The 275,535-nt window shown below is 25.8% G+C and overlaps 2 protein-coding genes across 46 annotated transcripts; both read right to left on the bottom strand.

Annotated features, from left to right (window-relative positions):
- Positions 1 to 28,627: 28,627 nt before the first annotated feature.
- LOC129619348 (probable cytochrome P450 6a13) lies at positions 28,628 to 30,306 on the bottom strand. Its single transcript, XM_055534596.1, has 2 exons — positions 29,172 to 30,306; positions 28,628 to 29,107 (listed from the first exon to the last, which is right to left on the bottom strand). The coding sequence occupies exons 1-2, from the start codon at positions 30,304 to 30,306 to the stop codon at positions 28,695 to 28,697; spliced, it is 1,548 nt and encodes a 515-aa protein (XP_055390571.1). The 3' UTR covers positions 28,628 to 28,694.
- A 61,032-nt stretch (positions 30,307 to 91,338) lies between these two features.
- LOC129619307 (dystonin) lies at positions 91,339 to 260,253 on the bottom strand. Of its 45 annotated transcripts, none has more exons than XM_055534502.1 (34): positions 259,550 to 260,253; positions 246,498 to 246,559; positions 237,694 to 237,714; positions 236,535 to 236,594; positions 232,920 to 233,009; positions 231,631 to 231,801; positions 176,603 to 176,882; positions 175,558 to 176,471; positions 175,119 to 175,487; positions 174,763 to 174,786; positions 173,253 to 174,171; positions 171,499 to 172,129; positions 170,559 to 170,694; positions 168,262 to 168,345; positions 166,492 to 166,713; positions 143,251 to 143,384; positions 131,307 to 141,489; positions 125,549 to 125,695; positions 117,885 to 125,380; positions 116,120 to 116,345; positions 114,076 to 116,035; positions 113,828 to 114,011; positions 112,665 to 112,730; positions 111,582 to 111,626; positions 110,392 to 110,469; positions 108,996 to 109,167; positions 108,807 to 108,924; positions 108,500 to 108,729; positions 108,292 to 108,409; positions 100,084 to 100,241; positions 96,602 to 96,857; positions 96,291 to 96,495; positions 94,886 to 94,942; positions 91,339 to 91,611 (listed from the first exon to the last, which is right to left on the bottom strand). In XM_055534502.1, the coding sequence occupies exons 1-34, from the start codon at positions 259,911 to 259,913 to the stop codon at positions 91,473 to 91,475; spliced, it is 26,319 nt and encodes an 8,772-aa protein (XP_055390477.1). In that variant the 5' UTR covers positions 259,914 to 260,253; the 3' UTR covers positions 91,339 to 91,472. The 45 variants fall into 45 exon arrangements, with proteins under 45 accessions (XP_055390477.1, XP_055390471.1, XP_055390475.1 ...); XM_055534496.1 differs by lacking the exon at positions 94,886 to 94,942 and adding an exon at positions 92,920 to 93,036; XM_055534500.1 differs by lacking the exon at positions 100,084 to 100,241 and adding an exon at positions 97,218 to 97,396.
- Between the last annotated feature and the right edge of the window lie 15,282 nt (positions 260,254 to 275,535).

Raw genomic sequence — 275,535 nt, 5'->3', positions numbered from 1 at the left:
TTTAAAATTAACTAATTTACGTAATTAAATCATTTATGGTTTAATAGGTGACAAATAAGTTCATTAAAGAGGTTTTAAAATTAATATCAGCAAAATAACATTCTCATAATATAAAAACTATGGAAGACAAAAATACAAAAAATTTTTTTTTAAATGGTTAAAAAATTATTTACACATTAATGTGAAAATCACAAAAACATCCACACATATCAAATTGTCACTATAAATGGTATACAACGTATTCCTTATTTGCAAATCCGTTAAAAATAACAATTTGTTATATAATTGACATTAATTTGGGGTGTTATAAATGTCATGTGTTTTATTGTCAAATTTTCTCTTTGATCATTTTTAATATTATGTAATTATTATGTCATTGCTTATTAATTGCACCAATATATTTTATGTAAGCATGTTATTTGAACTTAATTTTTCTTTAAATTTTAATAAATTTTAATATATACATATAATACAAATTGATGAAACGAATACAAATTAAGAGTCATAAATTATTAAAAAAAATCTTTTAAATACTAGAAGAAAATATTAAGTAAAATGATGTAAATAAATATTAAAAACAAAATAAATAGTAAATTGTAAGTAAATGTAAAAAATAAATTTGTTGCAAAATTAAAAAAGAAAAAAAAGAAAATAAATAAAAATATTAAAGATACCCTGGGTCGTGATAGGATAAATGAAACGCAAAAGAGAGCTTTAATTTTTAATATTAAATGAAAAAAAAAAAATAAAACAAAAAATTTATTTTAATTTGAAAATTCTAATAAAATTACAAAAAAGAAAAAAAAAATGTATAATTGTTTTAAGTTATAAAAAATAAAAAAAAAAAATTTGTAAATTATTTTTTAATTTAATTTAATTTAATGTGTAATATAATTTTAGAATTTTATTTTGTAATATATTTAATATTAATAATTTGATAAAAGCATGAGAACGAGTTGATTGAGTACGTACGGTAACAAAAGCTCTTATTAATTTTTAATTTTAAACAAAAAAAAAAAAGATTAAAAAAAAATATAAAAATTTTAAGATTTTGTCGAAATTATATTATAAGGATAAAAAAAAATTTAAAATAAAATTTAATAAAAAAAAAATTAATAATAAATTTTTTTAATTAATTAAAATTTTTACAATTATTTCAGTGCTCCTAGACTTACAATAATTGTCCTACGTTTAAATTTTTTATTTAAAGTAAATTGAGAAGAATACTTATAGAAATATGTGCATCTTACATTTTTACTCATATAATTGAATTGAAAATAGTGATTTTAATTGTAGATTCTTCTGAAAACGCATTTCGCACTTAGAACACTGTCAATATTGTAGTGTGTATGTTTAACACAACACACTACTGTTTAAGTCATGAAGCATTGCTTTTTACATTTTTAAAACTGACAATAGCTGCAAGTAAAACATTGCAGAAATTCCAGACGCAAAATCACATATTTAATTCTCTACCTGCAATAGCCTGCGATAGCTTAAATATCAAACAAGATGAAGAATTACGATATTTTTTATAGAATTTGAATTCAATTCCTTCAATAAGATGTTCAAATTTATAATTTTTAAGAACTCAATTTTCCTAAAACTAACGATTTAAATATTATGGAATTAATTCTATAATTTGATTGCTAATTTGATGAAACTTTTATAATTTATAAAAGATTACGTACATTATTGTTTCCATTTAATTCATTGTATTTGATATGTACCACCTAATACCATATTTTCTTTAAATATATTTAAATTTTCAATAAGTAATTCATTTTTTTTTGCTTCTTTTTTATTAAATTTCTAATGTATTTTGCATTCCAATATTTAATTTATAACCTTTCTTATATGATTAATCTCACCTAATAAATAATTATTACATTTGTATATACCCGTAGGCTTAAAAAAAATCAAATAAATAAAAATATTCAATCTTCCATAAATAAAAATATCAATAACACTAAAAATATGAGAAAAAAAAGGTGAGGTGAATGATGGCACCATCATTCTAACCATAGTGAAAAATTTTTTTTCTAATAGTACAAAAATATTAAAAAAAATCATTGAATTTTTGCATTTTTTATTTTATTTTTTACACAGAGTGTTCGAGACCGAAAAGTAGAACCCTCTGTCTGTAACAAAAAAAAAAACCGTAGGTATGTACGTGTACTGTAATTATAAGTAAATGGCGATTAAAGGAGAATTTATTGGAAGTTTTTTTTTTTAAATTTTAACTTTGCACTTAAATACAGCTCTGAAAATAAAAGTGTTCGAACCATTCTGATATGCCGCTAGAAGGGGAATTTCATTATCTTCATAATTAGTATGAAAAGTTTGCTTTATCTATCATACTATACGGTTTTCAGAAATTGTAACTTTGAGGCCTCATAACTCGAGAAGAAGAACACAAAAACCTAAATGTTAGTAGGCATTTGTTTTTTCGTCTGTAGTCATTCTATTGCGGGAGTACAGTTGAGTCTCAGACACCCGGTATAAGTTTTGCAACAGCTGCATTTGGTTAAAAATTTTTTTCAATAAGATTAACTTGATCTGGATGATTCCTGTAATAATATAAAAGAGCAACACTAACTCTGCTGAACTAAAAGATGAAAAATAAAAAGAAAACTTAAAATTCATGGTTTAAAGCGAATGCACTACGAGATTGATGACTTGAATTTCCTTCAAGGGCGAAAAATTAAAAAAACAAAAAGAAAAACAAAAAAAGAAAACGCTTTTCATTATGCTTTTAGTTTTTTATTGCTATTGTATTTTATGGTTTTAAAAGTTAATCTCGGCTGTGTTTATGGTTGAGAAAAAGAAAAATAAAAAATGACAATCAAAAATAGAAAATATGCGAAACAAATTTTCCTTATATCAAAGGTGGAAAACTCAAATTATTGAGCAAAGCATGAGAAAAAATTGAATAGAGAAAAAAATATAATATGTAAGGAACGGAAAAGCAATATTGATGGACAAGATTTTAGGAAAATGAAAACTGTAATTTTATATTACAATTTATATATATATATATATATATATATGTGGAAGTATATATCCCATAATATATATGAAAGCAAAAGGAAACGATTAATCATAGGAATTTGCAAAACTTTGACTATTAGATGAAAATCTTACTAGGTGGGCTCACAATTTAGACTGCACGATTTATCTATCAGTCAGCGAATATTTTATACGACATTTTAAGATTTGTTATTTTTTTTTTTTGTTATTTTCTGATTTCTTTTGTTGTCTTTGAACTTTGCCATTATTATACATGATTTCCTTTCATTTAATATACATACATACTTACATGTTAATATATTGAAATTCCCTCTTATTTAACTGAAACTGTCATTTAATTCTGTACACATCTTAGTCTTTTATATACGGCCATTATAACCAAACTACGAGTATTAATGATGAAATCGACTATTTTTAAAAACCTGGAAAATAATTATTATTATTGATTAGAAGAGCACAATAAAAATTGAGAAAATATATATATAGAAAAATATAAAAATAAAAATGAGAAAAGTTCCATAAACATCTGCGTCTTTAACCTCACATAATAGTCCCGTCCCGACTATGGTACTTATTTAGTAATGCTTTAAAAAAAAAAACCAAAAGTACTCTCATGATTTTTTTTTTAAACTTTGCTATTTTCCATCGCTATTTTAACATTAAGAGGTCAAAATATCACAAGAGATTTTTAAACAGGATACAAAAAAAAAAAAAAATGGAAATGTTATGAGATTAGAAGAAAGTATGTTTAATGTTAAGTTTTTGGTTTTTTTTTTTATGGGTGAATGTGGCACCATATAGCAGCAAGTTATTAAATGAAAACACTTTATTTAATAATTTTATGTTATTAGATATTTTAGCTATTTTATTATTCTGTTGCGATATCAACAATTTTTTGTTAATTTTATGACTTAATTTATAATTTGGGAAAAAAAAATGAATTGGGAAATCCCTTACAATCCAAAATTCATTTATGTTTTTGTTTTTTAAATTAATTACAATATGAAAATGTAATTTTTAGCACAGTTTTTAAACTTGTTCTAAAGTAACCAAAGCAATCAGCCATGACTTATATTGTACCCCTCTCATATCCTACTTATACTATCACAGTCTTAGGTAAATACCTGAATATACCTTCCAAAGAATTGAATGTGAACTCACCAACACTGAGAAAGCCATGCCCAAACATTCTGCGTCTCATGACGGTCAGATCAGTCACACATAATATGTATGGTCGTTTTTTCATCGTCCAAACAGAAAGTACACACAGTTTGTGTAAATAATATTTCATCAGACTAGGCCAAGAGAAAAAACTTGTAATAGCACGAACCCGAATTCGATTTAACGCTCTGAGGAAAACTTTTTTGATGAAAATAAAAGGAATAGTTTCATATGATGATATATCCCAGTAGCTTGCCAGCGAAGATTTTATTCTCCCCAAGCAGGACGTGGCGCCCGTCCGTGATGGTGGACCGTAATAGTCGAGAGAAGGGGACCTGCCGAACGGAATAGATATCAGAGCCTCTCCGCACAAACTTGTCGGAAATCTCGCTGCCTCTGTGCCCTATCTGTTTCATGATGCTCCACTAGTAGATGCAGTTGTAAAATTCCCATTTATCTCTTTTTTTTTCAAAGTATTATAATTTAATAAAGGCGCTAACCCTTTTCCAATGTTTACCTGCCTACGTACATATAAAATGCAATTAACATTATTGGAAAAAACTTTCCTATATAAAGAAGGCAATTACGATTCTTATATTTTCCGGCGCGTAAATAAAAAAAAATAATATTTATGATCAAAAAGTTGTAATTTTCTATAATTATAAAATTAAATTAAGAAAAAAGGACCAGAATAATCTTATGGATCCTTATAGAGCTCTTAGAGCGCATTTTATACCTAACCTAATACATACTTTTAATAATATAGGAGAGTGGGAAAATTTACTAAAAATTGCGTTTGCATTTAATACGCATAAAGTGTAACCTTCGCTAATAAGTCTGTACGAAAAAAAAAATATTGCATATTCATTTTGGAATCTCAATTATTTCAGCAAGTAAATAAAAAAAATCCAAAACTTCAAATATTTTTTTTTTGTTTTTCTTACTCATTTAAATTTTTTATTACTGCTTTTTATTACCTAATGGATAATAAAATTCAAGTTTATTACATCAACAAAAAAGGTCGTCTTCAAGCTGTGTAAAATGCATTAAATTTTGCAATTAAACCGAAAATTCATTCTTGTTTTTTTTCATTCTGAATGCATTTTTTTTCTCTTCCAATCCGTTGTTAATTTTAATCGACCGCCTTGCATAAAATAAGCGAGGTGATGTGATGATATTAAATTTTGTATGTTGAGTTTTCGATGGAAACGCATTTCTCTATACGCAAGGAGAGAGATGAAAATAAACAATTTTTAGAGAGATGTCTGGCGGCCTGTGTAACGGTCAACAATCGCGAAAATTTATATTTGAGTTAATTTCGAGAATGGAAGAATTTGATCAACTTTTGTGATATGTCAGGTCTCAGGATCTGAACCTTTACTACGAGCTTGTTTAACATTTTTTAAGAAAACGGCCAACATATTACCTTGAAATTTTATTCATAACGTCTAAAAGCACAAAAAACCACCCAACTTTTCAAAGCAATCCGGTCTCGAAAACTGGGCTTTTAATACCAGCTAAGTTTACGCCTTAATTTCTTTTACAACAGTGCCGCTAAAGCAAACAATGTCTTGCCGTCAACCATAGTCTGACCATATTCGATTTTTTTTTCCTTCATTTTCTTCTTTACACGTTCTTAAACGTTTAAAAACATTTTTCTCATATGTTTTTTTTCGTGCCGCATTCTTACATCCCTTTCAATTACAGTATGTATGTATATATAGAAGGAACTACTACTTAGTACCTTTTGAACAATTAGTCTTTCACCTTCTTTTTCTGCTTTATCCTTCGGAAAAATTCTGTTTTATTCCCGTATACATACGTACATAATAATGTTTATGTATTTTATAGTAAGTATGTATATGTATGTTTCATGTTTTTCAGAGGCCATGAAATCTGTCATGTAATTACACGACGAATTGCAATTGTGTACCAAAAATTTTGAAATCAATAACAACAACAAATAAAGAAAAACCAGTAAAAATTCCATTGAATATCAGGTTTTCGCTTCACATCCTTCCCTTGATGTTCTTTCCGTTTTCTATATGCGTCTCGAAAGTTCCTCTATATAGGTATCCACAGAAGAATCTCAGATATTTTGGTATTTGGTATTTTTTTTGTTATAAAACAACGTGTTTTATAAAGTTGATCAGATTATTACAAGAATAAAAGAGTAACAATATAACAAAATTTTTTTTCAAAAGAACCATAAAACCGATCGATAACGATTTCATTTATAAAATACAAAAACAAAAATCAATTCAGTTGATTGAAGGTATTTGCAGCCACTGGCATACAATGAACTTGATTATCGCAGAAGAAGAGAAAACCAGACACATTTGAGCGAAATTCCCTTTTAATGAAAAAGAGAAAAAAAACAACTTCTATTCAATTTGACTGGATTTTGTAAATAATCTCAAAGTTTGTGTTTCTTTAGCATGTTACTTAAAATTGCCGGTTAATAATCAGATTATTAAGGGATGATAACCGAAATGATGTAGTATGTCGACATCGACGCACTGAAGCAGGAGATGGAAATGATCACATATCTCGCCAAACAAATTTTATGATGCAGAGAACGAAATGTTTTTTTTCTGAGTATTGATGTACTTAAAAAAGCATTTTCTAACCCTAAAGTTTATAAGGTTCTTGCTCTTTGTGTGAGAGCACTTTGAATTTATTGAATGTTACTTGCAACTGGGGTAACATCTAATTATTTATCAAATGTATTAGGTTCATATGAGGAAACAGGAATAGTATATAAAATCTTCTTTCAAAAAAATATTTTCAATACAGCACAATGAACGTGGTGTTCTTGGAATCATAACTTCAGCCTCCCTCCGCTATTTAATTAAGAAGAATCATTAAACGATGCCCAACAAAATGCGTTTTCATTTAAGTTTTTCTTTCGATTCGCATTTCTTACTTCAAAATTTTACAACGAATTCTTCATATACCACAAAAATAATTGCCAGTTGTTACCTGTACTTCAAAAATCGTTTATTATACCCTGCACTTCGTGAAGGGTATATTAACTTTGGTATGGAGTTTGTAACTACTTGAAGGAGTCATCTGCGGTATGGACATATATATATATTCTTGCTCAGCGTAAAATTCTGCGTCGATTTAGACATGTCCGTCCGTCCGTCCGTCCGTCCGTCCGTCCGTCCGTCCGTCCGTCCGTCCGTCCGTCCGTCCGTCCGTCCGATCGCACGATAACTCAAAAACCAATAATGCAATCGACACCAAACTTTCACAAGTTTTTTCTTTTGTGCCAAGGACGAACCCTATTGTTATTGGACTAAGTCGGACAACGGGTTCGGGTAGCTGCCATACAACTCCAAGAGTTTATTTTAAATATTTCAAAAACTAATAAAGCTATAAATATAAAATTTTGTATACATGTGTCCAATTATATTCTACACATGCTCTAAAAATTATAATGGGATAGCTGCACTGGTTCGGGTGGCTGCCATACAACTCCAACAGCAAATTTTTTATATTCGGCAAAATAATAAAGTCAGATTCATGAAACTTGGCAGTCATGTGTCCAATTATAGGTCAAATATATTTCCGAAGTTTTGGAGGAATTGCCTGACAGGTTCGGGTACCTGCCATACAACTCCATAAGCTAATTTTAAATATTTGGAAAAAGAATAAAGTCAGATTCATGAAACTTGGCAGTTGTGTGTCCGATTATAGATCAGATATATTTGTGAAGTTTTAGTGGAATTGCTTGACAGGTTCGGGTACTTGCCATACAACCCCAAAAGCTTATTTTAAATATTTGGAAAAATAATAAAGTCAAATTCATGAGACTTGGCAGTCGTGTGTCCAATTATGGGTCAGACATATTTCTAAAGTTTTGGTGCGATTGCTTGACAGGTTTAGGTACTTACCATACAACTCCAAAAGCTAATTTTAAATATTTTGAAAAATTATAAGGTCAGATTGATTAAACTTGGCAGTCGGATGTCCAATTTTAGGTCAGACATGTCCGTGAAGTTTCTATAGAATGATCTCACAGGTTCGAGTAATTGCTACTCAATAACGAAAGGTGCAGGGTATAATTCAATCGGTTTATACCGACTGAAACGTTTTTACTTGTTTTTTGATTTATTTTACTCGAAAAAGTAAAAAATAAAGCATAAAAGAGAACGAACGGACGATAGGAAAACAGAACATAATATAACAACAAATTCATGACAGCTTGGGAATCTTATCGTATATGATAAGTTGTTTCTGTTCTTCTCCTCGTTTTGTAAAGGAATGTTTGATATACAAATGTTTGTTAAAGTAAAACAAACTACTAAAAAAATGCGAAAATAAAATTTTTAAGTTCAATTCATAAAAAAAGAATTTTTTAGTGGTTTATATTTTTTTTCACAGTTTCCTTCATTATTTTGCTTTATGCAAAATGCCTAATCAGGTTTTTATGTTTATACTAGTGTTATTCGTTGATGAATCATTATTGCAAAATTTTTTTTAATTTTCTTTAAGATTTGTTTTAGGTCTGGTTCGAATATTATTATTTTTTCAGAAATTGGGATCCGGTAACTGGAGAATGAGAATAACCAATGTAATATTTAGGAAAAACCTTTAAAAGAACTGGGATTCACCAAAGGAAAAGCTTAAATGGCATATCAATTGTTTAGGAGGTCAGGAAATGGGACGTGCAATGGAAAAAAAAGGGGATTACCCCATTTATAACTTAAGCAAACTACTCACCATAAAATTAAGGGGTAAACCATTTATATTTCTAAGGAACTTGGCAATGGTTTACAGTGAAGAGCTCATCAATCAAGTGCTTTAACAAGCACTGAATACTTATATGAGACAAATAACAAAAGGGATGGAGCTTCAAAAGCTCATCATCAACACGAAAATGTCTTGTGTAGTAATTTCGAATTAGATAGGGTGTTGCAATACAAACTTCTAATGTAACTATAATATTCATCAGTAGCTGTTATACACATAACACAAGATATGCGAACAATATTAGAATAACATCAACAGAAAGAAGATTTAATATAAAAAGCTTTGGTGACTTAAATAAATTTAGAAAATATGTTCTTAGATACATATATGAATATTTAGAAATAAAGATTTCGAATAAGACACCCATAGGGAGTTGGTACAGAAAAGTGCCAATTGTATTGGGAAACTAATCGGCACTTGGATCGGGAAATCAATCGGCACTTTTCTGTACATAATAACATAATTACGTTTTGTTTTAAGAAAAATCGAAGTCGCTAATCGTTTTCTAAATAAATTAGAATTATCGATAATATTCATGCGAATAAATGGAAGTATAATTTATGAATTAATTAATCTTACAATTAGATATACGAATTTAATTATAAATAATATAATATAATATATTATTTTGTACCATCTCTAGCTATAATTTGCATTATATTTTGCAATAATATTTTTTAAAATCTTAATATTCTAATGTAATCAATCAATTAGTTTTAATTTACCAATATAGCGTTCAATAAATTGTAATATTTTATGTCCTAATACGTGTATGATTCAATCTAATCTCATATTTGTACGCAACTACGTACACATCCATAGTTACTTGTTAATAATAATAATATTTTCTTTAACCATGTACGCATGAAGGAAATATACTAATATAGTATGAAAACTTATTAGAATTCATAAATTGTAACCATTTATAATAATGATGAATGCCTAGTACGTAATGTTGAATATTTTATTAGATTTTTGCCCACTTTTTCCTTCTATTTTTGTTGGAATAAATCATGCAATCATAGGATATATAAACAAACTTTTAATTTCATCAATCTAATTAGTAAGTATGTGCCAACTAAAATTTTAAATTTACTTAATTTTAAGGCAATTACTAATTAAACATAAATATTTTTTTCAATATTAATAATAAATTGCAATAAAAAAAACCTTCGGTAAAATTCGGCTACATTCGTAATTAAATACATATTCACTTTTAAAATGAACTAGTATTACAGCAACGAGTTAAATAAATTTTATACACGGAAAGCTTTTAAGTTAACATTTAAAATTCTCTTGTTCTCTCATACATTTTAAGAATTTTTTTCTCCTCAAAAAAACACTAAGAATGCCTTTTAATTTTTTTTTTAATAATAATTCGAAATATTTTGCTTTTCGGTTGCAGAAAAGTATTTTTTCACAATTTTCATAGCACTTAACTTAAATAAGTTTTTAAAGAATTTTTCTTGTATTTTTGCTTCTGCGATCTTTAGTTTATTTTGCTATACTGAGATTAGGATTGTGCCATAAATAATATACGTTAGAGACGAGATATTAGCTAATCTTTAAAGGAATATACTATATTACTATATTATCTAAAAACCAAAAAAAAAGAGAACAGAAAGGAAAAAAACACAAAAACAATAAATATTCTTCTGAATTCCAATTATGTTAGACTCACCTAGGAATTTTAGATTATTATATATAAGTTGCAGTCTTAGTGTGTGTATAAAGAATAATTTTAAGCGGAATATTCTTGGCACCTATATTATATTGTGTATAGCTTAACATTTCTTGGTTTCTGCTTTCATTTTTATTAATATTATATTTTAAAATAATAAATTTCTATAAAATAAAGGTTTTAGAATTTTACCTTATACATCTCTACATTCCCGTATGGAGAATTTTGAAAAATAAAAGTTCTAACATTAGCAAACAGGCCTAATAAATTTTCTTGGAAGTTTAATAAAATAAAATAAAATAAAATTGCGTGCTAAAAATATGATGAAGAATTAGGGAAATTTAAAAATTGTTTGCTAATGTTTATGAAATAGAAATGCTTTGAAAGATTATGCGTTCTGTCACGTCACTGCTATTTGATTTATATTTGTTACAAGGAGGAAAAATTAAGCCGGGAAATGCAAATGACGTAACGGAATCGAAATGTTTTTGAAACTTGCCTTAACCTTATTGAACCTTATTGAGCCTTAACCTTAAATTTTAGATTAGGAACATTATTGTTTATGAACACAAATACAGCGCAGTTTTCGCTGCATATCGCAAAGTATACTGCGTTTATGAAGAGGGCCATTTTTTTAAAGGAAATAACTCGATAAGCTTTCGTATACACCACTGTATATAAATATAATAACGTATATAATATAGGTATACAACGGAAACGGAAAATAAAATTAAATAAATTTTTTTTTATTTTTGTTATTTGTTTTGTCTTTTTCAAGTTTTATATTAAATTGAAAATTTTTGAAAAGGAAGATAAAGAAAATAAAGGAATCTTAAATTTATTATACCAGAAATGGACAAATATGTATTCCATCATTATAAACATTAAATAAATGCAGTCTCTTTTATATACGCTCTCAGCGGAAAGAAATTATTATATAAAATAAATTCATATATAGGAAGTGAGAAAGCATCATATGATTATCGCTCCCGCTTTAAAGCAAATAGTGCACTATAATTTATTGTACAAGAATTTATTTAACAAGAATATAGTACGCAAATTTATATTATATAACTCGCATAATTTTAATTTAAATAAATCATTCAGCATAGTAGAGAGAGTGTACAATAAGTTTACATTAAATAGCTACAGAAGCTACATAAATTTATAGTCTATCATAGAGTTTCCAAAAATTATCTATAATTAAAAAGAGAATGTGTAAAGAATATTAATATGTAAAATTTTTATTTTTGCAAAAAAAACTAAATATATTTTCAAATATATTTGAATACAGCACCGGATTTCCTGTAAAATTAACAGATTTCTAGAGTAACAATTTAATTAATAATACTGCAGTTCATAATTTCTTTAAAAATCTTAGAAAATTCAATCACTTAAAGAAAATTTCAAAAAATTTGCATATTACTAGGGTTTAGCATGTCAAAAAAAATTCTTAGTACAAGTAAAATGCTGCAATTCTTGTAAAAATAATTAAGCAAAATACTCGTACTTTTGCAGTATTGTGTTGTAAGGACGTGTTCCACACCTAGTCAGAATACAATATATTTTTATGTGTTGGTCACAATGCACTGTTAACTCATCTACACAATTTGCAATTGCAATTATTATTACAAAATTTGAAGAAATTTTGGAAATGGCAAAACAGTTAATAATTGATCTCTTAAAGTAAAAAATTGCTGCAGGGTTAATAGTGTTGGATCTAGTTAACTTTGTGTAAAAAATTAAATTAAAAAAAATATCACTTAAAAAATTTTATTTTAAAATCATTTTATTATATGATTTTTATTTAAAAATCACCGACACACATGCATACATGTAATATCAAAAATTTTGGATAATATGTGGGTACATTGAATTTTTAACATTGCCAATTTTGCAGATAATTTACAATATAATTTAGTTAAGCATTTACAGTTAATAGTCTGTGATAATAACTGAAATTTTTCTTATTATGAACTTTTATAACAATTAAAACCTTTATATATGCTTCGCAGAACGAACGCTCTTTTGAACTTTTGACACACCTTATATTTGTTAAGTATTTAATGTTGTATTTATCAATAAATACACATAGATACATGACATACACTTAAAATTATAGGGAAATTGCATTGTAACACTTAATGTTATGATGGTATGTACGAAATTCTCTTTATATAAATTTTACTTGCATTCTTATACAATTTTATATACATAGGTGGTAGGTATGTGTGTGTATATAAATCTTGCCGGTATAAAGAAATTTTTTTGTTTTTTTTTTGCATTTGGGCAACAACTCGCTTGTTGCTTCAAGCATTTTTGAAGTAGAATTGCTAGTAAATTTTTTTTTGATGTTTAATTTTTTTTTTATTTTTTATCTTATTTTACAATATTCACAATGAATTAAACGGCAGGGTTATGCAAGAAGATATTTTGGTGTGTTGTGCGATGGAAAAATAATAAGTGAGAATGAGATAGAAATAGAGTTGTGTAGAAAGCAAAGCAAAAGGGATTGTAAAATTTTTTAGTTGAAAATATTAAAGAGTAAAGGAACAAGATTGTGAGCAAATTGTTGTTTCTCTTTTTTTTTTTTGTGGTATTTGTTTCTGTTTTTTTTTATATATGAGTTAATGCCGCAAAAGAACTTTTGTTACGTCTTGCCTTTTTCATCTGACCATAGTTTACAATTCTTTAAGGTGTCATAAAAGCGAATAACAGTTTAAATTATAGAACAAAAATTTATTATGCATAGTGAAATTTTTATCATTGTCAGGTGGATTATCATTGTCTATGTGCAGATATAGATAAATTTTTAATCAACAAGTAGAGAGCCCCTTATTGATGTATTTTTTCCAATATTCCCTCAAATATTGGTTTAGAACATTGGCTGCTGTAATATCTCTTGCTTTAGGCAGTTCCGCTGGAATACCATCTAGTGCTTCTGTTTTATTGAGCTTTAGTTTTCTAATTTCCACCATTATTTTTCTATTTCCCTAATGTTTAATTCTTGGTCTTCAAATTGAATATTTTGGGTAGGTGTGTTGATTTCTGCTAACACTATAATACAATTTTCTGTTCTATAACTTTTATAAAGAAAGCAAAGCATTCCCAGCATTTTCTAATGGTAAACATTTGTGCAGCTTAATTGAATTTAATTTTCGTTCTCCTTCTTGTAATACTTTTGTTCTTTAAAAACTTTTATACCATAATCTTAAAAGAAAACAATTTATACAAAACCGTATAATAAATCAGACCAACTGACTAATTTGAAGTAAAAAATAAAACTACATAAGTAGTAGAACAACATGGCAAAACAAATTTTCCTTCACAAAACTAAAGAAAAATGAAAGAAGAACGAAAAAATACGATGAAAAGGTTGGAATTTTGAATTCTAAATTGCAAAAATTTACGTTCCCTTTTTTATTGTTTTTTTTTTCCTGTTATGCGATTTTTATGTGCATAACACATAGCATAATATGAAAGGATGCTTTTAGAAATTACAAATAAACTTAAGTGATTCTGTATAGAGAAGAAGGAAATGAGAAAAATTAAAAAGGGCCAAAGAAATAGTTTTATATATGGTATTTGTTGTCCAGATAGCAACAGTTTGTTTTAATGATCAGAAAGTGGGTTCATTTTTGTGCTTCTTTTATTATATTTTATAGGTTTTTCATCAGAGCTGTTTTAATGCTTTATGTATATGAAATTGTTTCTCTTGAACTATGTCTAGAAAAACGATTATTAAAGCGACTCAAAAGACAAAATAAAGGAAGAAATGAAAGAAGAGCAGCGCAACTTATAAAAAAAAAAAATAAACGGAGAAGAAAAAATTCAAAAATTTTAATTTTAAAAATTCCAACACGTTTTCATTTTTGTTCTCTTATAAGAAAACCAAAAAAAAAAGGGCTTCATTGGAATTTTTCTGCTGTTGTGGTTTCAGAAATCATGTACCATTGATCCTTGCATATTATACACTTTATATTTAGGATTTAATATGTATGAATGCATTTTAAAACTGACTGGTTTACATTAAATTTTTCGCGTTTTGTGTTTGTCGTTTTTTTAGAATTCCTTTAGTATATTGTGTGTGCTTTTTAATATTTTATTTTTAGAATTTTTATAGGTATTAAAATATATGTATGTTTCCCAAGAGCTCAATCCGGTCAATTAATGTTTAAAATGAAAAATAAAAGGAAAAAATTCCTTAATGACAGGAAGCTAATCAAACATGTATTTATATAATTTACTGCAATATATACACACACATGAATATACATACTTAGTTACAAAAACCAAACTATTGATTGTCGTGTATGAGAGTTTAATAGTGCATTTCAGAATATGTACATAATTGCAATTTTTCTACTTAAATTATTTTTAAGTTTACACATATAAAAAAAAACCAATACATAAATTCACATACATTCAAATATTATATTAAACGGATGTATCAAAAATATTACTGGGCATTAAATAACTATATAAAATAAAATATATTATAATGATTTTCTAAGAAAGAATTAAAATGATGAAAGTTAATTGATTTTTACTACATATTAGAGTACCCATGTACGTATGTACCTGCCTTTGAGAATTTTAAAAACATTAAGTGTAAAATTAAATAATAATATAATTTAAAAAGTTTAGTGAGTATATGCTGAGGCATTTTATATATATTAACATTTTATTTAACTGTATTTCATGTTTATTACTTATTTTGAAATGATCTTTAAAACATTACTTAATAATTGTGCATATATTTTTTTTCATGACTGGAAGAGAACTAAACGATGATGCCTTGGCCAACCCTTTCAGATGGACCATCAAGAGGAAATGTCCAGTGAGTACACCCATAAATAGCCTCAAATCTGGGCGGCCAAATTTTACTTCTTTTGTTTCAGAATATCACAACTCCAGCGCCAAGTCGCGGGCTCCCTTGTCCAAAATGAGACGTAAGGCCTCATTTTTCATCTTCGGACCAAATACTGAGGGCAATTCCATGAACTGAATGCCGTTAATCTCTAAGAATACCTAAGATTTAACTTTGGATCCCTATTTTACTTTATTCACAATGTTTCCTTCATAGTCTTCCCTTCAAGGAGAACATCCTTTTACATGACCTCGTCGAACCCTATTGAACCCGAGTAACTCTATTGGTAACTCCTTTAAGATGAGGTCTTCCAGATACTTGACTTCCTTGTAGGGTTCAGTAACTGTGACCACCAATTGCGCACACTAAATTTTCGCCGTCTAGTAAATGGTAAAATAACTGCATTACCAGGGTTAAACCCAAGGCCCATAGCTTGTGTAAAGTCCCGGATGATGTTTAGGACGTCTTGCATTCCCCTCACTATAACGACTAAATCATCGGCGTAGCCTTGCGAATTATGTCTGCTGTCGAATTATATTTGTTTGTACAGCAAACCATCCATCCGAGTGGGGCAGGAGTAACCCCAAGCCACCGCAGCCATTTTTGACTAATTGTAGCCTCCACACGCTCCCGCCTATAATATCCCCGTCCCTACCACAAAGCCGGAGATATCCCTAAGGGAAGTTGGACAACAGTTCCCGAACATTAGCGGCGCCGAATAGCCAGTGCCGGACAGTAGCAGAAAATGTGCACAGCGGTCTCATCGCCAACCTCACAAAATCTACACAGGGGGGAGCCCGACTTCCCCAACCTATGCAGGTAGTACTTCACTGAGAAGTGCCCCGTGAAGAAATTCGAATAGGGCTAACCCGGCTCCTGTTCATCCCCAGCAACTCTGCGGTTAATCCGCTGGAGCACGCCGAAAGAAACACTTTCGCATGACGGCACCCTTTCGTGTCCCGCAGAAAGGCTGCGCAAAGTCAGCCCCAGATCCCCTTCGCGCCAGCCCATCGGCAATTTCGTTGCCCACATGGCCACTATGGCCCAGCACCCAAATGAGCGTGACTCTGTTCTCCGATGCCAATTCCATAAGTGCAGCAAGGCAGCTCCAGATCAGCTTGGATGTAACCTGAGCTGAACGAAGCGCCAGCAGTGCAGTCCTGCTGTCCGAGAACACATAGATGGTGCGATTTCTATACCCCCTTTCTAAATTGATTCTCAGACAGATCTCTATTGCATGTATTTCGGCCTGGAACACTGTGCAATACGGGTCAAGGGTTGCATATACACGCGTGTCCGGGCGGGCACCGTATACACCCAAACCCACACCCGACTCCGTTTTGGACCCGTCTGCATACCACACGCTCGAACCCGACTCAAGTACCGTCCATCGATCGGGAAACAGAACTCTGTACCTGTGGTCGGAGTTGTACCGCGGCAGACAGGTATCCGACATGGTTATTCTTAGAATCGGATCGCTCTCAATGAACAAGGCCGCCGTAGTCCTCTCGATAACTCTATCTATATGGGTATTCCAGGAGAGACGATCATCCAGGGTTACCCCCAGATACTTCACCTCCCTGGAGTAACTAATACTTTCACCAAACAGAATTGGGTTCGTTAATCTATCCCTGCTTCTGCGTCTGGTGAAGGCGACCAAAGTTCTCTTGCTTGGATTTATATTTAACCCAACGCCTTTGCACCACCTTTCCACAGATGACATGATATGGGGTGTTGCCAAAAGCTTCCTCTATATAAAGGAAGCAGCCAACTGCCACCTCCCGCACTTCCAGTGAGTTTTCAAGGACCCCCCCCGGACTCTGCAGAGCGAGTACAGTAGACCTTCCTGACTGATAGGCGTACTGAGATTCATGCAAGGGATTGCTTCCCAGTGCATCATCCGGTTTAAATCTATCAATCACTTTTTCCATTGCTTTCAATAGAAAAGAAGTAGGGCTGATTGGACGGAAAGACCTTGCATGGTTGCTTGGTCGCTTATCCGCCTTCGAAATATACGTCACTTTAGCAACCCTCCATGCCTGAGGGATGTAACCTCACGCATAGCTGGCACGAAAAATTTCCAACAGTACTCTGGCGATATGCTGGAAACCCCTCTGCAAAAATGCAGGATATATCCCATCATCACCTGGACATTTGAAGGGCCTGAAAGAGAAAACAGCACATCTAATCCTGCCCATCGTGAAGACCAGACGGGATCGTTGCCAGTCATCCCTCCTGGGCCAGGATGCCCTCGGTGACCGCAGGGAGATTCCGAAGAATCTCCGAGTCAGGAAAGTGCGTTGACGCCATAAGCTCCAACGTCTGCTTTCCGTTCTCAGTCATGGAGCCATCAGGCCGTTCCATTAGGCCCAACTCGCCAGCATACTTTTTGGAAAGCACCCTGTGAAGACGCGCACGAAATTCTCTTCGCTTTCCTAATTTCTTTATTGTATTTCGTGAGTAACTCTTCCCACGAACCAGACGCCTTGGCCTTATTGAATAGCTTTCTGGTCTTTAGTCTAAGCCTTGAAAGTTTTTCATTCCACGCCGTCAGAGCCTTGCTGGCCAGTTCGATATCCATCACCGTTCTGACAGAAGCAGGAACGGATCCAATCCCATCCATGAGGAGTGTTTCGAATTGACTCCAATCTGTGGATTGGGGTACCCGATACATTTCTTCTGCCAGGCCCCCGGAGACCATGATATCAAACCTAATCTGCCTATAATCGAACATGGATGTCTCATTTGAGACATGCCATCCACCAACCCTACTGCCAATAAACTCAGTGCAAAGGGTGATGTCAAGGACCTCTTCCCTAATTGCATTTATGAATGTCGGCCTATTTCCCTCATTCATAACCATTAATTTATTGCTATATATAAATTCAAGTAGGCATTCACCTCTTTTATTTATATTACTGCTTCCCCAGACGGTGTGGTGGGCATTGGCATCACTTCCTATTATACGTTGGAAGTTCCTCCTTCCACAGAAGTCCACTAGATCCTTCAGTTTCTCGTCCGGGTGGGCACTGTCTCCCGGGAGGTAGAATGAACACACAATGAACTCTGTCCAGCCCCCGGAAGAATTCACCTTCACCAACGCAGCCATCTGATCCTTAGAACAGTAATCTGGAATGGGAAAATACGTTAGCCTTTTACTAAACAAAATGCAAGCCCTAGGTCTGACCCCAATTTTATTATCATACAATAGCTCACCCGTTAGGCCCTTAACCTGATCCTTCACTATGTAAGGCTCTTGGACAAGGGCGATATCGAGGTTATCCTTCATAAATCTATGAGCTAGAAAATCAGTAGATGCCCTAGCATGCTGTAGATTTATTTGGATGCACCTCAAAGCCATATCATTTCCTCCGGCTCTTGTCTATGGTCTTTGGCCCTTTAGACAAAGGCTTTACATGAGCCTTGCTTCCCATTACCGCCTTTTGACGCATCTTGGTGGGCGCCTGCCCTGCCACAGCCTCCTCTGTCAAACTTCTGTAGTAACAAAAGATAGATTTTGATGTAAACATAAATTTTAATTTATTCTAACGAAACTAATAAAATGGAACAAAATTGCATCATAAGACGTCATTTGGGTTTTACACAATCAATCAATGTTGATTTAATCAAAAATATTACAAATCAAAAACAATTTTAAATAATTTCAAATTTTTGTTTTTTCATCTTATTGATAATTCATAAAAATTATAAAAATCTTTGGAAATTTTTTAATCAAATCAAAAGTATGGCTATGGGTTGATGAAGAAACGAATTGCATATTTTCTATATAGTAAAAAACTAATAATTTAATATTCATGAATGTCTAAGAGTTCATTGTCCAAATAATTTAAGAATATTTTATGGTAATTTTTCTATCTCTTCCATCTTATATCAAATATTTATGAATGTCTTGAAGTGTTTGTACATATCTACTATATTTTTTCTACTTTTTATGGTAAAAATCATAAATAAAATAGCAAAAATTCCTTCTAATACTTGTGTATGCACATTTTTAGCTTCGCTTTTTTATTTTTTTTTTACAACTTTTTCTCATTTTATTATGAAAACATTGAAATTCATCAAATATATTTTTCTATTTTAATAAGTATATAGGAAAAAATCAATCAATTTTGGAAGAAACATGCATAACTATTTTTCTTCAAAATATTTCAAATCAAATAGAATTATTCAATTTTATTGTATATACGTGTGTATGTTTGCATAAACACTTTAGTATAGTTTGTATTGTTTGTATGGACGTGTCGCAGCTACCGGAAGAAGGACAAGAAACTTTTTCGAGTGTTCGGCCCTGGTCATGTGAGACAGAGTGAGCGTGACGGTCATGAACGAGATATCGAAGAATGGCATCGGGAATTTAGATGGATTTCTCGATAGCTGAGTGGCTTAGATAGGCCACCTGTAATCATATGCTCAATGATAGCCTGATGTTCAACCAACCTCTTGTGTTTATTACGAGTATATCTCTCTTCTTAAAATGAAATACCACATGATTTTCCTATGACAAATTTGAAAAAAATGTAAAAAACAATTAGTATCAAGATTTAAAGAGGCAATAACGTTGCTCAGCGTCTCAATATATCTAATTTGAATTTCTACTGACTTTTCTGTTATCGTTGAATTTTCCGTTATTAAATTGATCAGAGCAGAGTAATATGTTTATAGATTTTCATCAAAAGATGAACCCTACTTTGTAACTTTTAAATTATTGTATTTATATTTTCACAATACTAAACCAAGCATTGTGTAAGATAAAATTTTTAAGATCACTACATTACTCGTACATTTAAAATTAAAAATTCGTAAAACAACTAAGAAATAAATACATATACATTTTTATGTACGAAGGATAACTTTGTTCGTAAAATCATAGATAAAACCACTTAAAGAATAGCAATAATAGGTTATCGTACTTAACCTCAAAATATCATAAAATAATTCCAAAATATTCTACAACATTGTAGTTTTTATAAAACGACAACGCGCTATCTACAATACATACATTAAAATTTAATCAGAATAAAAGTTCATATACACAATATATACTCGTGCATATAATTACATATTTGAGTGTTTGTGTACACATCATAATATATTCTTGTATATCTGTAAGTTAGCCATCATGTCACTTATCAATTTATGCATTCCAAAAAGCATAACTAAAACAAAAATAAAAAAGCATTAGCAAATAAGAAAACCACAGTAGAAAAAGAAATTATTACCATGTTATCACCATTCTTTGAAAACCATAAAAGGGACAACCAACCAACATTATCCAATTCACTTAAAAAAAATAAAAATAAATAATAAGTCATATGAGAATAGGAAGAAAAAAAAAAGAGAGAGAAAATGAGTGAACAAGAATGAAAATGAGTGTTACTGTAATGCATGTTAATACGAATGTTATGCCTGTTTGAGAATGCAACAACAATATTTTCACCAAATTTGGTATCACAGTGAGCCATCGCATCATAAAAGATTTATTATGACCATTTTTGTGAATACAAAACCATTGCATATGTGAAAATGTGTGTACTATTATGAATAAGAATAAGAAATCAGCTTATTTAACTTCTAGAATCCTTTCTCAAATATTTTTCATGAAGCCACTAGACATTATTATAAATATCTATATATAACAACCTTACACATCCATTATTTTTATATAAATTTGTACTCATTTTTACTATTATTACCGACTACATTGCATACAATAAGGAAGGTCTTGTTTTCACATCAAATTTCCCACGTCAAGTAACATCGGAAAACTAAATATGAAATATTTTTTATGAGGTATTGGGTTCCCTGTCTTAGCACTCTAATTTCTAAAATTTGGCAGAGCCGGTTTTCTTAAAAATTTATACGTAAGCTGTTTTATGTGTGTAATGAACTAATCAAATTTTAAAAAAAGCTTATAATACTTTTTCCCGAACCAAAGCGCTTTTGATATGACTTTTTTGTTCGACAAGGCTCCGGTGAGAATTCTCACCTTATTCTTGTCCAACCCTGCAATCTTCTTAACAAAAGTTATATCAACTTCTCAAATTCAAAAAAGCAGCCGAATATATGCCGCTCACCTCCAATTTTTATTGTATTATTGGGGTTGTTGTTTTTGTTTTTTTTCTTCTAAAAATTGAAGTATATTATAAAGAAAGACAAGATCTTCGTTTATTATCCATTTCTTTACAATTTATTTGTTTTATTTTTTATTTTGGCTTTTTTTTTACATCTTAAAGTGGATATTATTTAGTCTGGGCTCCATAAATTATTTTGAATCTAGAATAATGGAAACATATTTCATGCTTAATGGACAACTTTATGGTATTTGTATATTTACATAGGTATGTGTTAGCAGTTTTTCTTGCAATAATGAAAAACAGAACGTCTTATATATTGCGATTGTTGCATTTACAAGAGTAGCTACCATAAAAAATACGTTGATTTTGTTTTTTTATTTGTCATACTCACCTTCATCTTATTACAGGATGCTCACTTTTTAAGATAATAAGCAGTATGTACAAGTACTTGTATATTCGTATGGGTACGTGAATTCGATATGAATCTTTTTATATTTTTAAAATTATTTTTTTTTCATAGTGGAAAACTGAGTATATGAGCAAATAGATAAATATAAATGGTCATTATATACACATGCACATATCAATTTCGTAGTCTTACAGGAAAATTAAGAGATACAAAACATGTGAGTTTTCGTTCTACTGTTCGGTTCAGATTAAATATTTAAGAAAAAAAATAAATACAAAGTGACCACTTACGCACACGACTTGGTTGTGGCTGGCTCTGGGAAACATCTCCACGCCCATAGATTGCTGATCTAGACAACTCTTGATCTCGTCTCTGGCTGGGACGCTGGTTGCTAGTTGGAAATAAACCCAACTGGAAGAAGACTCTCTTTCCAATTAGAGATTAGATTCTTGGAGTTTGTCTTGGAATCTAAATTGAGGCGACGGCTTGTCTCAGACTTATTAATTTATATTTTGATCCTAAGTTGGAAAGTTTCCAGTTTTCAATCTGAAAATATTCTCCCACGGGTGCGATAAACCGTGTATGCTTATGATGCCTTAAGGTTTAACTATCTAGAGTAGATTAGATTCAGATATGTATGTACATAGTAGAGAAAACCAAATATAGAAAAAAAATTTATTTACAAAAAAGGCATCATAAAAGAGCAATCGTTTGAAATGAAAAAAAAATAGAAGAATAAAAATTATAAAGAATTTGAAAGACAAATACTTAATAAAAAAATATAGATTTCAAGCAATCATAAGGTTTTTTTTTAAAATTAATAACATTTTATATGCTATTGTTCATCGAATTCGACATTATATTGTTTATCCGATTTGTACAGACTATTTTGCTTGAAGGTGACTTTAAAAAAATCTTTTTATTTTTTTTTTAATTTAACTTTTATTATTTTAATATTTGGTACTAGTAAGGGTACGCAGGCTCAATCTGGACAACTGCCATAATACTCTTAATTAATCAAGAGTTGTACTAATTAGAAAATTAAGAAGATAAATATACTGTCTTGGTCTTTTTTATTACTTCGGCCAATCTGGAAAGTTACTCCAAACTTATATATCATGTAAAAGCTGCGATGTTCCAATTTGAAAGTGAACGATCACTACTATACATAATTTTATAATCACTTTTGTTCATTTCACGCTTGCTACCGGAAAAAAAGAAGGGATGATTGAGTTGTCAAAATATAAATCAATCGAATCAATCAATCTATTACACGATTTAAAATTAATCGAATTCCCATCAATTCTTCCATAGAACCAAAAAATAACTGAGCGAAATTCATCGAATGTCTAATTCGTGACAGCTCTCTAAAATTACGAAGCCAATAATACCTTCTGCATAATTTTTTAAAAATTTAACAATGTGTTTGCTGATTTTTCTTTCTTGTTAAAAGAGAAACGGTTTATGGGACAGCAATTGAATACGTGCAATTCTTTTTATGAACTCAATTTCTTTACAAGAAAAAAAAACAAAAAATCCATTTATGAAAACTTTTCGCTCTTTTATTCTATCGCGCTTTTTATGTTCTAGGTCTGCTTATTATCATTTAAAATTTCAAAAATTTATTAAAAAGGGGGGGAAATATTTTCTATATACAAATGTGCATTTTATACGAAATAGAATAATTTTTTTTAAAATAAATTTGACCTAAAAAAAAAAACTATGAACAAAAAATTTTAAAATAAAAAAAACCCTTGGAATTGAAAATTTAAAAAAAAAATTCTACATACAAAGCGAAAATGTTCTCTATATTGATCTTTAATTTGAGAAAAAATCACAATGCCAAAGAAAAATATCTACAACCGCAAAGTTATACACGGAAGGTTGTCGAAGGTTTTCTATATTCTGCTGGAAAATCGGATATAAAAGATTTTCGCATTCTTATTTTTCTTGAAAAGAATCGGAATTTCTGGAACGGCTGCCTGTAAGGAACTGTACTGGTATTAGGTTTGTTTTTCATTCATTTTTCATTAATAAGCATTTGTTCTTTATCTTACGCAAAGGTTTCTCAGCTTCAAAAGTTAGCAAGCATACCGATATTTTCACATGTCAACCAGAGAACTTTTTATTTTTTATCTATAGAGTGGAGGATGCCTGTAATTTTCACTTCAGAGAGTTCCGGCCTTGTTTAGCAAGTGCTTTTATCCTAAACTGTATAATTGTGGGCGCGGCCTAGAAGAGTATTATGACGGTTGTCCAGATTGAGCCTGTACTAGTACCCATGGTAAAATACTTCAAGCTAAATTCAAAGAAAATTAAATAGATTTTCCTTTCAGTTTTTTACATCAATCGATAACTCTGATGGACATTCAAATATTTCTTTGCCAGCTAATAAAGCTTATGTTTAATACTATTATGAGAATTTTGTTATTATTTTTCATTTCACAATATTGCCATTATTATATTATAGAAGAAGACTGAAAGAAAATTCTAATAAAACTCTAGCACACATAATTAGAAAAGTAAACTTGTATAATGTGAAAATAAAACAGAAAGGAAAACTCTTGACTAAGAAAAAAAAATATAGATTTTTTTTTTGTATACACTATAAATTTAAGGAAATCAAACTTCAAAGTAAAAAATTCCTAAATGCAATTTGTAATCTGATTTAAACCGATTCGACCAATTCAACAGCGTTCTAAAAATTCTTCAATTTTCGTTTCGTTTGCTTAGTTTTTGTTGGATCAATTGTTTTTTTCTATTTGTTTTCTTCTTTTTTATAATCTCTCACCACATTCCACAAAGGTTGTTTATATCCATTGGATTTTAATGCAGTAATCAATTACTTATTACAGCAAGATATGAGCATACATAACTATACAAGTTGGGTATAAGTAACTATAAGAGGGTGATTCAATAAATGCAAAACAGTGGGCAATTAATAATAGGAGTTGGTAATAGTATCAATGGTAATCTCTGATGATTTTCTCCTAGTCCATATGGTTGTATTTATTAATTCAATTGCAAATGAGCACTTGATATTTTGCGCCGTGCTATGGATAAGTTTAAAAAAATTATATATGTATGAGGAAGGTGAACTTGATTTGGAATGACGTGCGAATATGTACAACGACAAGGGATCTGTGACCAAAGACGAATGTGAAATAACGAGAGCTCTGTTGAAATTATGCAGAGGGGATCCCAGTATTGCGGTCGGCATTTTGACGGAATACTGTTTATTAATAAAGATGGCAAAGAGATTGGAATGTTTCCCAATGGAATGTTGCCGTGGATATTCAGACATCAGGATAATCAGGAACATACAACATATACACTACGAGTGCTTCGCTCTGATGATCTTGATGTATGTAGGATCGTGATGTGTTGAACTTTATCAAGGAAGTTGAATTTAGCAGAGAGGCATGGACTTATACCAATGGGTTTTACTGTTGCGTGGCAGGGTTTAGTATGCCACCTTCCGTCTCTAACTAACTAACACTCTAAGTTGGCTGGGAATATCGTCGTTTAAAAACAATTCAATTTTCTTTCCAAAATTGAAGAGTCGAATAAATTTAAGATGAGTTTTAAAAACTCTTTTAAGTTATATAATAATTTATAATAAAGGCTGCTGAGTGAATATTACTGGAGATCCCTGTATACTTAAATTACTTATATTTACATTCAATATTGTATACATTGTATGTATACTTAGATAAGAATTCCATTCTAATTGTGTTCTACTTCCCATAGTATTCCCTTAATAATATAAAATTGCGGTGTCATATGTATAGCCGAGGGTATCGCCTTCCAATTTCAATATATTATTTATGTATTAACATATATGTAAGCATTATATTTGCTGTACGGTGAATGAATGGAATAGAAAAAAATTGACGATTGCATTAATTTTTTACCCATTTTATTTTTGTTTGGATTCGCTGTTTCTTTAATAATCATAATAATTTTTCTTGGAAAAACATAAGAAAAATCCAACTGTGAGTTCTTTTTTTTATGGAATTTTGGGTAATGTAATCATACCAAAAAAAAATCTTTCAGGTATATGTAGATATTTTAATAAGCGAGCATCGAGTACAGGTCTTTGTTAGTTTTTTTTTTATTATTTAAAGTAGAAATCGATTTCTCAATTCATAACTTCACTGTGTGCATTGCATTCATCTATATTAAAAATTGAATATGAATCAAAAAATTGTAATTTCATAATCATAATTTCATTATTATTTTGTGAATGAACATATATATATACATATATATACATTTGTATATTGAGTTCATTCATGACAAGCATTTAAAAGTAATTTTGTATTTTCATCATTAATGATTGAATAATGGACATTTGTATGGATGTAGAATGTTATAAGATGAATGATTGATTTCTCTATTTAATAAAAATTAATTTACAAACAAAGGAAAACGTTCAAATTATTAAAAATATTGTAATTTGTATACAAAATTTGTAATTATATAAGCTCGGATTGATTCTTTTTAAGCAGCCAACAATGCAGAGTGATTTAATAATATTTAAAACGAAAAGAATGTTAAAATTCTATTGCACTATATTGGTCGGATTAAAACGTAAGATAAATCTTCGTGAAAATTGGTTCAGTCGAACTTGAGATGTTGATCTTTGCAGACAGACCGAAAGGCAAACAGACACACATAGTGGGAACCTCACAGACATCCCACTAAAAATCGTTTATTTACGAGCCTGCGGAATTTGGTACCATCAACTAATCTTCCTTACCATATGCAATGTGCCTGGTAATAGAGGCGAACATGTATGTATGTACTATCAAACTTAAGATTTCATTATTTTCGAATTATTTTTTGAAAATTTTATAATTTTACTATGAACTACACCAACTAAATCTGAAATGAAAAAAAATCTCATTTTAATGCAATAACCCATTGGCAAATATTTTGTTTTCAAAATTAAATTAAATTTTAAATTCAAAATGAATAAACAAAATTTGATGAATTTCTTCATTAATCATTGCATTGCAATTCTCAAGAAAAAGTTCAATAAATTATTTCAAGTATTTCTAATGTCCTTTAATTACGTCAATTTTTTTTTTCAATGAAATAATTTTAAAAATATCTTTTAACGATATCGCTCCCATCTATCTATGAATTCAAATTTCATGTACTTGTGATTTCACTTCATTTATTACATCCTATTTAAATACTATGTAAAGAGCTTGTTGCATTTTTGGCACATAAATTTTTATATGAAAATTTTTTGGCAATATTTGGCAAACACTTTAAACAAAAAAAATGTTGGCAGCAGTTTTTAGAATTTTGATAAAATTCCAAATTAATTTCATTGAAAATAAAAATAAAAGAAAATCTTATCTACTACCTACATCAGATGAGTGAAAAACTTTGAACAAAAAAATAATAATAATTAAAATAGTGACGCTAAAATAACCGAGACGGCGTAAAAAATCCGGATAATGTGCGAATTCCGTTCATAAAATTAAATACGAAGAACGAAAGCAAAAACATAAGAGTAATAAAAAAAATTAAATACTTTATAAAATATTCTCGATAAAAAGTCAACATAAAATAATCGGGTGAAATAATGCCTATTTCGGGTATTCAATGGTCCGTGATATACCATCATGAAGTATGAAGGTCAAACTTAATATGTGGCATATTTTACAAAAATTTATCGACTATATTTTTTGGAATTTTATGTAATATTAAATCGCGACACTAACTTTCAACACTTTGCAGAATTTGTTGACTATGCACAGACAGAATTTGATATACTCGTCGAATATTTTTAGTTATTTTCCTTGTTAACCATGTGTTAACCACCTAAGTACACAAAGGCTTCTACTTTTTCCATTTGGGTGTCCTGTACGTTCATTAGTATCCAGAAATTCATAAATATATTTTATAAATTTCAAAACCAATCAAGAAAGTTACGCCACACAGTATCTACTCTTTTTTTTTTGTGTTGTCTTTTAAATTTTGAGACAAAAAATGTACAAAAGATCACAGACCAGTCGTTGAAATGTAGAAGTATAGTTCACAATATTTGTGACAGCACAGATTTACATTTAATTGTGTGCTCATATATAGATTGGCTAGACAGAATGTCATGATCTGACTATGAAAATTGTTCACAAAAAGCTATGTATATATGTATGTGTTCACATAATGAGAAAAAACAATAGAATGTGTAACAATTGCTTTTAGTATTGTGTTGTTTTTATTGCTCTTTTAGATGGAATTCGATTTGATGTAAAAGGAAGCATGAAATTTAATTAACTTTTTCTCTTTTCTTTATTTATTTGTTTAGTTTATTTTTTTTGTATTAAAATCAGAGTTTAATTGTCTAAGAAACGCCTTTTAATTATGTAAATAAAATCTTTATGTAGTCAACAATAATCAGTAAAGAATTTTTCATGTTTTTCGTATGAAATTTTTAGCTCTTATATTAGCTAAAAATCGCTTTTGTTTGTAAGCTTTCGATTAAATCTTATAAGCATATACAAAAATAAAGTTCAATTACTTGTATTAAAAATATTTCACAAGTTGTTTCGGAATTACAAAAAAGTGAAAAATTATAAATTGCACTTCAAATTTTCGTTTATATTTTAACCTTAATAGCAGTGCCAATATTTTAATTATTTGGCAGCACTTATACACTAAATCTTACGCACACTAATCTAATTTTGATAATTTTAACATTACATTTAATGGTGTATAAGTGACTTGTGAAAAATCAATTACCAATGGTATATCAGTTTTGTCACATACACTTAATTTAAAATTACTTAAAATACTTATAAGACCCACTTTAACCTGCATTGAGGCTAATCTTAGTCCAATACAAATACGATTTCCTTCACCAAATGGAATAAATGAATATGCGTGACGTTTTTGACGTTCTTCATCTTTAAAACGATCTGGATTAAATATTTCTGGATGTGGATAAATTTCTGGGTCGTGATGAAAACCTAACACTGGTATAACAACTTGCGTTCCCTCTTTAATAAATTGACCATTGGGTAACGTATATGATTTATTAGCACTACGATGAAGTGTTGCTATAGGTGGGAAAATTCTCAAAGTTTCTGAAATTTAAAACATTTTTAAACTGAAATTCTTGAAAATTACTGTTGAATTAATATTGATTACCTGATACTATCCTTTCGACCAAATGAAGTTCACTAATATTCTCATAAGTGAGATTTTCATTGGAACCAATAACATTTTTAATTTCTAATCTTGCTTGCTCTTGAATATCTGGATTTAAAGCTAAATAATACAGAGCAACAGATAATGTTGTTGAGCTTGTATCATAACCAGCAAAGAAGAACATAAAAGCATTTGCTGCAACATCATTTAAGTTAAGAATTTTACCATCTCCAATATCTTCTTCAGGGCTTTTGGTGATTGAAGATTGTTTGGTTGAGTCATTAATTTCCATCATACTCATTAATATTTGCATTAAATCATTTCGAAATATATTTTTATCTTTTCTCATTTGAATTGTTTCTTTAACTAAATTATAAAAGAAATTTGTACTCTCTTTATCGAACACTCTAAAACCAATTTTCCGGAATGGTTCTCTAAATGTTGATGCTACACCTACAGCTGTATTATGTAGTGGACTAAATGTCATAACTTTTTTACCATAATAACGAAATTCTGATTTTGGTTCACTAATACAATTACTTTCAATACCAAATATACATGAACTTATAACATCAATTGTAAATCTTGCCATTAAATCTTTAATATCAATTTCATTTGCATTTAGTATTGTGTTGGAGTTATTAATGTGTTCAACAAGTTTATTACCAACATTAGCTAAAGTATTAAACATCATTTTCATTTTACCAGATGTAAAAGCAAATGATAAACGTTGTCGTAATGCTTTCCATTCTTGATTCTCATGAAAAAAGATATTACCACTAAGTGGATCATCTTTTGGATTATAATAAACACCACGATTCATGAATGTATTAAAATCTTTTGCTAAAATTAACTTTGCACATTCTGGATTCACAACAAATAAACATGGTTGCTTAAATAGATAAATGCCAGCAAAACCAATTGTTGATGATTTCAGTTTCTCATATAAATTACGACATTCAATACCAAAATGAATTTTATTTATTACCATATTTGTAAAATTACCGCATGGTATTTTTGGTTTAACATTTAATATTGAAAGTTGATCCCATGTTTTGTATGATTCAATAAAGCTTTTATAAATGTAAGCGAGGAAAAGTGTTATAAAAATTAAAAAAAGTAGAAAAAACAACATTGTTTCTTTACCGTATAACAGTCAATTTAAAACTAAACAACAGAAAAACGTGCGGGGATTAAAAAAAAAATAATGAGAAGAGTTTTGAGAGATTTTTCATTTCAAGTTTCTCACCGTTGTTTACTAACTTTGTTTTCATTTTATATTGAGCTTTTTATTAGTATACTGCCTTATAAAACGAAATGTGCGTGTAAATATGTCTGTAATTATAATGGGTATATAAAATTAGTTAGTAGACCTATAAATTTTTTTTGAAAATTTAATAACAAAAACTAAAATCGCAAACGATACAAGGTGATGAGATACAAAGTGTTATAAAGATTAGATTAAAATGAATTTGTAAGTCATATAGCAGCGTGAGTATTTTAAAATATAAGATTACAAATATAGATTTCGGGTGTTGAGTTACGGAACATGTGAATTTTATTTTGGTCACATTTCTCTATTTTATAATAAGATTATTGAGTGACGTTGAATTTTAAAGTTGTATGAAAAAATAAAAAATCATCATAAGAATTGGAATTTGAACTTATTTCTAATTATATTCACTTATAACACTTACACACATTCGTAAATATATAATTTGTTTAAGCAACAGTGCTAAAGTAATGATTCACTTAAATTAATTGTGATTAAGCTAATAATTTGTTCACATTTAAAAAAATAGAAATTTAATTTTTAATTAATTTTTGTTTACAACCGGTTGTTTGTTTGAATATTCAAATTATCTAAATTTACATTCATACCTTATTCACAACAAAAACGAATAACATGTTATTCTCGAATAACACCTTATTTTTACGTACAGTGTTTATTTATTTATTTATTTCAAATGTCTGCAGAGAATTCAATTTATTCTCGTACTAAGACTGTATAACAGATTTCGTTAAAAATATTCATAAGCTTGTTGATAAATACAAATTGTCTTTAGGATTCTTCAAATTTAAAAATTCCAAATATAATTTATTCAAAGAATTTAAGAAATTGTTAAATTCATAACATTCAAAGTTTAATTAATTAAAACTAGTTAAGAAGCATGTTTAAGTTTAAATAACAGTAACTACACGTATATTATTGTCTGAATTTTCAAATGAAACTTTGGAGCCTTGGATTATCACATGAGCAGTCGAATAGCTCTCATTATGCCGCTGATCTTACTATATTCTCAATTTTATAATCTTGGTGATATTGAAATGAAATTTCTGAATTGAAAGGAATTGAACAGTCTTGCGCCAGAATTTACTTTTTCCAGAAAGCGCTATTTTTCCTCTTTGAAGTTAATTAAAGAAATTTATTCTTGAATCACTCATAAATTATAGTTACATAATTATGTAACTATAATTTAAGTTTATTAAAATTTTGTTATTTTTGAGAATAATATTAAAAGTTTTACTTTTATATACATTTTCTTACACATTAGCGTAGTTGTGTTTTTCTCCTTTTTAATGAACTAACAATATTTTGATTAACAAAACTTTATGCTACATCGAGTTTTTGTATATTCCGTAATATAAACTTAAAACTATCATAAGTTATCTACTAGCAAATTTCCAAGAACCGTATTGTTACAAAAATTTCTGAAAAAAAAAAATTACAATATTTCAACATTATACATGTAGATTTTATCAAAAGAACTGAAAGTATTCCCTTTCATAATCGTGATTTTGGTAATTTTTTCATACATACATACATAATATGTAGAAAAGGAAAACACAACCCATTCAAATATAATTTAATTTCATCTTCCTCTGCATTATTTTCACTATATTATAATTTATAATTGACTTATGCTTGGATTAACAATGTTGCAGATTAAGAAAATATTTAACCAAAATATTGTATTATAAATTTTTTTTATTTTCATACGTCTTCCAAAGATTATCTATAGATAAAAAATTATAAGATTATCTATTCCATGTTTTATTCAAACTTTGAAATAAAATATTCAAATTTTCAATTCTTTACTGATATTAATCTAGAGGGAGATGCGGGTGGGTTATGTAAAACATTATCTATAACAATAATATTAAAATTTTAGTATCAAACACGGACTTATTTACAATATAAAATTAACTAAATTCTGGTTGGGAGTTCGTTTGAAATCAAAAAATAAAACAAAATAACAAAATTCGTAATCAAAATTTAAAAAATATTTTTACATATTAATTAGCCATTCTTTACGATAAAATCATGAATCTACATCGATTTCAATCTGGTAGAGATTGGTTCATACTGGATAATTACCTATTTTAAATGTTATTTTTGAACGATCTACTTTGTTTTATAATTTTTTTTATTAGGTACCAACTGTAAAGCTTATGCAGAATCTCGTTATCACAAAAAGTGTAGATTTAGGTTGATAGGTTCGTTTTAGATTCGTTTTTCAATACTGTTGCAGTCAGTCAAATTTATACCCAATTTCAAATCAAATTGAGTGGTTAATTGTAAATGATTATGTTCCTATTATGCTGTCATGATTCTACATATTGAATAAATTTCAAAAGCTACATTTAAAAAATTGTACTTACCTTCATGAGGCAGAAGTAATCGCATTAATTCCAATAGTGATGCTAACGACGACAAAGTATAATTTCCTTTGCAATAAAATTTTTCAAATGAACAATGAATGTCTAAGATACGTGATTATTTTAATCCCACGATTTTTCCTTTTAGCTTTTAAATATCACGAATTTGATTTAAATTTCAAGAACTTTTTATTCCAATTAAGATATGAAATTCATTAATAATTAATTGATTGATAATTCAACTTAAAAAACTTTCACTTATGTTTTTTTTTTTTTAATTTTGATATAAGAATTGATCATAAAAAGTGAATTTTTTATTAATAACTTTTGTGTTTAATGTTCAATCGCTCATTTACATCCCAGATTTTGATTTTCATCCAATATAAAGAGTATGATTTAAAAAAAATAATCGTGTCTTCTTAATAACTTAATAAACCTTGAGTTGAGTTGAGAGTTAAATGAAATTAAAATAAGGCTGGATTAAACCAATATTTTGTCAAAAACACCTTTTCCCTTTAACAAGTGAAAAGGCTACTGTTCAAGAAAAAGTTGGGGATTTTGTTGTAACAAACATTTGTTGATAACGTTTTAATAAACATTTTCTTCTACAGAACTAGGTTGTTACTAAAGTTCTGTTTGTGTATAAAATTTCAGCTTTATATCTCAAAAGGTGTAGAAAGTTTGTAAATAGACACACGGACAAACTGACGGACAGAATAAAACTAACAGGCATGTTTTCTTGGAAAAGTGCTACAAAGTAAAGTAGAAAGTAAAAATTAAAAGTTAAAAATAGATCAAAAATTGGAGCAACATTGCCCTAAAGAGTTTCAAAATATCGCATACATATAAAATATACACAATTGTTATGCAACTGATGTAGGTATTTTGATTGTGTTCAAAGATAATTACACATTTTGCATCGTAGATTTAAGTATGTACATAGAGTTAGTGTGAATGTAATATATTTATTTAAGTTCATTGTTACTGGCATAAATTTTTCCGATAGCTTTTCTTTGGCGTTTCTACTTATTATTTTATTTATGTCGAATTGATTTTTGAATGATTTAATTTGTTATTAAAAATTAAAGTGTATGGTAAAAAAAAAAATAATTTAAATTTGTTATTTGGTTAAACCATCTTCAGCTAAAATGAAGTCGAAATTAATTATAAGCGAGGAAATTTTTTTTATTTTGTATTCCATTTTGAAGTACCTACATACTGTGAAACAGTGTAATTAAGTTATGTAGCATCTGTTGCTTACGTCATCCCTGTTGTTAATTTACGTGCTTCAACAGCGCTATCAAATTTTCTTATCCATAGCTGGTATCAAAAGTATTTATTTCATGTTGTATTCGATCATTTCTTCGTTAATAATAAATTTGGTATAATTTTTTTATGTGTTTATAATTTTGATTTGAAACTTACTCTATTATTCTATTACAATTTGTTTTGCTATATTAAATTAAGTTGTTATGTTTCATAATTTAAAATAAGAAATCGAAATTTAAAATGCAAATAAAAAAAAAATAAAATATACATCTGTTTTTATAATAAAAAGTATATTTAATTTTATGTTCATTCATCAATTTCACTTCATTTGATTTCTTTTATATTTACTCTTCTACTTCACATTTTCACTCACGTAAAAGTTAGATAGAAACACAACTGTGTTTGCTATAATAGGTCTCTCTGATATAAAGCTTGAAAACGTTAAAGCTTGCCAGTGACGTCTTTTTCGCAAAGGAAAAAATTTAAAAACTTATAAAATATGCATTAAACTTCAAATTTCAAAATATTTATTAAAAAGAAACAGTGCATTCATAAAGAGGAACAGCTTAAAGTTTTTAGCACACTAAATTTTATTTTTCAAAACTTGAAAATACTTTAAACATTGAGAAAACGATGACATGATCATATTCGCTTATTTTTCTTAGAGTATTATACCAGGCGCTTTGTAAAGTTTTTCAAAATTTTATTATACCAGACAGTTTTTGATTACCAGACTGATTTAGTTTTAAGAAAAATATTATAATATTCAATATAAACAGTACTAAAATCCGTTTTAATTGTGTTTTATTCAGATTTATGTATGTCAGTAAGTTCATGTTTACAGACCTAAGTACTATAGTCGCAGCATAGATTTACATACACATTTTATACTTTAATGTCAAGCGTTTGACAGTTTACCTTTCAAATATTTACACTATAGAAATTATTAAAATAAAAAGTAAGTTTGCGTTATTTATTTTAGATTTATTCCAACGTTAGACTTCAATTGTACATAAGATTTTTATCAAATTTAGATATGATAATGTGATTTGTAAGAAATGCCGAAAGAGAGTTCTTCTGCTCACTATACTGATTTAAGTACTTTGTTTTAAAGTGTAAACATTATCTAACACCATATCCAATTTTAAATCATAACCCATCGATTTTATATAATATCAAATAAAATCGATTATTTTCCCGTCGATTATTTTAAGGTCAATTATAACTTAATTACTTTCATTATAAAGTGTAAAAAAATACGCAATTGTAAAATTTTTTAAAGATTTTTGATTCTTTTTTTGTAGTGACTATTAATTGAAAAATATGTCTTTAAATTAAGAAATTTCAAAATAAAAATATAATATTCAATTTTAAGTGAAAATTATTTTGATTAAATTGTTTTTTAAGTTTTCTTTTTTGAATAACATGTTGTATAATGAGAAGTGAGCAAGAATTACAAAAAATTTAGGTTATCAAAATATTTAAATTTATTATAAAAATTTTTAATTTTTTAAGATAAGACAAAAATAAAAATATTTAAAAAGGTTTTAAAATTTTATCGAAAATTTAAAATCGTGGGAATTATTGACAGTTTTATTTTTATTACAAAATTAACAAATTAATATTAAATCGATTTTTTTATTTAGTGACGTAATACAGCTTGGCGTGGTACAGGTTCATATGGAATTTTGGAAATAACGGATCATTTCAAGTTCAATAGTATTTGTTCATTGCATTTATGGTGTAACGCGGAAAAATATTGAAATTTTCACACTGCTGATTGTATAAGTCGAGAGAATTATCCGAGTAAGTATGAAACTTATATCGAAATTTAATTTATACATACATATGTGTAATAAGACTTAGTAATAATTTTTTAAATTTTTAGGTAAATTATGTATGTATGTATATCTCATTTTCTTTAATATTTTGAGGTTGTTTAATGCAAATTCCTATACCCTTATAGAGCAACTGTATATTAATGATTTGTCAAAGGTCAAAATAACAAGTGATTATTTCAAAAAATTGCTGAAAATTTAGTCACACGTTTCTTTGGAGACTAATCAAAAGTTGAATGTTCATATGGATATGCGATTTCTTAAACATATGTTCTACATTTACTCATTCCCGATATGCTTACGGCTAATAATAATTTATATGTCTATCAAAAAGGTTGCATCTACATGTGAGTAGGTAGATATCCACATACTTTCAGACATTCATATCTAGCTAAAGTAAATTTTTCTGTATTCACATGCATTCTCAATTCTTCGAAAAAGTTAAACAAGTAATAAAAATTCTTTTTGCAAATATTTCAAAATAATAATTTATCAAAGAAAATAAACTTTAAATTTATTAGAAGTGGAAACATATGAAAATATTTATATCTGCAGAATCGCTTAAAAATATTAGAATGGCGCATACGTAATAAATGTATGAATGATAAGATAATTGCTTGTATTTCACGATACAAAAAAACATTTATTATTGACTTAAGTACTGTTCACTTGTCACTATTAACTTTAACTAAAAAATTAACTTTATGTTAAAGTATAATTTGCATTGCATTCTACCTACATACATAGGTATATCAAATTTTGCTTATAAGTAAGCAAGTTAAATACATATGTATCTCCATCCTGTTATATATTTTAATCAGTAAATATTTTAACACAAATTTTTTGAATCACTGAAAAGTATCTTGACTACTAGAAATTAATTTAAGGGAAACTAAAATAAAACGAAGAAATTTTAATAGAGCCTGTTCGTACACCATATCTATTTAAATGAAACCACCCTCATATAACTTGTACATTTAAGAAATTAGATTTATTACTGCAAATTTTTCATTGGAATTTGATTAGTATATACACGTCTGGGATAGTTTTATTATAATCCATTTTACAATTTCCGCTTGCAGTTCTTATATTTTACGTTTTCAAGCATTTGTTTTTTGATTTCTCAACATTTGCTTCAAAAAAAAAATAATTTCCATTTTATGTTTCAATTCTTACATAGTCGAGACCATCTAATGTCATTCACGAATAATGTTTATTCCATCCACTATACATAATTCTAATGGGAACTCATAAGTATTTGTGCGTTTCATTGTTGATTCCTTCACGTATCATTGCATATACTCATACTTATTATGTATGTTGGTACCTTCGTTTATGTCAACTTCGTGATAATTGCACTTTTCGTTTTTTTTTATAATTAAGAAAATTTTTGCATTTGTACAGGAAGTCATCAAAAAGGTTGCAATTTTTTTTCTTCTATTCCCTTTTTCTTCTTTTAGTTTTCCTTAATTTCCGTAATAATCGCGTAATATTGTAAAGAAGCTAGAAAAAAAAGGAAAATACAAATTAAAGAACTTTATCAAAATCAATCATCATCGACACTATCATCATCATCGTAACAAAAAATTTCTTATAGCTAATTTTACAAGGGAAAAATGAGAAAACTAATAAAAAATTTTGAAAATTCTAAATTTAAAATTGTTAAAGTAGCACCAGTTTTTAATTTTCATTTTATTTATATTTTTTTAATTTTTATGCCTTAATTTTTTTTAGAATTTTCCGATTTTCGTGTCATGTCAGAGAGCACATGTAATATTAATCTGCTGTATAAAATGTAAAAAGAATGGAGAAAATTAAATTGATTGGAAATTATTTTCCTCTGCTGTGTAACGATGACGGAATAATAAATCGTGAAAGAATTTTAGTATGTATATACCCAGACTTTTTGATAAGAAAATCTGTGCAATTTATTTGCATCATTTGCTAATCCAAATTATTGAAATGAGCCAAAAAATTAATCAGAAATTTTGATAAAAATTTGTAATTTAATTAAAAAGTCAGCTTGAAAACCTTGTAGTTACATGATCTTAGATTAGTTCTTAAAAATTGACGGGACATTTTTTGTATAACGTATAAGTATGTGTATTTTAGAGTTTGGACAAAGTGATTTATCGATTAATTATTACTTAAGACGAAAAACATTTCAAAAAATTGTTGAAATTTTTCGATTAAAAATATTGATATTTGGATTTTAAGTTGATCTAGGGTTGTATTTTACAAAATTGTATTGTCGCAAAGCTCTTGAAAATTGTCGTTTAAGACGGCTGTTTCTTGTTTGATCAAAAAATTATTTTGAATGAATTAATCAAGAAAATTTATGCCTAAAAATGCTAAAGAACTCCAATTAGAATTTATTAGAATTTATTTTTTTCAAAATCAATACGGCTTAGAGCCTTTATAATATATGATCGTATCACAGTCAATTAATTTGTAAGTTTAATATCTTATTTAGGAATGAAGTTATATAAAAATTGATTGCTATTTATTGAAAAAATCAATTGAATGAATTACAAAATTTCTGTGCCAATCTAAAAAAGATCAGTAAATCAAAATTATTGATTTCAATGAAAATCAATTCAGTTTAGATTATCAAAAAAAAAAAAATTTGTTACATTTATTCGCCCTTTCGATTTGCAACTTTGTGTTTCTAAAAGAAAAATGTTGAAAATTGTAACATTTTCTCACATTTTTTATTTTTGTTCTAAACAAAAATGGTCCTTTAACAAATGAACTGAAGATTTCCATTTTTTATTGATTTTATAATGTTTAACATTAATTCAGCCCTTCAGTTTTTTATTTTGTTTTTTTTTTTTATAACGGAACTAAAATATAGGAAATTTTTTTGAACAATAGCAAACTAAACATGGTTTTAATGCAGTTAACGATTTACGGAAGTTAAAATCAAATACATTTAAAATACTTTGTAAAACGCAATTTATATGTTATCCTGTCCCCTTTTACCCAACAACAAATAACTTAGTTTTTTTTTATTATTATTATTATTATTAGCCTTTTCATTGTACAAGCAAACTATCAATCAAATGCAATATATCACATAAAATACAAAAACAATGCAATGCATCATACCACTTTTTTTACCATTGTAGTTAAAATCACGCACAGGGAAAATTTATATTATTTTTATAAAAAATGTGTTTAATATGGAAATATCGTCAAAGTTTATTGAAAATGAAGAGTTAAAATTTTAACTTTAGGAATCGATATATGTAGAAAATTGGTTTTTCTACCACTAAATGAATGCACTTTGGTTTTATCAAATTTTAACGTAATATAGATATAATATATGTACATGTTTCTGTGTATTAATTTTTAGTTTCAGTATAAAAAAGTTTCTTAAAAGAGACCAGTAGCTGGTCTCATTGGGGGTTAAGTTCAGTAATTTTGCCTCTGAAAGAAAAGGACCTAAATTGTGCTTGGTGGTGCCTGATGAGTTTGGAGATCGAGGTCAGTCTACAGTGCGATCTCAAATCTGGACGACCAAGTGTGGTCAATTCCAGCTCCCTTGGTCCTGGGGGAGATATAAATTTTTTCGAGTGAGAAAGGTCCGGACAATTGTTCCAATAGTCGACCTTAGGTTGTTCTTTGTAATGAAATGATGCTAATGTGTTGTATAAGTGGTCCTCGCCGAATTCAGTTTAGGCAAATATTTTTTTTAGTCTTTTAGGCTTTTTCTTGCTGATCATAACAGAATTTAAAAAAAATAAAGAAAAAACGAATTTAAATCTGCTCACAATGATTGATTTAAATAATATAATGAAATTTTATGTAAGTGATGGCACAAGAGAATTATAATACTCTTATAAAATCAAAATATCAGCAAAAGCATTTGAATTATTCTTGCACATTATGAGTAAAAAATGCGTTATGGTTGTAATAAATCTACTAGTATTTCATTATTTTCCTTTTTTTTATCGAACCCTCCTCAGTGTATTAATATAATGTAGTGCTCATGAATTAAATTTTATAATAAAATATTTCACATATGATATTAAAAATTTTCATGACAGCAAAAATAACAATAATAAAAATTGTTTTTAAGTGCGAAAGGTTTCCTTTTCAGAATCGCATATTCGAATTATTCTTTATATACGCACGTAATTATTATTTATTCCCAGTTTTTTTTGTATTTCATATTTGATATCCTTTGTAACATATAATTTTGTTATACCTTATAGTAATATACACCGTTAAATATTATTTTAAATTGTTACTGTAATAAAAAATTAAACAATTTTCTACTTACATATATACGCATAGGTTAAGACAAGAATAAAAGGACCAATTTGTGTAGTATAGCAACAATAATAAGGGTTTAGCGAACACATAGCATATGGTGTAACGTCATAATTATTGCAGTATTCATAAGGATATTTTCAGCATATACATGAGTGGTTCTAAATATGAATAAGTAGATGTGTGATAAAAAAACTTGTATTCTTGACAACTTTTTCTCAATCATTCATATTTTTTTGAATTCATTTTGTATTTTTCATTTGTATTTAAAAGGGATGGTGAAAATTATTAAAAGGAAAATTTTAACCTAATTTTTGTTTTTGTCAGAACAAGAAATTGTAGCTTGTGTTTTTTTTTTTTTTTTTTTTTTACTTTTCACCCTTATTCTTAATGGACGTCATTCCATTATACCACTTCTTTGATTTAAATTTAATTCGCATAAGGGAGCATTTTAGTTATTGGGTGCAAGGACATTCGTATAACCATTTTTTTTTTTGCTCATTCCGTGCAAGAATTTGTGAGTTCTTTATGAAAGTTTAAGAGCATATAAATTATAGATGCGAGTATATGATTTATTTTTACTATCAAATATTTATTTTAAAAAGAAAAAATCATAACAAAACATTTCTTGTTTTTTGTTGTTTTTATTATAAAAATCCGAACAACAATGTAGAAAGTGATTAAAGAAAACTAGAAACTTTCAATTAAATTTGAAAATAGGGTTAAAAGTGGTTTTTTTTTTTTAAATGTTTTTGTTTGTTTTTAAAAAGTGGTTATGGTAATTTTGTTTAAAGATGGCAGATGCAAGGATAAAAAATTTACCAATAATGGTACGTAAATGAGGATACAAATTTGAGGGAACAGAGCAGTTGTTTAGTAATAAAAAGAGACTATCAAATTTGCATATTAATAGGATTAAAAAATTATTAAACAAAAAAAAAGAAACAAATATAAATTTGTTTTTATATTTTTTTTGAAACATTTCTAATAAAATTTCAAAAAAAAATATACTCATATATGTTATTATGTTCGTTTACCCCAGCCTTCATCTGTTTACTATTTCTATGAATGTACGTTCTTTAAGTCAGGTTATTTAGTTAGTAAACAAGAGAGGACAGCAATGCACCCCAACTATCCAGTACTACTGCAAAAAGATGTCTCTCGTATCCCTCAGCAACATGTGTTTCTCCTCGCTCTATCCAATCCTCTGAAATGAAATAAAATTAAGAACGTATCAAAATCCGTTCAAAAAAATTAATTAATGAAGTTATTCATGATAGTTGCCATTTATGAAATTTCAAAAGCCTCAATTCGGTAAATTATAAAAGAAATGCAAATTTACATGTCCACAGGATTCCGACGAATTATTAAGTTCCATTTCTAAAAAGAAAAAAATTGCAAAATTTAAATTTTTAATGAACTTCTAACTAAAAAATAATTGTTAAAGTGAAATGTGCTTTCTTGGAAATCATTAGTTTGTGAAACAATTTCATTATTTTATAATTACTTTGATATTCAAATTTTAATCATTATCTATTGCGTGCAATATAAAAAAAATCTTAAAAAAAAAACTATAATCCGTTTTGATAACTTAATATGGCCAATTAGATGGTATATAAATTTAAAAAAGAATTTTCAAAAGTGTGTAATGACACGTTTTCCACATGGGGTTTAAAAAGATAAGCCAATTTTCTAAAGTTGGCTGATACCATTTGCAACCAGATAATTTTTCGCTTGAATTAAACTTTTACAGAGAGTCGCTAACTGCTAAACTTTTAATAACAAAGTGCGTTCTTTTAATTTGTTGAGCATTTCAATTTAAAGCGCATTAGCAAATTAGTATCGCAAGTTCAGTTAGTTATCGATTTTCCTCTTACCCACAGAAACTTCTTTTTTACACTGAGGGTCAACTTTTTTTAATGTTCAATTTATTTATGAATATGAGGTTCGCATATTTGGCAGTGAAGAGGCAAGTGCACATCCTTAAAGTTCTAAATTAAGCCGTTTATTATGTTCAAACATTTTCCAAACTTAACTAACTATTAATCGAACAATACCCGGTTCCAAAGATAAAATGCATATTATTCAAATTCAATTTATTTTATTAAAATTTTGAGTTAAGGAACTTGGAAGCATTAAATTTTTTTTAAATTTTTTTTAAATATGACATCTGCTTTACGTACCCTAATTTTCTAAAATTTGTAAATAAATTCAAAATTGTTATTTGTATTTTAAATACTGACTGTTTTTTATAAAAATTAAGTATTTTTGGCATATGACATACAATTTGGTTTTGATCTCTTCACGTACATAATTTTGTAGACCTTTCTTTATTTTTGTTTTCAAACCCACAATACTTCAAAACTGTTGAAAATCCAGGTGAGTTAACGCAAATAGGAAGAAAAAATGCGTACGCGTAACAACTTTTTTTTTTGACGTTGAAGTTAAATTAGATTACCAATCTATAAGAAATGTGAAGTACATAAGCATGTAGCAAGTACTCTTATTTAATTTAAATAAATGAGAACTTAAGAATATATCTTCACAATTATACTCTTGCATTACAAAATATTAATTAACGCATTAAAACTTTGGTTGTAATAAATTTTTTAGTGATTTCATGAAAAAAAAACTGATAAATATTTATTAGGTTTCAATGTACACAGATTAAAGTTGTGTTGCATCTAACAGTGAGAATAGGTGTAGAATATTTTCTAAGACGACACACTGTTGTTTGTCTTAATGCAGTGGCAAAGTTGACATAATGCTGTTTGACTATTTTAAATCTAAGCGTCTAAAATAGAGTAAACTGGCAAGCTCTACTTGAAATTAATTAATATTGAAACTTGTATTCAAAACAAAGAATACAGTGAGTATGCCATTTTTATGACATACTTTTATTTTTGATGTTTTGCTTTTAAATAAAGCAATGAATGAACAAATATTTAACACAAATAACACTTTTTTGTCTTATCCTTCATTTTTTTAAGTTAAAAAATTTTATTTACTTTTTTACTTTTTTTTAGGTTTTCGGGAATTGATTATGTTCGAAAAGGGATCAAATAACAACATATGTACGTATGTATTGTGTAGGCGTGCTCACAACTTCATCAAAACATAACGTACATATGTAGGTACATCAAAATCAGAATATTATAGAAAAATTTGGATTTCATCATGATTGCGGATTGCGGTATTCAGTAAAGAGAAGAAAAAAAATTGAACAACTATCCTTTTTTTTTGATCCCCCTCTTCAAACGATCTGAACCGAACCAAATAACAACAATTTCAATGAATCGAATAAATAAATCAAATCGTGATCATGCATTTGGTTTCGCTTTCAATTTTAATTTTTTAATTAAATTGATTTAAGAATTCAACGACAACAAAAACGAATACAAAAGATATCAAATTTCCTTCCGAGTACATGCAATTACAGGGGTACCTAATCGGATTCATTCTCTTTAAATTTTTTTTCTTTTGATTCACAAAAACAAAAAAAGTTTATTAAAAACAAAAATAATCAGAGAGAAAAATCAACCAGAATTGCGCAATGAATAACAAAAAAAAAAAAAACCAAAAAAAAATGAAAATCGCGGCACCGTTAAAATATGTATGAGAAAACAAAAATATAATAAAAAAAACACATAATGAAAATAAAAAAATTGGAATTTTTGCAAAAGACCTTCTTTCTAAGTTAAAAATAAAACTGCATGGCAATAACGTAGAACTTCAACAAAACTTCAAAAAGTTGATTACCTTGTTGGTTATTTGCTTGTCGCGATCACGAGGTATGAATGACTCATAATCGGTTTCATATAATTTTTGTCTTTCCAATTTTCAACATTCAGAATAAAGTCACTATTTTATTGCGCTTTTGTTTTCTTCAAAATTAATTTTTGATTTTGTTTTTTTACATTTATACAATCGAAAATCGAAGTAATCTTGAAAGGGTGCAACGTGATCAGAATTTTTGATATTAATATGTATTCTATTTTGTTTTTGTATTTTAACAAATAGTAATGTATTCAATTTCGATGAAATTACCTTCCATACCAAAACGGCAAGACAAAACAAGTTTGTACACGTTTTAACCGGTTTTAAATTTTGGTTGGATAAATTTATTATTGGAATATTGTAAGTATGTATTGTGCATTTTTTTTGTGAAATGTAAAAAATTTGTTTCCTTCAATTTGAATGTAAAATATTTTCAGAACGGGTTTCTAAAGACATAGGAACGATATTATTGAACATAAAGAAAATTTTGTCAAATATACTGGTATCAGCCGCTATACTACTTACGAAGTACGAAAGTTTTACAATTTGGACTGTCATCATATTAATATCAATTTTGTGCTTATATACATACATATGTATTTATTCATATGTACATATACGTTAGTATCTAATTCATATTCTGTATCTAGTTCAGAATAGGCAACGATGAAGAATTTTGCGGGATGTTTCTAAATAAACAAGCGCAGATATAAAAAATGGAATAAATGTACATACGCCGATTTCTGTGCGTTCGACGGGGCTAAAACTTTCCCTGGTGAAGGAGCTGAAGTAGGTTCAATGATCTTGAGTGCGATTTCAGCAGATATTACAACTTTGTGCTATCCGGCATGTAAAAACCATGCCAATAAGGCCGATTCAAGAAGATTATAGGGTTAATTCTCACTGCGGTTTTGTAAGATCACTGCAGACTTGGGGCACTTCAGTAGGCCAATCCTAGAAAGTAGGCTAAGACAAGTTTCTCTGAGGATGATGTACAGAAGAACATTTCAGTACACTGTAATGTAGTCGCTCGGAGGAAAAATGGAAATACTAGAGGACTTTGCTCTCATGACGGTGGAGTTTCGGTCTTCGGGTGCTGTACGGCCATGATCCACACCCAGTATATTTTCGTATGCGGTCACTATGCTGCGTTAAGAATTGGGATTTTAGCTGTTCACTGCCAATTAGTCTGATTTGAGAAGATTCAAACAAAATATTTACAAAAAGTTCACAAAGTAACTTTTTAAGTTAAAAAGTGATACATTTAGTAAAATTACGTTTTTATTTGTAGGTCATAAAACTGTTAAAAAGAAGTATGAAGAAAAAATAATACAATATAAAATTTTGACTTATGGTGTAAGTACATCTGTATTAACACATTGGTACATTATAGATACACATATACAACAATTTTTAGTTAAATTGAACTAAAAAAAAGTATTTTTCAACATCTAATAATTTGTGGCAAAATTATCTAACTTTTATTATTATTAATGTGATAATGTAGCATGAATGTGTAATCATGCAAAACTAAAAGTTTTAATTGTTCCAATATCCTTTCTAACAAAATTAAAATTTTCTATGACCGAACGAACACACATAGTAAAGAAGGATTAAATTAATTTTTCTTCTAGTGCGTACATGCGATAAATTAAATATTTAGTAAGATTCCCGTATCTTTATATCTACTCGAGCATGTATCTAGTATGAATGCTTTGAGAAAACTTTTTTTTGAATGTTACACGTTCTTTATGTTGGCGTCTTCCATAAATACATAAATCTAAGTCATTGACGATTAAAATCGGAAGTTAAAAATTTTTTGTTTATTTTTTTAATTATATAATTGCTGTTGAAGGTAATAATTTAAAATTGAAACTAATAAAAATATTACGACCTGTGTGGTTGTTTGCAAAAAAAAAAATAAATAAAAAAAAATTTTTTCTCTCGATAATGATCGCACACAGTAATGGGTTGAACGGATGGTGTCTATAGATAATAAACAAGTGAATGGATAATAAATCAAATTATAAAATTTGAATTTTTTTTTATGGCAAAAAAATTTTTCTTAAATTAAATTTCAAATATTTTTTAGGTGTGATTTGAATTGAAAATTTTTTTGTAGGCTGTGTCGAGTATGTGGCATTATACAAATCAAAGTCAAAACAAAAACACGGTATAAATTTTTTCAACTGTTTGGAAGATGAAGTAAAAAAATTGGCAAAACATAAACAAATTTGAGTATTACTATTTAAAATCGGAAGCATAACAATGTTGAGATCTGGACATTGTGAGAGTTAGAGAAACTATAAGGATTGCAATTTGGATTGTTAAAGGAATAAGCACTATTCTTAGATCATCTTTCAGGAAATACGAACGTAGGAGCTTTATACCAATAATATAGTTTTGATAATTAATAGTTGAAGATTATTTAGCAGAACAAATACCAGAATCCGGGGAAAGTCGACTCTTGCAAAATTTTCCTTAATTAATTTAGAGAACTTAACACTTCTGTTTGGTAAAAGATAATAGTATCGAATACTTATTTACATTTTTATTTTTAGTTTTTCAAATTATTTTGAAGAAAACTGTGTCATAATCAGCTTCAATCACTGCAACTCAAATTAAAAAAAACATAATTAACAGCAATGATGAAGAACTTATATATTTATAAAAGACGTCATTTATTTACCCTATGGAATCTCGGAATTCTCTAAAAAAATCTGATGAAAGCAATAAACAAGAAAGAATTCTTTATTTTCTTGCTGAAAGGGAAGATTTCGCTTGATTAACAAAATTATCTAGAAATTCCAGAAGATTTTTTAAAAAGGACTTAAAATTAATTGCGTCATACAGTAAAACGGCAAATGCAAGCTTCATTAAAATCAACATACATCATGTCCGCCTATTTATACAGTTGCCATATTCTTTTGAAAAGATGATGTAGATACGCTCAACCAGATTTCTCACAGTTAATTTCTTCTACATGAAACAGTGTTGATCTAATATGAAATATCAAGTTTCGCAACTTTAATGACGAATTTTCAATGAACTTACTGATATTTAAAGTTCGAAAGTTATATACACATATATTGAGTACAGTTATTATGGATACTCTAGGTGAGTAGCAATAAAAGATTTATTGAATATTTAAACGACAATCTTGACTTTTCTTTATAATGGCTATAATAATTTTTTATATATGTAATTATTAGAATATTTATAGATTATTATGTAAAAATATCATTAAAATAATAATCTTCCTCTTGTTACCTCCTCTCTTTCTCCTGCTAATGCATATTCTTGATTTTTATTTCTTGATTCTTATTGAATATTCTTTTGTATCAGAAATTTTTTTTTATCTTATTAGCGGAAATTAATAAATTTCATCGATATTACCACCTTTAAGTTCCCTATTATGTATAAACATATAAAAGTCCAATAATATGAAAATTCCCGTGTGAACTCAAATATTATTTTATGAAATAATTTTTTTAAAAGCATTTTTTAAGCAAAAGTTTTCATATAAGAAAATAATCACATATTTATTTTGATAGTTTTTGCAAACTAATGTAGATATTTTTCAATTCAACAATCAACAAATAAATCAGTCCTTTGAAGTTTTCAATAAAACAAACTTATAAGAATGTATAAAAACTTACTCTTTAAATTGATTCTTAAGATTTTTTCACAAAAAAAAAATCGCGCCGTACCATTGCACTTCTTTTCAACCGAATCATCAATTCTTTTACGCAACATTAAGAAAAAACAAAAAAAAAAAAACAAATTGAAATCAATAAAATTTATGCGAAATATTCAAACTTCCCCTCTTGTATATTTTGTTATACCAACCTAAATAAGTACCTACCTATCTACCTCTTTATAAATTTTTACCTTTTTTTTTTAAATTTTTATCGTTCCCATAACTTGAATTCTTATTATAAAAATTACAAAAAAAAATAAAGAAAATCAGTCTTTCGCGGCCGCTCTGTAATCGTCATCACTCGTATAGTAATCACTATGTCTTTTATTTTGTTTGGTTTTTCCATTTTTTGTTTGTCAATTTAATGTTAACACATTGCAAAAAAAATGCAGTTTCATAAAATTTCATATATACACATATGTAGGTACAATTATAGGTAAACATGCAAGTAAATGCGAAACATTTTCATATTCCTCAAAAGAAAATATGAGGTTGAGTTGTTTCATTTCGATTCATTTAGGAAATTTCATTTGCAATTTCATTAAGGAATTACATGCATCTTAATATACCGTGCAAGTGTTTTAACTTGAATGTAGTTTTAAGAGCTTTTCCAAAATTTTGCGGAATGAAACAGACACATTTAGAAAATTAATCATCATCCATTGTTTTAATTGTCTCTACTCGCAATTGTGCTTCTATTCAATTAAGTTACTAAATTATCGCACTTGTGATAATTTAAAATATTTAGATCGAACGTCTTTTTATGACCTTTCTATAAAAACTGATCTGTGTAATTTTAGAATAGACAAATAATGCAACTTCCTAAACAATTTATTCCTGGACTGAGTAGCAATTTCATTATACCCGCCGAACAAATTTAAAAAGTCAACTTTATTTTTTGCTAAATTTTTTTTTTTTTTTTGCATTTATCCCATTGTTACAGTATTCGAAATAAAGAGGAAAATTATAAACTGAATAAAAATGTTAAGAAAACAAAAAAGCAATTTTAGCTGTTTTTGACAACTCGTTGCTGTTGTTGAAAAAAAAATTGCACTAAAATTAATTGAGCACAAATTGGGTTCCCGTTTCCATTTTCAACAACGCGATTTTGTCTTTCTTTTATTCGTTATGCATCCATAATAATATTTAAAAACAGTTTTCAATTCAATCAATCCAGTCAATCGCGCCAATTTAAAATTAATTTTTTTTTGTTGTTGCTTATAACACCTTTGAAATTTATTTATTTGAATAGTGTAAAATCCAATCATTCTACATTTTAGTTTTTTGATAGAGGTGTCTCGAAAATTTTGGATTTTCATATAGTGAAACATGCATACTTGCATGAAAAACTAATTCTTATTTTGAATCTCCACCTAAAATTATTTTTGTCCCCATATACGTATCTCTGTTAAACTGCTGTACCTAATGAAATTTTAGAATACACTCATGTATGTGTGAAAGAAATTTTATGATCAGCTGAAACTGAAACATTGATGTGAGAAAATTTTTGTCTTCAATATTGTTTTTGCCTTTTAAATTGCACCTCATATGCTCTTTCGCTAAATGAATGAGTTCAAGAAAATGAAGGGAACTGCCAATAACTTTTATTGTATAAAATGTACTTACGTATACACACGCTCGCTTACGTACAAAATTTTGCTTACATTTTTGTAATTTTAAAAAGGTAAAAAACATTTTGCTTTTGTAAGGAACTTTGATTACATCAAAAAAAAAAGAACTAACGAAATTGAATAAAATTTAAAATATAAAAGAAGAAAATTAATGCAATTTTTAATGTAATAATAATAGAGGACAAGGAAAGCAATGAAAAAAATAATAGTAAAAAGATAAAAAGGTACAAAGTTTTATGGAAATTGAGTTTTTTTTAACCATATACTTTGTTTTATAATAAAAGTAATGAGAATTTTCCTGAAAAGAACAGAATGTTTTTATATTAATGCTCAATATAGTAAAGGACGTAATTGAACTTGATTGTTTATAAATAATCCTTATGTATAAAACTTTCAATGTGATGGTTAAACACAGAATATAAAAATTTATGATTTTAAGAAAAAAAAACCTGGCCCATTTAATGGCCCATTTCGGAAACTTCAATGTCATTAAATTGTATATGCAATATTTTATTTAAATTTTAAACACATAAATATCTTAATTTCACCTAAAATTTTGTATAACTATACAAATGCAGAGTGCAAAAAATAATTGGAAAAAAATTTACATTCGACTTAAATTTAAGCAAATCTTGCGTATATACAAAAATCTTGCATTTAAAATTTGTATATGAATTCATTTTGTTCCAAGAAAATACCATGGTGCTTCTACATTTAAAAAATTGGACAAGTTTGAAGGCAATAGAGTAATTTCTAAGCTATTTGGCGCTCATATCAGACTATAATTAAATCGTACACTTTTTCGTATATGTAAACATCAACTAACACTATTTCTTTTCACACTCTTAATACATAATTATGATACACCTATTATTGTGTTACACTTACCATTTACGTTTAAAATGTTACACTTTACCATTTCCGGTTTAAATAACAAAAATTAAATATTTAATATTTACAAAACAAGTAAACGAACAAATAAACTTAAATATAAAAGAATTAGATAAGCTTAAAATAAATAATATATAGGGTAAAAAATCAAAAATTTGGGAAGCTCAATTAAAAAAATTCATAAGCATACAAGTCAGCAATTCTGAATGAATTTTTTGAATTAAAGATAAAACAACAAAAAGACAAAAATGAAAATAACATTAAATTTAGATAAGGAACGTTTAAAAATTTTTTACTTGAAAATAACAAAAAAAAAAACTAGGAGGCCAATTAAAAAATTTTGGGGATAGGTTAAGTTCAGTAATCGTATCAAGGTAAGAAAAAAAAGTGGTATAAGTTGATCATTAAGGGTCTTTTTTTTTTATTAAGTAAATTATGTAAAGAAAAAATAAACGAATAAAAAAAGAGAAGTGCTTACAAATAAAGGTTGACATTGTTGGAATTTCGAAGTGAAAGGTTGTAAAGTCATTAAGAATTGAGATCAAAACGTACTGTTACGATTAAATACGGGAGGGAAAAAAAATTATTATATTTTTTCCAGGTATACATGCAAACAACGTGTAGATATGCACTTGTATTTTTGATTAATGATCGAGCTAAAAGAATGGAAGAAAAAAGTTTAATCGCTTTAAATTATTTAAAAAAAAAATTTTTTTTTTCATTTTTTAATAAAAAATGAAATTTTGTTTATATTTTTTATTGATAAAAGATAAGAAAGGCACACATATACGCACATTCACTTGTAAACTTCAAACATATTTATTGTGTGGCATTTTTTTTATTAATAATTTTAGTTCCATTCCTAAATTAATATTTAATTTTCAAATTCTTTAAAAAATATTTAAGATATTTTTTTTTTCATTTTAGAAGGTTCAAGACATAAAGTGGCGGGTCGATAAAAGTAAAATTTCTTTGTAAAATTATTGTTGAGTACTTTTCATTCTGAAGATAGTATTCTTAATTCATTTTGGAAGTTGTTATTACATACTTACACATTATAATTACATACTTATATTTTGAAACTGATGAAAAAAAAAAGAAATGGAAAGAAGCCAGCATTCTTTAGCTGCATTAGAAAATGTTCTTTTTTTTTATGTTTGGAAAAGATACGAGTATCATCTAACTTACGTGCTTTACTTAAAAAATATTTCAAATTTGTTTTTCTAAATTCATATCCGGGTGGTTTTTGTGTTTGAAATATTTCTAAACATTCACAAATATTTAAATCAAAAATTTTAAATAATTAATTAATTAGCCACTAATGATCTTAACTATTTTTAGGTACCAAAAGTCAAAACGTTTGAAGTCAACTTGGAAATTAAATTGGCAAAAAGTAGTTTTTAACAAGATATTTAAAATATTCGCTCTCCAAAGTGTGGAAAAGCTGTAGTCTTATGGAATCATAAACAAAGAATTAATTTGGTTCAAAGGATTTCTTAGTAGAATAGAGAGCGAAAAACAAAGATGAAAGTTATTTTTAAGTTTCAAAATTTATCCTGAGTCAAGAAATGTCGATTTTGGAATTCCGCAAAGGACCATTTTGAGGGTTGTCCTATTTCTGATTACATCATTATTATGCATCTATTTTACTCAAAGATTTGCTTGTTGCCAGATGAACATTACTTTATATTGTAGCTAAAAATATTGATATTATTCAGGAGCAAATAAACGATGATATGAATCATAGTATCATATAAGTGATAACGCAGGAATAAATTAATGTTGAATACCTCAAAATTGAGAGTAATATACAAGTACAAAATTGGAAACAGAAATCTGCAAGTTCAGATAGGTAAAGTTGAAATAGAATATGTGAAGATTATTAAATATTTAAGTGTAATTGTTGAACCTTCAATAATTAATTTAAAATCATTTTGGGAAATCCAACACGATTCAGTTCTATTCCAATGAATATTTAACATTTGAAAAAAAAAGGGTTAATCATTTATCCCTTTTAATTTTAAATAAATTTTTTTCACTTAAGATTTTAAAATCTTCAATTAGTAAGGTATTAAGGCAAATTTTCAAATCATTTTGTATTAGATTCTAAAACATTTTTAATTCGTCAAGTCACGAGTAAAGCATTTCAATTTATTTTATATTTTCAATAGTTGTTTTGCTTTTCAATTAAACTTTACCGTAACAATAAATTAAAATAAAGAAAATTCATTCTTTTATGCATGCATTCATGAAGTACATACAAAAGAAAAAACAAAGAAGAAAAACTTTCATTGAAAAGTTTTTTCAAACGTGGATAAATAAAAAAATTTCTTTCACACATTCCAAACGTAAATAAAAGTTTAATAGTGCGATATTTTCACATTAGACGGCTAAACTACAAAAAGAATCTCTTGTGATTTATGAGCTTTAAATGATGCACGTTTTTTCAGTTATTTGCTTTATTTTTATTCATCAAAGAATTTTCAGGTATAGAAATTGTTTTTTTTTCTTTCAATTTTATTTAAAAGCGTTATTTTGCAATTACTTTGTACTTTGAGTTTTGAAATTTGACTTTAGAATTTGAATTTGTTGCGTATTAGATGAAAAAATAATGGGCAGAAATTAGTTGCCCATTAAAAAAGTACCTTTCGGTGTTTAAAAGAATTTCTTGTTGATGAAAGATCGGGAAAACTTATATAGATTCTAAATTGTTTTTGAAGCAATTAAAACCGGCTTTAAAGGAAATCTGTTGGAATTATTTTAACTCTTGTTTAGCGTTTATCTCTATCCATCTTGTTTATCTTTATCCATAAGATAAAGATAAGATTATTTTCGCTGGGAGAAATCTACTCTTTTCTCTATACGATGATTACTCTTCTTTATAATCTACTTACAAATTTTTAAAGTCAAATATCTTCTTCTTATCCTATTCTCTATTTCTATATCATTATTTTCATATAATTTTTTCATTCACAAATTAACTCATATTATATTCGAATTTAATCAGCTTATATAACAGTCATAAAACCCGAAAAAAAATCTCTTTTCCTTTATTTTGTCTTTTATTCATTTTATAGTTCTGATTTTGTTGGACAGTAAAAACTAATTACCGTCGGTATTCAATTTGGCATTAAAGAGTATAGAAAATTTACGAGTTTTGAAAATAATTTACGTGCGCAACAGTGTTTATTTGTTATATACACACATATACAATCATAAACTTACACGTTATTTTCGATCACATTTTGAAATTTTTTTTCTTGCTTTGATTTCGCATGTTTATTCACGTTTTCATTTCTTTAAAAATATTGACTGAGAAAATTCAATTCAAAGTTTTTCTTTTGAGTATTTTAAATTTTATTTTGTTATGACTTTTTTTTTAAGTTATTTCGAAATAATTTTAACGTGATTCAATGTTGTGTGCATCTGGAATTAATTAACAATTAAATTGAATTTATATTATGATTTTGTTTTTATGATGATCTTTAATTATAGTTAATTTGTTAAAAAATGTTTTAAATTTTATTATGTAATTCATGAGAAAAAATTATAATATTGAAATAGGAGTGTTTGAGTTTATGAGAGTGTTATTTTTAAAAGGGCAAATCTAATTTAGATTGCATACTAAACGGTAGTTTTTCATATGAAAGATAATTTCAAATTTTCATTTAATTGACCTAGTAATGACTTCAATTTAAATCAATTTAAGATACCAATTCTTAGTATTCTTTTTCGCGAGTAAAACATGTAGCAAGAACAGTTTGTTCTAACCATCATAAACTGTGAATTCTAAAGAGTTCGTTTCGGGCATCTGTTTGAAAAACGAGAAATTCTAATTTTTATTAAAAATATGTATAACATTTTTTAAGAAAAGAAAATACAACCAGCTCTTCGTTGCTATATAGAATCAAAAGCTTAATATGACGTCTTATTTATACGGACTGTTAAGAATTATACGATATATTTAGATTTACGGAGTCATAAATTTAAAATGTTCAATCAAGTAAATCTACACAACCCAATGCTATAATTTTTTATAAAATTGAAATGGGACAACTTTTATAAAACCCTTTTTTTCACAAGTTTTTGTGTGAAATCATAATAAATCCATCACGCCTTTTCTTCCAATCAAAATGGTATATAATTATCTTTAATTTTATGTTTTTTTTACAAAAATAGTAAAAGAAAAATTTTCATCATAAAAAAGAAAAATCTGAGATTTTTCTTTTTCGATCAATTCAGATAATTGTATAGAGAAGATTTGTAATCTAAATAAAAAACAAATTGTCTTCTTTGATGTTACCCCAATACAAAGACAAAATATAGTTTCTTAATTCGATATTAAAGATTGAAAAAAAATCAAGTCGATATTTTCAACTATAAAACAAAGTCATTAACTTTATTGAAATTCATTTTCCCGATATTAATATTGGGGAAGCTAAACGGAATACAAGAAAAATATGGTTCATTCAGTAATTTAAGAAAATTTTTCTTCGGATAATTTATTTTAAGATCACAACTTCATTAATAATTCCAGAATGCTGTTTTCCAGAAGTTTTAAAAAACTTTAAGTGTCAAGGCTTTAATTTTCTCAAAAATTGTTTCTGAATTTTGCGATTTAAAAAAATATTATCTAATTCTATAAAATTAATAAAATACTATTATTTTGCTCGAAAAAGTTCCTCGGATTCATTAATAGTATGATCTCGAGGCTTGCTTTAGGCAAGACTAGACTCTCATGGAGGGTACAATAGATCTTTTAGGTCGCGGTGAATCATCGTTTCAATATGCAATCTTCTCATAGAAAAATTAATCGAGAAAATTACTAAATGCCGTTACTTCTTTTACTAATGATTAAAAAATTAAGTCTTAAAAATGATAAACGCCATACTATTTAAGATTTAATTATAGCCCATAATTTCTTATGATTGATTATAAATTAATGAGAGGTTTTAGGAAAGCGAAAGCAATAGAAAAAAAAAACTATTTATAAAGAGATCAGAAGAAATTTTTATAAAACGAAAATCATTGAAATTATTTTGAAAATTAAAATTAAAATGTTTGTTACTTAAAACTATAAGCATTGCCTCTAGCATAATACTAAAACTTTTATATATATAGACCAATACATTGCTTGTAATGTGAAAATTAAATTGTGCCTAATATTATTTTAGACTCTATATTTTATCTCTAATTTATTTTTTTAAAAATTTTAATTGAAATTTTGCGTGATTTAAAAAATTATTTTTAAATTTTTTGATATAAGAGTTTTGGTCGGGTTTTTTCCATAATTTTTATAATTTTAAATTTCATTATTTGGATCAACTATAACACAACTATTTTAATTGGTAGCATAATAAATGATCTTGACCCATTGACTAGTAGAAGATCATATATTTCTTTTTAAAATTTAGGTAAAGTTGTTTAACATATATATTACATAATTATTTGCTATTATGTACACAAGTCTCTTACATATTTTCGCTTAAAGTAAATTAGAATTAAAAGTGTGCTAATTATTTATTTTTATAACAAACAATCCAAAAAAAGCGACTATAAAAGGTGTGGTGTAAATTTTAATATTATTTTTATATAAAAAATAAACCTGAGAAAATTAAGGTAGTTTTAAATAATACCATGAAAATATCATGGTTGAAGGTCAAAAAATTATTGTTGGATCATCTATGGGAAATTTTTGAATTCATGTCATGCGAAAGTAAATGTGATTAGTTAAGAAGAACTCCTTTTATAGATTTTTTTTTCGAAAAAATACAGAGAGCGTAAAGAAACTGTTCATAATTCAAGTTTCTAATTTAGGTTCTAAGAATAGGTTCTAGTAATAGCTTATCAGAAACCGGTATCAAGAAAAATTCATAATTTTGCTGGTTAAAGCAAACGCGAAGTAATAGTAAACTAGAAAAAATCAATTTACTTATAAATAATATTAAATTAGATCTTCTGCATTGATACCTAAAAAATAAATAAATAAAATTTATTCACTTCAAGTTACCCAAACAAGATTCACATAATACGCTCAATATTTGCCAACAATTAGCAACAAATTACTTTTCTTCACATACTTTAAATGAAATCAACATCATAAATTTATTTATTATATTCACTCTTTAACAAACAGCAGCAATTTTATCGTTTCTAATTTTACTAATTATTCTCACTATTTTACAAAAAACAATCTGCACATAAGAATAAAATTATTTTCCACATTTTTTTACACCTTGTTATCTACCACCCATTCTCAAATAAATTTTTTTTTTTTTGCAAAATAATAATGGGATAATTTTAAAATAAATTCTTTAGAACGCCTCCTGTCATCATACAACAAAAAAATAACCAATTTCTTAATCAGTTTGATAAATGACCAAGTGTAAAAAAAAATGTAAAATGCTAAAAAGTGCAATTTTTGTTGTTTTCTTTCACGCTTTTAATAAAATCATAAAGATAAAAATCTTAAGACTTTTTCCAACAAAGTCTAAATTAAAAAGTGTTAAATTCCAATCTACCCGCATTTATGCTAATTAAGTTTGATGTTTTTTCTTTTAATAAAATTTGAATTTTGAGAACTCAAAGACTGACGCATAATATTAAGCTTGCGCCATTCTGACGCGTTTTTTTTCTCTCACCTTTTGCCTTTTTTTCATTTTCAATTTTTGTTTTTTTATAGCCTTAAAGATTTGTTTAACAAATATGGTTAATAAAAATTATTTTTAACAAAATATAAAAAAAAATGTCAATTTCATTGTTTTGATTTGATTGCTGAAAGAGCATTTGCCGGCAAAGTAGCTGAAGCAAAATTTTCTTGTAAACCAATAACGTTGTCCCTCAAAAATATGAACAAAATTGCTTGGGAAACCTTCTGTTTCACAACTTAAATATAATAAAAGCTAATTTACTATTTTAACTACAATAAAATTGCAAGTAATAACACATCAAAATTCATTTATTTTAATTACCTATTGATTATATTTTATCACAATTTTTTACAACGTATATGCAATAATTTTAATCAAATCACAAAGTCTTCATACATGTACGTAATATGTATAGTGCATTAGTAACTGTCACGGGAATACTATTTCAATTTTAAATTAATTAATCAAAAAATTACTGTATAAATTATTGAATAAGTCCATAATTATTGTGTATGTTTTTTATAACCCACATATTAATGCATTCATATTCAGATGGCGTCAATAGTCATTTAATTTATCTTTATAAAAATGTAGATGGTGAGATGTAAAAAAAAACACAATTTTGTCCTTGAATAAAAATAAACTAGAGTCTATAATTTAATTACAGATATTTTTATTCTACTGATTCTTCTCTATAAAACTTATTTTATTAAGACTAGACTGAATGAAGGCGATTTCTATATGTACATGAAAATGTATTAAACAGTATTATCGGAATTAAAAATGTACAATTTATTAATGCGGTCGTGTAGAAATTGAAATAAAATTAATGAGAAATTAATTAGAATAAAATTAAAATTAGATTCAGTCTAAATCCGAAACGGCTATAAAAGAGTTGTAATATTATTGCCTATTATTGCCGAAAATTGTTAAAATTATGTATATAATGTCAACCAGATTTAGTTAATCGGTGGTAGGGGTGAGATTTTAGCATTTAGCAAATTAGAAGTCAGTGCTTAATATTGTCGAAATCCAAAATTTAAAATTTCAATATTACAATTTACTACTTGAGCTATTTATTAATTAATTAATTGATTAATTGCAGCAATTTTAAAATTACAGTATTTGTTATTAATACTTTATTTTATACATCAGTTATGCATGCACTTTTACATCGTTATTATAATTTTACCACACTCATTTGCTTGAATTGATTTTTGAACTAAAAACCATTATAATTGGTAATTATTTTGAGCTCCAAGAAAATAATTTTTATGTGTTGTTTATCTTAAAAGCTTACATGACTTTATACATTGAATTATTTAATTAAAATTTTTGTATTTTCAAATAACGTTCTCATAATTTTTATGTCATCAAAATATTTTGATATCAAACTAAAACTAGTTTTCTTTTAGTTTAATTGAATTTTTTTTTTATAAATTATGCATCTAATGTGCGACAGTATGTCCGCGAGCGGTGTTTTAGTTATGCAAATTCAAAATGATTGAATTCCGTTTTTAAATCAAAATGGCACCTTCTGATAATAGCCATGATATGATTTGAAAATTTGAATTATGTAAATCCGTTTATTAAATTGCTTGCAATTTTCTTCAATATTCAAGACAAAAACAGAATAAGATGAAAACAAAAAAACACCATAAAATATTTCTTGACCCAAGATGGTTAATGTTCTTGATACAAAAAACAACTAAATTGTATATGTAGTTTGAATAAATAAGAAAAAAAAAATGTACTTTGTAACAGATTTTATTTTTTAATTTGCATAAATCTCAAATTGCAAAATTTTTCTATATTAGATTTAGAATAATACGTTTATATAGAAATGAACTATTGGCGCCAGTTAATATTCTTCTCTTACAGAAAAACAAGCAGAAAAAATGCAAAAATAATAACCATCTAATTTGAATAATCCCTTAAAGCAATGGAGACTATTTGAATATAAATTAATCGATTTAGACATTATTATTAAATTTTTTCTTTTTTTTCTTTAAAACTAAAGACACTATTTTTGTATAGTTGGACCAATAATAATGAAAATATTATTGCATGGTTCAAAATTCGTGATCCCATATTTATAATTATAATATTTACTTTAGTACTCATAATTCTTAGAAGATACACCATTTTTTTCAATCATGAATTATTAATTTGTTTGCAAATATTATAAATCATATCCTAAATCTTCATTTAGAATGTACTTTATGCAAAAAAAGTTTCCAAATGAATTAAAGATGTAATATTAAATAATAAATTTAAATTAATCTATGTAAAATTTTACTGTCCTACACGCATGCACTAATCCACACGATGAACTTATTTTGTAATATATTATCTAAATTTTAACATTCTTTTTTTAAAAATAAATTAAGTTACTTGATAAAAATAGTCGACAGTTAGTGTTGTCAAATAAAATATATAATATTCATATGTTAACAACACTTGTGTTTCAAAATTACTAATGCAACATAGCATAAGCTGAGAACATAAGTTAGGAATGCAAGCTTAAGTAACAATTTTGTATTTCACTTGAAGTAACAATGCAATTACCTATCTTTCAAATACCTATCTTTCACCTATTTAAATATTTAGATTTTAAAGTTTAAAAGAAACTTTCTAATCATGTATTCAAACTTTTCACAAATTTTCGTCATTAAAGTACTCAATTATGAGAAACTCAAGGTGACGGTGCTGCGGTCTTCCAGTCTTCAAAAGTTGCTTGAATTCATTAGGTGGCGTTTTCAGGGCATACTCTGTACTCTGTGAGAGGGGAGGCGGAAGCGGAATCCTTATACTTTGTCTTAATACACTGGTTGTACAAATCTACAAATATGAGAAAATCAAGATTGCCCCATATATTATAATTAAATTTAACTTATAAATTGAATCTAGAAAAGTATATGGAATGAAGTTATCATTTAAGAATTCTTTCAATTATTTATAAACAAGAAATAAGCTATAGAAACAAAACAAAAATAAAAAAATACAAACAATAATTTTTCTATCTTGAATCTCGAACTTTAAGAAAACTTTAAAATTTATGAAAATTTTATTCCAACTCGTTCATTTAGAAAAACAGAGACATTATATAGAATTAATTTAAAAATTGCAAATAGGGAAGTGGAGATAAGACAAAAAAATTAATTTTTCTCTTTCTGATTTTATTATTGTCTTAATGAATTTTAGTTGACAACTTGAAACAATTTTTTTTATTAATACAAAACAAATTTTTTTAGAAAAAATTTATAATAACAAATTGTTTTTTACTATATTTGTTTCTTTGTAGAAAATGATTATTATGCGTTTCTGTTGATGATATCAATTAAATTGAATGGTGAGGCGGAACTATTAAAATTAAATTTGTGACAAATAAAACTTTTAAAAATGGTTTGGATGGTCTATGATTTTGAGGAAAATTGTCTGTTGAAAATTAATCTACTGGGAAAATTTTGGGGAAAAAAAAGAAGCACAAAGAGAGGTATAAACTTGTTTAAATAAAATTTTAGCTAAAAAAATGGGTGTGAATTACTAAAAACATTTGGAAGACGCAAATTCTGAGCCTAATTTATCCTTGTTACTATTTGGTTTTTTCATTTGAACTAATTGTTCCTATAAACAGGTACCATATACTCAGTTTTTCCATACTTTGCGTTAAAGATAGAAACAATTTCTCTCGTCGATTTTTTTTCTATATTTTGCATTCAAGCGAGGCGCAATTTTTCCTTTTCCATTTTTATGCCTTTAAAAATGCTTTAATATCTTTATACACTTTTAAGTACAAAACTGTTTTGCAGATTAACAAATAATTTTAAATTTTTTATCAAAATTAACTATATTTTTTCTGCCTTTGCATGCATAATATATTGTTAATCCGCACGGAAATCTATTTAATAAAATGAAATGGTAATGGTATTAAATTAAATTGAAATACAAATTTATTAAGACTTTACCATATTTTCCGTTTAACTAAAAATAAACACCTATTTATCATGATTTCATGTATTCAGAAAAAAGAATGTTGCTTTTATTGAAATTCAAAAATTTTAGCTGCATTTCTGTTTTTGCTCCTTCTTTTTTATTGAATTCACATCATTCTATACAATGTTGAATATCTACTAAAAATTTTTCCATTTAGGGACACAAATTTGTAATAAATTTATATAATGTTTATTTACCAAAGTGTAAAAAACGTAAATCGTATTAGATAATATAACAAAACTGAGTTTTATGTGTTCTGTTCATTATTAAATTATCTATGTATAGAAAGCAAAAAAAAATTCAAACCAATCTTGTTAATCCTTACAAAAAAATTGCCTAAATTTATACATAAATAGTAAAAATATAAAAAAATATAGAATTAATTTACAACAATATTCAAATTAGCAACTGAATTCAAAATAATACCAGCAAACACACCTTTAAAATCCAAGTCCATTCCAATTCATTCATATAACGTAATATTGTAAAATATTTGGAAATCAAGCTTAAATTTTCAATAATAATTTGACAGTAAGATTTTTCTTTAAAAGTAGAAAAAAAAAGTGGAAATTTGAGAATTATAAATGATATGAAAAAAAAATATTTCAAATTTTATTTTAAAATATGCACATTTTAAAATTGTTTTGGTCATTCTGAAAATTTTCCATAAATAGTAAGTGTAACAGATGTATGAAATTTGTTTTTTAATAACTTATTTTTAAATTTTTTTTGATAATTTATCATTTAACATTTACCTATATAAAACTATTTATCAATGTACATATTTGACGTGAAGTTTTTGTACCTTTTTTTTATTAAAATGAAATTTCTAACTATATTATAAAAAAATTTGGGATATTTTTGGCACATTTCGGAATTTGTGTATTGCTGTTAAATTATTTAACAGCAATACACAAATTTCCCTGCGCCCTGGCATTGTCAAATATTTGGCTGGCATTATCAAATATTTTTGTTAAAAAGTCTTATGTAGCATCAAGTGGCTTGTGAGCAATAGCAACACCGTGCAGATCGTAATACTTGATTTTTCTTATATCATCATTGTATTAATTTTTAAATGAGATTACCGTGCGATCGCTTTTCTTATAAACGAAATTTGCTGCAAAACCATAACATTTTTTTTTCGATTGAATGACATTATTAACTAACTATCATTAAAATTTTAATAAAAATGTTTGTGTTAAAATTCAAAACAAAAAAAAAAGGCGGATAAAGCAAGTAGTCGGATTAAAAAAAGTTTTTTTTGCGAATTATAATTCACTTAAAACTTTAATTTTTATAAAAATATTACAATATAGTGTTTGAGAAATTTTACAAAATTTTAAATCAATTAAAATTTTATTTTAAAAAATTAAAATCAAAGCCTGATGTGCTCACGACATTAACGATCTCTTTGTGTTACTACATGATAGTTGAAAATGCTCAAAATTAAAAAATTATACAAATTTCAAATTGAGGGGCACAGGCAAACCAACGATTTCTTTTTCTTATCTTCTTCGAGGCATAGGGCTTCCAAAAAGCCTCTCCATGAAACTCTATTTTGCGTAAATGTTTTTATTTCCGCTCATGTTTTTCAAGTTGGTGTCAATTCTTTTGATACTTTTTGTTTCCTACCAAAGCAATTTCCATTCCATCACCTACCGCACGTACGTAAGCACTTATTTATCATAGTTTGCAGTTTCTCCGTGTCGCTTTTTGTACGAGCAAGGCCTGACCCCCTTTTTAAATGATTTACAGATCCTCTAAGATCGTCTAAACCCCATTATCCTAATTAATGGAAACGTCTCTTCGATGAATTTATTTTTACCGAAAACTTAGCACGTGATATTTGACGCTATGGCGATGCCTACTCTTTGAATGCAATACAGCTGGCATAAATTTTGGATTCCTTTTTCTTCTTACTTATGTATCAGAAAAATACAATGAGCACAAAAACATTCATTTAAAAAAAAAAATTCATACATAACTTACCTTTCGGTTGCCTTACCGCTACATGTAAATTTTTTTTTTGATTTGCATTAAAGCAGCGATTTGTCATTTTGTAAAATTAAAAATTATTTATAATAATAGTATTTATGTGTATGTGTGTATTTAAATAGGAAAATCGGGCACACTTAATACAAATTGATTTCTTTTTTATTCTGATTGTTGCGTCACACACCCACTAACATTTAACTTATACCACATTATTAGTTTCTAATATATTGAAAATCATATTATGACTAACATGGTAACATATGACTATGGATAAATCAATTTGATTTTTATTAAACCATTAATATTTTAGAATTGCATAAATGCAATTGATATTCGCGGTGATTACGTTTAGCAGCTGCACCAAACTCTAGAATTACGCGGAAAATAAAAATAATGATTTATATATACCACAAAACTATTATAATGGTATGTGGGAATGTTTCATTTTCCGATAAGTTAGCTGCAAATAAAATAATGATATAGTGTGTGGTTAAATACGTTTTTTATGATAGATTTAAAAAAAATGTTTTTTAAAATATTTGAATGAAAATTGTTTTAAGATTCTAATTATATTAATTAATTAAATTAATTTCGTTATAGCCCAAAAAACGCGTAAATCTTCAATATTTTTGAATTAGGGCGTTCAAAACTATCTCTTATAACATTCTTAAATTACTTTTGACGAGGTTAGTAACAAAATAACAGTAACCTATTTAATTGGACCTATTCATGACCCGGACCATTTTTTCACAACTCTTCACAATATTCTAAAGTTTTTATATATACCCTTCAAATACTGATTAATGGTATTTGATTTGCTAAACATGAATTTCATTTTTAAAATATTTTTTAAATAGTACGATTAGAGCTTGAAACATTTTTATTTCTAAGGTCATCTAAAACAATTTTTATTCTTTTATAAAAAAATATATACATATTTACAATCGGTTATTTATCGAGCGAGATGTAAGTTAATAGCAAGAAGAAGAAGAAAAAAGATTCATTCTCTTAAATCGTTGATTAATGACTCCATCGCAAAGTTATAAGCAAGTTAACTATGCTTTTCCATTCCAAACAATCTTCTAGTTAAAACGTGAACCCAAAAAATTCAATTTTTTTTTCATTTTTTTCTTTTTTCAAATACCATTTAAAATAATAGCTGTAAACGGCAATGATTTTCCTAAGGTAACAATACTAATAACAGTAAAAGTCGATAATATACTTATATTGCATAATCACACAGTGTTGTATAAACAATTTTATTGCTGCGGCCTATTCCTGCACTATTGTGTTGTATTTTAAGGTAGATAATTGATGTTTTTGAACTAATGTCGTTAGTTGATTAGCCTACATTCACACAACAGAAGAGAACAAAAATAGAAGAAAAAAGTCTGGAAATAAAACCAAAGGAAAAAAAACAGCCTAAGGCGCACTCTTCTATATGGTCTCTTTTAATGCATGTAATTATGCTTATGAATTTCAATTCCAAAATCACTGTTCGGAGAAAAAATTGAAAAAAAAAGAATAAGGGAAGGACAATATTCATTTTATTGCAAAATTAAAAATGTTTATTATTAGACGCCCACAATTTAATCATGAAAAAATAAAAGAATAATTTTATTTTTTGAAAAAATACAAGACAAGGCTATCTATAGCAACTAATACAATTCATTTTCAAATTCGCCAACTGAATTTTATAAAACATAAATTAAGATTCGCATAAAAAAATTTATTTAATTTATGAAATTCATAGTGTTACCGCAATCGTCAAATTGAAGCTCAAAAATGGAAGCATAAAATTATTTTGGAAGGCGATAATATTTGTACTGAATGTGCTGCACCATAACAGTCAGTAATTCTATATTGTAATTAACTTAAAGATTTTTTTAAACTCATGTTTAATTTCGAGGATGCTGTATCAAAAATTTGAAATTCAACTCCTACATGAACTGAAGAGAAATTTTCAGAGTTTTGTGAGAACTTCACAAAATTCTGAAAATTGGTTAAGGCGACTTATTCTGAAAGTTTGTTCTTGTAAATTAAAACCTACCAAAAAGGGCTAACAATCTAAAAATAATTCAGAATTTTTTAATAAATTGATTAAAAAATTTTGTACGAGAAATTTGTTTGGCAACGTTTTTTTACAAAACCATTCGCACATTCACAAAACATGAAAGTTAAAAATTATAACAAAATTAAAAAGAAAATTTAAAATCAAAAATAAAAAAACAACTTTTTTTAATTGTATTTTTTCATCAAATCTACTTTGCTGTCTATTGCTTTCGATGAAGATCATGAGAAAGAGTCAAAATCAATATTTATTAACGTTTAGAATTAGTAAAAATGTACGTGGCTCGTAGAAAGAAGAATTTAAAAAAAACAATACCTAACATTTTTAATTAATAATTTTGTTTTTCCTTTCAATTTTTAGACATTGACAACTATTATTTTTTGCGTATACCTACACACACACACTTATTAATTTTTTTGAGCGATGAAAAAAGACACATAGGTACAATATTTTTTTTTTTTTTTTTGGATATACAATTGTTTTGTAATCACGGTTTTCCTATTTTTAAATTAAAAAAAAAAACAAACAGATAAGAAAAAATAAGTGCTATGTGGGCATGTGCTGTGCTGTTAAATCTTTCGTTTCATAACCATTTTTTTTTCTCTTAACAATTCCATTTATGGAGTAGAATTGAACTATTACCCTATTATATATATTTTATTGCTGATGCCATCTAAAGGGGAAGGATAGAATTACACTTTAAAAATAAAGATATTTTACTGTAAATAAATTTGTTAAAGAAAAAAAAGAGAGATATTGAGATTTACAGATAAAGTGTTATTGAGATTTCTATAACTGTACATATTTTTTTTTCTTTACAAATATTGTAAATATCGTGAGAGATAAAAATCATTTTATATTATTAATTATGACTTGTTATACAATCTGGCTTTAATACTGTTACTTACAACATAATTAGGTCAGGTTACATTTAAAAAAAAATTATTAGTTGTCAAGCAATATGACCTTTAAAAAAATACCTAAAATATTTAAAACAAAAATTTATTTATGTTCTTACAATTTCATAATTAAAAATTTATAAAAATCAAATGTTTTATTAATAGATTGTATAAAAGTTTTACTTTCATTTGTGAAATCATCATTTACCTATGTAATTGTAGACACAGCTACAAGTAGCGCAACTATTCACAAAAAAAAACAAACTAAGACTTTAAATAAATAGTTATGGCTGAAGACTATCAAATGCAGATCAAACTATATTAAAACTTAAAAGCCTATAAAATTTCTTCTGAAACTTCTATATTTATGTTTGTAAGATATATTTTACATATTTTCTCTTCCATTTTAGGACAAACCATATATGTAAACAATCCGCAATCATTCTGAACCGTATTGGTAAACTCAGATTGGTAAATTCCGGACCGGGTCAGATTGATAAACTCATTGATGCTGCCTTCTACCTCATATTGTGACATTGTCCTTTGTTTCTATGCATGATATCGAACTGATAAAACTGAGAGGAATTTTCAATGCCTGTTCTAGGTTGTTATAAGGGACAGGCCTTCTAGGTCGCCAATCATCGATCTTCCTCGGCTAAAAATCTTTAGAAATCTTTAGTTTCTTTATATACATAAGTGATAAATTTAATACAATTTCAATTATATTTATTTAAACATTTTATTAATTAAAGAAATTATCAAAAGTCCTGGAATAATTGTAATTGATTTAATTTTGATTTTTCTTTGTTTGACTTCGTATCTTTCATTAAGTAGTGTATAACGTCAGAACCATAAAAGTAATGACAAAACCACAATTATTTCCTTCTGATTCATATCCTTCTCAATATTATATATCTTTACAATATGTCCTTTTATATATAATAAATGTATATTATATACACTTATTTACATGGAATAAAATACATAGTGTATTCAAAAGAAGAAGCACAAAAAAATCCCCAAAATTCCTTGAGAATTTTATTCCATGCACAAAATATGTCCTCGTTCTTAATTTATTCTAATAATAGAGCATTGTAAAATATTTCTATTAAAAAAAATTTCTATATTTCTATAGTATTTTCGATGAGAAAAAAATATTGAATTAAAATCCTTGCAAAAAGCGTTTTCTTAGCAAACGCCTTCATAATTGAAATAATCTTAAAAGGCTATACATGTACATCTGTACATAAATAATAAAAAAGAAATTTAATCGAGGACATTTTCATTCTATATTAAAAATTAATTCAAAAAAATCAGAAAAAGAAAAAAAATAAATTATGTTTATCTTGATTTTTTTTCTGCTTTTTGTTTCTTCAATGATTGCACATTGTATTACAAATTAGCTTATATATATATGTAAATAAGCATGTATGTACATTTTGCACCCAGATTTTATACAAAGCAAGGTATTTTTTGGATAAAAATTAACACATTAACAGTTTAGTATTACCAACTTATCTTATTCTAATCCATTTCATATATCCTTTAAATACAACTACACACAAGGTGCTTAGATACATATTATACATAATAAATGTTTATATGAATTTTGTGTTAACAAAAGCAACAAAAGCAAACAAAAACAAAAACCTTTGAAAAAGCTTATCTTAAAAGTAGTACAGGTAAATTAATGGATAATTTTGTTTAAAATTTTCACCTGAGATTTCAAAAAGATAGAAAAATATTTGCACATATTTTTTATTCTAGATTATCATAACGGTTGTTATTATTGTTTGCACATTTTCTAGTGCAAAATAAGAATTCGCTTACAAATTATTCACATTCTATTAATTTTTAATTGCCTGTCTATCTGTTCGTTCGTCAAATTTTTAAAAATTTTCATAGCATTTAATAGGATGAAAATGGTTAAAATGGATGCAATATAGGTAATGTTCTCAATTAAATTTTTCTGACTCGTCATATGTATTCTTTTTGAATTTAATTTGATTTTTTATGATATTATAAATTTATTTTAATATATTTTATAATTTTCACTATTATAATTTAAAAACAACAATTTTAAGACAAACGTACTTTTCCAAAAAGCTTTGAATTCTTTCAAAACTCCTTTATATTTTCTATATTTTACCTTTATATTATATAAGACGATTCTGTTCCATTAATTTGAAATAATTTCACACACATATCTTTTTATACTAATTCTCTTTTTTCCTTTTTTTTATTTATTTATTTATTTTTAGATAACCTATATAAACATAGCTTTTAGCTATGTAGAAATGTTGAAAATTACTACATAAAGGATACAAAATAATGTCAACTTTCAAATACATACATATAAATGAATACAGGATGGAAAAATTGAATTATTACACATAAGAAAAACTGAATTGTTAAATTGATTCGGCGAGAGATGAAGAAATTGTGCACATTCAAGTGACACATTTTTAATGGCTAGTGTAAGAGGGCACTTTATAATTAATAATCAAATTACTAGCTTTTGTAAAACATCATATTTTTACTACAAGTTTCGGGCAAAGCTTGGAATAAACATAGGAATAAACCTGCTGTTGCATCCTATTTAATATCCTTCGAAATTTACAAGTTACCTCAACCTGATCACCTATTTTATAAATAAATGTACAATCTTTACAGAATTGTATATATGAAAAATTCACGAAAGAATTTTAGAAAATTAACATGTATGTATATAGATAATGTACATATATTTTAGGAATAGGGTGAGACTTATTATCTTATTACTTTTTTTATACGTTGTTAATTTTACGATATAATATAGTTTCCATTTTAGATTAAATATACTTATACGTAAGCATTTATGTATATAGACAATGTGTGAAAATAATATTTATTTATCCTAGATTTTATCGCACCCACGTTCATTTGATAATACAAAAAAAAATATATATATATATTTTATTAAGGACGTTAAGATGAAAAGAATAAAAATAAATTTACCGTCATGGTCCATTCCTATGTTATATAACTTTTTATATTTTAGCATCAAAACAGATTTATATACTTATATACTACATAGCTTCAAATATATATAATTGTCATAATTTTATTATATTATTGATTAGTAATTGATGTCGCAAAGCAATTATATTGTCTTTCAAGAGCAACATGTAAAACAGAGCGATAACACGGAAATTATGAGTAGTAAACATCTCCCGATTTCTAAATATAGGATTATTCAAGTTTATTTTATAGTACTTTCTATTAGGAACGTTAAAATATCTGAGAATTCTAAAATCAATGTGTTCAAAATCAATTTATTATTGCATCATAAAATTAGTTTCAATTCATAAAATTATAAATTTTAGTTGCAATTTGTAGCTTTTTAAATTATCAATTATTTAATAATTTATTTTTTTTTGGATTAAATTCTTTTTGTTTGATTTGAATCCCATCACTGCTCTCTATATATGTGTGTAACTATATTATGTACGAAATCTCATGATCAAAAATCTAGCATTTTTTATACACTCTTACATCAGATTATATAAAAAATACTTTCTGCATTTTCATTACATCATAATTTCATCTTCCATTAAAGGTTTTAATTGAATTGTATTGTCTTTTTGTTAAAAATAATTTTATAAATTGGAAAAAATTAATGGTAAATCTTCATTATCATTATATTTAGTCATGTACATATATGTTTATGTATGTTTGACCTATGGTGAATTTAAAATAATTTTGTTATTAACATTTCAATTTTAAAAATCTTCTAATGTAGAAAATGTTTTTCTTTTTATAGCTGCTGAAAACTATTAAAATTTTCTTTTTAAAAATCATTTAAAACATTAACAATTCCAAAAAAGTTATTTATTCAATTTATGAACAATCAAAACTTTCCATAAATTTTAAGTGCCAAATTGCATTAAAAAATTTTTTTTTTATGAACTAAATCATAAAATTATTTCACGCAATTAATTAAAAAAAACAACTTAAATGGAAAAATATTGAAAAATTTAATGGTATCCAAATATGAAAATTTAGTTTTTTTTTTTGTTTTTGGAAAATTGAGGTTGGGCTTCGAATAAATTTAAAAATAAAAAAAAACGAAAATACATAGAGTTGACCGTGTCAACTTTGTGATATCCGTACGAATGAATGATGCTAAGAGTATATAGTGCTATTTTATACGTATTTACGGCAGTGACCACATAAACTCATACCATCAAAATCTATCATCGTACCATCGGCAGCTACCACAAAGAGTGAAAAAATTTCAACGACTTTTATCGCATATAATAGCTCCAATAATATATTTGTTTGTGCGAAATTTTCTGAATGACTTTTGAGGTTTCAGAGCAGCTATCCATTCTTCTGTCTCGATCACATTCAATTTAAAAAGGTTCAAATTTAAAACAAATTTTGTGAGCTTACCTCAATTAGTTTTTGAGTAATCGTTGGGGCGTATGGACGACTGACAGACATAAAGGTATGGTTTAATCGACTCAGAATTCGGCACCAATCAAAAACATACACTTAATTACATCTATATCTCAGACCATTATTTCTTAGCGTTACCAACGGTAATACAAATTTATCATACTTTTGGAACGTAATTTCTTACAAGAAATATATTTGATTTTTTTTTGTTTTTAAATTTAAAAAATGTGTACGATTTGATTGGACTTTTCATTTAAAGTAGTTAAGCCTCCTAATATAGGTCCTTAATCTTAAATGATAAAATGAATTTTTCAACTTGAAAATCGGCAAATTTTTAAAAAATTGTATTTCTCAAATACAGTTTTTTTTTTCCAAAATTTGCTGGAGAATTCTAAAACTTTAGTTCTATAAAAAGAAATGAATTCTTAATATACGATTCACTTTTGGAAAGTAAAAAGAGTTCAAGTAGTTAACCGTTTAGAAAAAGGCATTAGACTCCGTCAATTCGCATCCACACAGATCAGTCAGCAGTTCGACGGGCGAAACAAAACAAATACTCGTAATTATGTATTTTTCTAATTTCTAATTCTTAATAAAAAAATGTGCTTAAAAGTGCCTTTATGGTAAAAACTGCATTATTTTCACATGCAATTTTTTCTTGTTATTTTGTTTAATGTTTTTGTTTAATATAAGATTTTAAGTATAAAATTTTGCAATACTTTCAACTATTTTTATTATTTTTAAATTGAATATATGCGTTTAAAATTTTAATTGAAATTTAATTAATTTGAAATTTGTCACACATAAATTCTTTATTTTATCATTTAAGTTTTTTTTATTAATATTTTTGACAATTATTTTCAACATTTAATTAAAAAATATTGAAATTAAATGACAGTGAATTTGTAATAAATTAATTGATTTTTTATGTTCTCATTTAAGATTTATCTGGATAAAACTGGATGTAGAATAATGAAAAAAAAAGTTCCAAAGCTTTTTTCTTTTATCTAAAATACTGGATCCGAAAAGATAAAACTGAAGAAAGTATAATAAATTTATGAAGGTATGCAAATACTTAGCAACTTGGTGGCGTGCTACCATATAACTTAATGAACACTGCGTGGTGTATGCAAACGTTTGTAAAGAATTTTCAAGATTCTAAAAATTGCGAAAAGTTTTTAGGAAGTGTATTCAGCGATGAGTGCATTTTATTGACAAATATTCGATATGAGCTCTTTATTAGAATTTTAGAAAATATTAAAATATTGAATTACAGTAGTGAAGGCAATTTTATATATTATAATATTTTTATATAAGCAATTTTATATAATATAACATAATGTTATATATAATAGTCGATTTCGCCACATATGTAATTCATTTGTTAAAGTAGATAGTTGTTTAGTTAGTTAGTAATATGGATAGTACTTAAGAAGGTGGAGAAATTTCAGTTTGACAAGAGTAAAAGAAATTTCAGCTTAAAATTTCATCAATTTCAATGTTCGGCAATTTATACCATTTATACCTACGATAATTTTTTAACTTTGTAAATTTTTTTTTTTACTTTTACATACTCGTAATTCACTTAAATACCTCGACTGCGATACAAACTAAAGCAACAATACCACATGATGCTTTTTTATTATCCTATACAAAAATTACAACGTAAACTTAAAATTTTCTCCAAAAATTATACTTTCCAATAATATTGTCATATTTAAGATTACAATAGTAAATAACATTTCTTTGGAATTTTTAATAATGTTGAACTTTAACAACTAAAATTGTTACCAAAATTATATTAAGTATTTTGTAATCGACGAATTCTATATGACACCCACCCAATGTATGTAATTTTTAATCTAAAATTTGTATAAAAAAGAAATTAATTACTAAAAAAAAATAGTAGACTCATGTTAAAAATTTAACAATTAAGTCAAAAACCGCTCCTAAAAATATCTCAATATGATTTTTGACCTGAAACAAACCCTTTTTATTAAAATTTTTGTTAACACAATTAAAAAAAAATTCATCCATTCATCTGAACTTATGCTCGAATATACTTGCATATTTTTGTTCCTTTTCAGCTTTTTCCAATTTAAGTGTATTCAAGCTCTTGCCTTAATTATTGTTATAATGTGTAACACCGTAAAATAATGATTAAAACACATGAATTCCTTTTCAAAATAAAAAAAATTCAAATAAGAAGAGAATTAAAAAAAAAAAACAGGAATTTTGTTCGACATATTTGATTCTTCTCATTTAATTCGCGAAAAAAAAAATGAATTTAGATAGCGTGACATCTCCTAACAACACGATTATAATTACAAGAATTGACGTGACGGCAAAAAAAACTATTTTAAAATTAAATTAAATATGTACAACGAAATATCTTTGTGCAAAAGTGAATAAAATTTCATTTGAATATGTGGAAAAACTCTTATTTAAATTATTAAGGACTAGGTATACGAGAATAACTTACATATATAGTTAGTAAATAATATAGTTATAATACTAATTGAATGAAATGCATAACTTAATGCAAATTTTTAAAGTTTTATTCGAAATTCTAAGAAAACTTTTTAAAAAATTTTCTAAATAATTTTTTAAATTATTGTTGCTTGTTTTAAAAAAAAGTTCAGACCGTTACCGTTTTAGTTCCCTGTTCTTTCAAAGTTTTAAGCCTTTTCAAATTTTTTTAAAAGCAACAAATTAACTGTAAACGTCCCACCCATAAAAAGTTAATGTAATTATGAATTTATCTTAACTCAACTAATTAGCCGTCTAAATTGGTACATAACTCTCTCTTTGATTTCTGTTCCAATCTTAAAAGTATGCAATAATTACTATTAAACGCGTAATTACCTAAACCTAAAATAATCTGTCGTGTTCTCAAAATTCACAATTTTGAAAAAAAAGCGATAACACTTTTAAAAATTTAACTAACAATTAAAGTTTCATTTTTAGTGCACCACTTTTTTTTTTTATCTTTCTCATATTGTATGATTAAATAATCACTTCTAACTAATTCATGTTTTTGTTCTAGGGGACGTCATAAGTATTCTTCGGCAATTCATGGAAAATAGTAAGGATATTGCTATTGGTTTTACAAAGAAGGAGATATTAAGTTATTGTAACACAATTTAGCAAAGGAATTAAATAGTGAGGATCTGCGGTAAAAAGATGTGTCCGGTTGGAAAAAAATTTGCAATAAGAAATTATTTTTCTTTTAAAAACCCTGATGATTGCCATATTCGGTTTTTGCTGGACAAGAAGTTCCAAATTGAAAAAAATTGCGGTACAATAACGAGGTGAAAAAAACTGAAAGAGGTTCTAATAATTTCTCTGAAACTATTAAAAGAAATAATTTAAGTAACCAAAAATTATATTTACGTGCATAAAATTTTATATTGGTTCAGAAACATCCAACTAATTTAATTTATCGCGCAAAATGTTTCATATGGAATTATTATAAGGTAACATATTAATCATTAAAATGTCATCATTCTGGGGATCAAACCTTAAAGAAAAATCAAAAATTAGTGCAAAAAAGAAAAAGATAAATTATAACACATTTTTGTATGTTATGCGATCGCCTATTACGTGATCATACTGTTGCTGCTGCAACTTTAAAAATTGCATTCTTAATTGTATGGTTGTTGTTTACTATATTGTATGTTGTCTTGTTTACTATATTTTATGTTCAATTTCATTTTATTTGTTGCATGCAATGTTATTAAATCTGAACAAAAGTTAAAAAAAAACTTGTTTTTGTTTTTCTTATTTTTTTTCTATATATTTTTAGAAAGTAAATTAGGATTTAAAAGATTATTCTGCATATACGCGTACCGGCATACCTCTATGTTGTACATGTGATAGAGAAAAATGAGTTAAACTGAAAAAAAAAGTTTACATTTTCGCTTTTCTCATTTTTCCTTTAATGCAGTGAAGAAGACCATTCCGTTGGTTGGTGTCTTTTATTGTATACTATCCAGTTGGCTACATTTTTCTGCTGTTGCTTCTGCTGTTTGTTTACACAAGAGAAGCAAAGAAAATTTTATAATGAAAGCGGGAGTGTTTTTTTGTTTTCATTTTAATTTTACAATTTTCTATTATTCTGTTATTATTATTTTCTTCATTATTACTTTCCAGGGAGTGAATTTTTAGGTCACCAGTGCGTTTTTTTTACTTGTATATTTTTTATTTTAAAAAATTATTAAAAGATTTATGAAGTAAAAAAAATAGAAAAGTTCACAATAGATTTTTCACTTTAAATTTCTTCTTTTTTATCATTTTATCAAATTAAATCACTTAATTCTGTTGCACTTCCACACACTTATATAAAAATTCCTTATAATTTATGTTATTTAAAAGAGAAAATAGGAAAATGCTTTCGAACATTTGTTTTTATTTTTTAACACAATTTATTTATTATTTTTAGAGAGCGCAAAACAACAACAAATTTATTGGATAAAATGTTTAAAATGCAAAATGACAAATGATTATTGCTTAATTGTTATATAAATAATTAATAAAAAATTTTAATTTGATAACAACAAATTAAGCAAATTGATAATGAAGACTGGCATCTGTTAACAGGAATGGGCTTTGAAAAATTTAGACAGATAGATCACAAATAACTAATTAAGATATGTGATTTTTAGTTTTGTCGTTATTTCTTCATGGGGATAATATCAATGGATGCACTTAGTCCAGGTGGACCAGTTGTGATACCGTTTAATCTCCACATGAAGCAGTTCGAGCCCTTTATAAACCGGTCCAAATAACTGGCATTTAGATTCTAATGTTTAAATGTTGAAACGGAAGTAACAAATTTTTAATACATATATATAATTTATTACCAATTACGAATATGACATAATCGGATCTCTTTAATATTCTTTTGCTATTCAAAAAAAGTTATTGTAATTGAAGAGTAACATATGTATGTGGGTATGCCAGTATATTACTACATAACGATATATAACAGTATATTCAATTACTATACTAAAAATTGAGAATTCTCAAATATAAAATTTTCTTGTTAAATTTCATTTAAATAGTGTGTTTAGTTCAAAATTTTCGATTTTTGTTTTTGAAAAACTAAAAATAAAAATAAAAATGATCTTTAGCTTTAAGATCTACCTACATAACATAATATTTATATATTTGCTCATATATGAGCATAACTGTATTTTTCATCCAGATTCGCAACGGTACTATTCCAGCATTCATGAACCATGAAGAGAAATAGTGTCATAGAACAAATATAATAACTGACAGCTTTACGGTCAAAAAAAAAGAAAAAAAACAGCTAAAACAAAATAAAAATGAAAATCATAATAAAAAAATTACTCACGCCAACTCTAACCTGAACAAATTGGAAAATTTGTGTTTATTCCGAAACATTAGTCTCAACATCTATAAAGAAAGAATGATTGGCAGGAATTTAAAAGACGCATTTAGTTTTCCTTTGACCAGAAATAATACCAGTGTGTGTAAAGTACATCGAGGAAAGTTGCTGTGAAAGAAAATTCACTTGGAAAGTTTCTCTTGATACATATAGAAAATTCCTCAAAAAAAAAAGCTTTTGCCTGCAATCGAAATTTCAATTACCATTAAGTTATTATATGTTTTGCATATATTAAATAAATTCTATAGTTAATTTTGCTTTAACTGTGCATTCAGAAAATTTTATCGACTTTAATCTCAGTTTTAACATCAACCTTTTTTCATCAACCCAATTAGTATTCTGAAATTCAAAATTATGAACGAAACAATAGTATTTATATGACATACAAAAATAACAATAAAGTAGACATGAAAATTTAATGACTCTCTACTGAATACGCGGTCCGAACCGATTAAAATAAAAGTGTGCATATTATTTACACAGAAACAAATAATTAAAGAAAATAAAATAAAAAGAAAACACAATATTTAAAATGATGAAAGACAAGTTGTCTATTTGAATAACACGCACTAAGAGTAGTAACTAAACTGAATCTTTAACAATATCTTAACTCTAACTTATATAATTGTACATATGTATATTTAGTGGGATATTGCTCTCGAACTTGAACATTAACAAAACCATATACCATTTAAATTTATGCTCAAAGCGCTTTCCCATTTCATTATAAAAAATATTTTTCTTCTCTTATTTAAAGAAACATTTCTTTTGTATTAACCAATTCAAAACGGTAAAACGCAATAAACTCAATAGACTTACAAAAACGAATTTCTTACAATATACACACGAAAATATATGTACAATAAGTGTTTATAAGTAAATTCTATATTGGAATATATGCAAGACTTTAAAACTAAGCAGTATGCTTCTGTTGAACATTCAAACGATGGCCATGATATTGATAATCATTTTGAAATTATTCTATATGTTTACGTAATATGGTTGAGTGCGCACAATGTATATGACTGTTACAGTTTTAAGTATTATCTAAAAGTTTATTCAAATGGAACTCTTCTTTATGTACGATAAAATTCTTTTCAACGCGTGTTCATACTACAATATGATAATTTCCGTTTTGATATATACGGTGTAGAGAAATTAGATACAATGTGATTGTATTGTATTAAAATTGGAACTGCATTTGATATTACATATTTTTGTTGATGAATTTGATTTAATGTTAATAAAATATGAAATCATTTAATAAATGATTAAAGTTATTTCACAAATATGTTGTAAGAGACAAATGAATTCAAAGGAAAACATTTAAAATTATAAGCTTATTCTATTTTTTAGTTGAGCTATTAGTTGAGCTCATTACTCTAATTCGTCTGCCAAGAAATTAAACTGTGTATAAGAACAACGTATACCGGTCATGCACTGTTTTATTTCTCATCAGACAAATTAATAATTTTTCATTTACAGTTATCACTTAAATTAAACTATAACACTAACGTGACCAGCTAAGAACATATTAATGAAACTAAAATATTTAAATCTAGAAGTTAAACTAAAATGAATCAAAAATCCTGACATCTAACTGTTATTGTTTTACATATTATAATTTCAATACAAAGTGTGGTTGTCATTATTACTGTTTTTTTCTTTATTTCAGTTCTTTTTAATTGTTTTGAGAGCCGCTACTGATCGACAGTAATCACAATGCAATTTTTCATATTTTTGCAATTTCAACATATTTATAGATAATTTAGATTGTGACTAAATAGTTGCATCTTTCAGTTTATATGTAGTTGCAAAATTTTTTTATCTTATACCCTTTTTAGATAAAATATAAAAACATTGCCACTATATCAGAATTTTTCAGTTTTCTATTTTTAATTTCCTAAAATAAATGAGAAATTGTTGTTAACATTAAAAACAAGATTTAAATTTAAAAAACAAAAATAAACAATTTTATGTTGAATATGTTTTTTTACACAATATACATAAGTACTAAAAGAAAGGCAAGATTGTTTTGTTCCGTTTTGCTATTAAATGAAGCAACCACTTGTTAGCGATTCCTACAATTTTTTATTTAATAATACTTAATTCACAATAATTGACATCCCAATAAGAAAATAAGAAATAGTTTTACTGTTCAAATTGTTAATTTTGCTGTATGTATGTTATACTCCAGGTAATTTCTATAAAGCAGTCGCAAGCATGTTATTTATTGATTTGTAATGTAAGTGCGTTAACTACATAGAGCAGTGCCTTACTAAACTAGTTTCTGTTACTTCCATTTTTCATCTTTTCACCTCATTTCTTGTATACTTATTTGTCAATATACATATATTCAGATTTTCACAACAAAATTTTTTTTATAGTTTACGAAATCGCCTTCAAATTTAGATCCAAAAATTTATTCAGAATAATACCGCAAAAGGACGATTACAGAGGCTTAAACATCTTCTTTTATTGAGAAATTTCACTCGAAGCCTCACAATTGTGACTACATTTCAGATTTGTTTAGTTAATTCATCAGTAAATTTTGATATTCCTTATTCTGCCCTATAATTTAATTATAATGCAACAATTCAAATTTTTAACGTGAGATACGTTTGCATAGTATAACTGCACACCACTTCTATTTAATTTTTCCATTAGCAATATTCCAAAAAATTGTGAATGCATATAAGATACGATTTCAGTAGTATGTGCTCGAATTGATTCAATGCTTAAGTATTCTCAATTCAATTTCAAAATTTTCTTTTTATTTAAGTATGTAGTGCAATTAAATGGATCACTTAAATAATGCGGTTATCAATGAATATATGTAATTATATTATTGCTGACTTCTGCTTCCTACCATAGTCTAATTTTATAAATTTAAATTTATAATTTCGTCGCTTCTCTAACTTTAGCTTTAATATACTTGAAATAAATTTTAAATTTGTACATAAGTACTTAGATATCTGAAAGAAAAGAGGAAAGATAATTTAAATATCAACAAAAAATAAACAAAAATTTTAATTGTGTACGTCTGAAAATAAATTTTCGATACTAGCTATATATATTTCTTAATCTTTCTCCTTCTATTTTTAGTAATTCTTATACGCATTGTATTTAGAAACCATGTTGGGGGGATTTTTTATTTTTTTTTTTCAAATCATATCTTTTTGTTTCACCTCCTTCATCTAATACTCTTCTTCTTCGTTTTGTGCATTATTGCTTCTTCATTATATAGTTTTTCCACTTTTAGGTTTAAAAAACGAAAATGATTGAATTCAGTTGTGCATGAATCATACACACCACACTTCAAAATGATAAATGAGGTCAGTGATTTAAGGTACAAAATATAAATATTTGTATGCAGATATATTAAGTATATAGATATGTATATATACAAATACAGCTGATGTTTAAATGAAAATTTTATAGAATTAACCACAAAATTATAATTATAACAGGTTCATAAAAATAAAAAATAAAAATGGCACGTCTTGATTTGAATTTCGAAATTTCTGTGGTTTATAATAAATTTAGTATAGGCTAGGTATAAAATAATTATTGTTAAAAACACTCAAATTTTGTAATATAAAGCATAAATATTATGGATTGTAAACTACAATATTTCCTATTAAAAATTTAAGTATATGTAAGTCAAAAACTAAATCTACCTCAGATTCACAATTGCTGTGTTTTACGACTACTTTTGCATCCTTAAGTTTTGAAGAGGGACTATGAAATTCTAAGGATTGAAATTTTAAAGCGACGCTCTAATAAAATAATCAGTGTCGGCCAATTCTTTTCCACAAACGAATGGAAGGACAAAAAGAAACTAAAAAGCAAAATTTTTTAAATGATTTTCTTTTTGCAAATAAACTAAAAATGTAATAATGTCTGAAATTATGAAAATGAATTTTCAACAGAAGAGTTTAGAAATTATTTTTAAGGAAAATCATTTTATAATGGCATAATAAATCGTACAACCGTAATACTGATGATTTTTTCGTGCTAACACAGATTGAAAGATGTGACCTGTGGTATTTTTGTTAGTACATACTATATAATTTCGTTATATGTAATTGCAAATTTTCATATAATGTAAGAACATGATAAATTGTAATGCACGTTCAAATTATTTAATAGCGGGTGAAATTTAATGAATGTAAAATAAAAGAAAAGGATTCGGTTTTTGAATAAATTTTCTATACATGAAAAATTTTTTTGATTGCTTTCCTTTTATCACTGGCGACTTCTCTGAACGTCTTGAATATTCAGCCAAGCCGTCGGCGATAGCCTATGTCACTGCCGATACTGGCAGATATTCTTACCGCATTTACATTCGTATTATTGGGCATTTAATATTGTTTTATTACATATTATTATTAACACAAGACTTTAATCCCAAGCATGCCCATTGTCGGTATTTCTATACCTCAATTCAACGGGATGCATGTTAAATTTGACACTTGTTTATTTAAAAACAAAGAAGTACATCTTAATACCACCTAAAATACGTGAATTTATAATTTTATTTAGCTTTTTTCCAATTTAGAAATCACCTTTTCCTTCTTTCAACATTAATGAAAATAATTTTCCTTTTTGTTTTCCTTTTGAATATTTTCTATTTTGTTTATATTTCGTTTCTTTTTATTTTTTCATATAGTAAATTTTCTTCTATTTCGGCTCAAATTATAAAGAGTTCTTCTTTGTTTGAACTTTTCTGGAAAATATCACATGCTGAGTCGATCCGATAATTTACTTATTGTATATTCAATTCATTAATTTGTATTTAATATTTTAATTTTTTTTAAATAGAATTTAAGTTTGCTGCAATCTATGTTTACCTATACATAAATATTTAAATTTATTCATAAACTTATAGGTACACGTACGTACATTTTTCACACAAATTTTCTTACGATTTCTTAATATTCTCACATTTAGTATTTTTAATTTTTTTAAGGCCACGAGCAATTATATATACAAAAATTTTTTTTTTTTTGTATTTTCAACGAAAATTTATTGAACTGATTAATTTATTACAACTTTAGTATTATTTTAACAACATTATCTATTAAGGTACCTATACATAAATTAATTCTCTCGAAAATTCTTATATACAATCCATAAATGCACTCTTCAAATTGGTTTTATTACCTTTTTAAAAGTGAAACCGCATCCATTCAATTTAAACGTGAATGCATTGAATTTTAAATAAGTAAATATGTGTATTTTATGATCAGAGTTTTTAGATTTATTATAAGAAATATATAATGAAATCACAGAAACAAAGAAAATGACGGCGTTGAATTTATAATTTAAAAGGTTTTTACGTTTTGTATCAAAAATGAGAGTAAAAAATTAATTTTGAATAAGGTTAAGTATAACAAGAGTAAAATGAATTTGAGTAAACTTTAGGATGATCTCGGGAAATTGAATATTAAGAACTTCTAACTGCTGCTAACCTAAATTAACGCAAACCGTAGCACGTTTTTAACATAGTTTAATCACCGTAATTTTAATGTAATTAAAAGCAAGAGTATGAATGTAATTTTTACGATCGCATTAATTTAGGAGCAGCGCCCAAACATTAAACTTGCATATACAGGTTTTTATTGTATCAAGCCTTCAGATCACTTATAAGTTCAATTATGTCTACATGAAATTTGTTAAGCTAGTACTAAATAAAAGTACTAGAATTTCATTGATTAATAAGGCATGACAAACATTTTACCATATTAAATATACTTATCCAAGTTTTGGACGAAAATTTTTTTGTGTGTTAAAAGCGTTTATATGGAGTTAGTCTTTATTTTTTATTAATTAAGTTAAAAGAGTTGAAAGACGTATAGATATGTACATGCATTTCTAAAATATCGTGACTGAAAATTTAAATGTTAGAATAATTATAGTTTAAAAATTTTATTGAATACCCAAATGCTTCATTTTTCTATATCCGTGTATAAATATATATACATAAATGTTAAAATGGACACAATAATTTTAGGAAGATGACAAAGAGAGTTTTTTTTTATAAATAACTGTTTTGTCAAATTCGTACATATTTCGACCGATTTCGTACATGTTTCTGTCAAATTCTCCAATTTATGTAAGAACTCATTCCAAAAGCGAATGAGTTGTGTTCTGAATGCACAAATTGAGAATATTATTTGAAACAAGAAAATATAAGAATCTCATGATTCTTAAAAATCAACCCCTTCTTAAAAATCTCTTTTCGGCCTAATATAATGATACACTTTATTTCGGCTCTAAGTATGATTCGTTCCGAATGAACTGTGCTACATTGTTCCTTTTACATATTTATGAATTTAATTCGATTCTGATTTTAATCAAAGAAATTCTTTCTTATTACGCCATCTTTCGTCTGATATATGAATGTACATTTGTATGCATGTATGTATGTAAAATAAAAATATTTTAAATATTTTTATTTACTTTCCTGTTTTGCAAATTAACTCATATAAATAATGGATTTGCTCGCGCCGCTGTGCGTATGTTTTTTTGGATAATCATTCAGTTTTTTGGAAAACAATAATTAAATCTTTACAATTTTTTTATTTTTAGTGATTTTAAAATTAAAGTGATTTTATTGACGTCAATTTTGGATGATCGTTTGTAAAATATTGCGTAATTTGTTTAAATCTTTTTTCATTTTTTTTAATTAATTTTGAATTAAGATCAATAATTTTTTTTTTTATTTTAAGTGAATTTTTTCCAAAATAAATTATTGCTTGACGGAAGTGAAGTGGGTCACAACTTTTACATATATGTATATATATATACAATAAATTTTCAGCAAAAAAAAAAGTTTATTATTCTGTTCATGAGATTCTCCATTCGAATGGATCAGTGTAAGTATTTGTAAGTATACATTATTATATATGTACGCCATCATTCATTTAAAAAAAATTAAGAAATTGTTGCTGAAGTTGTGTACACACTTCACTATTTCGAATGTGGTTGGATTCCTAAATCTAACATTTACATTCTTATATAAAAAATTGTTTCTCACTTCCGTTGTCTGGACTCGTACGTAACTGAAATTTAGATTTTTTTTGGATGTTGCAGACTCCGTTTGGTTCTTTATTGTTCAAACCATTTAAATTTAGCATAAACAAAAAACTTGTTATTCTCTTGACTGCAAAGAAGTGGAAAATGGTTGAAAACAAATTAAACAAAATTCTCAAATCCTTAAATTATACGAAATAATTTGAAAATGAAAACTGTGTTGCCATCTTTCCCATTTATCAGACTTTGAAGAAACTTTGTGAATAACTTTCTTAAAAAAATCTTATAGGTATACAAATTATATTTTTACTTTCCAACACAAATATTTGAGTTTTGCGGCTTTATTCCTTTTAATTTCTTCCTAAACAAAATTTAAGTTTAAATGCTAAATTTTTAGTTTTCAATAGTTTTTAGATACATATCATCGCCGGTTCAAGTAAACTATACAGCGATGGTATTTATTTCATTGCAATACTATATTTAATATAAAAAAATTTCAAATTATTTAAATTGCAATTACGTGGGTCGCTATATAAAAATTTTATGATTCATAGAATTGCTTGCATAATATCAAACCTTTTTTTTTTTAATAATCCTTGTCTAATACCGCAAAATTTCTATACGGTACGAATATTATCAACCTTCTCTCTCTTGTCATGTATTCCACATTAAAACGTACATAATTCAAAAATTTTATGCATCTCAATAGAATCAAATAGAGATACGGTCAATTTTTTTTTTATTTTTTATAATAAAATTGCAGTTTTTTTTTTTTGTGAAAATAAATAAAAAAAAAATTTGCATAAAATCCATTAAAATCTCACTTTAAATAAAGGGAACTCAGTGCCGTTGTTATTACTTTGTTTTTGTCTTTTCATGAAAAGTAAAAAAAAAAAACGTTTATCCATAATTTAAGACAGAAATAAAAAAAAATTTTTTTCTATTTACCTTTAAACTTAAAATTATTTTAAAAATTTTTCAATATGACCTCAATAAAACAAAGGCCTGTATCTATCAACTCCATGTCTACACACGTATATATAAAGGTAATAACAAACATTGTATATATTTCATTTTAATATTTTTAATCTTAAACGTTTCAACTCCACATACTTAACATAATACCATGTCACGCGAGCTCACAATATAGAAAAATAGTGAAGCAGATAGAATGAAAATCAAAGAAAAAAAAATCGAAAATCAATTTAAAATTCGTTGTAAAAATAAAACGATGGCAATCATTATCGATTATTATCAAAAAAAAAATAATTCATCGATTATAATCGATAGTTTTTCTAGCCTAATTGGTACACTAATCTTCAATATGGTTGGTTTTTCTGTTTTGTTTTTCAATTTTACTTTGATCTAAAGCCTAGCATTTTACAATAATTTCTTATCTTAACTTAAATATGAGAAAGAATTTTCAAAAAAACTTAATTTTTTTTTTTACCATAAAAGATAAAAATGTAAATATGGGACGAACAACAATAACATCATAAAAAGAAACCGGCTTAAAGAAATTTACGTTTTTATTCCACTGAAGCAAATAAGAATTTCAATCAAATACAACCAGCATGAAGAAAAGTCTTCTTTATATAAGAAAAATCAAATACAACTTTAAACGATGGTCAGTCTAAGATGACATTTTTATTTTAAATATTAATAACAGCATTGTGCAAGCAATCTTCAAAAAATTTCATTGTCTCTGTATATGATATGCAGTTGATGATGGTGGAATGATGTCTAGAATTTAAAGAAAAATGTAATTACGGTAAATATATAGAAAACATTTTAAAAATTATATTTTATTTTTCTTTTTAGTCTTGCATTCCGATCAATATGCTTATGAAATGACATTTAAAATGCATCTTGAATACCTCGAATAAAATTCTAAATTAAATATATTTTAAATATGCCTTCATACGGGATCATGCAAGAACTAATCTAGTTATTGAAAATTAATTTACAAAAATTTTTTCAACTATGTGGTTACAACTGCACAATCGTAACTATGATGAGAAGATTGGAAAATTCATTATCCAAAGTTATTGTTGCAGGATGGAATATATTTTTAGAATATATTTTTTATGTAGACCATCATTGATCCGAGAAATCACTCAAAATGGTTATCTCTTCAATAGTTTAGGAAAAATTTTATACATGATTCAATATTTTATAGGTAATTTGTTTAAAATTATATGATTTCGTTTTATAATAAAGTTTTTAATGTGATAATTTTTTCAATTTACAGTGGTAATCAAAATTCATTTACATAATCTCAAGTTTGCCTTAAAAACATAATAGTATAGATTCTTGTTATGTAAAATCCATAATCTCATTTTAATTTTTATACATATTTATATATGTACATATATTCATTTTATAAAATAATTACTCTAATAAAATCTATATATGTATATGATCTCAATCATAATATAAACGCATCTGTTGGCACTCGCACTCACAATACAATAATTTCAAATTAAAATAGCAGTACATATTTTTCATCAGCTTCAAGATATATAGTAAATCAATTGTGTTGCATGTGGGCTGATAAAATATATTAGAAAGCGTGGTGAAACATATCATTCAATTTTCTATGTTCACATTTATGTGCATACATATTGTGCTTGAAACATTCATGAAATACTCCAATATAAAGTTTGTCCATAAATATAAATGAACTGAAGAAAAACTACAATATAAGACTTCTATGCACGTACTCATATGCGCTTACACTTGGCAGGTATAAGATAATATGGTGAACATATGTACTAATTTTGAAAACCAATGCATTTTTCTTGATAGATTTGAAGAATTTTTCGACCACTGGAAGACAGAAATATTGTAAAAGAGAAATTTTCAAGAACGTTTAAAATTTTCCTAATATACATACAATAAATTCTTACAATTCTTTAAATTTATAACAATTTAAGTAAGAAGATCTTTTTCAGAAAATAATGATTCAACATAATAGAAAATTAGAGAATATTCTGAATAATGTAGATTGTAGACATAAATTTAATGAAGTGCTAATAAAATCCATTTTTATTAAGCGCCTACTGGATACATAAAGTAAAATAAAAACATTATTGTGTTCTACAATTTCAATATACGATCATATTTTTAGAAGAATCCGAAAAGAGTTAACAAATTTCAAAAAAACAAGACAAAGAGAATTTTTTTTTCAATTTTCATGGTCTTAATCTACATGTGAATATGTTCATGAATATGTTCATCTAGCTATCCTAAAACATAAAATACCATATGGACTTATATTATATGTGCGGTATGAATGAATTGAATTAGTATAGTTAGGGGTCAGATTTTAAGAATGAAATTCAATAAATTTTCAAAATTAAAACAGATGAATTTTATCAAATCTCAAAATTAAAAATAGATAAAAACACTTCTTGATCGTACATTTTTTTAAATTATAGAAATAAATTTAAATAAAAAAATAAAAATTTCTTAAATAACATTCAATGAAAACAGAAAATGAATGAACGACAAAATATTTTGTATGTATGTACATATGAATATAGCTTATATTAAAAAAGAGTAAGCATCCTACGCGGAAACGTAAGAACTTTAATCTTAAAGGCATTATATAATGGAAAATTTATTAAAATAAAAATTTGCTGTAAATTATTAGAAATCAAACTACATAAATTTACACATTACACATACTAGCGCTAAATGATGATAAATTTTTCAAAACGTGTCGTGCTTAATAGGATTTTGTAAAAGAAATGTAGGGAAAATTGGAAAATTCATAAAGAAAATATACATACAATGTTAAATTTGATTACCTGTGTTAATTATCTGCGGTAAAATTCAACATGTACTGTATTAGAAAAAAAAAATAATGATGTCTAGTACAAATTCCTTACCGTTCCGTCATTTGTAATTAACAATTATTATTTTTATGCCAATTTATTGACTTATATAAATAGCATTAATTGTTTTTTGTCGATTGATATTTGACTAGTGATGTCTCAATTTGCGCGGTATATCAGATAACAAAGCAATAATAACAAAACAGTTTACGATTCCATTTCTCAAATCTTCCTATTTAAAAAAATGTTTATATTAAAATTTTCAAATTTGAGTAAAATAATTTTATTTTGCGCTTTACCTTAACTTTTAATAATATAAATTTATAATAAATACAAATATTCATAACTTCCATGGGGAGTCCCCATACAAACTTTAAGAGTACAACAATATCCAAAATATAATTAAGAGTAATAGATACGGCTCAAATCTGTAAAGCTTTTTTTTTTATTATAAAAGAGAAATTTTACTCGTTTTCTCTTTGATTTAGATATGAAAATCACCAGTAGAAAAAACAATGTTTTTCTCATAATATAAAAACAAAGCTTTTGGTAATAAAGCTTTTTTTAAATGTTTACAAGACTTCTGAAAATCAAATAAAATAGTTCTTATTAAAAATTAACAGACGGAGTATTCAACAGATGTGTGTACATGTTGAGTAGGTCATGGCACTATGACCTACTATGCTGGCAGTGCATATTTATAGTGGTTTCAAGTTGAAATGCAATTATTTGCAATTTTTATTTTAGTGTTTCATTTGGAAGCCTAAAAATTTATTTATTTCCTTTTTGATTTAATACTCGAATATGATTTAGGATGAAATTATTTTACTTTATATTTTCTTGTAAGGCATGTACATTAAGCCTTAGTATATTTTTAAAAAATATTCCAGGTTACATCCATTAAAACTTACAATTAAAAAAAAACACTTTACGTAGACCATCCTTGATAGTCCATAGTGTTTCATTGTGTTAATCCTTCTTATGACAACCTCAAAAAAACTCAAGGTATTATGTTATGAGAAATTTAAATAAGGTGTTCCGTCTCATTTTTAGAGGTCAAAAGTTCTCGTTCTTACACCAAATGAAAACGAATTTTCCAAGTTCTTAAGCACCCCTTTGTACATTTACTTATTCCTTGTTTATATTGAAGTTTTTTTTTTTTTTAGGCAATTGGTTTGGTGTTCTGCCAAAAATATTTTGTAAAACTTGATTTGGTTTCCTGACATCAAATGGACAAATATGTAGGAGTAATAATGTTATTAGAAGGTAAGTATAAAAATATAATTTCTTTTTTACAATATTCTTTGTAGGTGAACAACAATTTAAAATTTCAATAGCAAGTAAAATAACAATCTAGTGAGGTTCACAACTCTCAATTCTAAAAAAAAATGTCCGCTTGCAAAACAGTTGGTCACAGCTTCAAAACCCAGTTTGTGGAGGAAAATCTTTTCAAATTTCCTGTCTTTACTAGTTACTTTGGCTACTTCATTCATTTTTTCTGCAAATGTATGAAAATATTTCGGTTGCATGTTGTTATTTTTATTTCCTTTTATTTAATAATATTTGGCAGTCATATCAAGCTTATGATAATCTTAAATATGCCTTTAGTTCCAAACTTCGAGAGGAGCTCTTGTTTTTTTTTTTAAACAATATCAAAAATATAAAAACTGTTCTCTGTTTTTTTTTTTAATATTATTTTTTTATTAAGCAAATTTTTGTTATATTCTTTTTGTTTTTTTTTTTTTAATTTTTTTTCTTAAAATTACAACTTGTATTTTTTATTTATTTTTTTTTTTTAATTTTATTTTTTTTAATTAAATAAACATTTACAAAAAAAAAAAAATTCACAAAACGAAAGAGAACAAAATTATATATATATATATATATAAACAAAAAATAATTAGTTAAGTTAATTTTTACATTTAATTTACGTTTTATTAAACAAACAAAAAATAAACTGGGTTTTTTACTGTAAATTATTCAAAAAATTAATTTAATAAACTAAAAGAAAAAAAAAAATGATAATAAAAATGAAAAAATTGTAGAAATAAACACAAAAACAAAAAATATGAAGGAAACGTTAAAGTTAATTTAATCAATTAATTAATAAGTAGTTAAATTAAAAGGGTAGTAGTAAGTAAAAATTAAATCTTAATATTATGACTTTTTTAGTAAATTTTTTTTTTTCCATTTTTCATTTTTATTTTATTACATTTTAATTTAGATTTCTTTTTCTTTTTTTATTATTATTATATTATATTTTATAATTTATTAATTTATATTATAATTTTTAATTGTTTTGTATAAAAAAAAAAGAAACACCTACGCTTCTTACAAAATTAATTTAAATAATTTTCCTTTTTTTTTTTTTCGTTTTCTACATGTTTTTTGTATTTTTTTTTTTTCTTTGATTTGATAAGTTTTTTTTTCTAGTTTATTACAAAATAACAATTTTTCCTTTTTTTTTTTTATTAAATACTTAAATTTTTTATTTATTTTATAATTGATTTACTAATTAAATATGGTTTTAGGTTTTTATTTTATTTTTTTTATTATTTTTCCTTTCTTTTTTAAATTTTTTAATTAACTAAAGATTCTCCATTATAGAAAATTTCGATTATTATCATTATTATTTATTTATTTATTTATTAAATTAAATGTGTTAAAACTAGACAAAAAAAATAGGTAATATCTAAACAAAAAAAAAAAAAAGAGAAATATACAAAAAGAAACAAAATAATTGGGTATTTATCAAATTGCAGATCTAATGTCAATTTGACTTATTTAATAATACTGTTTTAATTATTGAATAAGTCAATTTGTTGTCAAATCAACGTTTTTGTAAACACCCATTGTATATTTAAAATAGTATGTGATTTTTCGATCAGAAATAGTAGGTAAATATTATTCTATATAATAAATAGAATTAATTAGAATTTAAATTAAATTTTTAATTTATTTTTTAATACATTTTCTTTAGTATTTAAGTAGTTTATATTAATTAAAAAATAGTTGATCAATTTTAGGACTAAGAAGTTTTGTTTTTTTTTTTTTTGAAATTTAATTCAAAGGAAAATATTAATTAATTTTAATTATTAATTATATAACTAGTTAATATACATAGGTAGGATAGGTAATATATATATATGTAGATAGGTAAATTTTAAAAATTTATTAATAATTATAATGTATAAGAAAGATATGCAATTTTTGCAAAATAGTTGAATTTAAATTTAGTTTTTTTTATTTTATGAATTAGTTTAATTATTATAAGTTTATTTTTTTCTTCTAGTTTTTTATATATATATTTCAATATATATATATATATATATAAAATAGAAATTATTCAAAATTATTAAACAAAATATTTTAGAAATACAAAAACTGGCGATAAAATTTTATTATTGTATTTCTTAAATTTAAAATATATTCTTTTTGGAGTAAATTTTAATTTAATATAGGATTTTGTAGAAAAAATTATTTTTTTTTATTATTCTACAATAATTAATTTATTTTTAAGAAAACATTTATATTATTAACAGACATATGTATATAAAAAATCAAATTTAATATAAGATTTAAAAAAAATAACTAATTATTTTAAAATAACAAAATAAAAAAAATTTTTGTCATACAAATGAACTGGCGATTTCATTTGTACAAGAAAAATTTATTTTTAATTGAAAAAATTTTTTTAATAATAAACAAAAAAAAAAAAATAAAATATTAAAGCCATATTTAAAAAAAAAAAAAAAAAAAAGGAAAATTTTTTTCATATCGTATCTTATTTTTTTTTTTTAGTAATAAATTTGAATTGGGATAAATTTTGTGTGTGTGTTTTTAATTAAATATTTTATTATTATTTAATTTAAATAGCTCTATTACAAAATTTCTTCCTCTTTTACTACTTTTTTTAAGAAAAAATTTATTAACAAAGAGTTTTGTTTTAATTTTTAATTAAATGTTAAATTTTAATTTAGTATTTGTTTTAGTTTTACCTATCAAAAATTAAGAATAGAAATTATTTACAAGAATGATGGGGGGGAAACGGGGCGGGGGTGGCTTAATTATTACAAAATTAATATTTGATTTTTTTTTTAAATATTTTTTTTTTTTTTAATTTTCCTTTCAAAATTTTTATTAATTTTATTTATGTCTTTTTTTTTTTTTTGTGTTTTGTTTTTATCGAAAAAAAATTTTAATATTAATTTTTTTTAATTAAGAGTTATTTTAATTACATAAGCGTTAATATTTTAATAAAAAAAAAATTTATTGTTTTACTTTTCTTCTTTTTAGCTTATAGTTTTTTGTGTTCTATTTTATTAAATTTTGTGTGTTTTGTGTATTGTAATTGGTATTTCGAGAATTTAATTTTAGTTTTTTTTTTTAATGTAGAATTTGAATTTAATTTTTTAATACATTTTTATAATATATCTTACTTATTTTTTTTTTTCTAGTTTAATATTCAACATTACTTTTAATTATAATTTTAATTTTGTTTCGAATTTTGCCGATTTTATTGAACATGAAAAATTAAATTCAAATAATACAAAAAAAATTTGAGAGGAATTATTTGATTTTTAACTAAACAAATATTTAATTAGTTGCTTGTTTTTCTTTTTTACATAATTACTATTTTATATAAGTAAGGAATATAAAAAAAAAAAAACATTATTATGTTCTTTGTAGGTGTTTAAATTTTAATTGTTTTTTTCATAGTATTTTTTACTATTTTTTTTTTCTTTTCTTTGAGCGCAATTTTTTAATATATTTTTATATATATATATTTTTTAAAAATATATAAATTTGTTTATTATAAAATATTCGGCCTTTTTTTGTTAATTTTTTCCTCATTTCATCATATTGTTTCCATTAGAAACTCTGTTGAATATTTCTTGTTTTTTTTTTTTTTTGTGTATTTAAAGTCTAAATGGTTCTCTGTGTTGAGTTGGTGTACCACCACGTGATTTTCTTGGGGGTGGATGTGTTGGTGGATCCATTGATCCTTTTCGAGGTGTTTGCATTCCAGATGGTGTTGAACTACCACTTATATTGCGCCTTTTTGATTTAATTATGATAAAATATTCATAAAAATTTAAAAAAAGAAAAAAATTTAATTAAAATTTTGAAAAAGTTTTATGAATAAATATTGTTAAAAAATTAAAAAAGAAAAAAAAAACATATAATAATACAAAAATTTTAGAAACAAAAATTAAAATATTAAAAATATATATTATAAAATAAATATATGTAATATAAGACAAAATTATTAAAAGAAAAACCCATAAAAAAAAAAATGACAAAAAAATTATTAAAACTAAAAAATTGTTAAAAAGTAAAAAAAAAATTTGACCCTGATAATAGCAGATTTGATATACTAAATATATGAAAATCTTCACCCGTATTCTTCATTAGTCGAATCATCATTAAAGTGATAAGATATTATTGAACAGTATTTTAGATTTTAGTTTAGAATTTAAAATTTTGATATTGATTTTATTCTGAATAACTTAAAAGTTTTGATTAACAACTACATCACGTCAAATGATGCGAGACTAACATGAAACGGATGTTTGATATTCATTGAAATTAGAAAATATAGTTTTTATTTTGTATACAATCTTATTGAAAATTTAATTATATTTAAAATATAAAGACAAGAATAAGAGCCACACATCTTGAGACGTAAAGGAATTTCTTATTTTATAGTCTGTGTCAATCATATAATAAAAAAAAACCCTTAGTTACTATTCTATATGCAAGTATTTTCACTTTTTTCTACGATCTAATGGTATAGTTTAAAAAATAGTCTTATGATTCTTGAGCTTATCAGAGCCCAACAAACTAAACCTAAATTTTTGGAACTATATACCACTGATTAACTATATATCATTTCTTTAATAGCATATACCATTAAAAAATAAAATTTTAATTTGTGACAATTTAAATTAGTCCCAATTTTTATTGTCAAAAAAAAAATATATTTTAGGAAATATTAGCGCTAGATTATGTTATACTGAAAACGAACGAACACAAATTTTCTTTTTTTCACTAAAAAAGAAAAAATAACTCAAAACAAATGACTTAAAAAATTATTTTAAATATTATAATTTAAATATATAACAATTATAATAATGAAAATTGAATGTTATCAAAATGAATTTTATGAATTCAGAAAGCAAAATTCTCTTCTGTCTAATTTTTCTTCATTTGCTTTCAAACTCGAATATAAAAAAAAAAAAAACAAAAAAAAAAAACAACATAAATAAAGTAAAAACCCAAAAATTTAGCTTTTCAAAACTTAAAAACTCAAAGCTTTTATAACATCACAATTTTTATTTATTTTCGAATCCAATTTTACTTTACCCCGAATTAGTTATTAGAAGACTATTCGAAGCTGAACTAGAATTACTACATGGTGATGGAGGTATCGTTTTTTCAGCAGATGTTTGTCTAACTGGTATCCTTGATACAGTATTTCGACTTTTTATTTGTTATATTTTTTATATAACATAAGTTTTAGTATAACAGTGTTTTTGTAATAAATTTTTTTGTGTTACCAAAAGATATGAAAAATTTAAGAAAAAATTTAAAATTAATTTTTATATTGAATTGAAAATTAAAACATAAAAAGCATTTTGATTTTTGAAAATTTTAATATAAAAATTAAAACAAAAAAATATACTTAAATATTGAAAAACAGAAAACAATAAGCACACTCCGTATAACAAATATAATATTATAAAAGAAAATAATATATTTTGTGTAAATGAAACCTAAAAAGGGTTTAAGATTCCTTGAATTAACTTGACCTTCTTAATTACTTTTTAATTGATATTTAGCATTTTTAAAATGGGTTTTTTTTCAAAATTTATGAAATCTTAACTTGAGTTTTTAATCAAAATTATGAAATGAATTAGAGCAACAGGGCTACGAAAATGATTTTTTGGAGATCTTAATTTACTTTTTGTATTTAGAATAATTACTCAAAAATGCTTGTTTTTATTAGCGATTCCAGAAACTTTAACACTAATAAAACCTTTATTATTCTAAAGACAAAGTATAATACAGATCTTACAAAATTCTAAAGACAGTCATAATTTTCTTGTCATTTAAGTCATATTTAAGTCATTTATAAAAATGTCATTTAAGGGCCAATTATGAATTTCTATTTGTATAAATCTATAAATTAAGAATCATTTTTTTTTTCCTGTTGCAATCATTTTGGAAATTTTCTATTATTCAGATATGCATTTAAAGTTAGAACTGACTTACAATATCTAAGTTTAGAACTGAATTTTCGAAAATACCCTTTCAAGAGAATTATCTCATATTTTTATTTACTTAATAAAAATATTGAAATTCGTAATTGGTCCTTAAATATATCTTTCATATACAAAAATTTTTGATTCTGTATAATTGCCCGTATTTTTAAAAATATAAATACAGACTATATTCTTTTCTTTGTAATACAGAACAAAATCGTATTTATTTTGGAATAAAATTATTATGTTTCAGATTTTTGTATTTAAATATCAAAATATTAAATAAATTTTAATATTTTGTTACAATATTGCTTTTAGGAAATAATATTTATATTTAACATAAAGGAAGCTAAGAAAATTTAATTTATAAATAGCTAAGTAAAAAAATAAAAATATATATTGTGTATGAAAAGTTTACTAAAACATGCTTTTAAAAATAAACAAAGATAAGACAATTCTTCATTACACTTAATCTACACCTTAATATTAAAAAAATTTATAAAAAAAAAAATTCAATAATTAAAATAATAATTTTAGCATTCTTTTTTTCTTTTTTAGTTTTGGATTGGATTTTCATCCCATGTTACAATTAATTCTTTCTTCATGCTGCAATTAATTTTTTTATACGTGAGCTTATGTGGAGACTCCTCGAGATAATCAAATAAAATAATTAAAATGAATAAATTAATCAATAATTAAATTATTATTGATTTATTAAATTAATAATATTTACCAGAATTAATCATTAAATTTTATAATAATCATTGAATTTTTATAAATTTTTCTAATTAATTTTCATGCAGTTAATTTTATGATTAAAATAATAAAAAAATATAAGATGATTTCAAAAATGCAAAAATAAATTTCTTGTTCCAAAATGTTCATTTTGTTTTTGGATTAGTTTCTATTATGTATTTTTAGTATTAATTTAAATTCTAAAATTTTAATCTAATATTTTTTAATTATTTTTTTTTTTCTTACTTTTACTTTATTACTTAATTTATAAATAATGCAAATTCAAATTTTAATTTGAGAATAAAAAAAAAAGAGTATGTTTTAATTTTTACCTCCTATAAATACCAGTTAATGCAGGTATGCTAGATGATCTACTAATTCCACCGTTACTGATTTTGTTTAATTTTTTTAATTATTTTTTTTTTTTAATGACAATGATGAAATATGAATTTTAATTTATTTTGTTTTATTTACCAACAATAAATCCAATTTATTTTTATTTAATTATCAAATGAATTTCAGCCAATTTTTATTAGTGATTTTGAAAATTATCCATGATTTGTTTGTAATTTTTTTTTTTTTTTGGTTAAATAATGTAGGTGGTAGTATAATGTATTTTTTATATACGTATGAAATTAAAAAAAAAAAAAGAATAAATAAAAGTAAAAAATTAAGGAAAATTAAATTAAATAAAAGGTTAAAAATAATTAATTAAAGCGAAAACATATAGATAATATTTTTAATATTATTTTATGAACTATTTGAGAATAGTTTTGTTATTTAATAATAATGCATTCGCTTAAGAATTTTTATTAACTTAATTACTAAATTATGAATAATGAATATTTAATTAATTCGTATATATATGAAATTTTATAATAATTATGAATTTTAAAACTAGTATATAATTATTATTAAATTGAGTTAAGATTACAAAATGATTTATTTTATATAATAAAGTTAAAATGCATAATAAATATGAAGAAAAACATAAGAAATTTGTAATACAAAAAAAATTTTTTTTAAACAATCTTCATTAATGAAAAATTTCGCATTAAATCAATCTCTCTTGAATTCTTTTTTTATGAAAGCAATTAAAATCAAGAAAAATTTATTAAATATATGAGAAATTTAAATTTGATTCGATTCAAAATAATTACTTCAAATTTTGTTGTTCAAAGTTTTTAAATATTTTAAAAAGTACAAAGGCTAATTTGAGTCAAATTGAATTAACAATAAAATAATCTAAATATTCCAATATAAGTCATTCATTTACATTAAATATATTGACCTGAATCACATTGATCTACACCCAAAATAGGTTTCTTTTGACTTTTATGGTGCAACAGACTTTACAATCGAGGCATTTATCAGTATAATCTTTCTTAGATTATGTTACGAATTACAAATACTATTCGAAAATCGAATTTCGAAAAGCAACAATTACTTAATCTCAAAAAATTTTTCTGTATTACTTTTTTCAATTAAAAATATCATTATTTTTACAAAAAAAAAAAAATTTGTTAACATAAACAATTAAAAATTTTCATTCCATGAAATACATAAAATTTTGTATATATATCAATAATATTAATAAGAAAATTTTGAAATTTTTTTATTTTTAAACTTAAAAATAATAATGTTTATAATTTTATATTCTTAAAATTAATGATTTATTTTTATATTAACATAAAATATATTTTATGATTTTTTGATTGATAATTGAAAAAAAATTACCTTGTAGGAGCTGGACTTGCTGATCCAGACATTGTTTTTCTAGTTGTTGTTGTTGTAGTTATTGTAGTACCATTTGTTCGTGATGATGTCGGTGTACCAACTTGTAATCTAGCTGGTCTACTCGTTGGTGTACCCTGTAATGTTGTTGATGATGTCGTAGAGAAATTTGTTGGTCGTCGTTGTGGAATGCGTGATGGTGTATCGTCTAAAATAAAAAATAATAAAATTTTAATATTTAAATTTTGAAATTAAATTTTGAAATTAAATAATATGAATTTGTATTGTTCGTTTGTTTTTTTTTTTTATCTAACCTGTACTATCTAATGATTGATTAGAACCGTGTCTTGATGGTGGTTTTGAACCTTGTCGACTAGCAGGTCTTGAATTTGGTCTTGAACCACCTGGTGTTAAACCAGATCTTGGTGTTTGTGATACTTTACGAGGTGTATAACGTCCAGCGACACCTAAACTACTTTCATTGTCACTTAATGAATCTGGTGTTGATGCTGATAATGATGATCTTGATGGTCGTGACATACCACTTGAACGGGTTGAACGTTCTCGTACCTAATATTTTACAAAAAAAAAAAAAAAAATAAGAAATAAAAAAAAGGAAGCATTAAAATATGTTTTTAAATAATTTTTATAAAAATAATAAATGAACACATTTTATATTTATGCGTATAAATAAACTTTTTTTAAATCATTTTAAAAAAAAAAAAATATTATTAAATTTGTGTGGTGAAGAGTAACTGTAAATATAATTTAACTTTTAAAATTTTTCAACATTTCGAAATATTTTTTCAATATTTCTAAAATATTTAATAATTATTTGTAAATTTGTTTTGTTTTGTTTTAGGAATTCCTGTTTTATCGTAATTTTTGATTCTAGAAAAAAAAAAAAAAAATTGTAACAAAATAACTTACCCAATGTGTTGAAGGATGGCAATGTGGTGCATGAGGACTTAATGGTACTGATTTACTATTATTATTACGTACAAACATAGTACCACTAGCACCCATATGCAATGGATACGCGCATGGAATTTGTTCCTGTGCTCGAAGTTTTTCAAATATTGGCAATAATTCGGCTAAGTGTTCTTCAACTAAAAATTTAATTTGTTTTTTTTTTTTTTTTGTTTGATATTTTGAATTTTTGTTTTTTAAGAAAATGAAGATTTTATAACGTGATAATTTTTTCTTTTATATTAAAGAAAAAAAAAAAATTAAGAAATCAAAGTTGCGCCATTTAATTTTAAGTTTTTCATTTTCAAGTTTTAAATTTAATTATTTGTAAATGATCATTTTAACGCAAATATTAGGACACAAAAAAAAAAATAAAATTTAATTTTTTTTTTCAACAATGAAAGCGTTAACCAAAAAATTTTTTTTAAATATGATAACAAAAAAAAAAAAATTGGAAGTGTTATACAAATTGTTTCCTCTTTGAAATATCTCACTTAATTACTATAGAAATAGAGTGATTAGAAAATATTTGCCATTGCATAATTGCGCATGACAATTTAAAACACAAAAATTATAATTAGCAAAATAAAAATTAAAACACTAAAAATTTTTTAATAATATAGAATTCAAAATGTTATTAGACAATATTGTAGCTCTAAACCTATTAATTTGCTTTAATTAAGATTCTAACCTCTAAACTTTCTTTATAACTATATATGTATAATAAATTATATTGTGTTCACAAAATGCCATATTTAATATCGTAAATAAAATTAAAAATAATTTTAAAAACCAATGTAGCAAAAAAAAAAATTTTTTTTTCGATAGAATAATTTCAATAGTTCAATTTAACTAAAATAGTTGCATTTATAAAATAAATTTTATGTACAAAAAAATATATAAAAAAAAAAAAATAAAATTTAAATAATCAAGAAACCAAAATTTGGTGTATTTTTTATCAAAATAAGGAAAAAAAACTATAATATTTAAAATATAAAAACAAGTGTGCATTTCTAATTTATTTGCTAAAATTTTACAATAAAATGAAAAATTTCTTTTTACAAAAGAGGTGGAGGGGCGATCGGGCGGGAACAGGATATAAAATAAAGAATTTGCAAAAAAAAATTGAAATCTATACTCATGCTGATTATTTATATATGTAGGAAAAAAAAAAATTGTATATATATATTTGCATAAATCTAATAATTATAAAAAATAAAATAATGAGAAAAAATAGTAGAATAAATAAAAATTAATTAGAAGACACAGGATTTTTCATATCAATCGTCGTAGTCTATGACATTTACGATATGTCACAGCAAAAAATTGAATAGTTTTCTATACAAAACATATTGGGTTTTACATTTTTTTTTACACTATTATATTTTACGTCTGCTCTTAATTTAAAATATTTACCTACTTTATTTATAAATGAACATAGAGAGGTACTCTATTTTTAATTTTCAATATAAAAATTATATCGTAAATAATTAAATCGTAGTTACTCAATAATTAAAAAAAATTTAAGTGAATATTTAAATATTAATAAGAATTTAAGAATGTAATCGTGTATGTATTCCGCTATTTTAATCGCCAAGTGAGAAAAAAATGAGTGATTACCATAATATTTGCATAATATAATTTTTGAGTTAGAAGAGTTTTTTTGTATTACGTGTCCCGTTTCAATTTTTAATGCATAAAAAAATTAATCAGTATTTATTTAATATAATAAGTCCAGTTGATAATTTGAGTAAGAGTACAAAAATCAATTTGAAAAAATAAGAGCAATCTTATTGGAAAATTGACATATTCAATTCAAAAAAAGAATCCTGATTTGAAAGTGAATAAAAAGTGAGACGAAAAAGCGAGATACAAGATTGGGCTATAAATTTTCCATGCCGCTCTAGCAGAAATAAATATTAAATTATCAATTACTTTCAATCGCTCAAGTATACTTATAAAATTCTAGGGCCTAATTTTAAACTAAGTTGTAACAATTGATAAATTTTCAATAATGTCGTAATGATACGAAAAAATATTTTTAATTTACTTAATTAATTAAAATAATAATTTACGGGTTTTTATGATCAAATTAAGTGATTGATCTCTTATACATATAAATGGTTCTTGTCTGATTTTTGTTATTTACTCAAGCGGAGATATTTAAAATCTATGACCAACAAATCTTAAAATTTAAATAATTAATAATTTATCTCTTAAAAACATTTAATGAAATTTATGTCATGAAATACACGAAATATGCATGTGGAAATGAATGAAAATTGAAACATGTATGTGTAAACGTACCTAATGACAGTAATTATGTCATGACTACTTGATTATATTATAAAAGAATTTCTAATAAAATAAAAATATGAATGTTTTAGAGGAGATTCGTCAATTATTTATTTCCCACGTAAATAAATAAAGAATACATGCTTTCCCAATATGTTTTGTAATTTTGGGTAAATGATTTTGGTTTGAAATTCCTTTATTATTTACTTATTTGCTTAACCATATTCTAAATTACTTACCTTTTATAAAATTTTAAAGCTGGATGCTAAATTTTGACAATACTATTTCATAATTTTGACAATTGATTGTCAAAAATGAAGCACCATTAGGTCCTTGAGCAAATAAATAACTACATTATACATATAAATTTATATTTTTACTTTTAAAAAAATAACATAAAAATTAAATGAAATAAAGTGCAAAAAAATAAGAAAAAAAAAAAAATCCGCATACTCTTAAATTAAGAAAAAAAAAAAATAAAATGTACACAAAACACATTTTTTTTTTTGGACAATGTTATGAATTTTTTTACCTTTGTTATAGGGCCAGTAGCGCTACCAGTATATGATGGTGAACCGGCACGACTAGATGAATTTGCCGATAATTTAGGTTTAAAAGCAGCCATCGTTTGTGTAACACCATCAGCCAATATGAATTGTTCACGTAATTCAATATTTGTTCTACCTTTGGCTGCTCATATTAATGATATTTTGTATACGTACGTACGGAATGTTGTAATTTTTATATACATTTACATATATATATATATATATGTATATGTTTTAAAAGGAGCAAATTACAAAAAATAAAACATAATTAAAAAATAAACATTTATAGCGAGCGCATTGAAATTGTGTTAATTCAGCCCATTTATTAAAATTTGTTATATTATGAGCACCATTCCAAGTTTCCCCAAATTTTAATATATTGTAATATTTGATATATCGCCATTTTGAAGATATACGATGAAGTATTTCCAATTGCCATTTTGAGGTTTTGTTTATTTTTTTTTTAAGTTAGTGAAGATCACAATACACATAGTTTACAGTTGTTGATGTTGGTTGTTGGCAGGGTAAGGAGTTTTCGTTTTGTTTTATATTTTTGTTGTAGATAAAAGAAAGTAGCCATAGCCAATATATATATATATATGTGTGTATATATATTTTGTTTGTGTATAATTCATGTGGTTTAAATATTGTGTAATTAAGAAAAAATTTTGTGTGTGTATAACAGTTTAAAGTAAAGATTTAAATTTTAAAAAATTAATAAATTGGGGAATAGGATTAAGGAAAATTAATTATTGGAAAGGAAAATATCAATATTACCAAATTGTTTTTTTTTGTAGGAAAGGATTTGTTTTTTTTTTTTTTTGTGTATAAGTATGTTTTTTATTGTTGAGCAAAGCAAATTAATTATAATTGAAAAAAAAAATTTATATTTATAAAAATTGAAAAAGAGAAAAAGAAACAAAAATAAAAAAAAAAGAAAAATAAAATCAAATCAAATTAAAAACCAAATGCAAAAATAATTTTTATAATTAAAAAAAATATTAAGAGTTTAAAAAATATATAAAAATATTGAAAATAAGTGAAAAAAAAAAATAAATATAAAATTGATTAGTCTCAAAAATTTTTTAAAATTTTGCTTACATAAATTAAAAATAAATATTTTTGTTTTTTTTTCTAAAATATAGGTTACAAATTAATTTAAAAGGAAATATTTAATAAAAACAATTTTTTTTTTTATTTACAATATTTTTGTAATAAATAATTGAATAAGGTTTTGTGTGCGATATGTGTGAATATATTTCACAACAATTAAAGCTAAAAATAACGTATAATAACAACAACAACACAGACACTAGAACAAAATTTACAATAAATTTAATCTTTATTTTGGAATTATAACTTCAATCGTATCATAAAAGCTGTGTAATTCAGCAATAATAACTGCTCAAACTCAATACAGCAATAATTACAGCTCAAACTTTAAATTTTGCGATTATATTTACTGTGATTTCAAAGGCAGCTTGATTTTTTATTAAAACAATCTTGGAATTTAGTATATCTCATTTTCTATATTATCTGAGCAGCTTTTCTTCACACTCTGAAAATGCTCAACCAACTTTAACTTTAGTATTGTAGGAAATACAGCCAGACTTTGGAATACGAAATTTATAAATTACTGCATTGATTTTATTTCAAATTTAAAAAATTTCTAAAGTTTAAGTCAAACGTCTTGTTTTTAAGAGAGTGTAATAAATAATGGCATGAATTGTATTTTTAAACAATGCCAATAGTGTTGACAAATTTAATTGTACAAAAAGTGTTAGCGCTTATTGTCATTTTACTACATTTTAATAAAGAATTGACAGTAAATGATATTTTACATCTAAACTAAATTATATTTGAAGTATGTATATTGTTGTTAGACTAGATATACTGAAAAATTGAAAATTCCATTTATATTACTACAGTACAGAGGTTTTTAAAAATGTAATTTTATACTTCAAAAGAGTGACGTAAAATTTAATTAAAATGAGATGAAATAATATAAAAAAAAAAAAAATTGATCACTTTAAGCCTAAGCAATAAACTTTCATGCGAAAAATGAGAACCCGTCTTTATAAGTAGATCGCTTTAATGCGACGTACCAATTAATCCATCTTTACAGGTTTAATATTGAGCAATTTGTTTGAGCTGTAAAAATCATATTTATCTAATTCATTATTAAATTCAACACTTGTTTCAAAATACAAAATTATAATTCCAAAATATAGTTACCATTTTTAATTTCTTTTATTTTTATACAAATATAAATTATTATTTTTTTTTTTGTTTTATTTATATTTAAGAAACTTTAACCCTATCTATATAACAAATATTGCAATACTTAAAAAAAAAAAAATAATATAACGAAACAAATAAAGCAATTTTATATAAAAAAAAAAATAATGAATGATTCAAAAATATAGATTTTTTTTTGTTTTGAAAATAGAAGAAAATTTATTTTTACTACTTACACAAAAAAAACATTCTAAAAATTTTTCGAAATTGAAAAGAAAATTCGAAAAAATAAATGAATGTTTTTCTTATATTTTACAATTTATACACGTTCAAAAGTGTAAAAATTTATTGAACTTCTTAAGGTAGTAGGAAAATTTAGAGCATGATATTTTTTTAATTTTAATTATTTTAAGAAGAATTATTATGAAAGTATATTTTTTAATTATTGTAAAAGAAAATGTTTTTTTTTTTTGTTTTGTTTAACACTCAATTCTTTTCAGTAGTACACATATGGAAAAAAAATTCTCAACAGAAAAATTACATATTTTTCTGAAATAATTGTGTACTTTTCGTTATTAGAACACAATCAAGTAGAGAAATCTGAAGAAAAAAGAGAAATATTCTTGGAAATTTTTCGAACAAAAAATAAAAAATAGCAAAGCGCGCTTTCGAATATAATTTTTTCTAATTTTTCAAAAATTTCATTAATTTTTTTACTCAGAGGCATTTAATTTTAAAATAAATTGAAAAATTAAAATTAAAATATAAAAATTAAAATAAAAAATTCATTTTTATTTCAAATTGAATTTGACAAATTAAATTCAAAATAATAATCATATGGGACATGTTTACACGTTTATGCATTGAGAGTATGAACAACATTTACTTTGTACATCTCACACGCTCTTTCCTACAAATAAATTTTATTTTTATAGAAGAAAAGATGGGACTGTATGAGAAATAAAAAAGAAATGCTGCTCATCACACAATGCATACACGTGCGAAAATATATTTTTTTTTCCAAATTTGTCCTAATTTGTGTACTACCCTTAAATACCGCTTTCATTAAGAAATAATTAATTTACTAATACATAATTATTATATTCTAAAAAAACAAGCATTTTCTTTTACAATTAATATTAATTAACTGATAAATTAGGTAAAATGGTATAAGAAAAATGGTAAGAAATGAATTTTGTGTTTATTTGAGAATATTATGAAAAATATATCGTTTGTTGTTCATTGTTGTGATCGTATATATTTTACGCAAAATTTAATTTTGTCTTGTTTTTGCTTAAAATTAAAAAAAAAAATAATAAATCCTTAAAAATAAATATGTATAACCTATAAAAAATTAAAAATAAATACAATAAAAAAATCTACATGCAATAAAAAATAAATATAAAATGCAATTCCAAAATAATTGATTTTTTTAAAAATTAATTCTAAATTTGTTTTTTTTTTGATATTTATTATTATAATTAAAATAATAAATAAAATGTAAAATAACAAAGATGTCAAATTTATAAACAAAAAAAAATAAATAAATGAATAATAATGCATAAAACACATACATAAATTCAAATTAAATTATAATATTATGTATATAAAATATAATGTGCGTTAAGACTATAGCCCTCTGAGGCTTTGGAGTTGTCAGTGCTTTATTAAGAGATTAATGAATTTTAATGGTTTTAGGTTATGTTATGTGATGGGTATAAAAATTTAATGTTATGATATTAGTTTTAAAAATAAAATAAATACAAAATGTTTAATGATGGCAATAAAGTAAAAAAAAAAAAAAAACATTATTTTTAGTTAGAAAATTAAAAAAAAAAAACGAAAAAACGAATAAACATGATATACCATACCCTCAGTTTTCTTTTAAAGCATCAGTAAGCAACAAAATACTTATCTATTTATATGAAACTTACATAGACGAAATATGATTTTTATTTTTTATGTTATTTACATAATTATGTAACATTTATGTAATTATATATATATATATATTTTGTATAACAGATGAAATAACATTTTGTAAACTTCCTCTATAAAATATTCTATATATATATGTATGTTATGTAACAATGTATTGTTCCCAAGACATAATATAAATAAATTTAATAAAAAAATATATTTATTTAAAATATTAAAATTAAAATTATAATATTATAATCTTTGTTCAATAATGAAAATTTATTTAATCAAAACATAAATTCAATATTTTATTTTTATATTTTTTTAATTTTATTATTAAATTTTTAAAATTTTTGTAATTGCGTAAAACAAAATCAAAATTCCAAATTATATAATAATATTTTAATCTGTTATACACGGTAAATTTTAATCTGTTCCAAATTATATAATAATATTTAAACTGTTATATTTTTTTTAATGAACAAAGTTTATAATAATGTAGTCAAAGATTTTTTTAGGAATTTTTCAAAAAAAAATTTAATATTATTTTCATTTTAGGAACGCCAAAAAAGAAAATACAACAAACAAGTATGAAAATTAACAAAAAAAATTATTAAACATACAAGAAAAATATGAACACTATAGAGATTAATTTTTCCAAAAAAATATTTTTTTTTTTATTATTTTTAAAATTAGAATTTAATATTTTATATAAATATGTAAGTATAATAATTATATAATATGTAACAACATTCAAGAGAATTTTTTTTTTTCTTATTTCAAATTTCATTGGAATATTTTAAGAATTTTAATGGGATTACACAATATCACAAAATAAATAAAAATAATAAATTTGCAAATATAACACACTATTATAAATTTTATTAAAATTTTTCTAATTAATTTAACGAGTAATAATTATTAATTCAACAAGATTCTTTTTTTTTGTTTTGAATGGAAAATTTCATTCTAAATAAATTTTTAATAGAGAATAAATATAATAATTTAATTTAATTTTTTGTACTTCTCTTTTTTTTTTTGAAAATTTGAACTATTTTTTGTTTTAAAGCGAAAATCTCAAAAATGCTGCTTATTTTTATGAATTGCAATTTAAATTGGAATATAATATTCTTGAATAAAAATTTTATTTTTCTTATTCATTTAATAAAAAATTGTGGTGTACAAGAAGACTGTTACTATAATTTGACTTGAAATTATTAAAATAATTCAAAAATTTTAATATTTAATCTTTAAAATAAATATAGAACACATTAAGAATCATTTAATACAATAAAACCAACATTATTATCGTAAATAGTATTGCAATTCTTTTTACAGCATTTATGATAATATTTTCGAAAACAAAATATATTTGTTGGACCGCTACTATTACTATTATTATTTGTATTATTTGTCGTGGAAGAATTAATATTTTCATTACCCATTTTTGTTGCAGTGGCAATCAATTCTTTCATTGTCATTTTGCATAAGGGACAGCATGCTTCGTGTTGTGATGGATCATTTGGATCCGGTATTGGTAAAACTAAGGCCACTGTTTAGTTTTTTTTTTTCAAATATTATTTAAATTTTTTGGTAGCATTTTATTTTATTTACAATATATAAAAGCAAATAAAACAAAATAAATTAAAAATGGAAATTTTTAAAAATTAATATTATATTAATTAAAATTAATTTAAAATTAATATTCCAAAAAAAAAATAAATGGAATATAATAAAAAAAATGTTTTTTTTTTTTTGAGAATAATAATAAAATTTGGTTTCGAAAGCATGCATTTTACAAAATAAGATATTCATTTAAAATTTCATATAATGAGAGAAAAACAATTATAAATTTGTTTTAAAAAGCAAAAATAAATGAAATTAAAATATTTAAGAAATTAAAATTTTAATATTTCATTTAAATTATAATTTATTTATTTTTTTGTTAAAATAAACAAAAAATAAATATGAAATATCAAAAAAAGGCAGAAAGAAGCAGTGAATTTTTTTTTATAAATTTGGGTTTAAATTTTTTTTTTGGTAAGAAATTATAAAAAAATTTTGTAATTCGTGGGATATCGTTTTGTTTTTTTCAATGGGGAATTGTAGTAGTTAAAATTATATTGAATTTAAGTTTGTCAGTTTAAGTAAGTTGTATATCAAAACATTGTATAATTTTGTTTTTTTATTATTATTGTAAAAAGAGAGAGAAAAAAAAAAATACAAAAAACAAATTTTCATTAATATTTTTGGTTACATTAAAAAAAATATATTCAAAGAAAATATGCAATTTGAATGGGAGACGGCAATTTAAAATTTATAAATTTACTTATTAATTTATTTATTAATTTAAAACTTCAGTTTTATTTTCAAGTTATTTTAACATTTTATGCATAATATTTGGAACAAAATTTAATCTTGTTTTAATTAAATAAATATTTCAATTAAAATAAAATAATTTCTAATGCTTATTTAATTACTTAATTTAGAATATTAAAAAAACAATTTTTATTTATATATGTTTAACATTATTATTATTATTCTAATAAATTATTATAATTTTCGGCCACGAGAGCCATCCATTATAGGTGAAAAAAAAAAATTTATAAAACAAACATTTTTTGTATAATTTTTCAAAAAAATTAATTAAATATTTTCGATATTAATTGCACATTTTCTTTTATTAAAAATTTGAAAAAAAGAAAAAACTAAAATTTATTTTATTTTATTTTAATAAAATTTTTTTTAATTACTAAAATTCTTTATTGATAATTGGTAATGTGTTAAAATTGCAATCATATATTATTATTTATAATATTAAGACGAATAAAATATTTAATTGTGAATAAAATTATTAATTACTATAAAAAAAAAAAAAATTACTATTATTATTCAATTTATATTTTGTATAAAATTATATTTAATTATACACGCTTGCATAGCTCTTGCAGTGTTTAAAAATTAGAGAGTTTATTTTTAAAAAGCATAAAATGAAAAAATATTACAAAAAAATTATAAAAGAAAAATAATGTTTATTATGTATTTAGTAAGGAAAATGATGCAAAGATGAAAGAAAAACAATTTTAAATGGAATTACGAAAATAAATTAAGAATGTTTTACGGTTTTAAAAAAAAAAATGTTATTTTTATTTGAAAAATGAAAATTTTTTATGAAAAAAACAATAATAAAAAAAATTTTTTCAAACTAAAAAATTATTTTATTTTTTGTTTTTTTTTTCTTTTCTTTTAAATTGTTATTTAAAATGACCATTTCCTTTGATTTATTAATTTTTCTTTTATTTTCTTATTTGTTTTTTTTTTTGAAATTAATATGAAAATGTAGTTTTATGAGTATTTATATAATTTTGATTTATATAATGAAAAATTAAATGGAAAAATAAAATTAAATATATTTTGCATATTTTATTAAAAAATTTTTATTTTTTTTTTTAATTTATTAAATTGATTAATTTGAATTATGTAACTATACATAGTTAATTTGAATCTAATAATAAAATTAGTAATTAAAAATAGAAAGTTTTTTTTTTTTAGAATTTGCAGTGGTGGTGGGTTGATAACAATTTGTTGTTATTAATTAATAAAAACAAAAATTATTTTATTTGCTAAATTTTTAATTAAATTGTTTTTAAAAGTTTGTTTTAATTCTAATTATGGTGTTTTTTTTTTTTTTTTTAATATTAAATTTAATATATTTCTAATTCAATTGCTTTATTATTGAATATTATTTGTAAATTTGACATCTAACAATTTATTAATCAATATTATTTGTTTGTACAACTAAATACAATCAAAAAGAGAACGAAACTCAGCTTTATAAAATATTGTGAATTTATTTTTATTAACTATTAATTAACTAATTTAAAAAAAAAAAAAATTATTGTAAGCAAAATATATTTTACGAAAGTGAATTATTTTTCAATTTTTGATTTTTTTTTTTATATTCTAATATTTAAATTTACTAGAATAATATATATTTTAATAACTTAATCTAAATTGGATAAAAATAAACTCACCTCGACATGGATCATTCTTTTGTAAGAATTCATCAAGAGCAACCCAACCACCTCCAACACGAACCATAACAGTACTTCTTAAAATACGTACTAAACGTAATTTTTGAGAATCACCAAACTAAAAATAATAATATTTTAATTAATTTTGTAAATATAAAAGCATCTTATAAAAAAAAAAAAAACAGAAATATTTAAAATTTAAACTTACCCTATATTTACCCTCTCCAACTTGGAATACACGGAATTTTTGACGGCATGTACATAACATAACCAAACGTTTAACTTCATCATGAATTTTATCGTTATCTGTTAATGGTTTACGATCTTGCCAATCAGCACGTAATGCTGCCATAAATTCATCCCAATCAATTAAACCTTCACCGTTGCGATCAAAACGATCAGCAACTGCACCCATTTCAAGTCTCGATGTATCGAATTCTAAAAAAAAAAGAAACAGAAAAATAAAATTTTTTTTCATTAAATTTATTTTTTAAATTAAAATTTAAAAAAATTACTAGTATTAATGATTCCGTCAATAAAAACATCTCTTGGAATCAAACCATCATTTGTTTTATCCATTTTACGATAAAGATCCGTAAGACGTGATTTCTTATTATTAATATGTTTAAGGAACTGAAAAATTAATTGATTAAGAATTATTTTTCTTTTCTTATATATTATAATACAATTTAAGGTTGACTTACTCGTTTTCTCCAATCTTCCCAATTAAAGTTACGTACTCTTTCAACATCTTGCAAATATAAAAGATGTTCATGTAAACGACGTTGTCTTTCCCATGCCAACATCCATACATGACGCCATTTATCCCATAAAAGTTTTGCACGTGGGGAACGGAATTCGGCTTCAGGTACGTTACTATATATTTTTTTTTGGATTATATTAAAAAAATGATAAAATTAAAGTTATTGCAAATATTATTTTAAATAATAATTTATAATTGCACTACTATACAAAAAAAACAAACTACACAAAAGCGCAAAACTCAAACATTTATAAAATATAAACTAGATTAAAAATCTAAGAACAAAAATAAATATTTTATACTTCCCTTTAATTATTTATATACTTTTTATTTAAAGACTTTTAAAGTCAATTTTTAAAAATTAATATTAATTTTTTAGTTCATAATTATTTTCTTTATATAAAGAAGGCATATTTTTTTACAATGTGTAAATTTTGTTATTGAAAATAATATTGAAATTTTAACGAATTCTCGTCGAATTTGATTTTCAATTAATTTTGAAATTAAAGAATTACGAATTTAATCAATGAAATTTTCTTTTAAGAAACTCTTAAAAATTTCAAGAATGCGGATTCATTTTCTTTAAAAAATTTTTAAAATTCGAAATACATTTGATTTTTTAATAATGCACAAGCAATATATTTACAAGCAATTAATTTAAATTTTTATAATTTTGCTTTACATATTTACAATATTGAAAATTTTCAACTTTCAATTCGTAAAACAAAAAAAAAAAAAAAACAAACAATTGAATAATTAACAAATTCGACGCACATTGTTTAACTGTTATACGTGCTTACTAAGTAATAGTAGCTACTGCTTCATATATTTTAAAATCTAGCAAAAAAAAACAAACAATTGAATAATTAACAAATTCGACGCACATTGTTTAACTGTTATACGTGCTTACTAAGTAATAGTAGCTACTGCTTCATATATTTTAAAATCTAGTAAACTGATTATTAAATTTGTTGTGATTAAAGTTATAACAAAATACTATAGTGTAAATGAAAGTTTTTAAAATTTATGTGTAATATTGAGTTTTAATTTAATTAGATTCCATTTATTATGCAATTAATTTTTAAAATTTGACTTATAAATTAAAAATAGTATTTCGCACAAATCCTGAAGCAATAACTCTGTGTTTATTAATAAAAGAACCATTTAATTTTATACATACACATTAACAATTATAATTGTAATCTCCCTATATACATATATAAAGAACATTACAAATATTTTTTTTTTTAACTCAATTTCTAAATACATACTTATATTTAAAAAACAAAAAAGAAAAGAAACAATTTCTTCATAAAAAAGAAAAAAACCTTCCTTACCTTGGTGAAAATCTTGGACCATAATGTGGTAAACGAACTCTATCCGGTGTATCTCTATCTCGACTTGGACTAATTCGACTATGGTTTTTTTTTAATATGTTTTTTTTTTTTCATATTTTTTGTAAATTATGTTGTAAATTTTTTATGTTTTCATATTTCATTTTCATTACACGAATACAAATATAAAATATAACATATAAGAAAATTTATAAAAAACAAATTCCAAAATGAAATGAAAACAATAAAGAAAAAAACAATTGAAAAAAAAGAGGGTAGAAAAAAAAAAAAAAACAAAAATATCAATTAAAATTTTTTAACAAATTCAAAAATTCATGCCTAAACAAATTTTTTAAAACAAATATTATTATTTTATGTTAAAGAAGTTGAAAAATTAATAATAATTATAACAAGCCACAAATAATAACAATTTTATATAATAATTTTAATATTAAGAATAAATTAATTAGTACAGAAGTATTTAAGTTGCAATGCACTTCTACAAAAAAAAAAAAACAAAAAATGAATGAATTTCAAGCAAAATTACGAGATTGAATGACTTAATTAAATAAAATATCGATGATTTATTCATTTTTATATTTTTAATGAATGCATTGAATGAAAAACTCGAGCCGATTTTACTTTTGAATGTAAAAAATTTTGAAATTCGACCCGGAATATTAAAAAAAATAATTATGTTTGCTTAATTATTAATTAACTTATGTATGCAAAAATATTGCGTTAAAATTACCACACGTCTCTTCAAATTGTTAAATTAAATTCAATTAATTAATTAATAATTGTAATTAAAAATTTGAAATTTGTATAACAAACGTGATAAACAAATTGTTCCAATTACACAATAACAATAATTAAATAAAATTTTATTTTAATATACAATAATTAATAATAAAATAAAAATTAATTTTAAAATACATAATTTTCTTAAAAAAAAACAATTCTCTAGAATTACAATCTCTGTACAATTTCCATTTTAACAAAAATTAATGATAATTTAAAATTAAAATTTCATTAAATGCATTCATTTTTCTTTACTTATAAAATAATAATTATTACTTTAAATATAATTTTATAAATATAGCCTCTAAAATAGTACATTTTATATGAATAAATTTAATATGTTATTACTTAATGATTTTTTTTTTTTTTTTATAAAATATGAAAATATTAACCTTGTTCGTCGTGAATTCAATCCATGATCTCGTGATCCTTTAAAGCTGATATTTTTTTAAATGATTTTTTTTTTACATTACAAGTTGTTTGATTACATTGAATTGATGAATGTGATGGTATTTTTTATTATTATTCAAAAATTGATTTTTTATGAAAAAATGTTGTATGAGGAACAGTAAAGAATGGGTACATAAAAATGGATACATAAAAATTAATAAAAAAAAAAAAAACATTTTTCTTTTAGTAAATGAATTGTAAAAGTTTTAATATAATAAAAATCATTTTTGTTTAAATTGTTAATTTATAAGAATTATTAAAAATCAAATAGAAAATTAAAATGCATACAAAAGTAATATTAAAAAATATTAAATAAATATTCCAATTAAATTATAAAATTAATAAATTTTAATTATATTTGATAAAAAAAATGTGCACAATGCCTAAAATTAGAGAGATCAATAATAAAATTAGTAAAAGATCAATTTTGTATCATGATATTTATTGTTAGTTTGCTAAAATTCTATTGTACTTATTCATTAATCAACCAGTAATTAAAAGAATATTCTTACATTTAATCTGTTTAATTAAAAAAATTATTTTTTTTTTTTTCTAAATTAAGAATCATATTTTAATAATTGTTGTGCAAATTCAAATGAAAAGAGTAATTAAAAAATTGTTTTCAAATTAAATTCACACCAGCAATTATATTTTAAAATGAAGTCATTGAATTTAAATAATTCGATACAATTGAAATAATTTTTTACAACAGATTATAATCTAGAAAAAAATCTTATATCTAGTATTAGAATTTAATATGAGACTAAACAAATCTAATCATTTAAAACCATATATAGTCGTATAATTAATTGAAATATAATGGTTAATTAGTAATTATTGCTTTGAAAAGAAAACGTGTTAATTTATTATAATTACTTCAAAAAAAAAAAACTTCCAAAATATCAATATGAAATAAATAATTGGTCAATATTGAAGAATAAAATCTGAAGAGCCCAAAGTATGAGAAGAAAAATTAATTAATATTGCAATAACTAAAAACAAAAATAAATATATAAAAAACGAACCTTTGCCTTCTGGATGCACTATAATAATCTGGCGATTGCTCGCGAATATCATGACTAGAACCACGGCTATAAGTTGTTGTTTAACAATATTAAAAATCACAAAAAAATTGTAGAATCGATAGGATTTTTTTTTTTGTAGTTTTTTTATCCATTATCATGATTTTAACGAGCAATTTTAGAAAGTTTTGTTTTTGAGTTTTTTTTTTTTTTTTTAACCGTGCACATTGGATATTTTTTGTTCCAATTTGTAAAAATATAATATAATATTGTGCAAAATTATAAAGATTTACAGTATCAACCAAATAAATAAAGAGTTTCCATAACATTATATAAAATAACATAATATGTAATACAATAAACAAACACATCACGAACAAATAAACAAAACAAAAACAGGAAAATTATCACAACCATGTAATGGTAACACATGTAAAGTTGAAAAATAAAAATATACAAAAAAAAAAATATAAACAAAAATAAGTTAAAAAAAAATTTGATAATAAAAATTATTCTTAAAGTAGTTATAAATATAAATTTATATAAATTATTTATTGTTTAAATAAAAAACAAAAATATAAGAACAGAAATTAATCTAAAGAATATATCAGACGGACCGGACCTGACCCTTGGGTAGATTTTTAGTCTGTCATATATGCAAAAAAAAAAATATTCTCAATATCTTGCAACAATGAGTTTAAAATAAAAAATTGTATTATGGAAGATTACAGTACGATTTGTATACCAAAATTTTTATTCCATAAATTTCAGTAATTTTTATTTTAATAAACAAAAACTGTTTTATTTTAATAAACGACACAGTTCTTTAAGAACTGTGTCGAATAGAAAATTATGAAATATGTAATAAAAGCGGATTCGATTTTTGATTTCGAAAATTAATATTTCTATAATCGTCAATAATTTATTTGCTCCTTTAAGAATCTTCCATTCCAATACCTTTATAAAAAAAACTTTTTAAGTATAAGAAATAATACATGTAGTATTCCCTCCCAAAGATTCCAATACACTTCTAAATTGCAAAATAATATTAAAAAAAGATAACAAATCAAAAACAATCAACAAAAAATACAAAACTAAAACAAAAACAAAGGAAAACCGAAAAAAAAAAAAATCATAATAACAAAACAATTATAAAATCTACATACACAGGTGTTTTACTAGGTCTTGATGGTTTTCTTGCTTCTTTTGTTCCTGCTAAAGGCTGTTTAGGTTTGCATGCCCTATCGACTTCTGGTTGACGTCGTGCTGTATTTTCCATAAATTCTTTATGGTCGGCAATTAATTGTTCTAGTGGTGGTATTTCATCTGGCAATGGCTCTCTTTCGAGATCTATGTAAGAAATATACAATTAAATAATTTAATTTTTAATAACAAAAAATTATAATTTTCTCACTTATTAGAGTTGCTTCCAATCCAGCTAACCATTTAAGTAATTCTTCAATTGTATCATCAAGATCTCTTAATGATTGTAAATGGTCTCTTAATTTATTTTCTCTACCAATTGCCCATTGTGAAACTTCTTCCCATCTTGATTGTATTATTGTCATCCAATTTTTAATTATTGGTATTGCATCAGGATGCGCTTTATCTAATATACTTTGTGCCAGTTGTAATGTATTATCTTTGTCACGTTCTTTTTCTCTTAATTCTCTCATGAATTTTGAATGAATCTCCAATAATTCTCTAGCAGAATTTTCATCATCAGGAGCTGCTTGTGCATAACGTAGTTTTTGTTCAGCTTCTGAAAGCCATTCTAATAACATATGTACTGATTTGTGCAAACGTTCAGCTTCTCTAAGAGCATCTTGTAGTCGATATCCACGTTTAGAGCTTAAATCTTCAACATCACTCCACAATGACTGTAATTCATTTAGTTGTTTTGCAATATCACGATTATCACCAGAACGTTCTAAATCACGTCCGGTACGTAAAACTTGTTGCATTTGAGCTGATCTCTTTTGTAAATCTTGTTCCAAGTGCTTATGATGTTCTACCAATGTTGTTACAGTTTCTAAATCACCATGTACAGGACCTTGATCAGACAAACGCGATCTTGTTTTCTTAAGCCAATCCATAAGAGCTTGTAAGGCATCCGAAAATTGCCCAGATAATAATAAAGCTTCTTCAAATTTACGTTGTCTATCAACACTCTTGGAACATACGCGAGTCCAAGTTTCTTTAAGTTCGACTAACATTCTATTAAGCACTTGTTCATCTCCTTTTGGTGCTCTGTCAATGAGATTCTTACCAGAACGCATTGTGGTGTCATATTGTGATTGTTTGGCAGATAAATTTCGTTGAATTTCTTTAAGTTTATCTAAGAATTTCTTTATTTTTTGTGCTTCATTACAATTTGTTGCTTCTTCAGTTAAATGATCTAATGTCTCTTCAGTTTCTTGTAACCATTGAACTAAATTAACCCAAGAGTCATGGAATTCCCGAGCTTCTTTATAACCATGATCTAATGCTCGTGTTCGTTCAGCTGCTTTAGCTACAACGCGTTCCCATCTATGTTGAACAGAAACTAATAGATTTTTGATTAAAATTACGTCTTGCTTCTGACTGAAATATTTAAGATGTGTTCCTTTTTTATCCAATAACAACATAGCTTCACGATGTGTACTAACATCTTTTTGCAATACTTTATGTTCTTCAATTTGAATTTGTATTGTTTCTAAGACTCTTGAAACCGGAGCGGCTGTTGATAATTGTTTTTCAGCTTGAGTTAACCATTCAACAAACGCTTGAAGTGTATCGTGGAATTCAGTAGCTTCTTTAAGAGCAATTTCCAATTTAATTTTCTTATCGGAAGCTCTTGATAGTACCGCGTCCCAACGTTGTTTCAAAGTTCTCAATATATGTTGTAAATTACTAGAAGAAACCTTCATTTGATTTTGTTTCTTAATATATTCTTGACCTTGAGACTGTAAAGTTTCGACCTTTGGACGATTTTCTTCTAATTCATTATAAACTTCCATAAAACGTTCTAATTGTTCCGTTGCAGTCTCTGGTAATCCACCAACGGGTTTACTAGCACCTATTACAGCATCAACATCTCCTAACCATCCCAATATATCTTGGACTTCGGCAATGAAACTTTGTGCTTCTCGTAAAGCTTCTTCTAATTCATGTTGGCGATCAGATGATTTTTGTAAAAGATTTCTCCATTCATCATTTAATTTTCGTAATTTTTCTTGTGTTTTACTAGCTTCTAATGAACCACGCTCTGATTCAATTAATTGACGACCGGCGTCATTTAATGTATCAACAGAGCTCTGATGGGCTTGAATATCATTGGCAAGTACTTTCAATTTGGCAAGTTCAACTTCTAACAATTGTGGATCACCAGGTATCTAAAATGAAATTATAATTAATATTAAAAATTTTATAATAAATAAATATCTCTGAATAAATATATGTATAAGCATTATATATACCGGTTTCAATTGATCTAAGGTTGTATCTGTTCTTCCAATCCAAACTAATAATTCGTTGAGTGCATGTTGGAATTGTCCCAAATGCAGTAAGGCATGTTCTAATTGTTTTTGCCTTTCTACCATTCCACGCAAGAGATTATCCCATCTCTGATTAACAGCATTCAACGGTTCACGAATTGATGCTTTTTGTTCAATCGAAGTACGTTCTGTTAACTCAGCAGCTTGTCTAAATTATGAAATTAATATTAAAAACTTAATTAATTTTAAATTAATTAGCATTTGTAATATAAATAAGCCAATGACGATAATTGCAAATGTGTATTAAAGCGAAAAACTTTTCTAGCAAAAACATTTTTTTTTTGTTTTATGTTTTCAGATGTACAAGAAGATTTACAAGAAATATTAAGGAATTATCGAGCTGTAAGGGTATTGACACAATGTTCGCAACAAGACGAAATGAATACTTTTATGAATAACATTGAAAAAATGTATACATGCAAAACGATATTTATAATTTTACAATAAATTTATGTATTTTTTTTTTGATTTTTCAACTAAATTTTAACTAATGATTGTAAATGTTTGTAAATGAAAACCTCTTTGTATATTTAAAGAAAATTTTGTTTTGTAAATTTTTTGAACTTTGCATTGAAAACGGAATGCGGTTACGTTATGTATTATAAATATCTTGAAATCATAAAAAAAATTAAATTTAACCAATTGCAATCTTTCAAAATAGCCTTAATTTGAAGACGTGATATTATTATTCAATAAGTACAGTACGTCCAGTCGGTCTTGAAGTCAGTCGATAGATTTACTTTAAGTGAATTTATTTCATAAAACTTAAAGATGTTACAGGAATTTGCTCATTTGAATACTAGCAGAAAAAGAATGTTACTGCTAATATAAGATATTAGTAAATATTTTAAAAAATAAACAAAAATCAGAATTATTAAGTATTGGTAAGTAAATTTAGTAAAAACACTAAAAATTATTCAAATTCATAATATCAATTATGTAAATATGCAGATTATGCTTCTTTCTACATATATACACAAATTTTTCAAACCTTAATTAATTCAAAATTAATTAAAAAATAAATTTTCATTTAAATTTTTTTAGGAACTTCAAATGAGTAAGTATCATTTACTCTTGTTCATTATAATATTGATCTTTTTTTTTATCTTAAATTCTAATTTTATTGATGCAAAATTAGAAGAAAAATATTTACAAAAAAAGGTAAAGGTATTAAGGGTTCTAGCTAAGTATATTTGACGCAATGAAACTTTAATTCTGTGGAGATTCATGTCAAATAAATATGTTGAACAGCTTAATTATACAAGCATTTGTGAAAATTTGCTGTTATTTCTAAATGATTATTGTTATTAGTAGTAGCGAATACATAAAAATAAAAATTTAACAAAACATTAACAGTTCAAAATCAACAATTATAACAATGAACAACAACATCAACAACACTAAAAAAAAATTAACACAAAAAATAAAATTCTAAAAAAACTCTTGCCTGTTGATCGATCTTCAAAAATTCAACGAATTTTTGTATATAATATGGAATGAAACGACAGAATTCATCGAATAAAAATGTTATAAAATAAAATTTCATTCGATTGCATTTAATTTTAAATTTTGTCCAATGTCAATGAAAATTAATACATTTTCAACACGAAAAAAAAAATTATAAAATTAGTAAAAAATTATTGATATTAAATTTTTACAAAAAATTTTCTGAATATTTAAAACTTACCTATTTAAAGCTTCAATTTCAACCATATGCGGATCAACATCATCTTTGAAATGTTTAAGTTGTTCGATTTGTCTTTTAACTGCTTCAATATCTGATCCGATTGGTCCTAAACCAGCAAAACGTTCTTCAGCACGTGCAAAGAATTTCAGTAAATTTTGTAAAGTTTCATGGAATTCCATAGCTTTTTCCATAGCATCAATTAAATTTTCTTCACGTTTAGCATATAATGCTGTAATATTATCCCAAGCATGATCTAAATCTTCAATATTCTTTTTAACTTCTGGTTTGTCTGGTTCTCCACATAATGACATTAAATTATGTCCTTTACGACGAACCTCTTCTACTTCTGGTTTTGTTTGATCAATTTCCTGGCGAATTTCTTGTAATGCGACTTGTTGTTTTTTGATTTCTTGCGGTTGTGCTGCTGGTGGTTCTTGTGAACTTAAAGTTTCTTCTAATTCTTTCAATGTTTCCATAACAGCTTTCAATTGTTTCCAGAATTTTTCTGCTATTACAAGAGCTTCATCCAATGATTTACCACGTTTTTTGGTGGCATTCTGTGCTTCATTCCACAATTGATTCAATTTATCCAATTTCTTTTTAATATCTTTAACGGCAGGATCTTGTTTATTAGGTGCTTTGGCTATAACATCATTTGCAGCTCTTTGTACAGCTGCGTATGCTTCTGTACGTTTATTCAAATCATCAACAATAGCTGAATTATCTTCAATTTGCTCAACAATTTTTTGAGGAATTGCTGAGATTGGATCAAGATTTTCAACTTGTTCGCATGTGTTAGCTAAAGCACGCAACATGCCTTCTAATTTGTCTGAAAATTGTGATGATTCTTGCAATGCCCTTTCTAATGCTTGTTGACGTTCTCTTAATTCTGTGCGAAGTGCTAAATATCTTGAATTATCAGAATCTAGGATTTCTTGTATTTTAGCAGCATCATCATCTGTAACCAAGGCAGCAAGAGCTTCACCTGTTTTATTTAATTTATCTAAGAGAGGTTTATGCTCAGATATTGACTGTATTAGTCGTTCGTTTTTATCCTGCTGAGCTACAATTTGTTCTGGTCTTAAAGCTGGCATGTTACTTAACAATGAAATTTGATGTTCAATTTCATCTAACCAAGACGCTAATCCATTATGTGAATCAGCGAAGTGTTCTGATAGTGGAAGAGCCTGTTCTAATATGCTTAAACGCTCTGAACATAATTGAACGACAGTATCGACAACTTCTTTCAAATCTTCAAGTTTTTCACGTAAGGCAGTGGTATAATCATTTTGTGGAGATTCTCTAAGAACTTTCTTAGCTGATGCAGTTACATCTCGGACGCGACCCTTTTGACTTGATATATCATCATTAATTGAGCGATGTTCTTGCAATTGTGCACGAACTAACTGTGGATCTAGAGCTGGAGGATCTGCATCTCTTAAGCTAGAATCCATATCGCGGAACCATTCTAATAATTCATCAATATCACTGGTTACTTCTTTGGCACGTTGATTACTTAGATGAAGGCGTTCAGCTTTACGTTGAATTTGTTCAACAATAGCATCGAAACGACGATTATCGCGAGTGACTAGACTTTCAATTGTTGAAGCACCTTCCCCAGGAGAAATTTGACACAATTGGGGCCCAATTAAATTTACTGTTTCAAGCACCGGACGCATATCAGCTAATTCAGTTTCTAAACGCAGAATATCATCTTGACGAGGTTCACCTGCAGCAAGAGCACTTTCAGCTCCTTGCATCCAGTCAACCAAACGATTATGAGCCTCATGGAACTGTTGTACAAGAGGAAGTGCTTCTTGAGCATTTTTCAGTAAAGAAGCACCTTTGTTTGCAAGTTCTCCATAGCGGCGTTGTAACGAGTCCAATTTGTCTTTTAGTTGAATTGCTTCATCAGCACTAATATGTTTCATAAGTTCTGAACCAGCGTCAACAGTTGATTCAACACTTCCGGCGTGATTGGCAACATTTTCATTCAATTCCACTAAATGATCCATTTGTTCAAGTACCTTTTCTGTATGGACTGGTACAACTTTATAACGTTGAAATTCTTTCTCCATGCTCTCCATCCAAGCAACAAGTTCTTGGTACGTGAGTACTAAGTGACGCAAACCTTGACGAGATTCAGCTAAAAGTCGTCCAATATTTTCACTAGCTTCTACTAGAGAGGTGTAACGTTCCGTTGTTGTTTTAACTTTTTCACCCAATGAAACGGCTTCATCTTCACCTACCAAATCCATTAATTGCCCAGCAATATCTGCAATCTCACTAAAATCTGGCTTTTTGGATAAAATTTCATCATGTAATTTGTCGTGCTCTCGAATTCTTTGTTGAATTTTTTCTTCATCTGTTGGGACCATTTCCATATTTTTAACTGAACGTTCTGTATTATCTAACCAACGTAGTAAAGGTGCAAGCTTGTCGTGGAATAATTTGGCGACTTCCATGGCTTGTTCTAAATCTCTTTCACGTTGTTGAGCACCTTCAGTTAGAGCATCAAAACGGTTCATTAGTTCTTTAAGCTGACGCTCGATAGCAGCTTTTTCAGATGGTTCGCAATTTGCTGCTACTTCTTTACCCAAAGTAAACAACGACGACATCGAATTCTGCCGGTCTAACAGCATTTTCTTTAAGAATTTCTGTTCTTGAAGTTGAGCTTTAACTACTTTATAATCAGCACTTGGTGGTTTTTGATTTGCAACCATGTCTTCTGTGTCAGACAACCATTTTGAAAGACCATTTAAAGCTTCTTGGAACTTTCCAGATTGCAGTAAAGCAATATCTAGACGACGATCTCGTTCATTCAATTTTTCTTTAAGATCGTTCCATTTTTCATTCATTTTTTCTAAATCTTTTTCAATTATTGACGTAGAAACACCAGTTTGAGCTGATCTTACTAAATCTCTGCCATCCCTATTTATTTCTGAAACTTTTTGAGCCAACGGTTCAACTTTACGATCGCGGAATCGTCTAAAATCTTCTTGTTGGTTCTTAATTTCTTCTAAGGCCGAACTAACTGGTTTCATTCGTTTAACTTCATCAGAAATATCTTTCAAATCATCCATAAGAACACTGTACTGATCATAAAATCTTTGTAATTCTTTAAGAACGGTATGTAAGTTTTCTTCTTGATCTTTAGCACGATTCTCCAATCTCAGTAAAGTTTTCTTAAGAGTGATAATTTGATCTCTAGTTTGTGCTGTATCGGGAGAGAAGCCTGATTCAACTAAACTTTCACCAGCACGTTCTAAATCACCAACACGGCCAGCTGTTTGGTCAATTTTATCCAAAACGATATTGACTTCTTTAATTTGCGATTGAACCACTTTGATTTCACGACCAGGTGGAGTTAAGTTATCAACAAGATTTTCTAAATCAGCCAAATCAAGTCCAAGATTCTTAACTTGTTCATTAAATTGGGAAACGGCTGTGGCAGCAGATTGAAGTTCACCGCAACGATCATTGAGGCGGTCCAGAAGATCACCAATACGATCGCCTAAACCTTCAACTTCATGTGATAAATGATCTGCATCACCGCCCGCGGCACGAGTTTCTGAAACAATATCTGCTGCTGATTGTCTCAAACTTTGTAATGGTTTCTTTAGGGTAGTTACGTCTTCTCGAATAGCTTTGACACGATCTAAAAGTTTTGGATCTTTACCGGCACCTCCTAAAGAATCATGAGCAGCTAAGCGGTCTTCACAACGTCCAACTGAATGATCCAAATTTCTGAGCTCATCCATGAAATCAGCCAAACGATTTGCACAAGTTTCTAATTCTTGAGCTCTTAACAAAAGATCGTTATTCAAACGGTCCCATCGTTCCCTCATATCTTGTAGTTCATTTTTAATTGGATCTTTATCTACATCGCAAGCTGCAAGGAATGTATCTCCCAAGCCTTTGGTGTTTTCATATTCCCCAGATTTTTTCCAAACTTCACTACGGAAGGTTTGTAATTCGCGTAGTCTTTGATCAATTTGTGATTTTTTCAAAATTCCAGGACGTAAATCAGCTAGTTTATCTTCAGCACTACGTAACCAGGCAAGGAATGACTCCGAAGTTTGTCCATATTTCTTACAGTGCTCCATGCATGTTTGTAGGCGAGTATGTCTGTCGACAGCGTCACGCCTTAGTTTATCCCATTGTTGTTGAATACGTTCCAAATCTCTTTGGACAGCACGATCTGGACTTGATCCTGGTCGATTTACTAAATCTTTTCCTTTGTTTATAAGCATAATGATTTCATGTTCGCGTGCCATAACTTCGCGATATATTGGTTCATGGGTATCAATTTGATGTTGTAATGTTGGTTTGTGAGCAGAAACCAATAATCTTTCTGATAAGTTCGCCAATTCACCTGCTAGCCAACCTAATGTTTTTGAACAACTCTCAGCAAATTGTCGTCCATCGCGTAGTGCAGCTTCAGTTTCAGCTTTACGATTATCAAGTTTCTTTTGTAATGCTTGATATTGTTTTTCTAAAGCACCAACACGATTATTGACATCAGCTTTAGAAGCTGGATCACTTAGCACCTTACATAAAGCTGCAGCTGCTTGTTCTGCATCAGCAAGTAATGGACGTTGTCCTTCCAATTGTCGTTCCAAATTTTCAATTTTACGTAGATTTTCTTGATGATCTTTATCGATCGGCAATGCATCCAAATTGTCACTGATATTTTGCAGGGCCTCACGAAGTCGGTTCAATGCAGCATCGAATTCTTTACTACTATCAGCTGCTCCACCTAAACTATTAGCTCGCTCATCTAGACGTCCAACAAGATCATCCCATTTCTTTTGTATTTCACGGAGTTTCTTTACAACACCTTGCCCTTCAGGAGAATTTTCTTTAACATGATCCAAGACAGCGTGACCAACGTCTTGTAAATGATTCAATTGCGGTTGTTGAGTTCTAAATTCTTCTCGTAAAACTTGAACTTGCTGCACTTGACTTTGAACCATTCTTGGGTCCGATGAAATGGGTCCTAAAACAGTTAACATACGTTCCTTACTGTTAAGCCAATTATTAAGGTTATCATGAGTATCCAGGAAATCACGCAATTGTTCAGAGAAATCGATTCTGCTCTTACATAGATCATATAATGTCTTCCATCGATCAGCAACATTTTCAAGCTCATTTCTTAATCGATCAGCACCCGGTACATCGGGTTTGCGGCGAAGTAAATCCTTTATTTGTGTTTTAGTTGAATCTAATAAACTTTGCTTCTCGTACATTTCATCCAATATTTTTCTAATTTGCCTAGTGCAGCGTTCAGCTTCATCTTTACTGGCCATTTGTTCTTTAGGAACTTGTCTTTGAGCTTTATCCAAAAATACAAGAAGTGCTTTCAAATTGTCTTGATGTTTTTTAACTTCTTCTTTTAAGTTGTCCAATTCATTTTGTCTGTCGTTTAGACGAATTCCAACTAAACCATAACGGTTATTAATTTCACCCAATTGTTGTTGAATAGGTGTTGTTTCATTAATTTGGAAACCATCTTGTGATGATCGTCGACTTCCAAAACCACTTGATCCTGGTGATAAAGGTGAAACAGATTGACCTCCTTTAGTCGGGCTTGGAGTGCGGTTTTCTCCAGAAAGTCGGCGACTAGGACTGGGACGTTTAACGGGACTATAACTAGAACGTTTACGTCCAGGACTATCCGGTTGTGTTAAAGCATCATATTGATTTCCTAAGTCATTGACTTTATCAATAGTTGGACCGTAATCACGATAATCTTTTTGAATTGGTTTTAGTTCATCTATTTGTCGCTTAATAAGATCTATATCGACTGCCACTGGTTGTAAGGAATTAGTTCTAGCTTCTATACTTGCTAACCATGCTAAAACTTGGTCTTTGAGATTTTCATAGGCATTAAGTTGTTCAGCTTTTTGTTTTGATAATCTTGCTTTCTCATCAAGAGATGTGTCGAGATTTTTCCATTGATTTTCTAAGGCTTTAACGCGATCCCTAACACCACTAGTGTCAGTTACATCACGCATTTGTATTAAATCTTTGCCAATTTTAACGCAGTCTTCAAAGTGCGGTCTCAATTTTTCCTTCATTCTGGACATTTCATTCATTCGATGTGCTAATTGACCAGCATCTAATGAAGCAATTTCTCGACTTTCAAGAGCTTCTTGGAGTAAACATAATTCTTGCTCAATTGATGAAGAATCTTGTAGGAATCTTACTAGTTGAGCAAGTACGTCATCCAAGAATTCACCACGTTTCACAGTTTTCTCTAATAATTTTTCAAACTTATTTGTTACGTCATTTAATTTTTGTTCAATTTTCTTTACTAATCGAGCATTTGAGGCTGTTGGCATTAAATCGTGTGCTGATGATGTTACACTGTCTATACTAGCTTGATGTGATTGCAAATCAGCCAATAACTGACGATGCTCACGTATTTGTTCTTGTAATCTATCTTTTATAAGTGATGCTGGGCGGAATTGCATGTTGAATTTATCTTCAGCTTGATTAACCCAACTAACAAGACCATCTAATGCATCTTGCACACCTTGTGATTTGACCAAAGCTGTATCTAAAAGTTTACAACGATCGCCTAATGCTTCCAATAATTGATTATATTTATCTTTAATTTCTTCAACAGGAATTTCTAGTGCTGAAACTTCTGATGGACTTAATTGACCTTGTAATGATCTTAAAAGTGTATCTAAAGCTTGTTGAGCATTATCAATTAGACGACCTTGTTGCAAAAATTCATTATGCAACTGCTTAGCATCACTCATTTGTTCCTGTACAGTTTGTGGATCAGCAGCAATTGGATCTGATAATATTTGCGTAACACGTGGTTGAACAGTTCTTAGCCATTCTCTAGCCTTATCGACGGCATCTTGGTATTCACGTTGGCGGCCACCTAAACCAGACATACGGTCAGACAAATTATTGGCACGATGAAGCAAATCTTTGTATTGTGTTGAAACTAAAGAGACTTCCTGACGTATTGGACTTTCAGAAGAAGCAAGTGGTTCAATATGTGGTAATCGATCAGGTAATGATGTACGGAATTCATTTAATATATTAAGAAAATCTTTGCTTTCATCAACAAATTTTTGCGCAGCCATTGTTATAAAACGTAAATCTGCTTGATGTGCAATTACATCACTAACAAATTCACGTATTGAATCTGATTGTGAGGATAAACGATTTAAATCAGATAGAGCACGTTCTTTATCTTCCAATATACGTCTTGCGGATTGTAACCAATTTGAGAAAATATCTAATTCTGAACTTAATTTACTTAATTCATCACGTGATGCTTCAAGACGTTTTAATAATTTTGATGTACGATTTGTTGCTGTATCAACACGACTACGTAATTCACGTCCTGAATTTTCTAAAGATGTTACTTCAGGAGCTGATAGTACATCACCACCAGTTAAAACTATTTGACGTATTTGCTCCAAACAGGAGGCAACTGGACGTGATTGAGATTCAATTTCATCTTTGATTTGCTAAAAATAAAATTAATGTAAATATGAAATATTTTTCTTTTATTTCATAATAGCATATTTGCTATAATTTAACCCTTACTCGTTTAATGGTAGTTTAATAAATGAATAACTTGAAAATATCGATTATAGCTTTTAAAGAAAGAAATCGAAACATAATATTAGTTTTACCTTGAGTGAATTTATTTGATTTCTTAAATCATCAATTTTTTCTTTAGGTCCACCAATTCGAGCAATTTTCTGTTCTACAGTAGAAATCCATTTAAGTAGCCCAGTGACAGTTTCTTCGCATAAGTTGAATTTTTCGAATACTGCTTGCTATTTTTTTTTTTCATTACAATCAAAATCAATGTAAGAAAAAAAATTTTTAAATGAGAATACAAAATATAAACATTAATAAAATTATCTACGATAAATTAAATAAAAATAATAAAATAAAGTAAGTAAAATACATGAACAAATTTTATAGGAAATCATAAGGATAAATATTTATAAAAAAAAAAAAATAAAGTAAAGAAATAAAAAAATTTCTTTAAAATTTTAAAGGTTTGAAAAAAAAGTAAATCTGAAAACAAAATGTTTATGATAAAAGCCTGTATTTTTTTGTCGTAATAAAAAAACACAAAATAAATAAATCACTGAAATGCACTTAAAAACTAAAAACAAAAAATAGAAAAACACAAAAATTTACAATTTAAAACAATAAAAACTATTAAAATATTTACAAATAACAAACAAACAAACATAAAAAATTAAAAACAAAATGCCACAATAAGACCCCAAAAATAAATATCTAACTCCCCATCGCATAAAATATAAAATCTTATATTTAATATTCAATTCATTCAAAACATACACAACAATGCACGCATTTACAACATTTACTGACAAATTCATCAAATATAACAAGCAAATAAAAAAGAACATAAAATAAAACATTCAGCAAAATAAGCATTTCATACATTTATGTATTATAATAATATTATGAATAATTAAAAGTAAAAAATAAAATAAAATAAATTGTAATATTTACAGTAAGCCATTTGCAATATATATTGGAAATATTTATATTTTTTATTGTTCCTCCATATGCAATTTCTAGCCCTTACGCAATAAATCGATAAAAATTATTGCATTCAATCACCCACGCCACCTGCATGTTCTGCACTCGTTTTTAGAAAATTTTTGTCTCTTAAATCGAATAATTTTTTAGGCAATATGAAATTGTGAAATGGAACAATTGCTAACTATACGGAAAATCTTTATACGTCAATTGTTTTCGTTCTTTTACAATTCGATCAGTAAATTTAATATTTATATTATACGAAAGTTGTTTACATGAAGTACTAATATAGTTTTGGGTTTTAAAATTTAATATAATTAATTAATTCATTATTCAACGTATTATTCATTATTATTGTTTAATTTTTTCATTGAGGCTCTTCAATTGCAAATGACTCTTTTAAATTTCAAAATGTTTTTTGACGTTTTTTTTTTGTATATATAAAAAAAATAATATACAGCCGCCAACACGCACAAAATAAAGCATAAAATTAAATTTAAAATTTAAATAAATAAAGGAGCGCATTCATGCAATTAAAAGCTAAAAAAATATTTTTTAGTATTTTTTTTTTTCTTTTCTTTGGTTTTAATCAAAGTTTTTATTTATTTAATAATATTTAATTATCACAGAATAAAAAACATTTTAAAGACAAACCTGTAAAAAAAAATGTAAAACAATTAGAAAAATATCAATATAAAAATTTCAATAAACATTTCAAAAATAATTTTTTTAATGAAATCCAAAAAAAATTGACAAAATGTTACTTTTAGTACCATAGGTAACTAGTCCCAACAATTAACCGGTAAAGGGACAACCAGTTACTTCAATAAAATTATATTATGAAAATTATGTAAGTTTTTAATTAAGGTTAAAAATTTTATTATAACATTAAAAAAAAAAAAAAAACAATTTGAGTATTTCGCATAATTAAAAATTAAATTTTATTTAATTGCTGTTTATTGAAGTAAATTAAAAAAATAAAATGTTAGAACGCCAGAACATTGTTATTATTTAAAGTAGAAAAAAAATCTACAAACGTAACCATAACACTGAATGATTATATGTGTGTGTATGTATAAATTTTAAAATTTTAAAGGTGTTTTCTGTTCAATTTAAAAATTAATTTTTTTGTTTAAAAATTAAATGCGATTACTAAATTTATTTAACGAAAATGACAAATAATTTTTTGATTACATTTAATTAGTGAATAAAAATATCGATATTTCTAGAACGGTTTTTTTGCAATTCGAAAACTAAAATTCAAAATAGTGATGGCAATTCGATTTTCGATTATTTTTTTATCGATAATAAAAATCCTTTTATATTTATTTTAAGTAAAAGTACGATAATAAAAACTAATATCAAAAAAAAAATACTAAAAAGAATTTCAAAAATAAACAAAACAAAATTTAATTGAAAAAAAAAAACAGAACTAATTTAATTAAATTTTATAAAAAAATTCATATAAATATTAATAAAATATTGACTTAAAAAATAAAGTGAAAATAATTGCATAAAATGAAGAAAAGAGAAAATGAAAATTCGAAAATTACATTGGAAAAAAAATTATACTATAAAAAATAATTATGTGAAATAAATAAAATATCTAAATAAAATTAAAAAATAAAATAAAAAATTACTTAATACAAATTATTCAATGTGCAAAAAAAATTGCAAAAATACAAAACAAAAAAATGCATAATTATTAAAATATTCAACTAAGATTATAATTGCAAAACTAAATAATACTAAATAAAAATAATAATAAATCAAAATTCAAATGAATAAAATAAAAATGAATTATAAAAAAAAAAAATTAATTTAAAAAAAAATTATATTTATATATTTTGTTTTTATTTTGTTTTTTTTAAAAAGAAAAATAATATGGTAAATAATGAGAAGCCAAAAAGATCTTCTGCCGCACTTTGTGTTTCTTTTTTTTGTTTTGCTCTCGAAAATTCAAACAAATGTCAAATGTGTGATGTAATTTTCGAAATTGATATTTATGAAAGTTTTCTATGATGTTTTTTTCTTATTTCAAATATAATGGTAAAATGAAAAGTATTGTAATATAAAGTAGAAGAGAAACCATTCATGATAAATTATTTTTTCGATAATTTTCTGATATTTTTGTTCTATATGCATTCTGAAGAGTGTTTTGTTTTCTTTTTTTTTTTATTTTTTTGCAATGTTCTCCGTCCATCACTTTTTTTTTTTTCTATATTCAATTTTTATTTGTTAAGCGCTGCATTTTATATGAGAAAAGCTTGAGATTAATTTAAAAAAGATTAAAAAAAAAAAATATGAAAAATAAACAAGAATTTAAAAAAAAAAAATGATATTAATGATAGTTTTATTTTTAATTATCATCCCTTTTTCAAAAGCATTAAAATTTTTTTTTTTTAATTTCCAAACGAAAATGTTTTTTATTTAAAAATGTTTTTCTTATAGTAAAATGCTGATTTCTGGTTCCCAGTTTAATGTTTTTGATGAGAAATTTTTTTTTTATTTTAATTTTTCGAAATTTCCACTTTTTTTTCAAAAACTTTCTTGAGGGATTTAATTCCTTATTTTTGAATTGTAAGCAAAAATATAGATTTATATTTGTATTATGAATTCCGTTCGTAGCCCTAAAATTCGAAAAGTTATAAATGTAATATTGTCAATTTCGAATTACTAAAATTTTGCTCCCGAATATTCGTAATAGTTTGATCATAAATTACGTTCGTAGTAAAAATAAATGTCAAAAGTTTACGATAAAAATAATTACATGTAATAAGCAATTTAAAAAAAGAATGGACAATTTAAATTTTTAAGTTTTAGAAATTTTTTTTTTTGAGTTTGAACTCCTCACAGCTACCGTAATAGTTGAAATAAAATACTGATTTTGATACTGCGAAAAATTATGCTGCTAGGTTTACAAGTCTACGTCATATAGCTAAGTTCATTTGTTAAATTTGTAGGATTCTACGAATGGAATTCATGATAGGGCTATTAATAAGTATAAGAGCTGTTAATAAATAATTTCGAAAAATTAAAATAAGATTTTTGCTGGTAAAGCTGAAAGTGATTGATTAATTTATTATATAATAAACAATACAAAAGCTGCTTTAATTTATTACACTTTTAAATTTAAAAAAAAAAAATTTTTTAACATTTAATATAGTATTTCTTTTCGATTTTAAATTTAATATTGAATTTATTAATGAAAAACATTATTATAATATTGTAATTTGATTTTTTATATTAGTTTTCATAGTAAATAAAAAATATTTTTAATTTAATTTTTAAATTCTCTGAAAAATTGTTAAATCCTCTTATAATTGAGAGAATGGAATTAATTTTGAAATTTTATTAAAATTAGTCTTAAAAATCTTAATCGAACTGAAATAAATCGAATAATAAGGAAGTTTAGAAAGACTAGATTTAATAAAATTGCACTTTGCATTTCTAACTTTTGTATTTTTTTTTTATATATAATAAAAATTCAATATTACAGAAGGAAGTAATGAAAAATATATATTTTTTTTATGTATATTTTTTATTTCGGAAAAAGAATATTCAAACACATGCTAAAAGTATAAAACAGAAATTTTTATTAATTAGTTTTTATTAATTTCGTTTCATTTCATTTTAAATTAGTTACAAATTTTTCAAATTTAAAAAATTATTAAAATTCAAACATAGAAGTTTGGTTTGTAATATCAATTATAGAATTCATGCAACAAGTGGCTTTTTAAGTTTCTTATTTACTTTTTTTGAAGCCAATTTTATTTTATTAAAAAAAAAACTAAACCGTAAAAGAAAGAGACATGCTATTGGAGACAAAAGACATTTTAAGAAATTTCCAATGTTGAAAATAACAACAGAAGTAGAAAAAAAAAAACATACAATTTTGATGCCAATTTTTTTTTTAGGAAAAAAAGTAAAAATTAGTTTTTTAAATATTAAAAAAAAAGAAAATTTTTTGTACTCAATAAAAATGCAATTGAATTTTTTTTCATTAAATTAAAAGAAAATTTAGAAATTAGTAACTGAGTCTAAAGTGGCAAAAGTTATTGTACTAGAAATTATTTTAGAATTATTAAAAAATTATTGTTGATAAAAATATTCAGTTGAAATTTTTAAAAAAACATTTACAATGGTTAATAAACATTCTCTTTGGAAGTATAATTTTAATAAAATCAAAGTCGAACAACCATTTTTAAAGTTTCCAATATTGGAAACACTGCAAAGGCCTTTAAAATACCTTTAAAATGGTAGAGCACAAATAATATTGTTACTGGCAAAGTTACAGAGGAACTAACATTCAAATAATGAACGACTTTAATTTAAACAAATTAAAAATAAAGCAAAAAATTGCATTTTAAATAAGTACAAAAAACAAAAAAAAAAACAAAAAGAAAATAAAGTAAATATAAAAAGTAAAAATTTGAAAAATAATTAATTTAAAAATAAATAAATGAAAAATCATGCTACTTGCTGCAAGTTTTAATGAAAAAATGAATTTAGAAATTAAATTTAAAAAATTTTGTTAAATTTCAGATTTAAAAAAAAATCAAATGAAAAAATTAAATTAGAAAGTGTTTGAAAATCTGTAAGTAAAATTAGGAATTTTATAAAAGTGTTCTAAAGGAGAATAGAGATTATTATTTAATAAAAATTTTTGGAAAATTAAGAAAGGGAATTTAAAAAACAAAAAAACTAGAATAGAATTTTTGTGTTATTTTAAATTTAAAAACAAGTTATATAAGTAAGTGTTAAAAATTCTCTCTCAAAAATTAATTTAAAAAAAAAAAATAAGAAAAGAATATTAAATTTCAACACATTTTTTATTTTAATATTATTTTTAACAACAAAACTTACCCTCTGTTCAGCTGGTAATAATAAATTCTTTTCAGTAGCTTTTACCAAATCAAAATTATTTTTATCATCATATTTATCAATCCATTTACCATCATTGGCATCTACAATACCATTTGCTATTGCTGTTTGTAATGGTACAATTTCACTATTATTTGTATTAATTGTATCACGTACCATTGTTGTTGATGGATCAATTAAACCATTTTGTATGGCATCATTTAATGTTAAACGTTTACTATTTAATATATCTGGACTTGTTTGAAATGGATCAGTTACATTACCGGTTGTTGGATTATATAATTTATATTGTATTGCTTCAAGTAAACCAAATGCACGTTTTGGTGTTACCAATAAACCTGATTCATATGCCATTTGTAAACTACATAATTTTGATGTTTTTGTATCTAAAACATTAGCTTTTTCAGCATCCATTAAACCTTTACGGAATGCTTCTGGTAAACGAACTAATTTTTCTTTAGCACCATCTTTAACTAAAGCTGAATCTGGATCTAATAGACCTTGTGTTGTTGCATCTTTAAGACTTAATATTTTTGGTTCAATTAGTTCAACTTCAGAATCAGGTTTTAAAGTATTATCATTGTTTTTATTTTTATTAATTATTGTCGGTGTTTCAACAGTTGTATTTGGTTGAATATATGTTAATTTACCGGTTGTTAAATCTAGACTTTGATTTTCTACCGCATAATCAAATGAAATCGGTTCCGTTTTATAAACAATTAACATTGGATCAAATGTAAAAACTTGTGATTTAGGATCGACTAGACAACGCTTTGATATATCTACTGTACCTTCCTCAATTGCAAGTGATAATGGAATAAATTTAAATGTTCTAATAAAATCTTTAATTACTGCTGTTTCAGGATTGATTATTTCATAACGGATAGCTTCATCAAGGGACATTTCACGTGGCTTACTAATAATTTTACTTACAGGTGAGGTTGCTAATAATTCAATACTATCTTCACGTTTTTTAAATGGACGCTCTGTAATTGGTTTATGAGCCGTAACCAAAGTTCCTTTATCGAAACCTATTTGATAGTTATATGTTGTTTTTGTTTTTGGATCTAAAACTCTACCTTTTACTACATCTATATCACCATTTTGAATAGCTTGCTTAAGGGGATAATCTATTCCTGTTACATGATTTTTGAAAATAGTTGTATCATGATCAATTAAGCCATTATCAATTGCTTCAGCTAAATCATAATAAGCTCCTGTTGATGGATCAATAATTTTACCTGTTTCTGGCTTATATAGAAGCATTCGTAGTGCTAATTCTAAACTTAATAATTTTCTATTAGAGACTATAATTCCTTGAGCACGAGCTTGTTCTAAATCTATTTTTTTACCATCTGGAAGCACATAACTACCATCCAAATCATCTATAAGCCTTTCTTTAATAGCATTACCTAACCTTATATATTTATTTGATCGAACATCTTTTACTAAACTAGAGGACGTACTAACAACATCTTCAACACAAGCGTCCCGAAGTGTTAATAATCGGCTACTAACCGGCTGAATCACATTTCGACTACTAATATCATAAAATTTCATTGCAAGAAGCTCATATAGACCGAAGCTTGCACTTTCAATGTCGACTATCAGTCCTAAAGATAACGCTTCATTCAAAGAAATGTATACATCGCTACCTGGCTCTCTGAAAACTCCTTCTCGTCTGTCAATCAGACCAGATCGACATGTTTCAGCTAATGTAAGCATTTTTTCATTTTGTTCATCGAAATAGCATGGTAGTTGAGGATTTATAATGAATTTTCTTGTAGCTTCTAAAATAGTAATATTGCGACCAGTTTTTGGTTCAACAATTTTTCCCGTTTTTTCGTCATATAGACCTTGATGTATAGCTCGTTGAATACTAACTGGAGCTTTGCTATCAGCAAGAATCGTAACTTCAAATGCATGTCGTAAAGTAAGTCTTTGATTATTATAGGTAACGGTTGCTGTCTGTGGATCGATAACCCCCATTTCAATAGCTTCTGCTAAATGAAGATCTCTATAAACACCTGATTTTGGATCTCTGATTTGAACTGAATCTGGGTCAATAATTTTTTCTTCAATAACTTCACTAAATGTGAGTTTTTTACCTGACTTTGGATCCATAAACAACCCTGTACCTTCATCATAAATATTTTTCACTACTGATTCGGACAAACTTAATGGTTTTTTAGCTTCAACAAGAATACCCCGATCGAAAGCTTCTTTAAAGTCAATATTTTTTCCATCAGAATCTTTTACAGTACCACGTTTCGCGTCGATTACACCGTCTTGCACTCCAATCTCGAATGGTAGCACTTTGCCATAAGTATTAACAATGGTCGACTCAGGATCAAGAATTCCTCTACGAATGGCACGTTCAGTTGAGAGTACTTCTCTGGTAATTGTGTTGCTAAATTGACCAGTTTTCGGATCATACAAACCGCCATAAACGGCATCTGGTAAACTTCGTTTACGTTTCGGTGGAATCAAAATGCGGTTTTCGAGAGCTTCAGTTAATGTCAATTTAAGTCCAGAAGACGGATCAACTAATAATCCAGCAACTGGATCTAAATAACCTAATTTGATAGCTTCAGCTACCGATATAATATTGCCAGATTTGGGATCTAATATTATTAATTCAAGTGGATTTATAGTTTCGTTGGCCAAAATTGCATCTTTTAGTGTAAGGTATTTACCATCAATATTAAATTTACCGTTATTAGGATCGTAAAGACCTCGAAGAATACAATCAACAAGAGATAATGGTTTTTTAGTGCTTACGATGTAACCTTTAACAAAGGCTTGATCTAGCGTAAGTTTAGGACGGGTTAGATCACCTTTTTCGGTGTCTATTAGATCAATTTCAATAGCCTTTTTACCAGATAATAGAACATCATTGTCTTCATCTTTAATTAAAGAAGAATCAACTTCAATAAGACCAGAATCAATTGCTTCGTGAAGTGTCGTTTCATGACCAGTGATGGGACTTAAAACCTTACCACTTTCTGGATTGTAATATTCCTTTTGAAGGACCTCACATAAACTCCATACAACTGGATTAGTTTGAAGCAATTGTCTTTCAATACCAACATTAAATGGAATCAGTTCATTCGATTTAGTATCTTTTACTCGCCCGGTTTCTGATTCAACCAATTTATCTTGTATAGCACTATCAAGTGGCAATGAAGTATTATTTTTTGTATCAACAATCATAGATATTTTGGGGTCAACAAGACCAATTTTGATTGATTTTTCGACATCAACACGATTTTGGGATTCTGTGTCTAAAATTTTACCAGATTCTGGGTCGTAAAGACCGGTTTTAACGGCGGCTTCAAGAGATATAGGTTTTCTAGCACCAGGTACTAAAAATCCACGTTTATATGCATCTTCCATAGTCATAGCTTCATTCGTGGCAATGTCCAAAAGTGTACCACTACTTAAATCAACTACACCCAACTCAATTGCCATACGCAGTGGAATAACTTCACCACTGACGGGATTTCGCACTGATATTGCTTGTATATCTATAATACCGTTATTTAATGCTTCAGATATCGGGATCATTTGACCATTGTCCAAGGAAACATAACCAGTCTTGGAATCAATTAAATTTTCAATCGGCTGTACCATTTCGAGTTTTGGAGTACCACGGATAATCCAACCGCGTTCGATACATTCAAAGAATGGTATTTTTTTACCAGTTTTGGGATCTACCATATGACCTGTATGTTTGTCAAGTAAAGGCCGCTCTAAGGCCACGTCTAGAGTCTCATATTTACTACGAGAAAAGTTTTTTACCAAAATTGTACTTGTATCAAATATATTCATTTCAAAAACTAATGTCTGGAAAGAAATTTTTTGCCCAGTTGTAGGATCAATAAATATTTGTTGTTCAGGATCATATAGATCAAGCTCAGCAAGTTTTTCTAAAGTAAGTTCGTCATTGGCACCTATTACATATTGAACTCTTTCAAGTTCTACTAAACGTTCATCGATTACTCGAACTTCATCTAAGGGACTTAACTTCTCTTCGGCTAAAAGTTCTTGTACAACTTCCGGTTGTTCTTGACCATCTACTATAATTTTACATATGTCAGGCTTTATTTTGTTCTGAGAAATCGCATCACCAATCGGAAGGCTTTCCGGTTTTTGAGGTTTGGACAATTGATTTTCTTCTGTTGGTATTTCTTTTTGTAAAGTTTCTGATGTGACTTTTGAACTAGGTTCTTCTACAACTGCAGTGCCGGATGGTTCTTTAACAAAGGAAATTGTTTCAATAGTAACGGTTGAATTCAAACTTGGGTCACTTGCTACTGTACTTCCATTCGCAAGTATTGTAGCATTTCTTTCATGTTCCAAGAAATCATCTACATTAGATATAATAGCCTTCTGAGGCTTTTCTAAAATTTCAGACTCAATCGGCCTTTGTAATTCTGTTATAGTTGTAATTGTTTCAACTGTTGTTGTAGTTTTTGTAATTGTTGAACTTGTTGTTTCAAAAGATTCTTGTTCGACAATTTCAGATTCCGGTGATTCTTTTATCAATTCGTTTGACTTCTCAACAGACGGTTCAATTTTCTCTTTAGGAAGAGACTGTAAACGTTCTGCTTCCAAGAAATCATTAATATTAGAAGGTTGTTTTTGTTCTGCTACTGGTGGTTCAATCAATTTTATTTCAGTGTTTTCAGATTCAATAGGTAACTCACTAGTTTTTGTTGTAATTGTAGTAGTTGTTGTAGTAGTTTCAGTTGTGATAGTTTCAGTTATTGAAGGATCAGCTATTTTTCTATGGTGAGTGTCAATCGATTTTTCATTATATACCGTTTTCAGGTCACCTTCAGTAGTATTTTCTTTGACATCAGTTTTATCTGCTGGTTTCACTATATTTTCTGCCGGCTTATCTTTTGGTTTAATTTTGTCTTTTGCAATCTTTGATTCGTCAACCTTTTCTATGACTTTTTCTTTGACAACAGGTGTATCATTTTTAATTTCTACTTGAATAGATTCATGAGGCTTAGGCTTATCTGTTTTTACAACTTCAACAACTTTTTCTACTTTTGTTCTTTCTATTGGGATTGGAGGCTCCTTTTCAGGTGATCTATTCTTGGGAATTGGTTTTTCAGTTAGCCGTTCTGTTGGTTTCGGTTTATCTGCAAACTTAGGTTCCTTATCTTTCTCGTCACCTTTTTTCACGACTTTCTTAACTGCATCTACAACTGTAATTCCAGCTAAAACAGGTGCTCCTACAACGGCTAGTAAACCCATTTTTGCTGCTTGTTTAACATTTACAGATATTCCCGATTTTTGCTTAATTTCGCCAGTTGTTGGACTTATTAAACCTTGATTTACTCCCTCTTCTAAAGTTTGAACTTTTCCGCTTGGGATATCATACACAACAGATTTAGGATTTACAATTCCTTCATCCATAGCTTGTTTCAATGTAAGTAACCGTTTCTCGTCTTTAGGATCTTTAAATTGTTTTGTTTTTTCATCATAAATAGTATCATATGCTTCAGTTATTGTCAAATTTTCTAAAGGTTTTTCTTGTACAGGAGCTTCAATTTGTTTACCTGATTGAATTATTTGGTTTTCAATGGTTAAAATTCCTTTTTCGACGGCATTTTTTACAGATATAGTTTCGCCAGAATTTGGATCAGTATATGTTCCATCTTTAATGTTCACCAGACCCTCTCGTACAGCATCTGCGAAATTCTGTTTTATTTCTTTTGTGGCAACTGTTTGTTTTGTTTCAGATTCGTCAGAAATTATTCCCTTCTCTTTAGCTTCTTCTATTGAAATAATTTCACCAGTTTGTAGATTTTGTACTTTATCATTTACCATTGCGTATCCTTGCAATAACGCAATAGTTTTTGTTGTGACAGTGTGAACTGATGTAATAGTTTCTGTAACGGAGGTTACAGGACCTGTAGAATGTGTTAGAACAAACTCTGGAAGAGGTTTAATTATTAAAACACCATTATCAACAGCTTCTTTTATAGAAATTGTTTCACCAGTTTTTGGATGTTTCATTATACCGTTATCTGTATTAATTATACCAGTCGATAGAGCATCATTTAGTTCAATGGAATCTGGATTTGGAGGATACGGTACAGCCATTATGAGGTTTTCGTCAATGGCCTGTTTAATTGGAATTCGTTCTTTAGTTATAGGATGAACAATTTCATTTGTTGAAGGATCAAATAAACCTTTCTTGACGGCAACTGGAAATGTCATACCAACTGGAGGAATTTCTTCTAAAGATTTTCCAGAGTCTTTTGGATCGAAAACTTTTTGGTCAATGGCTTGAAGTAAATCAACATTTCCTTTTTTCGTATTTACAGTTGATTCATCCTCATCAATTATACCTTCTTGTATAGCTGATTCCACTGTCGATTTGGGTTTTAAAAGTTTCGATTTGGGATCTAAAACTTCACAAATGATTGCTTCTTTTACTGACAACGGTGACCCTGTTTCAGGATGGACAATTTTCGCATTCGAAGGGTCGATTAAACCTTGATCTTTCAAATGAGGAATCGAAATGCTTTTAGCTATTGGTATTAATATGTTATTTGTACCTTGAGGATCAATTATACCGCGTGCAACAGCTTCAGCTATATTAAGAATATCACCTCTTTGTGGATCAACAATTTTACCTTTTGTTCCGTCTATTAGTCCTACTTCTAATGCTTCTGATATTGTTAAAACTTCTCCATCTGGTGTAGTAAAGTTTGACTTGTTTTCTAAGATCGTTGCTGTGTCTTCGTCGATAATACCTTTATTTTGGGCATCTTTAGGTTTGTAAATTTGTTTTCTCATTTTCTGCAATACAACAACTTTTGTTTCCTTTTCTGGGCTTAAGGATTTGACCCTACCTATTGAAATTAAATGTTTAGGTTCAGTGGACACCATTACGTTTAAGTCACCTTCGCTAGGTAAGCTTCCTCTTTCTAAATTAATAAAATCTTCGGTCATTGATCTAATACCTGTACGATCGGGACTTTTTGTTTGTGTTGGTGTAGAGCCTTTTGACGAATCAAAAGAAAGTTCATCACGTGAAACAATCCCCCTTTGATATGCTAATTCGACGGGAATTTCTTCCCCTGTTCTTGGATCCGTGACAAACCGAAGAGTTTTTAGAGCGCCTTCAGCAGCAACTAATGGAGCACCGATAACAGCAAGAACCCCTAATTTTGCAGCGCTAACTAAATCTAATCTACTTCCGGTTTTATCGATTACTTCTCCTGTTCTTGGATCTATTAAATTTTTAGAAATGGCTTGAGAAACAGAAATCTGCTCTCCGCTTTTAGGATCAGTTAATTTAACTAAATTGGGATCAATTAAGCCCTTAGCAACTGCACTTAATATATTTTCAGATTGGCCTGTTTGTGTGAATATAACTAAAGCCGTTGAAGGATCATATATAGCACCTGGAGTGATTTGAATAGGTTCAGGACTAGGTAATTCTCTTTTTGAAGATGTTGTTGTAATTGGCACAAATTGTGGAGGATTTTCGTTGAGACGATCAGAGACCTCAACAACATCTGGCTTACCAGTGACTTTTGTAATTTGAATTATTTTTTGATTTGTTAAATCAACTTCAGATGGATTTTCAAATATTATTTTACCAGATTTTATCGCGTCTTTCATACTGATAGTTTTCTTATTATCTTTATATTTACCAGTAGAATCAAGTACTTTCTTTTCTAAGCTTCGATCTATAGTAATTTTACGCCCGTTTTTAGGATCGATAACACTGGCTGAATTTTTATTAATGATTTGAAGTTGAATACACTCTTGGAAGCTAACTAAACGATCTGTGCCAGGGATTAGGAAAAGACCTGTTTCAGGGTCCAATAGTTTTTGTTCGATAGCTTTAGACAATAACCATCCTTCTGGTGGTAATTCAAACGAGTGTCTTTCGGTTATTTGATGCTGCTTTTCAGACGTTATAAACTCTGAAACCAAAGTTTTAGAGCCTTTTGTTTCTTCAACCACAGTTTCCGTACGATATGTTGAAGAAAATTGTTTTGAGCCATCACCAGTTGGAGAAATTATTGTATCAGCCTTTTGAGGTATTGGAATATCAATTGATTTTTCAATAATTTTTTGGGATTTTAGTTTAATTGGATCAGGCTCTGGAATGATTTGTTTTGTAACTATTGTCAATGTAGATTTTTTCGTTTTACGACTGGATGGCTCTGGAACATCAGTATCAGTATCAGGCGATAATAAACCGAAATTTAATGCTTGTTGAATTGAATATATTTTACCAGTTTTCGGATCTTTAAACAACTGACGTGATTCATCAATAAAACCTTGTCGGACCGCTTCTGTAAATGTTAAAACTACTTCTTCTGGTTGGCTTCCAGATGTAACCGTAACATAACGTTTAATAGTTTTTGTAACAGTTTCTGTCGTCAATGTTATATTTAATAAACTACTTAATAATAAGGCACCATCAGGTGTTATGAATTTACGTTCAATAGCTGTATCTAATGGAATTGGTGTTTTTGTTTTAGGATCTAATAAATATCCAGTTTTTGGATCTAAAAGCTCTAAATAAACTAAATCTATTACTGTCAATTCTTTACCACTAGCATCATGCACACCAATCGGACGGTTAAACATTTCATATACCTCACCACGAATAATTTCAGATTGAAGACCACTTTTTAAATCTAATAAATTACCTTTACCAGAATCAATGAAAAATTCACCATTTTTACGAATTAAAATATCTCTACCTATAGCTTCATTAAAACTAACAAAATCATTGCTATAAGGATCTTTGAAACCATCAATATTAAATAAGGATCTTTGTTGTACAGAACTAATAAGGCCACGATCTACAGCTTCAGGAATTGAAATTTTTTCACCAGTTTTAAAATCACAATATTTAACTTCAGATGGTAAAATAATACCATCAGCAATTGCTTCTTGTAAAGTTATTAGCTCACCTTTTTGTTTTGTAATACATTTTAAGTTACTATCGTCTAAAACACCAGAATTTATAGCTTCTAGTATTGTTAATTTTTCTCTACGCATTGGACTGGTTATTTTACCTGAATTTTTATCAAGTAAATTTAGATCAACAACATCTTTCAATGTTAAAGGTTTTAAAATTAATTGCCTATTACGGGCTTCATTAAATGTTAACTTTTCTTTTGTCACTTGGTTAATATATCTTCCGGTTTTCGTATTCAAAATACCTAATTTAATAGCGTCATCTAGTGTTACCTTTTTATCATTTTTGGCGTCAACAATTTCACGCCATTTCGAATTTATTAATTGATTTGAAATCGCTGTATCAAGTCTAAATTTATCACCGGAATTACGATCTGATATCCAACCACTATTATCAACTAATCCATGTGCAATTGCATCCGATAAACATAAGGCATTTGATTTAATTGTAACTGATTCATGTTTTATTAAATAACCATGTTCATAAGCTTCCGCAATACTTATTGTTTGACCATCACTTTCAATTTTATATAAACCAGTATTTCCATCAATATTACCATCAGCTATAGCATCAGCAATACTTTTTGGACGCTCATTATTTACTCTTACTGTGATTTTACTTATATGACCACTACCACTACTACTATCGATTTGGTCTACTTTTTCATTTACCTTAATACGTTTCTCAGCTGATTCATAACCATTTTCAGCTTCAGATATTTCTTTTTGTATTATTTCTAATAAACATAAATTACGACCAGTTTGTGGATCAATTCCAGCATTTGGTTGTAATAAATCATTTGCTAAATTTGGATCAATTAAACCTTGTTGTACAGCTTCTTTTAAATTAATTGGTTTTCCATTAACATTTATTTCTCCGGTTCTAACATCTAATATTCTTAAATGAATTGCTTCACCAACCGTTAATATACGTCCAGTTTTTGGATCTTTAATACCAGGAACATCTAATAATAAACGTGATGTTTCTGTACCAACACTTTCATTTGATTTCTGTACTCGTTTAAGACTAAGAATTTTATTAAATTGTACTGAAGAGGCATTATTAAGAGGCGGTGGTGATTGTGTTGCATCACCATTACGTTTTGATGGTGTTGTTTCACGACTCTGACTATTACGATTTGTATAATCTGTACTTTCATAAATTGTTTTGGTTGTTGTTTGTTTTGTTGAACTGAATCTGAAAAATTTAGAATAATAAAAATTATATCAGTAAAAGTAAAACTTTTTATTTTCTGTTTGAAAAAATAAATTTTAAAAATTTAATTAGATTGATTATTAATGAGGAGATTTTGAAGAATTTGAATTTCTTAAATAATTACTATTCTCCGAAATTTTCATTTTAAAACAATAATTTTTAGGAATTTTTATTAAAAATATTGCTAAATACAAAGTCTTTCAAGAAATAAATAGATGAATTATGAAAAAACTTATACAATTAAGAATAAAGCAGAGGGCTATTTAAATTAGATCTTTATAAAAAAAAAATAAACACTTAAAAGTTCACTGAAACAATCTTATTGCATTTTAATTTTTGTGGAAAATATTTTCGCTCTTTAACAGAAGTTACTTAGATGACATTTATGTGGAAATAAAGGAAAAACAAAAGTCCTGTGATAAGCAATACCCTCTCTTATTTTCTCTAATTATATTTTACAACAAATATTTTATATTTTTTTAATTAAAGTTTATATAATGAAAACTTCACATAATAACATCATCTTTTGACAAAAAGGAAAGAAAATAATCCTTGACTTTATAAGGATTCTTCAGAAATAAAAAATTCAACTTTACTATTTTTCTTTTCCTTATGTTTGGAAAAATTTCCTTAAAATATAAAAAATTTTCATGAAATATTAAAGAATTAACGATTTAAATGTAGGTAAGGTACATAATATATAAATGTTATGAACATATACAAGTTTTAGTAAGAGAAAAATTTAGGTCATGAATTTACTATTTTGGGTGGAAAAATATACTTAAAAAAAATTATGATATATATACGTGTACATACACATTTGTATGTGTATACATAGCTTCATTTTCAAAAATACAAAGTAAATAAGTAAACTGGTTAAGAAAATGGGTTTTTGAAAATGAAGAAAATTGCTTTTAAAACTTCCAAAAAGGAAATTTAAATTAAAAAACTATAAAAGAATCAGAAATGTCCTAAATATATGTAATTCAAAAGATTACAGTATTTATTTTTTTTGTTTTCGAAATATTTACGATTTATTGTGAATTAATTTTAAATTATCTATTCAATTTGCAAAGCATAATGAAAGTTTATTGAATCGAATTATTAATTTTCTTATTGGTATTCCTCGATTCTTCAAAAAAATTAAATACAGTAAAACCTTTGAAAACCGAACTCTTTGAAAATCTTTCGTTCCGGAATAATAAAGCAAAATATTTTAAAATTAAAAAGAAATTGTCATCGTTTTTTGAATTTATTAATTCAAGGGAGAGAGTTATGAATACTGTGAAGGTCAAAAAACTTAGAAAATTTACGGCTTAGACAGTAAAGAAATCTCGGGCCTGAAAAGTTTTACTATAATTACAATCAATCAAACATAGAATACAATAGAGATAATCATAGAAAAGAAGAAATAATTTTGATTTTGTAGCTCATTTTTCCAGGCACAATATATGGTAAAAAAAATATAATTAGATTCTTCCTTCTTTTGATATAATTGAAAAAGTACTTTGAATGAAATTTACCAGAATTGTGATTGAAAACGGATTATTTTTCTAAACCTGTTTTAAAATATAAGATTCAGAAGCAGTAAATATACAGTAATTACTCTTATCTAAGCAGAATTGAATTTAAAAACTGTGAGCTTATTATTGCAATAACGAAACCAGAATATTATTTCAAAATCAACTCAAATCAAATGTTTTAACAAACAATTTTATTGTTTTTTTTTTTTTTTAAACTTACTGTGTTGTATAGGATGATGTATAAATATCATCACCGATATTTTGATTAATTTGGGTACCATCGCCAGCTGGTCCACTCAAATTAAATTCAACTCTATATGTTCTAAGTGGTTTCTGTAAACTTTCTGCATAACGCTGTAATAAAAATTATTTAAATTTATTTAAAAAATTTATTAAATTTTAATTTTTTTTTTTTTTTGTTAAAAAAAGAAAAATATTTTAAACAAAAATTTTATTCTTCCTACCCTAATCTCATAGGCAAAATCATATTCATCTTCTTCACGGAATGATGATGATGACGATGACGACATCATTTATTTATTTTTTTTGATTTTTCTTGTCTTTTTTTTAAATTATTTTTAATTATTTTTTTTGATTTTTATTAATTTCTAAAGTAGTTTTTTTTTAATTTAAATTTTCTCTTCTAAATCACCCAAAAAATTTCTTTAATTTTTTTTTTGTTTTTTATAAATGCAAAATTTTCAATTTTAATTTCTTTTGTAGTTTTTAATTAGTTGTAGCTTTCAAATTTTAAAAAAAAAATTTATTCAATAATTTTTTGTAGTTTCAATGAAATTCCATTTACTTATAAAAATAATGGTAGCAAATAACGTGCAATAGAAATAAGTAGTATAGGTAGTAAATTACAAATCTTATATAAGTAATAATATATAAATTAAGTATATGTAGTAGATGTAGTAAGTAGTGGTAGTAATTAAGAGTAATAAGTGCAGTGATGTGAAACGAAATTTTTTCAAAATTTTTTCTTTTTCTATTATTATAGTATATATATATAGGTTGTATAAACGTTTAATATAGCAAATATAACGTTCTATAATTGTAATAAAATTTGTTGACAGAGCAAAGGACTAAAATTCAAAGTCACAAAAGGATACGAAGACAATTATATACGAAAATTTTGTTTGCACATAAAATACATATGTATTATGTATATATGTATATGTATAACGGATGATGACTAGAGAATTATTTGAGTTTTATTCAAAAAAAACATAAAAGTTGAAGAGTTTCAAAATGAAAATTCACTATTTTAGTTGTTTCCCCTTTTTTTTTGTTTCTTCTCCTTTTATGATTTCCACCGGAAATTTTCTTTCTTTTTTCTTTTCTGAATCAATAATATCCTATCCTTTTTTGGTGTAATATATAAGAAGAATAAATGTGGTTTTCTTTTTTACTCTATTATTTTTCTGTTGTGTCTCCTGTTTTCTTTTTTATACAATATCCTCGTCTCTGTGTGTGTTCCAAAAACTCTGCAATCGATGATCCAATTTCGGAAAAAAAAAATTGTTTTTTTTTTTCTTCCAATTTTTTATTTTTATTTTATTAAACTATGCATATATAGTATGTATGTACATATTATGTATATATGACATGCTTGTTTAGTTGAAGATGACGATTGTTAAAAAAATCACATGAACTAAAAATTTTTTTTTTCCTTTTGTTTTTTATTCTTTTAATAATTGTAATAAATTATTATTATTTTTTTATTTTAATTGGTTTGATGAAAAAATTTTCTTGTTTTTTTCTTGTGTTTTTTGTTTGTTATTTATAGAGATGTTACAGAGAACAACAAACAAACAAAAATGAAAAAAAAAAAATTGCGGCGGTGTCTTCGCGTGTTTTTCTTTTTCTTCTTTATTTTCTTTTTATTATTCTTATCATCAAAGAGTTTCAAAAATAAATTTATGTTCTAATATCACCTTTATTTTTATTTTTGTGTTTTACATTAGTTAAAATATTAAAGAAGTAAAAGTAACCAAGAAAAAAATTATTATGAAAAATTAAGAAATAAAAAATAAAAAAAAATTTAAATTTAGAAAATTTCACTTTTTTAATTTTTCATTTATATTTTATATTTTTTCTTTTTAAAGAATAAAATAATAAGAATAAAACCTTGAATGTTGTATTTTTTGAATGTCACACCACTACTTGTATAATTAAATTTTTTAATTTTTTTTTTATAATTATTACTTAAGCTTAAAATAAATAATAATTTTTAAATAACTAATTATGAAAATTTGAAATTTTCTTGAAAAAAAAAATTGAGAAAAACCCGAAAAACTCTTTAATAGAAAACTTAAAATTAAATAACAAAAAATATAGAAAAAAAAATAACAAGAATTTTCACAGTTAATTGCAAAAAAAAATATAAAAAAATCAATTTATTATTTTAATATTTTTTTCCTTTAATAAAATATTTTTCATTAATAATGAAATAAATATGAAAATTTAAAATAAAAACACGTCATTCTTTCTTTTTCAATGTTTAAACAACGAATGTTGACAATTATTAATAAAAATGTATACGAAGAGGACTGACTGACTGACTATACGTCGGCATTATGACATATGTATAATTGGAAAGTTTTTTTTGTTTTTGTTGTCAAAAATAAAATACATATATACAATAATGAGAAATTATTGGAATGAGAAAATTTTTTTTTTTGGAAAATATTTATAGAGTAGACATAGGACAATACGGTTTACATAAATATTTATGCAATACTTTTTCAAATTATTTACATATGTACTTTAAGTATATAGACTATAATGCAATTATATAAAGGAAAAATGTCAAATTTTTATTTTATTTACGAAAAACAAAAGCTTACACTCCTATACAAAATACAACAATAATAAAAACAACATAACAGATGAGCAGAAAGAGAAAAAAAAAACATCATATGGAAAATCCGAATTCAAAAAAATATTTAAGAAACATTGAAATGATGAGAAACAGATGAGAAATATTGGAATATTGTGGAAAAGCTTTTAAAATTTTTTATTAACAAATTTTCCGTGAATGTTGCTTTTTAAGAATAAATTTTCCAACAGACAGAAATGAGAAATGTATTATTTTTTTTTTTTTGCGCTGGAAGTGAGTAAAAGAAAAAAAAATAGTAGCAAAAATATTCATTAATTTAATTGAACTACATAACCTCAACAAAAAAATAAGTAAAAACCGAAAAAAGAAAATATTTGCGTATTCGGAAAATTTTCAGTAACAAAAAAAAACAAAGAAAGAAACAGAATTTTCCGGCTCCTTTATTTACTAGTTATATACAAATTTACTTATTTTTATGTATAGGTATTTCTTCTATATACGAGTAAATAAATTGCGTCTTCCACACAAAGTGCTTTTTTTTATTAAAAAATTGGAAACATGTGACGTTATTCTTTATTAATAAAAAAAAAAAAATAGAAAATTATTTATTTACGATTTTTATTAAAATAAATTTCAATTGAGAATCTCGTAAAACAGTTTCTTTGGTATGTATAGAGAATTTTATTATAAGGGTATAGAAAGGTTATGGGTATATTTACATATACCATGGGGGCAATAAAATTTATTATAGATTTTGTTTGTATGATGTATGGTAATTGTGTCTCATGTTAATGAATAAATTATAAATTAAAATAAGTGCAAGTTTAGTATATTGATTTCTACATATTCTTAATTTAAAATTTATACAAAAAAAAATATGAGAGACTATGGTCAAAAAATGAGAGACTAAAGAAAATGTTGTATGGAAGACTATTAACTTTGAACTCAAAAAATTGTATGGAGGACTACCTTTCCGAAATATTTCGTGTTTTTTTATTAAAATTTTCAAAAAAAAATTCCAAAATTCTCATTTTGAGTAGCTTTTTCTCGAAAATTAAAGGTTAGATATAGTTTATTGTAAAAACAAAAATAGGAATCTTTTAGTCATCTTGAAACAAGTGTCTTATAGTTGCTCTATGTAGCACAATTCGAAAGTAATTAGTATATATTTATAAATGAAGAAAAAATCTGGAACCGATTTTTTTTAACAGACTGTAGTTCGAAAACGAGTATATTTGTACACACCCTTTTTTCCACTCATATGATTTTTTACTGGAAGTTGACCAAAAAATCATTCCTAAAATTATTTGCTACCTTATGCAAACAACACTGTATAATTATTAAAATTATAAAAATTGCATATATCTAGGAGTATTTCAAAATTACAATTTAAGTGAATGTGTATTGATGTTTAAAAAATAATACTGCAAATTTATTAAATTCTTTTGAATAATTTATTTTGTCAAATTTTTAATAATTATTAATGAACGAAAATAATGAAAATTTTAAAAATCAAATTTGTACTACACACATAAGAAAACTAATTCGAAGTAAATAAATATTGTAAATTGGCCTTATATATATTTCGAAGAAATTTATTGACAAATTTCTACGTGGATGTTTTAATAATCTATGTATATATACATGTATATATATGTATATTTCCTGTATGTAGTAGTTAGTTCAAACATATTAATTATTATACAGTCTTGTTATACATAGTTAATAATTGTATATACAATAATGTAAAAATTTTAAATATGTAGATATTTTATATCTGTGTAGGGCATTGTGTATTTTACTGAGTTAAATATGACACTACAATTCTCAAAATCATTAAGGAAAAAAAATTAAAAGCTTATTCTCTATTGTGTTCAAAGGAAAGGTAGGTTAAGGAAAATATAAAAAAATGCATCTCATTTCTCTCTATTAAATTTATGAAATTAAACAAAAGCTCTACAACAGAAAATCATATGATTTGGGAAATTTTTTTTGTATATAATAAAATATTATTTTGGGAAATTTTAACATTTATTCTGTCAAAATTGTTTTGTAATTATTTTTTCTTGCATCACAGCTTTCAAATTGCAATAATTTAGCTGAACTTTAGAAGTTTTGTACTTAATAAAGAATTTCTGCATAAATGTACTCATTAAGGGCGCACGAAAAAAAAACATTTCTGTTAAATAATTGAATTTCAGATGAATAACCTGCGAAAATTACTTTAAATAAGTAATAAATTTAGCGAAAAATAAAAATTTTGAATAAAGTTAATATTAGTTAATTTTTTATTTTTTTTCTTTAATTAAAATTCAAACTTCATTTTTAACTTTCAATAAATTTCCATATGATGTCATCATCACAGAACTTATTAGACTACTTAATTAATAAACAAACAATATAAGTAAGTAGAAAATATTCATTCACAATGATAAAATACATATTCATATATCAGAAAATTAAGAAACACAAACCAGTATACAAAATGTAGTTAAATAATACCGGTTATATTAATTTGGTTAAAAGCTGTAATTAAATAACTTCCATGTTTAGAATTTGAATATTATTATTTATAAATAAATATTTGAATTTCAAGAAAGATCAATTAAGAAAGAAGGTATATGCTTGGTTGACTAAAATATATTTAGAATGTATTGAAATATAAAAAGAATATAGATACCGCATAAATAGGGAATTTATTTTGTTTTTAAATGTAACTACATTAAATCTACGCAATACGACATTTTTGGTTCCAGAAATTTATGTCGTAACTCGCTGATTACGACAATCAAAATAAATTAACATTTATATTTTTTCGATTCGTATTTCAAACTATTGGCTAGAATTTTTTACGAAAAAGAATTTATTATTAAAATACGTGCTGCAGGCTTGCGATTTAACTAAATTTTGTATAGATTTCAATTCGAAAATCAGTAAAATGTGCCAAAAAAAAGAAAAATTAAAAAATTAATATTTACATTTAGGTGTTACTCATACTCTATTTTTATTTATTGTGAATTCCTAAACCCGATAATTAATTGCTATATTTACAAAATATTTGTACAGAAGTGCAAAAAAAAAGGGGAAATTTGCCTGTTATCATTTGTAACACTTAAATGTTTTGTTTTTTTTCGTAATAGTGGGGGAACAAAATATTTTATTTACAACAATAATTATTTTATTTTTAGTTTAGACACCAAAAATTTTCTCATATACTAGAAATGAATTTCACATAAATTGTTTTTTACGAAATTATTTTAATGTTTTCATGTCTCCCTTAAAAAAGTTTCTACTTATTTATCTATTTTAAAAAAAATTATAACCTTAATTTTTTATTTTAATTTTATTTTCTTTGTTCTCTCAATACAAATTTTATTAAATAAAATTCCCTGGCATTAGATATTAGATAATTTCTTTTTTATTTTATTTGCATATTGTACGAATGGGGTATGGGCATATGTGTAACTGACATAATATTGTCTTAGTGATGTTACCCAAACAATTTCATTTTAATATTTTCGTTTTTATTTTCAATCACTATAATAATGTAGTACTTGCCCTAAATTCTATTTTAGGAAACCACTGCTGAATATTGTAAGAGAACAAAAAGAGAATACATTACAAAATAATTATAGGAAAATTGGAGCAAATCTGTTTTTTTTTTATACATTTTATTTCAGTACTAAACTCTAAATCGTATATAACACGTACATAAATTCTTAATACTTAATTTAACAAAATTATTCAATTATAAGCGATGATCATGAATGTTGAACAGGATATTATACAAAATTTAAACTGTATAATATTAACTTTTATTATTAATTTTAGTTATATCTGAATAATGCAGTGGTTATGGCACCGGTTCTTTAACTGAAAGGGCTCGGATAACCCTGTCTGATCAATATTATATACAATATTACATGCCTTAATATACAATAAATATAAAATAAAAAATAATTACCAGCAAAATCAAATAAATATCAATAACCTTACATATTTAATATAAAGAAACAAATCTTGGCAGGCTAGTAGATGCCTAAAAAAAACAAATGAAACATTGGAGCATTGTTATCTGCAATACCTTTAATCAAACCTGCATGCTACCAATAGAGGTGAAATAGGGAAAATAATATAATTTGCCATTGATTTATGATATCATCTTGATTTATGATATCATTTTGGCCGAAATTCAAGCTTCATTTTACGTACCTTACTTAACCTAATCATACTTATATGAATTCTAAGAGGACAAAACGGAATTGTGGAAAATATTTGCACATTTAATTATAATTTTAAATAAAATTGAAAATAAAAATTTAATTATCTTAAATCATTTTTAAAAATTCCAATCCATTTTGGTATAGCTACAAGTTTAATAAACTCGTATACAGAAGAGATTATTCATAAAGTAATAATGAAAACAAGTTAAAATTAATTTATTTTGCAAATTCAATCAGATTATTCATCAAAATTGAAAAAAAATTTAAGTATATAAAATAAAAATTTAAATCGAAAGATCATTTAAGAATAATTAAATAAGAATAATCACATTTAACCCATTACCTACCAGCAGCCAAAGTAAACAATTAAAATACACCAAAAACTTCATAAAGAAAATAAAGGAAAGTTTTCTATTGCAAAAGTATGATATTTAAAAAAAATAATAATTTGAATCAATTAAATTGCTTACAGTAACAAGGAAGAAATGTTTAACCCATTCTTCCCGAATGTACCTATAGTAGTACAATTTTTAAATTTGTACCGTGTCAGCACCGATTCTTAATTCGTTATTAACATAGTAAACTTAAAACTCGGTGCCAATACATTAAAAGAAAATGGGTTAATACAATTAAAAATATATAAAACCTAAGCAACGCAATTAAAATTTATGCTTATATATACGCACACGTATTTAATATTTATTATTTTTTTACAGGTTTTAATTAAATAAAAATAAGTACTTATTTATAAAGCGGTCCGTGTGTCAAAATTCAGTTATCTAAAGGAAAATACAGCAAGTTTACACTAGTAAAATGTCATTGTGTAGCTTAAAACGTATGCATTACGTTTTACTAAACTGCACAAAATTAAATGTCAAAAATAATTTTTGAAATTGTTAAAATAACATGTCTTACATGACGTCATTGTTTTTCATTTTCAAAAAATTATGACCTTGAAATTAATTCTGTATTTTATTAATTTTTTTTCGTCTTTTTTTTTATTTTTTTTATTATTATGTCACACACGTATTAGTTGTGATTTAATTTTATTATTTAAATTTCAAGAAAGATGTTTTTTTTTCTTTTTTTGTCGTCTTATTTTCTTCTACCTCTTATTTTTTTTTTCGCTCTTAATATTATTAAAAATTAAATAAAATTTAATAAAGAAAATGAAAAAAACAAAAAGAAATTGATATCAAAAAATTTTTGACCATGAACACAATAGTTTACCAATAGTTTTGTCTCTTTCATTCTCATAAAATTGACATTATCAATGCACAGCATTATATTCACACAAACATTCACTTATAATTTATTTAATTTATAGCATTTTTTGTATACAAAAATATTTTAGAACTTTTGTTAAGATGCTGAAACACACAACAAAACAACAAAGAAAAAAATATTAAAAATAATAAGAATTTTTTCATTGTTATAAATTTGGTTTTCCGGTGTAGGTCAATGTCTATTGCAAAATTTAAGTAAATATTATTATTAAAAAAAAAAATATAATATTTTTTATGGTAGAAAAATATTTCGAATTATAAATACATATGTATTATTTATAAAATGTATGTAAATATCTTATTTTCGGAAAGAAGAATTGCCAGAGTTAAAATAAAATACTTATATATTTTAAACTAGAGTAACCAAAGTTTATAAAATGCAAGTTGGGGCATAGTAAAACTTTAGGACATTGGCCAAACATAACCAACAATTTTTTTTGATCTACGACAATTTGGATCTTTGACAATTTGGAATTGCGGAGAGATAATTAACAAATTCTGGTAAATTTGATTTTAATATTGTGTTCAAATATGAAGTGTTCAATTTAAAAGGTTTTCACTGTTCAATTCAGTTCATTTGTTTTTCAATCATTTTTTAATTTTTGTTTTTTGATACTACTAAACTATTCATATAATTAATAATAATCTGATGTAGAGATTATGAATTAAGAATAAGCATAAAAGAACCGGATTATAAATCACGAAAACAAAAATAAAACACCAACTTAAATTATAAATATAATAAAAAATAGCAACATTTCAAGATCATATTGGGAGCTGTTATGTTAATCATCTAGAAATAATTATAGATAACTTAGATAGACTTATACCGAGATAATTAACATTAAGCCTAATAAAATCTACAAACAAAACAACAACAAGTTTAATATTAATTTTTTAATATTCTTTTGATAAAAAACCAACCAAATTTTCAGAAAAAAAAAATCTTAAATTTCAATAACGTAAGATAGGTAATTGTTCAATTAATAATAAATAAATAGGTGCGGGTACGGTATTCGTCAAATATAACAACAAAAGTGATGTAATAAAAAAAAATTTTACAATTAATAGTTAAAATTTCTGCGAAGGTATGGGCAAATTTTTTGCAAAAAAAATTTCTTTTATTCCAAATTTGTACAATTCTTTTTTTTTTTACAATTTATACAAAATAGCCTTGAAAGACTCGATAGGTCAAAATATTTTTAATAGATTTTATGGTTTTTTGTTTATGCGTTCTTTGCCATTCAAATATTATATAACAAATGTTTATGATTATTTCCCTATATAGTCTTATAATTAAATTACAAATGTTCCTTTTTTTTTTTTAAAATATGTGAAGAGTGAGAATTAGTAGAATAATTTTAAAGAAAACGTGGAAGAAATAGTATAACAGTTGGTAGTAAAAAATTATAATTAAGCTCATTCGAATTGTCATTGAACAGTATTTGGGACTGTTACTCAAGTACATGCTTGTGGTTTTAATGAATTGCAACTTAAATAACTCTTAAAAACAAACGGGTGTTTGATTTAAAATTTTAATTACACTGTTAATTATTTTTGCCGTGGCACTGATTTAAGTATTGAAGATAAGCAGTTTTGTCTTAGTTTAGAGCAAAACTTATGATATAATTTTATAGTTTTAACTAATATTATATTGAAATTTTTCAAAACTTAATAACAAATTTAAAAAAATTTTCATTTATAGCCAATTCTTCCAATAAAAACGCAAATAACCTTGAATGACCTTCGATCTTGTAATATTTTTCTAAAACAGAAAATTTGTTAACTGACTGTACTTTAACGTATATTCATTAATAAATAAGAGCATGTACTCAATTTATACCAATAAAATTTTGAACTTTCAGTGTAGCATAAGCTTCACTAATCCTCTTTCCTCCTTTTCGATTATTCAAACTTATCAATAATCGTTTAATCTTCTACATTATTATCAGAAAAAAAATTTGTAAAACAATTTCTTTATTATCGCAATTTTTGTTTATAAGAAAAATTTTCGCACTTAAAAATCTTAAAATTCCATAAATGCTATAAATTTCATTTTTTATCTTATTTTTGGTTGGTACATAACCTGTTTTTGAACCTATCATATACACTTAATGAGCTAATAAATTCAAAAGAAATAAAAAAAAATATCTGATTTCGGGAGGCATTTTGAACGATATACTTTTATGTATGAACAAAAAAAATATTTAAGACAGAATCGAATTTGAAATCACGTTCACAATATTTTGGGTTTGTTACATTTGAATAAATTTTTGAATGAGTATTAAAGTAAAAGTAAAAATAATAATAATAACAACAAGAATAAATTTAAAAAAAAAATTAAAGACTTTCCGGTTAAATAATAATTGTTAAATGATTGTTAAAATATGTTGTGTGTATGTAAATGTACATAAAAGTTAATTAAGAAAACAGAAATAAATATATGTACATGAACATTAACCAATGAAAACAAAAAAATTAACTCATTGGATATTGGTAATGACATAATATGATCTGTAAAATAAAATTTCAAGTCAGCTTGACTTCTTTGAATCGCATGTTAAAGCCAAAATAATAATTTAAACATAAGTTATGACTAATTTCTGGAATTCGAAAATAATAACAAAAAAAATATTAAATAATTTTCTTTTATTTTGCTTAAATTAAAAATTTTAGGCCTTTTCTTAAACGCACTTTGTAGTTTGTACATAAACATTGCTAAATTTTCGCAGTATAATGAGATTATTATGAGTAGCGCAATTGAATCGTATGAATATCACGTTATGTTAATGCAGTATTGCTTTTCGCAGTTATTGTGTTGCATTTATGAACATGTCCGGTATTACTATACATTGCATAATATTTGCAATTAATTCACAATTGTAATTTAATTTTGGATAATATTAATTAAACCAATTTTGGTAAATAATTCAACCAAGGAGTGTTAAAAATGCAAACGCTGAATCTTGGGTCTATTAACAATATTATCAGGATATAGGTATTATCTACAATTTTTTACTATTCATTCTATTTATTGAAATTCATAATAATATTATGAATTAAAATAATATTATGAATTAATAAGTTCAAGATTTCTTTTTTTAATTTTTAATTTTTTTTTTTGTAATTTTAGTTTCCTATATAAAAAGTTTAAAATTCAGTTAAAGATAATTAAGAATATTTAAAGTAAGTAGGTATAAACACTTAATTTTAGTGATTTAGTAAGTAGCGTAATTCAAATTATTTTTTAATTGATAACATTTATATTTGTAGTACCTAATAACTCTTATGATGATTCAAAATATATTGAGTAGTTGCTGCCTAATTTCTGAATAATAACTGAAACTATTGAATAACAGAAGAAAATAGAAGATTCACAATGTTGGAAAATTTCAAACAAAAAAAAAACAATTAAACGTGCTTCAAAATATCAAGATCAAATTCAATTATTTAAAATTAAATTAAATTCTAATTCTAATAACTAAATCAAGAACTTAATATTAATTTCAAAACCATATGTTTTAAAAAAACCTTGTATATTCTTATTTATTTCAAAAAATAATAAAATATAATTTCAATAACAATTTTATTAAATTGAATTCACAATATTGAATAAAAAGTACTGTAAATTGTAAGGGCAAAAAACAAAAAAGAACTTGAACTTTTTTCCATTTGAAATGTAATATTAACGTTAAAAAAAACTAAAAGCTTCAATTAATGTTTTTGTCACATGTATAACAGTATAAGTTCTTTAATAATTTTATAAATTTAATATTTATTCATAATTTTATATTTTGTTTTACATTTTTTATCTCTAAATAAATAAAATTAAGTACTCAAAAGTACTTATTATTTTTACAAAAACTTGAAATTTCAAATGTATTTGTAAGCCCTCTCTATTTGTACATAATTAAGATCTAACCACAAAGCATGTGAGAACACATCAATACAAGTATATTAATTATTAACCATATGCTTTTAATCTAATCAAATTTTAATCGCCGATACTTGGAAAATGTACGTATGACATCATTCTTATCGACAACAGGAGGAAAAAATAAAAAGTCAAACATAGTAATTTTTGTTGTCGACAACAAGCAATAAAATACTTAAAACACACTCTTGAAGCACAAAAGTATAACAAGAAATAAAAATAAAAAAAAAATCTATAATTTTGATAATTTTGATTATACCAAGTCTCTCCATAAAACCAGATTTTTTTCAAAACATAATTTGAAAGCAAAGCCAGAATCCGTACTTCTAGTATTTTAGAAATTTGAATTTTATATGCGATATTTGAAATTTAAATAGAAAAATTTATGTAGAATCTATAACCTAAAAAAACATATAAAAATACAATTATTATTTTATTATTTTTTCTTGTTTTCTATTTTTAGAATATTGCAACACAATAATAGGTATACATTTATATGAAAAATTCATATATACACATATATACATACACACTAACTATGTACATATTTTTAAATAATGAAATTTTGCACGAAACGTCAGCGTTAATAACAATAAATTCAGTGCAAAAAATTTTGTTTTTCCTTATTTTCTTCTCTTTTTTTTATTATAATTTGAATTAATGACGGGTTGGTTTTTCGGTTTTTTTTTTTGTAATATTGTTTAATTTAATTGTTTTTAATTGAGGTAAAAATTTACATATATCGTATATCGTAATTAAGAAAATATCGTATGTATATAAATATTTGTTCATTAAGTATTTGTCGAACCTTTTTTACAATATTTTAGTAAATTCATGGTCAAATATTTGAGTTTAATTTTAATTGTATTAAGTACTAATATTTTTATCTAACTAAAAAATTAGTTTTCCTATTTCCTTCAAATTATTTTGATAAGCAAAATTTATTAAGAAAGCATAATAACGGGTTACAAGTAGAAAAGCCATTAGAATTTTAGCCTAAACAATCTTACAACTTCAAATTCAGCTTAGAACTTTTATTTGCAAAATTCAACTTTAATTTTGATTTTGACTCAAAACTAATTCTCTTTCAATAATTTGTTTTTAATAATTTGACTCCAAAACCGGCCTCAACTCCAACAATCCAAGAACCCTTAAAATTCAACTTCAAATACTAAATTATGAACGAAAAAAATTAATATTATAAATATTATCCATTTAAATATTAAGTGTAGTAAGAAGTTTTCCTAAAAAGTGAATTGTTACTGAATTAAATTTCGTTAAACTGAAATGAACCTACAATTTCGAACAAAATGTTTGGAAAATCTTAAATATTATGCATGCATTTTCTGATATCTAGTACAAAATTATTTACTCTCATACATACTTATGTATGTTTAGACATAAGTAGCTTCATAAATATAAGCATGCGCAAGTCGTACAAAATACATTCACATAAATTATTTGATAACCTAAGCATATTTTTCATAAAACATAAAATTAACCGGTATTTTAATGTCATCTAGTATAACAATGGTAAACAATAATGACATTTTGATATATATAAATCAAATTGTCAATTATTATCATTTTCAAAGTTCGTGACACTTTATTAAAAATATCGAAAGAATGTTATTCAAAAACAAGAAAATCTTAATTAAGTAATAAAATTATTAAATTAAAGCATATTGGTTTCTCTTTATAAATTTAATAAATTCCAAGGTTTATTTTTATTATTTTATTTTTTAAAAATTGAAAATTATAATTTTTATAGTTTATTTTATGTACATATGTATTTGTAAACGTTAATCAAAAATTTTGACACGTTACTCTCTCATTAATATTAATACAGTAGAAATCTGCTCGAGTGAACATAATAGAAACACAGGCTGTTCGTTCTATTGAACCTGTTCACTGTATTAAATGTCAAATAAATTAAACTAAGAAGTAGTTTTTAAAGCTTTATTGTTTCGAAAAGTATTCAGTTACTTTTTTTTAATTTTTTTTTATTCGAAATTTTTAAAACAATATTTTCTCTTATATTTCTAAGTGTGGCTTGGTCGGTTAACAAGATATCGTTGTGTGCAGCCCATTGTATAGTCTTACTTAGCGCTTCAAGGGCTTATAATCAGAAATTTTTGCTTCAACTGTTTCTATCACATTTTCAGTTAAATTAGTAACCGAATTTGGCTCTTTAACTTCAGTTTTCTGCTATTAATCGCGCACACGGTTGATTTAGCTATATCAAATTTCTTAGATAATGTTGTAACACTTACTCCTGACTCTAAAGATTTTATAATTTTAATTTTTGCATTTAAATTCAAATGTTTTCTTTTAATATTTGTTTTCGGCATTTTAAAAAAAACTTGAACACTTTTATTTTATCGAAATTACACTTTAATTGTATGCCATTACCTAACACAATGTATGACTTATATGTTAAATAAACAAAATAATGCTCTCTTTTGTAATTCAACTTGAAAAATCCCGTTACAATGAGAAAAATAAAAAGAATAATATAAAAAAAAAACAGTTTTGTAAAATTTGTTCACTATACTGGGCACTTATAAAAATTTTTGTTCACAGTGTAAGGCAGTCAATGCTAAAATTTTTGTGTTCACTCGACTGGGAAGTTCATAAAGTCGGGCGTTCACTAGAGCAGATTTCTACTGTACTAACTTATATTTTTACCGATATTATTTAATTTTTTTTTCCTTTATTTTTTGCTCAATTTATAGTTAGTAAGCATTTTTTTTTTAATTAAATATTTTTATTTTCATTTCTATTTTTTTTTTGCCTTCTATTTATTTTATTTGCACAACTTTTACTTTCATTTATTTATATATTTTGTGTGTGTATAAACATTATTGTAATTATATTCGAATGTAGTATAAAAACATTTAAAATATTTCACACGCGTTACAATTAAACACGAAAATTAATCTTTTAACGAAATAGTTATAAAAAACACATACACACGTACACACATTTAAATCATTTGAGGTTTTTTAACGGATTTTTTTTTCTAATCTCTTTTGTTGGCTGTGTGTAATGTTCACTCATAAACAACAATTTAAATTTCTTATCATAAATAAATTCATCAGATTTTACACAATATTCAAAATCGCAAATAAACAATAGTAAAAAAAAATAGTAGAAAACGTGAATAAATATTTAAATTGAAAAACACGCAAAAGCACAACCTAACACGACGACGACCATTTCGAAACTAATTCGAAGACCAAATTTTCTTATTTAGTTAGCCTCTCTGAATTAATTTTACTTTCAAAAACAATGAAAATAAAAACAAAATAAAAAAAACAGCAAAATATACAAAGTTTTAAAAAATTATTTATTAAATTGCTCGCAGAAAATATTAGCAAAAAAAAAACAACAACAAGAAATGAGCAAAAAGAAAAATAGCTCAAAGAAAACAAAATAGAGTAAAAAAATAGCTGATTAGAACGAGTGATTTTTTTTTTTTGTTTTTGAATACTGGTACCGTAATAATTAAAAATTCCGCCATCAACTTAAACACCTACTATTTGTAAGTCAAAGTGAGTCGAATTTAAATTATTTCATTGTTTTTTTCTCTACAAATTTTATTGCATTTTTGTTCCAAATGAAAATTCATTATAATTCGAATTGAAATCAAAGAGAATTGTATATGAAAGTGGCGCCACTGTACTACATGCTGAAATTAATATAATATTATCACCGATGCTACAATCATTAGCAACATTTTTTTATATTGATTCATAATTTATAAATTTAAAAAATGTATTTATACTATTTTTGTATTTAAGTGTACAATATGAGTATATGGCATTTAATTAGTTAGATGTCATTAGATGTCATTAAATTAGTTAATGTTTAAAACATTTATGCAACTCTAAAATTTGGTTTTTGCTCTTTAAGTTAAGAAAACAAATAGGAAATATAGAATTATATACATACATACATATACAACGTGTAAACGAATTAATTTTTTATTGATATCCGTTACTTATGTACATATGTATTTCCTATCTGTAAAATACATATTATGTTCAATCAAAAATAAGTACTCAAACAATTCACTCTGGTTAGCTTAACAGGCACGGCACGGCACGTCTTGACCTTTTGTATTTTTCCAATATCATTATTGGACTTGAATATAATATTAATGTATGTTTGTGATGGCGGAAGTAAAAATGATATTTAAATATTGTATATTCTATAAAACAGAACAAAAAAATTAAATGATTATCGATGGATTGCAATTGAAATTTTAAAGTTTATAGTAATCAAAATTTCAAAATAAAAACATTAAATTTAAAACTAATAAATTTATACTGTCAGTCTTGATCTGCGCATGCATATGTAAATAAAATTGGTTTATAAAGATGACTCAAATGCTTTAATTTAAAATGACAAAAAAAAAACATGACGTTTACGAATTTATATTTGAAATGCAATATTTTTTCTAGGTCATACAAATTATTTTAAAATAATTCTTAATCAAAAAACAAAAAATTAGGCTGTCTTGTCATTTAAATTCATTAATAACAATTGTTTGGGATCACCGTAAATTATGCACATAAAATAGACAAATTGCGCCATTGATGTTAATAATATTAAATAAATTAATGACGCGACTTCAATGGCAGAATTGATCTTACATACTACTGTAATCTTCATTAGTTTGTATCAATATAGCATACGCATAATAATTGATTAAAATATGTATGTCACTATACGTCATTTCTATTTATATGCAGCATTATGCACAAACTATTCAATTTATTATAGGTTAAAACATTTTAGAATGCAAATGTGGTTAATAATATCGTTAACAGAGTGAGTGATAAAAATATATAATTGTGATTCTGATTTGCATTAATGAAATAAATAATAAAGTTATTGCGGTTTCTAAATTGTTGATAAAATCTATATGTATAGATACGTTTGCATATGAGTATGTACACACATATTATATATGGAAATATGAGTTTTCAGCTGAAGCCTCTCTATTCAACTAATTGTATAACGAACAAATTTTAAGTGAGAAAAAAACTTGACAAATAATTCATTGCAGTTATAAAATTAGAATAGGTTTGGTGTTCCATTATGCAGCCAAAATAACATTTCTAAGTTATTAATATTTAATAAAAACTAATTTGGAATGTATGCAGTGAGAAATTAATTTGTTCATCTTATCAATTGTCAATTGACTGCCAATATCATTGTTCAATCAGACATGAAATTTCTCGTTTATATCGATCAGTTTCATTTTTACACCCTGTCCTGCATTTTGGAGCTTAATCACTTGAAGCAGTTGTCTGCGATGTAAAAATTTCTATATATACTTAAAAACGAATAAAGCAAATACCAAGGACGTCTTCTATTTTAATTGAACCAATTCGGGAAATAAGTTCGGGTAGCTGCCATACAACTCAAAAATTTTGTAAACGTGTGTCCCACATAAATTTTGAAAATTTTAATGGAATTACTGAATTGATTCGGGTTTAGCTAAATACATAGCTTATAAAAGATAATATTTAATTTTTCAAAAAATTGTACAGCTTATTGTGTGAAATTTGGCACTCGTGTGTCCAATTATAGCCCAGCCCAGATATATCCTTGAAGTTTCTGTAGAATGCTGTTTCGAGTAGCTACTACATAATTCGAAAAACTAATTTTAAACATTTGAAAGAAAGATTAATGGAACTTGACAGTAATATGTCCAATTTTAGGTCAAACATATCTGTGATGGTTTTTTTGAAATGCTTTGATAAGTTCGATTTACTCACATACATAAAAAGCCGATTACAATCATATGTCAAAATCAAATTTTTATACTCAGATTGTCAAGGTGTAGGGGGTATAATTCAATCGGTATAGATCGACTAAAACATTTTTGTTTGTTTTATTACTCATTTTTCATATATCTATTTAATTAAGTCTGTAATTATTATGCGTCAGTGCAAATATATGAAATAAAACAAGGAAAAAAAAGTACGAATTTATTAATTTCACCTTTTTTTTTACAATTCAATAATAACGTCTTTAATTTTATTGAATCATAACTTATGTAATTAAAAATTTAATAATTTTTTTTTTAATTTTTACTTTTTTTTTTCATTAAGCAAAATAGTTTAAAAAAAAACAACAACATTCATAATTTCAATTTATTAATAAAATGATAAAAAAAAAATTAAATTAAATTCAGTCAAATTACCGTATGATATCATCGACGTTAAACATTGAGAAAATTTTTAATAAAAAACAAACCATCATTTTTTGTTTTTTAAAAGTTAAACTCAATTCTTATTTTTTAACAAGCTTTAAGTAAACATTTTATTTTCATCCACCTGAATTAATTTAAAGCGAGAGGAAGAAAGAGAGAGAGGGAGAGGAAGAGAGAGAATAACATGAATTGTGCAAATATTAACGTTATTTTAATAAAGTATCGCATATACTTGGAATATTTTGTGTAAATAGTGTGTTTAATATGAAGTGTGTGTTACAGTTAAGATCACTTAAATTATTATTGTGGGTGGTAGCTATATAGAGTATAATGTATAAGTTAAAACGTTAAAGGGTTCAATATAATTACGAAAATTTCAAGGCGTAGGTGAAGTGATTACATTGTTAAGTTTTTTTTTATTTTATATATTGATGAATAAGATTTACGTGAAGTTCTTGAACTTTTTTTTGGAAAATTTTTATTAAATTTTAAAATCACTGAATATGCAGAAAAATATTTACTGGAATTTGTGCAAAATTTTATGATTGATTTCAATTTAATTAAATGATTTCAAGTCGAATTTGAATTTAAATTCAATAAATTTTTTAACTATTTCATAGCTACGAGTATGTAAGCATAATGTTATGTTACGAGTATGTAAGCAGTAAAATAAAAAATTTTAAAAATTTCGAAATAAAAAATGGAAACCCACAACTTTATGGTCTTGATTCATGAACTATCGGTAAAAAAAACATTTGAATATTGCCTATAACTGCCCAGAAGACTAGTAGCGGTACCTGTGGCAGAACTTGCTCTAGAGCCAAACTGCCTGCAGTTTAAATTTTAAAAGCAATAGTATTGTAACTAATAGTCACACATATTGTCCGGTCTTTGGAATCGTACAATTCCTTTTTCTGACAATATCATAGCTTTTAAAATTTGATTACTCTCATCCTTTTCTATGTTATTCACTGTACTGAAATTATCTAACATCTACACACATGATATATTATTGCCGTTTTTTTTATAGCATATAAAAAATAAAATTATTACATATTTGCGAAATTGATATTAATGAATGGAATAAATTTATTACCATAATTTTTTTTTTTTTACTCTGATTATTTTTTTATTGTTGTTATCTTTTTTAATAGCAATAAATTTATGTATAAATATGAACAAAAAATATTATTTCAGAAATAAAATCTTAAGTCACAAAAATTTGAAACCCCGTACTTATTCATAATTTAATTAAAAATATTTTGCCAAAAAAAAAATATTTATTTCAAAAATTACTTTTAATTCACCTCAATAATAAAATATATTAAAAAAAAAAATTTTTAATAGAAATTTTTAAGATTTTTTTCTTCAAAGTTTGTAAATATTACCAGCGGCGAAGCTAAGTGCTCAATACTGTATAAGGGTACAGAATCTCTCAAAATCATAAAATTTATTGAGTTTAACGTCTGAGGATCATGGAAAAGAGGTTGATAATTTTCATTTTCGTTTGAAATAAGAGTCGAAAATTTGTTTCAGTACTTTCACGGAAATTTTTCAAATGTAAGTTAAGCACTAAGAAGCTGCCAAGAATGCACAAATAAAAAATAAAATACAAAAATTTATTTAAGGTAAAATAAAAATTTCTTGTTAAAAATCAATTAAATTTGTGAAATTTCAATTGAAAGCCAATTGCAGTCTCATTAGTTGTGCTACCTTAGTACGTCTTATAATAATTTAACTGTTGCCTCAATTGTGGTACACGCAAGTTATTCTTAAAGTCCTTCAACAGTTTTTTGCTTTGGTTTAAAATTTTCCTATGCAGTTTCGCCCCTGATATTATTTTAGATCAATGAATAAAATTTAATACTATTATGCATAGTAGTAGTAAGAACAAGAAAATATTCTCAATGTCAATAGATCATTAATTTTGAATGATAAATGAAAAATATTACTTTAAATTCAAAAAAAAAAAATATTTACTATTATAGTAAATAATAATTTTTTTTATCATAAGCATCAGCATAAATAAGAGTGATATAGAATAAAAAAAAACCTTCTCTATTTAATATTGGAAATTGTGTCATATTTTTTCCATCACCTCTTAATTTAATTTAAATAATAAATAGAATTTTAAAATAGAAACAATTTTTTTTTTTTATCTGCCTTAGGTCATTCTATTAACTCACGGTATTCTCACTATTCACTCACGGTATTCTATAATTTAATAGAGTAATAACAACAATAATAATAATAATAATAAAAAAAATTTAAGCTTCAAACTGCTTTTTACGCTAGAATTTTAATTTCATTCTAAACTTATTCAGAAAAAATTCAAATAAAAGATTTTTTTTTTCCAAAGAAAAATGATGATGTTTAACTTTTGACTTAAATGAGATTTCCAGAATGTGCTCAGAATGACTTCAGAAAGAAAGGGAAGCATTTATTGTTGTAGTTTTTACGTTTGACCAAAAACTTCTATCTCTCTATTTCTCTGATGTCATCTTTTCGATTTTAGAATTCTTACAGAGTAGTGTAAAAAAAAATTAAAACAAAATTTGTTTTTATGCAAATTGTTTTTTGTTTCTTAATGCTTAATGCTTTTTCTTACTTTTTGGAGTAAAGCTTAAGCGCGCGTTTTGTTTAAGAACACGCTATATTCTATTTTGTCGTTTTATTCTTCTTTCTTTTCTTTTTTTTTCTACTCTTAAGCGGAACAACAACAAATTGATGACGGAATGTACGTAAATATGAATATGAAAAGTAAACTGATATTTTAATTTAACAATATGAATGCCACATGGACATTTGAGTGTGAATATGAATAAATTATACAATTACAAATATATGTACAGTATCTTCGAAAAATGATTAGCCTCAAATAGTCAAATGTATTAAAAACCGTGTAGAAATAAAATATTTATACCTGAAAGACAAATAACACTGTAAATTTCTTAATTCTGTAACTTAAAATCTGTGAGAACAGAAATCAGTCATTCGGAGCATATTCGGAGTATATTCGGAGCATATTCGGAGCAAATTCTAAGCACATTCAAAAAAATACGTTTATAAGAAAACTCATTAAACGAACCGAATTTAGAGTATTAGAATTAAATATTACAAGTATTTTTTAAAACCTAAAACCAATCTACACAATCTGCACAGTCTGAATGCAAATTTCAAGTGGAATTTTAATGCTAGCCATATCACAATACTTTTCTAAATGATTGTAAAATTATATTTAATTTTTTAATTAATTTTCTGTTTTTCTTTTTAAACTAACTATAAAATGTAATAAATACATAGTCAACGAATTGCATTAAAAAGTAATAAAATATTTTATTTTTATTTATTTTTTTACATTAAACGTGAAATTTGTAATCTTTGTATAGTAAAAGTTTCGCATATGTGAGCAATTAAAATATTTATATAGAATTGTTCTCATTATATGAATATTCTTCATTAATTCTATTTCAGAAAATAAGGAAAATTACAATACCTTAAATTGCATATAATTTATAGAATTTATATGAAAATGGCATTTTGTAAAACAATAAAAAAGAAAATTTGCATTTTCTTTTAATTTTCTCCCATTTAGAGTATACTTTCAAGTTATTTTGTATACTTGAAATAGGGAAACAAAATATTTTTAATTTTTAAAACTATTTTAATTGAAAACAAAAAGTAGAGGCAGAATTTAATTAATTTCATTTTTAAAAGAAAAAAAAATCAATTAAAGGTCAGACTTAAAGGGTTAATAATCTGAAATCTGAGCAATTTATTATGGTTGATAAAAATTAATTTTATTTCTTTGATTTCTTTAAAAAATTATGACTAATTTGAATATTTAAATGAATAAGGCAATTATTATTTCTATACATACATTAATTGTTCTTGTGCCTTTATGATAGAAATGTTATTCAACTTTCAATAGAAACAATATTAATATCTAAAATCTTAATATTCAAAATCGACTGAAAATGGAAAAACTGCACATTTCCTACATAAGTGCAATGGAAAAATTGCGCATAAAAAATTTACATTTGTTTTTCAACTCTACCATTACAAAAAATAAAACGCTCGTATAATCATTTTACGAACATTTCATTGCAGGCTTGCAATAAGAAATTGAATTTAAATTACAGTATTGCATCTTAAAAGAAGAAAATCTAAAAAATACAACCAACAAACGCAATTGTTCAAATAAGAAATTAATTTCCTGCCAAAAAAAAACAAGTAATTACAAAATTCCCAGCATATTAATGAAATTATTTTGTAGTTTTTATGCTTTTGAAACTAAACTAGAGTTAAAAAAACTTAAAAGTTCGAAAATTATTGAAAAATTTTTTAACACCTACATTAAAAACTTATGTTTTTGTTTTGAATTTCTTTACTGTTCACATATTTACTTTTTTATGTCATTGAATTCTTGGCTTTTTATTTTCCAATTTTTTTATGTTATCAGCTAATTCACGGCAATAAAAAAAAATGTTGTAAAATTAAAAGTTAAAAAAAATAATGTTTGCGCTGGCAAATAAAAACAAAATAAAAATTCAAACTCTTTAAGTTGTTTTAATGATGTCATAAAATTGCGTTAAGAATTTGATTTTGAAGCTCGAAAATGTAAAACACATTTTTTTCTGTTCACAGTTAACAAACCAATATGCTAAAACTAAATCAATCATTTCTGTTTTGAGTGGGTTCTTTTTTTTATATTTAAAAACGAATGTCTTCTAAGAATTAAAAAAAAAATTAAAAATAAACCTTTTAAAATGAAAGAGCGGAAAAAATGCAGATGTTTTTCATTTCTTATTTTAAAAACCTTATTTTAACAACAATATTTTTTCTATCAATAAAATTTATAACTTTTTGAATTAAAAGATTGAATATGATTTTGCCCAAAAATTAATATAAAAAATTTATATAAAAAATATTATAATTTTAACTTACCAAACCATCAGCTCCATTAACTTCAATTGCCGTCTTCAGTCTCTGTGATAACATTTCTAATAATCTTTCATATTTATTATTTAATGTATCTAAACGTTGACTAAATACTTCAGTTGCTCCTGGATCAGCATCCGGTGGACGTAAATCACGACGTGGTGGTGAAAATGATGGTCTTGCTTCAACTAACCAATCAATATAGTGAAGACATTTACCATCATAGATCTTTAAATTTATTGGCAAATTAAATTTCAGATGGTGCAGTAAGGTTTGATTTTTCAAACCATATTACAATATTTGTAATGTGATCACCGTTCATTTTCATTATTGAAAATCATTTGCATAATTTAATTTATATATGTATTTGTATTGTAAAATATTGTGTTATTTACATATTGCGGAACGTTGCAGGATATAAAGCAGAATAACAAAATACATTTATCAGCACAATTTTAACATTAAAATCCATTCAATTTCATTTCGGCAAAACAAAAATATTATTTTTTTTTTTTGCATATTCAATATGATGATAATTTTTGATGAATATAATTTCCATTTTGTATTTCCAATTTTTCCCCCGATGTTTCCAAATGTTTTATTTTATATTAACATTTAACACACGTTTACATAATTTAATTGTTAGTTGTTTTATTTGTTATTTATATTGATTTTATTTCATAAATTATTTTTGATTGTTGTGGTTAATTATTAATTAATTATTATTAATTAAAATTTGTTAGTTAAAAAAAAAAGAAATTTATTTATTATTAATAATAATATAAATATTATTGAATTGTGATTAAATATGTAATTAATTAATATAAAATTATTTGAATTTAAATTAAAAATTAATTTTAAAAGAAATACAAAAGATCATTCATACTCTTAGTAAATAAAATAAAATATTTAGTGCTTTTTAATAAACATAAGTACATATGTAGTATTTTGTTTTTTAATACATAATTTGTTAAATAAATATGAATATATAGAGTCACCAATATATTATGTTAATATTGGAGTAATTATTAATTTTTAATATTCATTTTTAATTAATATATGATAATTAATTAGAAACAAATTAAATTTAAAATTATTCCCATTGCCAATTCTTTTTTATTAAAAAATTTTCAGTTTTTGAAAAATAAATTAATTTTTCTAAAAAAAGTTTTTAATATTATTATTAAAATAAAGTGATTTGAAATATAAAATATTATTTTTTTTGTTCATCATTTTTATTTTTAGTTTTAAAAAGCATTAAATAATTTTTAAATTAACTTGACTCATTCATATCACGTAAAACACAAAATTCATCAAACATACACATAAATTTCATTCAAATCAGAAGATATTTTTCAACCAAAAAAAAACCATCATTTAATTATCATCCTTCATACAGTCATACTTAATCAAGCACACCTAAATTCAATATAACAAATTCAATCACAACAAATCATTCAATTCACATTTTGACAATAATTTGACATAAAATCAATGCATCATACACATCATAAAAGCGTACCTAACACTAATCATTTTAATTTAATTATAATTTAATATTATAATTACATATTACATTAAATTGGTACAAACATTTATAATAATATTAACATTATAAAATATAATTATATCAAAAATTATTATTTCATTCATTTTGACTTTTATCGAATATATTTGGATTACCTCTTTTAAAACATTCATCATATTTGTTGAATAGTATAACAAACACATAAAATACATAATATAATATGTGAATATAAAAATATAAAAATTTACCTTAGCTTCGCGTATTAAACGACCTCCAGCAATATTAACTTGTTCGATTTTTGGTTTTCTTTCAATAGCTTGACCAAGTAAATTCTATTAGATGGGTTGGTTGATTTTTAAATAAATTTGGATGTTGTTGATTCAAAACATTGATAGTTAATTTTGAGTTTTAAGTTATAGTTGATGCCAATTTTTCAGATTGTTTTTGTTTTTTTTTTATTGAAAATTTAGTTATTTTTTGCAATTCAAAATTGTGTATACCAAAGATATAAACATTTTATAACAAAAAAAACCCCGTTGATTATTTTTTTTTTTTTGGTGTAGTAAGTGTTATTGCATTTGCATATCAAAATTTTTGTTTTTATCAAATTTAAAATTTAATCACAAATTTTGTATTTATGTCGTGATGTAGTGTTGGATGCATAAGTTTCACAAACGCAAATTTCGATTACAATTTTGATTTTTATTTTACAAAATTATGCAAATAGTTTTATGGTGGGTATGTTTTTTGTTTTGGTTGTGATTTTAACAATTATCAAATATCGAAGAATTTCAATACCGAAATTGTTTTTGTATTTTTTGGATCAAATGAAAAAAAAAATATTTTTATATTAGTTTTCTACTAAGTTATGTTAATAAATTTTTTATAATTGTAAGATTAGAATTTATAAAACAAAAATTGGTTATATTTATATAATTTTAAAAGGATTAGTACTTAAAGGAATTTTTTTTATAGCTTAAAATGTTTTTTGTTAGTTTTTTTTTGAATTTAATATTTTCACTTATTTTTGCTTTTATTTATAATATAAAAATATACTTTTACAAAAGTTAAATTTGTGATAATCAATTTATAATATTTAAATCAAATTATTTACTAACTATCATGTTTGTAAAATTATATAAAAGGTTTTTGTAAACATATAGAAATTACAAAAATCTTTTTTACATAATCATAATCTGATTAAAATATTAATCTTCCAAATAATGTACACAATTATTACGCTCTTGAATATAAAAATTCCATTTAAAATCAATATATGCAATTAATTAATCCATTTAATTATCACAAATTATATTTTAAAGTATTTAAGCAAAAATAAATAAATTTGAGTGTATATGAATCTACTTAATTAATTTTGAGATAGTGATTTTTTTAATTCTACAATAATAATACACAAAAAATTAGAAGTAAAAAATTTCCTACGTGAAAACAAAATATAAAATTATAAAAAAAATGTGCAATTTAATAATTAAATAAATTTATTTACACTACATAATTAAAATATTCTACAATAGTGCATAAAAAAATATATATAAATTTATTTCCTTCAACATTTCTCCTTTCAATTTTCTTTTTTTTTTATGTTATAAAATATTTGGACAATACCAAAAAGACAAAGTTAAATATGGAAAGACGGACAATTTATATAAAAAAATAAATTCATAATATTAAAAAATAAACGTTTATACACAAATAAAATTGATTTTTATTATAGACCTTCAAGTGTTAATTATTTATCCCCAACATTTCTACTTTAAAATTTTCATTTTTAAAAAATTAATATAGAGAATGAAAGCTGTTTTAAATACAGCATTTCAACAACAAAGAAATTAAATTCCAACACCCAAATTTTTTAAAATTCTTTGTTTTTTTTTGTTTGGACAACAATTCTAATTTAGAACTACTACAATAACATTTCAATTTTGTATTTTTTATTACGACTTTATTTTTTTGAAATAGAAATTAAAAAAAATTCATTTCAAACCTCGCTATATTTTAATTACAGTTGTAATTCATGTACATTGTACTAATGTAATAAATAACATTTTTATACACATTTTAATTTTTTTTTTTAGAAGAAAAGCCTGGTGCATTTTTCATTTATTACAAGATTATGTGTATGTGTTTTGTGTTGGAAAATACCTATAAAATATAAAGGAAACATAAACATAATAGTCTGCAATAAAAATTACTCCCTTTGCTGGAACAAATCTTAAGATTTGTTATGTGCCGAAGAGTAGAATATTCCTGTTCATTTTCAAAATCAGTATTTATAAAAATAATAATATCCTAAATTAAATTTTAAAATAAAAGTTCAAACCTATATAACATTTATATAAATAATAACTGCCCTAAAATATTTGTATTAAGTATTCAAATTAAGTAATATTTTTTTTTGTGGTGCGGTATAATAGTAAATAGGATAAAGTGGTGGAAATAGAGGAAGGAAAACAAAATTTAAAATTATTCTCCAAATTATTTTGAAGATATGCTTTCTTTCTACATTCTTCATTTTCCAACTTACATCTATTTCAATTGCAGATGCAGCTGTTGGCATTGCTGATAATTTCTGAGTAGCACCATCAATCCATGTTTCTTCTTTTATAATACCAGTACTTAGATTTTTCAAGAGACCGATTGCAGTTTCAACAGCTCTCAACCTAAAATAGTAATAAAACAACTTAATAAAATGTTCAAAATCCTAAAGTAAATTTAAAACTAAATAAGAACGCAATGTTTGTAAGAAATATTCCAAAGTTTTTACGATTCTTACAGTGTACAAATAAAACAATTAATTCTTACTATAATTTTTTGTTTTATTTTCCCACTGAGACACTTGATGTTTTATTTAAATTAAAAATTGGTGTTACCATTATTATTTTTTTAAATTTTCTAAAACATTAATTTTTTAAATAATTCAATCTCCACTATATCATAATATTTTCATATTGAAAAAGAACAATAGAACAGTAAAAACAATAAAATCATTTGTGGGACACCAAATTCTTGTTTAATAAATCACAATACGAAATTTGATTTCAAGAAAATTCAATGAAGCGTTCAATTGATTTAGAAATTAGAAAACAATACCTTTGCTTTAACTGATTAGACAAAAAAGCAACAGGCAAAAAAATAACAAAGTGATGAATTAATAATCAAGCTACACCTTTATTAGAAAGTAATGACAGCTAGTCATGACCTTTTTATCTTAAGTTTTTTGTTCCACTTGGTGAACAAATAATGAAATATTCAATATTTTTGCTTATAAATTTAATATGTGACATATTTTTATTGGTTGATCTCAGAAAGATGTAAAAAAGTGTATGAAATACAATTTTAATATTAATATTTTAATTTAAATATTGAATATTCTTTCTCTAGTTATATTGTAGTATATTGTATATTTTTTAACATCCTTAGCTTAAGGAAGTAAATTTTCTGTAACTTTATAAAATATTCCATACCTTTCACCCAATTGTGAACACACATGACTCCATCTTGTATTTAAACGTTCAACATTTGCATGTAAACGTTTTAAATCTCCCAAAACTTTTGTTGGTACACCCATACGACCTAATTGATCGGCTGCATCATTCATTTTATCCATTTGCGGTTGTTGATGTGTTATAATATCTTGCATTCTTGTTAATTCTTTAAATACACGATGCAAACCGTCTTCATGTGAGGGTAAATCTTGATGTTTAGCTAATATTCCTTCCAATTCTGATATAACTTGTTCATTATCCTCTAGACCAGCTAAAGAACCTTCAAGTAATTTTAAGCGATCACCATGTAAATTACTTTGAGTATTCAATTCTTTCCATAATTCCATTAAATTATCTAAACTCTTTTTAAGAGCTGGTGTTTTAAGTGCAATTGTACGGAATGTTTCTTGTAAATGTTTCAATTCTGGTTCAAGTAATTTAAGACGACGTTTATAATCTTCATGAATTTGTACAGAATGTTCTAATGAATCCAAATCACGTGGCATTGGTGACAATATAATATGATCCAATTCTCTAGCCATATCTTCAAGTTTTGTTTTGATTGTGAGACATTGTTCGGTAAATAGACGACTTGCTTGTTTGCTTTCCTCTGTGAAAAGAAAGTAAATATGTAAAAATAAAACTTTTAAAAACGGTAATCACAAATTTATTATTTTTATTATTTTTATTATTTCTAATTTATTTTCTAATACGCTCAATAATGATTGGAATGAGAATAACTTTTAACAATAAACTAATTGCAAATTTTGTGTTGTTTCCACATTTTCTCTTGCAATCTTATCGCTGCTTTTGCAAATCCTATCCTTTGAGTACCTCTTTACATTTTTTTAATCTAACTAACCTCTGTTCTTTTTACTAAAATATTTCAACATTTTTGGTAAAAGTCGTTATTTTGGTCCTTAGAATATTAAAATAGAAACTAATTTTTCCAAAAAAAAATTCAATGAAATACAGAAAAATTATTTTTAAAATTCTAAGTCGCGTTTGATCTCTCTTCTTTGAGAGTTAATTCGTTACTGCTGATTGACAAATTTACGTCATACCCAAATTTCATGATTATTTTCATTATGTTTATTACAAAATAATTGAACCTCAACAGAATAAATAAATTAATGTTCTAAAAGTTTTGAACTAAAATTAAATAGTATAAAAAATAAAATTTTTATATATCATGAATAGACATATGAAAAAATATATTTTTGTATGGGAAAAACTTATAAGAGAGCCGCGATTACCAAATGAATTACGCATCCCACACTTACGATCATTTTCACATTGAGTTGACGGATTTTTCAATAATAGAAGAGCGACCGCAAAGATGTTACATACCATTAAAATTTAAACCATAAAAACAATTTTCTTTTTTGCTTGTTAAATTAAATTAGATAATTGGGATGATAATAAAGTAATAGAAAAACTAGAAAAATTTTTTTCTACCTTTGAAATTTTTAGATATGAGAATTTTATTTTAGACATGCAATCGATGTTCAATTAATTAGTCATTAAGCTAGTTCTAATAACATGTATTTTCTTTTAATACAAAAGTTTGAATTTAGGGTCTGAATATAAATAAAATTAATATTTCGCAATTAGTTTTTAAAAATTAAAAGTAAATAAAGAGAAAATCTTACAGTCTTCATTTAAATTTGAAAATTTTTATGAATCAAATCGTGTAAAATATATTTTAATATTAAAATTAAAAGTGATTTTACCTTCTGCTCTAGCACGTTTCTCAAACTCATCAAATAGTCGATTCACCTCTTCCATTTCACGTTTCAAACGTCTTAATTGTGGATCATTTGGATCACCTTCACTTAGCAATTTATCAGCGTCATCATTTAATGCTCTTCGAATGGCTGTACGCTGTTCAGGTCCCATGGCTAAGAATTGTTCAAAGTCCCAACTTTTAACAACACGTATTGTAGCGAAAATCATATTTTGTCTTAAACGTAATTGTTTCTTTTGCCATAAAGCAACTGAACGATCAAATAATCTTTTAAGACGATCAGCAGCTTCAATCGCTTCTGGATCTGGTGGTGGCATTAAAAGACAAGCACCTGGTACAGAACCTTCAGCTCCTTTTGAATTACGCACCTTCCATTTGACCCGACCAGAATTATCAATTAATGTACATGATTCACCTTTTTCTAATGCAACTTGTCCCTGTTGTTTATACGCACAAATTGCTTGTACTGGTGATTGTCTATTAACTGGTTGTTTACGTGCTTTTAATGGTATTATTGTTTGAGCACGTTGTTGTAAAGCTTGTACTGTTTCACCAAAAGCATTTAATTCTTCTCTTAAATCTTGCATACCACGTAATAAAGCTTCTCCTTGATCTAAACCAAAATCTGATTGTGAGTATTTTGTATTTAAAATTTCATCACGTTTTGCAAGCCATTGTTCTGCATCCTTTATTTCTGTAAAGAATTGATGATATTCTGTTGCATGTTTTAAATGAACTTCAAGGCACAATGTGAGTTGTAACAGCCATGCCCATTGTGATTGTAGGGCCTGTAAATGTGCTTCAATACATTTTGAAGCTGGATGCTGTTGTCGTAGAAGATCTTCACCACGATCTAAAATCGTTGCAAAGTGTATTTCACGTTTCTCCAATTCGGACATTAGATTCTATACAAATAAAAAAATGTTTATATAAGTAAAATAATTTTTACATTTATTAAAAATAGTTATTATTGGAAAACTCTACACACGACTATTATAAAAATTTATATTAAAAGTAAAAATACTGGAATTTACAAAATTTTAAAAGTAAGCGAAATAAAAAGTATTAAGCGAGGATTAAACATTAAATTATAAATGTTTGAAGCTTTTTAGAGTTTCACCAGCTTCGGTAATCGACCACAATGAAGCAAACTTAATATTGTATAAGAAAAATAATATTGAAGATTAAACATTTTTTATAGCGATCCTTTGACAAATACGTCACACTAAAAAGTTTTAATGTAAAGGATTGCAAAAAGATTCAGAGTTAATTGAAAATTTATTATATTGCAATCGATTCCAACCATTTTTCTAAAAGCTATTCTTAACACAAAACTAAAATACAGTAAATTATATAAAAATGTTGCTTTAAAATAAATACAAAATCATTAAGAGCGTCTAACACTCGCACACATTCACAATTTAGTTTCTTTTTTCTTGTTTTAATTTTGCGATATTCACAGTTTTAATTTTATTGCTAATCAATTAATTACTCACTTCATCACCATTTCCATATGTTCGCTTGAAAAATAAATAATTAATAATTTTAATTTTACTAAATGTGAAAAATTAAGAAAAGAAAATTTCACAAAAAAAAAAATCTTAAGTATTAAACAAAAAATTTAAAAGTGAATTCAATTACTTCCAATTAAATTTTTGAACTATGAGTACCATTAGCATAATTATATTTTAATTATTTATATAAATATATCTTTACAAATTTAAGCTAGACTTAAATTACTTTAAATTTTATTTATGGATAAGATAATATTTGCGGACGTAAATTATTATAAATTAAACTCTAAATTGACAGAATTAATTTGTAAGTCATTTTAAAATAATGACATAATTACCTCATAATAACGATGAATCGATGACAAATCAAGATTTTTATCAGCCCAGTCACGTGTAATTTCAGTTTGTTCACGTTCATTCAACCATTGTAATTCAGCTGATGCTTGGGCTAAGAAATGTTGAAGCGCATCCAAATCGGATAAACGTTTCGTTGAGGTACTTAATAGTTCAGCGTATAATTTTTGTAAAGCATTTAATCGTTGTTGATATAAATGTAATTCATCACCACTAAAATTGGACTCTTGTCTTTCGGCATGTGCAATTTTTGAATGGAATTGATCTATAGTTTTATGCTCTTGTTGATGATGTTCTAATTCCGCTTTAACTGATGGCAAATCAGAACCATAATCAGCAGCCAATAATTGTTTCTAAAAATAATTTATGTTAAAAATATATTTAAAATTAAATTATGTGTGACAATTTAAAAAATCTTATTACCAATTTATTTTGACACCATTCAGTGTATTCTTGTAAATCTCTAAAATATGGATTTGTATCAATTTGTCTAGCTTCGACAACAACACGCGTTTGACGCGCCAATGTTGTTTCATGGACGGGATAACTAAGGCCAGATAATTTCTGTACTAATGAAGTATGGAATGTTGTATGTAATTGTGCCCATCTTTGATGGAGTTTCGTTACTTTCTTTTGTAAATCGTTAGCATGTGGATAACGTCCTTCTTTTAATATAATACAATCTTGTTTCATATCTTTTATTGGTTCCTCTAAATGCCTAATATCAGTTTCTAAACTTTCAACAATATTTTTAGCTTCAATTGGATGTAAGCGTTCAATACGACGGCTTTCTTCAATAATTGTTGTTTCTAATTCAGTGATTTTAATATCACAATGTTTTATTTCACGTTGTACTTTATCAGCTAAACGTTGTAAACGTTCTAATCTTTCAACTTCTTGTTGTAATATTAAATCACGATCAGAGAGAGCTGTTTGTAAACGATACCATGCTTTTTCTAATGCATCTGGCCCTAATTGTGGATCAATTTCAACTTCACCAATTGATTCAAAATAACGTTCTAATTCTTTATAACATTGTATTAATTTCGTTTTTTCACGTTTCTTTGGTGGTATTTCATCATTACGAAAACGATTCAAATCATTTAATAAGCGTTTCATTTCAATTAATGTTGATGGGAACGATCGTTCCTGTAAATAGGCAGTTTTTTCACGGCACCATGATATAAAATTATGCGCTAATTCTTTATATTCGTGTACACGACGTTGTGAATCCTGGTCGAATAATGGATGTATTGATGGTGGTTCTGGGAACACATCATACAATGATGATAAATATGTGATCATTGATTTTTCATCCGGTTCATTAGTGTCAACATCTAAAATAATATAAAAATAAATTAATTTTTTATTTAATTTCAGTAGTACATAAATATAATATAATAATTTTAATAAAAAGAAAAGACTACTTAATAATGCCGAATTAGCTTTAATAAAAATATTTTTTTACCTTCAGGATCAAGCAGACGTGTGACATTATATTCTTTTTCGACAACATGGAATGCTGTTTCTAAGCGCTCTCGTGGTCGAGCAGATCTTGCTTTTCGCCAGTCAAGCAAATCTGGTCGATTACGATGTATTAGAGCTGAGAATGCTAAACCATCACGCCATGAGGTTGTAAAATCATTTACACGAACACCTGGATAACGTGCTGTTGAACGACGTGCCCATCTTAATAGAGCTTCACGTGCTGATACGTTGTCTTCTTTACCAACAACTATATCGGAGATCTAGAAAAGTAGATAAAAAATAAAAGGTTTCATTAAATACATTGTGCACCAATATTGTATTTTTTTAATTACAATAATTGTAATAATAATTTTATTAAACAAATTAAATTATTGAATTGACCTCACATAAATCTCAAACTTACGACAAATTAAACCTTATTTTAATCAACATTTATTTTTAAAGCGTTCATCAATTTTTCAATCAAGTTTTTATTTATTCAAATACAGGTATTGTTTTTCTGATGAGGATCTCTTATTAGTACAAAATTTATGTCCATTAAAAGGGAAAACAAATAAAACTAATATTAATTGTAAATAGAAGGTACTGCCATTGTAAATATTTTGGTTTTTAATACTTAAAACAAACAAAGAAGTCAGTGTTGTTTTTTAAATAGCGCTAACAAGTTCTAAAGGTTATTCCATAAATGGGTTTGTAAATTTTTTTAGTGCCGTTTGAATTTCTCATTTTTGTTTTTTAATCGTAATTGATTAAGGTGCATTTTCAAAACCAAACAATACGAAAATTTTGATTTTCGGCTTTATTATGCGAAAGGATTTATTGTATTTGCTTTTATGTGCCAAAAAAAGAACTCGGGTTTATATTAAATTCACGTTTGAATGAATTTGATTCTAACATAAGCAAATAAACTATTCAGTTTTTTAAAAGCATAAACCAATAGCTTTTAAAACGAATATGCTCGCATAGCATTAACAAAGTATACCCTAAGTACCTTACACATCTAGTATCGTACATATGTATTATGTATAAATAAAATATATGCATAATTCTTAGAATTTATTGCAATATTCTTGCCACACTCTTAGCAAATTAATAATTTATTAGATTTTGATTTAGTTTCAATTCTCTCCAAATTTTAAAACAAATGTAAATGCACCTTAAAATTAAAATTTTTTAAGTTGCCGTAGTAGTTTGCATTAGCACTTTTTTTTTTTTGAATGACCATATTTTGTGTGTTTTTTTTTGTTTTAAATTTTATTTCCCTCATATACTCATGCAATGTATATAATATTGTGTATGCATTCTGTCGTATGTTCCTTTAATTGTTAATTTATGAAAAAAATAAACGTCAAATAGAAGAGAATCGAAAACACTTTACTTCTCAATTTATGTTTTATACTTATATGTATATATTCATGTATGTATTTACAATTATTTGCTCTCTTACTGTAATACTCTTCTATGTACACACAATAATAATTGAATTGGCGAGGCGACCAAAAATGGTTAGGAAGTTTATTTATATTTTAATTTAATTTTTTTTGCTCTTTCGGTAACTCTATGTATGTACGTTAAAATATTAAGAGTGTCCAAAGTTAATTTAAACGAATTTTGTCACTCAACATTACCATTTTTGTATAGAACAATGAAGATTAATTTTTAAATACTTTGGATAAGTATTTGGTAAAAAAAATTACACGCTTCCATAAAATTCCACTTACAATTCCTTTTTGTATTCTTCCAAAATAATAAAATTTAAAATAAATTTGTCAAGAGTAACGTGGTGAAAAATTTGCATTCAAAGTAATAAATAAATTTGTTAAAAGGCAATTGGGTAGAAAAAAAAAAAACAATTTTTGCACCTTGAAATCACCATTATTTAATCCGAATAAATATTTCAAAAAGGTGTTTAATCGGATAATTTCTTACAAACTCACAAAATATCATTAAATCATGCTATCTGATTGAGGGTATGCATAAAAAGTATTCATGTAAGAATCGAGTAAAATAATAATTTAAAAAATTTTAATTTTTCAATATTCATGACTAAATTGTTTAATGAAATTTTTGGTAACCAACTGAGTACTTGCTTATTTGCAGAAATTGAGTAATAATTTGCAAAATTCAATAATATTTTTAATAATAAAAAATATACTTGAAGAGCTTCTTAAATCTTAGATTATCTGCGCTTATATTTTTGCATTCTCACGTTTTTTTTCGGTTTTCGTTGTGTTTCTTTCACTTCATTTGAATTGGAAAAATTATGTCATCAGAAAAGAAAAAAAAAGCTTAAGGATATTACCATAAATTTATTAAATCTTAATGATATCATAATTATTATATTTGTTTCTAATTAGATTCATTGCAGATACTATTTTAACTACAAAGAATTTTCTCAATTTATATTTAGTCATAAAATCCAATAAAAAATAATTTTCGGATATTGGTTGTTATTATATATAGAGTACTTCATAAACGCAATAATGCAAAGTAATAACATGCAAAATGCAAAAAAACTTATCGTGATTAATTAAAACAGCTCACATTATTTAACTGCTACAATGTTGATTAACAATGTTGATGAGCAAACTAGATTAGCAACATTTGTTTATGAACATAAATATAGACAAGTTTGCACTATGAACCGCGATATACGGCATTTATGAAAAGTCTAATTAGGGGTGTAATCCTGTTCACTTTGTTTCTGAAGGTGCGAGGATCAGTTGACATTTTAGAAAAGAGTGCGAGAATCTAATCGAAAAAATGAGTAAGATTAATGGAAAAATAGCATAATTGATAAAAAACGATAAAAACAGTTTTCAAAGTGAATAAAAAGCGAGACGATGAATTAAATTAGGCTGTAAAATTAATATTGACATAGGAAAAATATTGTGCAAGTGTCTCTAACTAAATACTAATAATGCCTATTCGATTTATTTATAAATAATTATTTAAATCTCTTGGGATATTAGAAAGAATTATAATAAGAACAACCAAAAAAATAATCGAAAATTAATAAATTATTTCATTATTACAATTTAAAAGTAGAGAGTGTATTTGTACACTGAAACATCAAAATAAAGAGAAATAAATTTAAATTTCCGGAATTGAAAATATCGTATTGTGCCCACATTCTACTCTATATATTTTCAATTTACGTTAAATATTAATTACAATAATCACAATGATTTATATATTAATTAGCAAATGATTTATTTTAAAATCTATTTGTAAAATATTATTCAAGTTTATTATTATACATGTAAATGGCAATCTAGATCACCACCTTAAAAATCTTCAATTCCAAAATTTTAAATTCATGATTTTTTCTCGTTGTAGTTCAACTTTCACCATAGTCGTCATCTATCTACCTCTGCAATTTCAAATTAATATAACATAATATTTAAATAATACTTTCAAGTTCAGCTTTCAATAATAATAGCATTAATAATTAATTCCATTCATTTTAAGAATATTATGGCAATATTTAAATTTAAAGAAAATCTTGTCTTAATAATAGCATAAATTAATAATTACTACATACACTATTTAAATCAAAAATATAATATAGGTGAGACAGCACAAATAAGGTCCCAGGTGGGTTATAATATGATAAAATACAAAAAAAAAAACAAAAAGAATTAAGAAAATTTACATGAGAAACCAAAAATCGAGTAACACTAGCATTTAATTCGTGTCACACAACAATTATTAAAATCTTATACTTAAAAAATTTATAGAGCAAAAAAAATTAATAATAGATTTTCTCCCATATTTATTAACTTCATTTTGGATATTAAATTTCAAAAAACAATATTATATTTGAAATAATTTTATATAAAAAAAAATTAAATACAATAAATTGAAAATAAATTGAAAAATTATTATTTAGGTTAAGGTCATAATAGAATGATTGTTGTAGGAGTATAAGTAGATCTCACGAAGGAAATCTTATAGACACAAGTCTCACATACATCCATACATACATAAATATGATCATATTTGTGCATATATGCATTCAATCAATACATAAATAAGAAAATTTTTATAAGTAAAATATAAAAATAATTTAATTTCCAAATTAGAAAATAAAAATCTTTTTAGAGAAATACAAAGTATGTTCGATAAAATTTTAATTTTTATTATAGATTGTCATATACCACAAATATCCTGGGCTGTAATAATTGACATTAACTTGAACGTCGACATAATGACGAAATAATGAAAAGATGACGCCGAGTGGTCGAAGTATTTTGAAAGGCATCCATTTTCCTACCCGTATAATTTAGTTTATTTTACGAAAATAGAACGTATGGGTTTTTATTCTGGAAATTAAGTTCGAAGCAGAATGTTAGAAATATAGAAACGCTGCAGAATGAAGCTATAAAAAAATTTTACCAACTTGACATAAGAACTGCGACTGAAAGTATATATGTATACATATATAACACATATAAGATAAAGTTCACTTTAAAGAACATCAAATAACTCATGGGCTTTTCGCTCAAACACGGTAATGACATTATGAAACATAGTACACCAACATGATACAAGATATGCGAATATGTTCAGAAAGTTGGAACTAGATACGTGCAACATCTTTAGTGAAATCGTCGTGCAAAACAAAAATGTATTAGAAAAATTTGGAAATTTTAATTACGACTAGACTTGCATATTTGAATAGCATTTAGAATAGATTCTTTTATATATATAGAATTATTAAAAAAAATTCTATGTTTCAAAGATAAATGGACCATTTTCGAAGTTCTTATCTATGGTTCAATTAACAATTCCATTCCATTTACCTATAGTAATAAAATATATGACCAATTTCAAATTGGTACATTAAATTTGAAATTAGTCATCAAACCTAATTTTAATATTCGACAAATTATTTATCACACTATGTACATTTTGTACATTTTGCCTTAACTATCGGAAATTCACAAGCTATTATTATTTTTAATATAAAAAATAAATAGATATTTAATTGATAAAGAAAAAAATATTTGTACATACAATAATTACGTTTGTGTGTAAGTAAACACAAATACATATAAATAAAATAAATTTATTTTATTCAATATACATACATCTATAAAAGGGTAGGTCAAGTTCATAATAATGTACATACAAAATATTGCGCTGCCGAATTATTATAAAGAAGAATAGGCGTTATTTATGTATAAAAATTAACAAAACAAAGCAGCAGCAGCAGCACGACTTGATTATGCTACTTTTTGGAATGAAATGAAAAATAAATTTATTTAATTTCAATTTTTTAAAAATAATAATAACATAAGAACAACCGCAATGTTATTTCTATTTCTATTGAGTATCTATTGATTTTTCTTTATTTTTATATGGCATATGCTTTTTGCAACAATGTTGCAATTATTTTAGTGTTGTAAAAGAGCGAATAAAAGTGTGTTTTTTGATTGATCCTTTCATTTCAATAGTGAAGATGAATTTATTGGTGCCTGTTATAAACGTTTAGAAAGAAAATTGGATCCAGCTTTTTGGGTTCTATCATAGTTGTGAGTAGCAGCTCTCATAAAATGTACCATGTATGATGAATGAATTTTTTTGTCTACTGCTTTAGGCAATGGCAGCATTGCACAATATTGACATTATTTTAAAGTAAATTGTCACAATAAAATATTCATATTTTTGACAAATTCTCGTATATTTGACACATTATATTTGTTATTCACCAGATTTTCGTATTTAAACACACACACACACACATAAAAATAAATCAACCAATACATTGAACAAAAATTTAAACTTTTCTTGAGACTTCAAAAAAAAAAAATATTTGCTTTTTCATTTTCCATTCATGGGACATTTGTGTGGGAATCGAGCATAAAAATTCCCAATTTGGATAGCATTCAAGATCGTTTTCATTTCATTTTCATTTCATATGTTCTAATAATAATAACAAACATATTTATCGCAATAGAAAAAAATAACAAATATCAAAGTCGGATAATTTAGCATATTTAAACATGGTGAGCAATGTAAGTATGTATGTATATTGAAAAACCAAAATATTTGCCTACATAAGTTTTCAAATTCGTATATACTAGATATAGATATAGAAATAGGCTAATTATGTAAATATTCTAATTAAAATAATAATATTATGGTATCATAATGTATTATTATTAATATTATCATAATGGAAAAACTCATAAAATCTGATTAATTAATGAAGAAATCGAAAATCAGAAGAACTATAAAAATTATTTTATCTATATACATATATTTGATGTGAGAGAGCAGCTCTATCAATCCACAATCGAATTAATTAAAAAATTCACAAGATGGCGCATTATAGTTGAGGTTTTAAGCAAAGGATTACACCGGCTGCAATTTAAATAAGCAACAATTAACAACATTTAACAACTAAGCGACAATTTAATAAAGCTACTGAAATTATAAAAGGTAATACTTTATAATAAAATTAAGGGTAATTACTGTAAAACAACCTTAATTTAAACCCAAATGCCAACTAAAAATTATTCCAAAAAATTTCTTGCATAAATTTAAATTATTTTTGTTAAATTTTTAGGGTTTTGTTACAAAAAAAAAATTACAAAGAATTGAAAAGAAAGCGTGCATTATTCTTTATCTAATAATTAAAAGAACACTTTAAAGAAAATTTGACCGCTAGATAAGAGAAAAATGTAGATCAAGATCAATTAATTTGCGCTTTTTGTACATACAATGGCAAATATTTTTTTAAGGTACAATAAGAGTTCATTAAAATGTTTAATATTTCATTATTCTGTACCCAAAATTCTCATGTCTGAGAACCTAAAAAATATGATTTAATTTAAATTTTTGTTGTCTCATTCATTTTATTTTACAAATTCTTACAATTTACTTTCTTAAGATTCAGAGATATTATAATTAAAGCTTAAAAAAGAACAAGAAAACTTACGAAATAACAAAAATATTTTCGAAAGTTAAAATAATTATAACTTCCAAATTTAACAAATTTTCTAAAAGATTTTTAAAAGATTGTGTCACGCTATTCTGAATTAGATTTTTTTTTTGTATTCGCAATATTTCTTAACCCAAAAGAAAGGAAAAATTATAATAAAAAGATTTATTATTCAGCATTTTTAAATTTATAGGCCATACATACATTCATTTCACATCTACAAAGTCAAACATAACAGAACCTCAGAAAAATCTAAATTAAACTTTTATATTTGACCATAAATGAATTTGGATTTTAATAATAGAAATAACAATAAAAATCATTACAATTATAAAATTATTGTTTAAAAATATTGTAATTTCCGGAATATTAAATTATATTTGAAGAGAGAACAAAAACACATTTTAATGACAAAGATTAACACCTACATTTTATGACATACACATTTATATTCACAACAAAATCAACTTTCTACAGGAAAACAAAAATATTATTAAATTAATTATTATTTTGGACTTTTGCGGAAAATTAAATTTTTTCTAATGGCCATATAGGAAAGAAAGTGAAATTATAAAAATTGCAATGTGAAATTTTTTTTTTTATTTTAAAATATAAATGTGAAATCTCTTTTCTCAGTCTGTCAACAATTTTAATATATTTCACATTATTTTGACATTTTTTTTGAATAGTGTAAACCAGACTTAAGTTTTTGTAGACTGGCATTGTAACTGTAAAAATTTTAAACAACTCATGTGAACCTAAAATTTTTTCTCTTCAAACAAAACGTCATTTTGCAATTGTCTTCTGCAAGAAGAGCACCTATTCGCAGTAAGGTATAAAATTAAAATATTAAATTCAAAGTTTAGTTAAAAATAAATTGACATTTTATAGTTTGAAGTATTGTAAAAATTAATTATCGAAAAAGTCAATCCTGACAATCAAAAATGCTAAGTGATTTTCAAAACTTTTTCAAAAAACTTGAATACAAAAGCTAATGTACAATGATGTAGTGCAGTATATATTCAGGAATGGAAGTTCACCCTTTTAAATTTGATTGCATATATGTACACTTAATTATATACTTATTTATTAACAACTATCCTATTGTTGCAAAATATTATAATATTGAGTAATTAAATTAAATTAATAATTTTATTCAATTTTAAACACCATTTTCCTAGAAATGAGCGCTCAACATAATAATTAACATCTTTAGAATTTTCAAAATACTCTTACTTAATATTTTAACTTAATTATTCCAACAGAATATTTTAATTATACGAAAATATTTTAAAAATTTATTAATCAAACAAAAGAACAACCAACCATTCCCTTTCAATTTATTTGTTGTTTACCAAACAAAATAACTATCTTTGATAATATTCGTTACTATAGGAACCTTAGCCGGCGTAATTTATTAATAAAACGTTAATAAAACTTAACAAAACAAAATAAATTTCAGATAACAATAGCCCATCAAATTCTTAATGGTATACGTCCCCTCAGTTTTCATTTACAGAACAATTTGCCTGACTTTTAATTCAAAATTATATAATTGAACGGTAAAATAATATTTTGCAAGAGTTTAAGATATTTTCAATGAAAAATCTATTTAATTTGCATGAAAAAGAAAATTTTCCCAAAAGTAACACTAAAAATTGTTTTTAAAAAAAATTTCCCTGTTTTGTTCACTATAATGAATTCACTGAAGCGATTGTAGATTCATTCCTTATGTTTAAGAAAATTTATAACTCAATTTTTTCTTTAATATTTTTATTATAGCAATTTTTTCTTTTTGAATTAATTAAAGAAAAAAATCACCACCTTTTTTGCCATTAATTAGCAGAAGAACAAGAAAAAATTTAAAGAAAAACACGGAAGAGAATTTTTTACAACGAAAATATTCTAAATTCACAAGATATAATTAATATAGAAATGAAGAACCCATACAGAATAAAAAAGAATCAGTTAAGAATATCAATAACCCTCTAAAAAGAAGAGTACCTAAGCGAAAATATCAGTGAAAATAATTAAACAGTAACCATATACACTTAATATGAATCACTAAAATGGACACGGTAAGTGAATAATGGTAGGTACAGAAAAAAAAAATCTGCTTTTCTTCTTTGTGCAAAATAAATATATAAAAAAATTTGCAAACTACCTGTAGAAAATTCAATAAACAAAAAAAAAAAGAGTAGAAACAATAAACCCACAAAACACATCCACATTTTGTATATGTTAAGGTATTTCATATTTATGGAACATAAAAATTTTACGCCTTCCGAACTCAAATTCTAACTGAAGAGAGTTATTCAAATCATGAATTATTATTGGCGCTGTGTACGTAACATTAATGAGTATTTCTGACATAAAATACAAGTAAATAGAAAATTATGTTGACGGCTTCAATTCAATTAAATTATGAAGTCGGGCAGTTTACGGGTAAGCTGTGCAGACATTACTTCTCGGTAGAGACATTGTATTACAAGCAACTCATACTATGTGGGGTGAATATTATAATATTAGCTTTGGGTTTGCCGCTTCGACAGATTTATGGCTTTGGGAATTGCATATTGCGTGTTTTGAAAAGGTTCGAAACCAATATGATACGACATATTAACGCACTCGTTTACTTTAAGCAGTACACAAGGTACACATTTACTCAAAATCAAAATGGGATCTTAAAATAAAATGTAAAATCTGGTTTAAATCTATTTTGTTTTTAATAACACAAAACATGAACGTGGTCATAAACCCTTCTTCAGAATGAAAAAAAAATTTTCTTTCTATGTTATTTTTTTTTACAACCACGGAATATAAGATTTCTATTTTAGGTTAAAACCATCTTTTGTTATTCTATAAGTCCATGTTCTAAAATAACTGTTCATTTAATTTCATATATTCATTTTATAATGATTTCCTAAACCCTATATAAGTTTTGGTTGTGTAGTTATGCAAAACAAACAAACATTAATATTCTCTTCAATTACTCCGCCATTGAAAGGAGGATTTGAAAAGACCAATGAAGTGTAATGAAATTTTACTATTTACAATATTTTTTAAGTTTCAAATATATTAAATTACAATAATAGTAATAATATTATAGTTATAATTTTCATATCTGTTATACCGGGAAGAATAATATTGTCATAAAAAATATTAGAACTCTATTTATGAATATTCATGTATGGCACAAACGGACGTACAAATATAACTGAAAAGAATAACAATAAAGAGAAAAAAAAAGATAATTTGTGTATAATAACCCAAAAATGGTGATGAATCCGATTGTTATGTTTAATGCATTTTTAACTCTCTTTCTGATTGTAATGTTACTTTATTATTGTTATTATTATTGTTATTACCTTAGGGCGTTTCGGTTCAATGGCTTTTGTTGTTGAATAATTAACTTCCGTTCTTGATGATTTTTGCATTAAATTTTCAGCATGAGCTTGTTCTTCAGCTCGACTTATTGTTGTTACTTTACGTACAATATGTGTTGTTGTACGACGATGACCACTTAAATCACGTTCAGATGTTTTTGTTGATTCTAAACTAGAACCTAATATTTCAGTTGATAAACGTTTATTACGTGTTATCTCTTGCAATGATCTAACATTATGTGGTATCATAATATTAGTATGTGCACCTGGTATTAAACGATGATCACGATTATCATTAATATTATTTGAATCAATATGTATTGTATTTGATGTTAATGATGATGTAGTACCAAGACCACTACCACCACTACCATAATGACTATTATCATGATGACGACGTTCAATATACATTTCACGTGTTGTTGATGATGAATGTCTACCATCATTTGATTTTGTATGATAACGTTCAATTGATGATTGATTTGGTGTATAATTAGAACCAGATGATTTTGTTGTTGTTGTTGTTATATGTGATCCATGTACTGGATATTCAGTTATTAAGGCTTCAACAGTTTTTTCATGTTGTACTTCATGTTGAAATCTTAAATTACGATCATCAATTGATGTTGTTATTGCAGAACCACGATCAATACTTGGACGTTTTAAACTTGATTTACGTTCAACAAGTGCTCCACTATTACTACTTCTTCTTTCACCACTATGATGTGGAGTTGAATGACTAGTACGACTTTCATGTGTCGCTTTCATAAAAACACGTCCCGGCGGACGAAATTCATCATCAATTTTATACATTTTGATTTTTATCCAATTTTTTTGTTTTTCTGATTTTTTAAGTTTATTTAAATAATTTTACAAATTTTAATAATTTTTTTTTATTCTTGATGTTTTCTATCACTTTAATAATTTCAGAATATTTTCTTTTTAAAGATTTTATCTCTTTTACAGAAATTAGGCAAAAAAACACTCATTAAAGCACTTAAATTTCTCTATAGAAAATTTTTCCTCTCTTTTGTTTAATTTACAGTAATTATAATTATAGTAGTATATTTTTCAAAAAATTTCGAATAAAAATCTTTAGACAAAAAATTTTTTTTTCGTTTTCTAAATTCACAAGAGCATAAAACTAATTTTTATTAAAAAAAAAAAGAATTTTCACTCTCAACACTTTGTAAATTACACCAAAAATTTTTATTTATCTTTTCCTTTTTTTTATCTCATTCACCCCAATATAGTGGGAGGGAATGCACTTCCCATTGAAACACAACCTTTTGTGTTGAGTATTTTATTTTATTATATGGTGAGTATATTGTGTGTATTTTTTTAATTAATAGCACTAAGTTATTATAATACACCTAAAATTAAGTAAAAACAAGAACAAAAATAATTTATAGTGTTATTTAAGGCCTTTAAAATAAATAGAAAGACCTAAAATAACCAAATATTGCTTTGAATTATTCTTCCTTTCTATATGTAATAAATCCACTAATAAAGGAAACACAGTGGTAAATAATAATTCACCATATTATTAATTAATTAATAAAAATATTAAAAATTATTTAATATGATTTACTTATGTGCGATACGCTGAACCAATGAACAAAAGATTTTTTATAAAAGAAACCCCATGTACAAAAAAAAAAAAAGTAATAGAAAATAGAACGAACCGTCACGGACAAGAGTAATAACTAAACTGAATTTACCTGTTGAAAAAAAATTTTCACCTGTATAGTTTTATTTTAATGTAACAAAATCAAAAAACAAAAAATTAAAAACAGACAAAGTTGTAAAGAATCAACGACCAAAAATGAAAAAAAAGAAGAAAAACGCCACAACAAATGAAATAAATAAAAAAAAAAACTAAGCTAAGCTTTACTATGGAACTGTTTGGTGTCGCTGTTGTTGTTTGTTATTATTGTTGTTGTTGTTATAGTTTTCATTTAATATTAAACATAACACTATTATTGTAGTACAATTTTCTATTTTAAATATAAAATATGAATGGATCGTCACATTCTCTCTGAAAATAGCACCCATGCTACTCTAAACGAATTTTTATTTATTTACATAAATATTAGTATTTTTTTGTTATTATTATATTGGGGTGGTATATTGTTTGTCGCCATATGTACAATGTACGGCGGTCGGTTTATTGTCATAAATATTATGCGCGAATTTATGTTGTTCTTTTTTTCAACTCTTTATTTTTCTTTCAAGTTTAAATTTTACAATACACTTTGTAAATGTTTTCCGATTCTTGTTATTATTGTTTTATATACGAGTATATATGTACACAGAATTATGAAAAGTTGTTGGCGTTCTTTGTTAATGTTCTTTACCGGTTATAGAACTAAAATTAGAAATAAAAAAAAAACATATTTCACGCACTTCCATATTCCAAAACCAAAAAAAAAAATCATAAAACAGAAAAATTAAATCATAAAGAATTTTTAATGAAAAAATTAAAAAAAAAAATATTACGCAAGTCTTTTTGAATTTTTTTTTTCTTCTTATTTTTTTTGTGTTTTTTAACCATTAATTTTTACAATAATGATTGATGAATGAATTAAAAAAAATGCGTTAATAAAATTAAAATTTTGAACAGAAAAAAAAATTCAACTTTTCAATGTAAGGCGGCAACACTATCTGTGCTATATGTTTTGGATTTTTTTTTGGCCGTCTTGTTGTTTCCATTGATTTTGATGTTTTATATTTGTTACATAATTTATTTTAAATTGTATTTTTTTTTGTTTTTCAGAATTTCTAAAAAAATTTTATGAATGAAATTCTTGTAAACATTCAATATTGTTGTTTTTTGATATTTTCGGTGTTGCCGTATGGCTTCATAATTATGTAGCCTTTTAATATATTAAAAGACTAAGGACACATATATGTTGAGAATTTGGGTTACCACATTTGTAAAAACATTATATACGCAAGTAAATGACGTATGAAGGCCGATTACTTTGACATTAATTACTATTAAATGCGATTAATTCACAACACTGTCACTCTTACCGAAGCCTTCACGAATAAAATTGCACGAATAATTTTACAAATACAAATTTATTTGAAATTTTACATATTTTTAATTTTTTGTAATTTTTTCTGCGAGATATTCATTTACTAAAAAAAAAACTAAACTAAAAACAATTTTAAAAAATTTTTTCCCAATTTTTTAAAAAAATAAATTGATATGAAAAAAGATTAAGAAGCTACTTATATCAAATACGAAGATAAGGGCAAGCTTTTTTCTTCTCTCTGATAATGGCCACATAATATGTGTAAAAGTAATATGAATTATGAACTATCCAATTCAATATCAAGATTTTGATAAAAATTCATTCTTGTTTTTTTTTGTTTTCATTTTTTTCAAAAATTTCAAAAAACAATAATAGCTTTGAATTTTTTTTTTAATAAATAAAAATTAAAGTTTGTTGTTAATGATCTTCTCTTTCCAAATTCAATACTTTTGTTATCAATAATGTTCTTATTAGTAAATAATTTTGAATTATAAAATTTTAATTGTAAATTAAATAATTAATTTTTACACAAATTATACTTAGCGTACAACTTAAAGTGCAAATGATTTGAGAGTGAAAAATTCCACTTTTTAAAATTTCTTTCATTCAATTTCAAGTAAAGAGCATATTTGCGTATATTTCATTGGTGGACTGTTGATTGTAGATTACTTAGAAGATATATAGGCAAATCAACACCTTTCTTCCACAGAAGGAGACGGACCGAACAAAAAGACGTTTCAGATTGCTTCCACGTGTACCCGTCAGCAATTTCGTTACCATTGTGCCGATTGCACTTCTGTACTCAAAAGAACAATATTGAATGTTTGTTGATGCCAACTCCACCAGCAGCTGGATGTAACCTGAGCCGAATGAAGCACCAACAATGACGCCCTGTTGTCTTAAAACATGTAGATACTGCTGTTTTTATATATTATTTTTAAATTCACTCTCCGGTAGATCTCTATTGCATGTATTTCAACTTGAAACACCAAGTCCGACTTCGACCCGTCCAGTGTACCATACACCCGAAATATTTCATATGTAATCGTAGTTAAAAGTTTGTAGTATGAACATCTCTCTTCCACAGAAGGGCACCTGCCGAACGAATAGATCTCAGATTACCTCCACGAATACGCGTCAGCAATTTTGTTACCATTGTGCGGATTGTACTTCAGGACTCTAATGAGCGGTACTTAATGTTTGGTAATGCCAACTCCATCAGTAACCGAATGTAACCTGAACCGAATTAAGTGCCAACAATGCCGCCCCTCCAGTGCACGCGAAATATTTTATCGCAGAATATTTTAAAAGCATATATTTAATTTCAAACCTAATTTCTCGATCACAACTCTTACAAATCTGAATAGATTTGTTAATTTAAAAAAAAAATCTATTAAAATTCTTATTAAAATCTAAATTATTTGTAGAAAAACAAATTTGTATTAATTAGATTAAGTTAAAAAATGCAAATTAAAATTACAATTAAAATTTTAAATAGAAAAAATTACAAAAAAAAAAAATAATTAAATAAGCTAAGGAATTTGAAATTTTTCTAAATATGGTAAAAAAAAAGGGGAAGAAAAAAAATCAGAAAATTTCATAACTTGATTTAAATTCGATTTGAAGTGCATTTAAAGAAGAAAAAAAATTAAGTGAAATTTACATAATTTTTATAGCATTTTCTGACTGAAAAAAAAATAAAACTTAAAAAGGAAATTTAAATCCAACTTTTTTTAATTATATAAGGTAGCGTAATTAACACAGAAATTAAATAAAACTGACATTTTTATTAATAAAACAAATTGCATAAATTTTTGGATATTTTACGTCAATTAGATCTTAACAAATTTTTGATATTTTATAATTAAAATTAATGCATATTTAATATTTTCTTGAATGGAGAGAACGCGAAACTGTTTGCGCTGTGAATGATGAATAATTGAGTCAGGCGAGGTTTTGATAAATCAGCAGTTATGTATGACGTGCCTTAACAATCACTCAAATCGAACTTCTATAGAACCGATCTATTTTAATTCACATCAAATTTTTATTCTAAATATCAAAACATATTCGAATACCTTACAATTATAACCTATTCAACTATTTGATTTCCTCATATTTTGCTTTATTGAAATCAACAAAGATTTTATAATTTAGTTAGCCTTTTAAGTACAATGTAGAACAAACTATTAAATAATAATTATTATTCAATTACAAAAATATCTATAAATGTATCTCTTATGAAATATTGATTGTAACCCATTTTTTTTTTTCAAATATATTTGACATAAAATCATTCAAAAACAAAAATAGCAAAACAAACTAAACCACCTACGCAAATATTTTTCACTTACTACGCCCCTGCTTCAATAATTTCGTAATCAGAATTCGTTAAATAAAAAAAAAAAAATTGTATAAGAAATGGTTCTTCCGATTTTGTATTGCAATAAAAAAAAATTGTTTTTTTTTTTTTTTTTGTTTTTGGTTCCGTTTTACCTTAATTGGTGTGAAAAATGTTTAAAAAGAGAACTAAACATTATTTTTACATTTAAATGACGTCATACTTCTTATGGCTATGCACTGGTTCTCATTTATTTTTGTAAAATTTTCAAGCCTTAAATTCAGCTGTCAATGAGAACCAAGTAAAATTAATATAAATTTGACATTTATGCAGAATAAAATAAAAACAAATAAAAAATTTAAGAAGAACAAATAGAGTTGTCCATGTCGACTATATGTGATAAATGCATGAATTGCTTTAATGAGAGTCATAAGCATTACACCATTTTGTCTAATTGTGAGTAACCTTCTTTATAAAGAAAATTTATGTATGACTACTGCCATTTTAAATATTTCTTTAAAATGAGATAAAATAAATATTAATATTATGCATACAGGAACTGCCATACAGCCTTAATGAAATCAACTAATACGCGCGTATCAACAATATACATGGTACACTGCCATTAGAAGAGCGGGCTGTTAGGCTGGAATAGTCCTTTTACACGACGTGTCGGATCAGCTTCCGAGAGATGAACGAAAAGGAAACACTTTTTTACTATTTCTGCGGGACTCGGCTCTATGCGGAAACAGACCGCTTAAATAGGTGCTCTGCAATCGGACATTGGATGACAGTTTACTTTTCAGTCTCAATGTTACTGTCGACAGAGGAAGGAATTGTCAGACCTTTGCGTCTCAATGTTACAAACAGAGAACGTGTTTCATGCAGGTATAATTAAAAAATAAAAAAATAAAATCATATATGGTTGGCGGCTTGTAAAACAAGAGTTTTCCAAAAACAAAAATAAATTCAAAATTAAAAAAGACGATTAATTTAAACCTGATTGGTTTCTTTTTTTTAATTTTTTACGTGAAAAGTTGTGAAGGCGGTTAATTTAACTATAGCACTAAAATAAAGAGTAAAAATAAAAAGCACAAAAGTAGATAAAAAAAACCTAAAAGGTTGAAATGACATTAGTAGACACCGAAAATATACATATATGATGAACTGTCAAAGTAAAAAATTTTAAAATTAAGTACACCAGAAAAACCAACACACATAACCATCCAACCATCATCAGCATTTAAAGAACAACTTTAAAAAATAATTCCCAAAAAAACCAAAAAGTTTTACAATTCTCAAATATGACAACGGTAGTTAATTATAAAAGAGCGCTAAAATTGTTGTTGGTTTGTTATGGCAATTATCATGTGTTTTAAAAGTGTTACTGTGCGAATATCAAACCAGATGGTTATATAGCATATATTATAATGATTAAGATTAGTGTTGCCATATATAGAAAATTTGCGCGACCAAATAACTTTGATTTTACTAATATAGTAAGAAGTTTCTTGATTTTTTTTTCTTTTTATACTTATTTTAATTATTTTTTTTTTTATTTTTGAAAAGATTTCTTGTTTTAATTTTAAATATTAACAAAAAAAATAGTTTTTGTAATTTAAAATTAATAAAATTTTAGACTCACAAATGTCATAAAAAAGTAAATTTTATTACTTAAATTAAAAGAAAACAAAATGTCGTAGTGATTTTATTTAATAATTTTGATTTTAGAAACTGATAAAATGAACATTTTTTTTTAAATATTAAGAAAATTGTGAAGAATTTAATTATTATATTTTATAAATTTTTATGAGTAATAATTTATCACTATAATTATTGCTTAAATTTAATTGCTTTATAGAAGTTCAATAAAAATTTTAAATCACTACCAATACAGTAATAATCAAAAAAGTTTTTGTTAATTAAAATTGCTTTAAAATATTCAAAACTATTAAAGAGATTTCTATAAAATATTTTTTAATTCAAAACTCTATAATACTGTCATGAACAGCGTTATGTAGAGTTTTCAAAACGGAATGTCAAAATTATATTAGAGCTTTGATGGGTCAAGGAGGAAGTTAGAGAGGGTGCAGCGTACGGCGTGTGTTGGGGTGACTCGTGCATTGTGTACTACACCTACTTTAGGTTTGGAGGTTATTTTCGACTTGGATCCGGTGAGTGAGCATACATAAAAACAGGGAATATACACACAGTAGGAGTCTGGGGGAATATGGAATGCGGCCTATGGACATTAGGCCTGATTTTGTGGTGCCATATACCGACTGGAGGGTTGATTGTGTGGTTGTGGTTTAACAAAGGGAGGATTGGAGTACGGAGGAGCTATGCATGCATGAAGGGTTGTCCATCTATACGGATGGTTCTAGGACCATGAATGATCCGGGGGCAGGGGTTTTCTCCGAGGAGTTGGGGATAAAGCTATAGATTAGGCTGCCTGATGGATGCGGGGTTTTCCAGGCAGTTGGCGGTGCTCAGGGCGACGGAATTGGCTGCCCATAAACTGGTAGGAGGATGCGAGCTGGCAATTTTTGTGGATAGTAGGGTGGCGATTGGGACCCTCGCGTCTTATTTGGTTGGCTCGGCTTTGTAACTATGTGCTGGGTTCCCGGTCACAGCGGGATACGGGGTAATGAGATGGGAAATCATCTTACGAGGGCTGGGGCGAGCGGGGATGCTGACATGGTGGGTGAATCGGTGCGTCTGCCGCTAGGAGCATATCTTGACGTTATAGATGGTGAGTGTCGAAGGAGGAGCGGGGTCTTGTGTGGCTACGGTATACCAGTAATTGAAAATTAAAATACCCTCAAGCTTAGGTGTGAAGTTGAAATGAATTACTAATCAAAATCATTACGATCACATATGTAACACAAACCATATAGATAAGGTATAAGTGGGTAGTCTTGTTAAAATTGAATTTCAATTACTTTCTAAAGTATATTTGATCATGAAGTATGTAAAGATAGAAATATTAATTAGCAATACAAATTTTAATAAAAAGTTCTTGATTAAATAAAAATTACAAAAATTGATAAATCAAAAAGATAACTTGACATGGTTCAGAGTCTCCAGACTATTGAATACTAACGAGCTATAGTTTGCAACTAAGCGTAAAATAGAAACAAATTTCTATACACACAGTTGAAATGTCCGATATGAAATCTTATTAAAATATTTATTACTTTACGTCATTATTTTGTTAAAACAATTTTTTTTTCGCGAATGTACTCTTGAACATTTTTAAAATTTAATTTAACAAAAAATATTCATTGATATTCAAAAAACAAAAAAAAAATTATTTAAGAATTTAAAATGAAGATCCTACGTTGGCGTTAAACAACTAATTTATTTGCTATATCACTAATAAGAAGCTAGCTAATCTTGACTTGGTTAGTTATTAAGATATTAGGTGGAGGTTTTTTTTTTACTAAATAAACAAATACAAGTACACATTTAATTTAAAAACTAATTTAATGTTTATATAATTTTATCATCATTGAGATTTTTATTCAAATTTTTTATTTCTATATTTTCAATATTAATTAAAAATAAATCATAAATTTTCTAATTTTGGATATACAACACTTTTAGATTTTTACCTTATCTATATATACTATGTATACAATACATGGAATACCAGGTTTTTAATTTGAATATTCGAAAAAGAAATTTTTTTTTATTAAAAATTAAATTAATTTCAAAAAATGAAGAAGAAGGCAATATAAAGCTTTCCACACAACTTTATAGCAGTATACGGCTCTGATGTAACGAATTTTTTGAACTTTATTCTATAAACTCAAACTACACTTGATTGTGTACTTTAAAAATCGAATACTACATATAATAAACGACCCCTTCGCGATTATGTGCCATAAAATTCAAGAATTTAACTTTTTTCCCCTTGGGGGGAACATAATGCTTCAACAAAACCTCTCCAATTTTTTCTGTTTGTCTAGCCTATTTATTTTTGCTTATTCTGTTAATTTTAGTTCCATATAAACACTCCTTCCTCAAATTTCTTTCGGTCTTCAGAGTTTGATTGTGCTACCTCGATACTCGACCGTATCAATACCTCCTCAATCGAGTTATTGACACAAACGGGAACTTGATTTATGCCTGTATTTTTTATCAACTTCGTATTTGTTACGTTTATTTTGAGACTCATTTTTTCTATATATTCTACCAACTTATTTATGCGATATATTAAATATCTTCGGTCAGGTGAGTCAGTTTAACGACATCGTCGGCGTATTCCAGACTCTCTAATTTATATACGAACTGCCAATTAATTTCCTTGCGTAATGATACTCTTTCCTTTTACATTTACGCAGCAGAATGACGAAGAGCAATTTTGAATGAATTTTATCTTTTAGTTTTCAATCAAAATCAATTTATCAATTAAATCTCAACATACTCATTCATATACAAAAAACAATGATCAATGTCGCAGTTCTTATATCATATTTCATTTACATTTTTTTTTTATCAGATTGAAATAAATTGAATCAAATTGAAATTGAAAAGAAAATAAAGAAAATTGTAATTGCAAATTGAATAAGTTTTCATTATAAAAAATTCATTTTTATTTTTTTTTTATTATTTTTTATTAGATTTATTTCAATGATCTAAAATTGCATCTTCCAATTATATTAAAAGCAAATCAAATTACACATAATCTCAGAAAACTTGATGTATATAAATTGAAATCAATAATAATAACCGATTTAATTGCTCCAATTTGAATCCGATAACAAATTGCGAGATTAACATCATTTTTTTATGTTTATAGTAGACAATAATAGTTTTATAATTTATTTTTAATGAAATTTAATATAGAAATCATTTGATCTCATTTATTGTTTAAATTTTTAGCAATAAAAAAATTTGATGTGAGATCAGCACAAAATCAATCGCAAATAGAGCTCTAAAATGAAATTGAATCGTCATATTGACAAATGAAATTAATTCGCTATATTGACAGCTGAATTTTCAAGAAAATCGACCCGCAATAACTACTCAATTATTAACATAGATAATATGTAGTTGTCATGCCCACAGCGAGTTTAAATACACATTTATACCAAAATCATTTCAGTCAAACGGGAGATATACGAATGCCCAACTGAAATCTCACTAAAAATAATTCATTTGCCCTTCTCTCTATTATTGAGAGCAACAAATGCATTCCGATTGAAAACTTGACATACAAAATTTGATACTATAACAATACTCGTCCCCGATCATACACAATGCGGTCGATAAAAATAATAACAGCTACTTAATTTTTTTTTATTGTTATTATAAAAGTTTTTTACAGAATAAGTGACTAAAATAAATTATACATGAGTATTTAAAAACAATAATTAAATGATTAATCGCATCGGAAAACAAGTAACAAAACAGAATCAAAGCGATTGATTTTTTCTACAATCAACGCTTTAATATTATTATTTAATAAGTATGTGTGGTTATTGGTATAAATTTAGCATTAAACTGCATTCGAACTTTTATTGTAATTTTTTCTTTGTTAATAATGTGATGTATATGTGAATTCATGGGTGTAAACGTTAAATTACATAGCGTATTAAATTTAATAATCAAAAAAAATTATAATATGAACTGAATAAATTATATTATGCGGCTAATTAAAAAATTAAGTATTGCAATTTCTCATTTTATGTACATATTTTGTATTTTTAAGAGAAAATTTGCATCCCATATAATTGAATAGGTTGAATGAAACTTGCGAACTGTTGACAATTTTTGCGTTATAGTAAATAATGTGGCAGTTTATATAGAGGGCCAGTCTTATATAATTACATAATCTTTATGTAATTACAGGTTCGTACATGCGCCACCTACCGCAAATTATTTTTTTCAAAAAAAAAATTCTTACCTTTTTTTCTTTTTTTAAATTAAATACTTAAAAGCTTTTAAGCTCAATTGATAAATTTTAAAGTACTCATCTCAATATTTAACCTAAAAAAAATATTACAGGGTAAAGATTACATCATTTGTTGAATATTCATGAATTTCACTTGAAAATAATACATTTGAAAAAAATATGCATATTTTTAGGGGCATTAATATTTTTTTGAATTTTTTAATTTCTCTCCTACTAAGTGTGGAGTAATTGTATGTCCTCATCAAAGTTTGATTTTCATGTGCTTTTTTCACTTTTAATTTTGCAATATTGACCTGATTCTAAAAAGATTTTTTTCCTGCATCTAAACCCTTCAGGAACACCAAGATACTGTACAGCTGTGAAATATGGCTTGCGGGTACAGGGAATATCAATAATGCACAGGCATAATATCAACAGATGTCTAAGAAGAATATGTGGAATAATCAAGCCTAGAACAATAACGTGGCTATCAGAGAAAGAAAGTGGAGATGATTGTGACACATGTCCGAATAATGCACAGCCAGGCAAGTATTACGTTGGAACTCGGAGGAAAAGGCGGTGGGTAGACCTCGTAACACATAGACCATTAAGGAGGCCGGATCAAATAAAAATCCTATGTTTTCACCAGGAATGAAGAAAAATTATATCTGTACAACATTAACAACAACATTTTTAATGTAATAAATATTTTTCCCAATTAATTTAAACAAATCGTAAAAAAAATTCTCAGATTTCAAAGCAATATTTTAATTTTTTTTTTCAAGTAATATCATGTGCTTTATTATTCAAATAATATGCACATACAATATATTTATTTACATATACAAAATATTTATATAAAATTAAATGTGCGCTACATCTGTTTCAATCACAATTTAATATGAAATTAAACACTACACTCAATTAAATTTTATTTAAATAATCAATTTTCCACCTCAAAAATAACGCCTTTAATCTTATAACAAAATTCTTATTTTCTTATAACAAGTGTAATTTTCCAGGGTTTCCGCAAAGAAACCGCAATTTACGACTATTAATTTCAATTATATTATTATTATTAAATTAATTTTTTTTTTCAGTAATTCATTTAAGTTTCGTTCATATATAGCTTAGTTTTCTTAATCTTTAATCGTAATAATGTATGTACAAGTGTGTTAAATAAAGTACTTATGACTTTATCATATTATATACGAACACATGTATGTTCATGTATTATATAATAATTATGTATCTACATTATATTATATAATATATTACAGGTATTCACTATTCATATATCACCCTCACAAATTCACTAATTTATTAAAAATATTTTTTATTCGTATTAATATGTAATCTTCGTATTATTGTTCGGTTTATTTCGGAATTTAAAAAAAAAAAAATAATTTTCAAAAAATGGGAAATTTTTGAAAATATTTCCCTTTTTTTTTTTGTGTTTCTTTTTTAAAGAGAGCGTTCTCGAAAATTGAAGCCAAAAAAATTAATAAGGAAAACAAATTTTATTCGATATCCAAATATTCTCGTATAAAAGTTTATTAATGACTAACTTTATAATAATTGTAAAATTAAATGTTATGATCAGTAAAATATAAACTTACATTATGTATATACCATTGTATATAACATGATAATTAATATTCAAATATACATACCTACCAATTTTGTTGTAAAAAAAAATAACTAACATTTCCTAATATGTAAACTTACTAACATTTTTTTTTTAAATTAAAAATCACAACAACATTCCTTTAATATAAAACTTAAAAGAATTTTCTCTCTACACTGTTACGCTATCTTACTACACATACTCTCACTCACCTCTATCAGCTATCGACAAAACAAATCAAGAAAACAACAAGCAGTAAACCTATCTCTCTCAACACAAAATTTTGAACAAAATAACAAAAAAAAAAAAACAAAAAATTTATTTAATATTTTATTATGTTATTTATAACATTCCACACATGTTACATAAACATTAAACACAAGGGAATATGGCGCAGGTGTATAAAACAAATTACTTAAATATCAAATATCCAGTAAAAAAAAAAAACATGAAAAATAAAATTCGTAAAAAAAAAATTTATAACAGAATTAAATGTTAATTAAAAATTTTCTATTAACAGATTTAAATGTTAAATAATTTTGGATGAATAAATAAGTTGAGCGGCAACAACAAATAAAAAGTACACAGCAATGCGACACTCATATTTGATAGAAATTTTTTCGCTTTCAACAAACAGTTGACTGTTGACATAAAAAAATGTCTTAACAGTATGAAAAATTTAACATTAATTACAACATTGTATGAAGTGGTTTGTTTTTTTTACTTTTTCGCATTTTGCAAAAAGAATTTTCATTTTTTTTTCTTACGTTCATTTTAACGTTAAAGAAATAATTAATTAACAAGAGGTTAAAATATGTAAAGAGTCACCTTTTAAACAGTTGCTGCTATTATAAAAGTATTTTATTGCTAAATCAAAATTTTATACACAAGTATGTAAGTGTATTAAAAATACGATACAGTAAAAAGCATAAAATTAAAAAAAAAATTGTAATTATTAATTTTATATGTAGGAGGCGTTAATTTTAGAAGTTAACGACAAGACTTTATAAAATTATTTTGATTGTACAGAACGTGTAGGTACTCTTGCTATTTTTAATACTTCCTGATCTTAAAAATGTAAGAAAAAAAATAAATTTTAACACCTTAGTTTAAGTCTATAAATGTTAATTATTAACTATTTGTTAGGCGTCTCAAAAAAATTACATAAAAAAATTAATTGCTAGGGATTTTTAGTGACTTAAAAGTACAAAATAACAACGTTTAGCCGAAATATTCAATTGATTCATTAGTTTTGCATCCGACACAGAATATTTGGCCTAAATTGGCCACACGTTGAGCCTATGCACAGAGATGTTTGCGTGCTTGTTATTGTTGTGTTCATGAATAATTTTTGTAGGTAACAGGCAAATAAACGAAGTAAGGGCTTGTTCGGAACTCTCTACAGATTCTGTATTATATTTTTATTTCATTCAATTTAAAACTGTGTTGACCCCATGTATCTAATTAAGGGTTAATACTTTTCCATATTTAAAGGTTTTTCTTAGCTTATGAATGCTATAATATTAAATTTTGTTGAAGCATTGTTAGCGATTTAAAAAAATTTTCACAAGATTTTTTATTTCTTTTAATGTACTCTTCAATACGACCATTCAAATAAGACACATAATGCATTTTATTCCATATATGTAGGTATATTCTAATAACAACACCATTTCGTTATTTTATGCAAGAGTCAACTAACATGTGTGTTCTGTAACATCTACCATCTATTCTATGTTATGACTTATTAAGTTGCCTTGGTATCGGTACACCTTAGAGGTATATCTACTGATCATGCAATTAGTACAACCATAGTTAATATGGTAATGATGAATCATGGAGACCAGTTAGAAAAAACAACGAAAAAATATTTTTTGCTTTTCATTTTTATTTTAATTTTTTGCACACTCAACAAACACAAAATAATTACCAAATAAAAGAAACATTACACTAACATTTTACATATATAAAAATGAACTTCACGGATGGAAATGACAAAATTCTATACTATAGCATAGACCTGAATTATAAAACAAAAAAAAAACATGAGTACATTACACTTTAAAAAAAAAAATAGTTGCATTGACCATAATACACGGTGCATGTACCAAGAAAAATAAAGAGTAAGAAACGCGAATATAGGTAGGTAAAAAAAGTAACAGATTGTTTTTTATTATTTTTATTTTTTTTTTTTTGTATCACCATATGTGATGATTAAATATCAAAATTTACGACTTTAAAGTTGTAAATGTCAATCAAAATTACAATTGAATCAATAATATTGAACGTATATCCAAGAAAAAGAGAAATCAATTAAGCACGCACACAAAATATCAAAGAAGTAAACATGAAGAATGAACAAGATTATCACATGTGTTGTTACCCAATTGGCACGAAAAGTTCATCATGTCATAAAAACGTATATATGTTTTGTGGTGATTCAAACGCCATATCTTGAATGTTGATTTAGACTGTCATATTTGCTTCATTTAAAAGAAAAACTCTATTACAATAGAATAACATATTGAGTATACAACGACAAAAACATGCAATACATTCAACTACACATATATATTCGGGTACATTCATAAGCTAGCTTTAGAAGCTATTAAATAACGAAGCTTTAATTTTAATATTCCTAATTGTACAAAATCCAAAATTCATTTTAAGAACCTTAGAAATAAACGACCAATTTAAAAAGAAGACACAAAACAATTTAATATCAACAAAACCCGTAATAAATTTTAGTTCAAACAGCCGCTAAAGTTCTTGTTACACAAACATTCAAAAACCTATACACAACACAAATTACTTGCATAATAATAAAAAAAAAAATTTTTTTGTTTTTTTTTTATGTTATTCAAGTGTCAATTAAGAATTTTTGATAGCCAAGGCAAATTATATCAAAAAACAACAAAGTGACATATTACTAATCATCATCAGCACAACCATTATAACAATCACCTTTATGTTATTGTTTTTACTCTATCTATATAGACGTTATCGTCATGACAATAATTATCATCGTCATCATCATTATCATCATTATTTACTATTTCAAATTATCATCATTTATGAAAATTTTAAAACAAAAACGATGACATAAATGCGTTGGAGGAATTAAAAGAAAAAAAAAAAAACAGAAAAAAAAAATTTTTATTCTCTACTTCATAATTTCATACACATAAATTTTTTGTGTCATGCAAGAGATTTTCTGTCTGTACATATTTTATTTTATGTCATGCTAGAAACTTCTATTGATGTTGTTAGTTTTGTTGAGTGTAGTTTTTTTTTTATTTTTTTGTTGTTTTTGATTTAACAACTTAAGTCACTGTTTGTTTCACTCAATCTATTTCTCTTTCTTTGATATATGAAAATTAGTAGCATGTAATATACAGGCGAATAGTTAGGACCTTATCATACGGCGAAAATATAGTTAATAAATATTAATATCATGAGAGAATTTTAATAACTAAAAAAAGAAAGTAAAATAATTTTCGCCTAAACTATTTGCAATGTTTTTAAAATCTTTTAGCTCACTTATTACATATAGATTTTTTATGAATTTGTTAATAGTTTATTTCTGGTATTTATTGCATGGAAGTACATACGTAATAATTGAGATAAAAAGAATTAAATATGTATATATGTAAAATAGAAGCTTAGACAGTTATCACGTCGCGTCGCATTGAATTTTTTTGTGATTTCAATCCCCACCTATTTTAGCATAACATCTAGGCCAATAACAAATTGTGCTATTATGTCCGGCAGTTCAAGCTCCAAAACTTTCATCGGGATCACAAAGCCCTTTCAGAAGCATCTCAGGCGTCAAAAAATGCACCTTTGTTTCGTTTTCTCTTAAGCAGAGACGGCAGACCTCGCTCTCCGCTTTGCTCATCTTCTTCAAATGGAGAGGCAGTGATCGAAGAGTACACCAACCAGCAGCCTCAGATTTGAACAACCGAGTATATGATCAGCTCATTACACAATTAAAAATTTTTCTTTAAATCTGAAATCACAATTCTAAAAATAACCATGATACACACAAACAAGCCAAAAATTAAAGCAACTTTTTACAAGACGAAATTTTAATTGACCAAATATTTTAGTTTTGTTTTCTTATTGAAAAAAATATATTGGAAATTTTCGTTATTACATAATTAAATAATGCATTAAAAACCATTATTATTTTTTTAACATCATCAATAATAAAAATAATAAAAAATTTTCTTTATATGTCAATATTCCACCTTCACCTACTACAACTCGAACTGAAATTCCCAAATTTACCAACATTGGTAAAACAAAAAAATTTAAAACTGGAATTTCATTTATTCGCAACAAAACGAGAAAGAGAGGAAAAAATAAAAATATTTGTGGTTTTGGAAGAATTTTTGTTTTTCTTTTTTTTTTTTTTGACTTTTCCTTAAATGAAACAAAAATGCCTAAAATGACGTCATATATGTTTAGTACTTATATAGGAATCAAGGGTATAAAATTAATTTTTAGTATAAGGTAAGCAATACAAAATAATTTATTTTTAACTTTTATGATGTAAATCGAATAAATGCCGTAAACAATTGAATTTATATAACAAGATTGGTTTTATTTGCTTTCAATTCTTTTTGACATTCTCACACATGTATTTGATTGAATTTAGCAAAAAAAAGCAGGGTTCAATACAGTCCTACTGTCCCGCAAACGTCATAGTCCTACTTGCCCACACACACAATGACATGCAAGAGAAACTCTACCAACTGGAGCAAAATGCCTTTCAAGTCGGCCTCCGAATAAACACGAATAAGATAAAAAATAAGAGAATAGATATTCAAATAAAAAAGAGAAAGTGGAAATCGATCGGTCATACTCTTAGAATAACATTAGAGGAAGAGGAAGAGAATAACATTAAAAGGAACCCCTAAAATAGAGTCCTCGGGGTAAGCAGAAAATGAGTACCCCGAAAATAACATGGCGCAGATCAGTTAAGAAAGAAATAGAACAATATTACAGCTGAAGAGAAATAAAATGAGAATATTTCAATTAATATTCACTTCACTACAACTGTGCTACTGCCATGCCATTATAAAATTCTCTCACAATTATTTTCCGATATATGCATGACTACTTAAAAAGGATCTTTTGAATTTAATTTAAAAAAAAAATACATTTTTACTTCACATTGTTTAAATTTTTTTACAAATATTAATTTTGCAAATTTAATAAAATTATGATTATAAAAATTTATTTAAATTGTTAAAAAAGAATCACGATTATTCAATTTTTCTTGTTATAACATTTAATTCGTTATGCTTTCGGGTATCAACAATGTTAATATGCAATTGGAAACTTTCTTTTCAAATTATTAATAATAATAATGGTAGGTAGTTGTATTTAACTGTTATTAAAATCAATTAAATTGTAATAATCATCATTTGTATCACACAATCAAAGTTCACGATCACTAAAATTTTATTGTGAATTCAAAAACAAAGGGGAAACAGAAGAAGAAAATTAGAGCGGAAATAACTGTTCTTATTTTGTCTAAATTATCTCTCGTTTGTTGAATACAATTGTACATACTTGAGTCAAGTCTTTTAAATATTTTTTTATATACAAATATATAAAATATTTGCATCATCAAAGTGTCATGACATTCACAGAAAAATATTTACTTGCATAAATTTTAGTTCAAGTTTAACATTCAAAACAATTTCATATACAACAAACAATTACTTGAAAAATTAAGAGGGCGTTACTGGAGAAATAAACTTATGCAGATTCTATGATTTGAATACACAATAAACGAGCGAAATTTTTTGAGACTCTTCGAGAACTTTTCATCAAACGAAAATAATATTAACTTATCTAAATGCACTAACCAGAATTTAGAAGTTATGTTCCGATTTCACTAGAATAATAGCAAATATTGGAGGTTATTTTGCTCTAATGTTGTATATGTATATATTAACGGTTATGGTTCTCGAATCAATTTGTGTCAAAAATAAGTTCGAAGTAGAGAAAATTCAAATATTAGAAAATTCAACTAAAAAATAGTCTAAAATAATTAAATAGAACAATATTTTACTGTACTTGTCTTAATCCTAACTACTTATAAATATATACGTACACAGAAGTGGCACATGTTTATTTAAATATAATAAAATAACAAAATTTATAAAGGTGAAATTATTTTCCATACATTACATAACCACAATATTGTTATAATTAACAAAATAAATATTTTTATAGATAATAGAAAAAATCGCAAAAAAACAAAGCCTACACACATTTTAACCCTAAAATTAATAAAAACAACTAAATTACATCATGAATCAAACATCAAACCAAATACATACATACTCCACCCTCTTTATATAAACAATTCGATATTTTATTAAATTAGCATAATTTACGATATTTAATATATTTTAACACCTTGATATATTTCTTTTTTTTAAAATTGTTTAAATACTAAAAAATTATAGAAAATTGAATTGAAATTTGAAAACTATATTCGTCAATCTGATCATTTTTTTTACTCTTATACCCGTACGAACACTAAAGATTCGGCTAACTGTTTACTTGCTTCACAAGTAACAGATTATATACAAGTTGGTTTGGAGCTGTATGTTCATACTGCAGGAACTGACATCAATAAACAGTAAACCGCTCACCCGACTGACACGGGACAGCGGGCACAGAAACTGAAATTGCTTCCAAGTTAGCGCAGAGGGATTTTGATGTCCCTTTCTTACAGCCCGTCCCCTTTGGACTGTGAATTGATTCTATTATAGGAGGATAGTTGGTGTTGGAACGGAATATGGCAACATCACTTGTACAAACTGCACAAATCGAACTTAATTTTATGTAAATTCGACGATATAATAAGAATTCGACGATTGTAAGAATACGACTGTATATATACTGTGTACTCTGTGCTCCGGGTGTCAGGCAGACCAGATGGCTTGGTCCGGCCTCTCTCAACGTTAAATAGCTCACGTTTAACTCTCTGAGGAATATCTTCGGGTATTTACTCGGAGCCGGAGTAGTATAAGTGGGATATGGGAGGGTTACAATAAGCAATGGCTGACTCTGGTGGTCGGAAGGGGGAAACTTATTTAGCTCTTAGTAATCTAGATTCTACAACCTAGGTCACTTTTAAAATAAACCATACAAATAAAGTACAACATAAAAGAAGTGCTTCTTTGCAAACCATTAATTTTCTCGTATATAAAAACCTTGCTTATTATAGAATTTCTAAATATACCTACTATAATTAATTTGATATTCTATATTTTATACAATTGGTTAATTAGTTTTCTATCAATAAAGTTCTCTATATATTTTAAAAACGCCTTCACAATATAACAAAAATCATAATTTTCTTTTAATCATAAAAAATGTTGTTTTCGCTTTTATTACAAAAGCATACAACCAAAATTTTGTCTTAATTCTAAATCTTGATTCAATCGCGATGACAAGAACAACTCTAATTCTCCATTTTTGCTTCTCTTTTTTTTTTATGTTCAAAATATGTAATTTAAGCTCATACTAGTACAAAATTTACAAAATAAACAAGACTTTAATAACAAATAATTATTATGAATGATATTTGAAAAGAAGCTTTTACTATATTTATCAATTAAAAATTCTATACCAACTAAGTATGTGAGATTATTTTTAAGACAGAATTGTAAAAGTCAACCATTTTCAAATAGAAGTCAAATGTAAAAGTCAAATAATAATATATGAATGGTTTAGAGTAGTGAGCCCACATCATCTTACTTAATTTGAAAAAAAAAAAAAAATTATTTTTATTGAATTTCTATACAATATGTAGGTTGGGTTGTCAAAAGAGGTTTTGTCTATTAAGAATATTATATTTTACCTAAAGGTTGAAATAATGTCAAGGCAATGAATGAAAATTAATTCATAATTTTTATAAAAAAAAAAATATTTTTAAATTTAATTCGCAAAATATTCAAAATTTCTTGAAAAACTCAAATAAGTTCAAATTGATAAAGACGCGTCTTCTACCAAGGGCTACTTCAAAAGAATTATTATTATTTTTTATAAAATTTTACTACTATTTGAGTTTTAGAACCTGGGGACTATATGTAGACATTATAACTCTTTTCTTAGGTTTTCAGGTTCACATTTTTGAATTTTAGAAAACATTTCAACTTTTTTTTTACTTCCACTGTACTTGGATCCTACTTGGCTGCTGAAATCGGCTGTATGTACAATTTTTTCATGTAGTTTTACATTGGACGAATATTTTTAATTAGGGCCTCTTGAATCATTAAAATTTCCAAGAAATTTATAGTGCTTCATTCAAATTCTTGTAAATTCGAGAACAGGCAAATCGAATTGTACGCGCACGTTCTTTTACTAAAACAAAAAATTTTATAAGTTTCTCACTTACGTCTTTTGAATCTCTTCAACAAATTGTTCTTGTTCAAAAATATTCAATTTCTAAACACAGTAATAAATAAAAAAAAAAAACAAATTATTGCATGACATAAAATAAAATTCACAATTAAATTAAATTAAAAAAATTAAACCACTAAAACCACTCATAATTTTGAAATTCTTCTAAATTTAAATTTCATTTACAAATTTTTATTGCAATTAAATAATTAATATTAAAAAAATTAATTAAAATTTTCCACCACAAAATCTTAATTTGAATATTAAAAAAAAAAATTTAATAAAGTAATTGAATTATAATAAAATTTAAAAGCACATTTATGAATTTGAGCTCGCATAATGTTATGCATACATTTTTAGAAGCACAAACCAACTAAGCTGATTCATATGGAAACACAAATATGTCTTAGATAAGAAGATAAATGCAGTTGAAACTTCAATACTGAAAAAATTTTTGAAATTATTTTTGACCCATATATTATTTCTCTCTCTCTGCTTCCTTTTACCCTGTTCAGGGCGTGGTGGCACTATGTGTTTAATCTTCGATGTTATGTTTTAGATACTCCTTCCAAGCATTCCGATCTTGCGCAAGGTGAGTTGATTCTGCAGCAGTTTTGTGTGTTAGTTTTCGTACTTGATCTATCCATCTATTAGGTGATCAACCCCTAGCTCTTTTTCCATCAACTTTTCCCTCAACAATCAATTTTTCCATTTTTCCATTACGCCTAGCAATATGGCCAAAATATCTCAAATATGACTCGCTAATCTTCTTCATCAGTCTATGGTTAATATTTAGCTCTTGCAATACCGAATTGTTAGTGTGGTGTTCTGTATATGGTATTCTAAGCACTCTTCGGTATACCCACAGCTCAAAGCTCTCGATTTTTTCCTGTCGCTTTTCTTTATAGTCCATGTTTCTGCGGCATAAGTTGCTATGGGGAATATCAGAGCATTTACTAGTCGACACTTTGTATTTTTACTTATGTTTCTGTCTTTCCAAATTTTCGTTAACTTGACTGTTTGTGTTCTTGCTATTGTAAGCCTCCGCTTTATTTCGTCTGAGCAGCTCCCATTGTTTGAAATTACGGAGCCCAAGTAGTTAAACTTACTTACGACTTCATACCCAGCGGCCACAGTCATATTTGGTTGATTATTTAGCGCTCTATCTATAATCATTACTTTTGTTTTTCCTACGTTAATTTCTAAACCATATCTGCTACTTATTGTTGTTAGCTTTTGCATAACGATACCTATTTCGGATTCATTTTCGGCTAGAATGAGAATTCCCACTCATCTAATACTTCCCTCATTATATGTTCGGTATAGATGTTAAACAGCAATGGTGAAAGTATGCAGCCCTATCTTGTGCCCCCCTTTGTTGAAAATGTGTTTGACGTTATTTTGTTGACTCTAACCGTTGCGGTGTTGTTGTTATACAGGCTGTGAATTATTTTTACCAAATGACCAGGAACTCCTATCCGAGTCATAATCATCCAAAGCGATCCCCATTTGACGCAGTCGACGGCTTTCTTGTAGTCAACAAAGCATAAAAAAGTGGTCAAATTGTACTCCCTAACTTTTTCGATGATCTGCCGTACATTTAATATTTGTTCTCTAGTTCCTTTGCCGGGGACAAAGCCGCTTTGTTCTTCTGATATTTCTGGCATGAGGAAGGTTTTTAATCTTTCATGTACAATATGTAGAAATACCTTGCTGGCGTGTGGTATAAGTGCAACTGTGCGAAAGTTTGAGCATATCTGAGGAGAGCCTTTTTTATAAATTGGTATGAATATACCTATATACCATACACCTGTTTGCTATATAATATTACACAGGGCCAATAAGTGATCTATGGCATGATCTTCCATTACTTTCAAGATTTCTGCAGTTCCATATATTATACCAAGCCATAGATTTATGCAGCTACAAGTAAAATATTATAATTATAACACTTTCTTTTCCGAAAATCTAATTCCGACTGTAGGACAAAACAGGATTACAAGAACAGATCACTCCTCGTTTAACACTTTCTTTTAAAATTTATAGAAGAGAGAGTTTCTCAAAGTTCATATTAGAATTTTTTCTCTCATTTAAAAATTTAAATGTCAACATGAAAATCCTGCCCTTTCGTGTTTAAACTTTTTATAGTGTGAACCTGAATTTATTGTGGTTTGGCATGCTTCTATTAAGATGATTTTTCTTCTTGAAATACCAAAAAGAGAGGAAAGCAAACACAGGCAACAAATTGTAAAATTGAATGTGTCTATTTTTCCATAAAATAATTGAACATCGTGAAACCTTTAAGACCTTTGTGGTTTAAATTTGTTTTTATCTTTTTCCTATGTTGCATTTTGATCTTCTTAAATATTTTGCAAAATCAAAGATTAAATTTTTTTTTACTTTTAATTTTAAAATTTTTTTTTCTTTGCTAATTTTAAAATAGTCACCTAAAGGCATTCCGCCACAAAACTTGAACAACATAATTTAATTTTTTTTTTAATTCAGAAAAAAAAATCAATTTACATATTTGTTTTTCTTTTTTTTTTAACTATGATATAATAGTTAAAAAAAATAAAAGACTAAAATTTATTTTTAACCTTTTCTTTAGTTCTTATATTTTTTGTTTTGTGGTAAAATATGGAATGCCCTTGTCATGTAAATGTTTATTAGGCAAATTAGAGCTCACCAATCAATCAAATATAGCAAAGAAAAAAATATTTTTATATATAAAATTGTTTTGGTGTCCGGAATAACTATAAGACAGTTCCGATCCCATTATTATAGTCACAATCTCTTAATCATAAAGTAGTTTTGATAAAAGTGCTGTGACTCCCAGAAGTGATTCAAAAATTCAAACAGTTAATAAGACACTAAGAAGTGTTACCGGACGGTGATATGAGAAAATGGTGGTATACCGATGTATACACGAACATTAACATTCTAGATTTCAAAGAGAGTAATTAAACAGCGTATATTGGCCCATCTAATGCTATGAGAGTAATAATCTGGAATGGAATTGAAAGTACTCAGAGAGAGAATTATAAAAACGTCCGCTTATAAGATCACCGTTGCACTCTCTTCTGCTTTCTTTGAAATTTTTTTGCCTATATAACAAACGTTATACCAAAATTTATAACACTTTCCTATTGATATGAAAAAAGTTAAAGGTAAACGCTCAAATATTGCAATAGAAAATTAAAGTTTTTGAATATTTAATCAAGTTTTGTTTTTTTCCCTGAATAAAAATCGATTTTAAATTTTGATATTCAAATTAATTGCAATTTTTTTTTATATCTTTATTTATTTTTGAACTTTGAATTTAAAAATATTATTAGAGTTTGTTTTTTTTAAAATGAAAAAAAAAATTTTATCACGATTGATTTTTATAATTCAATTTTTTAATATTGTCTCCTTCCCTCCGTCCAAACAAGTTCAATTCTATTGCACTGATTTGATTTTATTTTTAATATTTTTAAATTTAAGTACAAGATTACACAAGATCATTTTTAATCCTTTATTAGATTAGATTAGATTAGAGATTTCACCCAATGCATCGCAACTCAAGGTATGAATCTGTGTGAATGTTCCTCTTCACATATAAAGCGCTCCCTCAATACCTATTCTTCTGAGCAATTCGACTATCTTGCGGGGATCGATTTCTTGCAGATTTTTCGGTGCAAAAATGTACCAACAAAGAGTCAAACTTCTCGCCAAAAAAATTCATCGAAATTTCCTTCATTTCCCCACAGAATCTACAAATGCCCAGTGAGCAATCTCGGCCTAGAAAGTTCTATAGCAACATATTGCAATAGAAATAAAATGCAAGTAGAATTCGGACTCCCAAATTCCGAACAGTTTCTAACTGATTCTGGCAATACGTTTCAATAAATGTTGGGTTATATAGCAATAGTTTATGAACTTAATATGCAATTTGGTCAGTCGTAATCTAATCAGGTATGAACTTATACTTGTTTCAAAGAGATTCTTCAAAATTCCATTAAAATTTCCGAAACATGTGATCACCAGTAGAAAACTAAAATCCATTTAAATAATAATGACATAATTTTAATATTTTTTTACAGCAAAAAAAAAAATATTAAATAATCGATAGCTTAACTATAAGGTAAAACAAAATAAATTGTTAATTTATAGCTTAAATCACCCACAAAATTAGTTTTATAATAAGAAAAAAACAAAATTGAACCATTTTTTGTGCTTGTCTTTTTGTTGTTGCGAAAAACTTATCGAAAAGTAAAAAAGTAATAAAATTGGAAATAATTTATTAGAACAACAACATTATGTTAATTAATGGCGATAAATTTCAAGATTTCTTTTCTCTTTTTTTTTTGTTAACCATTTTTGTGTTTTTAATTTATTGATTTAATTTTAATAATAGGGGGACAACAAAAAAAAATAAATAAATACTTTTTTAATGGAGCGTTGTTTTGTTTAAAAAAAAATTTTTATTATTGTTCTTTTCAAACATTTGGAATTGAATTGAGTGAGGAAAATTATAGCTTTATAGTGGAAAAATTAACTAATAAATTTTATGAAAATCAACAATTTAAAAATCTATTAAAAATAAATTTGTATATAAGATAAATAAATTATATACCAAGACTATCAGAAACTAGATTTAAGAAAATATTCTTGATTAAAATATGAAAAATTGGCAAAATATTAAAAATACATGAATTAATTCAAAAAATTTCTGAAGCCATTATTAAAATTATGGGGAATCATAACAGAATTCAATTACATCGATACTCGATAAAGCAATTACTGAAGAAAGAAGAGTGGCTAACGACAACTCTAAATGTATTAATTTAACTAGAGGAACTCAGAAACAATAAACTCGAAAAGTGTTCGGCATAAAGATTTTACCATTCAGAAAACCATTGAACGTATTTTAGCAGAAAAATAAAACTTCAAAATATGCAAAAATAATTATCGATACTGTTGCATAAAATCAGTAATATTGTATAGAAGTGAAACCTGGCAAAGCAAATCTTTAACTTAATATATATGGAATTTTACAAACAAAGAACGCGTGTTGATATAACGGCTTTGGATGAGTGACCATTTATTAAAAACACAGCAAGCTGAGAGATGTCCTTAAAAACATTAGAATGGAATCCACAAGCAAAATGTAATGTAAACAATTTGGCGTAGACTAAAAATAAACATAAAACAAATTGAGAAAGAATTATAAAATGGCGGCTATACATGAGGAAGACAAATATAACATTAAGCAAATAACACTGTGTGCGCGATGGATAGACTATAAAAAAGACAATTTTTAAGCAAATGAACTACGAATGTAATATTTTTGCTCTGTTAGGACAAAAATTAAAACAGAGCAACTGAAAGTAATTTTTGAAGACAATAAGCCAATTTGACTCCAGATTAGTCAAATTAGTCCACCGTAGCTTACTATATCTGTAAGCGACTTTTTATTATTTCTTATGAATTATTTTAAGTAAATAACATTTAAGAAATTTGAGAGAGTCTAACAAATACAAGACTTCATATTTTCAATATTCACAGGAAATATTTTAAAAAAATAATTTTATCTTCTCCTTCTATTTGCCAAACCGCATATTAAAATTATTTAAAAATATTTACATAAAATGTTTCGGTACAATTAATCGCATTTTGCAAGTCTTGTATTGTTGACTTTCTCCATTTTAAAAAATTGAATTCCTTTATTAAATTTAAACAATTTATTGTTTGCAAATGTTTGATTATTTAAAAAAAATGATGTTTTTCTCTTATTTTGTCTTGAAAATTTTTTAATCTTCCTCGTAATTTAAATGAAAAGGTTTTATCATCAATTTTTAAAAATAATTGTATGTGTATATGTATGTATCTACTTGTGTACTATTATAGTGCTAGTGAAATGCATCACTGATAAAATTCAACGGTTTAGTGAACAAAACACTTTTCTCAGCAATCTTATATGAAGCAATGCAGTACTAATGATCTTTTTGTTTCATACATAGTAATAAAATACACAAAAGAAAAGTAAAAGTCATTTGTAAAAAAAAAACTGAATTCAGATAAATAGACTAATTTCTTGAATATTTAACAAAAAAAAAATTGTATTTGCTTTTTTTTTGTAGGAAATCAAATTTGTATTACGGGCACTTATATGTAAAACCATCTAGCGGAACCAATAGCGAATCTCAAGCGCCACTGAAAAGCGTCCGCCCATACGCACTCCACGCCATCGTAAAGGAAAAACCCCAGTATGCGCTTCCTCTTCCATTTCAGATATGGACAGGTACAAAAAAGATGTTCCACATGCTCCACCTCCGCAAAATCCTAACATCCGTTGTAGTGACTTAAACTTTCTTTGTCATTTTCCTCAAAAGGCAAAGTTCACGATCAACGCTCTCGTTACCCCGCACGTGCGAACTCCCGTCCATAAACTTCACCCCTCCTTTTAGTTCAATTTGTGTCACTATATAAGTTATTACATAAGTTCACATCTATATTTTGACTTGCATATTTTATGCTTTATTCATTGTCTATTTGATATGAAATTTCAAATACCATCATTTTACCGCAATAGCGGCCTATTTCTATTGCACTTTGATTGTAAAGTTTTCTGTCTTTCTCATTTAAACGATTATAAACTTGGTCTTTATCAGAAGCCTTAAGCAACTTTTATTTCTTATTCTTGCGGAATTTTAACAAATGGCATAATAAAAAAAATTTATTTTTGGTCAATTTAATTTTCTCCGTTATATGATAAGCCCAATGAAGCGAAACTTTTAATTAATGAGCCAAAATTTAAGAGAGAAAATTTTCAATTAAAAATTTTATTACAAATTTGTTGCAATTACACTTATTAAAAACTTAATCCTATACAAAATTTTAAAGGAAAAAAACAATTTAATTATTTTACAATAAGCTTTGAATTTCTCAAAGGAAAATTTATTATTCAATAAGGGCTAAACGATTTTCGGTTTACAATTAATTGAACATTTAAATTTCAGTATAACGCCACACGCCCAATAAATAAAACTCAATCTAGTTAATCTCAACTTTACACAGGGAAAAATAAAGCTATTAACATAATTAAAATATCAGCAACAAAAAAAAAACAAAATTTATTTTCCTTATCATCGCATTTGAAGCTCAAAAAAAAACATTAAATAAAAAATTATTCAATTTAGTAAAAAAAAAACCGTTGGTCTTAATGGGTTATTTTTTAGGATTAAAAAACCAGTTTATTAATTTTTGAAATATAATGAGTTTTTTTCTATAATATTAGTTTGATAAGGGAAGTTAACAAAGATTTCTAAAAAAAGTGAAGATGACACCTTCACGGTATTAAAATAAAAAAAAAAATGAGTTGATCAAGTCAACTCAGTGATACTAGCCCGAATTTGTTGTCTTATGGCAATCAAATATGCAATAGCTAACTATGGGAAAGACTAAGGCTTTGATTATTCCGGATTTGATTTACAAAAAATAAAACAAATCAGAGGAATTCGACACTGAGTAAGGCAATATATCACAGACTGTTATGTTTTAGCGTTACAAATGATAAGGCGAATCTATAATAACTATAAACAAAAACGAAATAAGCGGTAAATTTTTATAAATACCTGCCTGTCATTTAATTTTTTTTAATTATTTAAGCTCAAATTTTTCATTTACCAAAAACACGTTTTTGAAATATATTAATAGACCACTTAAAAATTACAAAAACAAATCAATTTGAATTAAATAAAATAAACAAATACGCACTTAAATTACGTTATAAAATTTTAAAAATAACTTTGGGTAAATTTATAAAAAAAATTAATTAATAATACTGAATATCTCTGCGTGCCTTATAAAATTTGAGCCAAATTTGAGACAATATTATTTCTCAGTTGTTTGTTGCTATATTTTTGCTCAGTGTACGAATATTTTACAGGTTTTTACATTGTTTGCAACAAAATTGATTTAAAAGACAATTCCAAATTTATTTGTTCTTAAATTTTAGAATACTTGCCAATACTGGCAACACTAGGGCGAAAATTGAATAACAAATGCTTTAATGTTAAAAATCTTTAACATTTTTTCCACAAACAGTTATGCACTTTTACTCTTATAATGTTTAAAATTTAACTGATCGTATATGCCAAAATTGTTAAAAATATTTTACAACAAAATAACTGCATTCAATTCAAATAAAAATTATAAAAATAAAAAATAAGTCAAAAATATTTTATTAACAAGCTATTAAAATTCAATTGAACACAATAAAAAAATTTACGTAGGATGAAATTTATTTTTCATTTTCATTTCGTTTCGTTACCTTTCGTTTTCTCCCCCAGAAAAACTAATATGGATTCCGAGATTTTGCAAGTTTTGTTTTGCAAAAAAGAAGAGAAAAATCCAATGTTTTGTGTTTTTTATTTATTTTTTGTCTTATACAAAAATTAAACCCGAATAAAATCGATTGTCCAAGTTCCGAACCCTTGAATGTCGATTTAGGATAACACTTAATTGATATGCTCTTCTCTTAATTATAGTTTTCGTTCTTGTTTTTCAATTTCAAATAATAACTAAATATAGGCTTGTCCAACACAACCTCTGCGTATTTTCAATTTGAATAGAGAAGAACGGTCGAATTTCGTTACACCGGTTCGTATATCGATCGACTGACGAAAAGTATGAAGTTTTAGTATTCATACCGAATTTTAATATATAAAGTAGTATAAATTTCAAAATTTCAAATTTTCAGAAAAATTGTAATTTTAGATTTGAGAGCTTTTTGCTTTTACTCCATTTTTTCAGTAATAAGTGAAATACAAAAATGTTTTTATAGTCAAATAATAATAATGACAATTTTTATACAGTTATACTTGTAATTTTAATAAAATGCTTTTCAATGCAAAATTTTGGTATGACAAGCATTTTTTGTAAAGACATTTGAATTAATTTTTTTTTTTGTAAATGAAATTCATACTTGTATTAGCGAATGAGTGGGCGATAAACTCGTACTTTATTGCATTATATTGGATTTTGTATTGGCTAATAATAAAACAATAAGTATGTAATAATAATTTCAGTATACATAAGTAATTAATTAATATTGTTTAAAATGTCATACCATTTGACATAAGATTCAAATCAAATTTAACTTTTGCTATCACAGTCAAGTAAAATAATGTTGGATTTGATTTACAGCTGAAGGCAATCACTTGTTATTTGTATTTTTTCTTTATGTTAATTTATAGTCATTAAGGTAACCAATTTGTTATTATTTAAATTAAGTATATTACAAGGTTCACTAGTATTGTGCATACATATTGTTTGAATTTACAAATAAATTTGAATATAATCGAATTTTCCTTTGTACACAAAGGAAACTTTAATCAAATTTTAATCGAATCAAACAAAATGTTTGATATGATGATATGAGTGCTGTATAGACTTAACCTACATTCCGAAAACGTGGAATATTGCTAGGCTGGTCTTCATCCCTAAGGCTAGGAGAAGTTCTCACAGCTGCCCAAAGGATCTTAGACCTATCAGTTTAACGTCTTTTCTATAAAAGATATTGGAAAGGTTGATGGACGTATACATAAGGAGTAACCTTAACCCAAGGCTTATATCTCCGGAACAACGTACGTATCGTAAGTGGAGGTCAACGGAAACGGCCCTCCACTCTTTGATACACTACATTGAAAAATCTCTGGATTGCAGAGAGTATACGATGGCTGCCTTCCTGGATATTCAGGGCGCATTTAACAATGTTGAATCGCGGGCTATCACTCAGACACTGTCGGTCTGAGTGATAGCCCGCGATAGAGCTCTCTGATTGCTCTGATAGGCAACATGCTATCAGGTAGAACCATCAGGGCCAGCTTTGGGGGATCATGTATTGAGCGCTCCGTTGGCAGGGGCACCCCGCAAGGAGGTGTGCTTTCTCCTCTTCTCTGGAACCTCGTAATTAATCAATTGCTGGTATGCCTGGGGTGGGAGGGCTACAAGGTGATAGCTTACGCTGATGACTTGACTGTTGCGGTGTCTGGAAAGCACCTTCATGCCCTAAGTGGGCTGATGCAGAGGGCCCTGGGCCTCGTGTCTGGCTGGGCTGTCGGCTGTGGGTTGACTATCAACCCACAAAAGACGGAACTGGTTATTTTCAGTAGGAGATATAAGATACCAACAATAACTCCGCCGACACTCAACAGAATCCGCTTATCCTTAAGAAGGGAGGCTAGATTCCTGGGTCTAATTCTTGATTCAAAGTTGAACTGGAGGTCCAACGTTATGGAGAGAGTAAGGAAGGCAACTATTGCACTTTATTCATGTAAGAAGGCCGTCGGGAAGAGGTGCGGCCTGAAACCAAGCATGGTTTATTGGCTATACACCGTAGTGGTGAGGCCGATCCTGATGTACGGCGTTCTGGTGTGGTGGCCAGCGCTCTACACAGCGGGGGGCCTCAGGCTGATAAGCAAGATTCAAAGAATGACGATGGTATGTATTGGTGGGGTATTACGCTCTACCCCACTCAGGCTCTCGAGATTCTCTTCCATCGCCTGTGCTGAGTTGGCAGATGGCTGCGGGATCTGCGGTGCGCTTGCGGGCCGCATCTCAGTGGCTCACTGGACTCCGAGGTTTCCACGTCTAAAACGGTCCGTGACTGCAGGTCGTCTTTCAACGAGATGGCGGGACAGTTCGAAATAAACTTGGTTTGGGTATCCGGACACAGTGGGGTTCCGGGTAACTGCAAGGCGGACGAGCTTGCGAGGCATGGAACTACTCTGGAGATTCCACCTGAAAAGGAGAACTTGGGCATGCATCTAAGAACCCTAGGGCTGCTGCTGCGCAACGCGGCAGTGGAGCACACCAACCTTGGATAGGCTAATGGAGCAACGTATAACGCTACAAGGAATTTGTGGCTAAAGCTGGATTTACGTCGCACAAGCGATCTGATCTCTCTCAGAAGGGAGGATATCAGTGCTGTGGTAGGGGTACTGGCGGGCCATTGTCTGATCGGCGAACATGCAACGAAAATGGGCCGCCTAGCAAATGATCTTTGTAGGAGTTGCCGTGACGAGGAGGAGGAGGAAACGGTGACCCACCTTCTATGCTCATGTCCGGCAGTGGCGAACTCCAGGCAGAGATTCCTTGGATCTTACTTCTTCGGACACGCTACGGACTTGGCGGATGTAAGCGTTAGGAATATGAACCGATTTTTAAAGGGTGCGGGCTGGTTCAGATGAGGAGCGGGAGGGAAGAGATCCGGCGGTACCACAACGGGACTAACTGATCTATGTATACCCTTCGGGGAGCCGCGACAACCTAATCTAACCTATGAAGATCGAGACTTAGTTTTCAATCGAATTATTACATAATCGCACAGTTCATTCTCAAAAACTGTAGATTTTTTAGTTTTTAGTACTTTTTCTAATATAAATATTACTAAATCAGCTTGGACTTATGCACAAAATGCAAAATTTTTCATTTTTAAATAGAAATCAAACCAATATTAATTTACATGTAGAATTCGCAAAAATGTCATAAATAACTACATAAGTGTGCAACAAAAAAATAAAATCAAATTGGAAAATCAAAAAAAAAAAAAAAAAAAACAGGTATGAAAATTTATTATCATAATCTGAAAAAGCCATTTCATAAACTTATCCAATACTAATGGAACAATGTAATGGAAACTTAATTTTTAATGGTATTAAAACTCAATCAAAATCATTAATCACTCACAAATCCATAAACGCATAATATAAAACAAAATAAAACAGAAGAAAACCACAATAAACACAACATGATACGGTCGCATATCGTATACTTTGTTTATGCGCAGTGTCAATAAATTGATCATAAAACTCCATTTATAACCTCATACACATACTTATAGTTGTACTCACTTTAATAAGAATAATAATAAAAAAAAAAATTGAATAACATAATTTTTAAAAGTAAAAATTTTTGATAAATTTTTGACTTATACAATAAAATTAAAATGAACCAAACCATCCCATAACTGGTTTAATTCAAAAAATAATGACTACAAATTTTAATAAAGCAATTTGAAACAAATTTATGTACGAGTAGATCCTTTCAATTCATTCATTTATTTAAGAAATCAGTTACTGTGAATAAAATTTTGAATATTGAAATTCGTTTATAATATGTAAAAATGCTATGTTAAAAATTAAATTACATTCAATTTTTTTCTCAAACGTCGAACAAATATGTTCAAACAATATACTTTACAACATTTCAACATGATATTGGAAGTAAGCGATTCGAGGATGATGATAAAAATATGATTAGTATGATATAAATAATTTTATTAGAACTGTTTAAATTTGAGTGTTGTTATAAGTTCGACAACAGAAATATAAAATGTTCGACTAAGTCTCACACAAATATGGCAAGTTTCAATCAACACATTATTTATTATTTCATACTCATTGCTCTTATGAAATTACATACTTTTGTTTTAAATGAAGAAAATTTATATTCCATCAATATTTCAATCATGTAAACGTAGCTTTAAGGGTTAAAGCAAACATACAATTTTTAGTTTGAAAATTACTGCTTGATTGTAAAATTTACTGGCAAATCTAAGCAACTAAAGTATTGGATCAATTCAATGTTGGAGTTCACTAAAAATTGAAATAAGTTTTAAGGAAATTACAAAATGTTTGATTGCTTAATTGGATGCTATCATACAATTGCGCATATTATACGGTCATGAATGTAAATCTGTATGAAATACAAATAAGCAATCAAACGGTTGTAAAACTTCATATTACATGTGTATTACAGACTTATACAACAATCTGAAAACTGACTAAATTTCGCTACTGTAACATAGATGTCGCATGCTGTATAACGCCGACACTCTTTTGTGATTTGTCATTTTATCTCATGATTTTGTTCGTTAAAAAAGTTAACCTTTGTTTTTATTTGACTAAATTTTATTTTTTTATAAGGTTTAAGAAGTTTCTGTCTCCATGTCATTCATTGTATGATTATTCGCTTATCAATTGCTAAAAATCTTTTTAAAATTTTTTATTTCTCTTTTGAAACATGACCAAATTTTAATTTAAATTTTTTGTTTTTAACTTCAATATTAAAAATTCGTTATTTTTTTCTTTTTTGTTATTATTTTTGTAAATTTTTGCATTTGGATTTTTTTTTTTTGTATATTGCTTCTATTATAGCCAACTTTTAACAATCATGTTTGATTGATGAATTTTTTGTGTACATTTTTTATTTGTATGTAAAAAAAAATATTGTAGTACATAAATATTATGGTCGAAAATTTGTTCTGAGAACAAATTCGAAATTTATTAAAAAAAATAATTTGACTTTGTAATATTTTATTTTTGTTTTTCATTAATTTTAGAATACAATGTTGTTGTTAACATGTACGCAGCAATCGTCATTTTCAAATGTCTGAAAAATTTTGATTGAAATGCATAAAAAAAAATAAGAAATTAAGAAGAAAAATCTTAGTGCTTTTTTTGTTTTTTTTTGTTTTTTTGGAATAAATTTTGAATAAATTTTTAACATAAAAATTCAATAAAAATGAATTTAATTTGATTTTTAATGGGATTTTCTTATTTTTTATTTTTAATTTAAAAATATTTGAATTTTATTCGAATTAATTAAGTGAGAAAAAAAAAACTTAAATAAATAAATAAAAAATAAATAAATTCTAATTTATTAAAATTGAGAAAAAAAATTTTAGTTGATGATTGGTAAGTGGTTAATAACCTCTATTAAATGGTGCCAAAAAAATTCTAATGAAAATCATGTATATATATAAAATTTAATATAAATCTTGACATACTCCTAAGTGTTATTCAATTTTCGAGATTAAAATTAATTGAGTCTCGATATTTTATTGCTGTACAAAATGTCCGAGCTCGGACGGTATTGCCAAATCAAGGTGAAAGAATGGATGAACACCAATTGAAACTAATGAGAGACGTAGCGTTTGCCGTACACCTCTTCGAGTTGTTGGGTCTCAAAACCAGGAAAAGGTATTCCAGAAAACCATTTTTTACATATTTCCTTCTATAATTCAAGTATATGAAACAATCTCGGTAATAACATGACTCTGAAAGCAAAATCTCATACTTTTATAAATAGATTACACAAACTAATTGAGAAGATCAGGAATTAATAATCCGTTTAACACAGAACATCGAGACATACATACACAAAATGATCATAGTTGATTTACGTGGTTGCCTTCGGAGAACTCAAAGAGAACGCAAATAAAACAATCAACCGCCAGTTTGTAAGACATATTTTGGGTAAAAACAGTTAACTATAATACAGATCGGGCTAATCCTATAAAGAAAAGAAGTCAACTTGCTAATCTTACTCTTCCAAACCTGTCTTAAATTCATTAAAAACGGATGACCATAGATAAGGCTGGGTATTCTCCAAGGAAAATGCTAAAAAGTTACTTTCTTTCAGTATTTTTCGCAGCTTCTACTTCATGTGTTGTAAAGAATATTTATGCTACCAGCCAATATACTAATACAATTCTAGGGACAATATTAAGCCAGTATAACAAGAGAATAAGCCAATAACTGCCTCAACCTTTTCTACATAAGGTACGATTTTCCTCAAGGTTGGTCGACAAACGGCCTCGCCTTCGGCAAACTTCTTCTGAATTCTTAAAAAGAAATGAACAGCAGTAGTCTTGGAAGACTATAGGAGTTTAAATTGATATTTGAATTTTGTAACCCGGATTTTATTTCAAAACATAATTTTCCTACATAAAATTTTCATTATCTTGAATGTCTTATTAATCTTGTTGAAATTATATTGAAAGTTGCTTAATTAAGTACGCGCGTATTGAAATTTTCAATTAAAACATTTTTCATTTATAAAATATTTTAATAAGTTCACCCACTTGTCTGTCTGTATTTTATTTCTCCTTTTTTTAATAATTTACAACCTACCTTACTAGCTTTATACATTAGATCAAATATCAACAAAAATAATTCTTATTCACCTTGGATATTAAATTGTTTTTTCTTCTCTAATGTTAAAAAAAAAAAAATCTAATCAAAATTGCAAAATTTCACCTTACTTCGTGTTTTTCATTTACACTAACCATATTAAAACTGACCTGCACCAAAAAAATTTTTTCTTTCTAAACCCATATGTAATAAATAAATTTTTAAATAGAAACGTAACCGTAGCCATAACCCCCCACACACATTTTGATCTTATAACTACCATCAACACCATTTTTTATACACATTTTATATAAGTATAGTGTTAGCTCCATATTAATGTATATAGTTGAGTCACTAATAGTCACAAAATAATAATGAAAAAATATAGAAAATCTATATGTATTATTTACCAATCAGCCACCTACCTAATCAATATTCTATATTTTCTATATTATTTTGAATTTTTTCCAATAATTTAAGACTATGCGAGAAAATAGAACAATTTTAAGCGCACTAACCACCGAACCATTGAAAAATTCCTTCACGACATATTTTGTTTTCTACTATGTGTAAATAACATGCGTGTAACGAACGATAGATGATAACTCAATTAATTGAGAAAATTTTAACGTTCACATATTTTAAGAATTTTTTATATAACTAATCTAATGTTAATATAAGAAATCCAATCAATTCCAAGAATTATAACCATGATATTTACTTATGATATCATTGCATCTGTACACGCAAAAAGCATATACAATTTTAGAAAAAGAACGCGTTCCCACGCGTAACCTAATGCTATAAAAAATTGAATATTATTTTGGTATTATAACAAACAATTTTTTTTTTTTTTGTTTTTGCTTTAAAGACTGTAAGTCCAAACTCATTTCACATAAATGTAATTCTAATCCAATAAATAGGCTTTAAGCCAAAGAATCTTAAAATGGAAATTGAAACAAAATTACATTAACGTATGTACATACACATTTATAGTAGTATTATACGCTATTCATAAATATCTAGGCGTGTTCAATTCCCTAGAGCGAATTATAGAGAAATGCCATAATGCAAGTACATGAAAAATATTGCAAAGAAAAAAAAAACTAAATCAATCATACTAGAACAAAAATCTATTTAGATCTAGTTTACCATGTTTAAATATGAACGTGTGCGTGTTGAAAGAAAATTGTAATATTCAATTTGAAAAAGAGAACCAAATTAACTTTCAACTATTCAAATAATTTTCTCTTCTTTTATTTGTTTTCAATATTTTGTAGCATCTTTTCTTTACAGTGTATTTATAAATCGTTGAAAAATTGAATTCAGTTATGTTAACCTCTTTTCTAACTTAGATTCTTAGTACTTTTTTTTTTAGTTTAAGAAACAGAAAATTTTGCAAGAAGAACAAGCTCTTTCTGGCTAAACAAGTAGAGATAAATTGTGACTCTGAATGATTCCTTGCGTGTCATTGAATAAACTGAACTGCTATATGACATAATGTGCACATGGTGAATGAAAATTGTTTCCTGGAGTTATTTAAAAACAAGGTTAAAAAAAGTGCTAATCTTTCGTACTTGCAAATATGGCAAATATATATTGAACGTACGCACCCTAAATATTTAAAATGGTAAAACTAAAACAACAATTTTTAAAGTAAAATCAGTTTCTCTGAAGTCGACATTTTAAACAGAATAATATCTGCAATGAGAACAACAACGGCAAAATTGTCGATACTAATAACATAAAAGTTACATAGATTCCATTTTAATATTAACATGACATTAATAATGACATTTGTTAACATTTAAATATTCCAGTTTTAAAACCACATTTTTCAATTCGATTGCAAATACAATAATATTGGTTTACACAATAGAAAGTACATTTCGACAATTGTACTACATGCTGCTACAATAAATACATGTAATTATAACATCACAGTTTATTTTCCTGTTATAATATTACCGACAATTACTATTAGTAAAACTGTTAGGAGGAACGGAAAAATAATAAACTAATAAAATTATAAGAATATTAACAAACAACCCACATACAATTTATAAAAACTCTCATCTAAGAATGTGTAAGAGTGCGTGTGTGTTTACACAAAAAAGTACCCACTTTTTTTTTAATCGGATTTTCGAATATAAGAACCAAACTTTTTATATTTTTGTTTTATTTTCAAGTCAACTTTTTGAAGTTGTACAGCTACAGTAAGTAATACGAGTACCTTTCTCCCATATACGGGATTAGAAGGTTTTTCATTTAATTTTGTTGTTTTGATCACAGTGTTGGATGAAGTAAGTATAATAAGAAAAACTAAGAAAAAAAAAATTTGTTTGGAGGTTTTCTGGTTTTCTTTTCATTATAAATTTTTTATTTCTTGGTTTTCACTTCCTCTTATATACACAAATATACATACATATATTAAAAATATAAAAAAACTAGTTAAAATATGAGCAGTTAGTTGGCATATTATACAATATTACGTAATAATTAAATGCGTAAAAACAGTAGGGAATTAAATTTTATATATAGCGAAAGCCTATATAAGATTTGCTTTCATATATAATGTGACATATAAAGGTCTACATTCAATAAAAAAATCCAATATTTAAAGCCCAACATGTAGAGTTAAACTTAAATCTTATTATTATGAAAGAAAACTGGTTATGACTGAGTAAAAATGATTTTATACCGGTAATGATTTCAAACCTCCCTTCCTACAAGAGTTATAAAATTTTTATTATTTAATTTTAATTCTCCATTAAATTTCTATTTATATTTGAGTTTAAACACAAAAAATAATAAAACAGAAAGCAAAAGTTGCGAATTCCTCCCATCAATAATTAATTTTTTTTACTCATTAATTAAATGATTGCCCAATTTTTTTAGCTTATAATTAAAAAACAAGACTTGTATACAATTAAAATTCTTTAAGTCAAAAAAATTAACCTAATGAAACCTATTGTACGAAATTTGTTTATGTTTTTACCTACAATACGATGTTTATGCATGCAATGAAAGAGGTTACGTGATGGCAAAAAACTTCCCAAGTCTAGTTTTTTTGGAGAAACGCACTTCTCCATGTTAAATTAAAAACAAAACAGAAGCAATTTTTTTCGGCGAAATGTCAAAATTTAAACAAAATTTTCGGGCAAATTGAAGCGAATTTAACTGATGGCGATAAAATAGCCTAAAATAACCTGTTTTACTGTTGTCGGTTTTTTTTCTGGCACCTTCTGTTTCCATTTGTTTTTACTATCATATGCCGTTCCACTTTTATTTTGTATTAACAAATAAAATCTCCCGCCTTTGCCGTTCACCGCTTTGGTTTTTATACTTAGCGAAGCGTAAATAAATTATTTTTGCAGAGATTTCTGTCGGTCTGCATCGATTTTAGTCAGCAATTTGAAATACGGACTTGAATGTTAACTATAGTCATGAACTGCCTTTATATGCAAAAAGTTCTTTATTGCTTAAACTTTCTATTTTTCGTCACATTTCATTTCTCTCAACCCCCTCACTTTATATTCAACTCAAAACAATAAAATTTAATAACCTCTCATAATCTATTTCAAATTAACACTTAAAATTTTAAATACTTTTCTTATTATTCTTTAAAAAAATAAAAATAAAATTAAATCATAAAAAAAAATATTTTAAAATTTTTACTACCTTTACCTACACTTTACATGCCTTATTATGCATTTAATTTATGCAAAATCACAATCGTACAAAAAAAAAATTATTGAAACGCCAACGAAAACTTAAAAAAGACACATTTTCTTTTTAATAGGTTTTGTCATTAATTGCATTTTCGATATTCGAAAATTTTGCACATTAAAAATACAAAATGTTTCATGTCAAAAATACATTTTTCAATTGAACAAAACAAGAAACATGAATTGAAATGTTGAAACATGATTAAAAACTTTTATATTTGAACTATGCATAAGATTTGATTAGCATTTTTCTAACTAAAAAAAAATTTGCTATTTTTATGGTAAATTGGTAGCGATTTCATTATCGTAATTCTAATTACCAAAAATTTTGATTTTAAAAATAACACCAAAGAAACCACTAAATGTGTTTTTAGTGTGTGACAGCAATGAACAGTTCCAGTATTCAAAAATACTTTACCTTAAAAAACGTAATTTTTAAAGTTAACAATTTCTTACTTTGCATGCCAGTTGCATTTCACACAAAATCATTAATACTCAATACACACATATGTACTTCATTTCATTAAAAAAAAAAACAAAACTTAGCGTAGGACAGGTAGACTGCATTGAGATTATCATCCAACAATTCCTGCACTTTATGATAAAAACTGAAATTCACCTTAAAAAGCACAAAAAAGAAAATATCAAAAAAATAAAAAAAATTCTGTAAATTTCGCTCATAAAATTCGGATCACGGTATTTAAAACGAAAAATAACAAGAACAACGGCAAAAAAAAAAATAATGAATGACAAACCAAAAAAGCGTGTATTAATACTGCCGCGCATTTAATTAAGCGATTTGTGAACATGTCAAATTCAAGATAAAAATTAACTTTAAAATTCGCTTATATTACTTGTTTATTCTGTTTTATTACGTATATTTTTTTTTCGTGCGTTTTCTTTATAAATTAAAAGCAATGATCATATTATTATACTCGTATAATGGTTAATAAAATTTAATTTGCGGTATAACTCAAAAGAACAAACGAAATAAACAAAACAGCGAAAAATTACATTAAACAAACTAATTTCGATGATGATAATATTAAAAAAAGTTTTCACTCCCCCTTTGTTTGTGTAATCCTATAACAAATGAGAATAAGACATGCAAGGTATTTAAATTGCAAAGATATAAAATAAGACATTTAAAAATCTAATGGGTTAATGACTCATGTCAAAATCAAAGAATATATGAACGAGCGAACGAACGAACATAAGTTGAGCATGCTCATATGACGTTAAAAATAAAAATAAGAAAAAAATGTCCTCCGCATCCTACACTTATTTGTGTACTTTGTATTTAGTTAATGTGGGTATGAAAATCAAATTGATTTTGACATTTTAAATGTCTTTAACGATGACATTTTAAGTAAAACTGGTAGCTTAAATTACAAAGATTTTTTTTTTTTGTGTTTTTAATATAATTTTTGAATTCAATTTATTCACAATTAATATTTTAGTTTTTTTTTTTTCATTGATTCAAATTTAAATTCTGATGACCGCAAGAATTTAACACGAATTTCCAGCGAATCAAAACAAAGTGAAGCGAAATAAAGTAAATAAACAAGTTATGTAAGTGTTAATTGAAATGCAGCACTTCATATTTTTAACACAGTTCCAATTTTTATTTATTATATAGCAAGTAGCTACTGACAATATCGTATACAATAGCTACCGACAATCTAAATTGAACTTTGAAATTAACAATAATTAAATATTTCCTTATAACTTTACATTGTTAAAATGCATTAATGTGCAGGAAATTTACAGTTTTATAAACAAACACACACATTAATATTCTACTTCCGTTTAAATTTTAATTTAATATTAATTAATGTACAAGATTTTCAAGATGATCATTTTTTTGTAAAAACTTTTAAGATAAAAAAGTGAAATTTGTGGAAAAAATTTTAAAATGTTAAAATTAATATAAAAAAATTAATTTACTATTGTGAATTAATTTCGAATGAGGGTAATAATAGCCAAATAAAATTATGAAATTTACTCATACAATTCAGAAAAGTAAAACATTTCATATTACGCTCTCTATTCTGTATCAGCTCGGTGAGAAAAGAATAAAATAGATTGAGTTCAAGTTTGCAGATCTTATGAAGTTCTACAAATGCAGTGCGTTTTTGTATTTATACTGCAAAAAGTAGCGCGTTTTTGCTTTTAGAACTTGAAAAGAACTTCAGCAGCATTTGCAGCATTAAATTTGTGCTGTTATTAATAAGAAAACGAGAAAAAAATAGAGTTCACCTTGTCAACTCTGTGATACCCGTACGAACTTGTTATCCTATGTGCGAATAAAGATGCCATAACTGACTATGGGACAGACTATGACTTTAAGTTGCTGTATATTAATTTATGCAAAATTTCAGTACAATGTGTTTTTCAAAATACTGTGTGCTAAACTACTGTTGAAGTTGTATGGCAGCTACCAGAAAGAGCCAAGAAATTTTAACGAATTTTATCAAGCACATCGGCCCTACTAATATATTTACTTATGTGAAATTTCAATACCACAACTTTTATAGTTTCTGAGATATAGCCAAATAATTTTGGAAGTTGTATGGCAGCTACCCGAACCGGTACCCCGATCATGCCCAATTTAAATAGGGTTCTGGCACTTACTACAATGAATCATTTGTGAAAATTTGCTGAACTTAGCTTAATTAGTTTTTGAGTTATCGTTGGGACGGACGGACGGACGGACGGACAGACAACGCTAAATCAACTCAGAATTTGACGCTGATCAAAAACATACACTTGAGTCTATATCTAAGACCGTTATTTCTTAGCGTTACAAACGGTAAGGCAAATTTAGTATACCCTTCGAACATACGTTCGTACGGGTATAAATATATAACCTTATAATTTCATAGTATGAAATAAGACCGCGTAATAAGACCGCTTAAAAATTTTTAATTTCTTTAAAAAAATTTAACTTTGTTCAAAAATTTTCAATAAATTTCAGTAGTTTCTTCTAAAACAAAATTCAATAGTTTCTTCTAAAAAAAAACCTGCTAATTTTCAAAATTGTATAATGTCTGAAACACTCGAGACTAGTGAGGACATGTAAGTACATATCTACATTATCAAAATTAAATTTTTCAATAAATTTGAAATGGTTTTCTTATTATGGAGATTTGAGGATGAAGAAAATAGCATAAAAAGATGGTCCAGTGCAGAAACCAAACTCCTCATAACTGAAAAACTGAAATTAGAAAACGACTCCTGCTCGGGGTGTAGAAAGGGGAGTGTGATGTGGGGAGTAGTAAAAAATTTGGGGGGTAATAAAAGTAGATTGTTGTAAAAAATTTCGAGGTTTTTTTATTCTGTTAAGTTTTTTTTGGAAGCTGCTTAGTAAGATGTTGTTTAAGAGAAAATTACTTTCCTTTATCTTTTTTTTGCCATCCGTATCCATTTTTAATTAATTTTTTTTAAAAATAAATTAATAATATTAACATACCAACACCAAGGTTTAAAACTAAAATGACAAAATTAAATTGACATGTCAAAAACAGATGGTTGCAGTGGGACGTTTTTATTTTCAAAACTTTTTTTTTCAGTTTTTGAATTTTCTTTTGCAGAATAGCACTGAAAACATAAGAACTACTTTTTAAGGTCTGCAAACTTGAACTCCATCAGCAAGACTTTAAAAGACTAAATACAGATTTTAAATTTCTAAAGATACTATTATTTTGGGGAAACATGTGACTTAACCGAAAATAGTGTGTGAAATTGAAAATTATAAATAAGTGCGAGTCATATTATTCAAATTAGTTCTGACTACTAAAATTAAATAGTTCGTAGAATAAATGTCTTTAAATAAAATAAGAATATTTCGCTATATAAGAGAAATATTTTGACTCACTCTTGAAATCAACTTTAATTACCCCAAAATCTGACGTAATACAGTCACCCAACTACAGTAATTCATTTAAACAGTAGCTGGCTCTTTAATTATTATCACAAGTTATATCACTTTTTAATTATTATAAAATTTTCGACAATTTTTTTTTATTAATTTTTTAATTATCCTATAATTAAATTCAATTTTATTCATATGTACAACTACTTACTTCTCTATTATATACAAAATACGAGTAATGTGTGACATAAGAGACAAATTTTATTACAAATTAAATCTAATTAGGCTCTTATTGCGAAAAAAAACCAAGCTCTAATTTAATTAAAATGATCTTATAAAATTATTTTTGTTTTTAATAGCTCTCCTTTGACTATAAGTGGCATTTAAATGTGTGTTATAACAAGAGTGTGAACACACACAAAATTTTATTGCAAAATCTTTCTATAAATTTCAAATTTAAATTCCTGTTTCTCTCTTGCTGTTTTCTTGTTTTTTTTTTGACAACCAAATTAGGTGACTTTTTTTTTAATGTCAAACAATTAAAAATCGCAAAATAAAGTACAAAAATATAAGAAAATGAGACAACAAGAGTGACCATTTTTTAATTATTTTCCCATATATTTTCATTCGAATTTTTTGTATTGAACGATGACATATCAGAGATCCATCGATGGGAACCATTTCATTTTGAGGTCAATTCATTTTTTAATTTGTTTAAAAAAATTTCTAAATATATAAAAAGAAAAAAAAAAAACAGAAAAAAGTCCACTTACCTGGAAATGTAAAATAATTGTCCAAATCAAACCAAGTGTTAACTTTGGATTGCCATCAACAATATCTTCAGCACGTATATTAACCAATTTGATTCTTTTATATCGTAAAAAATCAAGTGCCATTTGAGCATTCTGCAACATGTGAAAGCGCATTTTTCCTTTTTCTCTGGGCTAAAAAAATTAATGTTAAAAAAAGAAAAGAGAAAGAAAAAATCAAATATTAAAAATATTTTTTTTTTTGTTTTTTTTTTTTTTTTAATAAACATTTTTGTAAAATGAAATTAAAATTTTGTTATAAAAAAGAAATGTTTATTTTAATATGATTCTGTCTTGTTAACAAAATATCAATATGATTATTGCAGTCATCATTAAAATTGCAAAAATAACTAGTGAGGAAATAAGGTAGAAGGAATTTGAGGTCGAGTTGAGAAACTCTATGAATTATGCCACTTTATACAAAATTGGAATACTAAATGGTTTCCAAGACCAAATTATTTGTCGAGTTGTACGGCAGCTATTCGAACCACTGCTTTGATCGAATACAAAACAAATAAAATTCTTGCGGTAGCAACTATTGTTGAAACTTTAATATGCCTTCACTTTAATGCGTTTTCGCGTTATCACTGGGACCGTATAATTATCAATTAATATCGTAATTTAAACAAAAAAAAAATGGGTTTTTCTGTACTAAAATTATTAATTAGAATTGTAAAGTGAAGCGCGTCACACTTACGCTACCTCTAGTAATTTAAAACAGTGCTTTGTGGCATTAAGATGACATCGAACCTCGCTCCATTATAACGGCTATTTTCATTGTGTCGCTACCTTCCATACAAATTCCTTGCATCTTAATTCCTGACCCCAAATAATCATATTTCACATAGTTTATAAGTATATTGCAAAAACAAGAAAATCAAATTATGGAAAAGTAAGTAAATAAATTCACTCCGACGATAATATTTTTTTTTTCAAGATTTTTTCTCTTAATATTTGCAACAATAATAATTTATTTATGTATGAAAAAAAAATAATAAAAATTTTTTAATAAATCTTGACATCTCCAATAAATAATCTGGCATATTAACATACAACTAAACAAATTACAAAAAAAAAGTTACTCTTTACAATTTCGCCCTTCCCCCTTCTCCCTCTCCCCTATTCTTCTTCCTTTTTGTTTATTTTTCTGTATTTAATTCCGAATTGCACACAATTTTTGCATTGATGTACAAAAACAAAAATCAAACCTAAAACAAAAAGTAAAATTCTTTTTTTTTCCGTGTGATACTTACAAGATGTTCGCCAGATAAAACTTCCAAGAGAGAAAGCAAATTATGTCCATCACGCAAGTCTTCAAAGAGATCGTCAACACGTCGGGAGGCCTGGAATGAATAATAAAAATATGAGAAAAGAAAAAATGGAAAATAATTTGAAAAAATTTTTAAATTAACAAAAAAAAAATGTATGGAAATTTTAATTGCAATTTTCATTACAGTGATAAAAAAAAACTTTAAAAAAAAAAAAAATTACTTTTTTTTTGCTAAAAAAAATAACTGAAGAAATTAAATAAAAAAAAGTGAGTGCTTTTCATTTGGCGTTATTATTTTTTATTACAATATACTCAGAGTACTATAAAAAAAAAATATCAAGCAGTGCAGCGGCAGAGCGATATTATAGCAAAACAACAAATAAAAAAAATTATTTACCTAGATTTTTATCGAGATTTCAGCAAGAGCAAAAAAACAAGCAAATATAATCAAGAATTTCGAAATACAAGAAGAGTAAAAGAGATGAAAAATTAAAACCGAAATTGAAAATTCGAATCGGTTTTACGGACCATTACAATTTTTTTTCTTTCTGAAGTCCACTGAAGAGTTTTATACAGCACAGCATTCCCAAACCCTACTGCCGATCAATCTATATAAAACAGTATTTTTAAAGAGTATATGGCACTCTAAAGCAGTAATTGGAAAGAGTACTTATATGACCCCCTAAAACAGTATAAAATTACTCAAAAACCGAAATTATTGCACATAATATTATGTCAAATTCAAAAATAGATGAAAATTTTGCACTTTTTTGTTAAAAAAAAAGACATTTGAAAGCAGTGTGTTCCACTGGCATAAGCAGAAACTTTAATATTTAAGAGAAAATTTAATCTTTAAGCACGCCTTTAGCGCTTTCAATAGTAAACTAAATTATTATATTCCAATTACTCAATTAGTACACTTCAATTACGAAATTAGTATACTTCAATTACTAAATTAGTATACTCCATGTTTAAACAATAAAACATTTAAATGAAATATTTACACCTTATAGAAAGTGCAAGCAAAAACAATATAAAACGCATAATATTACGCAAATTTCAGAGACCTCACTGTGCTTGAAGTATCTCTCTCTTTAATTCATCTAATATTATAATAAAGACAACTAACATCTACCCAAAATGAATCAGTTATATTTTAACTGACACCGTTTATAAAAAACATCATACTTAAAATAAGAATTTCAAAAAAGAAAAAAAAATTAGTTTAGACAAATTAAGAATGGAGAAAATCAAGGTTGAAATTATGAAATTTAGGACATGATTATTTCAATTCTCGCAAGAAATCATTTTTTTTTTTATTCCAATCCAACAATAAAAAGAAAATAAATTGCTTTCAAATTTTTTTTTTGCTTTCATTCTCCAAAAAATTGTAAAGTTGCAGGTGGATTTTTTTTTTACTTTAAATTAAAAATTTCTCCAAAAACAGTCAGAGTCTGTTGTATTTTGATGAGTTTTTAAAGAGATCTCTTAATGAAATCATTCACAATTTAATACACAGACAAAAAAATTTATTGTTAATATTTCATTTTTTTAAAGATCATTTTAATTGGATGCTTAAGCTTAAATATACGTCATCTATACCTTATTATACCTCATATATCAAAACAATCAACCTTTCTCCACAATATTAAGAAATATGGAATGTGCGAGTATATATCGAAAATGAAATTGTACTACAAAGCACAATGATGGGAATCAATGCGGCGATGTTTAATATCATAAGAATTGGAAGAAGACAAGATACAAGAAGAATGTAATAACAAAATCGTAAGAATTGATGAAATATTAAATATAACACTGAGTTATAGTTATACACTTGAGTATTATAACGGAAAATATCTGCAAAAACAGAAAAATTTTACACTCTTTATTTACCTTTTAATTACATTCACACCTTATAAGGTGTTGTACGAATTTGAATTTCAAAAAGAAAAAAAAATTATTAATGTATAAATAATAAAATTGAATGAATGATTGATGCTTCATGATAATGATGATGACAATGCTGGAAAATATTAATTGAATGGAAAATTGAAATCATTATTTTCATTCTTTTTTTTAATGAAAGGATTTTGAATAAGAAATTACAAAAAAGAAGAAAGAAAAGAAAGGATGTCAACAGGTCAATTCATAAATCTAAAAATAGACTTGAAATTTTATGGATCAATGTTGATCTAAACATTAAATTAATTCATTTAATAAATTACATGAGAAAGAGACAAGAAGTAATTGCCATTCAAAAAATAATTGCATTTAAGTATATTTTCAGTGTAAACATGTACAAAAAATATTGTCGACATAATTGAGTAATATCAAAAAAAAACTCTCTATGAATTGACACTCCTATTCTTGATTATCTGTGACATTTTGTCATTAATACGTTATGGAATTAAAAAAAAAACTTAATGAGGTGAAATCGATTAATGTCAACTTTAGTAAAAATGCAGAGTTTTGTTTGGTCTAAAATAATGTTTTTATAATCCTGATTGCAAGTTCAAGGAAAAAGAGATTTCACGTGGAAGAATACAGCAATATAGAAAATTGAACAAAATTCCGAAAAGGAGGGCTTTTAATTTAAATTTTAAGTTATGAGTTAAGGTATTCGGCGATGAGGAATCCATATGTGTGAACACGCATCATTAATATTCGAAATTGCAAATACAGATTTGAAATTAAATGTCAAGCAGGTGATCATAAAATTAATTTATTCAATCATGTTTCATAACATATTGATGCTACTTGACATATTTGCAGTCAAAATTCTCTTATAAGGATTTTCGATCACTGCAAAATTCCTCTTGCTATTATTTAAAATTTTTTGTATGGAAAAATTAACCGTTGTAGTAAAATTCGTGCGGCATTGTATCGGATTAAAAATTATTGAATTTTCTAAAACACTGCACAAAATTGCTCATCAATTTGCGCTTACAGTCATTTCGTGAGCGAGAGTCTTTAGTGGTTTAAATTCGTACATTATGTTTTACGGGACTAATACGTTCAATGACCCATTGTCAATAATTTTTACAAAAGTAGCAATTAAAATTATTTAATCTTTAAGCAGTAATTTAATATAAAATAAGCTGTCCAATAAGAATTATAAAATTTTATTAAAATATCGAAAATATATTTAAAAATTTGAGTAAATTATTATTTAAATGATTATTAGCATTTCAAAATCAAATCAACAAACTGAGCGAAAGCGCAAAATTAGCCAAAATTTTTAAAAAAGCAAATTTTTAATATTTTGGTGCATAGTAGATTTTTCGTCTTAAAAATAATTGTACATTGGCTTTATATAATAAAAAAATAATAAATCTAAAAACTAAGCGATAATTAATCTAAAAACTAAGCGATTAATAAACTAAAAAATTGGCATTATGTTCTTTTAAATATTCACAAAAAAAAAATAAGAGAAAAACATAAAAAAAGTGTCTATCATACATAAAAGGAGGAGCGGCGTGAGTGAGCAATTTTCTCTTTGCACAACAAATTAAAACTGAAAAAAAATGAGAGAAAACAAACAAAAAATTTCAAACAATTTTCAAACTAATTTTTTTTTTTTAAAGGAACAACTTACAGTTGGAGGACAACAGGGTGACCCACTGATCGATACACAAACATGTAAAAATGTATACGTCTGTAGACATTTTTTTTTGAAGATTATAAAGGAATTTTTAGTTAAATACGAGGAATAATTTAAAAAAAAAAAGAAAAAATAAAAAATAAATTTTAATTATTATTTTATTAGGAAAACAAATATTTTATTTTAAATATTTAATTTTTTAAAACCAAAAATATTAAAAAATAAAATTAAAAATTAATTTAAAAAAATATAAAAAGGGGCATTACTAAATTGGTAAGGTGGTAAAAGGGTTTTGAACTATAATCATAACGTATTCCGTAAACTATTCTAATAATTAAAAATAAAAAATTAAATTATTGTTTATAATGTAAAAATTATCATGGGTAAATTTAAGAAGAATCCAGATCTCGCAATATTCTCTAATTCTCCAATACTTCACTATTGATTATCTTTGGGGAAAGTGTGAGGAGGAGAGTAATAATAGCGTCTCTCGTGTTTATACTCTTGTATACAGAATAACCGTGTTTACAACATGAAAAGATATAACAAAATATAAAGAAACGAAATATCCAACAGTCTAGTCAGTGTTGCAGAGATAGAAAATGAAATCTAGTAACTCCGCTTATCACTAAAAGAATTCCGGAAGATAATAAATGACGAAATTGAAAGGAGAGAAATCCGGTAAGTGGAGATTTGTCCGAGTCTCCAATGAGTGGAGACTTTACCAGAATTAAGAACGAAAGCTGTATATAGTGTAGTATAGAACGGATTTTAGCACAATAATGAGAATGTTCACAACAGATATCTCTAACGACTGTCGGAAAATTTTGGGTAAGTAAAACAGAAGGCACTTTGAATTCTCCATCTCTCGTTAAAACTAGAACGGTTTTCATACCCTGCCTTTTATATTCTTCCGTCCTTATCGTACGAGCTCAGAAAAAAAAAAAGAGCTTTCAGAAATTGCTTTTTTTTACCAAAGACGGATTTTTTTGCCAAAGACGAAATCGGAGATTGATTTCATTTATATTAAACCAATCAAAATATGTTATAGAAACTCAAAACAAAAAAATTAAGGACCTTTTTTTTTCTAATAAAACGCTAAACATAATGAAAATAAAAGGAAAACTGAATAAAAATCTTGGTAAAATTATACCTTGGCTGCATATTTCCAGTGCTGCATGAAAGACACATATAAACAGAAAAAGATAAAATATATATGTATATGTATGTATATATATTAATATTTAAAATATTTTTTATTAAAAACTCAGCGAAAAAATAGCGAAATTAATATATGTATATATATTTTACAATATTTATATATGCATATGTATTATATGTAAATAAAATTTAAAAAATAACCATATTGTAGTCATAGACACAAAAGTAAATAGTAATCAAGAATGTTTTTATACAATATTTATGTATATGTATGTTTTTTGTATATTTAAAAAAAAATATTGAATAAGATTAAAAATATTATAAAAACATGCTAAAATTTATTAAGAGCATAAAAGTTGTTTAAATTATAAATTTATTACAATTACAAATAAATTTCTCAAAAAATTATTTTTAGAGTAAATTCTGTAATGTGCCAAGTTTTAAAAATATTTTTCTCCGTACAATCAAACCATTGTAGCGGTTACGTTTGATCAATACGTAAGCAAAGTGTTCGAGAAATAATAGTACTGTTTCTCGAAATTCGGTTCGAGAAGCCGAAACAGAGTGATAGAATGAACCATATTGAACAAGGCAAAAAATTAATTTTGAACAGTCGCGTTGTCCGAAAAAAAAATTAACAAAATATTCAGGTAATTTCAGGATTTTATGAATGAAAATTAATCAATATATTTTTCATTTTGATCAATAATCAATAAAACCTTTTGCCATCTTTTTGGCATCTACATGAGTACCCCCTCGTAGATCTTATAGTTTTAGAACAGCAAAAAGCTGAACTAAATGCGAATTTATAGTGTCGTCATCATGGAAGGTTTTACTATAAAAAAGAGTTCTGCAAACATCGAAGTAAGTGGTAATCTGATGCTGCAAAATCTGGACTGTATAATATTTACATCTGAATAATATTTCAGCTTCAATAATTTTTGGTTGAGTTTTCCGCAGCAACAAAAGAATAAAAAAAAAATCTTCCAAAATTGTTCGGCGTTTTACCCTATGTGATCATATTATGGGACATTCATTTTTTGGCAGAAAAGCTGTTTCTGTTCAAAATAAAAGTAATTTACAAACAATAAGAGAAAATTGGGCGGACTGTTGTGGAGAATAAACGAATGAAAAAATGTTAGCATATTTTTTGTGCTAATCTAATAAATGACAACACAATATGTAAAGTAACAATGCAATTTGAAACATTGTTGCAAATTGCAACAATGTTTCAAGCAAAATAATTGACAGTTGAATTAAAGCAAAAACAAAAATATGTCAAATTCATACAAGATCCAAGATTTTGTGATTTTCTAATCGTTGTTTAGATTAAACTATCAACAATTTTTTTTTTTAATTAAAGTCAGCAAAACAAAATGTACACACTAATTTTCAACTTCCTATATAAATTTTTGATAATTGAAAAACCCGAAAAAAATTTTGACCTAAATAAGAACTTTTTCAAATCTTGAACAAAATCGAAAAATTTAAAATGCAAAACACTTTCTGAAGCAGAATTTTTTTAAGCAACAATTTTTTATCTACAAGTAAAATTTACATAATTTCTTTTCGTTACAAAGTAAAAAAATTTTCTCAAAAAACGTTCTACTCCTTCTCGTTTTTTGTATTGGGAAGCAAGCAAGCAACATTGTTGACGGAAAACTTTAAACAACATTAAACGATCATTGTAAATTTAATTGTTTTTTATATTGTGCTGCAATCATTGAAAATTAATCTTTACCGATGAAAGTTTAATCATAGAACAAGAACAACAACAACAAATTAAATAAATGTAAAACATGAATAACATTTTTATAACATTGGCAACCAATAAAACAAAAACACAAATCCGTTCTGCTTTTTACAACCAAATTTGGAAAAATTTCTAATTTTTTACAACATCAACTCTTATACAAACTATAAATTCCAAGTATAACAGATTTCGAGATTCTTCAAAGATTTGTTGTTTTTGCTGTTGTTTGTTGTTGAGAGTCTTTTAGATTATGTTGAGATTTGTTGCAAAGTTTTTGGAATATTTTAAGATGTACAATAAAAGATAGGAAAATTGAGAAAAGTTTTTCAAAAAAAGAAAGAAAAACCAATAAAATTTGTGATTAAAAATATCTAAGAAAATTATTTGAAATTCGAAAACGGCAATGTTAAGAAAATGTTAAATGAGAAGAGTATAATGTGTGTATTTTTAAGATGATGACACGCGCTCCTGAGCTGACGCTATTAAAAGTTCGGTCTGTATGTAACAGTTTTTAAGTTGGTAGAATTTGGATTTCGCTAATTCTTTGCCAGCTGTAGTACAGTTTCAAAATCTGAAATTCATTTATTGTTCCAAAGTACAATGCTCATTGAACACTTTAAATAACAGCAAGTAGCAGCTATATGGATATAGCAGGATAATATATAAATATTCATAAGAACCTACACAAGTTCGTCTAGAATGCAAGAGAAAAGAGCACGCCCTTTACACATAAGTTTTCAATACTTCTTTTTCTTTGCTTTTCTAAATTTTCTCTTAACATTAATCTCTTGCACACTTTACAGTACAGGCTAATGGAACGAAATGAATTTACTCAACTCAAAAGAAAAAAATTCGTGTAGAAAAAGAAATATTATGGAGGAAAGGAAATTCAAAATAAAAATGAAAAATTTGTAATGCAACCGCACATATGAATTTTATTTTTTTGTTGGAGTCCAACTGGAATCATGCAGGACTATGACTTTGTATGTAACTATTACTTACCTATGGGAATTATTAAAAATTTGTTTTTTCTTTCAGCTTAAGGGGGTTTTATGTTACAAATAAATAAAATATTTTTCTAAGAAAAAAGAAAACAAATCTTATATAGCAATATAAAAGATTAACTTAGCTGACCACTTACATTTGGAAAACTAAGAAAACAAAAAAGGTTTAACATGAAATATAAAAAAGTATTTTGACTTTTTGTAAGTGTATATTGTGTGTAGAAAATAGCGGAAAGAGAAATAAACTTGAAGCGGCTTATTAATAGGGTACATAAAAACATAATGAACTTTTGAAATTTACCTCAAGCTATTGTCACAAATTGAAGTATATTATCGTACAGGTCTTAAAGTATTGTCACTACGATATAGTAACTGTTATTGCATTTAAATACTATCATGACAGTGAAGTATAATTACAGCAGCAAAGATCTTTTAAAGTAATAAAGTAATGTTACAATGGTGAAGTAGTATTACAACATTGAAATACTGTCGTAACAGTAAAGTACTGTCATAGCAGTACTTATTTTACTATTGCAAGCAAATAAAGAACATAAAAATTCATTCTTGTAAAAGTAAAATACTATTATAATGGTAGAGCACTGTCATAACAGTATATTTCTTCGTTATAACAAAAAAGTATCCTAATATTTTTTAAGCAAATGCCAATTTAGGCTTTTTAAAACTAAATTTTATACTGCGGTATTGCTTTTACTTATAGAATTCAGATTGGTGCGACAAATTCAGTATACCTTACAAGTTTATAGTCATATGAATACTAAAAATTTTTATCTTTTAAAAGAAACATCAGCGTATACCTTTTTGTATTCTTTAAACTTAGACCTATTGAGCGTGAGAAGATTTAAATGGAATAGGAGAGAAACACATTTCCTTTAGTCAGTTGCGTAAGAAAAAAATAATATAAATCCTTTAACAAAATATCAAAAATAAATTATGGATTTTTTTTTTGTTTTCAAATTGAATACAAAACGACGCTTAAGGTGTTTTTTACAGCGCAAATTATGTTATTAAAAATTATTTTTCTTTAATTTAATGGAACAAAATTTGTGATTACGATTTGAAAGAAATGATAAAAACAAAAGATAATAAAAATTTAAAATTTTCCAATGAAATTATCCTAAGAGCATTTTCCCAAGGATATCTAATAACGATTTATCATAAATTTTAACAAGCATATTATGTGCCGTAGATAATAATGCATATAAGGGCGCCTTAAAATTGCTTTTTATTATAAAATATTTAAGTTTATGAGCTGTAAAAATATTTATTGGCGTTTATCGTATTTTTGTTGTAGAAAAAACTTTAAATGCTACAACACCAGATAAGTATATGTATACGTACAACGTTGAGGAAATTTTTTATTGAAACTAGAGTTGAAATGATTCGGCCTATATGTAGTGACTGAACTAAAAGTTATAAATTGGAATTTAAACAGAAATAAACTGAAAACTATTCATTTTCAATTTTTCAATATTATGGAATCAAATTATATATTGAAAGCAGTTTTTTACCTGTTAACACTTATATGATCAGTTTCGCTGAGATCTAACAATATTTAAAGAAAGTTCAAAACTGTTGAACTGTTGAAAATCCCAATTTTCTAGCCCATATATAACAGATTTTAGTTTCACTGTTTCTTTTAGTGGAATTTAAGGCATAACACAAACTTGCTTCAGTCATCCAATCATAATTAAACTGAGAAAAGCCCAAATCAGAAATTTACATTAATGTGGATTCCCAGTCGAAACCGAATAAATATTAAAATATTTTTACTAAACATTTTTTATATTTAAATTCTAAATCAAATTCTAAAATAATTATATTGAATTTTATGTCAATTATGTCACTCTACAAATCCTAAATGCCATAAACAAATGACATCATTTTATTTATATCATAAATGTAAATTACAATCATAACATAATCAATGCAAAATGTTATGCGTTTTATGATTTTCAAGTTCTTTATTTATACTTTTATATGGAATTCTTAATTTAGAACCATGAAATTAAAAAAAAAAAAAAAACAAAAAAAAAACCAAACAAATTATTTAATTATGATAACAAAACAAACATAACGACCAAATATACATTTATGCCTATACCACATACACACATTAATGTTTTGTATTGTGTGCCGTAAGATTTAATTAATTTGCATATGAGATCATCTTAATTTTAGTTAAAATAGAAAATTTTTAATGTTTATTAGTTTTTAATTTGATTTTTAAGTTTCTTGTAATACACTCAGAAAAAAAAATTGTATGTCTTTAGAAGTCAAATTATAAATTGACATTGATAGTAATGTTTGTACACCACTAGAATAGAACAAAAGCTATGAAAATTGACGTTCAAATTTCTTATTTAAAAGTAGTTAACGCGAATCTGAGACCTTATTATCTTTATAATTACGTATATTTAAAATATTAATGTTTGTAAAGTACTATCATAAAAGTAAACTACCATTAAGTCAGTATATAACTATCATAACAGTAAATTACTGGGATAAACAGTAAAATGCTTTCAAATCAATAAGACACTGCCACAACAATAAATATCTGTCACAACAGTAAAATAATGTCACAACAGTAAAGTACTGTCACAACAATAAAATACTGTCATAGCAGTAAGGTACTGTCACAACAGTAAAATACTATCATAACAGTAAAGTACTGTCACAGCAGCAAAGTACTGTTACAACGGTAAAGTACAATCACAACAGTAAGGTGCTTTCACAACAGTAAAATGCTATGACAACAGTAAAGTACAGTTACAACAATAAAGTACTGTCACAACAGTAACTCTTTTGTCATAATAGTGTAATTTACTATTATACCATTATGACAGTAAAATAAACTAATATGGCTAATTAGAATGCAATAATTTCGGTGATCATTTTGGAACCATAATAGTTGAAACCGAATTGAAATTTTTGGCCGACTTTACCCAAATATTTACACATACTTTAGGTTATGAACAGGCTGAGTGTTCGTCATTATTTTGAGTAACTTCAAAAACAAAATTTATTTTTATGTGTTTAGACTCTATTTTGTTGTGTATTTAATTGTATAACAACCATTTAACGTTTACGGCATTTGTAAAAAATATCTCTTTTTCAACAAACTCACGCACATACATTAGTTGTGCATGAAACTGAACACTATGCACCTTTTTTAAAAAAGACGAAAGCGCATTTTTAAAATATTTTAATTAAATTAAAAACAAATTGATTATAATAAAATTGCGGTTTAAATGAAAAAGAAAAACCCAAATAATCGAAATAAATTGCAATTGCTTGTAAACTGTATGTGTATGTATATATGAATGTGGACGTGTATCTATAAATATTAATCAATATGTAATAGAATAACAAAATTATTACATACAATATATAAGGTTGTAAACAGTTTTAACTTGTCTAAAATTATACACGCATATTATAACAAAATCAACATTTTTGTTTATAATTTATAACATTTTTATAGTATTGAATGTAAAATGACACCACATTTTTTAAGTGATTTCAAAAACGCGATTAACAATAACAATACTGGTTTTTTTTTCTTATTAATTTTACTACCTGGTTTCTAAAATAACAACAATGAAAAAAACTAGATTATATCGCGTTTTTTGACAACAATAACAAGAAAATAATACAACAAAAAACTGTGAAGATGATCTCATCTCATCTCTCTTTTTCTTTTTTTATTAACTTGTTTAATAAATTAAAAATTATTTTTTTTTTCTTTTTTCATTCTTGCTCCCTCTATACATTTGAATATCGATTTCAAGCTTCATCGGCGAATAAATTATTAAATACACAAAAAGCCACCACATTATATTTAATAAAAAAAAATTAAAAATATTTTATTATTTCTATGACCCTTGAAAAATTCATTTTCATTCAACCAAAATGAATTTTTTATGAATTGACCAAGAAGTTTAAAACACAATGTGCACCCTACATTTGCATCAACAAGTACTTGCTTGCCCCACATGTTTACATTTTTGTTCTCAAAATAAATCATTACGGCAACATTTTTTGCATTGCATTCACATTCACTCTTCAAATAATGAATTGAGTAAAATGTAAACACAATTATTATGAATTGGTGTGTATGTAACTGTATAAAAGTGTGGGTGTATGTGTAAAGTATATTTCAATACTTTGCTTTATTTTTTCAATATTGACACAAAAAAAACAGTAGCTTGCAAAAAATAAATATCAAAATATTAGTTTTAATTTTTTTATTTACTTTTAAAAATTACAGTTAGGATTACGAAGAGTTGCAAAATAAAAATTTTCTGCAAATTTAATTTAATTTTTTTGCAAAAAAAATATATTTAAATATTTTGTTATCATTGGTTTTTGTTTATGATTTTAAGCTAACAAATATACGACTATGTAAACGAACTGCAAAAAAAAAATTATTTGCTCATTGATATTTTGAAATTAGTGCTGCCGTTATTAATATTTTGTGGAAAAATATATTAATATGAAAGTCAAAATGATATATTGGGGTTTATTTTGAGTATCAAATCATTAAGTAATAATGATAATAAATTATCGTAAAAAATTCGATATTATTATTGTAAACACAAACCAATTCATGCAAATTATACGTGTCTATAATAAATTTTTTGAGACTTTTACGATAAATATCACTATCCCTTAGTTATTCGACACTCGGAATAAACCCTCTTATTTTGTTTTGCTAATGAAGCTGAAGTTCTTATATAAAGTTCTACCCGAATATATAAAGGTACGGTATATTTGAAAACCAAAAAAGTATATTATAAGACAAGTCGTATATTGAAAACCTTTCAATATTTTGCAATTAAATTGCCGAATAATCAATAAAAAAATGAATCAAAAACCACTTAAAACAACTTTTTATGAAAGTGTACATTTCGTTCATAACGGCAACACTTATTCACATACAATAAAGACATTTTACTTAAAAATGTCAAAAATAAAGGAAAAATTGTTATAAAAACAACAAGAATATAAGAAAATAAGAATAGAGAAACAGAAAATTACAAGAAAAGGTTAATATTTGTTCACTTAAAAGAAAAAGAGACAAAGAGACAAGAACAAAAAACAAAAACAAATGAAAATAAAAAATTGACATCCGTTTCCATTCTGTAAAAGCACGTCATGTCATCAAAATATTTTATGTCAATATTTACCATGTTAATTATTATCAACACTTTTATTGTTCTTCTTCTTCTTCTACTTCAATATTATATTTTGAAATTTTCTTAATTATTTTTACTACTTTTTAAATATACAAAATTAATGTTTATTTGTTGTGAATAAAGATGTAGGAGTGGTGTTTATCAACAACATTTTAAAAATACTTAAAAATTTAATGAAATTTTCGGAAATTTTAAAGAAAAAATAAATATAATATGGCACCACTATTAAATAATCATTGTTTACATAATAAACTTATAGAATATTCTATATAAAGTTTGGATTAGTTATGGAAAACTATAACAATTTTTAAGACAATATTCATTATGTAAATATTTTAACATAAATACTTTGAGAGTGGATCTAATTAAGTATAACCTTCAACTTGAAATAACAAGAAACTGATCTACAGACATTAGCTTAACTATAATAAATTAAGGTCAATTTTTAGTTTCTTGTAAATAGTCTTATACATACGGTACTCTTGACTTGAAAGAAGGGGGGAATTTCTGTCATTCGAAGAAAAATAGCTTATTATCATCAATTAATTAAAATCTAATTTTATTAAACTCTACAAATTTAATTACATGCAATAAAGTAGCGCATGGTCGAAATTATAAATATTTTTTCGAACAAATAGCCTAAGGAGCTGCATTACAGCATATTTCATTTCTCGCCTGATATCTACATGCAAATATTCTTGCTTACAATTTTTCTTAAATATATTATTTAGCCATTACTTTAATAGAACTAGCATAATGCTTAGATAATAATATTTAATTTATTGTGTGTAAGATTGAAAATAAATAAAAAAAATATATTTACCTTTTTTAGATGTTTATTAACCCATTTTGTGAAAGTCTTTTTTTGTATGGCATCACGTTCATCTGTTTAGAAGAAAAATAGAAAGGTTACCACACAAAATGGTAAAAGAAAATTTAATTAGTTAAAAAATTTTTTTAAAAAATTGTAAATTTTTTTTTTATTTTAATTTTAGATAAAAAAATTTGTTAGTAAGTATGTTAGTATCAATTTATAGAGCAAAAATATAAGTCAAGTTTTTTTTTTAGATTTCTTCACAATTACAAACTTTTAACACGATAGCTATAGTGCAAAACCAATCACAGAGAACGTATACGGTATTTGATATAACGAACATTATTTCGTATATTTACGAGTGTGATAACCATATTCGAAATTGAAACAAACTCAAGCTCTTCTCACTTAGTCTCTTCTGATCTATCTGCCGGCATTATAAAATCTGGAATAGCAGGTGGTTGCAATATCTTCAATTTTACTGCCGTCATATTGACGGAACACTATTTTTGTTTCTCCTATTTTCTCATTCACAAAGAAGTTTAGAACTTCGATTGTGTTGAGCCAGGCGTTACGAAACGAAAAACTTTGCACAGAATGAATGAGCGGGCAAAATTTAATTTTGAGCAATTCGGTTTTAGAGGCTCCGTTTACCAGACAACTCAATAAAAGTGTTTTTCAAGTAATTCAGTGTTAAAAGAATTCAAATATAAGACGGTCAATGTCCTGAATGACTTTGCGCAACGAAATTGTTGAGCATTTAGGAATTAAATTGAATTCGGTATCGAAACAGAATGATATTCGGACTTGTAAACCATTGAATGAGTATTGTAATATTACATGAAAGGGAAAGACAACGTCAAAGTATAACCATAATTTCCCCAATAGTGTTGCAGCACTAGGAGCAAATAGAAGGCGGTCACCCCCGTAACTGTACTTCTCTTTGAATTTTGTGAGTCTCTTTTCGCGGATTGCGAATTGATGAATATGAAGACTGTGAATTTTCAGTATAACAAATTCCACCTGGTTCGATTTATTGCAATGGAATGCGATTTATATTTGAATATTTCTCGTCTACGCACTTTAGTGTTTAATAGAGCTCATTTCGCAATGATTTTTCATTCACAAACCAAGTAACCTATAAACACTTTTGTATTAAAAAAAAAGTTTCTCTCCTTAATCTTTCATTTACTTTTTATTTAGCAAGAAAAATGTTCAAAATTAGAAATATTGCACTTCAAATATTCAAAATAATTTTTTCGTAATTAATGACCACTGAAATTCATTTAATCTTAATTTTTTTTAATATAACAACGTTCTTTGCGTTCACACAAGTTGATTGCGTTCATGATATCAATATCGTAACTTTTTCAATTCAAAATCAGATTTTTGATATTTAAATGATTTTTAATTTATTTTCATTAATAAATTATTTAATCAATTTATATAAATTTTAACACCACTTAATTTAGAGTCTATTTAAATTTTGTCAAGATTTTCAGCAATTTCAAAATTTTTTTTTTATTTTTAATAAATATAATTTAGATTGGAACCAGAGCATACCTACATTTTTTAAGTAATTGGCGCCATATACATAAAACGTGTAAATTACTAATCATTATCGTAAAAAAAAAGTCTAAAACTAGTTAAAAATAAATTACAATTTTTTTTATATGTAGAAATTATACACGTACATATGTATATTTTTACAAACTTGTATTAGAATGTAAAGTTTATGCTAATTGCAAAATTATGTTTTTTTCATGAATTCATTGTTAAAAAATTATATTGCCTATAGAGATACATGCTAACTATGTCGTGTCAGTTTTGTTTACTGACTGTATTACTTTCAGTAAGGTAAGTTATAAAATGACACCAAATTTTGTATGTTGAGTTCTCCGGTGGAAACTTCGTGATGGTCCTATTTTTCCATATTTGGGGAGATGCCGGTCTGTCAGCCTGCTGGGCTGTGCGTGCACGCGTGTGCCTCAAGTACTTTCCCTTTATCACGAATTGATCAATTTTTGTAATATGTCAAACCCAGGAAACTCGATCTTTTTATGGGTTAGTTGCGGTTAACTAAAACGTATTATGTCTTCACTTTTAATAAAATCATTAATTTTACTATTTTTTATACCTCTATATGCTCCGTTTTATAATCTTATGGCACCAAATTTTTTTCTCAGTATTTTTCGTTCGAAGATTCTTAGATGATTTTACTCCGCTACATTCGGTATCCATATTTCGCATCCATATGTTACAACAGAACGATGGGACCAGGACGATTATCATTTTGGGAAATATCACGGTTCAGAAATCGAAATGGGCCGATTTTTCATTTTTTATCGTATCTAGTGAATTAATTGAAGAAATTTCTTCAAATGCAATATTTGAGTTCTGTTTTCTACCAGAAGTAAGTGACAAATTTTTCAGGGAATTCGAGTGGAATAAAAGTGGACCTCTACTAAAAGTAAGATAAAAGTGATTAAAAGGCAATTTTATAATTTTCTGTAACACTTTCGCTAAATACACGTTACGATCGGTTATGTGCTGATCACATCAGATTTTTTTTCCTTTGCCTTACTTTTAAAAACTATACATATATTTTAATGAACAATCAATTAATGTCAAATTCGTCATTAATAAGAAAATGAGAATAAAAAAATCAAAGTCGTTTTTCAAATCTAATAAGAATTAAGATTAGTAAAATCACTTAAAAAAGCTCCATATCAAATTTTTTAAAATGAAAATTTTTTTTAAAAGCATTTTTAAATTGTGCTTAAAGATATTTTATAATTAATTTATTTTCAATATTTTCTTAAAATATATAATTAAATAATAAATAATCATAAACTGTGGCTGATTCAATCGATAATATGCGAAAATCGGTAAAAAAACACAAATATATAGAAATAAGAATGAAGAACAATTCAAATTATTTATTCAATAATTTAATCAAAATTATTTATTTTAAAATTTAATTATTATTATTAAGTATTACCATAAGTCTATAATAGTGAACGAGCATGTTAACAATAGAGATTTTTTTTTTAAATTATTGAATAAATTTACTTGAAATTTAGAATAAGTGTGATAGATGTGACTAAGTATACACTCAGTATAAGTGGACGCAAGCGTTAAAAAAATGAAGACTTTTCAAGATTTTTAAATATTGAAAATTGAACAAGGGGAATACACATACCTATTTACGTGAATTGATTTAGTTCATTGCCAACATTCTATGAATAAGTATTAGCAAGCTCTATATGAGTGCTTTAGTCGGCTGACATTTGACTCTTATAGAAAACACTCATAACGGATATCATAGAGTCGGCATAATCAATTCTACTCTACCGCCATAATAGTTGGAAATCGAATTAATAGTCTGGAAATCAAAAAATTATTTTAAAATAAAGGTTTTCGCCTTCGTTCCATCTTTTCATACTTTTTTTTTACAATTCACTAAGTAAAAAAAAAAATTTCAAATTGAGCACAAAGTGTACTTAACTTTTAACCTACGGGTTAAAATTTTTTAACATATTCATCGAGTTGGTAGTAATAATTACATCTCTCTCTTAATTTCTCAGTGTTTTACGCACGATAACAAAGCTAATATTGAGTAACAGATCACAAAATAGTGTGAAGGTACAGAAAATATGAAAATGGGAGAGAGCAATATGAGGGAATAATGTGGAAAGTGTAAAATTTTCCTGCCACCTCATCGGTTTAGGGTTAATACGCTTTACCTTCACAGCGTTGATATTTCATTATAATTTATAAAGCATTTCACCATAAAACGGAAACACCGGTTTCTATAACATACAATCAGCTTTATATTTCACCGCACTTTTTAACACAAAACCCCAATACATCCGTGTATTTACATATGACAACCTTATTTTCACTATTTATTCGCTTCCAATAAGTCTCTTAACAAATTCTTATCACAAACACTGATACAGCCTTTGTTCTAACTTTATTATGATAAATTGTATTTTGAGCGCATTCCATAAAATATTCAATTCAAAGAAAAATCAAAATGTCGGTAAAACTTTGAACTTTGAATGTATACATAAATTTATACAATATTTAATTTATAACAGAAATAATTTATTTTAAAATTGTTGTTCACAGATTATTAACTAGATATCTAACTCTTAATTAAATTTAAATTATAATATTTTATAATTACTTGCAGTTAGTTGTTGTAGTGTAGAAATATTAATTGAAATCGCTATTAATGATTTCGTAGCGTTTATGCAACAGAATTTATTAAAAAATGAAAATAAGTACAAGTGTAGTAGGCATTCATCAAAAATAATTGTGCCATAAATTTTAATTTTTTTTCTACAAATTTATTTTAAACTTTAAAATTGATTTCGGCTGCTTTTGGGGCACAACAAATCTTCATAGTTTGCTAATTTAGTGAATGCGCATTCTCAATTCTTAATGTTTGAAATGTCAAAGTGTTAAATATAGCTGTTTAAATTGAAAAATTCATATATGGTCATATAAAATGAGATTAAAATAATAAATTTAATTTATGAAATTTTTAATAAAAGAACTTTAACTTTAATATTTATAATTAAGCGACGACTTGCAATTTTAAGTTTTATAAAATTATTTTTGAATATTCTGACACCAAACTTCAACAGATTTAAAGGAATTTATTTTAGAATTTTTTTAATTTTCATAAAAAATGAATATGAAATGCAATCTTTTCTATAAGATTAATACTAAAGTTTGAATTCCGTCTCGAAATGGCAATCTGAAATGCATTTCGGGCAAAAATGGCGTTTTGACAATTTAAAGCACATGAAAACTTATTTGCTTATTTTTCTTATTGGAAACATAAACCATAATATTGGCATACAGATGTCGTAGTAACGTTCTTCTGAGAAGGAGCAGGATTTTTCTTATGTCGGTCAGTAGGGCTGTTCTCGGGGCCCTCTTGTCTGATGTAGTGGGATCCAGGCTGTTGAAAGAATGCATTGACACCCTTGGCGTCCTGGCCAGGCACAACAAATTAACCTTGATGTGGGTGCCGGAACACTACGGAGTGGACGGGAACGAGAGAGCTGATTATCTTGGCAGGGAAGAGCTCCCTTCATTGAGCCGAAGCTATGCTTTGAGGTGCCCAAGACAACGGTCTTGCGTGCCATGAGTGAATGGGAGGAGCGGACTAGAGTTGAACATTGGGACAGCTGCCTGGGCCTGTCGCACTCTAGGAAATTTGTGCGTCCTCTGGGACTGAGGGGGCAGGATCTGACCTTACCCAGTCGTTCAAATTTGAGAACATTAGTGGGGGTTCTCACTGGACACTGCCTCTCGAGGGTCCATCTGAAAAGGATGGGCAGGGTGGCGGATGAGGTCTGCCGTTTATGCCTGGAGGAGGACGAAACCATGGAGCACTTACTGTGTGAGTGCGAGGCGGTTGCTCGCCTGCAACTGAAGTACTTCGGTTGGGGGGCTTTGACCCCTGGGAGGATCTCGCAGCATGATGAGGCTGCCATACTGCGGTTTGTCAGGGGCCTAGGAATAGAGGTAATGTAGGGGGTGGAAATCACAAAAGATCCTCTGGGTCAACGGGCCTAAGGGCCTCGGTCCCCCTGGAGGAAAAAAAAAAATAAAAAAAAACCTTCTTCTTGCATCAAAAAATGTGTTTGGGTCTCCAACGTCGATTTTTTTTTTTTTTGTAAATCATATTAGCTTAGAAATTCAAGAAGGTACTTGTAAAGCTACTACAAATATTTCTTTCAGGAATGCAAACTAGTTTTCCCCGGTCCATATGGCAAGAGAGATATTGTTTTTCACCTTTCTTTCACAATAAGATATTTAAATTTGCAAATCATAATGAAATTAATTAATTATTAATGAACTATTTTTTAAAATTTCTCAAAAATTATTTTATAATTCAAAAACATTTTTTTTTTTAATAAACCATTAAAATCATTTAAGTATCTTATGATCTAATTCCATAATTGATCAACATTGAATAACTTATAGTAATTAATTTATTATAAAAATTTTATAATCTTAATAAAAAAAAAAAATGTTAAAATTTTAATTATTTTGATGGCATTTCATTATAAAAATAACATTAAAATCGCAATTAAGATCGCATTATAATCAAAAACAAAATATTTAAATACACTGATATGAGTCAGAAAATTTTGTACAAATATACATACATAATTATATATAATAAAATTAGGGTTAAATAGCAATTTAAATCTAATTTTAACATTTAAGGCTAATAAATATTAAAATATAATTAATTTAAAAAAAAAATTTTAGTATAAACATTTTTGTTTTTTAGTTTTTTAATAAAACGAAAATAAACAATTAAGGATTTATTTGTGTAAGTAAAATTATGCAAGTCGATTAATAGTAAAAAAAAAATAAATAAAACATAAAATTTTTACTTTAATAAATTTTAAAATTTGTTGACTACAAATTTAAGTTTTTAATTTTTACACTGAAACAAAAAAATAAGCATTCAATTTTTTTCATTCAATTTTATCAATTTTAGAAAAAAATATATTTATACAGCCCTATACCTAGCACAATATTTCTATATAATAGAAGGAGATGATTAATTCCAAAGCATTATATCAAAAGACTAAAGTGGAAAACTTTACAACTAATTCCATATGAAAAACAAATTCCGAAAATTTGAATCAATAACAATTTATTTTTTTTGGTTCACATCGAATGTATAAAGGAGCATATCAAGTTATAATTAATTTAAAAGTTATAGTGATCACTAGAGTTGGAAAATTCGAAAAATAGAGCGCATACTGTAAATTTCTTGATCAAATTCATTTATACTAGTTGTTTAAATTATATCACATCTTAAATTTTATCATTCTCATGATCTTTTTATGGCAATATCACAGTTTTAACAGTATAACAGTTTATAGTATAACAGTTTATAGTATAACAGTTTATACAGTATAACAGTTTCTATAATATAACAATTTCTATAGTATAACAGTTTCTATAGTATAATAGTTGACACAATATTCTAGTTGATAGTATAACAATTTAAATAGTATAAAGCTTGATAGTATAACAGCTGGTAGTACAAAATATTCCAAAAACTAAAAAGACAGTAAATCCTGAATTTTTGCTCAGAACTAATTTCCAACAATACTTGTATAAGTGATATAGTAATAACCGTATAACAATATTTATATATAGCATCAAAATTTGACCTAATTCTCAATATTTCTTTAATTTATTAAAAGCGAAAACATTTACAATTAAAATACAAAATTAAATCAATACTATATACTTATAACACTTTACATTATACTTATGCACACCTATTAGAAAGAAAAATTAGAACAAAACTTAATTATACAGGAGCTCAGTATTTAAACAGTTCCATTATACGTGAAATAATTTTCTAGAGTGAGCAGTTATAATAATTATTACACTAACCTGAAAGCATAATAGCAATACTGCAATAATGTAAAGAAAAAAAATTAAATATTTTTTCTTACTAACATAATTATTTGTTCAACATACACACAATTACATTTAAGTATATATATTGTTGTGCTAACTAGATCACACAAAAACAAAAACGTAAGTTGTATAAAAATGATTTCCGAGCATAATTTTCAACTGTGCTCCTATTTTATTTCAATATAACCTAAAAGTAAACCATTCAGCAAAAAAAAAAATCTCAGTTATTTTTCGCTTAACAATTCTTTTGTATTATGACGTTATAATTACTTGATGATAGTTGCATGCAACTATATGAAGAGAAAATAGCGCATAGCAGCATTAATATTACAGTAACAATATAACAATAATTTAGCACAATAACATTCTTATAATTTTCTTATATTTTAATTGCATAACATTGCAATTTTTCAAAACTCTTGTGATTTTACAATTTTCATCATCACACATCACACACTATCATCATTGTAATCATTATTTCAAGATCGTGATACTGATAAAAAGAACACAAAGTAAAAATTCTTGAAAGATGATGATGACATTTTTAACTTTTTACTTTTTGTTGTTATTTTTCTTTTCCAGTTTTCATTTCAATTTTTTACTATAATATTCTATAAATAATCATATGTAGTATAAGAGTAATGTGTGTCTAGCACGATCATAAATTATTAAAAAGAATTCTTTAAAGAATCAATGTACAAAAGGCATGTATCATATACACTTAAGTAGTAAATATATTTATGTATATTATACTTATATATATATATATATATATATATATATATATATATACATGCATTTTATTGTACATCCGCCGTTTGTCATGATTTTGAACAGATGATTTTTATTATAATGTTTGAGAACAATAGTAAGAAATATTTTGTTATCTCTTCGTTGTTAAAATTTATAGCTGTTTTGAATTTTTCGAAAAGAACAAGATGATGAAATAATGGCAATAAATAAAAGATCGATTATGAAAATTCTGTATACAGGAAATTATAAATTTATATATACATGTACAAAATAAATATATTCCGTTCTCTTTCCTTCTTCTACTATTTTAATATTTTAATTTTATTAATTGGAAGATGTAAGAATAATTCGAAATATTATGCAAGATTTAATTCTTCAATTATTATATTTCTAGATTGAAGCATTGAGATGCTAGCAAAATTTAAAATAACAAGAACATAAAATAGAATTGACAAGAGTTAGAGACGACAAATCGAAATTTTATTTAATTGATTCGCAATAATTGAGAGAGAGAGAGAAAAAAAGGCAAATATTAGGAATGAGTACTGAATAAATGCTTTATTGGTAAGTCATAATTGCTATCCATTATGTCAAAAATTTGACAATCATCTCAAAACATTATGTCAACGGCTTGGCATATTACAGTAGAATTTTAATCACCACTTATGTGTATATATTTACCTTTCAAATAAAAAAATATTTAATATATTAAAATTTATGACGTTTGCGTTATGACACTAATGACAGACAAGCGTTTGATTACTTAAACATCTCATAATTAAAAATTGCTTGCAAATATTTTCATAATTTATTATGAAATTATTTTATAGTTAATAAATCATTTTCATAGCAAAAAAAAATAATGGTACAAAAAATTACTTATTAAACTAAATTTTAAAAATCATTAGGTCATCGCCCATCACACAAGTAATTAAGCATGAAAATCATTTTTTAAAAAGATAATCGAGTATAATAATCCGATAATAGGACTTTATAAATTATTGACCATTAAACCCTTAAGTAAAAATGAAAGAAGTAAACAATAAAACGAGTTGCTGCTTTCGAATTTGCTGTTTATGAGTAACAGCACCGAGAATAAATAGAGCAAGTCTTAAAAGATTTTCAAAATATTCAATAGCTTTTAAAAGAACAAGTTTAGAAGAAAAAATAAATTTTTTTTTCTCAGTGTTTTTATTTAAACTTTAAAGTTAAATATTTTGACATCTAATATAACAAAAATTTTTGACACCTTAAGAATTTTAAGAAAACTCTTTGTTTTTTTTTTGTGCTAAAAATATTAATAAAAACAAAAAAAAAATTAAAAAAAAAAACTTGATTTGACAAGTCAATAAAAACTTGACACTTCTTGTATATACAAAGAAGTGTCAAGTTTTTATTGACTTGTACACGATATACAAACCAGGTGTTATTATTTTTTCCTCCTCTCTTAGTGTTTATATAAATAGAGAGAAGTGATTATTATTATTTAAAATAATTGATATGGGCTGTCACTCATTATGATATTGCAAATTCACGCAAAATTTAATACCGAAAAAAAAAAGAAACAAAGTATGACAAGTGACCTACCATTCAAGTTTAATTTTTTTTTTCTTTTTGTTTTCCTACATACAACAAAATTCGGTATAATATGATGACTCAAAAATTAAAACAAGAATTAATAACAATGAAATTTATCACACTATAATCATACCATCAATCAAATTATACAGCTATCTATGTACGAACATACAACTTTACTATTGTTTTTGAACTTTTTTTTAAAAAACCCATAAAATATTTTGCTTTTAGTCAATTATTTTAAAGCATTAATTTGAAAAATCTACCATCATCATTTTGCAAAAAAAAACAAATTTTAAAATTCGCAATATTTTTACCTTTAAAATGTTTCACACCTTGAAAAAAAAATAATTCACCAAAAATTTATTCACAAGTCCTTCATATTTTTATGTGTTTTTTTTTTCTCTGTGTTTTTGAAATTTCAAATTTGCATGCATTAGTAAAAACGTTATAAAAACTAAAAAAAAAATGCAAAAGAGAAAAAATAAAAAAAACTAGCAGGTAGATTAATTGAGTGAAAAATTTTTTTTTGTAAAAGAATAAACAGTTGAAAAATTTTTTTATTCTTATTTTAATTGTGATGTAATTTTTGCAAGAATAATGATGTCATCCTGAAATCACCGTCATGTCATTTCAGATTCAGTCTGACAATTAAGATTTTTTGAATTCTCATAAAAGAAATAATTTATGTTTTAAATAAAATGTTGAACAAAGGCTCATTATAGGTCATAATTTAATTGAGCATTTTACTATAAAAATTCTATTAATTTCAAAATTCGAATTGGTGCAATCTATGAATTTATACTCTGTCCTACCCAAATAAAGGGTAGGCGGATAGCAGATTTATTAGGAGGGATTAAGAAATCCGAAACAGAAGAAAAAAACAAAAAATTCTTAGTCTAAATGTCTTAATTTACTAGCAGGGCGTGTAAAATTTATTAAAACAATTCTGTTCCAGTCGACTCCATTAGTAATTAGCGTACCTTATATAAAATGAATCCAATTCCAAAAATTAATATTAAATTTTTGCAAAAGAAACGATGAATAAGAAAAATAATTCAAACCCAACTATATTAATCATTAATATCAACAACACTGTTCCTAAGTTTCCATCTTAAGTCTTTTGATCCTAATAAAAGATTCAAACCTTAATAAATCTTCTTTTAAATGACTTCTGATTAAATTTATTATAGCAAATTGTGGAATTACATTCTTCTGCTCAATTTACATTTTATTCATTGTAACTAAATGTGTGTAAATTCGAAACGTGTGATCTATAAAAATTCTCATTATGAAAACAAATAAAACTTTGCCTCAAAATTCTCTTCAAATATTTAAATTAAAATTAACATTGACTCGATATTATTGTACATACCTAAATAATGCCTAATAATAATCACAATGTATTTTCATTAACCTTTTCTTTTTTTTATTTATCAAATTAAAATTAATGATTTACTCATAAAATTCAACAAAAATTGAATTTAACCTTGAATTTTTATATTATAGCAAAATAACTGTCTTAAAATCAAAAGCAGAAAAGAAAAACAAATACCTCGCGGATTTAAATTATGAATTTTTTGTACAATGATTTTGCCAAGCCCCAAATAAAATAAATATGTAAACAATTTCAAGAAAAAATTTTTATCGTAAATATTAGAAAAAGCGTAGAAAAAATTTTTTTTTGTTTTTCTTTTTGATTACCGTTTTCTATTTCTTAATTAACATTTATCGTTTTTTTTCTCTCTCTCTCTCCTTTTTCTTTCTTATTTTATTGTAATTGTCATTGAATTACAATCAATTTTTAATAATAAAGAAATTAAGTTGAATAAATCATATGAAGCAATTTGTCAAAAATAAAATGATTTTTTACTAAAATCAAAAATTTTGCTTTGTTATTTAAATTCCACCCCTGTGCATGATTTTATTGCGAATCAAAAAATTATTTACTTTTAGAAATCTTAAAAAAAAAAACAACAACAACAAAAATGGAATTTCGATTCACTAGCCAAAAAATATTTTTTTTTTTTGAATAAATAAAAAAAATTCAAAAAATTTGAAATAATTAAAAGTTTACGATAAGTCTACAATATGAAAATATTGAGATTTTTACGTTTTTTACGTTTCAAATGAAAATATTAAATTTTTTACATTTTACGTAAACAATATTTAGTTGTTTACGTTTTATATGAAAAATATTTGGTTGTTTACGTTTTATACAAAAAACATTGAGTTTTCTAATGTTACAAATTATAATTGAAAAATATTGAATCTTTTACGTTCTTTGAAGAGTTCTCTCATTTAAAACTCTCACTCTTATTGAAACAGACATTAAAACAATAAATATTTAAAAATAAATTAATAGTTCCTTACAAACAAGAAAATAAAATATTTATAATATTCTATATCGTATGTAACACTGTATCGTATCTAATCGTATGTAATACAAATATCGTAAATTCATGCAAAATAACGTAACTTTACACTTAGTTGGGGCTAATTTATATTAGTGCAACTATTATTATTTATTTACGAGGTGTTGTATACCATTTGCAATTCAAACAAATTATTGTTGTTGGCAAAGCTCATGTGCAGTCATAAAATTTTGTATAATTAATTTTGTTATCTCTTTGTTCTCAAATTTGCAGAACAAATATGAATTTTACTCTTTAATATTTAATTATCTTTAAAGTAATTCACAATAATTAAATGAATCAGCTAAGTACAAAGTATTATTAATTTTAACTGGCATTGTTTATTAAAAAAATCATGGGAACAATTTTGTCAATGATTCAGAAGGAAATTTACGTTATAACTATAAAAAGTTACTGAGTACAAAAACCTATATTTATTTTATAGCTTCAAGGCATAAATAAATTCTAGTTACAAAACAATGTATAGGAGAAAATAATAAAAACAAAACAACAAACAAAAAATAAATTAATATTCTATTAAAAAATTCTTAAATTGAATGCTTATTTTTTTTTTTAATAATTTTTAAATTTAAAAGCAAAAAATTAAATATTAAATATAATTTAAATTGCAGCCATAACAGCATTATTTTTCTCTTTTATACACTTAAAGAGTTTTAATTGCCTTTTATAATAAAGAGCCAGAGAAAAAACACAGCAATTAAAAAAAAAAAGTACAAAACAGCGGCATTCCACATTTTTTCTTTTGTCTTTGTGTGGGAGGAAATTTTTGGCGACACACAAAAAAATCAAAATCGACTTACATATCATTTTTATTTTACTTACATAATATATCCCAATTTTCAACAAAATATTGCCATATTGACATTGTACCTTTAAATTGTGTTAGAGCATCTTCATAACCACTTGATTCATGATTATTACTATCAACAATTGAATAATTTTGTTTTATACGTTTTGCTTGTGGACTATCATAACGATCCATACTATTACGATCATTATTATTAATATAAGTGCCACCACTACTACTACCACCGCCGCCGCCGCCGCCACTACCACTACCACCCGGACTAATTGATATTCTTTGATGACTACTTGAACGTCCCTTTGTTGGTGTTGAACCAGGTTCATATAAAACTTCACGTGGATCAAAACCCAAACGATCTTTATAATATGATTGGGTAGTCATTTTGTTTTTTTTTTTTTAATTTTTAAATTTTTGTTCTAATACTTTTTTTTTTGTTTCACTTTTTTTTTATGATTACTTTTTATTTTTAATAACTTTATTTAATTAATTTTTGTTCAATTAATTAATTTAAAATTTTAAAAATTTATCGAACAGCATTAGAACGAGGCACAATAATTTTTATAAAATTTTTTATACTAAAAAAAAAAAAATTTACGATAAACAATTTTTTTTATCGTAAATTCTCGTTTCACATGAATTAAATTAACAAAATAATTAAACAAAAGAATATTTTGGAATAAACGAATTTCTTTCTCTTCGTTTAATTCTCTCTTTTATAAATTTTCTATTTTACTTAATTTGATAGTAGCTCTGGCACTTAATTTTCCGATCACTTTTTTTTTTTGTTATAAATTTTATTGCAGTCACAATAAAAATAAAAAAAAACTTGAGTTTTATTTTTCTCTTAATTTTTTTCTTTGTTGCTCTCTCCCTTCTTATTTTTCTTTTTTATTATTATTATTTATGTATCGTTTATAATACACATAATATTTTTTTTTCTCTTTTATTTTTAATTTCTGTAAAAATTTTCTATTATTTTTTCTTACTCAGCTTTGTTTAGCTCTTTTATTTTTAAGTTGTAAATTATTTATTATTTTTTCTTCGTTATTAAAATGGCACTTTCTTTAAATATAAAAAAAATATTAAATTAAAATAAATATTTAGAAAAAAAAATAAATTTTTAATTATTAAGGTATTTTAACTCTGAAAATATTATCGAGAATAACTGAGAATATTAAATTCACTCAAAAATTTATTAATTTTATTAAATTCCTCTCTTTTATTTTACTCTAATAATTATTATGATTTTTTTTTATTCTTGTTGCTAGTTCGTTCGAGCTTGATTAGTGTTCTCTTCTTCTAATGTCGTATAATTTTTTTCATTATTTTACTTTTTATTTTCATATTTCGAATGAGTCTCTCATAAATTTCTCCAAATTAATTTTTTTTATCGTATTTGCTCAGTAAATTAATTAATTATTCTCTTCTGTTATTATGCTGATTTTATTATTTATTATTATTTTTTTTATGTTCTCTTGATTTTTTTCATTTGAATTTTACAATTTAACTAAAAACTTTCAAGTGTGTTTTTAATGAAAATTCCGATATTGATTTTAAATAAATAACATTATAAGTATTTGATTTTATAACTATAAAAATAAAATTTAAATAATAATATGTATTTAATTTTGAATTCAAATTTATTTGTTATATTGTAAAATTAATTTTATTATAAAAGTTTTTGTAATTTATTATTTCAGAAAAAAAAAAATTGTTATTGTGAACATTTATTAAATTTAAAAACAATATGCATAGAGTTGATTTTGGATCATATATCAATAATAACGTAATTTGTTACGTTACGTAACACTCAACACAATATACGATAAAATCAACTTTACATGCATTAAAGTACTTTTGTAATTCAATAACCAATTAGCATAATATTATTATTTTGCAGATTTACATATATAACATGGCACTAGTACATAAATATGCATAAAGTACTACGTACATTCATGCATACATTCAACAAAAGCATATTAATTAAGAATAAAATTATATTGTAGCTATTTAATAAATTTTTATATTCGATAATAAAATTTATCCCGCATATTTACTTATTAAATATTTTAAACAATGTAATAAGGTTAATTAAACAGTCGTGATTATTTTTTTTAATTAATTTTATATCACAATTTTGTTGTTAGAATTTTATAATATTAAATTTTCTATTCCTATATCGTATATCATATGTATACGTATATATATATAATTCTATAAAGTTTTAATTATTCAAAGTAAATTCATAATTTAATTAGTTAAATTTAAATCTTCAAGAATTTTAATGTATAACAAATATTTTTAATTTAAAAATTTTATAAAAATCTTTTATACAAACAATTAAATTTTATACAATTTTATACAAAGTGACGTAAAAACGCAAAATGACCCAATTTTTTGCAAACATAATTTGTGTAAACGTACTGAGAAAACTGAGAAGCAAGTTACAAAGAAAATTGAGAAAGATGTCTTCGATGACAGAAAAACAACTAACAACATGAATAATTTCTCATAACTGTACTATATTTTTACATTTCACTTCTCAGAGTAAACATTGTGTCAAATGTCAATAATTAACTAAAATATTTGGAATTTTATTTGAGAAATTATTTCACATAACCAAAAAAATCGGCATATATTAATTACCTCTAAGAATCTATGTTGACTCAAATAAATATTCATGACCTACATTTTAAGAAAAACGAAAAAACATAAACAAAATAGAAAAAAAAAACTTCTCTTTTAAAAATTTCTACAGGTTTCCATCAACCTATAAATAAATTTACTCTTTTTTTTTTTATAATTAATTTGTCACACTTCATAGAACACATTCTTTTCACATAGAGTAAATGTACTCAATAAATTTAGAATTGGCCGCACACAGTAAGTAAGTAAATCAAAAAAAAAAAATTATTTCAAAACAAAAACGCCAACTCAAATCACCTGTTGCCGTCATCAATTACCCATTGAGTACTTTTAACCCTTTCTTTCCTTTGTTAGGAGTTTAAGAGATAAAATTGTTGTGCGCTCTGAATGTAAATGTAAATACTGCTATAGGTACACACTTAGTTCCAAAGAAGAGCTCCAAACCCAAAAAGACCGTCACCGAACTATACATAAATACTATCGATTCTTGAATTCTTTGAACTATTATATTATAATTCGGGAATGAAAGGGTTAATACTAATTTTTGGAATTTTAAAATGACTTTAAATCACTATTTAGAATGAAATTGAGTATACGTACTTTAATATTTATGTATATATAATAATGGTATGTACCAATATTGACGTACCTATTATTGTTCCTTATGAAATTTTTAAAACTTGTACATTAAATATCAAAGTACGCAGCGGCATTTGTGACCAACCCAATTAATTTCATCATAAACTATATAAGTGCCTAAAGTAAATGCGGTACAAACATTATTTTTTCCAACTCTTTTTTCTGGCAATGGACCAAACACAACAAAAAGAAAAATCCAATAAATAAATACAATAAAAAAAAAAACAAATAAAATCATGAAAAAAAATTAAACATTTTTAAATTCCTGACCTCACCTTACGGTCATCGATTTTTATATATGTGTGTATGTACATACATAAGTACACAATAAATCGATTTTTGTTTAATTTCCTAAAAGTAAATACCTACAAAATTCCAATCGATAAAAAGAGATGCCATTTTTTTGGTTTTCTGTTATATTTTCGATATTTTGTTATACAACAATATATTATATAGGGTACAGTAATTTTGTATGACAAATAAAATCGAAGCGAGAGAGGAGAAAAATAGGAAATCGATTTTCAACAGTCTTTTTTTTTTCGTTTCGTTTTCTTTTGTTATTGTTACTCTGTTGTTATTTAATTTTAAATTAAATTTTATTGACACGCGATAGTACCTTACGGCTACACTACATACTACATTATAAAATATAAGAGTGTTATAAATAAAGTAAAATAATTTTAGAAATTGAGTGATTTATTGAGTGCATACAAAATTCAAGTACAAATGATTAACTTTTTTTTTTTTTTTGCTTTGAGTGACCTACTAAAGTTTATTTTTTTTTTTTTGGGAAAATTAATTGTAATTTTTGATTAATGGTAAATCAATAACAAAACAATTTTTTTTTTTTTTTTCTTACAGATTTTTATATTTATATAGAATAGAGAGTGGAAAACTAGTAAAAAGAGAAATTTTCTATTGCTCAGTTCTATTGCTTTTATTACAAAATTATTTCGAATTTTTTTGTGCATTTGATCAGGAATGCATTTTGACTCTCGTAGTTTTCAATTTAATTCAATTAAATTCAGTGAATCTAGGAAATCCGAATAGTGATCTAACAAATTTTACTTAAAATTTTAGCAAATAGGCTATTTGAATACAACACTATTGTATTCAAACACAGCGTACATGTTTAAATTTTTAAAATTTTTGATTGGAATCAATTGAAAATTAATTATTGTAAGTGAAAATGTCTCGTTTACGAATTTGTTAGAATTAACATATGTATAAAACTCAAATTTCAAAATATTTTCCCATGAACACATACATACGTAAAAGCGAAACAAGAAAGTACAAAATATCAAAACGATTTACTTAAGCATATTTTGGCGCTTATTTTATGGCATTTTGTTTTTTGATTTTAAGAGAAACTCGTTTATCACCTTTTTTTCACATTCTTTAATTTGATTTCCTTAAAGGGTGCAAAAACAATGTAAAAATCTAAGCCGTACTAGCCATCCATACCAATTGGAATATAACAAATTTATATCGCAGATTAATTTTGTTTTTGTTTTCTTCATATTTGCGAACCTATAAAAAAACAAAATTTTATTTTTTTTTTCTTGTACTTTTCTTTTATTGAATTTTAAATTTTGCCTTCTTTCAGAAAAAACTTTTTCTCTCTTTCTTAAGAATATTACAGGAGAACACACAAACCGCCTCAATTTGAATTCTTTCTACATAAGTCTACTTCAATGGAAAAATCATACAATATAAGAATGAGTATAATAAAATCGTAATTTAAACTTGTTATGCAAAATAGAACAAGAATTTTAAAATATGTAAAAACAAAAAAAAAAAGCGAAAATAAAAACCGTCACAAATAAATTTGACATAAGAATATGAAAAGATTCAATGATGGCGCATACAACTAAAACGATTTAAGTGGAGAAAACGCTAATGTTCGCAAAATCAAAAGATAAAGTCATTCAAATTCTGAAATTTTCCTTAGAAAACTTAAAATAAGAAGAATTAATAAAATTGATCGAAAGTATTTTAAATCTCATATGACCACTATAGGATAGATACGGTCTTGATCTATTATTTTAGGGGTGAGATTTTAAAATTTTGCGATTTTGTTTTCTTCATTCACAGAACATATTAACAATCTCCTGTTTTCCGCTTGCCATCTGGAAAAAATCAATCAGAAATTCGTTTGGGTTCCGCATTACCAACTTAAGCAAAGCATTTCAATACATCCAACAAATCAGTAATCAAATATTACTTAACTAATCAAATAGTACTCAAATGCTGTAGAGGTGTTTTTCAACTATAAAATTAGGCGAGATTGGGCCCGTGGGGCAGGGGAAGCGTGTTGGGGCTGGACGAGACATAAAATTAACATAGATTCCTCAATAGAACCGTCTGATTTAGATCTGCAACCGTACATTACCAATACATTATCACAAACGCATACAATTAAAATTATTCTATTCCACTAAATCGTCTCTGATCTGGAATCAAACGGGAATTGGAAATAAAATTTCAATACAAGTTTATTCTGTTATTGTTTTTGTTCTTATTTTATTATTAATTGTGGGTCGGATTATCGGTTATCTTTCATGTTATTTTGACTGTCATGTTTGAAAAAAAAAGGCGAAAAAATTTATCTGCTTCTCAAATAAAAACCAAGAAAGAAAAGCACAAAATCTAATCTAAAACAAGAATCTAAATAAAAAAAATTACACACACACACAGACATACACAAAAACAGAGCAACTCTAGATTTTTCCTAATGGATTTTTCACATTTGTAAGAAGAAAAAAAAATTTCTTTTTTTATTACAATTTCTTGTCATTATTGATTGCGCGGCGCAAATACCTTAGATTAGAATCTTTTCATCTAATTTCTTTCCTATTTTTGCTTTTTTTTTTTCAAAACTAGTTTTATTTCTCTATTACATTTGGAATCTCTTACATGAACTTAATAAAAATACTTTAAATGTAATTCGAATAGTTTTTTCATATTCTATAATTCCTGTAGAGTCAGAAATCCGTCCTCTTTTATAAGTATAAATATAAAGAATTGGAAAATAAAAATAAAAATATTTAAGATTAATCATTAAAAACAAAAAAAAAGAAGATGAAGATGAAAAGACGAAGAAGGAGAAGAAAAAAATGGCCTAATTTATTTAAGATGAATCAAAGATGAAAAAAAATACTACTGCATCTGATAATAAAAGTTGAGCTCAATAAACTATGCATACATACTTATCTAGGTTAAAATGGTTAAGATGAAGATGACAACATTGATGACAACCGATTGCCATTAAATTGGACATAATGGCATAGATGCTACTCTATAGAGTAACTCTACTCATATAGAGTAAAAGATAATAATTTAAAAAAAATATGGATGAGAAATTTAGAAAATTAAGGTCTAAAACAAATTAAAAAAAAAACGGAAGTTGAAATATTTTTATTAACGATGGGGTCAAAAATGTTTAAGGTACACATAACACAAACAAATCAGTATGAATAAATTATGCGAAAAAGGTAAGGTAAGAAATTTAAAATGGCAGTTTTCAAGCACCTTATTAACATTTTTTCTTATTTTAGGTAAAATGATCGCGAAATTATCTTGATCAGAAAATTGAAAATTGGAACGGAAAAGACAAAAGCTTTGGTCTATGATTATTTATCAAATATAGGTTGGCCTAAAAACTTCATAAGATTAAAGACAATTTTTAATAATTGAATGAAAGCTTTAAGAAATATAGCAAAAATTTTGCATTTAGTAAAGGTTAAGAGCATTAAATCAAGAGCAAAATTACTAAAATTATTGAAAATATTTGAAATTTGCTCATTCAATGTAATTAAATTAATTACTAACTGGAATTATTTAGTTGTATTCCAAAACTTATGGCTTTAAAACTTGCCTGATTAGATTATTAATTACGAATTCAATTTAAAAATTAATTCCTTAACACGTTTTTTCATATTTTCCCAAAATAAGACCAAAAATTCAAAAAAATTGTAATATTTTAATTAAATTGCAATGCAGGGTATTAACACTTTTCAGTATAATTGATACATTTATACATATACACATTATGACTGACTTAAATGGTTCAGCTCAAAAAAATTAAAAATAAATTCCAAAAATTTTAATAAAACCTCAAACAAAACAAAACAAAAATTGAAAAATCCTAATAAATTCTTCATTTTATTGTCAACAAATAAGTGGTCAAACCAAAATTCTTTTTTCTCTTTTTTTTTTTCATTTAACAAAAAATATTTTCGGAAAAAAAAAATTTTTTTTTTTGATCTTGTCTTAAAAATTCTTTTGCATTTTTTTAATTAAATAAATTATTAATTTTGTTTTCATTTAATTTTCTATCTCTTTCTCGCTCTCTTTCTCACACAACACAACTCTTATCATAATTAAGTAAGTAAGTGATCAGGTAGTAGAATTTCAAAAGTACCTTAAGTGACATTTTTATATTTTTGTTTTTATTACAAAAATATTTTAAACTTTCCGAATTAAGCACAAGAATAAAGAAACGAAACAGAAAAAGTCTTCCAACTAAGCTAATAATTTTTATAATTTTAAATTCATAACTTTAAAAAAAAAAAAAATTTTCATAATTTCATTAATTGACAGTAATTAAGGAACTTAAAAAATGTAAACAGAATTGACAGTACGAGTATTTTTGTTTTGGACATGAATTTATTGAAAATTAATGCGCACATGCCAAAAATTTAACATAAAAATTTTAATGTATAATGTATGAAACAAAAATATACAAAACTGTTATTGAAAAAAATTTCATAATTAATTTTTTACATTAATTATTAATTTCGAATTATTTTATTGTTATAATTATAATATAAGCAGAAAATAGGACAGATTTGAAGAATATAACAAAATATAATAGATTTAGTGTATAACAGAATAAAATAAATTCAATATAAGAGAATATAATCGAAAAAAACACATACACATATTTAAAGAATTTCTAATAATTTCTAGAATTTTAGATTTTCTAAAAGATTATTAAGATTTTTTTCAAGAACGCGAGAGGGCTCTTGTAAAAACATAAAACACTTCTTGAATTTATTTATTCGTTCGGTCAATTTTGTTCCGAATTCTAAGCAATTTCATAATCATACAGTCAATCAAATAAAATATTGAGCTATACCACTTTTTTTTTCCAAAAAATATTTCAAATCAATCATTATTTTTTTAATATTCCAATAAAATCAAATTCTACACAAACATACAAAATAATTTCCAATTTTATACCGTCACCACCTACCCAAAATTTGAAAATAGTTACATAAAAAAAAATTTTTTATTTCATCGTTTACTTATTAAAAAAATTTATAATCTAAAATTCCAAACTAACCTCAAATATCTTATAAATCAACTACCTTATAATTTCCAATTTAAAAAAAAAATAATCGATTATTTTTCTAGTAATTTTTAAACAAATCAATAAATTATAAAAAAAAATCAATAAATGACAGCTAACATGATTTAGAACCTTTACTACATAATCACTTTTGCAATATCGAATCGAATACAAAAATATATACACACACACTCATACATAAGCCCAAATTATTATTAAGTCAAAACTAGAAAAAAAAATCAAAACCATGTCAAAACTATCATCATTTCCAGCAATCAAATTTTATTAATTTAAGATAAAAAAAAAACAAAGTAATGATGCTAATAATAATGGCACAACAATAATGATATTTTCGGTTTAAAATATTTTTAAACTTATTATTATTATTGCTATTTTTTTCTATTATTATTGTTGAATTTAAGGCGCCGCCATCATCAATCGCCGTCGATAATTACTATTACAACAATAAAATAAAAAAAAAGGGGTTAATACTTTGTACCGATTTCATATCGTTTCAAGAAATTCATTATGTTTAGAATGAGATTATTTTTGCGCTCTAATATTAGATATATAATAAAAAAATCTCTCCTCAAGTAACGAATACTTAAATTTACTCACGAAACTATTCAACGGTATTTCGAGTTGTTCATCTTGTACCTATTTATCATATAAAATTTTTAAGTAATCGATTTTTGAGTAAACACACAAATATGTCAGAGAATAAAGTTAGAAAAAAATTAATTGGATAATACGTATAAGATTTTTTGACATTTAAATCGAAAATTGAGAGAGAGAGAACAGTGCATTATATGGAAATCTTCACGGTCAACTATTTTAAGATTTAATTGAATATGCTTTAATTTACGAAAACGACAACTGCCGTCATATGTAAATATATCATAACTGTTATGACAATATTATAAAAATCACATACGCATTGTAAGTATGCTATAACACCATTATGAAAGTGCACTGTTATAAAAGTGCTATAGCAATAAGATCATATGTATGTGGTTATTGTAAGTGAAGCATTAAGCTGTTATGTAAACGAACTGTTATGATAGTATAATAAAGAACATAAAATAGTTATTGTGCGAATAAACTGTATATGATATTGTTATGCAAGTATACTGTTATGTAAGTGTACGGTTATTGTAACCTAGTAATTGTAAGTGTATGATGACACTATTACGCCAATCTGTCGTTATAATGGTGTTGTAATGGTGTTGTAACGTTGTTTGCTTAATAGTTCTGTGGAACAATATTTAGTCTACTTAAATTGATTTTATAAATATAATTATGATTTTCGTGACAAATCTACTAGTTACCTACAGCTTTTGTTCATTATTACATAACACAATATTTAATAAACGACTAGACGAACAATAAATTTCAAAATTACGGTACTATTTTTTTTGTGAAAAAAATACAAATGTACTAAATGAAAAAAAATTTTAATTATTAAATCCGATACTTTAATATCGGAATAAAATCTAAAAAAAAAAGTATCGATTTTTTAATTTTTTTTTTCTTATTTAATTAAACTATAATAATAACATAAAGCTGACAACATCAATATCATATCAAATACAGACAACAATTCATAATTATTTTTGATTTGTGTGAGATAAAAAAAAAATATAATAATTTTTTTTTTTAATTTAACTGCTTATTAAAATATTGATGATTGTTGTAGTGATAATTATCATTATTATTATTGATGATTATTTGATTATAATAATGATGTTAATATTAAACGGTAACGGCGACGGCGATGACGGCAACGAAGACGACGACACAATAAATAGTTGAAAATGACATTGAAATCCCAAAAACTATAATCTCTATAATAAATAGAGTTACCATAGAGAATACTAATTGAATATGAAAAAAAAAAAAATTTTTTTTAAATAATAATAAGGTTTTCTATAATGACAATTTATGAGTTGAGCATTTAAGAGTCAAATCTCTTATTTTGTAAGTATTATTGTGTAATTTCAAAAATATATGAAAGAAAAACAGAAGTTAACTTGAAAGAATTAAAATTCTCTCCCTCGTTTATAAGTAATTAATTCAATGATAAGATACCGAAAAATTATGTAAATTAAGATTTTTTTTCTTTTTCTTAATAAATAATTGAAAATTATTTAGTAATTATGATTTCGTAGAATATTGGAAACAAAAATAGCTAAGTATTTTACATAAATACTTAAATTCACACATTTAAAATAAAATTATGACATTGTTTTGAATTATTACATAAGGAAATGAAAATAATTTTTCTTATTTTAATCTCAAATTATTTGAAAACAATAGATTATTATTATAATTATTAAGATTTAAATGAAAAAAATAAATTTATAAGACGCTTATGTCACCAATATTGCAATTGATATTTTTTTGTCGGATATTATCAATTAAAATACCTTCTGGACTTCAGTAATTTTTAATAGGAATCGAAAAAATTTAATCTAAAATCAATGTTAAATTACTTTTATTAAAATTATAGTAGAAGGTAATTATGACAATACGATCTATGAATAACAAATTTTTTCGCGTATTAATCGATTTTCAACGATATCGAAAGCAATCGATCGCTATCATTGATTAAAAAAAAAATGTCAAAAATTTCCTAATTTTTCCTAACCAAATTTATTAAGCCCTCATTTTTTTTTTACATACAAAACGTCATTTGATTTTCATTTTTTGTACTAAGGCAGGCATTACATTTTCAAACCAAAAACAATTTGTCAAAAAAAAAATTTTTTTATAGTCAGGTAAATTTTTTATGTTTTAACATTTACTTAAAGGCACTTGTCATACCTCTAATCGCGCGATATAAATTTTAATGTGAAATTAATTATTTTATTTGTTATTATTATTAAATATAGCCAACTATTAATCCAAAAAAAAACCCTTCTCTGTTTAACGAGACCCTTTTACAAGAGTATATGTATGTATGTATGTACAATAATTGAAAATTTGTTGAATTTTTAATTCTAAGAAACAAAAAAACTTTTGTTTTGACACAAATTTTGTATAAGTAATTTTTGACACAATATTGCGGTTGACATTAGGCAATACAAAGAGAGTGTTTGTTATGTTGTATGTACGATCATTAACATGAAATTAGAATTTTAAAAACAAAAAGAGAGACAGAGAAACCGAATAAAATGGAAGAGTTTTAAAAAAGAAGAGACAAAAAATATGATTCGTTTTAGGTTTAGGGCTACCATATAGTTTGAAATACAAACAAACATTTAGTTAGAAAATCACGTACTTATTCCTCCATTGTTTGTTATTATTTTTATTCACTTTTTTGTTTTTGTGTTTGAAGACGCTCTTACATACCTACACATACCATTCGTATAACAGAATTTTCTTTCTTTTGATTTCTTGTAATTTTTATTGTTTTTTTTTTGTTTTTGTTACCTGTAATCACCTTGATTCATGACCTTATTTTATGTTTCATTAAAGAAGTTAAAAGAGGAAGAAGAAGAAAAAAAAAATTCTTTTGTGCATTTTTTTTATTTGATTTTTTTTCTGAATTTCTTATTCATTTTTTTTTTTTTGTAAATTTGAAAAGAAAAAGCCGGTGGGCATAAGATTTCTTTAATAATAGTTACATTTGAAAAATAAAAAAAAAACTTTCAAAAAAAAAAAATAAAAATTTTCTTTTTTTTTTTTACAAAAGCAGCAGAAGTGATGAATTAAAAGTTACTTAAGTAAAAGAGACGGAAGTGACTTATTGAGGAAATAATCATTTTTTACATTCATTCATTTACAAATATAAACAAAGATGATAAATTTTTGTAAAAAAAGACCTACAAAAACTGAGCAAACATTTTTAAAAAACGCTTATCTTAATAAAAAAAAAAAACATAAAAAATTGATGAATAACTAAAGTGATCAATGAATTCTTAAAAAGAAGATTTTTCGAAACTATGTGTAAGTACTTACTTTGGATGTTGTACAAATAGTTTAAAAAGGAAGTTGAATCAGTTGAAAAGGAAATTGAAAAATAAATAGCATAGGTACACGTCTGCTTTTAATTTCTCAGCCTCTAAAATACACAAATGTTACATAAAAAAAAAAGAGAAGGTTTGTTAAAGTGGAACATTGATTAATTTGGGAATTTGGTTTCCTCCATGGAAAAACAAACATTTCCTCAAACATTTGTCTAGATAATAGAGTTTACAGTTTCATTATTTGTTTAAATTTCATGTTTTTTTAAATAATATTCTAATTTTTTTCATTTAATAGTGATTATTTGATGAGAATTTGTTATCAATACGAATATGACAGCATTCGTATTTCACAATTATAAAATAGATGTCGCTATTAACTCGTCACAATGCTTTTATTCAATCTAATACCTGATATAAGCTGTCAAATGCAGTAACAAAATGGCGAATTTTATGAGATATTAAAAAAAAATTGTGAAAAAATTTACGTTAATCAAGTGCTTATATTTTCCTATTCTGTAAAGTTCCTGATCTTCTTTGCAGACTTGTTCATACAGGAATCATTAATTGAAATAATTGTCAAAATCATTGCAACAAATTGAAATGCCAAAACCGTTCCAAATTTTTTCACAATTTAATGGAAAAGTAAAATATTGCATTCTTGATTAAGCTTCATTCAAAGACACAAACCCTTTAATTGTACAAATAAATTATTAATTAATAAATATGTAAAAATTAAGTGACAACTAGTTGTCTAGACTCCATTAATTTTTATTTCTAACAAAAATTTAAGATTCAAATCAATAATTTACAGACAAGTCTTTGATTTCAAAATTTTTAATCAGTCTGTTCAGACACTTTATCCGTAGACGCTAATAAACTATACATTTTTATATAAAATCACCATCCCTTTTTCTTAATTAACTTCTAATTCTTTTATACTTCAATTTAAAAAAAAAAATCGAAATTCCAAAAATAAAATTTATTTATCCGAGAACCCATAATAAAAGGTTCTTTTTTTTGTGTCTCTCAATATGAAATTTTCAAGTCAGAATCTAAAAATAAATCGCTAAACAGAGAAAAAATAATAATGACAAAGAAATGCTTGTCCAAAGCTAAATATGAATTCAAATAACATGAAAACTTTTAACACACAATAAAATTGAATTACTTGTTGTGTATATGAGTGTGTACATGTGTTGTTATAAACATCAATTTAATCTCATAATGACGTCATTATCAATATCACTTCTATAAAAGGATACAAAATAGCAAACAAAACTAAAATAACTACAATTAAAGCTTAAAAAAAAGAAAAAAATAAAGATGCGGTGAGCTTCAAAATTTTCTCTACTTAAAATAAAAAATTCAACCGGCATATCTATGTGAACCTATCATATTCCCATAAATAAATATAAAAATGGGAAAAAAAAAAACAAAATTCTAAGAAAAAATAAAATAAGAAAAAATATGTTTCATGTTTAGAGAAAAAACAACAACAATAACAACAAACAAACAATGAAAAAACATGAAAAAAAAAACAGTGACACAAAAATTCCATAAAAACAAAAAACAATAAGCAAACGAAGAAAAAGCTAACCAACCAGGCATGATTCACAAAATTAAAATGTGTGTACGTTTTTGTCTTTAAAAATATTTTTTGTATGTTTACAAATGATATTCAAATAATAAAAGTGGAAAACGGAAAACTTACGAAACAGAATTACTTGTCAAGAAAATTGAACTTCTTTTTGGCGATACCTTCACTTTCTTCCCCATATTTCTTAAGTATTTACAATTTAAGAAGTAAAACGAACACCAGACTTGCATTAAAACGGCTTGTCCAAGAGAAAGTTTTGACCTTCTTATAGAACGCACGACACAAAATAATAAATAAAGGGAGCATAAAGGTCACATCTAGTTTTTCATAAGCAAATGGCTCACACAGCGCTTGCATTAAAATATTATGTAACTTAGTTTACTATCGCAAAAGAAAGAATAAACCAGGAAACGACAATATAACAGCGCAATGAGGCTTGTATACCGGTTTTAATCCTGTTATAAAAGTTGAAAAGCCAATATTAAAAACTGTTAAGGAAATTTTAACATACATATTTCTTTTCTGACAAACTTCCCCACTTTTCAATACTCATATAAACTTAAGACCGCTTTTTAATAAAAAAAAAAACTAAATAAACAAGAAAAAACCGAAAACTGCAAGAACAGAATTTTGACATTTCACTCTATAATAAAGTCAAAATTTAAAGCAAAAAATTTCTAAAACAAGTTCTACTTTTATAATTCTAAATTCTAAAATCAATTCATTAGAATTTTTATAAAAAAAAATAAAACTGAAAAAAAAAAAAAACTAAAAGTGAAACAGAAAAATACCAGCATAAAAATTGAAAACTTTTTTGTTTTTGTTCCTAAAAACTCGTTTTTGATCGACCTTAACAGAAATGTCATTTACCTTGCATTTGCCATGTGTATTGTCGCCACGCCATTTTTTTTTTTTTTGCTACTATATATTTATTTTTTGCTATTTCTGTTTTTTAATTACAGCTACAAGTAGCATAACAACAACAAAAAAAAACCGAACGATTTTACAAAACTGACTAAGATATCAATTACAAAAAAAAATCTGTTTTAAAAACTTAGAAAATTCAAAAACAAAATCAAAGCAAAAAAGAGAGGCAACAGGCAAGCAAAAATAGAAAAAGTCAAGTGAAAAAACCCTTTAAATGGAAAATAGAAAAATTCCTTAAGAAGAAAAAATTTTGCAACGAATAAAATGACTAATAAGTAAATTAGATGCTTTTCATGTTGCACTCATCTCTGTAAGTCGACCGACATGCATACAAGGCTCTATTCATTTACAAGTGTTTACAAAAATTTTACAAATAACATAGATGAAATTTTGTGATTTGAGAGAAAATAGAGAAAAAATTATTGGGATTTTTAGTTAATTCTCTTATTTCCGAACAAGCTTTTCAGTGAGAAATTAAATTATAAATACTTGTCAAATACTCTCAATAAACGAACATAATTTGTAAATTGAATATGACTATTTCAATTGAAAGTATGACAACTGAAAATGTGCCGCTACTAAAATGTTTCTAAAGCCGACAAAAAAAAGCTTTCTCGTTCACTTTCCATTTCTCAAATTCTTAGAAAGAGCCCGCAGTCATCAGTGATCACCAACATCTCTTTAAAATTAAATTGTTCATCCGAGGTTCAATGGAACACAACTTGTCAAATATAAAATTGAAATTCTCAACAAAATTTAAGAAAAGGCAACCCTTATTCCATTGGATTACCTCCGTTAATTGAAATACTTTTAATTTGTTTATTTTGTTTCAATTGTCATTTTGATGATTAATTCCAATTTAATTCAACC

This window comes from Condylostylus longicornis, unplaced genomic scaffold (assembly GCF_029603195.1).
Source record: "Condylostylus longicornis isolate FDR11 unplaced genomic scaffold, ASM2960319v2 ptg000011l, whole genome shotgun sequence".
Taxonomy (NCBI): domain Eukaryota; kingdom Metazoa; phylum Arthropoda; class Insecta; order Diptera; family Dolichopodidae; genus Condylostylus; species Condylostylus longicornis.
Note: the sequence above shows the minus strand (reverse complement) of the source record. Positions and strands in the feature narration are given on the sequence as shown.

What these genes read in the sequence shown, in the direction of transcription:
- LOC129619348 (XM_055534596.1), bottom strand. Translation starts at nt 30,306, where the DNA reads ATGTTGTTTTTTCTACTTTTTTTAATTTTTATAACACTTTTCCTCGCT. An exon ending in GGTCGAAAGGATAGTATCAG is followed by an intron (nt 29,108 to 29,171) that starts GTAATCAATATT and finishes TTTAAATTTCAG; the next exon opens with AAACTTTGAGAATTTTCCCA.
- LOC129619307 (XM_055534495.1), bottom strand. Translation starts at nt 259,913, where the DNA reads ATGACTACCCAATCATATTATAAAGATCGTTTGGGTTTTGATCCACGT. An exon ending in TCAATCATTAGATAGTACAG is followed by an intron (nt 96,496 to 96,601) that starts GTTAGATAAAAA and finishes TTTTTATTTTAG; the next exon opens with ACGATACACCATCACGCATT. An exon ending in GCAAGTCCAGCTCCTACAAG is followed by an intron (nt 93,037 to 96,290) that starts GTAATTTTTTTT and finishes ACAAATAAAAAG; the next exon opens with TCGAAATACTGTATCAAGGA.